Genomic DNA, 288,358 nt, shown 5'->3' with positions numbered 1-288,358 from the left:
GGAGCCTTTAGGGACTGTGCAGCTGGGACCTCTAGTCTATACAAGAATTGGACAGGTGTAGTAGTTTTAAGTTAAACCTTATTGTATGCTATTTTACATGTGTACATGTTAGCGTGCATTACACTAAAGAGCTATTTCGATGTCCTTGCTTTTTGCGGGCAGTGTGACTGCAAAAAAACCAGACGTCCATTTTTTCATCCCAATCACAAATCAAAAATACGAGTTTATGGCTGTGTTCCAATCACAATCACCAGATTGGCTCCATCCATGTGTTGTCCGGTTTTAACATTGTAATGGTTACTTACAGCAAAGATGGGCTGCAGTGTGTTCATCGCCCAGGCCAAAAACTAATACTCTACCAGGATACAGCTAAACCCCCACTAGGTGGAGGCATCACAGGTGCAGGAGGAGCAAATTACACACACACCTCCATGGAATGGAGGGGGCGACTGCTGGATGATAAACCTGCACACTGATGGCTTGATAGAGCACTGTTCACACATGCAGATACAGTCACAAGCCCGCAGACTAAGTAATACTTAATTTTTGGAGGATATTTATTCCTCTTTTTGTTGCTATTTTTATATATATAGTGTAGGGACCTACAAGCATGAGGTTCCTGTGACGAGGGTTGTAGGCTTCCGTTTTATGGCCATAAATACAAACTAAAACCTCATATTTGTTTGTACAGGATACAGCCAGGCCCCTTTCTGTTAGGCCTTGCATATTAGAGTTTCTGTCCCTGCATGATACACAGGTGGGGTACGACTTGGCAGCCCACCTGATCTAACAGTATTGGCGTCACTTAATAAGCTGCAGGCTTGTGACTGTGTTAAGCTGCGTTCACACATCAGTTTTTGGCTATCAGGCGCAATCCGGCAAAAACATGAAAAAACGGATCCGGCGTCTGTTGCCGCCAGATCCGTTTTTTCTCCCATAGACTTTCATTAGCGCCGGATTGTGCCGGATGGCCTTGTGTTTCATCCGGTTTTTGCCAAATCTGGCAAAATTTGCTTGTCCGGCGGCCGGACAAAACGCTGAAGTGAACCTTTTTTGATGTCCGGCAAAAAAAACCGGATCGCGCCAGATCCGGCGCCGTACGGCGTGTTTTATAATGGAAGCTTATGGACGCCGGATCCGTCGCCATCCGTTATATGCCGGAATCCGGCGCTGGTTTCCGTTTTTTTGAACTGAGCAAGCTCAGTATCAGAACGGCTCCATCAAAAAACTGAAGGAACTGATGGAAAAAACTGATGCAACTGATCCGTTTTTTCGACAGATCCGTTGCATTAGTTTTTTCACCAGATTGTGCCTGATGGCAAAAAAACTGATGTGTGAACTTAGCCTTATCTGCATGTGTGAACAGCGCTCTATGCAAGCCATCAGTGTGCAGTTTTATCATCTAGCAATCGCCCCCTCCATTGTTTGGAAGTGTGAGTGTGATTTGCTCCTCCTGCACCTGTGATGCCTCAACTTAGTGGGGGCTTAGCTGTATCCTGGGAGAGTATTCGTTTTTGGCCTGGGCGATGCACACACTGCAGCCCATCTTTGCTGTAAGGCTAGGTTCACACTTCCGTTGTTTTGCTTCTGTCAGGTCCGTTGTTGTGATACAACGACGGATCTGTTGTTTTTGAGATGTCAACTAACGCAACAGATGTGTTTTTCACAGGATTCCAATCACAGGAATCCTGTGAAAAAACGGATCCGTCGCGTCCGTTACATCTGCTGTGCGTCCGTTCTTTCACGGATCCTTCGTGATCCGTTTGTGTTTGGGACAGCCCAATGGGTGTGCCAAACATGCTGGGCATGCTCAGTAGAGCACGATGGAATCCAGCACCATAGACATTCATTATAGCTTGTGACGGATTGTGACGGAATCCTGCGGAGTCCGTTTTTTTTGGCGCTCCAAAAAACGTTACATTCAGCGTTGCTCCCGCCTGATGGTCAGTCACTAAACGACTGACCCGTTCGCAGCGGATGCCACGCTGGGCCATCAGTCACAATCCGTTGCTAATAGCATTTTGCAGGATACCGTAATTCCTCAAGGTGACTGATTGTGACTGATGCAAAACAACAGAAGTGTGAACCTAGCCTTAGTAATTCTTAATTTTTGGAGGATATTTATTCCTCTGTTGTTGCTATTTTTAACATTGTAATGTGCAGAAGCTTTGCCCAAAAAAAATTTCTCATACGATAAATCACTGATGGTGAAAATGGTCCCTCGGATCAAACAAAGAACCATCGGTAACTCAATTGTTCTGTGGATATAGAATATCATTGTTCTGGGCAGCACATATCTTGTCTATAAAAGACGATGTGCTGATGAGAGTGATTATTTTTAGACACGCTTAAAAATAATTTAATCTAATTAATGAACCTTTTGCCGGTTCATCAGGAGATTGGACGCCTGTTTACACCTCGATTATCAGGAAATGAGCGTTTCTAGCAATGTTAGTTCACGATAATCATCCAGTGTAAAACTATGTCGAATGTGCCTTCTCAATGTATTCCCACTGCAGATAGGGAATGAATCCATAAACCCCAAAAGACCTGACAAATAGTAAAATTACCCCCTTTTATTTTTAATTTAAACCAATACCTCATTTCAAAAAGTAGGATGATTTGAATATTTATATGTACTTTTCTTTTCTTAAACCTTTATACAAGACATTGTTATAGCTTCTTTATAAGCGCACAAGGATGGTATACAATGGGGCCTTCTTTATGAGCCCGTCTACCATGGCAAACTATCAGCATTTTCGTGATCGTGTGTTCAGCCTCTGAGTAACCGCTTAGATGCAGCAGTTTCTAATGACTGTGGCATCTAAACAGGTTAAACTAATCTGTGACTATTGAATTTATAGGTGAGGTTTTTTTTTTTGTATGATATTGCTGATACTCAACTATAATTACTTGTATGGAGCAGCCTCATCTCCATCCACAGAGACTGATGTCAAGCACATAACCCTCATGTTGAGAAGGGGTTAAACATGATGGCCTAGAAATGTAAACCAGATCTACCCGAATTTGGTTCCAATGAAAGCAATAACACAATCGGGGCGGTACATGACTACCTGTGTGTATATACAACAATTAAACCAACAGAGATACTCCTGTTGTTGTCACGGGGTAAATGGAGACAGGACAGGGGCCCCCAGGCTGGCCCTAAGACTGTGACCCTGTGCTGTCCCTTATCCAGAAGGCAGGTTTGATGGTAACCAGGTTCGAGTCCCCAGTATGACCCTAAGTCCTGTCCGAACCCTGATCTTACTCCCTCTCCGAACCACCCTCGGGGTGGGCCGGAAAACTCAAAAACAAAACCCCTAGAAAACAACATGGATAAGGAAGAACAAAAACTCATACACACCGCACTCAAAACACACAGGAGATACATTATGTATACTGGGGAGTAATGAAAAAGGGGAGGAAGTAACGCACAGCAGGGGAATTCTCACACCACTCAGAAGTGCAGCACAGAACATTATATACAGGAAACGCACCAAGACCGGGATCGTTGGAGTAAAAACTGAAGCTATCATCGGCATCTCTTGAAAGTAGGTAGTGCCTTAAATAGGGAAGCAGCAGCTGCACTTAGGTTCTACTCAGCAGTCTACAGGAATTAACTCCTAAAGGGCTGAAGACCAGTGAACCTGACCAGGCGACACCCGGCTCTAGCTGAACAATCCAGAAGCCTCAGGTTGCCTGTCAGACTTTGCAATGTGAACTGAGCCTGACGCCATGGTGTGTGCAGAGCTGAACATAACATGACAGTTGTCCCAATGTATGTTGTCTGTAGTGGTAAATAAGTGTCCTCAATATTATCAGTCTAGCCTTGAAATCTCAATGGCACACATAGCCCAGCCGGTGGCATTCTACTTGGAGAATCTCAGGTTGAAATAACGACTCTTTAAGTGTGCAGTCACCCACTATTAGCTAAAAACCTCCCTACAACGCGTTTCTAAGAGAAAGAGGATGTAATGTCTAGGGATGATGGAATATCACAAATATTCGGCAATATTCGGCTTCGCGAATGACCGCCGAATAGGTCGCCGCTATGTGAATATTCGATGCGCAATGTAAGTCTATGAGAAGCCCGAATAGTTGCTATAGTCGAATAGTGGCGACCTATTCGGCAAATATGGGCGTTGCCGAAAATTTGAGGTATTCGATCATCCCTAGTAATGTCCAAAACGCGTTGGTTAACAGAAAATTAAACCATGTACGGACAACAGGGTCCAAGAAGAAGCATCTGCTTGGCGCAAAACGGCTGTTGTCCGTACATAGCAGGATGCCATTCGCTACCACGCTGCTATTTTTAATTACTTTGAAATAAAGTCTACTGAATTTTATTTTTTATTATTTTATTTCTAATAATAAATATTTATAAAGCGCCAATTTATTCTGCGTCACTTTTACATTCGGAGCATACATTGAATGTAGCCCCAAGACGTGATGTTCACACAGACATTTCCATACATTAGGATGGGTGTGGACATTGCATTCCTATCGCTATCTGTACCTGCGAGCCACACAAGTCATAACAGGCGCTGCCAGTAATCTATTATGTAAGGTGTCCGGATTCAGGCTGACTGAGAAGAATGTGATCCGGTTCCAACTTTGGGAGCGCGCGCGGAGGACGTGTCCCTCCAAGCATTGACATGACCTCAAGTTCTTCATGTACCATTTGTCTGCATAGGAGAAGACTCCGGTGTCTTCTTACAAAGCAAATGCTCACTGTCTGCCTGTAAATAGGAGTACAATCCTTTTACCAGCAGCCTTTATTCTACGGATTACAAGAGGACAGTATTATAGCAAAGAGTAAAGTGTAACTTTTATTGACTGAGATAAATGTCGACCTTGGTAACACAAGTGTGTAATAGGCTGATATAGTCTCCAGAGAGCGGTATTATATGTCATAGATCGTGGTATTCTGTAATAAAGGGACACAAGCTGCGGCTTATCATCTGCGGTGGAGCTGATCGTACCAGGGTGCCATGCCAAGGACATCGACAGGGCGCCAGACTCAGTTTTAGGGTGTTTCCTACCACTATAATAACGTGTTTTTCCAAAAATAAGACCGGGTCTCATTATTTTCATTTAACAAAAAAGAGCTAGGGTTTATTTTTGGGGGAGGGATTATTTTTTTCCCATGAACAATAATCACACATTTATTCTTAAATTTACCTTGAAGGTCCAGCTTCAGTTTGAAAGTGTATAGCCAGCTTCAGCTTGAAATTGTATGGCCAGCTTCAGTTTGAAATTGTATGGCCAGCTTCAGCTTGAAAGAGTATGGCCAGCTTCAGCTTGAAAGAGTATGGCCAGCTTCAGCTTGAAGGTGTGTGTTCAGCTCAGCTTCAGCTTGAAATTGTACGGCCAGCTTCAGCTTGATGTTGTACGGCCAGCTTCAGCTTGAGGGTGTACAGCCAGCTTCAGCTTGATGTTGTACGGCCAGCTTCAGCTTGAAAGTGTACAGCCAGCTTCAGCTTGAAGGTGTACGGCCAACTTGAGCTTGAAGGTGTACGGCCAACTTCAGCTTGAAGGTGTACGGCCAACTTGAGCTTGAAGGTGTACGGCCAACTTGAGCTTGAAGGTGTACGGCCAGCTATAGCTTGAAGGTGTACGGCCAGCTTCAGCTTTAAGGTGTACGGCCAGCTTCAGCTTGATGTTGTATGGCCAGCTTCAGCTTGAAGGTGTACAGCGAGCTTCAGCTTGATGTTGTACGGCCAGCTTCAGCTTGAAGGTGAACGGCCAGCTTCAGCTTGAAGGTGTACGGCCAGCTTCAGCTTGCAGGTGTACGGCCAACTTGAGCTTGAAGGTGTACGGCCAACTTGAGCTTGAAGGTGTACGGCCAGCTATAGCTTGAAGGTGTACGGCCAGCTTCAGCTTGAAGGTGTACGGCCAGCTTCAGCTTGAAGGTGTACGGCCAATTTGAGCTTTAAGGTGTACGGTCAACTTGAGCTTGAAGGTGTACGGCCAGCTATAGCTTGAAGGTGTACGGCCAACTTCAGCTTGAAGGTGTACGGCCAGCTTCAGCTTGAAGGTGTATGGCCAACTTGAGCTTGAAGGTGTACGGCCAACTTGAGCTTGAAGGTGTATGGCCAACTTGAGCTTGAAGGTGTACGGCCAGCTATAGCTTGAAGGTGTACGGCCAGCTTCAGCTTTAAGGTGTACGGCCAGCTTCAGCTTGATGTTGTATGGCCAGCTTCAGCTTGAAGGTGTACAGCGAGCTTCAGCTTGATGTTGTACGGCCAGCTTCAGCTTGAAGGTGTACGGCTAGCTTCAGCTTGAAGGTGTACGGCCAGCTTCAGCTTGCAGGTGTACGGCCAACTTGAGCTTGAAGGTGTACGGCCAACTTGAGCTTGAAGGTGTACGGCCAGCTATAGCTTGAAGGTGTACGGCCAGCTTCAGCTTGAAGGTGTACGGCCAGCTTCAGCTTGAAGGTGTACGGCCAATTTGAGCTTTAAGGTGTACGGTCAACTTGAGCTTGAAGGTGTACGGCCAGCTATAGCTTGAAGGTGTACGGCCAACTTCAGCTTGAAGGTGTACGGCCAGCTTCAGCTTGAAGGTGTATGGCCAACTTGAGCTTGAAGGTGTACGGCCAACTTGAGCTTGAAGGTGTATGGCCAACTTCAGATTGAAGGTGTACGGCCAGCTATAGCTTGAAGGTGTACGGCCAGCTTCAGCTTGAAGGTGTACGGCCAGCTTCAGCTTGATGTTGTATGGCCAGCTTCAACTTGAAGGTGTACGGCCAGCTTCAGCTTGATGTTGTACGGCCAGCTTCAGCTTGAAGGTGTACGGCCAACTTCAGCTTGAAGGTGTACGGCCAGCTTCAGCTTGAAGGTGTACGGCCAGCTTCAGCTTGAAGGTGTACGGCCAACTTGAGCTTGAAGGTGTACGGCCAACTTCAGCTTGAAGGTGTACGGCCAACTTGAGCTTGAAGGTGTACGGCCAACTTGAGCTTGAAGGTGTACGGCCAGCTATAGCTTGAAGGTGTACGGCCAGCTATAGCTTGAAGGTGTACAGCCAGCTTCAGCTTGAAGGTGTACGGCCAGCTTCAGCTTGAAGGTGTACGGCCAATTTGAGCTTTAAGGTGTACAGTCAACTTGAGCTTGAAGGTGTACGGCCAGCTATAGCTTGAAGGTGTACGGCCAACTTCAGCTTGAAGGTGTACGTGCCAGCTTCAGCTTGAAGGTGTATGGCCAACTTGAGCTTGAAGGTGTACGGCCAACTTGAGCTTGAAGGTGTATGGCCAACTTCAGATTGAAGGTGTACGGCCAGCTTCAGCTTGATGTTGTACGGCCAGCTTCAACTTGAAGGTGTACGGCCAGCTTCAACTTGAAGGTGTACGGCCAGCTTCAGCTTGATGTACGGCCAGCTTCAGCTTGAAGGTGTACGGCCAACTTGAGCTTGAAGGTGTACGGCCAACTTGAGCTTGAAGGTGTACGGCCAACTTGAGCTTGAAGGTGTACGGCCAACTTGAGCTTGAAGGTGTACGGCCAACTTGAGCTTGAAAATGTACGGCCAGCTATAGCTTGAAGGTGTACGGCCAGCTTCAGCTTGAAGGTGTACGGCCAGCTTCAGCTTGATGTTGTATGGCCAGCTATAGCTTGAAGGTGTACGGCCAACTTCAGCTTGAAGGTGTACGGCCAGCTTCAGCTTGAAGGTGTACAGCTAACTCGAGCTTGAAGGTGTACGGCCAACTTGAGCTTGAAGGTGTACAGCCAACTTCAGCTTGAACGTGTACGGCCAGCTATAGCTTGAAGGTGTACGGCCAGCTTCAGCTTGAAGGTGTATGGCCAACTTCAGCTTGAAGGTGTACGGCAGGCTTCAGCTTGAAGGTGTACGGCCAGCTTCAGCTTGAAGGTGTACGGCCAGCTTCAGCTTGAAGGTGTACAGCCACACAGTGGCCAAAGATAGACATGGTTAGGTTCAAAATCTGTTTGCCTACACTATGCTGCTTTCAGATGAAGTAGCAAAAACCTGGTGACATATACTCTTTAAAGCACCACTCCAGCAGTAAAATAAGAAAATGCTGGAATGGTGCTTTAAGCCAATTGTGAGGGAAAACAACCTCAGGAGGCAGTGGCTTGATTAATGCTCTGCCAAACCTAGAGCTCTTGTACTGCCCCGCGCTTGGCTGTAGCCAAGCCGCTCGGATCCGCGCTCGTGTGTCGGTGGCTCGAGCGTCTCCGGACCGGGGGTCACGTCGCTCTAAAAGGGCATTGAGAGGGGTTTTTGGATTAGATTAGAGTTCGTGACGCCACCCACGGGTTGTTGTGAATGTAGGCACCACCGCTGCCGGTTACTGGGCACCCCGGGGGAGATGTTGGGGGGCAGCTGGTGATGTTAACCCCTCCGTGGGCAGGGGGTGGTGCCCCCGGGACCCGGTTTATGGGGTGCAGTGTTGGTGCGTGGCCCGCGAGCCCAGTAGTATTCACTCTGACAAACACACAGGAGTCTCTGGTAAACCAAACGGAGGATGGTCGGTGCCCGCAGCCGGTTGCTTCGGTCCCCAAAACGGTTGTTGGTGTCCGTCTTCTCCTGCACCTGTTTTGTAGAATTGGACAACCGCGCTTCAGCGACGGGAGTCCCGCTCCCCGGCATGTACGTCGGGAGAGCCCGTTGCCCACAGGCGCTGGCCCGTTGGATCTCTTGGCCCTTTGCGGTGGCTTATTATCTGGAATCGGTGGGCTGTTGCCTTCTTTCGGGACTTTGGGTGGGAAAGGACCTAGAGTCCAGACCTCAATCAGTTAATTAACGGGGCCTGGTAGATTCTGGACCGCGTTTCAGGGTTTGAGTACCCCCACTTGTGCTCCGGTTTCCAGCTGGTTCCCCAGTTCGGTACCGGCGGGCCACTACCCTGTCCTGGCTACCTACGGTTCCACCGGGTTGTCTTCCCGGCTCCTGCAGACGTCCACCACTGTCTGCCTCCTAGCCAAGGTGCCCGGGCGGCTACCCAGGACACAGACAGGTTTTACTCTTCGTAACTCTTCTCCGAAAACTTATCTCAACGTGTTTTCCTGCCTGTGGGCATGTGAACTCCTGGGGGGGTGGCCAACCGCCTGGCTCCGCTCCCATGGTGTGGACATGAAACCCAGAGGGCGGTGACCAGGGTTTAATAGGTTGGCTGCTGTCACCTTATTTGGGGATGGGTGTAGTGCAAGGGTCTAACTGTGACTACCTGGCTAGTCCAGGGCGTCACACTCTTAATGCCAATTACTCAAGAATTCAGCAACAGATAAAAAATATAGATCTGAAGGTGTCATTCAATTTTAGATTTCAAAGACCTTTATGTCCATCCATGTATGCAGTTTGGAGGAGTTGACCTTACTGAGATATCCCTTTAACTCCGCTTTTCAACTCTGACATTAAATCTGGAGGTAACCTGGATGAGAATTGTTCTGCGGAATGTGCCTGTTATTCTATAGAATTCTCTGATCTGTCATTAATTTTTGCAAAAATGTTGTTTTTCTTTTTGTCTTTTGTCCTTAGACAACCCTGCTATAATATACTAAATAAAATTATAAATGCAACACCTCTGCAATAATCATGCTCCATTCAGCATCTTGGTATGCTGCACCTGTGAGGTGGATGGATCACCTCTGCAGAGAAGTGATCACTAAGGCCTCCTTCACACATCTGTGTGAAAAAAGCATGTTTTGCACCATCTGTGTGGGTTATCCATCTTCCTTCCGTATGTTCATGTGACATTCGTGTGACAGGTACTGGAAACAAACGCACTATACTGAAATTAATGGATAGCGTTTCATTTCATTCAAATGTGGATGCATATTTTGCACTGACTGATGCCCCCTGAGCCTGGAGGACAGCTTAATTTCTTTGAAAACTGACTGGGGCGGCTTATCCACCATCTGGACTATCCTATGTTATAATCTTTCATCAATTTTCTCTGACATCCAGAGAGATGAGCTACAATGCCATCGGTTGGAAACTTCAAGATTATGTTGCACACTGTGGACAAAGGAACATCAAGATCTGTGGAGATGGACTTGGAACCTTGAGATTGCTGATATTTTTCAACAATTTAGGTTCTCAAGTCCTCAGACCATTCTCTTCTCCTCTTTCTGTTCTCCATGCTTAGTGTGGCACACACAGATGCACAATGCAAAGATTGAGACAACTTCTCCCCTTTTTATCTGGTTTCAGGTGTGGTTTCCATATTGCCCACACCTGTTACTTGCCATAGGTGAGTTTTAATGAGCATCACATGCTTGAAACAAAGTTGTTTACCCACAATTTTTGAAAGGTGCCAACAATTTTGTCTTGTCCATTATTGCGATTTTGCATAAAATTATATCTAATTTGCTTTTTTTTGTGTGTGTTATTCCAATACACACAATGGAAATAAACATGTGTATAACAAAACACGTGTAATTGCAATAATTTTCTGGGAGAAATACTTTATTTTCTAGAGCAGTTTCAAGGGTGCCAACACCTTCAGCATTGACTGTTTGGTGTGGAACTACTGTTTATGTGCACGGCAAGGCTTGGAAGGGAAGGACCATTTGATTTTTCTGAGTATCAAATGTTTTCCACAAAAATGTTGTTTTAGCCTTAGGTTTGTCATTTTCAGAAGGGACAAATTGTTGTGAAATGTACACCGATACCCAATATGTGGTTGGAAACTACAGTTTGAGGTCCAAAAGGAAGTAGTGCTGTTTTGGAAGTTTTGCTACCATGGTTTTTAGGCCCCGTGTTGAATATTCCTTGCTCTTTGGATGCAAAAAGAACAGAAATCCCCCACAAATAACTCTACTTTAGAAATTTTAGCCCTCAAGGAATTAATTTAGAGGTGTATTGAGAATTTTTAACCCGGAGGTACTTCGCAGAATTGTAAAACATTGGGCTACGGAAATGAAACATTACACCTTTTTCCCACAAAAATGTAGTTTTAACCGCAAGTTTTCGGTAACTATTTGTTACGTCACCACTGGAGTCCGCTGCAGCGACTTCTACTCCGATCGCCAGGCGACGCCGTGTTCCTGCTGTGGATGGTGCTGGTGATGGGAGAGGAGTCGATGCCAGCGGCACCGGTGGGCGCAGGCTCCGATCATCCACTGGGCTGGGTTATCTTGGGATCTGCAGTACCACTGGCTCACTATAGGAGGCGTGTGTCTTCCAGCGGAAGTTGCCAGCGTTCAGCTACAGCCAATGGGAAGACACCACACCCTTCTTAATTCCCCTCCTGTCTGCTGACCACTGCCAGAGATAGTTCTGATTTCCTGGCTCCTGGTCCGCCTTATTCTTTTTAGTGATTCCTGTGTGCTGACTTCGGCGTGTTTTCTGACTACCCTCCTGCCTACTGTTTTTTTACCTCTCTGCCCGATCCGGATTTGACCTCTGCTCCGTTTTTTGAGTACGTCCTTGCCTGACGATTCTCTTCCTGTTCTGCTATTCCTGGTTTGACCCTGCCTGGCGATTACTCTTATCGGACTGCAGCCTTCCACAGGTAGTGATCTCCAGGGCCCTGTGTAATTCCAAATCCCTGTATAGGGGTTAAAGGGTTTCATGGGTTCTGGGGGTCCTGTTTGGTGAGTGGCTTCCCTCTAGCCTGTCCATTACATCCCATCTGAGTCTGTGGATCCAGGCAGGCGTTACACTATTTTTCAGAGTGCAAAGCTCAGAAGGGAAGGAGCACCATATCATAGTGCAGATATCTCTGTTATGGTTTGAGGGTACAATGTCACATTACCAGGTGCCAGAACAACAGAACCCCCCCAAGTGACCCCACTTTGCAAATTAATTTATATAGGGAGGCAGGATACATATTAACCCTCCAAGTGTTCCACAGAATTTTAAACCATTGGGCAATGAAGAAAAACAATTACATTTTATCACTAAAATGTTGTTTTAGTCTCAGATTTTACATTTTCACAAGAGGAAATAGGTAAATATGGCCCCATAGTTTGTTACGCAATGTCTCCTGAACATGTGACTGTTTAACACAGCTCAGGGGGAAGAATTGACATTTGATTTTTTGAGTGCAGATTTTTCTAAAATAGTTTGCAGACTCCATTTATAGACCCCCCAAGTGCAAGAACAGCAGAATCCCACCACAAGTAACCCCTTTTTGGTAATTTAACCCCTCTGGGAATTCATAATATAGGTGTCATGAAGATTTTTCTTCATTGATGTCTTCCACAAATATGCACACATTGGGTTTGCAGCATGAAATTGCAAAATTTGCATTGTACATTGTAGTGCCCAGTACATTGAGCCCAACTCGTGCTTCTGGAGACATGTATCCTGTATATTAAGTGGACTCTCGCCTCAATAGTAATGCCAAACATGTGGATGCTAACTGCAGTTTAGGCACAGTGTGGGGCTAAAAAGAAGGGGAAGAAGAAGGGGTAATTGGATTTGGAAGTTGATGCTTCAATAGATTTCTTTTGGGGAGCCATGACACTTTTCTAGAGACTTATTACTACCAGTAATGTGGAAACTCCTTATATTTCTGTTAACTGATGCCGGATCTGAGTGGAGCTTGTTTTTTTGTGGGTTGTATTGATGCTTTTATTGGTGGCATTTCAGGGAACATAACATTTTGGATTACGTTTAAGGTTTGGTTCATATTTATCCTATGCTTTATAGTGAGAACTTCCATAGATGTTTCTATCAATATCCAAAATATCGTGATTCAGATTAAGCCCCTGATCATACACTATATTCAGGCAGCAGAATTACTCTGGATTCTGGCCTCTGTTCAGCGATGTCCATCTTTTCAGTTGTGGCCAACCATTCATTTGTGCATGTGTTACGGGGTATGTACCAAAGGAACAGGGGCTCCTAGGATGACCCTAAGACTGGGGATTTTGCGCTGTCCCTTATCTCGAAGGTAGGCCCAATGGTAGCCAGGTTCGAGCCCCCAGCATGACCCTGTCTCCTGTCTGAGCCCTGATACTACATCTCCCACCCAGGGAGCAGGCCGGAAACCCAGAAATGAAAACCCCACAAATAAGCACAGATAAGGGTAAATGAAAACTTGTGCATACAGCACACAAACACAAAGGAGACACAGTATGTGAAAAGGGGAGTAACGCAAAAGGGGTAGGAAATAAACACACAATGGGAGAACTCACACACTACACATAACCGCAACTTATAGGTCACTAAAGGACTGGATAATCACAAGAACCGAGATAGCAGAAGCTATATCCGGCACTCAGCCTCAGAGACAAAGGTTGCTGAGGATGGTAATCAGCATCCCGAGCTCCCAGCAGATGATCCCAAACCAGCAGGAATTAACTCCTGTAGTACTAGAGAACAGTGAAGCCAGACCCAGCCGATGCCCATGACAGGCTGTGCAACTAAGGGAATCCATGCTGTTTGTTGGACTCTGCAGAGTGACTAGAGTCCGACGCCGTCATGACACCTAGCGAGTGCAACGCCGAACACCGCACGACAGCAAGAATAAAAAGTCAGGCACCACCAGATCATAGTCTAGGAGGTTCTGTCTGAATCAGGTATTTTGGAGATTTCCACATAAAACCCCATATAGCGCTCAGCATAGAGCGCAGGATAAATGTAAGCAAAGCCTTACTGCGATCTTTGGAAGGCAGAATGAGTAAATCAATAAAATTTCACAAATTGATTTTATATATTTTTTACACTATTCACCGTCCGGTATAGGTGATTAGGCGGCTTAATTCTTTGGGTCTGTAAGACTACACAGATTTTTATTATTGTTTTTTTTTGGTTTCGCTATTATCACACACTAAAAAACTCATTTTTCCCAAAAACGTTTTTGTATCACCCTACTTTGATAAATATACATTTTCTACCAACATGTCATGTGAGGGATTGTTTTTTTTGCTAGATGAGTTTTTTTAGTACCATTTACAGGTACATACCATATTTTTCATCACTTTTTTTGTAATTAAAAACAGCAATTTAGGAAATGTTTTCTTTTTTTTATGCCCATAGTCTGAGAGCTCTAGCTTTTTTATTTTTCTGCTGATGAGGGTGAATAGGGGGCTTGTTTTTTGCGGGACAAGGTAATGTTTTGAGAAATACCATGAAACAACATAGTTTTTTCTATATTTTTTATGTTGTTCACTGTAGTGGTTAAATAGTATACCACATAGGTGTTTTTTTTGTTTATTTTTACATAAATATGTGCATTTATTTGCATAATATTTTTTACAATTTTTTCGCTTTTATTTTGTGGATTTTTTTATATTTTTTTATAAATATTTCTCCAAAAAACATGAACTTTTATTTATGTGGTTGCTCAAGGGGACTTAATTTTTTATTTGTCTCTCATCTTGTTTAATTCATTGCAATACACACGTAATGCAATGCATTAAGAGATGTCAGTGTGCCTTTTAGACATGGTTTCTAGCATAGTCTAACAGGCCACTGTAACTGGCAGAGCCAGACGTCATTCTTCTGACTTACGGCCACCATGATGACCATCACTACTCCACAATCATGTTGCAGGGTTGCCAATGGGGTAAGAGATGGAGATCCCTCCTTCTCACAAGTTTTTAAATGCCACAATCATGGCATCTGGAGGCACAGGAGCTTGGCTATCACTAATCAGGTGACCTATGGATGGTCTCTGTGCCGTCCATTTTTTTTTGTTTTTATTTATAGCACCCATTTACTTGAATTGGCGAGTCTTGGCTGATATGCGTGGCCGAGGAAAAACTTGCAGATGAACACCACCTCACTGAATAACACTGGTGCGAGTGCAATGTGACTTTTTTCTTTTTCACATTGCACTAGTCCGTTTTATTACGTTAAACAAAAAAAAAAGGGTTTTTTTTTGTTTTTTTAGTCATTATTTTTCCTAAAAAAAAATGTACTAAAAGTGCTCAAAATCGTCAAATTTGTATCAATATGACATAACATAATTAACATATTTTCCAAATTGTAAAACGTACTTTTTCCCCCAAAACTGGGGGTAAAATGGGGGTGCGTCTTACAAAATGGATATGGCTTACCGGGGTGGCAGTGGTGGAGCGGCTCATAGGAGGCAGGGTCACAGTAAGGGCTTGGGGGTGTCGCAGAGGGCGCCATTGATCTGGGGTTGGGCTGTGGGGTGTCACTGCAGTGTAGCGCCTCAGAAGGGTCATAGGACGGGGTGTCTCGGCGGCGGGTGTATTGAATCCATTAATTCGCCCGCGGTTGACGTGATGGACTTCAAGAAAATGGCCGCAGAGGTGGCATGTGCGCAGATTAACGTGATATACTTCAAGAAAATGGCTGTGGAGTCCTATCTGCGCATGCGCCGCCTCTACAGTCATTTTCTTGAAGTCCATCGCGTCAACTGCAGGTGAGTCAAAGGAGCCTGCAGTCAGATCATTGGCACCCAGTCCTGTGACCCTCCACCCTGTGACCCTCCATCCTGTGACCCTCCATCCTGTGACCCTCCATCCTGTGACCCTCCATCCTGTGACCCTCCTGAGTTGCTCCACTGCAGTGACACCCCCGCAGCCTGGTCGCAGATCAATGGCGCCCGCCACCGCTAGACCCCCGAGCCCACAGTATCGCTGACCCTCCTGAACCACAACACCCCCCCTCCTCTGAGCCCGCAGCATCGCTGACCCTGCCTTCTTTGACCTTCCTGAGCTGCTCCACCACCGCCGCTCCCCCTGGGGAGATATTATAAGATGCACTAGGATTATAACACAGACCCTAATTTTAACATTAAAAATTAATATTTTCCATTGACCTCCTCTAAATTTGGGATGTGTCTTATGATCCGATGCGTCTTATAAAACAAAAAATATGGTAAGTTATTTCTCTTGGAAAAAACATAAGTGCAAAAACAAAAAAAAAAGAGAGAAATCAATGGGTGCTGCTGGGTTAATAAAGATTTATATGATTGAAGTAGAATTTGGACGGCGGCCATGATGGGAATAGAACAATGTAAGTGATTGTAGATTGGCTGGCTCCTGCTTCACTGCACTTCCCTGAACGGCCGCATTGTCACCAGCCCTGATGTCTCAGAGCCCCGGCGGTGACTGCATCCTACATCCGGGACACCTGACCATCAGTATCGGGGACAGTGCACACCTCACGTGTTAGTCACAGCCTCTCAGATCCTCCTCACCTTCCTGACACTCCTTCACCACAGACCAGAGAAATGAAGAATCATGCTGATTTCATCCCTGTGTCATTAACCTCTTCGTTTCTCCAAGGACAGAGCGACATAATTGTCTGTTATCAGCTTCGATGTATACACATATTGGTATCAGCTGCTTCTCATCCGCCAGCTGCTGCCATGTCTGAGTGTTTAGATATGTCCATATAGAAGAGATAACCGGTACAAAGCAGTGACTATAGACATTAGCAAATAGCTATAAAGCCCTACCCATTAGAGGGATCTACGGACCGTATAAATTAACCCCTATGTACTTGATCATTGTGAGTTTGGTTTGGGTTTTACAGCTCCGACACCTGCCAACTGCCAGAGCCAAGGTCTTTTGTCCCATCCTCGTCTGGCAGAAAGACCCTTCACTCATTTCCTCCTGGTCAGAAGGAATTGAATGGATCAGCAATGTGATCTTATTTCTTATCATTCCATTCAAAGTCTATGCCACTGAATACATATGCCCTGATGAAGTGCGATAGCGAAACCCACATAGTACTGGGGTGAGGGGGCAGGTTTCCTGGTATCTATACAACTTGGTCACTATTGGTTCAACCCTGCGATTGGTATTTATTAGTGATGAGCGAGCACTACCATGCTCAGATGCCCGGTACTCATAATACTCCTGTACCGAGTATAATTTAAGTCAATGGGGAGCTCAAGCATTTTTCCAGATATCTTCGTGAAAAATACTCTAGTTTCATCATTGACTTACATTATACTCGGTAGACAAGTTGAGTCCATCGGAGCATCCGACCTGCTTGTTACAAGTACCGAGCATCCAAGCATGGTAGTGCTCGCTCATCACTAGTTACGAGTACCAAGCACCCGAGCATGGTAGTGCTCGCTCAACACTAGTTACGAGTACTGAGCACCCAAGCATGGTAGTGTGACGCGCCTGGACTATCAGGTCGTCACAGGGTACTGCACAAGCTGCCCTTCCGTGCGGTATTCCACCTCCCTCTTGGTTCTGGGTCCCTAACTAAATGGTGCTGCCTCCAGCAGCAAATCAAATCCTAGATACACCCTGCACCACACCCACCAGTTACATCAGTGGACGGCTTGAGTGGAATAGAGTCGCCCACCTAGGGGGGTCAGGAAGGGGAGGTCAGGAGTGTAGTCAGTAATCAATGAGAAAGTTACTCTCGAGCTGTGAGGAGCTTAGAGGAGGTCGGGAGCGGTGGCTCCAGAAAGGAAGCTGTCTAGGTTGCAGACGGTGGTCTGGGCCTACAGGAGTCGGCCCCCGTTCGCAGGGGATCGTGGCAAGGTGCTCAGACCTGTCGAGGAGGACAGCCGGCAGCCTTGCACCATCACCGGTCCAGGACCGAAGGCACGACGGGGTACATGGACCCGAGGTTGGGGAGTAGCTTCAGGCAACCTGACAACTTACCTGAGGAGAACCGAGTCTTCACGATCTGTTCCCACCCGCTCCAGAATCGGGGTGTGATGCCCTGACAAAATCAGGGTGTCACAGATGACCGCACCCCTCTTCCAGGTGCAGGGTTCCCTCCTCCTTGACTCTCCATCACAACCCCATATCTAGGTACACAACATCAGCCAGCAAAGCCTAGTCACCCCCCATGACAAATAGGAACACACCAGTGGGTGGGGCCAAGTGAATGGTGATGCCCATCTAGGGGTTCTGAGGTGTAATGGGAGGGAACAAGATACTTCAGTGAGAGACAGAGAAGTGAGAGGAGTGTGAAGTGATAGGGTAGTCAGGGGTTGGAGCTCCTGGACTACCGGACTACTGACAAACTGACTAGGTGGCAGTCGGCAGACAGGGCAACAGGCGATGGAGATCCGGTCGCGGGAGACCTTAAGTGGACCGGGGCAGGGTTGTAGCCTGCCGGTATTGACAGCGGGAATCCGGTCCGGAGGCCGTGCACGACAAGGTACCTGGACCCTAGAGCAAGGACAGCTTCACGCACCTTACTAATTGACCAGCCGGGGACAAGATTTCAGGTCTTGTCCCACAGGAGGCCCAGATAGAGTGAGACGGAAGCCCAACGAGGGGCATAGGGCTCCGCAATTGCCTGCTAAGATCCCACGGGTCACTTCTCGCGGGCCACAGCTCCCAACACATAGTATCACCGGGAGTGGACTTCCCCGTTTCATGCGGAGTAGTCACCAACAAGAACACAAACACTAAGTGCAAGAGGAAGGGACCCCTGTTTGCTGTACCAGGGTGTGGGATCCGAACACACCCGCCGGAGGTCACCGGTCACTGGCAATTTGGTTTACCATCTGGACTCTTTGTGAAGTTATTCTATTCGGGAACTGGAGTACACCAATACCACCCGGTCTAACCCTGCAGATTGCACTCCGCAGCACCATCCCACCTGTACTCGGGCCCCGGGACAATACATCCCCTACCCGTGGAGGGGATAACATCTAGCTGCCCCACTCCATCGGTCCCGGGCATCACCTCCAGCGGCAGTGGCGGTGTCACCAACAATCACCGCACACCACGGGTGGCGTCACTGACAAAACCTCCCCTATATAATAGTCCCCTTTTTCACTTGCGGGCAACGGACGGGTGTTCAGGCCTGGGTCCGGCTTCCCCCCCCAGCCACCGCCACAAACCCGGTTTCGAGTGTCTCAAGCAGCCGCCTGCTGTGGTCTGTCCCCGGCCCGCAACAGGGGCATTAGCAACGAGGGGGATAGGACTTTCCAATCCAAAACGGTCCAGAAAATCCCAAGCGTGAGCCCTGAGAGCAAGCTCCCATACTTAGCCATAGTAGGGAGCGGGGCCTGGCTATTTCCATGCTACCGGGCCATCAAGTTGAAGTAAAACTAAGTGCCAGGAGGCAGGTCACGTTTAACCAGGCAGCACCATTGGGGACGGGACCCAGACGAGCTCCCCTCAGCGGCAGCGGTACCCAGAGACTTGGTTTACCCGGTTGGCAGCGTCTGCTTCCGAACTGAGTGAGTACGAGAGTGACCCCTACATCCCACGGCATTCCCCTCACTGAGTTCCGGGGCATCCCCCCTACGCGTGGAGGGCTACAACACCTGGCTGCGCCACTCCATCACCCCGGGTACTCCCAACGGCAGCGGCGGTATTTCCCAAGTTACTATATCAACTCCCCTGTAAATATTCCCCTCTTCATTTGAGGTGCCGCATGACCCTGGGTCCGGAGACCCTCGAGCCACAGTGATCCTGGATCCGAGCAGCTCAGCTGCTTCCACGGGGGCAGCACAGTAGTGCTTACTCATCACTAGTTTCGAGTACTGAGATCCCGAGTACGGTAGTGCCCGCTCATCACTAGTTACAAGTACAGAGGACCTGAGCATGGTAGTGCCCGCTCATCACTAGTTACAAGTACAGAGGACCTGAGCATGGTAGTGCCCGCTCATCACTAGTTACAAGTACTGAGCACCTGAGCATGGTAGTGCTCGCTCATCACTAGTTACGAGTACAGAGCACATGAGCATGGTAGTGCTCGCATAGCGCCCCTGAATACGTCATGGTGATACAGGAAACTGCATCCTGTACCCCAGGGTGCAGGGCCTACCCCCCATGGTTCCAGGTTCCCATCAACAGTGTCACTGACATCCGCACTACAAATCCCAACCACACCTCACACCAAGGCTGGACAGACACACCAGTGGGTTGGTCAACTTGGAGCTTGGCCGCCCACCTAGGGGTCAGGCAGACTGGTGGGAGGGAGGAAGTGAGTTCAGTGTTAGCCCTCAGAGAGTGAGAAGTAGGGGAGTTGGAGCTCCCAAGGAGGTGACAGTTTGGGTCGCAGACGGTGGTTTGGGACCACAGGAGTCGGGGACCGGTATTAGGAACACTGAACAGGAGTGTAACAGATGCAGTCTAAGAGAACTGTTGGCGCCAGAAAGCCCAGCCACCTTACCAATACCGAGCACGGTGGGGTACAGGACCCTAGATTGGGGAGTAGCTTCAAGTAACCTGATAATTAACATGTGGAGGATAGTCTCTTTATGAACTTTCCCCAAGAGCTCAGAGATTGGAGGCATCAGCACAACACGGGGGATAGGGTTCTCCAAAAATGCACAACCCACTGATATCCCTAGTGCCAGCCACCAAGAGCACAGCTGCCAGCGGGGCCCCGAAAGCTTCAAGCCAAGGGGCCACAACTGTCAAACAATTTGTGCATGGAAGCAGGGCTCCGGACTTACCAAGTGACACTGGTGGAAGCGGGACCTGGACGGGCTCTCCCCGTAGAGACTGCGGTGCCTAGAGACTTTAGTTTACCATCTGTGTGAGTGTCTGCTAAATCTTTTTCTAAATCTTCTGTGTCATTATTATGTTGTCCTAAGGAAGGGGGTAGAGACCCCTGAAACGCGTAGACTTGTTCATGCTTCCTTAATAAAGGACTTGGAAAATTATCCTTTGGATTGAATGGTGATAAGCGCGGCGATGATCCCCGATTTTACTTTAGACGTTTCTAAGCACCTGAGCATGGTAGTGCTCGCTCCTCACTAGTTACGAGTATGGAACACCCGAACATGGAAGTGCCTATATATAATTAGTTACGAGTACCGATCACCCGAGCATGGTAATGACAGGCCCACAACGGACCGTGGGGTGACTAGTTTCCAGGCGGCGGTTCTGGCTCTGGGGCGCCACGGTGGCACGACCCGGTTCTGTGACCCCGGCGGTGTCAATTAAAAGGGGGACGGAGAATTGATGGATGCAGGGGATGGTAGTTCATGACGCCACCTGTGGTATGTGGCAAGTTTGGTGCTGCCACTGCCGGATAGGGACCTCTGGGGCAGATGGTGACGCAGCTGGGATGGTATAGCTCTCCACAGGTATAGCTGGGCCCCAGAGCGGATGGGGGTGGTAATAGTAGTCTATACTGGTGGGCGCAGGAAAATAACGGAGCGACACAGGGGGTGCAATCTCAAGGTGCTTACTCACTGTAGCCGGTTAAACACATGTCACGGACCACCTTTGGAATGCCGGGATTCACTATGATAGGCTCCAGCCGATCCCGGGTAGTTCGGAGGTCAAGTCCAGTGCACCTTTTCAAAGTATACCCTTTACTGGCCGACTGCTGCGATTGCTTCTACCACCTGTGTACCGCCCTGAGAGGGGCCCGGCCGCTTCTTCCGCATGCTCGGGCCGAGCCGCTCGAGGTCTGGGCTCGGGTTGTCGGTGGCACGAGCGCCTCCGGACCGGGGGCCACGTCGCTCTGTTAAGGGGAGAGGCAGTGGGGTGGTGGTGGTGGTGGTGGGACGAGGCGCGCAGCCGGGGAGGGCCGCGCTGTCGTCCTACGGGTCGTGATGCCACCCACGGGTCGTGGTGACGGGATGCACCACCGCTGCGGCTGGATCGAAGGCGGGCTCATCCGGGATCGGTGTTGCGGCCGCAGCCTAGATGTTAGTGTCGCGGGCGGAGGAGGGGACGCTGCGCTCTCCCACTGCTCGGGTCCGGCTGCCGCTGTTGCTGCGGCTGCTGCTGCTCGGTGGTGGCTCGAGCGGTGGGCCGGATCCCGGGGACTCGAGCGGCGTTCCTCGCCCGTGAGTGAAAAGGGGGATTTTTGATTGTGGGGGTTTTTGATTATTGTCCGTGACGCCACCCACGGTTGTGGTGAATTTTGTGACACCACCGCTGCTCTGGACGGGGATCCTGGGAGCGGTGACAGGGAGCAGCTTTGTTGTTATTTCTCCCCTCCGTGGGTAGGGGGTTGGTTGTCCCGGGGCCCGGTGATGGGGGTAGGGATGGATGGCAGGCAGGTTACGGGGCCTGGCGAGGTGCAGGGTCGCAGGGGCAGCGCTGTGCCGCACAGCACGGTGGTACTCACTCAGCCAATGATGAGGACACAGTTCTCGGTAAAACACACGGCTGGATGGACGGGTCCCACAGGCGGCTGCGGTAGTTTTTCCACTGACCCCAGGTTGGTAATGTAAGTCCTTTCCTGCACCTTCTGTACGCTCCTCCTGCGCTCCGGGTTCCAGCCGGCTCCCCGGTTCAGTACCGGTGGGCCACCGCCCAGCCCCGGCTACCTCCGGTTCCACCAGACTGTCTTCCCAGCTCACACAGACGGCCACTACCGTCTGCCTCTCTGCTGCACGAGGGCCCTAGGCTCCAACCTAGGCCCCAGTCTGCGTCTGCCTCTCTGCAGACCTTCTCTCTCTTCCTCTCCTAGACTTGTCTGGACCTGCTTCCAGCCTCAGGCCAGCTAGACTCTTCGGTGGGCGTGCCTATCTGCTTGACTCCGCCCACCTAGTGTGTCTGTCTGAACCCGAGGGAAGGAATCAGGTTTCACTGGGGATGTCTGCTGAGGGTGGGTGTGTGTGTGTGTGTGTGTTGTTACCTATGGCCACTGGCTTGTCCAGGGCGCCACATTCCCCCTTGGTAAAATGCAGACCGTCCGCGGGCTGCACGTCCATCACCGGTTTTATTTTTCTCTTTTAACTGTAAAAGATTAAAACATTAAACACAAGCATTACTTTGCAAACTTCCCACAACGGGAGGCATATCAAACATTAAAACACTTTTAATAATAACAATGGAACATGTCTTTCAGTCACCCACCCAAACAAACCTAGCCTTGGTGCTGCCCCTAAGAAACGGGCAGCACCCCTTGACCCCAGTCCAGGAACAGGCCCAGATTGGTTAACGGGACCGGTACTTCGCTGCCGTTGCGGCCGGTCGGACTGCCGGAGCCGTCGTCATCTCCGTTGCGGCCGGATGGACTGCCGGGGCCGGTGGCAGGGCGGTGACAAAGGTGAGGCCTGGGGACCCCAGGTCTGGGTCCTCCCCCACAGATGCTGCGGGCTCCGCTACCAGTAACAGGGGTAACGGGTCGGTGCATCGCTGCGGCGGCCTCTTCCAGGAACCACAAGCTGGCCGCAGGGTCCTGGCGTCCGTGCCTTTATAGCCGCGGTCTACATCAGACAGACCTTCACCCGCCCCCCTTGGTTCTTTCTACCACTTCCGTTCGTTGGGGGCGGGGCTTCACTTCGCGCCTTCCCTGCTCGGGGAAGATGCTCGAGCGGGAACTTTTCGCGCCCAAGATGGCGGCTTTTCAAATTTTCCGGCCGGACACCTCCGGCGGTAACAAGTCGCACCTCTGCCAGACGGCAGAGCGGTAGGATCCTATTCGTGACGCCAAGTTGTCGCGGGCGGAGGAGGGGACGCTGCGCTCTCCCACTGCTCGGGTCCGGCTGCCGCTGCTGCTGCGGCTGCTGCTGCTCGGTGGTGGCTCGAGCGGTGGGCCGGATCCCGGGGACTCGAGCGGCGTTCCTCGCCCGTGAGTGAAAAGGGGGATTTTTGATTGTGGGGGTTTTTGATTATTGTCCGTGACGCCACCCACGGTTGTGGTGATTTTGGTGACACCACCGCTGCTCTGGACGGGGATCCCGGAAGCGGTGACAGGGAGCAGCTTTGTTGTTATTTCTCCCCTCCGTCGGTAGAGGGTTGGTTGTCCCGGGGCCCGGTGATGGGGGTAGGGATGGATGGCAGGCAGGTTACGGGGCCTGGCGAGGTGCAGGGTCGCAGGGGCAGCGCTGTGCCGCACGGCACGGTGGTACTCACTCAGCCAATGATGAGGACACAGTTCTCGGTAAAACACACGGCTGGATGGACGGGTCCCACAGGCGGCTGCGGTAGTTTTTCCCCTGACCCCAGGTTGGTAATGTAAGTCCTTTCCTGCACCTTCCGTACGCTCCTCCTGCGCTCCAGGTTCCAGCCGGCTCCCCGGTTCAGTACCAGTGGGCCACCGCCCAGCCCCGGCTACCTCTGGTTCCACCAGACTGTCTTCCCGGCTCACACAGACGGCCACTACCGTCTGCCTCTCTGCTGCACCAGGGCCCTAGGCTCCAACCTAGGCCCCAGTCTGCGTCTGCCTCTCTGCAGACCTCCTCTCTCTTCCTCTCCTAGACTTGTCTGGACCTGCTTCCTGCCTCAGGCCAGCTAGACTCTTTGGTGGGCGTGCCTATCTGCTTGACTCCGCCCACCTAGTGTGCCTGTCTGAACCCGAGGGAAGGAATCAGGTTTCACTGGGGATGTCTGCTGAGGGTGGGTGTGTGTGTGTGTTGTTACCTGTGGCCCCTGGCTTGTCCAGGGCGCCACATTAGCCCCTCCGTGGGTAGGGGAGGTGTGTCCCGGAGCCCGGTGGGAGAGGGGGCGCTGGAGATACTGAAGCGCTGGTGTTGTTGTCGGGGTGCAGGGTGCCGTGCTGCGGTGCAGTGTCGTGCCCGGATGGCACTGGTGTACTCACGATTAATTCACACTCAGAGTCACTGGTAAACCAAAGTTCGGGTATTGTCGGGTCCCGCAGCCGGCTGCTCGTGTCCTCTGTGAGGTTGATGGTACTCCTGCAGGCGGCCACCACCGTCTGCCTGCCTGACGTTTTCCAAGGGGCCCAGGCTCCAACCCGGGTCCCTGACAGTTTCTCTCCTTCTCGCCTCCTGTCACTGTCACACTCTAAACTCAACTAAACTGTTCTGTTTGTGTTTCCTGCCTCAGGCCAGTAGTCTCCTCGGTGGGCGTGCCTTTCCGCCTGACTCCGCCCACCTGGTGTGCCCTACTGGCCCTGAGGGAGGCATCAGGTCTCCCTTTTGGGTGACTGGTGTGTGTCCTCACAGGGGGTGGGGGTGTGTGTGTAAGTGGTAGGTGTTATTACCTGTGACCCCTGGGGTCCAGGGCATCACATTGCCCCTTGGTTTAATGCAGACTGCGGGCTGCCCGACCAACTCCGGTTTATTTTTATTTTTCAACTGTAAAAACGGGAAAACGGGAGAACACTTACAATTATAATAACATTTGTACAAACTATGGTTACTGAAGGTCTTCCCATAACGGGAGGCATTTTGCTTTAACGTTGCATAACTTTATTAAACGGAACGGGTTCATGTCCTTCCGCCTTTCCCACCCAAACAACCTAGCCTTGATGCTGCCCCTAAGAAATGGACAGCACCCCTTTTCCCCAGTCCGGAAACAGGAACATGACCAGATCACCCAGGCGGGAACGGGTACGGTGCGGCGCACCTGGCAGTTGTCAAAGGGCTCCCCGGAGGCTGGTCACCGGTCCCGGTGGTGACCGGACCCCAGCCTGCTCTGCTGCGGGTCCTACCTCCAATCTGCCTCTCTGGAGGCTAACGGAACGGGAAGGTATGTTAAATGGGGCAGGTTGGGGCAATATTTACAAGCCCAAAAGTTTTTGGGTGGCCGGCAAGTCCACGGCCTTGTCCATGAGCAGTCACTCACGCAACAGTGGGGAAAACGGGGGTTTCAAACAAGTCCCAACGGGGACGGGTCCTTTTTGTAACATAATCTTCTTACTCCAGTTCTTCCTCCGATGCGAATTCAACCTCCGCCTCAAACATTTCCAGCACGCAACAGGCCTGGTGGGAAAGGGCCATCCGGTATCCATTTCCCCCGCATAGCGGGATGTACGTGGCCGTCGGAGCACTGCCATCAAAGAGACTTTCGTCGGCCTCCTCTGACCCTGAGACCGGCTCTGTATCAGGACCGGAGTCGCTGCTATCAGTCCCCGTTCGGCTAGGCCTCACCTCCCTCTGGGCCGGGTGGGCTGCCGGGGGCATCTCTTTCCCTGCGTCCAGCGGGTTGACGTCAGCTGCTGTAACCTCCAGGCCGGCTGCTCCTTCAGCCACCCCGACCATCGGGCCTTCCGGAGCTGGTGCTTCGGGCCCCGCCGCCATGGCCGGGGGCAGCGGGCCAGGCAGATCAGCAGTGGCGGTTCCCACGGGTGACGGCGGAGACCGTATAAGGGCCATGGGTAAACCGGGTCTCCCAGCCGCAGCGGCCGGTCTCTGCGGGACATGGAGGCGTGGGTCACTCACCAGCTCCTCCAACTCGGCCTCCATCTCGTGCACCCGGGCGATCGCAGCCAGCGCCTCCACCTCTGCGGTCCAGTGCTCCATCAAAAGGTGTATCTGACTCCGGTGGTGCTGACAAATCTCCGCCGTCCTGGCTCTCAGCCATGCCACGGTTCCGGGTGCGGGGTCTGGATCCTCGGGCTGCTCAGATGGGGCGGACATGCTGCTTCTGCACCGACGGGGTCCAGGAACAGAACGGATGCAGGGTCCTGGAGTCCCTGCCTTTTTATGCCTTTTTATCTTCTCGGTTACATCAGGCAGCCTTCTCCCCCGCCTCCCCTTGGTTTTCTCTTTACACTCCTCCTTTGGGGGCGGGGCTTCACTTTCGCGCCTTCACTGCTCGGGGAAGACGACTCGAGTGGGAAACTTTCGCGCCAAGATGGCGGGGGCCACGTCGCTCTGTTAAGGGGAGAGGCAGTGGGGTGGTGGTGGTGGTGGTGGAACGAGGCGCGCAGCCGGGGAGGACCGCGCTGTCGTCCTACAGGTCGTGACGCCACCCATGGGTCGTGGTGATGGGATGCACCACCGCTGCGGCTGGAGTGAAGGCGGGCTCGTCCGGGATCGGTGTGGCGGCCGCAGCCCAGATGTTAGCCCCTCTGTGGGTAGGGGCGGTGTGTCCCAGGGCCCGGTGGGAGAGGGGGCGCTGGAGAAACTGAAGCGCTGGTGTTGTTGTCGGGGTGCAGGGTGCCGTGCTGCGGTGCAGTGTCGTGCCCGGATGGCACTGGTGTACTCACAATTAATTCACACTCAGAGTCACTGGTAAACTAAAAGTTGGGGTATTGTCGGGTCCTGCAGCCGGCTGCTCGTGTCCCCTGTGAGGTTGATGGTGGCCCCTTTCCCGTGCACCTCTGGTTGTATTTTGTTGGGCTCCCCTGCCTGAGCAGTGTTAGCCCAGTCCCCGGCGTGGAGCTGCCGGAGGAGCCCTAAGTTGCCCGTAGGCGCTGGCCCGTCGGATGTTTGGCCCTTGGCGGTGGCGCTCACCCAGTCTCGGTGGGCTTTTGCTTTCTTTCGGGACTTCGGGTGTGGATGAACCCGTGAGGTCCAGCCAGCAATCAGTCAATTTGCCTAAACTCAGTGGCTTCTAAGCTAGGACGGGGTCTGAGTACCCGGTTTGTGGTGCTCCGGCACACGGTTGACTCCCCGGTTCAGAGCCGGCGGGCTCCAACCCTGGCCCGGTCCCTACGGTTCCGCCGGTTACTGTACCAGTACTCCTGCAGGCGGCCACCAACGTCTGCCTGCCTGACGTTTTCCAAGGGGCCCAGGCTCCAACCCGGGTCCCTGACAGTTTCTCTCCTTCTCGCCTCCTGTCACCATCACACTCTAAACTCAACTAAACTGTTCTGTTTGTGTTTCCTGCCTCAGGACAATAGTCTCCTTGGTGGGCGTGCCTTTCCGCCTGACTCCGCCCACCTGGTGTGCCCTACTGGCCCTGAGGGAGGCATCAGGTCTCCCTTTCGGGTGACTTGTGTGTGTCCTCACAGGGGGTGGGGGTGTGTGTGTAAGTGGTAGGTGTTATTACCGGTGACCCTGGGGTCCAGGGCGTCAACACACCTTTGCTCACTGAACCCTGTATCAGTGCCTGTGAACCCTATGGGGTGGCATGAAGCTCTATCCCGTTGGTCCTTGAGGGTCACCTTCCAGTGAATTCGTGTGCGGTGGTAGCTTCGGTGCGTACAGCCACTTCAGCCGCTGGGTTTGCTAGTTGAGCCTGTAGGTTATACTCTCCTAACCTAGGGACCAGTCCCCGTGTTGCAGCCAAGTCCTTCCACATGAAGATTATATGTGGAACAAGGCCACGGAGGTTTAGCTCCCGCGGTCTCTAGGACCTCTTCAGTTGGGGTCCGGGCCAAGCGGTACCTGCTCCAAGCTGTGGGTCTTAGCTCCTCCACTGCTCCTCTCACTGAACTCTACACTTCACATTGTTTTCCCACTTTGTACTGTTGTGTTCCCACTTCTAAGACTCCACACCCCCAGCCTGGCTTCGGGTATAATAATGCCCTTCGCCATGTCTGATGAGGTGTTTGTGAGCCAGGGTGTCGTGCTTCTGTGTGAACCGGTGTTGACCTTCTCCTTACCCAGGATGGAATACCACACCTCTGGCTGAGGTGCAGTACCTCTGTGGTGACTGAAGCCTCAGGGGTGCAATAGTAGTGCTCGCACATCATAAGTTATGAGCACCCGAGCATGGTAGTGCTCACTCATCACTAGTTACAAGTACTGAGCACCCGAGCATGGTAGTGCTCGCTCATCACTAGTTACAAGTACTGAGCACCCAAGCATGGTAGTGCTCACTCATCACTAGTTATGAGTACTGAGCACCTGAGCATGGTAGTGCCCGCTCATCACTAGTTATGAGTACAGAGCACCCGAGCATGGTAGTGCCCACTCATCACTAGTTATGAGTACTGAGCACCTGAGCATGGTAGTGCCCGCTCATCACTAGTTATGAGTACCAAGTGTCGCGGGCAGAGGGGCCGTGCTCGCTACGCTCGGGTCCGGGGCTGCTGCTGCTCGGTGGCTCGAGCGGTGGGCCGGACCCGGGGACTCGAGCAGCGCTCCTTGCCCACGAGTGAAAAGGGGGTGGTTTGTTTTGGGAGATAGTTTGTGACGCCACCCACGGGTTGTGGTGATAAAGGGCACCACCGCTGCTGATGACGGGGATCCTGGGAACAATGCCGGGGAGCAGCTAGGATGTTGGTTCCCCCTCCGTGGGTAGGGGTTGGTGATCCTGGGGCCCGGATGGTGATACGGGGAGGCAAGAAGGCCAGGGTGCAGGGTTGCAGGGGCAGCGCGGCGCGGTGCCGGATTGCACTGTTGTACTCACTCAGGCACAGATTCACAGAGTCTCTGTTAAACCAAACGACTGGATAGACGGGTCCCGCAGCCGGCTGCAGTGTCTTTGCTCTCCCCGGACAGGTTGATGGTGGCTGTCTTTCCCTGCACCGTTGCGTATGTATTGGCTCTGATGGTTTCCCAACGGTAGTCCGCTCCCCGGCGTGTATGTACCGAAGGAGCCCGTTTTGCCCGCAGGCGCTGTCCCTTGGATCTCTAGCCTATGGCGGTGGCTTTTTATCCTCACTGTGTGGACTGTTGCCTTCTGTCGAGTCTTGGGTGTTAGGAAACCCCTGGGGTTCCGGTCACTATCGGATTTGACCGTTGTCGGCAGCTCCTAGCCTAGTTGGGGTCCGATGACCCTGCCTTTGTGCTTGGTACAAATATGCTCCCCGGCTCGGTACCAGCGGGCCACCGCCCGTCCCCGGTCCTACGGTTCCGCTGACTTGCACCAAGTCCTGCAGACTGCCACCACCGTCTGCCGACCTTGCTGACAGTGCCTGGGCTCCTACCCAGACACTGAAGGGGGCTTTACACGGTAGCGATATCGCTAGCAATTTCTAGCGATAGCGACCGTGTAAGTACCCGCCCCCGTTCCGCATGCGATTGTTTATGATCGCTGCCGTAGCGAACATTATCGCTACGCAGCGTCACATATACTTACTTGGTCGGCGGCGTCGCTGTGACTGCCGAACAATCCCTCCTTCAAGGGGGAGGGACGTTCGGCATCACAGCGACGTCACCGCAACGTCACTAAGCGGCCGGCCAATCAAAGCGGAGGGGCGGAGATGAGCAGGACGTAACATCCCGCCCACCTCCTTCCTTCCTCATTGTGGCAGGTAAGGAGACGTTCCTCGCTCATGCGGTGTCACACATAGCGATGTGTGCTGCCGCATGAGCGATGAACCACAACGCTAAACAACCCTTACCGATTTTTGACTTTAGGACGACCTCTCCATGGTGAACGATTTTCACCATTTTTGAGGTCGCCTAAGGTCGCTGGTCAGTGTCACACGCTGCGATATCGTTAATGACGCCGCATGTGCGTCACTAACAACTTGACCCCGGTGACCAAACATTAACGATATCGTAGCGTGTAAAGCCCCCTTTACAGTTTCTCCACTCCCAACTCAACTCCTCACTCCACTTCCACTGAACTCCAAAACTGCACTGACTGCTTTTTCCCGCCTCCAGGCGTGTGAACTCCACGGTGGGTGGGGCCAACCGCCTGGCTCCGCCCCACCTGGTGTGGACATCAGACCCTGGAGGGAGGCAACAAGGATTTTGTTTGACTGATGTAGACTATCCAGGGGAGGGGGTGTGTGTGATGTTATGTCTGTGACTACCTGGCTAGTCCAGGGCGTCACACAAGCACCCGAGCATGTTAGTGCTCGCTCATCACTAATTACAAGTACAGAGCACCCGAGCATGGCAGTGCCCGCTCATCACTAATTACAAGTACAGAGCACCCGAGCATGGTAGTGCCCTCTCATCACTAATTACAAGTACTGAGCACCCGAGCATGGCAGTGCCCGCTCATCACTAATTACAAGTACAGAGCACCCGAGCATGGTAGTGCCCGCTCATCACTAGTTACGAGTACTGAGCACCCGAGCATGGTAGTGCCCGCTCATCACTAGTTACGAGTACCGAGCACCTGAGCATGGTAGTGTTCGCTCATCACTAGTTACGAGTACCGAGCACCCGAGCATGGTAGTGTCATCTCATCACTAGTTACGAGTACTGAGCACCCGAGCATGGTAGTGCCCGCTCATCACTAGTTACGAGTACCAAGCACCCCAGCATGGTAGTGCCCGCTCATCACTAGACAAGTACTGAGCACCCGAGCATGGTAGTGCCCGCTCATCACTAGTTACAAGTACTGAGCACCCGAGCATGGTAGTGCCCGCTCATCACTAGTTACAAGTACTGAGCACCCGAGCATAGTAGTGCCCGCTCATCACTAGTTACGAGTACCGAGCACCTGAGCATGGTAGTGCCCGCTCATCACTAGTTACGAGTACTGAACACCCGAGCATGGTAGTGCCCGCTCATCACTAGTTACTAGTACTGAGCACCCGAGCATGGTAGTGCTCGCTCATCACTAATTACAAGTACCGAGCACCCGAGCATGGCAGTGCCCGCTCATCACTAATTACAAGTACCGAGCACCCGAGCATGGCAGTGCCCGCTCATCACTAGTTACAAGTACTGAGCACCTGAGCATGGTAGTGCCCGCTCATCACTAGTTACAAGTACTGAGCACCTGAGCATGGTAGTGCCCGCTCATCACTAGTTACGAGTACCGAGCACCCGAGCATGGTAGTGCTCACTCATCACTAGTTACGAGTACCGAGCACCTGAGCATGGTAGTGCCCGCTCATCACTAATTACAAGTACCGAGCACCCGAGCATGGCAGTGCCCGCTCATCACTAGTTACGAGTACCGAGCACCCGAGCATGGTAGTGCTCACTCATCACTAGTTACGAGTACCAAGCACCCCAGCATGGTAGTGCCCGCTCATCACTAGTTACGAGTACCAAGCACCCCAGCATGGTAGTGCCCGCTCATCACTAGACAAGTACTGAGCACCTGAGCATGTGGGATATTCAGAAGGAGTATCTTTTTTTTTATCTTAATTTACATATTTCTATATCCCGGCTGTGATTACATTCACTGATTATAGATTTTCCAACTTCTTCTACTGACAGTTTGTGTCTCCTAATATTTTCTGGCAAAGCTTGTAATCTTCCCTCAGCTAATTTAACCCTGCGCCCCCTTGAACTTCTTATTAAAGACACTTGCCTTTTAAAGTTTAGTTAACGTGTAACTGTCGTTTAATTTCTGCTTAATAAATCAATAGTGCACATGAAAATAAGCAACTTGTCAATGATCTTATCGGAGAAATGTGCGTCTTTCTCTTCCTGGATTTTGCTCTTTAACTCTTGATTGAGGGTTAAAGTTTGTATTCAGTGAAAACAGATGAACTAGGAGATGACGGTTGGTGCTTTTAAAATTCAATGGAGGACACAGAAGCTGAAGGCCTACATAGACATTCTGCTTTTGGTGCATATACCATTCTAACATGTCGAGGAACTCCCAATTATCTTACTCTGGCCCAGTTCCGATGCATCTTCTCTTTTTGAGTGATGATTCCTCTTCATCGGAATTCTGCCAGCACTATAGGTGCTGTAACTTCCATTCCCTTCAACTTTCTGCCAGCACTATAGGTATTGTAACTTCCACTCCCTTCCCTTCAGCATTCTGCCAGCACTATAGGTGTTGTAGCTTCCACTCCATTCCCTTCAGCTTTCTGCCAGCACTATAGGTGTTGGAAATTCCACTCCCTACCCTTCAGCATTCTGCCAGCACTATAGGTGTTGGAACTTCCATTCCCTCACTTCCAAGCATGCATTGTAACAACAAGTTCCCAATAATGTACCTGTCCTTAACTGAAAGCCTTCTCGAATGTAATGTCTGAATGAATTTTGACATAGACCTGTCAACTGAACTATGCAGAGGTTACGTCCAGTTTCCATAATTTCTCTTTGTGCAACTGTGAGACTTTCCTGAGACCCCAATAGCGATAGGCACCACGTTCGCCAACGTTTGTATGACATAATCAAGGGGATCAGTGGGATTAGTTTGACTTGATCTGATCTCATACACAATGGAGCTCAAACTGCAAACAGTTTTTTTACCTCAATCTTTTTTAAGACACTCATGAAAATTGAGAAAACAGTAGAGAAGTAATAAAAAGTTATAATACAATATATTTATTTACATCTCAATAATATAAAAAAAACTAGAAAGTGTTATTAAAATTGCAGTGATTCTCCGCCATCTGTAATACTCGTCACGTTATACAGAGACCTACTTTCTGCACTGAAATGTTGATATGGCTGCACTGATAGATAAGATGCCTGCGGTACCTTTTCACCATCTGTTAAATATGGCTGAGACTTCCACATTTCATTAAAATTTCAAACATTCTGCTCTCTCCCTCTATGTTTCGCATCTCAAGGTGTCTTCAGGGGTTTATAGAGAAGTGGTGTTTGTATAAACTGCATCTGCCACTTTTAAGGGCTTGAATTTGATGTAATAGTGACTTGACTGACAATACTTTGTTATGGTAAAAGGATAGAGCGTTCATTATATATTCCTACTTAATTGCCATCATCCTAGATTAACTGATTTGAGTAACCTTGGTACATGCACAAAAGAAATGTCACGGGTGTGTCACGCTTAACAGACATTCCTGAGGTGTCCGACTGTAAGGCTATGTGCACACGCTGCGTTTTTTTGACGCTGCGTTTTTGTGCGTTTTTGGCCGCTAAAAACGCACAAAAACGCACCTGCGTCGAAAAAACGCGGCAAAAACGCACGCGTTTTGCCGCGATTTGGTGCGTTTTTTTGCTGCGTTTTGCTGCGTTTTTGCTCACTGCGTCCTTATGCGTTTTTTATCAGTGAACAAAAAAAAAAGGTCTGATTTCCTTCAATGTGTTCTTCATTCTCCACTAGTGTATGCAGAAGAGCAGACAGCTGCAGAACTACAAGGCTCAGCATCCTCGATCCAATAGTGTATGCAGGAGAGCAGACAGCAGCTGTCGAACTACAAGGCTCAGCATCCTCCATCCAATAGTGTATGCAGGAGAGCAGATAGCAGCTGTCGAACTACAAGGCTCAGCATCCTCCTTCCAGGACTGTATGCAGGATTTCTTTGCCCCCCCCAAAAAAAAAAATGACGTGGGCTTCGCCATATTTTTGTATGCTAGCCGGGTACAGCAGGCAGGTACGGGCTGCCCCCAACCCCCAGCTGCCTATTTGTACCCGGCTGGGAACCAAAAATATAGGGAAGCCCTTTTTTTTTAAATTATTTCATGAATTTCATGAAATAATTTTAAAAAAAAAATGACGTGAGCTTCGCCCCATTTTTGAGTCCAGCCGGGTACAACTAGGCAGCTGGGGATTGTAATCCACAGTGCAGGGTGCCCATGCTTTCTGGGCACCCCCGCTGTGAATTGCAGTCCCGCAGCCACCCCAGAAAATGGCGCTTTCATAGAAGCGCCATCTTCTGGCGCTGTATCCAACTCTTCCGGCTGCCCTGATGCCGGGTGGCTAGCCAGGTAATAATGGAGTTAGGGCTAGCTGTATATTATCAGCTGGCCCTAAGCCCGAAATTCATGGTGTCACGCCAATATTAGACATGGCCACCATGAATTTCTAGTAAAGATAAAAAAAAAACACAACACAGAAAAATATTTTTATTAGAAATAAAACACAACACAATTAGTGACTCCATCTTTATTGAAATAAACCCCCCTCCGCAGTAATCCTGGGTCAGGGTCCCGCAACGTCCAATCCGGATCCAATATCATCTGATCGGTTTGCTGGAAGGCAGAGCGATCAGATGATGTGTCAGGTTAAAGGATGTGAATCCCATCACACATCAGCTGATTGTATAAAAGCCGATTATACAATCAGCAGATGCATCAGTAGAAAAAAAAAAAAATAATACTCACTTATGTGCTGATTACCGGCAGCTCCCGGAGCGATGGGGCGGGAGTCTGATCCTGTCCGATCGCTGCAGCAGCTGCCGGTGATCAGGGATGAAGTCTCCTGACGCATCCGCTGATACCGGCCGGGCGCCCGCGTCAGCCCGAGACTCGATCAGCTGATGCGTCAGGTGACTGCATCAGGTGATCCATCGCCAGGTCCTGCAAGCAAGGTCCTGCCCCGGGGAGACTGCACACAGCCGGAGCGGGGGTGGCGATACCGTGAGAGGAGCTGGGAGCGGGCATGGCACCGGGAGGCTGCAGACAGGTGAGTATAACTTTTTTTTTTTTTATTCTACTGTTAACTTTTGTTTTCGCAGCCGCTTCCACCTCCTGCCTGTACATGGCGCCGCACGGCAGCATACATGCACAGGACGGGAGGTGGAAGTGGCGGTGACGGTACCGGGAGGATTCATGCTTCTGTATATACTGACAGAAGGAATCCTCTTCCTGTACACGTCACTTTACTACCCACCTCCTGCGCTTATAGCTGCGTTTTTGGTCTTAGAAACGCACCAAAACGCAGCTATTTGCGTTTCTCATTGCGTCTTTCAACATCCCATTGAACTCAATGGATGAAAAGCGCAGTGAAAAACGCGGGAATAATTGACATGCTGCGTTTTTGTGGTCACCACAAAAACGCAGCTGAAAAAAAAACGCTGTGTGGGGACAGCAAAAATGAAAACTCATAGACTTTGCTGGGGAAGCAAAGTCATGCAGTTTTGAGGCCAAAAACGCACCCGAAAAACGTGCAAAAACGCCGAGAAAAACGCACCGTGTGCACATAGCCTAAAAGGTTGCAGCGTTTGGCTACACAAATTGCTCCCTGACATTCAATTAGGAACCAAAATTATTTATATTTGCCAAATGCTGAATAATGAGAAAGAGAAAAAATGTTTTCAGGCATTTTTTATTACTTTTTGCAATGTCAAAAAAGTTTACATACAGTAAGAGCACTATGCCTTTAAACAATATGGGACAGCCCATATGATGATGTCATGTCTTTGTAGGCTTCTGATAGGTTTATTGGCAACATCTGAGTTAATTAGAGACGCACCTGTGGATGTATTTTAATGCACGCCTTAAACACACTGCTTCTTTGTGTAGAATCAGAGGAAAGTAAAAAGAAATCAGCCAAGATCTCAGGAAGAGAATTGTGGACTTGCAGAAGTCTGGTTCATCCTTGGGTGCAATTTCCAGATACCTGAAGGTGCCTCATTCATCTGTACAAACAATTATATGCAAGTACAAACAAGAGGGGAATGTCCAACAATCATACTGCTCAGGAAGGAGACGAGTTCTGTGTACAAGAGATGATCATGCTTTGGTCAGACATGTGTATATCGACCCAAGAACAAAAGCAAAAGACGTTGTGAAGATGCTGGCGGAAGCTGGTAAGATTGTGTCATTATCCAAAGTGAAATGAGTACTGTATTAACATAGGCTGAAAGGCTACTCTGCCAGGAAGAAGCCATTACTTCAATAAAAACATAAAAAAGCCAGATTAATGTTTGCAAATGCACACAGGAACACAGGCCTTAATTTTTGGAGACATGTCCTGTGGTCTGACGAAACTAAAATTGAACTGTTTGGCCATAATGACCATCGTTACGTTTGGAGGAAAAGAGGAGAAGCATTGAAGCCTAAGAACACCATCCCAATTGTGAAAAATGGGGATGACAGCATTAGATTATGGGCTTGTTTTGCTGCAGGAGGGACTGGTGCACTTCACAAAATAGATGGCATCATGAGGAAAAAAGATTATGTGGCAATACTGAAGAAACATCTCAAGATATTAGCCAGGAACTTGCTCAGTGAGTCAGGAAGACTGCAGCCGGCCGCAGGGATGTGACGTGTGCGGAACTTGATGTGACGTCACCGGAGCGGGCAACAGCGGTCTGCAATAGCGCCTCTCACAGGCACTATTGCCAACATAAGGTATTTCAGAGAAACATTGTTTGTCAATATAATATCGAATTAGACAATAAAAAAATATGGGTGAACCACCCCTTTAAAGCTTGGGCGGAAATAGGTCTTCCCTGATGGACAATGACCCGAAGCATACTGCCAAACTGGTTACAAAGTGGCTTAAGGATAACAAAGTCAATGTTTTGGAGTGGCCATCACAAACCCTGATCTCAATCCTATGGGCAAAGCTGAAAAGGCCGGTGTGAGCAAGGCGACCTACAAACATGGCTCAGTTACACCAGTTCTGTCAGGAGGAATGGGCCCAAATTCCTACCAACTATTGTGAGTAGCTTGTGGAAGGAGATCCAAAACTTTTCACCTAATTCATACAGTGTATGGGCAATGCCACCAAATACTAATGACATGAAGGGAAAGTTTTGACTTTGCAGAAAGTAAAAAAAATACCTTAAAACATTCTCTCATTATTCTGGCATTTGGCCAATATAAATAATTTTGGTTCCTAATTCACCTAAAACAGGAAAAGTTTATTCTGATTTCATGTTAGATAGTGAGAAAACCCTGCAGATGTGTCTGTATAGATAGAGGAGGGAAAAACCTGCAGATGTGTCTGTATAGAGAGCGGAGGGAAAAACCTGCAGATGTGTCTTTATAGAGAGCGGAGGGGAAAACCTGCAGATGTGTCTGTATAGAGAGCGGAGGAGAAAATCTGAAGATGCGTCTTTATAGAGAGTGGAGGGAAACTTCTGGTTTCAACCAGGGCTGTGGAGTCGGAGTGGGTATAAAATGGACCGACTCCGACTCCTAAATACATAATAAATTGAGGACAGTAGTGCAATGCAGAATGTGCTGAATATTTTTTCATAGGATATTGTGAAACTTATGAAATGTCCTATAATTGGCTGTTCTATTCCTGATCTAAGGCTACATTCACACACAGCGTTTTTGCGGCATTTTTTCAGGATACGTTTTTCAGCTGCAAAAGTAGATCAGCTTTTTAAAAAACCGCATCACCTGAAAGGTTCTGAGCTCATAGATAATGTTTTCAATAGCAAAAGCAGATTAAAAAAACGCCACAAGCTGACTGCTCATTCTTTGTGAGGATCCATTTTTGAGCTTATTATTGCTACCAGAACCCCTAAAATTGATTCCATCTTGAAGAGACGTGCTGGGAAAGGGGCAATTGTCGATCAAGCCACTCTGTGAGGCAGCACTTATTTAATGACTGAGCGATTGCTTGAACTAAAACCATTTCTTATAGATATGGCGAACCCTCAGGTAACCCTAAATGAAGGTCAATGGACACAGGTGGCTGAATTGAAGGAATTGCTTAATCACCCATTTACCGTGACTAAAAAATTACCAGCTGAGAATTTAACTCCTGGCATTTTCATAAGGGAGTGGAAGAACTTGCTATTTTGCCTGTCCCAAAGAGGAGGTTTATTCACAGATGGCATTTCTGCTTCAATGAAACGGAGAGAGACACAGCTATTGAAAAATAAAATTCTTCTGGCAGCTGTTTATGTGGACCCAAGTCATCATATACTGCTTGATGATCAACAGCTTACTAAAGGAAAAGAAGCTCTGACTGAGGTAGCAGTTAGGATGAGCGGCTACAGGACTGCCAGGCGCAAGAGGACTTGGGCCCCGACAGTGCTACTGCTGCCATATCTTCAGCCTCATCAGATGAGGAGTTTAACTTTGACAAGTATTTGGATGACATGGAGCAGGCAAAGCGTTGCCGCAAGGAAAAAGATTTCACTCCGTCTCCTATAGCAGCAGATTGACCAGATTTCAGCAAAATTTTTCTCTTGCTCTCAAAGAAATAGAAAACTTCAACCGTTCATCAAAACTGACTGTGCATGAGGCAATTCCTTTATACCCGGAAATTGTTAGAGATGTTGCCCATGTGGTTACGGCTTTGCCTCCAACCCAAGTTAGTGTAGAGTGGTTGTTCTCCAGCCTTATATATATTTATATGTAATCCATATTACATAGTGTATTACATAATTACAATTTATTACAGTTTTTTGTGTTCTAAAGTTGTATTCCAATACAGTGGAACCTTGGATTACGAGCATAATCCAAGTGTGCTCTTAAGGCCGCTTTACACACAATGATATCGCTAGCAATCTCGTTAGTGTATATACAGTTAGGTCCAGAAATATTTGGACAGTGACACAAGTTTTGTTATTATTATTGTTATTATAGCTGTTTACAAAAACATGTTCAGAAATACAATTATATATATAATATGGGCTGAAAGTGCACACTCCCAGCTGCAATATGAGAGTTTTCACATCCAAATTGGAAAAAGGGTTTAGGAATCATAGCTCTGTAATGCATAGCCTCCTCTTTTTCAAGGGACCAAAAGTAATTGGACAAGGGACTCTAAGGGCTGCAATTAACTCTGAAGGCGTCTCCCTCGTTAACCTGTAATCAATGAAGTAGTTAAAAGGTCTGGGGTTGATTACAGGTGTGTGGTTTTGCATTTGGAAGCTGTTGATGTGACCAGACAACATGCGGTCTAAGGAACTCTCAATTGAGGTGAAGCAGAACATCCTGAGGCTGAAAAAAAGAAAAATCCATCAGAGAGATAGCAGACATGCTTGGAGTAGCAAAATCAACAGTCGGGTACATTCTGAGAAAAAAGGAATTGACTGGTGAGCTTGGAAACTCAAAAAGGCCTGGGCGTCCACGGATGACAACAGTGGTGGATGATCGCCGCATACTTTCTTTGGTGAAGAAGAACCCGTTCACAACATCAACTGAAGTCCAGAACACTCTCAGTGAAGTAGGTGTATCTGTCTCTAAGTCAACAGTAAAGAGAAGACTCCATGAAAGTAAATACAAAGGGTTCACATCTAGATGCAAACCATTCATCAATTCCAAAAATAGACAGGCCAGAGTTAAATTTGCTGAAAAACACCTCATGAAGCCAGCTCAGTTCTGGAAAAGTATTCTATGGACAGATGAGACAAAGATCAACCTGTACCAGAATGATGGGAAGAAAAAAGTTTGGAGAAGAAAGGGAACGGCACATGATCCAAGGCACACCACATCCTCTGTAAAACATGGTGGAGGCAACGTGATGGCATGGGCATGCATGGCTTTCAATGGCACTGGGTCACTTGTGTTTATTGATGACATAACAGCAGACAAGAGTAGCCGGATGAATTCTGAAGTGTACCGGGATATACTTTCAGCCCAGATTCAGCCAAATGCCGCAAAGTTGATCGGACGGCGCTTCATAGTACAGATGGACAATGACCCCAAGCATACAGCCAAAGCTACCCAGGAGATCATGAGTGCTAAAAAGTGGAACATTCTGCAATGGCCAAGTCAATCACCAGATCTTAACCCAATTGAGCATGCATTTCACTTGCTCAAATCCAGACTTAAGACGGAAAGACCCACAAACAAGCAAGACCTGAAGCCTGCGGCTGTAAAGGCCTGGCAAAGCATTAAGAAGGAGGAAACCCAGCGTTTGGTGATGTCCATGGGTTCCAGACTTAAGGCAGTGATTGCCTCCAAAGGATTCGCAACAAAATATTGAAACTTAAAAATATTTTGTTTGGGTTTGGTTTATTTGTCCAATTACTTTTGACCTCCTAAAATGTGGAGTGTTTGTAAAGAAATGTGTACAATTCCTACAATTTCTATCAGATATTTTTGTTCAAACCTTCAAATTAAACGTTACAATCTGCACTTGAATTCTGTTGTAGAGGTTTCATTTCAAATCCAATGTGGTGGCATGCAGAGCCCAACTCGCGAAAATTGTGTCACTGTCCAAATATTTCTGGACCTAAATGTATATAAAAAAAACAACAAACAAAAGCGGAATAAAACTCCTTGCATACTATACTCACTGTCCCTGCATGGAGCACATATTTAGTACTGGCGCAGCCCGCTTGCATCTACTGTGATGAGGCGTAACTAATAGGCTGCATATTGGATACTGTGTGCCTGTGTGTGTGAACAGTGACCTATGCAAGCCACAAGTGTGCAATTTTACCATCTTCCTTTGCAACTGTGATGTCTCCATTTAATGGAGGTCTTGCTGCATCCTGGCAGTGCATTAGTCTTTTTGGCCTGGGCAATTTCCACCTTCTGCCTTTAGTCTGTGAGTTTTTACCGATCTCGTTAGTGATGTGACACGCCCAGATCGTTGTTACGATTTGCCGAGATCGCTCATAGGTCGTTTTGTAGCGGTCACACGTACAAATCTCACAAACAACGCTACATCGTTCAGCGATATATTGTTTGACCAAGGCGGTCGTGTGGATGTTGTTCGTCATGGCAGGGTGTCAAACGTAGCAATATGTCTGCTGCGTTCCAAACGACGAATAATATTTCAAAACTGAACGACGTGTCAACGATCAACAATTTTCACCCCATTTGATCGTTCGGAGTCGCACATAGGTGGCACACGTAACACCGTCGCTAGCGATGACAGAAGTGCGTCACGAAAACTGTGACCCCAACGACATATCGTCAGATAAATCGTAGCGTGTAAAGCGGCCTTTAAACCAAGTTACTCTTATATCAAAGTGAATTTCCCATAGGAAATAATTGAAACGCAGACAATTCGTAGCACAACTCAAAAATATTGTATGTATACAAACTTATTACAGTAATACAAAATAATGTCCTGTATTCATATAAAATCATTACAGTCACTAATACAAAATACTGTGCAGTAAAAACATGTAAAACAAATTAAACTGCACGTTAGCTTACAATAGAATTGTTGGTGTGCGAGAGGTATAGTACAAGTACAGTAGAACCTCGCTTAACGATTAACCCACTTAACGAGAATTTCGCTTAACAAGCAAAGCTTTCTGTAAATTTGTAACTCGATTTACGAGAAAGCTTTGCTGTACGAACAAAATCCTCACCGCACACACTTCCGGTTCCGTCCATCCACCGCGCTCTAACACGCACTTGTAGTCCACACAAACACTCACATGTACGCACAAACACACACGCACACGCACGCACATACAGTAATAGGCTCACCTTACCTTCCGTTCCACCGCAGGTCTCATGGTTCTTGTAGTTCCCGGGTACATCGCGACGTCCTCGCGGTGAACTACATGACCCAGGAGGCCTGCGATGGAACGGAAGGTAAGGTGAGCATATAATATAATATAGTAGTTTCATGGGTCCTGTAGTTTGCCGCTCCGCTCCAGTCCAGGCTGTGCATCGGCATCCATAGCGACGAAGCAGGAACTTCCTGTCAGACGCTACTCAAAGACAGCGCGCTGGCCAATCAGAGGCAAGCGGCTCTGCCTTTGACATCAGCGCTTTGGCCGCAGAAGTTCCTCCCTCGTCGTTATGGTAACCCGATACACAGCCCGGCCCCGTACCAGAGAACAACAAATCCCAGGAGACCGGCGATGCAACGGAAGGTAAGGTGAGCATATAATATGTGCGTGTGTGTGCATTTGCGTGTGTTTGTGTGAGTTTGTGCATGTGTGGAATGATAGAATAGGGGACCAGGATAGGACATTTAACACGTTCTGGAACGAATTGTCTGCATTGCAATGGTTTCCTATGGGAAATCTTGCTTTGCTGAACGAGTAACTTGGTTAACAAGCACAGTCCCAGAACGGATTGTTCTCGTTGGGCAAGGTTCCACTGTAATATAGGGCATGTCAGTGTTTTACTGAATGCACCCTGACTGCTGTGCCCTGGTGGTAAGGGGTTAAGTTCCCTCTCATGTCCGATTCTCCCTCCTCCCCCTTCCAGGGGTGTTATCCAATGGGAATGTTCCCATGATCCCACTCTTTCCCCTATAAATATTCCCCCTCTTCCTGGTTCCGGTCTCTCCTCACCTTGTGAGATCCGGACGCTGCTGTCGTTCCCGGTGAGAGATGGCTGACATGCTGGACAAGGCTGTCAGGGACAGGATCAGGAAGGAGGGTGACGCGTGGCTTGCTGCTATTATAGGTGAGCAGCGTTCCCCTCCTCCTGAGGCTCAGACGCAAAATCCGGCCGGCAGGCGGCCTGCTTGTTTAAGCCGCCCGCCGGAGCGTCTGAGTCACACACTGCGCACGCGCGCTGGGCGGACGCGCGCCCCACGTGCCCGCGAATCACGTGCGCACCGTGCACGTTCGCACGCTCAGTAACGCCCACACGCCCGACCACAGTAACACGCGCGGCGGCCGCAAGCCTCTCCTGTCCTACAGGCAAAGCGGCGCCGCTGTAATTAATAAATCAAATCACTGCGCTCTGGAGGCAAGGCTTAACCCCATCCTTGCTGCTTCAGCCCAACACTCCACCTGTAATAGCGCCCCCACACATGGCCATGGGAGGAAATAATAGCTGCAGATCCTCCTCAGCAGAAGAGTTTGCTAGTAGGATGTAATTATCTACTCTTACCTCCCCTGCCACAATGCACTAATGGAGAAGCAGGCAGGGTGGGGGCGGCTGCTCCCTCAACTACAATGTTATCTCCCCAGTTGTTTCTTCAACACATAGACATGAGTGGGGGAATGACTTTGCCCCCTGCGGTGGCAACAGTGATGGCTATGGCTCCTGCAACAGCTGCGGTGATGGCTTTGCCGCTTGCTGCTCCTGCAGCTACTGTTGGGATGGCTTTGCATCCTGTTGCTCCGCAGGTGCTGGCATTGCCCCCAGCGGCACCAGAGGGGATAGCCTTGCCTCACGCATCACATACAGTGTCGGCCTTGCCCCCGGAGCTGCAGAACCTACCCCGGGTCCTCCCTGTCCACGATGCAGCGGGTGCTGGAAGCACGGCCCATGGTAGGTGACGCCTGGGCGCGGACACCGCTCCGCTGCCTCCGACTCCTCTGACTCCTCACATTCCCGTAGCCTATATAGACGCAGGCGATCCAGTAGGGATCGCGATCGCCGCTCTGCCTATTCTGAGCGACGGTCCACATCCTCTCGCAGAAGCCGTCGGTCTCGGTCATCAGGATGGCGTTCGCCATCAACCACGGCTGATTCATCCGACGACTCCAGGACATCCAGCAGGCACTCTCGTCGCAGATCGTGCCGCCAGAGAGATGCCGAACCCTATGTGGTTCAACCACATGCCGCCGGATCGGTAGCGGCTCAACATATATCGGTGAATCCCACGGACGCTCCAGCGGTCGGTGAGTATACTTATTCTGGGGCTTGGGGAGGTGCCGATACTACAGCTATGTCATTAAAAGCTCTGTTAGCCCATTTAAATACCCCGAGTGAAAAGAAAAAAAAAAAAAAAATTCTGGTTAACCCTTTATTACTCTGAAATCAACCTGAAAAGAGATACGAGCCCCCTCCTAGGGCTGATATACATAAGGATACATTCTTTTGCGGTATCCCCCCCCTTAGACTCTCACCTTGACCCAGAGACTGTAAAAAATAAAAGAAAAAAAAAATATTTTGGGCAAATGATTATATAGACATTTGGTTGCTTGTTTCCACTGATCAATTTACTGTAGACAAGGAGAGGGTTCTGCTGAACGGCCTTTTAAAAAAAACCAAAAAACCCCAGGGTTGCAAAAACTATTAATAATTGGCTGCAAGCCTTTTCGTATTAGGGTGTGCATGGGTCAGAAACATCCTGACCGTTGTCCTGAGCTTTTTATATATGTTGACTTGTTAAAGCTACGGACTCCTGGTTGCGCTTCATGACGACTCCTAAAGTCCCCTTTCATGTCGCGGCCCCTGGCAGCTCGGCCGGATCCAGTTCAGTGGCCGTGCGTAGACCCAGCGGCACTGCCGATTCTTTGGTCTCTGCAGATATAAGCTTGAATGCTCTACCTGCGGAGGCCCCCATGCAGCAGAAAAATGCTCCCGCCCTTCGGCAAAATTGCCAACAAAGTCGTCAAATTCACCTGAAAATCGAGACACCAGTGAGCGTATCAGAGACGGGGCTGTGGCTCGATCGGTACCTCAATAAAGAGGCGGCAGCTCAGCTGCACTTCGGCTTCACTTTTGGATTCTTTACCCCTTTTTAACCTTAACAGACAACCCGTTTTTGTCCGGAATCTAAAGTCGGCGACGGAACTCCATGAGGTTTTGCTTGATAAACTAAACAGCGAGTTAGATAAAGGCAGGTTTAAGGGACCCTTTAAGGTGATACCTTTTTACAACTTTCGGGTGTCTCCGTTTGGGGTCATTCCTAAGAAGGAAACAGGAAAATTCCGTCTAATTCATCACCTGTCTCACCCGAGAGGTTCATCCGTCAACGATGGTATACTTGAATTGGACACGTCAGTCACGTAGGTTTCTTTTGACAAAGCTATGGGTTTAGTTCAGCAAGCGGGGGGGAGCTGATGGCCAAGTCAGATATTGTGTCGGCTTTTCGCCTCTTCCCAGTCCACCCTGATTGCTACCAGTTGTTGGGATGTTTTGCAGACGGTTGTTATGACTACGATACGTGCCTTCCTATGGGATGCTCAATCTCTTGTTCCTATTTTGCGCTATTTAGTTCTTTTTTGGAATGGGTTGTACAAGTTGAATCCGGTTCTCAATCCGTTACTCATTATCTTGATGACTTCTTTTTGTAGGCCCCCAAGATTCCACTCACTTCCACTTTCTATTACATACGTTTTGCAGCTTGATGTCAAGATTCGGTGTCCCGTTGCAAAGGGGAAAAATCCTTTGCCGGTCCTTTCTTTTCTTGGTATTGAGATAGATTCAAATGCGATGGTTTTTTCGTCTCCCAGATGACAAGGTATTGAAGCTGCGCTCACTGATCATGGGGTTTTTGTTCGGTCCGTAGAGTGACCTTCCATCAGATGCAATCTTTCTTGGCCCTTCTAGTATTGCCTGTCTCGTCATGCCAATGGGTCGAGTTTTTCCCGGAGGTTATCACTGGTTACAAAAGGCGTTTGGCTTCCCCATCTCCGTACCAGGATTACATCCCGCCTATGGGCTGATTTGTTCATTTGGAACGATTTTGTATCCAGGTACAATAGGCAAACTTGTTTCTAGGATAACTTTGCCCCCAATGAAGAGCTATCACTCTTTTCCGACACATCTGGATCGTTGGGTTTTGGTGTTATTTCGGTGTTCAATGGTGTGCTGAGCATTGGCCCCAATCTTGGCACGCCAATGGTCTCGTGTCCAATCTAACTCTCCTCGATTTATTCCCCATTGTGACAGCGGTCGCCATCTCGTGCCTGCCCTTCAGAAATAAACGGATTTGATTCTGGACTGACAACATGAGGGTGGTGTACGTGATAAATCACCTGACTTCATCCTCTTTGCCAGTTACAAAATTACTTAAATTTTTGTGCTTCAAGTTTTGAGCTCAATATTTGGTCTCGGGCTCGCCATGTGCCTGGCAGGTGCAACACTATCGCCGACTCACTTTCCCGTTTTCAATTTCAGAAGTTCCGACACCTCTGTCCTTGCGCTCAAACAGAGGGAATATCGTGCCCACACAGCATATGGGATCTGTTGGAATGCAGCTGATGCCGTTGGTGACGTCTTCAGGGGCCCCGGCTGGCTTACGGTAAGGCATGGGCGGAATGGTTAGTTTTTTCGCAGCAAATTACACGGTTTCTACATTTGATTCTGCCAGATTGGATGTTACCTGCCAGTACCTGTATCACCTGAACTATCTGCCGGGGCTTGCTTTCCATTTCAAACTACGAGGTTGGTTGGACATTACTAAATTTTTTATAGTCCAACAAGCAGTTAAGGCGTGGGGCAGGGGGCAGCCTAGAAGGGAGCGCAGAAGGCCGGTTTCTTTTAGCCTTCTTCCTACTATCATCGGCCTCCTTTCGAGTCTGCTCTTTTCTCTGCTTCTTTTGCTATAGCCTTTTTGGCGCATTGCGCATTGGTGAGTTGCTTTCTCCTGCCGGAGGCACCCACGGGAGCCTTCGGCACGACGGCATCACATCGGGTAATGGGGGTTTAAGGATAAGAATTCGGCAATCTAAGACTGATCAAACCGGGAATGGCTGCTGGTTATTTTTGTTTCTATTCCTGGTCCAGTGTGCCCTGTTAGACTGATCCGTAACTACATCACTTTGCGCCATGGTAACTCTTCATTCTAGTCCATGAAGACAGTTCCCCTCTGACGAGATTCCAATTCTTAGCGGTTTTTCGTAAATGTTTGACGTTTCTGGGTCTGCCTGCCAGCGAGTTTGGTACTCACTCCTTTGGATAGGGGCGGCGACTGAGGCCGCTTGGGCGGGATTGCCCAATGCATAGGCCGGTGGTTTTCTGCATGTTTTGCGAAATGTATTAGTCCGGTATTATTGCTTCTTTAATCAATTACTTAAACAGGTTTGCCTTATTGTATACTTGTCACTAACAGTTTTTTTCCTTTTAGGCGCGGCTAAGTCTGTAATTTGGTTACTGGGCCACTCCTATATTTGGCTTTCGTGGCTTCGAGGTGAATTGGAGAGGCATCAGGGGTCTCATATGGGCTCAAGTTATACCTGAAGTTGTGGAGATTGCCAGGTCTGCCTTAACTCCAGTGGTCCTCGTCATTCATGCCGGGTGAAATGACCTCGGTTCCCGCCGCAAGATGGTATTGAGCAGGCTTTGTTCTTTATGGGTGGGGGTCGGAGCACAGTCTAGGGCCTCTGCTCCTCCGTGGCGGTTTTGAGCCAAACAGTTGTTCGGTTACGAAAGCTAAAGTGCGCCGGAAGTCCGGCCTGGCACAAAGTTTCGTTTGAAAGTATTGATTAATAATGGTTAATTGTGCTGTGACCGACCTCCATCCACAATAAAAGATGAGAGTTGTTTAATTTTGATAAAGCTCTCCTAATAAAGTTTGTATTTTGGTTAATTTGGTCTCGGAGTGGTTAATCGGACATGGGAGGGTCTTGTTTGCGGGGTGTGGGTCTCAGCAGTCTGGTTAGCAGAGAGTACAATACTGTATCCACAAATGCAAATTGATAGAAATGCTATATAGTATATACTGTACTGTACAATGGTATACTGTATACAGTAAACAGTACATATAGACAGAGAGTTATCTCCAGAGCGGGACAGAACGTGGTGAAAGGACAGAACCAGAAGTGTGCACGGTGGGAATTTGCTCTTATTGCAAAGCATTGCTCTTAAACCAAGTTACACATTTTAAAAAAGTTTTGCTTGTCTTGAAAAACGCTCTCAAACCAAGTTAATCTTAATCCAAGGTTCCACTGTAAATATATTTTATGTTCTATCTAAATATCTTAATTATTGTATCATAAAAATGATTAAGGGGTACTTTGCACGTTGCGACATCGCTACTGCGATATCGTCGGCGTCAAATCTAAAGTGATGCGCATCCGGCGCCGGTAACGACGTCGCAACGTGTAAAGCCTAGATACGCCGATAAACGATCGCAAAAGCGTCGTAAATCGGTGATCTGTGTAGCGTCGGTCATTTTCATAATGTCGCACCTATAGGAGATACGATGTTGTTCCTCGTTCCTGCGGCAGCACACATCGCTGTGTATGAAGCCGCAGGAGCGAGGAACTTCTCCTTACCTGCCTCCACCGGCTATGCGGAAGGAAGGAGGTGGGCGGGATGTTTACGTGCCGCTCATCTCCGCCCCTCCGCTTCTATTGGCCGCCTGCCGTGTGACGTCGCTGCAACGCCCTTAGGAAGGAGGTGGGTCACCGGCCAGAGCGACGTCGCAGGGCAGGTAAGTGTGTGTGAAGCTGCCGTAGCGATAATGTTCGCTACGGCAGCTATCACAAGATATCGCATGTGCGACGGGGGACTATCGCGCTCGGCATCGCTAGCATCGGCTAGCGATGTCGCAAAGTGCAAAGTACCCCATACTCCAAGGTTCCACTGTAAATATATTTTATGCTCTATCTAAATATCTGGTTTATTGTATCATAAAAATGATTAAATGTCTGATGTTCCCATTGCACTACAATAAATTTTTCACTTAAATATAAGCAATATATGTGGGAGTCGGAGTCGGTGCAAGAGAAATTGAGGAGTGGGAGTCGGAGTCGCAGGTTTGGCTTACCGACTCCACAGCCCTGGTTTCAACTGTGTGTTTCTGAATATAGACTCCACAAATAGGCTTGCAATCACCATGGTAAAGTTAACATGGATGTCCTGGAGCCTGGTGATGGTGCGATAAGTGTCTTTAAGGTCACAAAGGGAACCAATAGTTTATTGACATATCCACTTGTGTCTTGTGTCCGGCTGTCATCACTACACTATGGGGTAAGCAGAGACGTTGTATATTAATTGCATGAGTGTAATGTTGACATTTATATCATTTAAGGTGATGTTCATCACAGGGCAACACGGCCATTGTTTTGATGACAACATGATACTGAATAATGATGTTGGCACTGTGATATTGTTGCCAGCTTGATTGATAAATCTGCATTATAGATTATATTTTAAATCCTAACAATTTAATTTAGTGATAATTAGGGATGATTGAATACTTTGATTATTCGGCTTCGCGAATATTTTCCGAATACCTCGCCGCTATTCGACTATTCGCGAATATTCGATGCGCAATGTAAAGGCCACTTTACACGCTGCGATATCGGTATTGATATCGCTAGCGAGCGTACCCGCCCCCGCCGGTTGTGCGTCACGGGCAAATTGCTGCCCGTGGGGCACAACATTGCTTACACCCATCACACAGACTTACTTTCCCTGCAACGTCGCTGTGGCCGGCGAACCGCCTCCTTTCTAAGGGGGCGGTTCGTGCGGCGTCACAGTGACGTCACCCGGCAGCCATCCAATAGAAGCGGAGGGGCGGAGATGAGCGGGCGGAATATCCCGCCCACCTTCTTCCTTCCTCATTGCAGGCAGCCACAGGTACGATATGGTTCCTCGTTCCTGTGGTGTCACACATAGCGATGTGTGCTGCCGCAGGAACGATGAACAACTTACGTCCTGTAACAGCGATATTCGGGAAAGGAACGACGCGTCAACGATCAACGATAAGGTGAGTAATTTTGATCATTAACGGTCGTTCCTGCGTTTCACACGCAACAACATCGCTAATGATGCCGGATGTGCGTCACAAATTCCGTGACCCCAACGACATCTCGTTAGCGATGTTGTTGCGTGTAAAGCCCGCTTTACACGCTGCAATGTATCTTACAATGTGTCGGCAGGGTCACGTCGTAAGTGACGCACATCCGGCATCGTAAGGTACATTGCAGCTTGTAACAGCTACGTGCGAATGACACGCACGTCATTCATTCCTCATGAATTGAACATCAGGTTGTTCAACGTACCCGGGGTAGCACACATCGCAGTGTGTGACACCCCGGGAACGATGAACAGATCTTACCTGCGTCCTGCGGCTCTCGGCCGGTAATGCGGAAGGAAGGAGGTGGGCGGGATGTTTTCGTCCCTCTCAGCTCCACCCCTCCGCTTCTATTGGCCGGCTGCCGTGTAACGTCGATGTGACGCCGAACGTCCCTCCCACTCCAGGAAGTGGATGTTCGCCGCCCACAGCGAGGTCGTATGGACGGGTAAGTACGTGTGACGGGGGTTAATCGTTTGTGTGGCACGTTCAACAAATTGAACATGCCACACATATGATGGGGGCGGTTACGATCGCACCGATATCGTATGCTGGATCGTAAGGTGTAAATCAGGCTTAAAGCGGCTTTAAGTCTATGGGAAACCCGAACAGCAACTATTCGGGCTTCCCATTGACTTGACTTACATTGCGCATCGAATAGTCGAATAGCGGCGAGGTATTCGGAAAATATTCGCAAAGCCGAATAATTGAAGTATTCGATCATCCCTAATGATAATAACTCAAAAATATAAAAGGAACAATGATATAAACTCATAAAAGGAAAAAAAACAAAAACCTGAAAACTAGGTTTAATATAAAATATTTTTTTATTAAAAATACGCAAATGTTATCACACAATTCTTGTACAGTCATTTAGGATTAGAATCTTTTTTCCTGTGGCAGAGAAGAATTAATAAAAAAATAATAAGCAAAAGAATTTTAATTGTTATAACATACCTATATTACAGGATCATGAAAATAACATTAAATGTTATGGTCATATACTTTTTTTGCCTTCACGTCTTGGAATTAAGAGCTAACAGAATCTGTGTAATATCCATAAATATCATTGTGTATCTCTGATTCTAAAAAATAAATGAATTGATATGCTGTAAGATATAGGTGTACACTCCAGATGCTGGTACACCTTAGCTATCGTTCACAGCCACCATGGTAGTAGATGAGGCTCCGCTAGAGCATCTACCCTGTTTCCCTGAAAATAATACCTACCCCGAATATAAGCCCCAGTAGAATTTTTTGGGCTTTTTTGAGTATGCTTAAAGGTAACCTGTCACTTAAAGGGAACCTGTCACCAGATTTGGGGCCTATAAGCTGTGGCCGCCACTAGTGGGCTCTTATATACAGCATTCTAACATACTCTATATAAGAGCCCAGGCCGCTATGAGAACATAAAAATCACTTTATAATACTCACCTAACGGGCGGTGCGGTGCAGACTGGTCGGATGGGTGTCTCCGTTCTCCGGGTGCGGCGCCTCCTCTTTCGACCATCTTTGCTTTCCTTCTTCCGAAGCCTGGATGCATAACGTGTCCTACGTCATCCACACTAGCTGGTATTGAAGTCCTGCGCAGGCGCACTACAATACTTTGATCTGCCCTGCTCAGGGCAGATCAAAGTGCACTTGTGCAGGATCTCAATGCCGGTTTGTGTGGATGACGTAGGACGAGTCATGCACCAAGGCTTCAGAAGAAGGAGGACAACGATGGCCGAAAGAGGAGGCACCGGTACCAGAGAACGGGGACACCCATCCGACCAATCAGCACCGCACCGCCCTTTAGGTGAGTATTATAAAGTGATTTTTATGTTCTACACAGCGGCCTGGACTCTTATATACAGCAAGTTAGAATGCTGTATATAAGAGCCCACTGGTGGTGGCACAAGCTTATAGTCGCCAAATCTGGTGACAGGTTCCCTTTAAGTGACAGGTACCCTTTACACATACTCAAAAAAGGCCACAAATTTCTCCCTGGGCTTATATTCGGGGTAGGTATTATTTTCAGGGAAACAGGGGAGATGCTCTAGCGGAGCCTCATCTACTATAATGGTGGCTGTGAACGATAACTAAGTTGTTCCAGCAAGTAATTTTTATGTTCTACACAGCGGCCTGGGCTCTTATATACAGCACGTTAGAATGCTGTATATAAGAGCCCACTGGTGGTTCCTGCACCTTATAGTCGCCAAATCTGGTGACAGGTTTCCCTTAAATTATAAGCCCTGCTCCAAAAATAAGCCCTAGGTTTGATTCCATAAGAAAGTGTCCAAGCAGCTAAAAATAGTTAAAGAACAGACAGAACTCTTCATTAAAGAAAGTAGACCCCCCCCCAAAAAAAAAAAATCGCACTGACAAGACCTCCAAACAATTAGTTGGCAAGTGCAATAGTGGATGGGCTCTCACATAGAGATCTGTGTCACTGTCAGGTTCCTGCCCATTTCAGGCTGCATTGCACTGCAGCTCACAAAAACAGATTGAGAACCAGTATCACTCCGCATGAGTGATACTGCTTCCAGTCACCAGGGGGAGCCAACCGCTGTAGAATGGGGCACATTACAGCAACCCAGATTTGTATGTGAGAGCCAATTTACTTGCCAACTCTAATTGTTTGGGGTCTGGTAAATGCAATTCTTTTAGGAGGTGTCTGCTTTCTTTTGGGGATAGACTTACGTTGTTGCGTGTAACGGGGCCTTATCTAACGATATATCGCCGGGGTCACGGATTCCGTGACGCACATCCGGCATCGTTAGCGACGTCGTTGCGTGTGACACCAACGAACAGCCGTTAACGATCAAAACTACTCACCAAATCGTCCATCGTTGACACGTCATTCATTTTCAAAAAATCGTTGATTGTTGCACGACGGAGGTTGTTCGTCGTTCCCGAGACAGCACACATCGCTACGTGTGACACCTCAGGAACGACGAGCTACAGTTTACCTGCATCCACCGGCAATGAGAAAGGAAGGAGGTGGGCGGGATGTTCCAGCCGCTCATCTCCACCCCTCCGCTTTTATTGCGCGGCCACTTAGTGACACCGCACGAACCGCCCCCTTAGAAAGGAGGCAACAGCGACGTCGCTAGGCAGGTAAGTACGTGTGACGGCTCCTAACGATTTTGTGTGCCATGGGCATCGATTTGCCCGTGACGCACAAACGACGGGGGGCGGGTACTTTCGCCAGCGACATCGCTAGCGATATCGCTGCGTGTAACACCCCCTTTAGCAGTGCATAGAGACTAATAAATGTAAGCAGATAATTTAAACCTTTGTAACTATGGTCTGTACCCACTACTATAGGACAGGTTCTGCACCATAAGATCAGATGAGATAAGAAAATGTCCATCTGAACCAGTAATTGGATTAACACAAAATGTTGATGTTCCAGAATGTGAGGACATGTTATATTTGAATAAATTTGTTGGGTTGTTTTTTTTTGTGCAAAAATAAATGTGGATTGTTGTTCATGGGAAAATATAAGACATCCCCTGAATATAAGCCCTAGGGCATCTTTCGGAGCAAGAAATATTATAAGATCCCCCTGCCTTGTTTTGGGGGAAACAGAATATATTATAGCCTTGGGTATCAGAGCGATTGCATGGACTTTCCCAGTGAGTAGAGACGCTGTTCCTTTACCTCTATGCATGCAGCTCTTTCGGGTAATCTAAGCTTGAAATAACACGATTAGATAAGATGGAATAACACGGGCTTTGTTCCGCCACCGCGGCTCAGTAGCTAAGTGCACAAACGGGGACAGATATACTGGAGATTGTGACACTTTGTAACAGGTTTGTTATTGTGATTAGTCCAAGCTCTATCTAAACTGATTCTGGAAAGTTTACGACAAGTTCACAGCTGAAAATAAGTTTAATCGCTGATCTTCCCCAAGTCATAAGGGTTTGGTTGACGCCATTTGTAAATTCACTGTACAAGAAAAAGGGACCACCCACAGCTCGTCAGAGGCGGTCCGTATACAGGGGGATTCACTCTCTACTCGTACGTTATCCGAAAAATTGCTTCTAAAGAAATGACCTGTTGTACTGAAATCTGGACTGTATGTACTTTGGTTCATGAGAAACTGATGTTTTAAAGCAGGTGTTGAGAATGTCCACCGTTTGCACCCAGGCACGCCTGACCTAGGGCTCTGTACCCCGTCGGTACTATGATTTCGGGAGTACTCCACCCTACTCCACCGGCAACCACACGCCTGGGCCCTCACGTCACCGTCACACATTCCTGTCAGTGCGGTCACGTCCGTCTCTCTCACTTCCACTTACTCACTCTACTCTAAGGGGTACTTTGCACACTACGACATCGCAAGCTGATGCTTGCGATGCCGAGTGCGATAGCACCCGCCCCTGTCACAGTAGCGATATCTTGTTATTATCATTATCGCTACGGCAGCTTCACACGCACTTACCTGCCCTGCGACGTCGCTCTGGCCGGCGACCCGCCTCCTTTCCAAGGGGGCCGGTCGTGTGGCGTCACAGCAACGTCACACGGCAGGCGGCCAATAGAAGCGGAGGGGCGGAGATGAGTGGGACGTAAACATCCCGCCCACCTCTGTCCTTCCGCATAGCCGGCGTGAGCCGCGGTGACGCAGGTAAGGAGATGTTCCTCGCTCCTGTGGCTTCTCACACAGCGATGTGTGCTGCCGCAGGAACGAGGAACAACATTGCACCGTCGCTGCAGCGAAATTATGAAAATGTCGGACACTACACCGATGATACGATTACGACGCTTTTGCGCTCGTTAATCGTATCAAAAACGCTTTACACACTACGATATCGACAGCGATGCTGGATGTGCGTCACTTTCGATTTGACCCCACCGACATCCCAGCTGTGATGTCGTAGTGTGCAAAGTACCCCTAACTCTCTGTCTGACTGTCTGCCCCCTCCCACCTGGTTGTCATCTAGTGAACTGGATTGGCTCCACACCTGGGTGGCCATCCATTGGGTCCAAGTCTAGTCCGTCACCAGTCTTGGGGATTGGGAAAAACTGGGATTATAGTATGTTTTGCTGTTACCGGCACTGGTCTTCCAGGTTCCTGGGGGTAGGCCCTGCATCTTTGATCCACAAGGTCCCCCTTGATCCTCCGGGACGTCCGATCGTGTCCGGCAATGATGGTTTATGTGAACCCATATGTAGATTCATAGACTTTTATCTGAAACCATTAGTGGAGACATTACTATCATTTGTCCATGACACGACGGATGTCCTGAATAGGGTTGACGGGGTCCTTGTGGATGAGGACATGATCATTGTCACAGCCGATGTGGAGTCCCTCTACACCTGCATCAGTCATGATGCAGGTCTGGAGGCGGTTCGTTTTTACCTAAGGAGCAGCAACCGGGATGGGGATCTATGTGAATTGATCTTGGAGCTCCTCCACTATGTCCTGACACATAATTTTTTTACTTTTAAAGATTTTTTCTATCTTCAGAGGCGGGGCACAGCCATGGGCGCAGCCTGTGCGCCTTCATACGCAAATCTCTTCCTGTGGTATTGGGAGAGGGAGGTATTTGCGTGTGGGGGCGCTGAGGCCGCGCACCATGTGCATATGTGGCTCCGCTACATCGATGATTTACTTTTTTTCTGGCAGGGCACAGTGGAGGAGCTCAGATCGTTCATGGATTCTCTTAATAACAATACGAGGAATATCAAATTGTCATATAAAACCAGTACACAGAAGATCGACTTTTTGGACATCAGTCTGGAGGTGGATTCTTCGCGCCGCCTCCAGACTGATGTGTATAGAAAGGAGACGGCAGTGAATTCCTTACTGTATGCCTCCTCTGCTCACAATATTTCCACAATCCAAGCCAGCCCGGTTGGCCAATTCCTTAGAATAAAACGGATCTGCTCCACAGAGGAAACATTTGAGGGACAGGCCGGTGATCTACGTGATAGGTTTTTCCAGAGAGGTTACAGCCATCGCTCAATTAAGAAAGGCTACAACAGAGCCAAGGCAACTCCTCGTGGCCAATTGTTACAAAAATCCAATGATAGAATAGCTAATGCGAGATTCGAACCAGTTCGCTTTATTTCTACTTTTAACTCCGAATGGGATACTATGCGCAAAATAATGACTAAGCATTGGTCTATCCTTAAGTCCGAAATAGGGCTATCCTCTTGCCTCTCTGAACGACCATTGATGACCCCTAGACGATCAAAGAACCTCAGAGATCTGCTTGTCCAGAGTCATTATGCCCCCAGGATTGGAGGCTTATTGGGACACAGTCGTCCTATCAAGGGGTCATACCCATGTGGCCACTGTCTTGCGTGCGCAAATGTGTCTCGGTGCTCCATATTTAAATCCAGCGAAGGGACCCGGACTTTTCACATCAATCAATATATTTCATGTGGCAGTTCTTATGTTATTTATTACGCTACATGCGGGTGCTCAAAAATCTACATTGGCCTCACCTCAAGAGAGCTTCGAGTGAGGATCCGGGAGCACGTGAGAGACATTTGCTCAGCGAAGACGGTGGTGGATGTGGCCTCCTTAAAAACTTTGCCTCGACATTTCCGGCAATTTCATGACAGTGACGCTCGATCTCTGAGGGTTCTTGGGATCGACCTTATACATGGGGGTATCAGAAGAGGTAACATGAAAAAAACATTAGCCCAGAGGGAGTCAAAATGGATTGTGACGCTTGACACTTTGAGTCCTAGGGGACTCAATGAAAACTTGAGTTTTTCCTCTTTTCTATAAACTGTTGCACCATCACCATTAATTCTGGGTGCTCTGTTGTGTTTTTATCTTTTTAATCTCTGTTTTTATTACATGTTGTTTATTATATATTGTGTTTATTTGTGTCCTGCAGTATCTAATCTACCCGTCTGTAAACATCTATAAAATTATCTGGGAGTATTTATCTTACAACTATTTATGGACCGTTTGTGAATATCCATCAAATTATTTGACAGCATCCATCCTATAACCATATAAGGACCGTCTATGAATACCTATAAAATTGTATTTTGGACTCTAACAACATGATTTCGGCCTTCATAGGAATTTATATATGTGATTCCAAGTGTAAAATTATGACTCACTGTTATGTTCTATGTATGGCATCTGTGATCTTTCAGGTTGTGCTTCCATATGTGGTTTATATGTGTGTTTGGATGTGCGCGTGCCCAGCCGCGTCGCCCCCTCTTGCCCCCCTGCGGCGTCTGTATGATTCCCTTGTGCTTTGCAGTCCCCATGGTTACCTGTGGGTTCCGGAAGCGCACGTGGTCTCTGACGCCGTTCGGGGTGTATAGGATGTGGTGACATGCTCGCGCATGCGCCGCTCCAGTCCATTCCTATTGGATATAGTGACGATCATGTGATCGTCACTATGGATACAAGAAGGTCCTGCGGACACACGTAAACTCACGTACCCATGAATAAGTGACCATAATCCTTTGCGAAACGTACGTCGTGTCCTCCACGCGGAGCTCCTCTTCCACCGACGGGCTGTGTGTACCGGCGCCCAGGTATATCCCATTGCCTCTAAACCTTTCTCTGATGGTGGTTATTTACCCGGTGATTGCTCATAGGTTACTAAGGGATAGGGTGTACATATGGCCACCACCACTTGCCTACCCACCGTACTACCTCATCTATATAATTAACTTCTTATTTATACATGTATTTATTGTTGTGTCTTGTGGAAATGTAAAATTGTATTTATCTTTTAATATTTGTCCCAATAAAATTACCTTTTAAACTTTTCACCACAAAACTCCATTGTTCTCTCATGTTTCTATGATTTCTGGAGTGGTATGGGTTCAACACCCTTTATTACATTGTGGTTGACCCTGTATTATTGTGAAAAATTGTGCCGCAGGTTTCTTTGCTTAGCATCTTTGACAGGATGTAGTACCTTGTAGCTCCTCATGGGTTCAGGGGCGCTACATTACTGTACACCCAACCTTTCAGAAGTGTTACATTAGGCGATCATGGAGGCCACAGTCCCTTGGAGAGTACTCTGTCTTTCAATCTCTGTCATGTCGATGACCGACGTGTGCCACGTTGCACCATCCAGTTTGAAGTAGCCCATTCTAAGGTCTTCCAAACTTCTATCAAAACTCAATTTGGCAACTCTTTAAGGACTCAATTTTTTCAATAATTTTTCACGATGGAAATATGCTGTCACGGTCATCTCCCTACTGTTTTGAGACTAGTGATAGCCTTAGGTCTTGGGCCTTTCATCTCCATCTTGACTCCTCATTTAAATGGTTTCCTATCCTTTGGCGTCTAATGAGTTAATTTCATGTTTTGTGGCCAGCAGCTCTGAGCAGGGCAGGTCAGTTGTAGCTGCTTTGGGCCCACACCCATTTAGGATAAATACTGGAGCTTTTCCAGCAGTCCTTGCTGCTGTTAGAATTATTTCTACTTTTGGCCAACCTAGTGGAAGGTACTGCTGAGGTTTTGTCATGTGCCCATCCACCTGCTACTTTAGAGTCCGCCTTCTACGGTGATGTTTGGTGTTTTGTATCCTTCTCTTTATTCCCCCATCTGTCTTTCCTTTCCCTCTATTTCTATTAGTGTAGTGGCAAGTCTAGAGTACTCGTCGGCCTACTCACTAGACAGGGTGAGTTTAGGGCCAGCTGAGGGACCCAGGTATCCTGCTCACTGACAGGTTGAAAGAACCTGTATAGGTATGCTAGGGAGCTCAGGAGTCAGTTTTAGGTGAGTTCAGGAGGTGCTCCCTTACCCCACTCCCTAGTGGCAGGGACCTCCGTTGTATCGTGACCCTGTTTTTTCCCCCCTTTTGTGGTGCTTTTTGTAGTGTGTCAGACGCCAGTTGGCGTGATCACGTGTGTCAAGCGTTACATATGGAAATCTCCTACTCTGTGGGTGACACACGCTCCTCCAAACTGTATCTATTCATTGTAAACAAATGAAGAAGGAATTTGGTAGGAGTGAAATACAAGGACCACACTTAATTTTTTTATGAGCAGAAAGGCGTCAACCAAGTTTAAGTTGTAGTGGAAAGAACTGGCGGGACGACAGGTCGGTGAGACCGCTTGGCGTGAGGGTGTTTCTCGTTGATGTCGCTGAGGTTCACTGCACTCTCACTTCTCATTGACCAAAGTATGTACAGTCCAAATTTCAGTAAAATCGACCGACTTTTAGAAGTTACAGCAATTTTTCAAGATAAAGTAGCGAGTGAATCACTCTGTACATAAAGCTAATCAATATAAATGCCAGCTAAACCACTGACAACTGGCGCCTAGAACCAGATGAACTCTATTGCTTTATTACACAGACCTAAATTCCAGCTGCACCACTAACCACCAACAACTGAATTTTGGCTACTGCAATGGCCACAGAGAAATGAATTAGACAAGAACTAAAGTGATGAACTTTCTGCAGTCATCAGTACTCGAAGGACGACAGACCTCAAGGATTTTGTTATCGAATCTAGTGCAAATAGCCATAAATGTTGGACAAGAACTGTACCACAAGGGGTAATATTTTGAATGGGTAACTACATGTTTAAATAATTTTTGACACTATAGCCTGTCATGATCACAGCCAGAGGGACACACAGAAATCCCTCCGCTACCACCAATATGTCATGGACAGCCCAGGAGTTCACACCGATATCCCTTCACTGCCACCAATTTGTCAACACCAGCACTCCACTGCCTCCAATTATTACGACAATATGCAGTGGACTGGCATCTGATGGACAAGACGACAGCTGCATTCGCTACTAGGCTGAGTATTGGAGAGCTCAGAGTGAGAGTGTAGTATATATACAACTGATTCCAATGCATGAAATATATATACCTTGATATGGTTGCTGCCAAGCTCCACAATAACCCAAGAAAAACTACTTGCTTGCACAAGCAATCACTTATGCAGGCTGATTGGACACCCATTACAGATAGTGTATGGCTTTGAGGATGCGAATTATAGAGCAAGAGGAACAGCTATTAAATTTTATATATCTAATCCAAAAAGTAGGCAGTGTTTGTAAAAATATACAAAAGATACTACAATATAATATATACAATGACGTAAAATAAAAGGGCTAAAAGAAAATTACTAAAACTGGGTCATGGAAATGTCTCAGATCTATGGAACACAAAACTCCAATGAAACGTGGAACAATCCTACATAGAAGTGTATCTTCCTGGCACTGAACATATCCTAATTTAACATTTGCGTTTATTAACACTCAAGATAGAACGTCATACCTCCCCTCTAATGACTCATAACAGGGCTGGTCATAGGATGTGGCTTCAGTCTCTGAAAATTATGAGATCTCCAACTTTCAGGATATCTTTGAATTCACTTTTTCTTATACCCATTGTATGTTATCTGGTTTGAAAGTAAGGGTTCCAATTACGGTAAATGAGGATACAAGACCCGTTAAATATCAGAATAGTGCTGCCCATGACCCCGGTTCATGCAACTTCCCTGCCCTCTTTCTGATCACAAGACCCCTGAGACAGTTTGTTTGTAGAGGTTGGGACCTAGAAACTAAAAAATCCAGTCTGTGCCCACTGATATGCCCGTTGTGCTCTCTGTTGATAAGGTGCCAGGAGCATCTGAAGTGCCAGGTTCTACATTTTGTCGCGAACACATAAAATGTCATGGTCTTTCTCTTGGCAGTCAGTAGCACCGGTGGCACAATCTTAAGGAAATGTGATGCTTATCTATTCATCCACATTGTTGTATCTGGATGAAGTTCTGACAGTGTTTATCTTTCTGATTGCTAACGGAGCCATCAGACCTAGAAAGAATCCGGGGAGATATTATTTCTGCTCATTGGCAATTTCAAGCCTGAAATTTTCCCACTGCCAACTTCATGGAGACACAAATATTAACATTACATAAGGCTCACCTAATATGTACTGCTGGTCCCTGGGGTCCCTCACCACCCTAGATAGGTTCCTCACCTATGCGCCGAGCCGGCTACCTGAATAGGGAACAGATGGGATGAGCACTTCGTCAACCCCACTAAACACTATAGACAACACAAGGGGGAGACACAGGGGGAAAAGCATGAACTACTTATCTACAAATCACACAGGTAGAAGTTCAGCAGAGCTTTCAGCAACAAACAACAGAGGAGTACAAGGAACTGAAAAATATCACCAGCACCAGTCCAAGAAAGGAAGAGGTATTTAAGCACCAAGATAATGCTGATGATCAGTAGCTGGGTGGAAGGCGAAACCTGCTGGGTCCAAAAGGAAGAGAGATGAATCCAGCTGGAAACCTACCTATACCACTGAATAATGAAAACAGGAACAATGGAAAGTCAGGGAGCATTCTACGCAGCCAAACGCTGTGACCTTCTATGGCAGACCTGGGCAAGGGGCGGCCCGCGGGCCAAATCCGGCCCGCCTACTGTCTGTGACCGGCCCGCCCATTAGATCAGAGTTGAAGACGTGGTGCTGCTTTTCCTGCCGGCAGGAACTTTTCAAATGACACACGCACGCCGTACTGATGACATCAGTGTGCGTGTGTGTCACAGAGAAAGCTGCCGGGCAGGGAACAGAGGACAGATTCCTGCGTTCTGCTGCTACACTGTGCAGAACTTCAGGATCAGTCCTCTGTTCCCTGCCCGGCAGCTTTCTCTGTGACACACGCGTGCCCTGATGTCGGCAGTACAGCGCTTGTGTGTCATTTGAAAAATTCCCGCCCGGCAGGAGAAGCGGCACCAGCCGGTGCCTGGACAGAGAGACGCAACGGCGGGAGCCCGTACAAGAACAACAGCGTCGCAGCCATGGCCCATACCAGGGAAGAAGCAGCTCAGCGGGGGACCCGTACGGAGGTGCCTGAGGAGGGAGAGGTGAGTGGTCACTAATAACCTGAGGGGGGGGGGCAATTGCAGGGGTAACTGGTGTAATATTTGGGTGTAGTAATGTAGTATATGGGAATGTAATGATGTATTTTTACAGGTGCAGTGTATAGTGATGTAATGTATTACAGGTGCAGTATATACTGATGTAATGTATTACAGGTGCAGTGTATAGTGATGTAGTGTATATGTGTATATATATATATATATATATTATATATATATATATATATATATATATATATATATAATATATATATATATATATATATATACACAGTACTAGGGGTAGAATTCAGTTAATTATATTAGTCCGGCCCTCTAAAAGGATCCCAAGTTCTCATGCGGCCCCATGAGAAATGTAATTGCCCACCCCTGTTCTATGGCCATGGCCAGAAGCCACCTTACTGTCTGTCACCCGTGACACACCTGTGACAGGTGGCATCTAAGCTATTAAGCAGCCGAGATCAGTATTATCTCAGCCATAGCTGCCAACAAGCCATCTTCACAAGGAGGCAATGGTTTACAAATTCATAGCTAAAGAATATTCTTCATCTAGGTTTTTGCATTTATTAAGGAACTAAAATTGGAACAGCAACAACCAGTTGTCAATTAATTCATACCTTTCCAGGAAGATTTACAGGGGAATGTCACATGGGGAATCCAAATTTTTATGAAAAACTGCGATGTCATCATGCAGCGTAAAGGAGAGGAAGTAGCGACAGGCAGGCCAATCAGAAGAGGAGTCGGGGATATTGGTGGTGAGACGCGGTTAGATGGGTTCCCGCATAGCAATCATATAATACTGATTGTCCAGCAGACCAGGGTCCTGTAAATTGATTTTCCATCTCTAGTTGTAAAATAATAATAATAATAATAATAATAAAATGTAAAAAGTGCAACATTTTTAATTAGTCCAAGAATAGGAACAGACAGGTGCGGTACCGCACCACCGTGTTACCTGGTCCAAAGCTGCAGGAGGTCGGAGGATTCAGGACAATCCACCAAGGCTTTGTGTAGTGGTGCTCACTTAAAAAGGAACCAGTCCAGTAGAAACCCACAATGAAGAAGGTGAAGACGTGGCACATAGTGTCACATAAAAGTCCTTACTTTATAGTAGGTGCATAAAAGATGAGTGGGTCCGGAACCAGAGGAAAGCAGGAGGACGACGGCTGTTTTGTGAAGTCGCGCTTCTACTGGTCCTTACTGTGAGGACCCGTAGAAGCGCGACTGCACGAAACGGCCGTCGTCCTCCTGAGTGCCAACATCTGGTACCGGACCCACTCATCTTTTATGCACCTACAATAAAGTAAGGACTTCTATGTGACAGTGTGTGCCACGTCTTCACTTTCTTCGTTGTGCATGTGCAAAAATAGTTTTTAGCCACAAATACATTTATATAATATAAAAAATGTACCTAAGGTAAAGGTGGACAACTCCTTTAAAGAGCTCACGTGGAACGCCATGGGCATTGCTTTTATGTAAGCTCTGGCTTTGCACCTGCAGGCACTTCTGTATACAGAGTTGAGTGGGAGGGAGCTGACGTGTGAAATTGAGCATTAAGCTCAAATCTTCAAGAACAATTGAGTTTGTGTCTGGGATTGGATGGAGTCCAGAAAGCAACTGAGGAAGAAGTAAGATGTAAGAAGACAGAGCAAAATATCAAGCACTGCGGCAATGTCAAACACTTATCACACCATTTCTGGTCAGAGATGATCAGCTCAGATAATAGGGATGTTGTTGGGATTATCGATGACCATTGCCCTCCTCTTCTCTAAATCCGTAGCAACTAATCAGCCACTAGTCTTCATTGTCCAACAGAGAACGCACCTGTAACCTCTCAGTTCCTTACACCAGTCGCCTGTGACCCAGCGAACCCTGAAAATGAGGAGGCACCAAAAAACACGTGGATTCCCTGCCCAGCTTGTTTTTTTTTACCTCGGAGCTTAACCTAATGTGACTTTTTACCCTGTCACCCTAAAATGTAGACACGTGGACAATGTATAACCTGGATGTAGACCACAGTATTCTGTTGCCTAAATGAGCAGAATCACCATATAAAAAAACTCCAATGCTATAAATTGTAAGTTGTATGGAAGTTCAAACACAGTCTGTTACCCCCTTGATAATAAAGTCGACTGCTGCCATGTTGAACCCCCTGGTTGCAGTGCACATCAATGTGATTTCATGTTACGTGTGTGATTTGTGAAAAGTCACGCATATGTGAACGGTCTCTTGCACTATTATAGGTACAAGTGAAAAACACATATAGAACTCATACGAGAAAAGGTGACACATTGTCATGTCCGGAGGACCATGCGAGAGGCAAGTGGGTCAACTGGTCTAATATACCATTCACTGACTCAGAGGAGCGGACCCAAGCGGCTACCGAGACTTCACCACAACCACAGGAAGAGGCAGTACTATCTGTGCCTACATCATTTACAGCAAGAGGCAGTACTATCTGTGCCTACATCATTTACAGGGAGAGGCAGTACTATCTGCGCCTACATCATTTACAGGGAGAGGCAGTACTATCTGCGCCTACATCATTTAAATTTACAGGGAGAGGCAGTACTATCTGTGCCTACATCATTTGCTGGTAGAGGCAGTACTATTTCTGCCTACATCATTTACAGGGAGAGGCAGTACTATCTGTGCCTCCATCATTTACAAGGAGAGGCAGTACTATCTGTGCCTATATCATCTATAGGGATTGGCAGTACTATCTTTGCCTACATCATTTACAAGGAGAGGCAGTATTATCTGTACCTACATAATTTACAAGGAGAGGCAGTACTACCTTTGCCTACATCTTTTACAGTTAAAGGCAGTACTATCTGTTCCTAAATAATTTACAAGGAGAGGCAGTACTATCTTTGCCTACATCATTTACAGGGAGAGGCAGTACTATCTGTGCCTACACTATTACGGGGAGAGGAAGTACTATCTGTGCCTCTATCATTTACAGGGAAAGGCAGTACTATCTGTGCCTACATCATTTACAGGGAGAGGCAGCACTATCTGTCCCTACATCATTTACAGGGAGAGGCAGTACTTTCTTCAAAAGTTGGGAGGTATGGATTTACAGCAAGAGGCAGTGCTATCTTTGCCTCTATAATTTACAGGGAAAGGCAGTACTATCTGTGCCTACATCATTTAGAGGAAGAGGCAGTACTATCTGTGCCTCCATCATTTACAGGAAGAGGCAGTACTATCTGCACCTACGTAATTTACAAGGAGAGACAGTACTATCTGTGCCTACATTGGTTATAGGGAGAGGCAATACTATGTCTACATCTGTTACAGGAAGAAACAGTACTATCACTATCTGTTCCTACATAATTTACAAGGAGAGGCAGTACTATTTTGCCTACATCATTTACAGGGAAAGGCAGTACTATCTGTTCCTACATAATTTACAAGGAGAGGCAGTACTATCTTTGCCTACATCATTTACAGGGAGTGGCAGTACTATCTGTGCCTACACTATTACGGGGAGAGGAAGTACTATCTGTGCCTCTATCATTTACAGGGAAAGGCAGTTCTATCTGTGCCTACATCATTTACAGGGAGAGGCAGCACTATCTGTGCCTACATCATTTACAGGGAGAGGCAGTACTTTCTTCAAAAGTTGGGAGGTATGGATTTACAGCAAGAGGCAGTGCTATCTTTGCCTCTATAATTTACAGGGAAAGGCAGTACTATCTGTGCCTACATCATTTAGAGGAAGAGGCAGTACTATCTGTGCCTCCATCATTTACAGGAAGAGGCAGTACTATCTGCACCTACGTAATTTACAAGGAGAGACAGTACTATCTGTGCCTACATTGGTTATAGGGAGAGGCAATACTATGTCTACATCTGTTACAGGAAGAAACAGTACTATCACTATCTGTGCCTACATCATTTACAAGGAGAAAGAGTATTATCTCTGGCTCCATCATTTACAAGGAAAGGCAGTACTATCTGAGCCTACATCAGTTACAGCAGTTACAGGGAGAGGCAGTACTATGTGGGGGATATCATTTCCAATGAGAGGCAGTACTGCCTGCACCTACATAATTTACAGGGAAAGTCAGTACTATCTGTGAGTTTATAATTTTCTGGGATAAGAAGCAAAATAGGTGTCTGTATCATTTATAGAATAAGGCAGAACTATGTGTATCTACATCTTTTGCAGGGTGCGGCAGGGCTATCTGTGTATATAATTTTTAGGGAGTATTAGTATTGTCTGTAACTACACCATTTACAGTAAAAGACAGTACTATCTGTGTCTACATTATCTACAGGGAGAGACCAGGAGGAAGTACTATCAGTAGCTGAATCACTTACTGTTTCTACAAAATATTTCAATATCTATGACTTTGTGTCTGCAGCTGCTATTTGGAACGGTGTGTTTAGATTAAATACCAAATTGTCACTCAATGCTCGAGACCGCCCACTGGACTCCTCAAATCAGAATAAGCAAAATACGAGTGCCGTATGTTTCACTGCCTCTAGGGTTTCGTCAGGAGGTCTGCACAGTTGTCACTGTCACGTGTATAATGACAGGCTCAGCATCAGTGTTCTCTATTACCATCTGAGACCATGCACATTTAAACCTTGTTTTTTTTTCTATTGGGCATTTTAGGGTTAATCCCTTCCCTGGTGCAGCAGCAGACTTGCTCAGCTGTCTTCAGTTGAGCACTTTCAGGCTGTATTTAATCCCTCTGCTTCCTGGAGACGTTGCTGGTTATTCAACTCAGTTTGGAGCTAGCCCAGGAGCAGAGAGGATGTGCTTGTTGCTGTCTGCTGTGGTTTGTCAATTGTTGTTTGTTTTTGTTGTTACCTTCATTTCCTTGTTACCCCTGCAATTATACCTTTGGTTTCTCCCTGGTGAAGGTTTTAGGTGTGAATGAGGTTTTATTTTACCCCTGTCTGTTTTTCATATTTGATGGGATTTCCATCCTGGTTGGTCACTTTGGGTGGTGTGGGTGGACAGGAGGAAAGGCCACATCAGGGGCCCAGACCTCCCTACTTTTAAGCCTACCTCCAGGTGTGAAGGTGAGCTCAGCAACCCCAGGCTTAGGGTCTGCATAGGGTTTCCTGTGTCCACTGGCCATCCTTTACACATCCATCCCTGACAACAGTGTGCACACTGTAAGGGGTGGTAAAGGATTAATAAAACAGGGCTGCTTTCTTCCAGTCCCAGAACTATCTACTGGTTATGACTTCCTGTTCAGTTGAAGTAAAGTCAAAGCATATGAGCTGCAATGTAACACAATGTGCGAACCAGAACGGCACGATTTTCCAAAGTAGCCATGTTTTTTTCCTAAAAATCCCTTTACTTATAAAATCTGTTATATGGCCTTACATTAAGCAACAGAAAATGTAGTTTGCAGTGAATATGACTTTACGACACAAATGTTCCAGTCTGACATTGGCGGCTTCCCAAACCTAGAAGGTGGCATCCTACAGGCTGAAGGAGAAGATCCCGGAAGTGTGGAGGACGGAGTGCATGAGTCAACCCCCGAAACCTGAGCACAAGAAGAAAAACAGCATTGTGTTTTCTGTGCCACTGAGCTGTGACAACGGGAACGGCATCACTTTCGAGAAGTCATTAATACTGACACAATATTAAGGATGGCGAAGCCATAACCACAAATGGGTTCTTTCCAAAACACCTGACACATGGAGCACCTGTCCTTGTTTGACACAGTCTTTAAGTAGACGCTCATTGTGTTACTAAATTAGTCATCACTAAAACAATACCCTTGACATTAAATCAATCTTCTTCATGATGTCACGCATTTTTTATTACAAAGGTCTACTAGGTAGGTCCTTTCATCAAGTATCATCAACCCACAATGTCTGTCCCCTTGTACAGTTCTTTATTCCTTCAACCACATCTTCAGAATTTCTGACAGTCGTCCTAGGTAGTGACCTCACAAATATACACTATCTGACCAAGAGTACGTGGACATCTGACTTTTCTCCAACTGCAACGTCTTGGAATCTCATTCCAAAATCATGGACATTATTATGGATACAGGTGATCAAAGCAGCCTACACTCTACTGGGAAGGCTTTCTAGAAAATGTTGGAGCATGTTTTTGGGGTGGATATTAAGCAAATTCAGCCAAAGGAACATTGGAGAGTTTAGACACTGATGTTGGACAAGGTCTTTCTCGTAATTGGTATTCTAATTCACCCCAAAGGTGTTTCATGCAGTTGAAATCACTTGAGTTCCTCCACACAAAATTCATCACGGTAGGTCTTGATGGAAGTCGCTCACTGCATTATTTAATTAGTCATCACTAAAACAACACTCTTGACATTAAATCAATCTTCTTCAAGATGTCATACATTATTTTAGAACAAAGATCTACTAGGTAGGTCCTTTCATCAAGTATAATCAGCTCACAATGGTTGTCCCCTTGTAGAGTTCTTTATTCCCTCAACCACATCTTTAGAATTTATGACATAGGCGTCCTAGGTAGTGACCTCACAAATATACACTACTTGATCAAGTGTACGTGGACATCTGATTTTCCTCCAACAGCAACTTCTTGGACTCCCATTCCAAGATCATGGACATTATTATGGATAAAGGTCCTCAGAGTGGCCTACACTCTCCTGGGAAGGCTTTCTCCAAAATGTTGGAGTGTGTTTTGGGAATATTGTGCAAATTCAGCCAAAGGAACATTGAGAGCTTAGACTCTGATGTTGGATGAGAAGGTCTAGCTCGTAATTGGTGTTTGAATTCATATCAAAGGTGTTTCATGCAATTGAGATCATTCGAGTACCTCCACACAAAATTTATCACAGTAGGTCTTGATGAATCTCGCTTTGGGCAAAGTTGGACAGTCACAAACTGATTTGTGGCAACGATGGCGTCCTATGTCAGCGCCATGTCACCGGGTCATTCAGTACAACTACTTCCACTGATCTTTGTTTATGGAGATCACATTGCTGTGTGCTTGAAGTTATGCTCCATTTATGGACATTAATATGGATACAGGTCCTCAAAACAGCCTGCACTCTTCTGGGAAGGCTTTCTTCAAAACCTTGAAGCGTGTTTTTGGGATATGGAGCAAATTCAGCCAAAGGAACATTTGAGAGTTTAGACATCGATGTTAGACGAGAAGTTGTAGCTCGTAATTGGTGTTTTGGTGTTCAAACTCATCCCAAAGATGTTTCATGCAGTTGAGATCACTCGAGTTCCTCCACACAAAATTCATCACAGTAGGTCTCAATGAATCTCGCTTAGGGCAGAGTTGGACAGTCACAAACTGACTTGTGGCAACAATGGTGTCTTATGTCAGCGCCACGTCACCGGGTCAATCAGTACAACTTTTACTGCCACTGATCTTTGTTTATGGAAATCGAATTGCTGTCTACTTGAATCTATGCTCCAGTCTGAAAAAAGTGTGTCTGAACTCAATAACAAGCCGGGATGTCCATGATTTGTGACCATAGACTATACCATAAATCAACTTTCACACCAATGGTTCACATTTTACATCTCAACAATTCTGATTTTTGAGTAGGGCTTGGAGCCCCACGCAAAAAATGCTTGTTTCTTGACTTTTGAGTTGTGGGGCTTAAATGCTCCATTTTGAGGAACTTAAATGTTGGTAAGTATGAAATTGATGAGGTTTTGAGCCATAACATGGTGGCCTCCTGGTGATAAGTCTGCTTTATGGATACACATTCAAATTTATTTATATTAAAAATAACTTTATATGTTTAGGTGATTCTAGTAAATACCTTAGGTTTCAGTCAGAGGGGCGGAGCTTTTTCAGGGTTCAGTCACAGTTACTCAAGTTCAGGCATGATTCTTTCTTTAACTTAGTCATGCCCCCAGCATTGTAATTGATTATACCTAACGTCCTTCAACATCACTCCTTTGCTGAGCTCTGCCATTACGGTCACATGATCATGACATCAGCACAGGTCCTGCACAACTACTTCTCTTCTGCTGAGATCCAGAGCTCAACATTAGAGAAGTCATGGTGAAGGACCTGTGCTGATGTCACAATCATGTGACTGCAATGGGTGGAGCTCAGCAAAGAAATGATACTGAAGGACCTGTGGTAATCCGAAGAAGAGAAGTAGTTGTGCAGGACCTATGCTGATGTCATGATCATGTGACAGTAATAGGCAAATCTCAGCAAAGGAGTGATGTTGAAGGACGTGAGGTGTAATCAATTACAATGCTGGGGGCATGACTAAGTTAAAGAAAGAATCATGCCTGAACTTGAGTGACTGTGACTGAACCCTGGGATAGCTCCACCCCTATGACTGAAACCTAAGGTTTTTACTAGAATCACCTAAACATATAAAGTATTTTTTAATATAAATAAATACATTTTTTTATTTAAAACCATGAAAGTGATGTACATTGTGTGGCGCCCTGGACAAGCCAGGTAGTCACAGGTACTGCAACAACACACCCCACACCCCGGCTAGGCACACCTAGGTCAAACACAAATCCTTGTTGCCTTCCTCCAGGGGCTGATGTCCACACCAGTGGGTGGGCCAGGCGGTTGGCCCCACCCACCGAGGAGTTCACAATCCTGGAGGCGGGAAAAGTAGGGCAGATGAGTTCAGATCAGTTAGGGAGTTGGAGAAGTGAAGTGGTAGAGGAGCAGCCTGACTGTGTCCGGGTGCATGGCCCGGGCACATACAGCAAGGTTGGCAGACGGTGGTGACCGTCTGCAGGAGAGGCTGATTGAAGTGAACCGTAAGGACCGGGGACGGGTGGTGGCCCGCCGGTACCGGATCGGGGAGCGAAGAGAAGCCAGCACCATTCAGCAGGGCCTACGGACCCCGACCAGGCTAGGAGTCGCCGAAAAACTGGTCAAATCCGTTAGCGAAGGGAACCTCCGGGGTTTCCCAGCAGTCAAAACCCGATTGAAGGCAACAGCTCAAACCGTGAAGGGAAACACAGTCACCGCCAAGGCTACAGTTCCCAGGGCCAGAGCCTGCGGGCAAAAGGGACTCCCTCAGCATCTATCCAAGCTGGGGAGCGGGTTAGCGGTGGGAAGCCACCGGAACCGAGAACACAACACAGGTGCAGGGAAAGGCAATCACCACCAACCTACCGGGAGAAGAACAACCGCAGCCGTCTGTGGGACCCGTCCATCCAGCCGTTTGTTTTACCGGAGACTTTGTGTTCATCATTGGCTGAGTGAGTACCACCATGCCGTGCGGCACCGCGCTGCCCCTGCGACCCTGCACCTCACCAGGATCCGTAACCCGCCTGCCATCCCTCCCCTCACCGGGCCCTGGGACAACCAACCCCCCTACCTACAGAGGGGAAAAACAACATCCAGGCTGCTCCCTGTCATCGCTCCCGGGATCCCCGTCCAGAGCAGCGGTGGTGTCACAACCTCACCACAACCGTGGGTGGCGTCACGGACAATATCCCTAAACCAAACCATCCCCCTTTCACTCACGGGCGAGGAACACCACTCGATTCCCCGGGATCCGGCCCACCGCTCGAGCCACCACCGAGCAGCAGCAGCCGGACCTGAGCAGTGGGTAAGCGCAGCGTCCCCTCCCTGCCCGCGACAACTTGGCGTCACGAACAGGATCTTACCGCTCTGCCGTCTGGTAGAGGTGCGCCTTGTGACCGCCGGAGGTGTGCGGCCGAAAAATTTGAGAAGCCGCCATTTTGGGCGTGAAAAGTTCCCGCTCGAGCGTCTTCCCGAGTAGTGGAGGCGCAAAAACCGAAACCCCGCCCCTGTAGGAGCTGGAAAAAGACTAAGTGGCACGGAAACAAGATGTCTGCGCCCGACAGAGCCGCTGGAGGAGCGGCGGTCGCAGCCGCAGTGGCACCCGCGGATGGGAATGGGCCCGCCCCGGTCCCGGCCGCACTGGCGGGAGGTGCCGTGGCCCCAGCTCTCGCTCAGGTGATGCCGTTCTCCTTGCCCTACGTGCCCGGAGCTACCTGGTTGCCGCAGTACGATGGGAAACCTGATGAGTTGCAGGTCTTCCGAAAGAAGCTTAGCCCGCTACTAGAACTGTACCCAATAACTGATAAGCAACGTGCAGCGCTAGTGCTGGGGCAGCTAACCGGCACAGCTGAGCAGGAAGCGGAGACCTGGGCCGAGGGGGACCAGTCCTCTGTGGCCACCATTTTTGAGAAGCTACAGACTGCCTTTGAGACCCGTACCGGAGCCGAGCTGCGGATGCAGTTTTATCAATGCCGGCAACGGCCTGCGGATAGCATTCGGGACTACGCCTTACGTCTGCAAACCGCCCTCCGCACACTGAAGCGGGTAGACACCATCAACGATGCGGACAGCAACAAAATGATAGTGGAGCAGTTTGTACAGGGGATGAGGTCCTCGGAGGACCGCAAACAACTCCGGCTGTGGGCCCTAGAACACCCTGATGTGGGCTTTTGCCGTGTTAAAGGAAAGGGCTATTAAAGCTCTGCAGCCTCCAGCTTCGGAAGTCCCTGAGGCAGCCCCATGGCCAGCTGAGACGGCTCCCGACGTGGTAGCCCCTGCCCTCCCAACACCTCCGGTACCTGCAGCCCCAAGCGGAATGATGGAGGAACTGGCTGCCCAAGTCCGCCGCATGGATGGGGACCTCGCCAAGATCCTCACCGCACTCCAGCCTTCGGCTAGGTCCCAACCCCCGGGAAAGATGCAGCTCGTCGACAGCCCCGAGGACGTCCCCTGGATGAGGCGGAGAAGGGCCAACGACTCACAGTATGGACCTCCGATTTGTTACAGGGGCAGCAAGCCCGGCCACTATTCCCGACGGTGTCCGTTAAACGAGCAACCCCTGGGGCCACGGGCCAATCCTCAGGAGTCGAACCCAGTGGCCCACCCGACTGGCGGGACCGGTACATCGGAGCCCGGCCCATCATCCCCCTGGCAGTGGACGGCATCCCGCTGATGGCTCTCCTGGACACTGGATCGCAGGTAACCACGATACCATACACACTGTATCAGGGCAGTATTGGGGCAAAGACGAACTAGCCCCCCCAGATGGCAGTATGACACTGATTGCCGCTGATGGACTCCCATTGACCCAAGTGGGGTACAAACAAGTGGCCATGACCGTGGGACGAGCTGAACTGCAACACCAGGGTTTGATTGTGATAATGAATGAACCCAGTGATCATAACCCGAAGGTAGTGTTAGGGACTAATGTGATGGAGCACTGTATGAGTGGCGTGTTGACCCTACTGCAGCAGCTGGCCGCCACAGCGGCGGGGAGCCGACAGAGAGCTCTGCAGCGTGAGATCCGGGCCCTGATGTATCGCCAGCATGTGAACTCGACAGAAGGAGAGATTGGAGGAGTGAAAGTGATGGATGCGGCCCCTTTGATTGTGCCTCCCAGGAGTGAGATGATGATTTGGTGTAGGGCAGCGGTAGGGCCCCAAGGGCGATTCTACCCCACCATGATAGAGCCCATGTCCTCCGAACACTGACCCACAGTAGTGGCGGCCCGAGGGCTGGTAGACGTCAAGAAGGGGAGAGTGCCCGTACGAGTGCTGAACTGTGGGGAGGAAGAGGTTAGGCTTCCCCGGTACGCTACCCTTGCCAAATTGCTCACTCTAGATCCCCACACCATCCATGAAGCCGTTCCCCCGATCGCACCGCCTACTGCCGGTTCCCACTCATCCCTGGGGGAGTTAGACGAGGGCTGTCGAGAGCTACACGTCGGCACTGATGATACCCCCATACACCACAAGGAAGGGGTATACCAGGTGGTACAGGAGTATGAGCGAGTTTTCAGCAAGCACCCTCTAGATTTTGGGCAGATTAAAGGTGTCCAACACCACATCCCTATCGGTACACACCCCCCTATTAAAGAGAGATACAGGCCTATTCCCCCCACACACTACCAATGCGCCAAAGACATGTTGAGGAACATGAAGGAGGCAGGGGTTATTAGGGACAGCTGTAGTCCCTGGGCCGCCCCGTTGGTACTGGTTAAGAAGAAGGACGGCACCATGCGGATGTGTGTGGGTTACCGGAAGATTAACCAGATAACGCATAAGGATGCTTACCCTCTGCCCCGCATTAGAGAGTCCCTGGCCGCGCTGAGAACCGCTAACTACTTCTCCACCCTTGACCTCACCAGCGGGTACTGGCAGGTGGTCGTGGCACCAGAAGACCGAGAGAAGACTGCCTTCGCCACTCCTATGGGACTCTGCGAGTTCAACAGCATGCCGTTCGGGCTGTGCAATGCCCCCGGAACCTTCCAACGGCTGATGGAATGCTGTCTGGGACACCTAAACTTCGAGACCGTCTTGCTGTACTTGGATGATGTGATTGTGCACTCACAGACGTATGAAGCCCACCTGGAGCACCTAGCCAAGGTGTTTGCGTCCCTTTCCAAGTATGGGATGAAGTTGAAGCCCTCAAAGTGTCATCTGCTGAAGCCCAGGGTGCAGTACCTAGGACATGTGGTTGGTGCGGAAGGTGTCGCTCCCGACCCTGAGAAGATCACCGCCATCCAAGACTGGCCGAGACCGACCACGGTGAGGGAAGTGAGGCAGTTTCTGGGCCTGGTGGGATATTACCGTCGCTTCATTAAGGGGTACACGAAGATAGCTGCCCCCATGCAAGACCTCCTCGTGGGACAGACCAGGGTGGTAGACCCCTAGGAGCCCCATTGGTGTGGGAAGCAAAGGATGAGGAATCCTTCCGCCAGCTGAGAGTGGCCCTGACCGGAGAGGAAATCCTAGCGTACCCTCACTACAGCCGCCCATTCATCCTCTACACCGATGCCAGCAATGTGGGCTTGGGGGCTGTTCTATCCCAGGTCCAAGACGGAAGGGAGAAGGTGATTGCTTATGCTAGCCGAAAACTCCGACCGACCGAGAGAAACCCTGAGAACTACAGCTCTTTCAAGCTTGAGCTCTTGGCACTGGTGTGGGCTATCACCGAGCGGTTCCGCCATTACCTGGCAGCACCCAAGTTCACCGATTACACGGACAATAACCCGCTGACCCATCTAGATACGGCCAAGCTGGGCGCGTTGGAGCAGCGGTGGGTGGCCAGGTTAGCCAACTACGATTTCACCATCAAGTACCGGGCCGGCCGTACCAATGTTAATGCTGATGCACTCTCCCGGATGCCCCACCTGTCGGAAGAGGGGCCAGAGGATGACGACCTCGAAGAGATCGAGTTGCCTGCATTTCACCGGCCGCTAACTGAGAAGGTGCATGTCCATCAACAACGGATGAACCTGGACAGGCTGCCTAGTCAGGAGTGGCAGGAAGCTCAGGACCAGGCACCTGCTGTCCGCCTGGTCAAGACCCTGGTGGAACAGGGTTCTGCTGGGATAGACCCTGCCGCCCCTGCCGAAGCCCAACGTCTGTAGCGAGAACGGACCCGGCTGTACCTACACCAGGGGAAGTTGTATCGTGAGCTGATTAATCCGAAGACTCACAAGAAGATCCGCCAGCTGGTGATTCCCCAGGCTAACGTGCCCATCGTCCTGCAAGCATACCATGATGGTGCTGGGCACTTCGGGTGGAAGAAGCTGGAGATGTTGTTGAGAGAGCGGTTCTATTGGAGCGGAATGCGGGAATCTGTGGAGGCCTGGTGCCGAGAATGTGGCCCCTGCTCATTGAGAAGGAAGGGCGAGGCCAGCCAGAAGGCACCCCTACACCCGATCATTACGCATCAACCGCTGGAGCTGGTTGCCCTTGACCATGTAAAGCTCACCCCCAGCCGAAGTGGGTACATCTACGCTCTGACCATTGTAGACCACTATTCAAGGTTCATGGTGGTGTACCAGTTAAGGACTTAACCGGCCGTACCGCCGCTAAGGCGTTCTAGGCTTATTTCTGTCGACCGCATGGGTACCCCGAGAAGGTGCTTACCGACCAGGGTCCGGCCTTTGAAGCAGAGGTATTCCAGGAATTCTGCCAGTTGTACGGCTGCAAGAAAATCCGGACCACGCCTTACCATGCCCAAACCAATGGCATGTGTGAAAAGATGAACCACTTGGTTATGGGCCTCCTCAAGACGTTACCGCTGGAAGAGCGGAACCTGTGGCCGGAGAAGTTACCTGATCTGGTCGATATGTATAACAACATCCCTTCCAGCTCTACGAAATGCACTCCAGCATACCTGATGAGGGCTCGTCCCGGCCGGCTACCAGTGGATTTGGAAATGGGCTTGGAGGCTCCAGAAGCACTCCCTTCGACAGCTGAATGGGACACTCGGCGGAGAGCACAGTACCGACAGGTCCAGGAATATGTTGAAAAGAACTTGTGCCGGAGTCGGGGACAACAGGAGCAGTGTTTCAACAAGAAGGCGCCCGCCGGTCCCTTCCAGCCTGGAGATGTAGTGCTGAAGCGGAAAAGAAGGAACCACAAGCTGGATGATCAATGGGAAAAAGCCCCGTATGTAGTACAGCCCACAGGATGGGAGAATGGGAAGGCCTATCAGATCAGCCGTGACCAGGGGGGAACTTTGGCCACGGTTTCCCGGGACCATCTGAAGCGGTGCCCACCAGCCTTGAGGGTAGCGGATGAAGCTCCAGTTCCCAGACTGGCGGAGAGAGAAAAAGAGGTAATCCATACCCTGATGGGTGATTTTCCAGCAGACTGGCCTACGCAGAACGGTGCGGTGATTCTTCCAGTGATACTGTTCCCACAACCCATGGATGAAGAAATGATGGAAGTGGTTAACCACGAGCCAGTGCCCAGGGATGTACCTGTACCCAGCTCCCCTCCGCCTCCGCCTGCCCCACACGATAGCAGGGAGGAGGAATTGATTGTTCCCTCTGCCCCACTGCCTGTCCCCACTGACACCGGACCCCGAAGGTCCACTCATCCCAACCTAGGTAGACCCCCACTTAGGTATAGGGAAACTACTCTTTAAAGGGGGGCTTTATGTGTTGAGTGCATCAGTTTAAAAGTTGTGAATGATAAGATGAATCAACAGAAGATGTAACCTGATTAGCACTTTGATTAAACCGGCCGTTGCCGGCAACCAGTCCCCGTAGGGACTTCCTGCAACCGTTGCGTAAGGGACTTCTTACGGACAAGCCCGAGAACTGTCAGGGCAACCACAAACTTAGTGGGATGTGAATAAAAATGTTTTGGCTTGAAACCGTTACCGCCTCCGGAGAGGCTGATTTGGGAGGATGGGCCTGGAGGAAAGGGATGGCCCAGGCCCGCCACTACCGTAACCGGTGGCGATCCTCCGGGGGGGTTCAGGGGTCCCCATGGACGCGGGTCCCCTGAAAGAGACCGTACCCGCTCGGGCAACTTGGTTCTGGACTGGGGCAAGGGGTGCTGCCCACTTCTTAGGGGCAGCATCAGGGCCAGGTTGTTTGGGTGAGAAAAGAGCGGAAGCCGTTACCGTTTGCAACGTTTAAGAACTGTACCTCCCGTTAAGGGAAGCTTTATACAAAAGAATGCTTGTTTTACTGTTTTATATGTTTTACCCCTTTTTCACAGTTAAACAAAAATAAAACCGGTGATGGACGGGCAGCCCGCGGACGGTCTGCATTTTACCAAGGGGGAATGTGGCACCCTGGACAATCCGGGTCGTCACAGGTACTGCAACAACACACCCCACACCCCGGCTAGGCACACCTAGGTCAAACTTAAATTCTTGTTGCCTTCCTCCAGGGGCTGATGTCCACATCAGGGGGTGGGCCAGGCGGTTGGCCCCGCCCACCGAGGAGTTCACAATCCTGAAGGCGGGAAAAGTAGGGCAGATGAGTTCAGATCAGTTAGGGAGTTGGAGAAGTGAAGTGGTAGAGGAGCAGCCTGACTGTGTGGCCCGGGCACATACAGCAAGGGTGGCAGACGGTGGTGACCGTCTGCAGGAGAGGCTGATTGAACTGAACCGTAAGGACCGGGGAAGGGCGGTGGCCCGCCGGTACCGGATCGGGGAGCGAAGAGAAGCCAGCACCATTCGGCAGGGCTAGGAGTCGCCGAAAAACTGGTCAAATCCATTAGCGAAGGGAACCTCCGGGGTTTCCCAGCAGTCAAGACCCGATTGAAGGCAACAGCTCAAACCGTGAAGGGAAACACAGTCACCGCCAAGGCTACAGTTCCCAGGGCCAGAGCCTGCGGGCAAAAAGGGGCGCCCTCAGCATCCATCCAAGCTGAGGAGCGGGTTAGCGGTGGGAAGCCACCGGAACCGAGAACACAACACAGGTGCAGGGAAAGGCAGTCACCACCAACCTACCGGGAGAAGAACAACCGCAGCCGTCTGTGGGACCCGTCCATCCAGCCGTTTGTTTTACCAGAGACTTTGTGTTCATCATTGGCTGAGTGAGTACCACCGTGCCGTGCGGCACCGCGCTGCCCCTGCGACCCTGCACCTCACCAGGCCCCGTAACCCGCCTGCCATCCCTCCCCTCACCGGGCCCCGGGACAACCAACCCCCCCTACCCACGGAGGGGAAAAACAACATCCAGGCTGCTCCCTGTCATCGCTCCCGGGATCCCTGTCCAGAGCAGCGGTGGTGTCACAACCTCACCACAACCGTGGGTGGCGTCACGGACAATATCCCTAAACCAAACCACCCCCCTTTCACTCACGGGCGAGGAACGCCGCTCGAGTCCCCGGGATCCGGCCCACCGCTCGAGCCACTACCGAGCAGCAGCAGCCGGACCCGAGCAGTGGGTGAGCGCAGCGTCCCCTCCCCGCCCGCGACACATTGCATCATTTAAAGGGAACTTGTCAGCAGATTTGGGGCCTATAAGCTGCGGCCACCACCAGTGGGTTCTTATATACAGAAATCTAACATGCTGTATATAAAAGCCCAGGCCGCTGTGTAGAATGTAAAAATCACTTTATAACGCTTACCAAAAACGGTCACTGCTGTGGAGTTGGGTCATATGGGTGTCTCTGTTCTCTGGTGCCTGTGTCTCCTCTTTTGGCCATCTTTGTTGTCCTTCTTCTGAAGCCAGTGTACATGACGCGTCCTACGTCATACACGCTCGCCGGTCCCGCACAGGCACACTACAATACTTTAATCTGCCCTGCTTAGGGTAGATCAATGTGCGCCTGCTCAGGATCTCAATGCCGGCGAGTGTGGATGACGTACGATGCGTCATGGACCCAGGCTTCAGAAGAAGGATGACAAAGATGGCCGAAAGAGGAGGCACTGATACCGGAGAACGGAGACGCCCATATCGCCCAACTCCACCGCAGTGACCATTTAGGTAAGTATTATAAAGTGATTTTTACGTTCTACACAACGGCCTGGGCTCTTGCATGTTAGAATTATGTATATAAGAGCCCGGTGGTGGTGGCCGCAGCTTATAGGCCCCAAATCTGGTGACAGGTTCCCTTTAAAACACATTGGGGGCAGTTTAATATATAAAAAGAAAACGACATGACAGGTTCCCTTTAAAGACTTAAGGCAGACAGTGGGGCTGGGGAATCACAGAAAGGGAGGAGAAGAGCGAGTGTACAGTCAGGCCCCTTGCACCTAAATTTCAACTGGTGATTAAAGAAGAACCACAAAGCTTTAATGCTTTTATTTTAAAAAATGTCAACTATGTACCCAATGTTTTTTGCATATGTTACTATTTATTTACTTACCACAGTAGTTCTTTGCATTGTATTTATTCTAGGTTATATATTTCTGGCAAAAGCTACAGCATATACAGTTAGGTCCAGAAATATTTGGACAGTGACACAATTTTGGCGAGTTGGGCTCTGGATGCCACCACATTGGATTTGAAATGAAACCTCTACAACATAATTCAAGTGCAGATTGTAACGTTTAATTTGAAGGTTTGAACAAAAATATCTGATAGAAATTGTAGGAATTGTACACATTTCTTTACAAACACTCCACATTTTAGGAGGTCAAAAGTAATTGGACAAATAAACCAAACCCAAACAAAATATTTTTATTTTCAATATTTTGTTGCGAATCCTTTGGAGGCAATCACTGCCTTAAGTCTGGAACCCATGGACATCACCAAACGCTAGGTTTCCTCCTTCTTAATGCTTTGCCAGGCCTTTACAGCCGCAGCCTTCAGGTCTTGCTTGTTTGTGGGTCTTTCCGTCTTAAGTCTGGATTTGAGCAAGTGAAATGCATGCTCAATTGGGTTAAGATCTGGTGATTGACTTGGCCATTGCAGAATGTTCCACTTTTTTGCATTCATGAACTCCTGGGTAGCTTTGGCTGTATGCTTGGGGTCATTGTCCATCTGTACTATGAAGCGCCGTCCGATCAACTTTGCGGCATTTGGCTGAATCTGAGCTGAAAGTATATCCCGGTACACTTCAGAATTCATCCGGCTACTCTTGTCTGCTGTTATGTCATCAATAAACACAAGTGACCCAGTGCCATTGAAAGCCATGCATGCCCATGCCATCACGTTGCCTCCACCATGTTTTACAGAGGATGTGGTGTGCCTTGGATCATGTGCCGTTCCCTTTCTTCTCCAAACTTTTTTCTTCCCATCATTCTGGTACAGGTTGATCTTGGTCTCATCTGTCCATAGAATACTTTTCCAGAACTGAGCTGGCTTCATGAGGTGTTTTTCAGCAAATTTAACTCTGGCCTGTCTATTTTTGGAATTGATGAATGGTTTTCATCTAGATGTGAACCCTTTGTATTTACTTTCTTGGAGTCTTCTCTTTACTGTTGACTTACAGACAGAGACACCTACTTCACTGAGAGTGTTCTGGACTTCAGTTGATGTTGTGAACGGGTTCTTCTTCACCAAAGAAAGTATGCGGCGATCATCCACCACTGTTGTCATCCGTGGACGCCCAGGCCTTTTTGAGTTCCCAAGCTCACCAGTCAATTCCTTTTTTCTCAGAATGTACCCGACTGTTGATTTTGCTACTCCAAGCATGTCTGCTATCTCTCTGATGGATTTTTTCTTTTTTTTCAGCCTCAGGATGTTCTGCTTCACCTCAATTGAGAGTTCCTTAGACCGCATGTTGTCTGGTCACAGCAACAACTTCCAAATGCAAAACCACACACCTGTAATCAACCCCAGACCTTTTAACTACTTCATTGATTACAGGTTAACGAGGGAGACGCCTTCATTGCAGCCCTTAGAGTCCCTTGTCCAATTACTTTTGGTCCCTTGAAAAAGAGGAGGCTATGCATTACAGAGCTATGATTCCTAAACCCTTTCTCCTATTTGGATGTGAAAACTCTCATATTGCAGCTGGGAGTGTGCACTTTCAGCCCATATCTATATATATAATTGCCTTATTCTGTCTGTCTGTCTGTCTGTCTGTCTATCTGTCTGTCTGTCATGCTCCGAAATTGTGTCCTTACGGTGACACAAAGCTGATTGGCCGCTGGGCTCGCCATGGCCCCGCCCCCCCACACGGATTGGCCTCTCGCCCCGGCTCTCTGCAGGCCCCGCCCCCCTCACGCAATGCACGCTCGCTCTGGCCCAACTGACACGGAGCCCCGATTCCCAGGTGAGTACACACACACACATCAGATCACACTCACTCTCACACTCACTCTCACACACACCTCACACATCACAACATGCTGGGATATCTCTTGCTTCTACACCGGCTCCGTCAGGATCCCGGCAGCGCCACACATAACCTTGCGATGCTGGGATCTTCACGGAGGCCGTGAAAGCTGGTAACCATTATACACATCGGGTAACTAAGGTCCCTTAGTTACCCGATGTGTATCATAGTTACCAGTGTACACCGGCTCACACTCACTCTCACACACACCTCACACACACATCACATCGCATCCACACATCAAGGTCCTGCAGCGGCGGAAAATACAGACACATAACAGCACACACATAACAGCACACACATAACAGCACACACATAACAGCACACACATACACACACACAAATCAGATCACACTCACTCACACACATCACATCGCATCCACATACTCACAACATCCTGGGATATCGCTTGCTTCTCGGCGGCGATACTGTGCTGTTGTGATCTTCCAGGACCTGCCGGAGGATCACATGGCCAGAAGCATGTGATATCCCCGGATGTTGTGAGTATAAGCGCGTATGTGCGATATCGTCAGTGTCTGTGTGTGTGAGTGTATGCGATCGGGTGTGTGTGAGTGTATGCGATCGGGTGTGTGTGAGTGGATGCGATCGGGTGTGTGTGAGTGGATGCGATCGGGTGTGTGTGAGTGGATGCGATCGGGTGTGTGTGAGTGGATGCGATCGGGTGTGTGTGAGTGGATGCGATCGGGTGTGTGAGTGTCGGCAGAGGAGCACGGCGTGCTGGAGGAGGCTGGGAGCAGAGAGGCTGATCATGGGGAAGGCTGGGAGGAGAGAGGCTGATGCTGGGGGAGGCTGGGAGGGGGAGGCTGGGACGAGGGAGGCTGATGCTGGTGGAGGCTGATGCTTGGGGAGGCTGATGCTGGGGGAGGCTGGAAGGAGAGAGGCTAATGCTGGTGGAGGCTGATGCTTGGGGAGGCTGATGCTGGGGGAGACTGGGAGGGGAAGGCTGATGCTGAGGGAGGCTGGGAGGAAGGAGGCTGGGAGGAGAGAGGCTGATCCTGGGGAAGGCTGGGAACGGGAGGCTGATGCTGAGGGAGGCTGGAAGGAGAGAGGCTGATGCTGGGGGAGGCTGGAAGGAGAGAGGCTGATGCTGGTGGAGGCTGATGCTTGGGGAGGCTGATGCTGGGGGAGACTGGGAGCGGAAGGCTGATGCTGAGGGAGGCTGGGAGAGGGAGGCTGGGAGGAAGGAGGCTGGGAGGAGAGAGGCTGATCCTGGGGAAGGCTGGGAAGGGGAGGCTGATGCTGGGGGAGGCTGGAAGGAGAGAGGCTGGAAGGAGAGAGGCTGATGCTGGTGGAGGCTGATGCATGGGGAGGCTGATGCTGGGGGAGACTGGGAGCAGAAGGCTGATGCTGAGGGAGGCTGGGAGGAAGGAGGCTGGGAGGAAGGAGGCTGGGAGGAGAGAGGCTGATCCTGGGGAAGGCTGGGAAGGGGAGGCTGATGCTGAGGGAAGCTGGAAGGAGAGAGGCTGATGCTGGGGGAGGCTGGAAGGAGAGAGGCTGAGGCTGGGAGGAGAGAGGCTGATGCTGGGGAAGGCTGATGCTGAGGGAGGCTGGGAGGGGAAAGCTGATGCTGGGGAAGGCTGGGAGGACGGAGGCTGGGAGGAGAGAGGCTGATCCTGGGGAAGGCTGGGAGAGGGAGGCTGATGCTGGAGGAGGCTGGAAGGAGAGAGGCTGATGCTGGCGGAGGCTGATGCTGGGGAGGCTGGGAGAGGGAGGCTGATGCTGAGGGAGGCTGGGAGGAGGGAGGCTGGGAGAGGTAGGCTGAGAGAAGAGAGGCTGATGCACACACACACACACACACACACACACACGCGCGCACTGCACAACACACCACACACACACACACACTGGGAACCACAAACAACTGCCCTACACAGACACCCACACACACAGACAACGCTGCACACACACAACACCCAACACACAAACACCGCGGCACACACAAATATACGCACATACCGCACAACACACACATTGCACAAAACATACCTCCCCCCAAAACACACCACACACACACAAACCGCGCAACACACACACAACGCTACAGACACACAGCGCTCCACAAACAACGCAACACACGCAACACACATACAACACCGCTCTCACCCCCCGTCACACCCAGACAACACCCAGAACATGTACAGCCCCTACACAAACACTTGGTAACTACAGACAACAACATCTCTCTCTCTATATATATATATATATATATATATATATATATATATATATATATATAACAAAAATCATACATGAACTACACAATACGTAAATTCTAGAATACCCGATGCGTAGAATCGGGCCACCTTCTAGTTATATATATAATTGTATTTCTGAACATGTTTTTGTAAACAGCTAAAATAACAAAACTTGTGTCACTGTCCAAATATTTCTGGCCCTGACTGTATATGGTTCACACAAAGGAAAAAAAAACATTTGGGGGGCCGCATTCTTGGCAGCAAAAAGTGACATTTTTAGTAATACCATATAATTTTTTCTATACACCATAGGATGTCCCCATCCTGTAGTATGTCCCCATTCTTGTCCCCATCCTGGAGTAATGTGCCACATCCTGGTCCCTATCCTGTAGTAATGTTCCCCATCCTTGTCACCATCCTGTAGTAATTTGCCCATTATGGTCCCCTTCTTGTAGAAATGTACCCTATTCTGGTCCCCTTCTTGTAATAATGTCCCATCCTGGTCCCCATCCTGTAGTAATGCGTCCATTCTGGTCCCCTTGTAGTAATTCCCCATCCTGTAGTAATGTGTCCATCCTTGTCCCCTGTAAGAATGTTCCCATCCCTACCCCATCCTGTAGTAATGTGTCCTATCCTTGTATCCATCCTGTAGTAAGGTGCCCCATCCTGCTCCCCTTGAAGTAATGTGCTCCATCCTGTAGCAATATGCCCATCCTTGTCCCCTTGTAGTAATATGCCTATCCTTGTCCCTTTGTAGTAATGTGCCCATGCTTGTCCCCTTCTAGTAAGGTGCCCATATTTGTCACCTGCCCATCCTGTAGCAATGTGTCCATCCTTGTCCCGTTATAGTAATGTGCCCATCCTTGTCCCCTTTTAGTAATGTTCCAATCCTGTAGTATTGTGCCCATCCTGGACTCCTTGTAGTAATGTGCCCATCCCGGTCCTCTTGTAGTAATGTGCCCATCTTGGTCTCCTTGTAGTAATGTGCCCATTGTGTAGTAATGTGCCCATCATGGTCTCCTTGTAGTAATGTCCCCATCTTGTTGTATTGTGCCCCATCCTGGTCTCCTTGTAGTAATGCCCCCATTCTGTAGTATTGTGCCCATCCTGGACTCCTTGTAGTAATGTGCCCATCCCGGTCCTCTTGTAGTAATGTGCCCATCTTGGTCTCCTTGTAGTAATGTGCCCATTGTGCAGTAATGTGCCCATCATGGTCTCCTTGTAGTAATGTCCCCATCTTGTTGTATTGTGCCCCAACCTGGTCTCCTTGTAGTAATGCCCCCATTCTGTAGTATTGTGCCCATCCTGGACTCCTTGTAGTAATGTGCCCATCCCGGTCCTCTTGTAGCAATGTGCCCATCTTGGTCTCCTTGTAGTAATGTGCCCATTGTGCAGTAATGTGCCCATCATGGTCTCCTTGTAGTAATGTCCCCATCTTGCAATATTGTGCCCCATCCTGGTCTCCTTATAGTAATGCCTCCATTCTGTAGTATTGTGCCCATCCTGGTCTCCTTGTAGTAATTTCCCCATCATGTAGTATTATGCCCATCCTGGTCTCCTTGTAGTAATGTCCCCATCATGGTCTCCTTGTAGTAATGTCCTCATCCTGTAGTAATGTGCCCATCCTGGTCTCCTTGTACTAATGTCCCCATTCTGTAATATTGTGCCTATCCTGGTCTCCTTGTAGTAATGTCTGATCCTGTAGTATTATGCCCATCCTGGTCTCCTTGTAGTAATGTCCCCATCCTGTGGTATTGTGCCCATCCTGTAGTATTGTGCCCATCCTGATCCCCTTGTAGTAATGCGTCCATCCTGTAGTATTGTGCCCATCCTGGTCCCCTGTAGTAATGTGCCCATTATGGTCTCCTTGTAGTAATGTTTACATCTTGTAGTAATGTGCCCATTCTGGCCTCTTTGTAGTAATGTTCACATCCTGTAGTAATGTGCCCTTCCTGGCCCCTTTGTAGTAATGTACCCATTATGGTCTCCTTGTACTAATGTCCCCATCCTGTAGTATTGTGCCCATTCTGGTCTCCTTGTAGTAATGTCTTATCCGTTCCTGTAGTATTATGCCCATCCTGGTCTCCTTGTAGTAATGTCCCCATCCTGTGATATTGTGCCCATCCTGTAGTATTGTGCCCATCCTTATCCCCTTGTAGTAATGCGTTCATCTTGTAGTATTGTGCCCATCCTGGTCCCCTTGTAGTAATGTGCCCATTATGGTCTCCTTGTAGTAATGTTTACATCCTGTAGTAATGTGCCCATTCTGGCCTCTTTGTAGTAATGTTCACATCCTGTAGTAGTGTGCCCTTCCTGGCCCCCTTGTAGTAATGTGCCCATCCTGGTCTCCTTGTAGTAATGACCACATCCTATAGTAATCTGCAATCCTGTAGTAATTTCCTCTTATATGCCGTTCTTCAAATACACATTAAAAAAAAAAAATCTTCCCACCTGTCTTCCATTCCCTCAATGTCCTCTTTTCTGTTTGTTGTGGCCTGCAGCCCGTGGACCCAGTTATGATCATGGCAAGCGCCGATGCCCACTTTATTTCATTTGAATGAACTGCTGGTACCTTGCAGAGTCCAGCGCTTGACGTCAGATATCTACGTCAGCTGCTGGCCTGTGATTGGCAGCTGCCTTAGGTACAGCTGGAGAGAGCTTCTCTGTGCAGAGCCAGCATTTCATTCAAATGAAATATAGCGCTCACTACTGCGGGCACCGGCCACGATCACCACAGGGTCCACGGACCTGCGAGCTGCAAGAAAAAACCTAAGGGGCCACATGCACGGGCCGCGTGTTTGAGACCTTTGCTGTACCAGGAAGGGTCATATCACATTTATTATTCAAAAATATTAAATGGAATCTATCAGCAGGTTTTTGCTACCTCATCTGAGAGCAGCATGATTTAGGGAAAGATATCCTGAATTTAACAATATATTACTTAGATTACTGGCTGCAGCCATTCTGACACAATCAGAATTTTTAGATTTAGCCATGTAGCAGAGCTGAGAGAGTGTATCCACCCACACCAGGCTCTCAATAGAGATTGTACAAGTTTTCACAACAATGACTCTCAAACGCTAATCAGTGGTTGAGCCTAGGAGTCCAGTGGGCGGTCCTAATCATTTATTGAGCCTAGGAGTCCAGTGGGCGGTCCTAATCAGTGATTGAGTCTAGGAGTCCAGTGACGGTCCTAATCAGTGATTGAACCTAGGAGTCCAGTGGGCGGTCCTAATCAGTGATTGAACCTAGGAGTCCAGTGGGCGGTCCTAATCAGTGATTGAACCTAGGAGTCCAGTGGGCGGTCCTAATCAGTGATTGAGCCTAGGAGTGCAGTGTGCTGTCCTAATCAGTGATTGAGTCTAGGAGTCCAGTGGCTGTCCTAATCAGTGATTGAGTCTAGGAGTCCAGTGGCGGTCCTAATCAGTGATTGAGTCTAGGAGTCCAGTGGCGGTCCTAATCAGTGATTGAACCTGGGAGTCTAGTGGGCGGTCCTAATCAGTGATTGAACCTGGGAGTCTAGTGGGCGGTCCTAATCAGTGATTGAGTTTAGGAGTCCAGTGGCGGTCCTAATCAGTGATTGAGTTTAGGAGTCCAGTGGCGGCCCTAATCAGTGATTGAGTCTAGGAGTCCAGTGGGCGGTCCTAATCAGTGATTGAGCCTAGGAGTCCAGTGGGCGATCCTAATCAGTGATTGAGTCTAGGAGTCCAGTGGCGGTCCTAATCAGTGATTGAACCTAGGAGTCCAGTGGGCGGTCCTAATCAGTGATTGAACCTAGGAGTCCAGTGGGTGGTCCTAATCAGTGATTGAGCCTAGGAGTGCAGTGGGCTGTCCTAATCAGTGATTGAGTCTAGGAGTCCAGTGGCGGTCCTAATCAGTGATTGAGTCTAGGAGTCCAGTGGCGGTCCTAATCAGTGATTGAACCTGGGAGTCTAGTGGGCGGTCCTAATCAGTGATTGAACCTGGGAGTCCAGTGGGCGGTCCTAATCAGTGATTGAGTTTAGGAGTCCAGTGGCAGTCCTAATCAGTGATTAAGTCTAGGAGTCCAGTGGCGGTCCTAATCAGTGATTGAGTCTAGGAGTCCAGTGGGCGGTCCTAATCAGTGATTGAGCCTAGGAGTCCAGTGGGCGATCCTAATCAGTGATTGAGTCTAGGAGTCCAGTGGCGGTCCTAATCAGTGATTGAGTCTGGGAGTCCAGTGGGCGGTCCTAATCAGTGATTGACAGCTTTTGCTGTATAAGTCTGCATATAGAAATATTGTCAGTCACTAAGCAGGACCAGTCACAGAACTGAAAAGCCCAGAATGATCAGGGATCTGACACATGGTATAGTCTCTCCCTTCTGGACAACTGCTGCTTCCCTTATCTGTCAGTCCAGACCCCATATGTGGGGTCCCAGCAGGAAATCGGAAAAAAACAATAAATAAACAATGTTGCATCCCTCCCACCAACAAAAGAAATATAAAAATCAATCATAAACGAACACCTCCCATACCGGTGTCATAATAGACAACCCCTTTTTGGCTCTTAAAATGCAACAGTGAAGAAAAAATGAAAACAATTGCTTAATCAAAAACAAAAAAAATAGCTAAAAAAATCTTTGCATGTTGCAATTCTGCCCTCTGGTGGTGAGTCAGTAGATGGCGTCTCCACTCAGGCTGTATAGCGCTGAAGTCTTGTTTTTCCATACTGCAGGTTTATAATAATAATAATCATTCAATACTGTGTGTATACATCACTTTTAGTGATGAGCGAGCATGCTTGTCACTACTCGGTACTCGCACGAGTATCACTGTACTCGGGCTGCTCGGCGGGGACCGAGTAATCTCGCGATACTCGTGCTTTACTCGTGGTCTTCATTTCTGCATGTTGGCGCTCTTTTGAGAGCCAGCCCTCATGCAGGGATTGGCTGGCAGACCACTGCAATGCCACAGCCCTGTTAGTTGTGGAATTGCAGTGATTGGCCGGCCTGCACAGCGTCACCGAGCCTTTATATCGGCCGGCGCGCTGTGCTCTGCTCACAGCTATTCTGACAGTGAGTGTAGGGAGAGTGTCGCTGATTCAGGGAAAGCTTTGCGGCCCTTTATAGCTTTTTCAGTTGCAGGGCTGCAAACAGTGTGACCAAAAGTCCTTCTCAGGACTATTCTAGTTGTATACAGGCAGGCAGGGTATAGCCAGGTCGGAGTACAGTAGCAGAGTCCTTCTCAGGACTATTGTTGCTATATACAGGCAGGGTATAGCCAGGTCTGAATACAGGCTAGTGACCAAAAGAGTCCTTGTCAGGACTATTGTAGCAGTATACAGGCAGGCAGGCAGGCAGGGTAGTGGTGACCGTATACCAGCCTTCATATCTGGGGCTGGTGTACACAGTGTAAAACAGTCCAGATAGTGTCTGACTTGTCTGTACTGTAATTGTCGCTCCCCAAAAAAACCTGTTAGTAGGTTATTATTGCGTCCGTGCTTGGTTTTTAAAACCGCACGTGTGTGCCTGTTGGTGGCAGCGTACAGGTGCACTGGTGTGCGTTTACCAAACTATTATATAACGCACAAGTGTAGTGTATAATACACGTCAGTCAGCAGTGGCTGATAGTGTCAGAGTTCTTAATTTTTGCTCCTAAAACCTGTGTTAGGTTATTATTGCGTCCGTGCTTGGTTTTTAAAACCGCACGTGTGTGCCTGTTGGTGGCAGCGTACAGGTGCACTGGTGTGCGTTTACCAAACTATTATATAACGCACAAGTGTAGTGTATAATACACGTCAGTCAGCAGTGGCTGATAGTGTCAGAGTTCTTAATTTTTGCTCCTAAAACCTGTGTTAGGTTATTATTGCGTCCGTGCTTGGTTTTTAAAACCGCACGTGTGTGCCTGTTGGTGGCAGCGTACAGGTGCACTGGTGTGCGTTTACCAAACTATTATATAACGCACAAGTGTAGTGTATAATACACGTCAGTCAGCAGTGGCTGATAGTGTCAGAGTTCTTAATTTTTGCTCCTAAAACCTGTGTTAGGTTATTATTGCGTCCGTGCTTGGTTTTTAAAACCGCACGTGTGTGCCTGTTGGTGGCAGCGTACAGGTGCACTGGTGTGCGTTTACCAAACTATTATATAACGCACAAGTGTAGTGTATAATACACGTCAGTCAGCAGTGGCTGATAGTGTCAGAGTTCTTAATTTTTGCTCCTAAAACCTGTGTTAGGTTATTATTGCGTCCGTGCTTGGTTTTTAAAACCGCACGTGTGTGCCTGTTGGTGGCAGCGTACAGGTGCACTGGTGTGCGTTTACCAAACTATTATATAACGCACAAGTGTAGTGTATAATACACGTCAGTCAGCAGTGGCTGATAGTGTCAGAGTTCTTAATTTTTGCTCCTAAAACCTGTGTTAGGTTATTATTGCGTCCGTGCTTGGTTTTTAAAACCGCACGTGTGTGCCTGTTGGTGGCAGCGTACAGGTGCACTGGTGTGCAATTTCCAGAAACTTTGATATAACGCACAAGTAGTGAATATACACGTCAGCAGTGCACAGCATTGCAAAATGCGCAAGGGCATTGGCAAGGAACAAGGAAGTGGACGTGATGGTGGTGCAGGCAGAGGCCGAGGTCGTGGGCAAGCTCTAATTTCGCCACAACAAAGGGCCACATCTAGTCGCTCGCACGTCCTGTCCCAAATTCTTGGGGACCGCAGCAGTACACCGCTCTTGAACCAAGACCAGTGTCAACAGGTTGTTAGTTGGATAGCGGATAATGCTTCCAGTCAGATTGGCACCACCACAAACACTCTGTCTTCCACACGGTCAAGTGTCAGTAGCCGTGATACTGCACCGCACATTTCTGAACCTGATCCTCCTTCCTACCACCAGGCTGAGTACACGTCCTCCTCGGACATTAATGATCCCACACTTGGACACTCGGAAGAGCTGTTCACGTTTCCATTCACACATTCTGGCCTCTCGCCAGCTCATATTGAAGTGGGTCATGAGGAGATCGTCTGTACAGATAGCCAAATATTTGAGCAGCCACGTTCTCACGAAGTTGGCAACGTGTCTCAACAAGTGGTGGACGATGATGAGACACAATTGTCAGCAAGTCAGGAGGAGGAGCAGGGTGCGGAAGAGGAAGACGACGTGGTGGATGATCCAGTAACTGACCCAACCTGGCAGGAGGATATGCAGAGCGAGGACAGCAGTGCACAGGGGGAGGGAGGCGTAGCATCACAACAGGCAGTAAGAAGCAGGGTGGTGGTCCCAGGCAGAAGTCAGGCAACCGTTCCCCGTAACAACACGACGACACAAGGTGCCTGTACAAATGTTAGGTCTTCACGAGTCTGGCAGTTTTTTAAGTTGGATCCAGATGATTCAAAAAAGGCCATTTGCAACACCTGCCGTGCCAGCATCAGCAGGGGTACCAAAACTAGCAGCCTGACCACCACCAGCATGATCAGGCACATGTCAGCCAAGCACCCGACTTTGTGGGAAGTACAACAGAGTCGAGGAGCAGTGCTTGCTGATGTCACTGCTACGTCTTCGCTGGTTGTGCATGCGAGCCAATCCTCTGTCCATGCTGCCTGCGAACAAGCCTCCTCCACTCCTGCACCTGCAGTTGCCTACGCAGAAAGAACACCATCATCAAGCACGTCCTTGTCCCAGCGCAGCGTTCAGTTATCCATTCAGCAAACCTTTGAACGCAGGCGCAAATACACTGCCAACACCCCACATGCCACAGTTCTAAATGCTAACATTTCGCGACTGCTTGCGCTGGAAATGTTGCCTTTTAGGCTGGTGGAGACAGAAGCATTCCGTGACCTGATGGCGGCAGCTGTCCCACGTTACTCGGTCCCCAGCCGCCACTATTTCTCCCGGTGTGCCGTCCCCGCGTTGCATAACCACGTGTCACAAAACATCACACGTGCCCTGAACAACGCTGTTTCACCCAAAGTCCACCTAACCACAGACACGTGGACAAGTGCTTGTGGGCAAGGCCGCTACATCTCGTTGACGGCACACTGGGTTAATATTGTGGAAGCTGGGACCCAGTCTGAGCGAGGGACGGAACACGTCCTTCCCACACCAAGGTTTGCAGGCCCTACCTCAGTCAGTGTTTCACCCACACTCTACAGCTCCGGAATGTCATGCTCTTCAGCCTCCTCCTCCTCCTGCGCATCCTCATCCACTGTGCCCTCCACACCAGTCACAAGCTGGAAGCACTGCAGCACTGCCTCGGCGAAGCGGCAACAGGCTGTGCTGAAGCTAATCTGCATAGGTGACAAACCCCACAATGCAGAAGAGCTGTGGACAGCTCTGAAACAGCAGGCAGATCACTGGCTCACACCTCTGAACCTAAAGCCAGGAAAGGTCGTTTGTGACAATGGCCGGAACCTGGTGGCGGCTTTGAGGCGAGGCCAGCTGACACATGTTCCATGCGTGGCCCATGTGCTCAACCTCGTGGTTCAGCGGTTTATAAAGTCATACCCAGAGCTGTCTGATCTGCTGGTAAAAGTTCGCCGCCTGTCTGCACATTTTCGAAAGTCACCTACTGCTTCAGCCGGCCTTGCCGGCTTTCAGCGCCGTTTGCATCTTCCGGCTCACAGACTGGTGTGTGATGTCCCCACGCGTTGGAATTCAACTCTGCACATGTTGGTCAGGATATGTGAGCAGAAGAGGGCAGTTGTTGAGTACCTGCATCACCTAAGCCGTCGGGAAATGGGTCAAACTCCACACATAACACCTGAGGAGTGGAGATGGATGTCAGACCTATGTACCATCCTCCAAAACTTTGAGGACTCCACCAAGATGGTGAGTGGTGATGACGCCATTATTAGCGTCACCATACCGCTACTCTGCCTTCTAAAACGGTCCCTTTTGAAAAACAAACATGATGCATTGCAGGCGGAGCGCGATGAGTTGCAGCAAGAAACAGTAGTGGGTGTGGGTGATAACACACAGCCCAGCCTCGTCTCATCACAACGTGCAGTGGAGGACTATGACGAGGAGGAGGATGAAGACATGGAGCAACTCTCCGGCCAAATTGAGGATATGACATGCACACCAGTCATATCCTCGATTCAGCGTGGCTGGCCAGAGGACAGGGTAGATGAGGAGGAGGAGGAGGAGGAGGAGGAGGAGGACAGCATGTTCAGTCATCTTGTTGGTCAGGCTACTGAAGTCCTGGCTGTTAAGAGTCTGGCGCACATGGCTGACTTTATGGTAAGCTGCCTGTCTCGTGACCCTCGCGTTAAGAACATCTTGGCCGACAATCATTACTGGTTGGTAACACTGTTAGACCCACGCTACAAGGAGAACTTTTTGTCTCTTATTCCCGTGGATGAGAGGTCAACCAAAATGCAGCAGTTTCGGAAGGCCATACTCACGGAAGTAGGCAAAGCATTCCCCTCACAAAACGCTAGCGGCATAGGTCAGGAATCAGTGGACAACCGAGGCGTACAGCCGAGAGAGGCACAAGTCCAATCCGCCAGAGGTAGGGGAACAGTCTTTAAGATGTGGGACAGTTTTCTCAGCCCCTCACGTACCACAGCCCCTGAGGTGCGGGGTAGTGCCACAAGAAATCCTAAGTTTGCCCAGATGCTGAAGGAGTACCTTGCAGATCGAACAACTGTACTCCGACATTCCTCTGTGCCTTACAATTATTGGGTATCCAAGCTGGACACGTGGCATGAATTGGCTCTCTACGCCTTGGAAGTCCTGGCCTGCCCTGCTGCTAGCGTTTTGTCAGAGCGTGTTTTTAGTGCCGCAGGTGGAATCATTACAGATAAACGCACCCGCCTGTCAACTGAAAATGCTGACAGGCTGACTCTGATAAAGATGAACAAGGGTTGGATTGGGCCAGACTTCACCACACCACCAGCAAATGAGAGCGGAATTTAAAGTTTGCCATGTACCTCCACTCACCCATGGGTACACTTCTCGACTTTGGATAATCGCTGGACTGCTCCTCCTTCTCCTCATGCGCCATCATGATGACCGTTACAATAGTTAGGTCTTTGTTTCAGGTATACCCCCAGTGGTAAATTTTTTCGCCCATTCTTTGCAGAATGGACATTACAACGACAGGAGACCCGCTCCTTTGCAATGGGAACAATGTTTTGAGGCCCTCATGCACGTCTCTACCCAGGGACAACGTGGAGCCTCCCAATTTTTGGCTGCCCTGCCTAAGGGCTATACTGAAATACACCCACTTCCTTAAAATGGACACTTAATGTTTTGAGGCCCTCATGCACGTCTCTACCCAGGGACAATGTGGAGCCTCCCAATTTTTGGCTGCCCTGGCAAAGGGCTATACTGAAATAGACCCACTTCCTTACAATGGGCACTTCAGGTTTAAAGGCCATCATGCACGTCTCTACCCAGGGACAATGTGGAGCCTCCCAATTTTTGGCTGCCCTGCCTAAGGGCTATACTATAATACACCCACTTCCTGACAATGGACACTTAATGTTTTGAGGCCCTCATGCACGTCTCTACCCAGGGACAATGTGGAGCCTCCCAATTTTTGGCTGCCCTGGCAAAGGGCTATACTGAAATAGACCCACTTCCTTACAATGGGCACTTCAGGTTTAAAGGCCATCATGCACGTCTCTACCCAGGGACAATGTGGAGCCTCCCAATTTTTGGCTGCCCTGCCTAAGGGCTATACTATAATACACCCACTTCCTGACAATGGACACTTAATGTTTTGAGGCCCTCATGCACGTCTCTACCCAGGGACAATGTGGAGCCTCCCAATTTTTGGCTGCCCTGGCAAAGGGCTATACTGAAATAGACCCACTTCCTTACAATGGGCACTTCAGGTTTAAAGGCCATCATGCACGTCTCTACCCAGGGACAATGTGGAGCCTCCCAATTTTTGGCTGCCCTGCCTAAGGGCTATACTATAATACACCCACTTCCTGACAATGGACACTTAATGTTTTGAGGCCCTCATGCACGTCTCTACCCAGGGACAATGTGGAGCCTCCCAATTTTTGGCTGCCCTGGCAAAGGGCTATACTGAAATAGACCCACTTCCTTACAATGGGCACTTCAGGTTTAAAGGCCATCATGCACGTCTCTACCCAGGGACAATGTGGAGCCTCCCAATTTTTGGCTGCCCTGCCTAAGGGCTATACTATAATACACCCACTTCCTGACAATGGACACTTAATGTTTTGAGGCCCTCATGCACGTCTCTACCCAGGGACAATGTGGAGCCTCCCAATTTTTGGCTGCCCTGGCAAAGGGCTATACTGAAATAGACCCACTTCCTTACAATGGGCACTTCAGGTTTAAAGGCCATCATGCACGTCTCTACCCAGGGACAATGTGGAGCCTCCCAATTTTTGGCTGCCCTGCCTAAGGGCTATACTATAATACACCCACTTCCTGACAATGGACACTTAATGTTTTGAGGCCCTCATGCACGTCTCTACCCAGGGACAATGTGGAGCCTCCCAATTTTTGGCTGCCCTGGCAAAGGGCTATACTGAAATAGACCCACTTCCTTACAATGGGCACTTCAGGTTTAAAGGCCATCATGCACGTCTCTACCCAGGGACAATGTGGAGCCTCCCAATTTTTGGCTGCCCTGCCTAAGGGCTATACTATAATACACCCACTTCCTGACAATGGACACTTAATGTTTTGAGGCCCTCATGCACGTCTGTATGCAGGGGCATTGGTGAACCTCACAATTTAGGACTGCCCTGGCAAAGGAAAATACTACAAAGACTCACTTCCTCAAAATGGGCACATTAGACTCAAGAGGCCTTCATGTACGTCTCTTCTCAGGGACATCGGAGTGCCACACAATGTTTTCACGTAAAATCTTTCATGTATTGATCTCAAAAAGTAACATACACCAGATCTATCTCACTATTGGGTATGTGCCCTTAACATTTCCGCCATGAAAAATCATTTTGGGGTCATTTTGGAAGGTTTTCTGGTGAGTCCGTAAAAATGGCGTAAAACGCGGACAAAATTGTTCACAGCTGTGACTTTTGAGTGATAAATGCTTCAAGGGGTCTTCCCCATGCTGTTGCCATGTCATTTGAGCACTCTTCTGAGACTTTTGTGACATTTTTAGGGTTTCTCCATGCTGCCGGGAGGTCATTTCACAAAAATACTCGGGTCTCCCATAGGATAACATTGGGCTCGTTGCTCGGGCCGAGTACACGAGTATCTTGGGAGGCTCGGCCCGAGCTTCGAGCACCCGAGCTTTTTAGTACTCGCTCATCACTAATCACTTTATGGTCAATATATAAAACCTATTACAGAGACAGCTCAGAATGAACATTGGGAAATAGGATTTGTTTGTCACTGGTTGGCAGAACTTTAGTTATACACTTCCATCAGCAAGAAGGAGGCGTCAACTGCTGCGAATAAGATGGATCGGCCGTCACTTCCAGCAACTTCAGCACTGCAGTTTCTTAATACTTTAAATTGGCTGTCCCATCCTATACACAGAGGGGAAAATAAGTATTTGATACTCTGCCGATTTTGTACATTTTCCCACCTACAAAGAGTGAGGAGGTCTGTAATTTTTATTGTAGGTAACTTCAACTGTGACAGAAAGAATAAAAAAAATTCAGAAAATCACATTGTATGATTTTTAAATAACTTGCATGAAATAAGTATTTGATCCCTGACCATCCAGCAAGAATTCTGTCTCTCACAGACCTGTTATTTTTTTCTCCTACCCTGCACTCATTACCTGTATTAATTGCACCTGTTTGACCTCGTTACCTGTATAAAAGATACCTGTCCACACAATCAGTGACACTCCAACCTCTCCACCATGGCCAAGACCAAAAAGCTGTGTAAGGACACCAGTGACAATATTGTAGACCTGCAGAAAGCTGGGAAGGACTACAGAACAATAGGCAAGCAGCTTGGTGAGAAGGCAACAACTGTTGGTGCAATTAATAGAAAATGGAAGAAACACAAGATGACTGTCAATCTTAGGGGCACTTTGCACACTGCGACATCGCAGGCCGATGCTGCGATGCCGAGTGCGATAGTGCCCGCCCCCGTCGCAGCAGCGATATGTGGTGATAGCTGGCGTAGCGAAAGTTATCGCTACGCCAGCTTCACACACACACTCACCTGCCGTGCGACGTCCCTGTGGCCGGCGACCCGCCTCCTTGTTAAGGGGGCGGGTCGTGCGGCGTCACTGCGACGTCACACGGCAGGCGGCCAATCAGAGCGGAGGGGCGGAGATGAGCAGGATGTCAACATCCTGCCCACCTCCTTCCTTCCGCATATCCTACGGAAGCCGCAGTGAGGCCGGTAGGAGACGTTCCTCGCTCCTGCGACTTCACACACAGCGATGTGTGCTGCCGCAGGAGCGAGGAACAACATCGGACCGTCGCGTCAGCGTAATCATGGATTACGCCGACGCTGCACCGATGATACGATTACGACGCTTTTGCGCTCGTTAATCGTATCATCCAGCCTTTACACACTGCGATGTCGCATGCGATGCCGAAAGTGCGTCATTTTCAATTTGACCCCACCGACATCGCACCTGCGATGTCACAGTGTGCAAAGTGCCCCTTACTCCGTCTCGGGCTCCACGCAAGATCTCGCCTAGTGAGGTAAGGGTAATTCTGAGGAAGGTCAGCAATTAGCTTAGAGATACATGGGAGGACCTGCTCAATGACTTCAAGAGGGCTGGGACCACAGTCTCGAAGATTACAGTTAGTAACACACTACGCAATCATGGATTAAAATCCTGCAGACAATATGGATTCTTTAACAAGCCTTATCATATAACTTAGGATAAATGCCAAACCAGAATCTCAACCTGCAGACACATGTTTTGGGGTAGTGCCCCTCATCAGTGCAAGGTATGAGATCTGATTTGGCTATATGAGAGGCTTATGACTGGGATCTAAGAGGTAACATTTCTCCTTGTGAAGAGTGACATGTCTAGGCATTTGCATATTTAATTTCCCAGAGGAGCATCCAATGATTCTTAACCTTCCCCACCCAGGAATGCTAAACATATCACTTCCCACAAGGAGAAACGCTACCCCTTAGATCCCAATCATATACCTTTTATATAGCCAAGTCACATTTCATACTTTGTACTGATGAGGGACAACACCCTGAAACATCATGTCTGCAAATTGAGATTTTGGCTTTTTCCGTAAGTCATATAGCAGGGCTTGATAAAGGGTTGATACTGACTTTTAGTACTGCTTCTTCCAATAGGGGGTGCTAGAGTTCTCTTCCTCTCTGAAGGTAGCTATTTGCATATTTAATTTCCTAGAGGAGCAGTACATGGCTTACTAGCCTCCTCACCCAGCCATGCTAAAAACATGTCACTCTCCCCAAGGAGAAACATTACCCCTTAGATCTTCCCAACTTAGCAATATATGAAAGAGGGACAGATACATGCCTCATCTGCTGCAGCAATTCATATTTAATGCTAAGGCAGTATCCTGACCTTGTCCTGTCCTTTTTATATGCCCACACAGTATAGTATCCTTTTCATGGTCCCCACACTACCCCCAAACACAGTATGATGTTTCCACAATACATTCCCCCACACATACTATGATGCCCCCCACAATAGATTCCTCGACACACAATGATTCCCCCAGTGTCTCCCACACAGTGCATTCCTCAGCAGTCCCTTCTTAAAGTATGATGCCCCAACACACAATATGATGCCACCAGTGTCCCACACACAGTAAGAAGGCCTCACAACACATTACCTAAACTCTGAATGGTGCCCCCAGTTTACACCCACATGTAGTATGATGTCCTTACATGCCTTAACACAGTATGATTCCCTCATTGCTGCCCACAGAAATGATGTCACCATTGTCACACAAACACAGGCCACCTACAAATAGTATGATACTTCCATACCCATCCACACACAGTATGATGCCCCCCATAACCCCACACACAGTATGATGCCTCCTGTACAACTCACATAGTATGATGCCTCCCATAGTACATTCTCCCACAGTCCCGCCTTAAAGTATAATGTCCCTGCAGTGCCCCCACCCATAATACAAAACAACTAGTGCCCCCCACATACAGTATTATACCTCTACATCCATCCACACACAATATGAAGACCCCACCTTATCCTCACAGTATGATGTCCCTGCAGTCCTCCCACAGATATGATGCTGCCAGTGTCCCCCATATACAGTATGATACCTCTACAGCCATCCACACAGAGTATGATGACCTGAAATAATACCCCATACACAATATGAAGCCCCCCACAACCCTACACACAGTATGATGCCCCCAGTACCTCTCACACAGTATAAAGCCTCCCATTTTACATTCTCCCACAGTCCCACCTTAAAGTATGATGTCCCTACAATACCCCCACACAATATGATGCTACCAGTGTCTCTCACATACAGTATGATACCTCTACAGCCATCTACACACAGTATGATTATACCACATTACCCCCATATACAATATGATGCCCCCACAACACCCAACACAGTATGATGTCCCCCATGGTCCCACACACAGTATGATGACCCCACATTTCCCCCTCATACACAATATGATGCCCTCGTAGCACCCAACACAATATGATGACCCAAAATAACCCCCCATACACAATATTATGCCCCCATAACCCTGCACACAGTATGATGCCCCCAGTACTTCTCACACAGTATGATGCCTGCCATGTTACATTCTCCCACCGTCCCACCTTAAAGTATGATGTCCCTACAATACAATATGATGCTACCAGTGTCCCCCACAAATAGTACATACCTCCACATACAGTATGATGGCTCCACATTACCCCCCATACACAATATGATCCCCCCACAACACCCAACACAGTATGATGCCCCTCATAGTTCCACACACAGTATGGTGAGCCCACATTTCCCTCTCATGTACAAAATGATGCCCCCATAGCACCCAACACAGTATGATGCCCCCACAATTCTTCACTCGGTATGATGCCCCCACAATTCTTCACTCAGTATGATGCCCCCACAGCTCTTGATATACATAATGCCCCCAGTGTCACATGATTTGAAGGTCTTTGCAGCTCCTTCGGTCCTTGCCAAGACTGAATGGTGGCGTAGGTATCTGATGACTTCAGCATTAGATTTAGGTTTTATCAGTGACATGAGGAGGACACAGCTAGAGTTGAAGTTGGTTCATACCTCCAGCCTCCTGGGATATTGGGACCGATTCCCAAATTTGTGGATTCTACCACTTTGTTTAGTTTTTAATTATATTATATTGTTATCTGGAAACCATCGGGGAGGAGGGCGGCAGCTGCTGATGGATCTTTGTTTTGACTTTAATCTGAACGTGGTCATCTTTATAAACCCCTTGAGATCAGCTTATCATATAGTATCCGTGTGGTGACTCTGAGCCAGTGAAATGCTGCGAGGGATTAACGTGGTGGCCATTAAGACATTTTGCAGGAGAAATAGTCCTAGTGTCACGCTAGGTACAGGGAAGTACCAAGCGCATGGTGAAAGGGAAGGGGAACCCGTGTCTAGGGAAAGGGGGAGATGGTGACCCCTGAACAAGCCTACCACTAGGCCCTGGCTTCCCTCAGCACCCTAGATACAGTGCCTACAAGTAGTATTCAACCCCCTGCAGATTTAGCAGGTTTGATAAGATGCAAATAAGTTAGAGCCTGCAAACTTCAAACAAGAGCAGGATTTATTAACAGATGCATAAATCTTACAAACCAACAAGTTATGTTGCTCAGTTAAATTTTAATAAATTTTCAACATAAAAGTGTGGGTCAATTTTTATTCAACCCCTAGGTTTAATATTTTGTGGAATAACCCTTGTTTGCAATTACAGCTAATAATCGTCTTTTATAAGACCTGATCAGGCCGGCACAGGTCTCTGGAGTTATCTTGGCCCACTCCTCCATGCAGATCTTCTCCAAGTTATCTAGCTTCTTTGGGTGTCTCATGTGGACTTTAATCTTGAGCTCCTTCCACAAGTTTTAAATTGGGTTAAGGTCAGGAGACTGACTAGGCCACTGCAACACCTTGATTTTTTCCCTCTTGAACCAGGCCTTGGTTTTCTTGGCTGTGTGCTTTGGGTCGTTGTCTTGTTGGAAGATGAAATGACGACCCATCTTAAGATCCTTGATGGAGGCGCGGAGGTTCTTGGCCAAAATCTCCAGGTAGGCCGTGCTATCCATCTGCCCATGGATGCGGACCAGATGGCCAGGCCCCTTGGCTGAGAAACAGCCCCACAGCATGATGCTGCCACCACCATGCTTGACTGTAGGGATGGTATTCTTGGGGTCATATGCAGTGCCATCCAGTCTCCAAACGTCACGTGTGTGGTTGGCACCAAAGATCTCGATCTTGGTCTCATCAGACCAGAGAACCTTGAACCAGTCTGTCTCAGAGTCCTCCAAGTGATCATGAGCAAACTGTAGACGAGCCTTGACATGACGCTTTGAAAGTAAAGGTACCTTACGGGCTCGTCTGGAACGGAGACCTTTGCGGTGGAGTACGTTACTTATGGTATTGACTGAAACCAATGTCCCCACTGCCATGAGATCTTCCCGGACCTCCTTCCTTGTTGTCCTTGGGTTAGCCTTGACTCTTCGGACAAGCCTGGCCTCGGCACGGGTGGAAACTTTCAAAGGCTGTCCAGGCCGTGGAAGGCTAACAGTAGTTCCATAAGCCTTCCACTTCCGGATGATGCTCCCAACAGTGGAGACAAGTAGGCCCAACTCCTTGGAAAGGGTTTTGTACCCCTTGCCAGCCTTGTGACCCTCCACGATCTTGTCTCTGATGGCCTTGGAATGCTCCTTTGTCTTTCCCATGTTGACCAAGTATGAGTGCTGTTCACAAGTTTGGGGAGGGTCTTAATTAGTCAGAAAAGGCTGGAAAAAGAGATAATTAATCCAAACATGTGAAGCTCATTGTTCTTTGTGCCTGAAGTACTTCTTAATACTTTAGGGGAACCAAACAGAATTCTGGTAGTTTGAGGGGTTGAATAATAAATGACCCTCTGAATAAACTTTTCACAATTTTAAAAAAAAAAAAGAAATAACATTCTTTTTTGCTGCAGTGCATTTCACACTTCCAGGCTGATCTACAGTCCAAATGTCACAATGCCAAGTTAATTCCGAATGTGTAAACCTGCTAAATCTGCAGGGGGTTGAATACTACTTGTAGGCACTGTAGGTTCCACACCTATGCGCCGAGCAGGATACCTGACCCTAGTTGACCCCGAAATAGGCCCTAGGTAATTAACGGATGGGATGAGCGCTTAGTCCACCCCACTAAGCTCTAAAGACACTGGGAAAACACAGGGGACAGTAAACAAATAACATCTCCAGATGACTCAGGGAGAGGAACTGCAACAACATTTCTCCAGATGAAGCCAAGCTGACTTCTTGCAATGAAGATTTGTTAAGGGTAATAGATCTATCACCAGCACAGAGTAAGGGGTAATAAAGGAAAGTGATGAAGATTAACAGCTGAAATGGTGAGGAACTCCACAGGGTCCTAAAGAGAAAGGGATAAACCCCAAGCAGGGAAAAAGGAAAAGTCAGAGAGCAGCTTGTGTAGCTAAATACTGCAACCTTCTACAGCCAGAAACTATATGACTGTGTCAAGTGTGACACACCCGTGACACCTGGTCTGGCATGCCACGATAGTGGCACAACTGAGTAACAGGAATAATATCTGACGTAATGAATGTGCTTCCCAGTTGAGGGAACTATTTGGAGCTCGAGTGGAGTATATGAGACCCTCCTTCCTGTACTTCAGTCATCGCAGGAAGGAAGAGATAAGCCCTCCTGCATGAGAGAGCCATCATAATAGAGAGAGGGACAGCATTACTGCATCAGAGTCAGAGACATGCATGAGCCTGAGTGTGAGGAACTGTGATGCGGCAACTCAGCAAGTAAGTCGCAATTGTGCAAATTAGAGCGCTGTCAAGAGAGGGGACTGAGAGAAAGAGGCCGTGACCAGCACTGTGGATGATGCACTGTGAAAGGAGACTAATGGGCACATCTGTTACCAGGTGTGCATCACCTTCAGAAATGTAATGGAACTGGAGTACATTTTAGGAGATGGTGTATTTTTGTGAAGTCACTTAATGTATCATGAACTTAGCCACACCCTGTCCTGCCCATATCCCACCCATCCAACGCACATTGCCAAATACAGCAATATTTTTGTTCAACTTCTGAGTTGCACAAAAATATTGCAACTTATTAATTAATTGTCCTCAATGAGATTGTATCTGTGTGAAGGAAGTGCTGCTGAAGTGTTTGCCAGCACTTACAAGTACAAAGTGTTGGCAGTTCCAAGCAAAAAAAAAAACTATAAGTGGCCTAATATAAATAAGACTAACATATGAGAATCAAAAATACCTATAAAACAGGAAGAATAATGAGCCAAAATAAATGTAATTCAATTTTATTGAAACAGAAATATAAAACATATTCCAAAAGTGGAAAAAAAACACTATGAAATTAACCCCTCAACAGAAAAATTGCCCAGATATAAAAAAAAAACACTGAGACACAAATAAAATCATGCTTTAACAAGTGTAAAGCCCCCACGCAAAAATCAAAGAGCGTATATATATATATATATATATATATATACATATATATATATATATATATATATATATATATATATATATATATATATAGGGTGGTCCAAAAGTAGGTGGACAGTATGTGTGATAGGGTTATCAAACATGGTGTAAAGTGAAACTGACTCAGTTGCCCTTAGCAACCAATCAGATTCCACTTTTCATTCTTCACAGACTCTTTGGAAAATGAAAGGTGGAATCTGATTGGTTGCTAAGGGCAACTGAGTCAGTTTCACTTTACACCATGTTTGATAACCCTATTACACATACTGTCCACCTACTTTTATATATATATATATATATATATATCCCTCTGAGTCTTCTCTGCAAATGCAGTATAGTAAGTGACCACTAGAGGGCCACAAAAGAAAACATAATAATAGAAAAAGCCGTACGCTACATGATTGTCAAAAACTAATGTATGGAAACAATTGCACGCCACCCATAAGCCAAAAAGTGAATATATTAGGGTGAAAAGAAGAATAGTGTTTACTCCCCCTTTTTTTTATATATACACTTTCTACTTCTGTTTCAGTAAAGATTGAATTATTTTTATTTTGGCTGAATTCTCGCACTGCTTCATATTTTTCCTGTTTCCGCTTTGTCGCCTCTCACAGGAAGCGAGTCATGGTAGCGTCAGGGGTTATCAGCTCACACCGCACTAATATGGCGCCCCAATGGCGTTGGGGAATGGTACAATCCCTGCTGCGGCCATTTAAATTGCACTGTCAGGTCTTGAAAGCGTGATCTACGCAGTTAGCAGGCACGAGTGACTCTCTGATCCACCTGCGCCTGTTAACCGCACATGTCTGGTGATCGGATCAGCAGACATGTGCGGAGATTATCACGGGCTAGCCGCCAGGGCCCGTGGTAACTACGGGGAGGCGACCTTGGACGTATATACTGTATACATCCAAGGTTGTTAGGCGGTTAATAGTATTTTTAGGGGCATACATAGAAATTATGGGGCTCCAGGGCAAAGGTCCTAATTGCCCCCCCACCAAAAAATAATATTCCTCGGGTTCACAAAAAAAGCATATCTCACCATGTTGCAGCCCTTAAAAAGTAATTTTCCTTCTATTGAACCTCAATAGTGTTCCCATGCATTAAGATACCCTTTCTATTGCCCTTATAAAGTAGTATAGCCCTCCAAACAAATAATGGCCTTCACATAGCTCTGCAAGCTGTATAATTGCCGCCATACAGTCCTCCATACACAATAACGGATCCGACATAGCCCTGCATACAGAATAATGGACCCCATATAGTCCTTCATACACAATATTGCGCCCCACATAGCCCTCCATACAGAATAATGGGTCCCACATAGCCCTTCTTACAGTATAATGAGCCCCACATAGCCCTCCATACAGAATAATGGACCCCACATAGCCCTCCATACAGAATAATGTGCCCGACATAGCACCCCATATGGAATAATGGGCACCACATAGCCCTCCATACAGAATAATGGACCCCACATAGCCCTCCATACAGAATAATGGACCCCACATAGTCCTCCATACAGTATAATGGACCCCACATAGCCCTCCATACAGAATAATGTGCCCGACATAGTCCTCCATACAGAATAATGGGCACCACATAGCCCTCCATACAGAATAATGGGCCCCACATAGTCCTCCATACAGTATAATGGACCCCACATAGCCCTCCATACAGAATAATGTGCCCGACATAGTCCTCTATACAGAATAATGGGCACCACATAGCCCTCCATACAGAATAATGGGCCCCACATAGTCCTCCATACAGAATAATGGACCCCACATAGCCCTCCATACAGAATAATGTGCCCGACATAGTACTCCATACAGAATAATGGACCCCACATAGCCCTCCATACAGAATAATGGGCCCACAGAGCTCTCCATACAGTATAATGGCCCCACATAGCCCTCCATATAGTATAATGACCCTCATTAATATGAATGAATACTCATCTTTTTCCCCCCTGATCCAGTCTCCGCGGCTCGTTATAGCGAGTGTGATGTAGTGACGTCATTGCGACACCTGCACTGGGACGCCAGAGCTCAGACACACAAGGAGGATGATGGAGGAAAGAGTGGACGGCTCCCAATGCCATCATTGCTTTCAACTGTATTGGCATCCATGATACTGATATAGTTGAAAGTGTGGTGCTGGGTGGGGTGGGCTGGCTCTCGCACTGGCACCAGTTTTTTCTTCATCCGAGAAAAGCTGATGAAACTCTGATGACTCTCGACCCGTGTGAGCGAGTCCTTATCCAAGCCATGTGAAGTAACTAATGGAGCAAGTCTGTAAATGGTTCTGATTAATAATAGACTACCGTTTTGTGTATACAGCACTTACGCAGACTTATACAACCCCTGGCAAAAATTATGGAATCACTCAATTCTGAGGAAAAAATGATGGAATCATGAAAAACTCTTCAGGCAGTCATCTGTTTATTGTTTAAATTTTCTATATGTAAATCCCATTTCCTTTAGGCGGTTTCTTACAGTTCGGTCACAGACATTGACTCCAGTTTCCTCCCATTCGTTCCTCATTTGTTTTGCTGTACATTTCTTGTTTTGGAGACATATTGCTTTAAGTTTCCTGTCTTGACGCTTTGATGTCTTCCTTGGTTTTCCAGTATGTTTTCCTTTAACAGCCTTCCCATGTTGTTTGTATTTGGTCCAGATTTTAGACACAGCTGACTGTGAACAACCAACATCTTTTGCAACATTCCGTAATGATTTACCCTCTTTTAAGAGTTTGATAATCCTCTCCTTTGTTTCAATTGACATCTCTCGTGTTGGAGCCATGATTAATGTCAGTCCACTTGGTACAACAGCTCTCCAAGGTGTGATCACTCCTTTTTAGATACAGACAACGAGCAGATCTTATTTAATGCAGGTGTTAGTTGTGGGAATGAAAATTTACAGGGTGATTCCATAATTTTTCCTCTGTTTGGTCTTGAAAAGTAACCGTTACTGGCTGCACATTATGTTTTCATGATTTTTTAGTGTTTCTTAAAGCCAGAAAGTTGCCATTTGAAATGACTTTACTTTTTGTGCCATGTCTAGGATCTGCTTTTTTTAAACAAAGGTAAACAACTGAATGAACATCCTCAGAGCCAGGTGAGTCCATCATTTTTGCCAGGGGTTGTAGTACGGTAGTAACAAGACTGACTCGACCACTCACATTACCACTGCCCCTATAGGGTAAGAGAATTCATTTTTAGTGCATATTTCTGGACACACATTGGTCTGCATAGGAGCTGTGTACACAAAACGGCAGGATCATTTAATGCCTTGGAAACCCAAGTGTCATGTATTCATCTTTTATTTATTTCCGTGTTTGCCTTTTTGGTTAATTCCTGCAGGTAGAAGGTTTCTGCTGACGTCTGCGCTTTCTGACCTTCACGTCTTCCCACTCGCTCGGATCTTCTGCCTATTATTTCGCGCACTGCTGTGTACGTGCCACGACCTCCTAATACGCACTCGTCTCTATATCCCAGAGATCATATTCCTGCCTGCTGATTCCAGGGAGCCGGGAGTTAAATCCAGGGCGTTCCCACCGTGCTGCAGGACTGCAATGCAGAAGAAGGGGCGACTCGCACCACCCTGCACTGTCCTGACATCATGTACCAGCCGAGCAGGGGCACGCGTCACCGGGATTCAATACCAGGGTGTAGACACTGCACAGCGGGGACTTTTCGGATAGTAAACGACCCCATAGTAACTGCTGCCCACAGAATACAGCCATTACACATCTGTCCTGTAATTTGGTGCCAACATAGCAGCTGTTTTATGCCCGTATTCACACTGGCACAATTTACAATGCTGGAAATCTGCATTTTTCCAAAGGGTGTGATCTGAGAAACCATCAGCATTAAAAGGGATTGTGTACTTTTGTGGAACTTTTTTTATTTATACTTGAATGCATGAATTTGGGGCTAAATTTATTATTTTTTTTAGTTGGGTAAATAAATATTATTATTATTATTATTATTATTATTATTATTATTATTATTATTATTATTATTAATATTAATATTATTATTAATATTATAATAATTAATATGGTTATTATTATTATTATTATTAATGTTATTATTATAATTATTATTATTATCATTATTATTATTATTAATGTTATTATTAATGGTATAATATTAATTATAATTACTATAATAATAACAACATTAATAATAACATTAATAATAATTATTATTATTGTTATTATTATTATTATTATTATTATTAAAACTTTTACTGGCTTTTTGTCTCCATGCGTATTCCACTATGATATGGTCAAGGTTCATAAATCAGCTAAGAGGCACCCGAAAAAAACAAAAAAACAGATAAAAGATGCCCAAGCTCTCTACAAGAACACCAGATCGAGCTCACTGATGGATTCTCTGTTAACTCATTCTACAGCCAGCAATAGACACAACAACACAGAGGTTATAGGAGCGAAAAAGTAAAAAATTATTAATTAAATCCAATTAGAAGAATGATGTTTAGCCCCAAATATATGTATGTATATATATATATATATATATATATATATAGATAGATAGATAGATAGATAGATAGATAGATAAATATTTCTACAACAGTGGACAATCCCCTTTAAAGGCGACGTATAGGATGCTTAAAGGGGATGTCCTATTTATGACGCTGGTGCCATATTGCCAGGCTATGCCAACCATATCTGGCAGAGATCTAACTTCTGTGACTACCCTCCCCCCTTTAGAAGTAAGAAAACTGTTTTGCTTTGTTGTCCATTGACCATAAAATCCATCCATGCGACCCCTCAGAGCTGTCAGGTGACAGGGCTAGGGCGCTCCGGAGAAGGGTTAATCGAGAAGTGGGTTCAAAGTGAGAGGACGTGGTATCAGTGCTAGGGCCACTCAGGGAACCCCAAGGTAACCTCTGGAGGTCCGGAGCCTACAGCTCACCCCGGCGGGCTTAGAGAGGGCTTTTTTTACATACATTAAACATTAATAACATGTTTATTATTTGTAGTTTTCTTTAAGAGCATTTGAGGTCCACTTTCCTAAAAGTAGAAAACCCCTTTAAAAATTTGGATTACAAATCATAAACACAGAAGGGCAAGAACATGTAGTATCAGGATCAAAGAGGCGATCCTATAAAGGGTAAACCTTATCAGATGCATAAGGGGTTATCTTATCATTTTAGGAAAAAGGAATCTGTCAGCAGATTTTTGCTATGTAATCTGAGAGCAGCATAATATAGAGAAAGAGACCCTGATTCCAGTGATGTGTCACTTAGTTTGCTGAGTGCAGAAGTTGTGATGCAATCGGAGATTTTCCATGTAGCTCAAAAAGCTAATCCCACCCACACCACAGCTTTCTATGTACATTGTATATTGACAGTGAGCTGCTAATCAGAGGAATGGGCCTGGTAGTGTGGGGGTGAGGCCTGGGCTGTAGGCTGTTTTTCCAGATATAATAAGATAATCTGTGTGTGTGTATATAATTAAAGCATAGATGTCGTTGCATAATTATCTGTATCTTTACTCCTTGTTCCTGTCTCAAGGTCAAATGTTGAATTGTATAACTGTGATTGTTTTACAATATACGGGTTAGAAGAGCACTGAGCTTCTCCCGGATAGAGACACGTCTCTGTGTGGTCATTTTTCCTCATACATACATCTGCGCAGATTTGATTTGGAATCCTTCTCTGTGACCCTGAAGACCCCTTAGCGGTCTCCCCCAACAGTAGGACCAGGAGGCATGCAGGCACCAGTCCAGATAGTGATAATGTCCTGCTAATAAAACACTCATTGTATTGAAACAACAGCACGCAGACTAATAAGTGGCACATCCATTAAATCAGTGTATCAGCCCCTACATTACTTTCTTATCTATGTGACAACTACATGGCAAAAATCTACTGACAGATTACCATTGACCTTTAATAAATAGAGGTCACCCTATTCAGGTTCCTCATTTAGGCAGAGGAGAAAGTAGCTACAATGAGTATGTCCCGTACCGGAAGGACGACCTGACCTGTCTCTCCATGACTATGACAGGACATTCATTGTAATGAAATCCTTGCAGTTCTCCATTTCCCCTGTGATGGCGCTGTTGGACAGTTGAACAGTTGACAAATTTTCCCCCAGATTACCATTGATCACCACGGGATCCAAGCATCTGATGATCAATGACATCTTTATTAGAAAAGGGATTGCACAAAGTGGATTTTCTGTTTATGACTGGTGCAAATCAATCAGCTGAGATGCCTCGTGTCTACCTCCCTCTGCTGAGATGTATGTTCCCTGGGCAAGCCTAAAACGGAGAATATTATTCATGCCCCTCCATAAAAGATGGCAGCATGTGCATGTCTCAGAGACTTGACAAAGGTTCAAGAGTCTGGAGGTCTAAAAAAAAATTAAACAGAAAAATATACCATATATACTGTGTGTATAAATATATATATATATATATATATATATATATATATATATATATATATATATATATATTATAATTGTATATATATATATAATCATATAAACTATATATATATATATATATATATGTACACACACACTGTTTATATATATATATATATAGTTTATATGATTGATATATATATATATATATATATATATATATATATATGTATGTATATATATCGTATAGATTATATATATATATATATATATTTTATATCATTTATTTTTATATTTTATTTTGGGGGTTTTTTTTGTTTTTTTTTTTAAATCTGAGCCCTTTCCCCCAATTAAAAATAGGTCTAATAAAAAAAAAAACTTTATGCGGTTTTGCTGCATTTGTAAAATTCGTCCTATAAAAACATATAATTTATCAAACTGATCGATAAACGCTGTAAAGAAAAGAAACAAACTTGGAATTGCAGGGAATTTTTGGTCACCACACCTTACAAAAAAAAAAAAATAGAATTTTTTATTTTTTTTTACAAATTTATGATTTTTTTTTTATCCCTTAAAAAAAACCACCAAGAAACCCCCCCCACTATACAACTTTGTAATTTTGTTGATCTGAAGAATTATATTGCCAGGATGTTTTTACCATACAAAGATCAAAAAATCACAGTGTTATTGCATTTTTTTTTTAGCATTTTATCCCTCAATTCTCAGTTTATTATATGGTAAATTGGCCGGGGTAAAAAAAAAAATAAGGTCTCGTATCAATTTGCCGAAAGAAAAATAAAAGTTAATTCTGTTGGGGGAGAAGGTGGGAAGATGCAAAGGTTAAGCTCAAAATTTGCTGTAGAGGCAGGGGGTTAGGCGGGCTTTGCACACTACGACATCGCACGTGCGATATCGGTGGGGTCAAATCGAAAGTGACGCACATCCGGCGTCGCTGTCGATATCATAGTGTGTAAATTCTTTTTGATACGATTAACGAGCGCAAAAGCGTCCAAATTATATCATCGGTGTAGTGTCATTTCCATAATTTCGGAAGGACCGATGTTACGATGTTGTTCCTTGTTCCTGCGGCAGCACACATCGCTGTGTATGAAGCCGCAGGAACGAGGAACATCTCCTTACCTGCGTCCTGCGGCTCACGCCGGCTATGCGGAAGGAAGGAGGTGGGCGGGATGTTTACGTCCCGCTCATCTCCGCCCCTCCGCTTCTATTGGCCGCCTGCCGTGTGACGTCGCTATGACGCCGCACGACCCGCCCCCTTAATGAGGAGGCGGGTCGCCGGCCAGAGCGACGTCGCAGGGCAGGTAAGTGCGTGTGAAGCTGCCATAGCGATAATGTTCGCTACGCCAGCTATCACAGGATATCGCAGCTGCGACGGGGGCGGGGACTATCGCGCTCGGCATCGCAGAATCGGCTTGCAATGTCGTAGTGTGCAAAGTGCCCCTTAGGGTTAGCGCTGGGCAGACTCAAACATAACCGGGACTGGTGGACCTAATCGGATTAAAAAAAAAAATTCTGTTTTCGGCCCAGAATGGATATCTGGTGGAACGCCAGTCCCATAAAAGTCTAGGGGGACCAAAATCCGGCGCTTAAAAATGGTGGTAGAAGGGATAGGGGAATTGGAGCAATTTGCAGTCACAGGTGGAGGGCTGTGTCAACCTCCAGATACTGCAGCCCAGCTCCTATTTATGTATATGGGAGCTGAGCCTCACTACTAGAGCACGGACCCCCCTCTTCACGATCAACACATAACCCTTCTAAACAACGTGCGGTTCTTGTATTGCTGGTCTCTACAGTTTTCTTCCTTCCCAGGAATCTTAATCAGCAGGAAACCGTTATGTAATGAGCTGATTCCTCTGAACATAATGCCCGGAGGAAAGAAGAGACAAAATCTTTGGAAGATCTCAAGATACCAGATAATGCAACATCATGGCCTGCAGTAGAGAAATCAACAACAATATAGTCCTTACTAATCCTGTTGTTTATCTCTAGACAAGTAGCGCCAGAAAAGTCTGGTAGCCACTTCAGCCTACCCCAAAACCAGAATTCCTATATCTAAGGCTGTGTCCTCACTTGGCAGCGTCGGTGCATTATTGTGGGCTACAAAAGCGGTAAAAATTCAATGTATTTGACAGTGACCACTTAAATGATTCATCTCTAGCATCTGGGTATTAATTTATTAGAAATCCAGTCTTGTCTTGTGGCAACAGGATATCACGAGACGTATCAATGCATCTTTATTTTCCATTAGGCTCCATAGATCCGTGCCTACAGTGCAGCATGATACCAGGAGTATCGAGCATTGTACATAATTTGATTCACAAGGATCCAAATTTTTCGGGATTCAGTTTACACAATTTTTTTGTTATTCTGCAAGAGGCTAAAAAAATGAAAGCTGATACTCAACTGTCCTCATCTGTCCTGCCACAACAGCTCTCCGCCCAGTCCTGCCTTCGTTTCTGATCGGTCTTCTCACCTTCAATCCTCTCTTCTTCCATTTTCTCTTCTGTCTTCTGTGGCGCCCCAGGGCCTGGTCGCCACAACAGCATTGCCCTCCCAAAGGGTTAATGCTGAGCCTGGAGGTAATTGGGAGGTCCATTGGCCAGCAAGTTTAACATCCAACGCAGTTCTCCCTCCGGCCAGCAGGGGGAGCTCTGAACCTGGGATTCCAGGGAGCATCCCTTAAGTCTGATCTGAGGGAGGAAGTAGTGTTCAGTCTGTAGAGAGCAGTAGAAGTGAACAGACGCAGAGTGAGCTGTCCTGTGGATCTGGGGCCTAGAGCTAGAGCAGCTTGGCCCAGGGAAGCAGGAGTAGCTGAGAGGCAGCGGAGAGACTCGGACATCGGAGTCTGTGGCCACCAGGGCTTAAACATATTCCCTGGTAGCCGAATCCGAAGGGCAGGAGAACTGCAAGCACCTGGCCCAAAAACATCCCAAAGGTACAGCTGCATCATCAAGGCCCGGTGTGGACTCCAGCAGAGAAGCACCAGAGAGAGGGTCTGCGCAGCCTGCTACAGAGGGGAAGGGACGTACCATCAGTCCCAGCAGCAAAGAGGGCCATTGCTGGATTCAGAGAAGCAGGGTCCTATCATAACAAAGAAAAGTACAGGAGTAGGCCTCATACTCAGCTGGCCAGAAAGATCACCCCAAGTACTTCCAGGCCGACCGGATCCTCATCACCACCTGTAACGGTTTCCCAGGACTGGACTGTTTTCAAAGTAAAAGAGGAAAAGGTAAAGAGACTGTTGTTTGTGCCTGGTTCTTTCATTGCCTGTCGGCCCTGCACCGTGTTAGCCACACAACCCCATAGACTTTCACGAGCACTAACAGTGTCCCCGGGGCTCCGCTCCACCTGTGGGGAGCAGTACCACCATTGCTGCTATAACATCACCCCGGAGGCCTCACACAGCAGCGGCGGCTTAATAGCCGCAGACCACAGGTGGCGTCACGAACACAAACCTTATTCATCAAGCCACATATTCTACTGACACCCACCAGGGCCACGGAGCTGGGCCCAGCAACCACTGACTACCACCGGACTAGTCCGGCCCGGCACCGGGTGTCCCATAGCCCTGGGGTGGGCGAGTCAATCTTGGCGTCACGAACAGGATTTCGTGCCCGGTCCCACCGGGTACTGTGCGCCTGCAGAAACTGTGCTTAAAAGACTGTGTTACTGTTTGCAAACTGCCACCGCCATTAGCCCCGCTGAGCGCAGGAAGAAGGGGGGCGTGCCTGACAAAGAGCGCGAAGGGAGCGCGCCATCAGAGCAGAGCGCTGTTAACCCCGCGCGACCCAGAAGGGAATTTGAAAAGTGAACGGAGCCTGGTAAGGTTCACTAAGGGGGAGGAAGATGTCCGACTCAGAGGGAGAGCAGGTGGCTGCCATAGCCCGAGGCGCCGCAGCACCGGCCGAAGCAATCCCAGTCGCCGTCGCCCCAGCCCCCGCTGTAGCGCCGGTAATGCCGATCACAATGCCGTACATCCCGGGAGCGGAGTGGCTGCCGCAGTACTCCGGGGAGTCCCATACCTTGAGCGACTTCAGAGAAAGTCTGCACAGCTTGTTCCGGGTGTATCCTCTGACTGAGAGCCAGAAGGTGGGCATACTAATGGGGCAGCTAGCCGGCGCGGCCCAGCGTGAAGTGAAGTCCTGGCCTGATACAGATAAAGGGACAGCAACCCAGATACTGGCCAAGCTAAAGAGTACTTTTGACACCCGCACCGCAGCAGAAATAAAGATGAGATTCTTTGGGTGCAAACAACGGGCCACAGACAGCATAAGGGACTATGCCTTAAACTTGCAGGAGGCCCTGAAAGCAGTTAAACAGGTGGACCCAGACAGTGTACGTGAAGAACACAAACTCCTAACTGAGCAGTTCATAGAGGGGCTCCTGTCAGATGCCCACAGGACCCAGCTGCGTATCATGGTCCTGCAGAACCCTGCTTTGGACTTTGCAAAGTTTAAGGACCAGGCCAACCGGGTACTGAGAGAATCTACACCGAATGACCCAGTATCCCTCCGGCCTCTTGCTATCACGTACCCCGGGGTGGTGCCTGCAACACAAGCTGCTGCAGGGGCCGAGGCGCAGTCCCTGGAAAAGGATCCCACTGCACAGCTCAGACAGCAGGTCCGGGAGCTGACCAAGACTGTAGCTGCCCTTGCCAAGACGGTGCAGTCTCTACAAGTGACCCCATCACCTGCAAGAATCGAGTTGGCCTCCAGCCCAGATGACGTCCCATGGATGCGACAGAGGAGGATTCCGCCGACCCGAGGCAGAGACACAGACCGGTATGATTCAACGGGACAACCGATCTGCCGCCGCTGCAGCCAGGCGGGCCACATTGCACGACACTGTCCTTTAAATAGGCCGAGCCTGGGGCCAGGAGCCGACCCCCAGGTGTAAGGAAGCCCGGCTCAACCCCCAGCCGCAGCAAGTATGTGGGAGGACAACCGGTCCTTCCTATTGTGCTGGATGGGATCCCTTTGAATGCCCTCCTGGATACGGGGTCCCAGGTAACCACCATCCCCTATAAACTGTACAAAACATATTGGGCTGATTCAGACATTGACCATGGCCCAGATGATGATTTAACAATTGTGGCCAGTAATGGTCAGCCCTTACCTCAAATTGGGTACAAAGAAGTAACCATTAAAGTGGGGTCATCAATGCTCTGACGCACGCCCAGACCCTACGTTGGGGGTTTGATCGCGGCGGGTCCCCCATGGAGCAGTGTAATGGACACCCGGCAGGGAGCCACACTGGACTCTTATAGTAGTGTTTAAGTTTGTAACGTTTAAGTAATGCGCCTCCCATAATGGGATGAAATGTTGTAACATGTTATGTTTGTTTCCACAGTCCGGGAGTACTGAATTTAACTAAGGGGGAGTGTGGCGCCCCAGGGCCTGGTCGCCACAACAGCATTGCCCTCCCAAAGGGTTAATGCTGAGCCTGGAAGTAATTGGGAGGTCCATTGGCAAGCAAGTTTAACATCCAACGCAGTTCTCCCTCCGGCCAGCAGGGGGAGCTCTGAACCTGGGATTCCAGGGAGGATCCCTTAAGTCTGATCTGAGGGAGGAAGTAGTGTTCAGTCTGTAGAGAGCAGTAGAAGTGAACAGACGCAGAGTGAGCTGTCCTGTGGATCTGGGGCCTAGAGCTAGAGCAGCTTGGCCCAGGGAAGCAGGAGTAGCTGAGAGGCAGCGGAGAGACTCGGACATCGGAGTCTGTGGCCACCAGGGCTTAAACATATTCCCTGGTAGCCGAATCCGAAGGGCAGGAGAGCTGCAAGCACCTGGCCCAAAAACATCCCAAAGGTACAGCTGCATCATCAAGGCCCGGTGTGGACTCCAGCAGAGAAGCACCAGAGAGAGGGTCTGCGCAGCCTGCTACAGAGGGGAAGGGACGTACCATCAGTCCCAGCAGCAAAGAGGGCCATTGCTGGATTCAGAGAAGCAGGGTCCTATCATAACAAAGAAAAGTACAGGAGTAGGCCTCATACTCAGCTGGCCAGAAAGATCACCCCAAGTACTTCCAGGCCGACCGGATCCTCATCACCACCTGTAACGGTCTCCCAGGACTGGACTGTTTTCAAAGTAAAAGAGGAAAAGGTAAAGAGACTGTTGTTTGTGCCTGGTTCTTTCATTGCCTGTCGGCCCTGCACCGTGTTAGCCACACAACCCCATAGACTTCCACGAGCACTAACAGTGTCCCCGGGGCTCCGCTCCACCTGTGGGGAGCAGTACCACCATTGCTGCTATAACATCACCCCGGAGGCCTCACACAGCAGCGGCGGCTTAATAGCCGCAGACCACAGGTGGCGTCACGAACACAAACTTTATTCATCAAGCCACATATTCTACTGACACCCACCAGGGCCACGGAGCTGGGCCCAGCCACCACTGACTACCACCGGACTAGTCCGGCCCGGCACCGGGTGTCCCATAGCCCTGGGGTGGGCGAGTCACTTCACCTCTCCAGTCTTCTCTTCTATCTTCTTCCCCTTTTCAGTCTTCATTTCTCCGGTCTTTTCAGACACTATCCTGACAATTTCAGGACATTCTAGGCCAAAATGTAATGTGTTTTATGTAATCCTTGTGCAAAATGGGCAATTTTGGGTGATCTGAGGTCATTACAGGGGGGGTCAGGGGCATTCCTTGTCAAAAATTAAGTGGCTTGACCCCCCCCCCCCAATAGAATTGTTAGGTATGTGTTAAGTATGTGTAGCGCTGACGTCTTTGTAGAAACGCTGACTTACGGTACTCACCACCCTGGCTGGGTTGCATCCTCTCCCGCACTCCCTCGGCCTTCCACGTGTTTTGCCTCCTTCACCTCACGGACCCTGTACAATGCCTCGCAGGATTCCCGGGAGTGCACCTAAGATGCGCCGCGCGCCCTCCTCTTAAAGGGCTATTCCAGGAAATGCCTTTCAGACTAGGTGTGAGAAGTTGAAAAAGAAGAACAAAACCAAAAAATAGAGGGTGAAATGTTAAACATTTTATTAATTTATTAGATGTAAATAGTAACAAACAATTGGATGCTAAAACCAGATATAAGGACAATGGGAGCAAAAAATTGCAGAATAGACTGCACAAAGAGAGGGCTAGAGGGTAAGGGCACCCCTCCCAGAACAGCACGACCTCCTATAGATATAAATGGTAGAAAAAAGGGGGGGAAGCTGGTACAGGTGTTCCTGGCTAACTATATAAGCAATTCAATATAGTGTAAGGTCAAATGGCATCTTTTAGGTTAATATGAGACACCATATATAAAACATGACAATAAGAGGGGAACCTGGTGGATTGAGGTTAAGAGTATATAGCTGGGGGTAGACATACACAAAGATGAGTGTATATCTGTAATATAATTAAATATCCAATTCCCATGAAAAAATATACCAGCCAGGTCAAAAAGCCACTAAAGATTAATCATGTGGTGAAAGTATAAAGCCAGGAGAATAAAGAAAGGTCTTAGGGATGGTACATTATAAACCAGCAGACGTTCCAATAGTTACCTATGATGGTGTATGGTCGCAGTGAGTGGGAGGAGGGTCCCCCAACGATCGTTTCGCAAAAAGGCGCTTTTTCCAGGGGCAGTCTGCTACAATCATACAGGGAAATTTGAGACCCTAGTTCTTGTGATTGGTGGGAGTCTTAAGGTGGCGTTACACGGTACGATATATCGTGCGATATGTCGTCGGGGTCATGGAATTCGTGACGCACATCCAGCATCGTTAGAGATGTCGTACGGTGTGACACCTCCGAACGACTGTTGACGAGCAAAAATACTCACCTTATCGTTGCTCGTTGACATGTCGTTCATTTCTATAATGCCGTTCCTCCTTCTGTGCGCAGGTTGTTCGTCGTTCCCGTGGCAGCACACATCGCTCCGTGTGACACCCCGGGAACGACGAACAACAACTTACCTGCGTCCCGCCGGCAATGAGGAAGGAAGGAGGTGGGCGGGATGTTACGTCATCTCCGCCCCTCCGCTTCTATTGAGCGGCCGCTGTGTGACGTCGCTGTGACGCCGAACGTCCCTCCCCTTGAGGAAGAGGATGTTCGCCGCCCACAGCGACGTCGTTAGGGAGGTAAGTACATGTGACGGGGGTTTAACGACTTTGTGCGACACGGGCACGGGGGCGGGTGCGATCGCTCATGCGATCGTACGATAAATCGTTGCGTGTAATGCCGCCCTTAGCTTTCAGAATCCCAGTGGTCATATATTGTGGATAAGTGAAAGACGGTATGGGGACAACCCCTCTAAATCCTAACTACTGATCGAAACTGATAAATTCAACTCTGCTACTTCTGTTCCTTACCTATAACAATAGAATATTAATCGTTTATGCACGGGGCGCTCGGTGCTCGTGTGACATAGTTTGACATTCACAACAACCTCAGCTTCAAGGAACCCAGTGAAATTTTGCTTTGGTTCCAGAAGCTTTGGGCAATGGTCCTATACAATCCTAGCAGTAGCAGCGCCCACAGCTTTATAATATACGTGTCCTCAAAATGGAGTTTTTAAAATAACATTGAAAAGTACTAAAGTATTGCCGAGAATACCCCGTACTCCCTGCCAAGTTATTAAAACAGTAATTTATTGTAATGTTCAGTCTGAGGACACAGCAAAGCGTTCTGTACCAGGAGAGTGGGCAGAAAGGATTATTCTCCTCAATGTCCTCCATAGCGTACAACCAGTTATCTGTAAGGAGACCTTCGTCCATTAGGCGAGGAGCATTCTGTGCTGACCGATCAATCTCACCGGGGCAGATACTTTACAATTGAAATATATTTATTCTTTACAAAGATACCTGATGATACGAGACACAACTTATGATGAGAGAGGCAACTTTTCAAGGAAAAAAATAAAACACTAGAAAAAAGTAAATAAAATTGATAAACCCCAGAATTAAAGGTCATTATCTTCTAAAATACAGCTGTCACGCCCGGGCGAGTGAACACTCAGCGTAACACAAATGGGAGCAACAGGGAAGATGATGGAAGGCCCTGGCATTGGGGTCACCTCCTAACACTCACCTGCAGCTGAGCCCTGCGCTCCCCTAACGTTCCTATACGTGTCCTTTCCCCTGTCGCTGTCACGTGCCTTGGCCCTCACTAGCCCTAGACACACCCTGACTAGTGTGCGGGCCAGAGAGACACTAGTCTCGCTACTACAATAAGAACAACACGATGTAGATAAGTGTTCAATTTTCAGATGAGAACACTGTGGAAGATGATAATGGAAGGCCTGGGTGTTAGGGAGAGGGGAGCGTTGTCACCTCCTAACACTTATGACTGGCTGAACCCTGCACTTCAATAATATCTCTATACAGGTCTTTTCCCCTGTCACCGTCAATGTGCCTAGGCCCTCGCTAGCCCTAGACTCACCCTGACTAGTGTGCAGGACAGAGAGACACTAGTCTCCCACCATCGCATCCCAGATTTCTCCCCCATACTTTAGAATGCTCTGCCACATCATATCTGACTCTCGCCCTCATTGACAAGCTTCAAAAGAAACCTGAATACCCACCTCTTCCGAAAAGCCTACAACCTGCAGTAACCCTCAGTCTGAAATAGCGCCGCACGACCATCTTTACCCTCACCTACTGTATCCTGACCCATCCCTTTTAGACTGTGAGCCATCGCGGGCAGGGTCCTCTTCCCTCCTGTACCAGTCTGTGTTTTGTGTTGTTTATGATTATTGAACTAGTCCTTATTATGTATACCCTGTTCACATGTAAAGCGCCATGGAATAAATGGCGCTATAATAATAAATAATAATAATGATAATATTCTCACTACTACAATAAGACAACATGATGTAGCTAAGACTATACACAACAAACAACAATCCTCATATGGGAACACCGGGGAAGATGATAATGGAAGGCTCTGGTGTTAGGGAGAGGGGAGCGTTGTCACTTCCTAACACTCACGTGCACCTGAGCCCTGTGCTCCCCTAATATTTCTATACAGGTCCTTTCCCCTGTCGCCGTCATGTGCCTAGGCCCTCACTAGCCCTGGACTCACCATGACTAGTGTGCAGGCCAGCGAGACACTGGTCTAGCTACTACAATAAGATAACATGAAGTAGGTAAGACAGACAGACACAACAAACAACAATCTTCAGATGCTCCAGTAGGAACTTCACTGTAGCAACAGCAACAAACTACTAAGCTTCTCCAGCCACAGGTTCCTTCAAAGTGGTCAGTATAAAGAAAACTGGCACTGGAAGGCAGCCAGGAGTGCGAATATATAGCAGAAGGGTGTGGCCCAAAAGTGCTGCAGCTGAGATAAAGGCTACAAGTTTTCAGCCGGAAGGGAAAGAGTCCTTCACCCTTTCAGCACTAAAGGAAAATAAAACCGCTCCAATACATAAAATTAGTCAAGCAGGCAGCATCGAGGATCTGCAATCAATTATGAGTTGTGACGTTTTGATTTCAGATCTCCCAGAGGTCACATCAGGCTGTGACACCCGTGACGCTAAGGCACACGCATACAGGTCAGCTTTCTATTACATGCTTATCTCCCCCCGATCCCGATGCTGGATTCACAGCAAGACCACTCAGTAGTACTCTATAATGCCCTCTATGATGCTGCTACATATATAGAGCCAAGGGAGCAGGAATCCCTCATGTCTTGGTCAAGATGTTATTAACTAGTTTCCATCCACTAGCTCAGAGACAACTGAAAATCAGAGACTCGGCATGAAGAGGGGGAAAAATGCAAGATGCAAGTCATGAACAGACAAATGACAGTTTATTCTGAAATGACAGGTCCTCTTTCACTATAAAATCTCTTTGTGAACAATTAAAAAAAGAGCTTTTGTAGAAGTTGGGGAGCAGGATGAAAAATTTTACCTCCTGGTTCTGTATCTGTGTAAGGGTGATGGCAGGAGCTGACAGTGTTCTTTGGGGATTCCAGGAGCTTTTCTTCATGGTATCAGCTCTTCCTACAAATCAGAGAGAATAGACAGTCAGTTTATACTACGGGATTAAGAGCATCATTACTTATCTAATCATAATTAATCAGTCTGTACCTACTATAATTAATGAGACCAGAGATTTACAGGATAAGACAGTCTATATAATTAACATGGAGTGACAAGAAGGCAGGACTGTATGATTGCCAAGCAATAATGTAATAGGAGCACAGATCTGATGCTTGTCTTACAAACTGGACCAATACATTAAAATGACCATTAGGCACCCAAGCAGAGATTAGGGGTCAATGCTTAAAAACACATAAAAACCTATGTGCAGACACCTGGACCCGGATCTCTGCATTACCGGCGGCGCACGCCCGTCCGCTTCATGTGATACCACTGCAGAGATTTTCCATTCGGCATTCTATGGCCGTAGATACAGTCTGCTATTTCAAATGAATAGACTCATGTATTTTTAATTATTGGTGGAGACTAAAGTGCCAAGAAATCATTTATGTAAAGAAGATATTAATAAAGCCTTTACGTTGTGTTATACGAGAACTCATAAGCTCTGAAATTCCAATGCACTGACAGCAAGCAGAGATCCTGAAAATGGCTCGGAATTAAAACAAAAAGGGGGAGAATTACCGTGCGTTTTTCTTATCACTCTTCTTAGAAAAAATCTGCAAAAAGTGCTGTGAAAACACTTGAAAAAAACTCCATGCTCGCTAAGCATAAATGTGTTTCACTTGGCAATTTGTACACTCCAACACTGTCAGGATTGATAAGACAATGTCAGACATGCTCCACTGACGAGAGGAACGGTAACAACAAGTAGTGATGGGTGGACCCGAAAAAAAAAAAAAGGAGCGCTATATGTACCGAGTCTCCAATGGGGCTGTAACTGCTTCAGTGACGCCCTGGCACACCAGGTAGTTACACAGTTTAGTCCCCCGCACAACACGTTCCCACAAAGGGTTACATCAGCCGACCTGAAATCCTAGCCACCCTCCTTAGGGTAGGACCGACACACCAGTGGGCCGGACCAGGCGGATGAGAAACGCCTACCTAGGGGTCTAGAAAACCCGGGGAGGGAGAAATAAAGCGAGTCAAGTAGAGTTAAGTGCAGTTCAGCTTTGAGTGCAGTCTGAAGTTCAAGTGGAAGCTCAAGTTCAGAGAGCAAAGTCATCGATTGGAGCCCCGGCATGCTGGCTAGGTGGCAGATGGTGGTCCATGTCTGCAGGAGATGGGAAGACGGCTGCCGGAGATCCGAGGTGGACCGGGACAGGGTGGGAGCCCGCCGGTACCGACACCGGAGAACCGAGCCAGAAACCGTGCACAAAGGGGGTACTTGGACCCTGAAGCCAGGACCGGAACCAACGGCCAAGCTAATTAACCAATTGAGGGCAGGATTATAGGTCCTGTCCCAACCAAAGTCCCAAAAGCAGACAACAGCTCACCGTGGGGGATAGGGCATCCGCCAGAGCCTGGTAGATCCCAAGAGCCAGCGTCAGCGGGCACGGCTCCCATCAGTAGTTCTGGGAGCAGACTTCTGTGTTCCATACCGGAGAGCATAAGGAGAACTTATAAAAGTGCAGAGGGAAGTGATACAGACCACCAAACCGGGCAGGGGACCCGAATACGTCCGGCTGCGGTGGCTGGCCACCATCACCTTGGTTTACCAGTGAACTTGTCTGAATTCTTTAAGTGTGAGTAAACTAATAACCCCCGGTCTAACCGGGTGCGCCGGCCCCTGCACTCATCACCCCCAGCACACAGACACTGGGCCCCAGGGAATCCATCCCTACCCACGTAGGGGTTAACATTAAGCTGCCATCCCATCGCCCCTGGGGTACCCCACAACAGCAGTGGTGGTGCTACACTTCACCATACACCGTGGGTGGCGTCACAGACAGTATACGGCAAATTCCGCACAAATACGTCCCCTTTTATTTGAGTGTACGCGCGGCCCCCGGGTCCGGAGGATCTCTCAAACCACTGCGGGTCTGGATCCGAGCAGCCCGACTGCTAACGTGGGGGCGGCACACCTCGAGGTCCTCTCATTCTACTTCCAGGGCCACGCATTATCCTTCATACATATTCACTGCTTCCCCCGCCCACCGGCGTCTGTGATTGGTTGCAGTCAGACAGCACCCCACGCTGTGTGACAGCGTGTCTGATGCTTTCATCACAGACCTGGTCTAAAAATAAATAATTTTAAAAATTAGCATAGGGTCCCCCCATATTATAAAACCAGCACAGATAAAGCCATGGCTACAGGCTGGAGCCCCCAGCCCTGCGCTTATCTTGGCTGTGTATCAAAATAAGAGGAACTGCATGCGGCTTTTTTTAAAAAAAATATTTACATAAATAATTTTAAAAAATGTTATGCGGTCCCCCCCTTAATTTTGGGGTGAAGTCACTGAGTTTAATGAAGTCACCTGAGGTCAGGGTACCTGCGGTCACAGGTGGAGGACCGTGGGAACCTCCAGCTGTGGCCGCAACTAACCTGAATGACGTTACCGTTCATCGCTGCTCAGTCTCTGCCTGAAGCTCACAGCGGGCGGTTATGTTCTATGGCGCACTGTGACTTCAAATGTATCAGAGCTAAAACACGGTGGGACCTTGTGTGGATTACGTCAAACCTGCATGGGTGTTTTTGGGGTTAATATAGTAGAGAAAGAGGGGTTTTTTTGTATTTTATTTTAAATATAGGGGGTTTTTGGTGTTTGTGTTTATTTCTTTTCACTTACAGATTAGTAATGGGGGTCTCATAGATGCCTCTCATTAATAATCTAGGACTTAGTGGCAGCTGTGGACTGTCATTAACCCCTTATTACCCTGATTGCCAACAGATTGGAGAAGACACTTTTATTTTCCCCATAACTGTGTCCGGTGCACAAAATCCATTAAGATGTGGTTGGGGGAGTTTGGTGAAGAACATGAGTGGCCGCACAGAGCCCAAACCTCAGCCCCATCTAACACCGATAATGGAGATTGTGAGTCCGGCCTCTCCCCAACACCAGGATTTTACCTCATAAATGCTCTTCTGAATGAAGGAGCAAAAATTCCCAAGAAAACCCTCAAAATTTTCTAGAAAACCTTCCAAGAAAAGTGGAAACTGGTATAGCTAAAACGGGACCAACTCCATATTAATGTGTATGGATGTAAATTGGGAGGTGAGAAAAACTCCTCTAGATGAAATGTGGCGGGGGCACATAGTTTTCTCCACATAGCGTATATAGTGTAACATCGAGCCGATCTGTCATTTCAATTACAGCAAAATCTGTGTATTATGTGTAGATTTTTGCGCCACCTTACAACATATGAGTGTAGCCTATAGAGTTAGCCTCCCGTCAGTAGGCCCAGGCGCGTATATCACATGTTCACCGCTGGCAGCCGCTGAGTGATTCTCTTGTATGGTGGGAGGTCCAGCTGAGAAGACTGCGGGAAGCAACCTACCTCTCACTTCTGAAACTGGTTTTCTCTGCAGTGATATAAGATACGAAGGTGCTACTAGCACTATTAACCTGCGGAAGGATTTCATTATCCCTCGTACACATGTTATACCACACCGAAGACTCTTCTCAATTTTCATCAAGCCTGGCCATACTCCAATTCCATATTTACGTCATCTATCTAAAGTGCTGGTAAGATGTATCCAGGCTACTGATTGTCCACGTCTCCAGCATGGCATGAGGCACAGATCAATGAGATAACACAATGGACTGAGGAGAAACCTGAAGCTCCTGAGCTCAAATGCAAAATGTGTAATAGGATCTTCCCTAACACTGGTTATATATAACATTAAAAAAGTGAAAAATTAATCTGGTGACAAAAGCCTTCTGACAAGAATGCGATATTGTCGCGGGCGGAGGAGGGGACGCCGCGCTCTCCCACTGCTCGGGTCCGGCTGCCGCGGCTGCTGCGGCCTGCTGCTGCTCGGTGGCTCGAGCGATGGGCCGGATCCCGGGGACTCTAGCGGCGCTCCTCGCCCGTGAGTGAAAGGGGGTTTGGGTGTGGGGATTGTTTATTGTCCGTGACGCCACCCACGGTTGTGGTGATTGAGTGTACACCACCGCTGCTCTGGCTGGGGATCCCGGGAGTGATGGTATGGAGCAGCCAGTTGTTGTGTTGCTGTCGCGGGCGGGGAGGAGGGTGTCAGCACACTACGCTCACCCCTTCTGCTCGGGTCCGGCGGCTGCTGCTCAGTGGTGGCTCGAGCTGTGGGCCGGATCCCGGGGGTCTCTCGAGCGGCACTCCTCGCCCGTGAGTGAAAGGGGGTTGTTGGGTGTGGGGATTGTTTATTGTCCGTGACGCCACCCACGGTTGTGGTGATTTCACCACCGCTGCTCGATATGGGGATCCCGGGGATGGTGATGCGGAGCAGCCAGGTGTTGTGTTGCCCCTCCGTGGGTAGGGGTTGGTGATCCCGGGGCCCGGTGATGAGATGTGAGATGCAGGGCCTGGTGGGCGCAGGGACGCGGGGGCAGCGCTGTGCCTTGCGGCACTGTGGTACTCACTCAGCCTGAGACACTGACACAGTTCTTAGTAAAACACTCGGCTGGATGGACGGGTACCCTCAGGCGGCTGCGGTTGTTGTTTCTCCCCTGACCCAGTTTGGTGGTGTAAGTCCTTTCTTCTACTTCTGTGCACCCTTCTCCTGCACTCCGGCTTCCAGCTGGCTCCCCGACTCTGTACCGGGGGGCCACTGCCCAGCCCCGGCTACCTGCGGTTCCACCAGCTGTCTCCCCGGCTCCCTGCAGACGGCACCTAGCGTCTGCCGGACTCTCTCTACGAGGCCCTAGGCTCCAACCTAGGCCCCTGGCTCTGTCTGCCTCTCTGCAGACCTTCACTCTTCCTCTCCTAGGACTAGACTAGGCTTGTTTCCTGCCTCAAGCCAGCTCACTCCAGGGTGGGCGTCTCCATCTCCTGACTCCGCCCACCTGGTGTGTCAGTCTGAGCCCGAGGCAGAAAGCAGGTCACTTTGGGGATGTCTGCTGTGAACTGCTGGGGGTGGGGGTGTGTGTGTGTTGTTACCTGTGTCCCCTGGCTTGTCCAGGGCGACACATTGCCCCTCCGTGGGTAGGGGTTGGTGATCCCGGGGCCCAGTGATGGAGTTGGGATGGTGGACAGGCGGGCTAGGGGCCTGTGGAGGTGCAGGGGCGCAGGGGCAGCGCTGTGCCGCACGGCACGGAGGTACTCACTCAGCCAGTAAACACGACACAGTTCTCGGTAAACAAACGGCTGGTTGGACGGGTCCCTCAGACGGTTACGTTGCCGATGTCCCCTGCAGTTGACGGTGACGGTCTCTTCCCTGCACCTATGTGTTGTTGTTTGGTAGCGATGGGTTCCCACCGGTAACCCACTTCCCAGCTTGGATATGAACCGGAGGAGCTCCACTCTTGCCCGCAGGCGCTGGCCCTGGGAAACTGGTGCCTTGGCGGTGGCGATGTCTCCCCTTAACGGTTGGACTGTTGCCTTCAAACGGGACTTGGTTGTTGGGAGACAGTCGTCCCCTTCACTGACGGATTTGGCAAATTATGGCGACTCCTAGCCTTGCCGGGATCCAAAAGGCCCCTGCCCTGGTACTGACTAATCTTCGTATACCGCTCCGGTACCGCCGGGTCACCACCTGTCCACGATCCTTTCGGCAACCTCCAATCAGTCTCGCCTGCAGACGGTCACCGCCATCTGCCAACCTTGCTGTCACAGTCCGGGGCACACACCCGGACCAACTTCAGGCTTCTTGCTGTCACTACTCCTACTTTCCTCCTTTACCACTTCACCAGCTTCACTTCACTTCCTTTCACTTTCAACTCTCAACTCTATCTCATCTTCACTCCTCACTCTAGCTCTTCCCTGAGCTAACTGCCTGGTTTTCCCGCCTCCAGAGCTGTGAACTCCTCGGTGGGTGGAGCCAACCGCCTGGCCCACCCCCTGGTGTGGACACCAGCTCCTGGAGGAAGGCAATAAGGATTTTAGTTTTGACTTAGTGTGTACCTGCAGGGAATGTGGGGTGCATGTTGTGTTGTGACCTGTGACCCCTGGCTTGCCCAGGGTGTCACAATATATTCAGAGCAAGTGAATAGTCTTGAGGATGGTGATAGAAGCAGGAATAATGAGCAAGCATCAGGATGTGAGCAACTTTAATAAGGGCCAAATTGTAATGACTAGACCACTCGGTGAGAACATATCCAAACAGCAGTTCTGGGAGACTGTTCACGGTTTACGGAAGATTTTGTGGGATGTTCCCAGTATACGACAGGTCTTGTGGGGTGTTCTTAGTAGGTGGCAGGTCTTTTGGGGTGTTCCTAGTAGGTGGCAGGTCTTGTGGGATGTTCCCAGTATACGGCAGGTCTTGTGGGGTCTTTCTAGTATGTGGCAGGTCTTGTAGGGTGTTCCCGGTATATGGCAGGTCATGTAGGGTGTTACTGGTATACGTCAGGTTTTGTAGGGTGTTCCCGCTATACGGCAGGTCTTGTAGGATGTTTCTGGTATATGGCAGGTCTTGTGGAGGGTTCCTGGTACATGGAGGGTCTTGTAGGGAGTTTCCGGCATGTGGCAGGTCTTGTGGGGGTGGTCACGTCATATGGCAGGCCTTGTGAGGTGTTCCTAGTATGCGGCAAGTCTTGTGAGGTGTTCATGGTATACATCCAGTCTACTGGGGTATTCCCGGTATACAGCAGGTCTTGTAGGGTGTTCCTGATATACGTCAGGTCTTATAGGGTGTTCCTGGAATACGGCAGATATTGTGAAAGGTTCCTTGTACCTGGAGGGTCTTGTGGGGTGTTACCGGTATACAGCAATTGTTGTAGGGTGTTCCCGCTATATGGAAGATCTTGTGAGGTGCTCCAGGTATACGCTAGGTCTTGTGGGAAGTTCCTAGTATACGGAAGGTCTTATGGGGTGTTCCTGGAATATGGCAGGTAATGTGGAAAGTTCATGTTACCCAGAAGGTCTTGTGGGGTGTTACCGGTATACAGCAATTCTTGTAGGGTGTTCCCGCTATACGGCAGGTCTTGTGGGGAGTTCCAGGTATATGATAGGTCTTGTGCGGAGTTCCTGGTATACAAAAGGTCTTATAGGGAGTTCCTGGCAAACAGCAAGTCATGTGAGGTGTTCCCGGTATACAGCAGCTCTTGTTCCGTATTCCCAGTATACAGCAGATCTTGTGGAGCATTTCCTGGAATATGGCTGGTCTTGTAGACTGTTCTCGGTATGCACCAAAACTTATGGGGTATTACTGATATATGGCACAATTTCAGAGGATTTTCTGGTATACGGCAGAATTTGTGGGGTGCTCCTGGTATACGGCAAGTCTTGCAGGGTGTTCCCGGTTTGCATCAGAATTGAAGTTGTGCTCCTTGTACTATACAGAATTTGAGGGATTTTCCAGGAAAACGGTAGATGTTGCGGGGTGTTCTCAGTATTCGGCAAATCTTGTAGAGGGTTGCCAGTATGGTTAGTTGGGCGCCCAAGGTTGACAGATGTTTGTGGGGATCGAAGAATCGTCTGTCTGGTCTAATTGTAGTAATAATGACTGAGCTACTGTTGTCTGAAAGGTGTTGGGACACGCAGGGCATCATAGCTTGTTGTGTACAGACTATGTAGCCACAGACCGGTCAGAGAGCCATGACGACCATTGGCCACTGCCAAAAATCTCTTCAATGGGCAGAAGAGCATCAGAACTGGACCAAGGAGCAACAGAAGAAGGTGGTTGGTGTGTCTGATTATGTGTTTTTCATCATGTGGTCGTCTGGGTGTGTGCGTCACTTACCTGGGGAAGAGATGGAACCAGATTGTTATATGGGAAGTGGAAGCAGTGTGATGGGGCAATGTTCGGAGAACCTTAAATCCTGGTACCATGTGGATGTGACATCTACCTCCTACCTAACACTGTACAGAATCAGTACCCCTTCATGGCAGTGCCCTCTACCACACTGCAGACATTGTCAGGAATGGTGTGAAGAACATGATCAAGGTGATGACTTTTGTCCTCTTTTCCCAAATCTCAGTCCAAACGATTGTTTGTGGGATGTACTGGAAAAACAAGTCTGATCTATGGAGGCCATACCAATCAATGTACATGATTTATAGGATCTCCTACTAACGTCTAGTGCCATGAACCAAGAGATCGAGGTGATGTCTGATCTCCTCTGTCCCCAAATCTTAGTTCAAACGATCGTCTGTGGGATATGGTGGAAAAACAAGCCCGATCCATCGAGGCCTCACCGATCAATGTACAGGATTTATAGAATTTGCTACTAAAGTCTTGTCCCAGGAACCAAGAGATCGAGGTGCTAACTGATCTTCTCCTTCCCCAAATATCAGTCCAAACAATCTTCTGTGGGATATGGTGGAAAAACAAGCCGCATCCATGGAGGCCTCACCAATCAATGCAGAGGATTTATAGGATCTGCCGCTAACGTTTTGTACTTGGAACAAAGAGCTCGAGTAATCTCCTCCTTCCCCAAATCTCAGTCCAAACGATCGTCTGTGGGATATGGTGGAAAAACAAGCCCAATCCATAGAGGCCTCACCAATCAATGTACAGGACTTATAGAATCTGCTGCTAACGTCTTGTGCCGGGAACCACAGGACACTGCTGGAGTCCATGACCCAATAGGATTAACAATATAAGGTGACAGGTTTTAATGTCAGACTGGTGTAGGATACCGATGGCTTGTTATGTGGCACAAAACCCATCAGGCATCAGGTCCAGTTGTAATTGATACCTTCACACCCCCCCCCCCCGTCCCCCCATAGCTATGGGCATAGTATTGGGGCACATTTACTAACGGAATGCGGTGTTATGAAATGTTATTGATCTCCGTGATTGTTTCCAATTACATTGGTATAATTTTATTCACCATTAAGCCCCAATGTGTATAGCAGACCTGGAAAATTAGTTTTGAATTTGTCTCTGCTACATCTTTATATCTTTTTATATCGATTCATCGCATGCTGCAGACTCTCATCCTCCTCGTTTTATATACAGTACAGAGATCCAGAAGTCATACACCACCGGGTCCTGCTGTGTATTACACTCATCCGGGCCAGCAGCAGCTGGTACAAGTCAGATTTATGTCATCTGCAGAGAATAGACAAAAATAGCTCGGCACCACACCCTGCACAAGAGCTCTGTGTATAGTATACTGTCCCAGGACTGCAGGACTCCGCACCGGAGGAGGCTCTGCAATACTGCGCTGCATGCTGAGGTTACCGTATGCTGATGCTCTGCAGATTGGACAATAGCCGAGGTGAGATGTCCTGATTTAAAGGGGAGTCCTATATAGTCAGCCTCTGTCCTTATGCATTATTGATCAGTCGGGAAAAAGACTCAGAACATCTGTGCTGTAAAAATATGAATACTGTCTCTTTAAGAAAAGTCATTATCAATGGTGATCGTTTTAGTTTACTGCACCCAACTAAAAAATGGATTAGAATATTGATGCATTGGGATAATTTTCCAATTTTTCATCCACTGAGTACAATAAGGATTAGATACTGTAAGCTGTATTTTAAGCATAGTGCAAAAAAAAAAATCTGATCCTTTCCACTTCCAATAGTTATGAAAAATTATTTTAAACAAGGCCTTAAAGGGGTAGTACACTGACTTCTTTCTTCTATAAACAACACCACACATTTCCATAGGGGTCAAGGGTGTGTCACGTGTGACAGACAAATAAGGGTAGAACCTGGCTCAATGTGGTGCTCTGAAGTGACAGTCATGTGGATTCTGGCCATAGAAGGTCACAGCGTTTGGCTGTGCAGAATACTCCCTGACTTTCCATTGTTCCTGCTGTCATTATTCATTGGTATAGGTAGCTTTCCTGCTGGATTCATCTCTCTCTCTTTTGGACCCAGCAGGAGCTCGCCTTCCACCCAGCTGCTGATCATCAGTATTCTCTTGGTGCTTATACACCCCTTCTTTCCTTTGTACTGTGCTGGTGATATTTTCAGTTCCTTCAATCCAAGGATGCAAGCAGGTGGCTTGTACTCCTCTGTGATATCGTTGCTGAAAGCTTTGCTGAGCTTCTACCTCAGTCATCTGTGGATACGTAGTTCATGCTTTTCTCCCTGTGTGTCCTCCTTGTGTCTACTGTTTAGTGGAGTTGACGAAGAGCTCATCCCATCTGTTCCCTATTTAGGGTCCATCACTATGGATGCCTAGAGTCAGGTATCCGGCTTGGTGCATAGGTGTGGAACCTATCTAGGGTGGTGAAGGACCCCAGGGACCAGCAGTAGGTTCGGTCAAGGGTCACCATCTTCCCTTTCCTTAGACACAGGGTTTCCCTTCCCTTTCGTCGTGCGCTTGGTACTTCCCCATACCTAGCGTGACACTAACAATTGGTTCTCTTTGGTATTGCAGCTTGGCTCCATGAGTTGTAATACAAGAGAGAACCCATAAAAAGATGTAACACTGTCTGCAGTGTCTCCACCTGGCTATAGGGCGGCATGACCAGACTCGCCTGGAATTTATATCCAGTGTGTCCAGCAGAGTTTTGCTTTCCAGGCTCATCCCCTGCTGCTGTGACGCCCTGAACTAGCCAGGGGGTCACAGACCCAGCGAGCCCGGATCCAAGCGGCTCGGCAGCAGCGGCCGAGCCCCCAGGGCGGTACACTGCCTAGAGGCGCTACATTAGTCTGCTGCTACCTCCAATCTTGGCCTGATCTTAGATCTTGGTCAGCTCACCTCTTGTGCTCCGTCTGCTAGTATCTCAGTTTTGTCTGTCCTCATATTGACCCGGCTAATGTATCCGTATATCCTGACCTCTCCTCTCCTAAACTTGGCTACATCTACAGAACCTATGCTGTCTGCTCTTGGCTTAATTTGTGCTTTTTTTCCTATGTCTTTCTGTACCTCGCACCCATGTCTCTGACCCTCCGGTCAACTGCTGCAGTCCCAGGGACTGTCCTGGATTGGAACCTGGTGACTACTGGCAACCAAGACTATCCTTACCATCAGAAGCTCTAGTGAACACCCATTAGTCACTTAGTCACGTGCCTCCAGGGTAAGCCTGGCCCGTGATACACTTGGTTCACATGTGCCGCCCCTGCAGTGGCCTAACCGCTTGTGTCGCGGGCGGGGAGGAGGATGGCAACGCTGCGCTCACCCACTGCTCGGGTCCGGCTACTGCTGCTGCTGCTGCTCGGTGGTGGCTCGAGCGGTGGGCCGGATCCCGGGGACTCGAGCGGCGCTCCTCGCCCGTGAGTGAAAAGGGGGGTTGATTGGTTGTGGGGTTTTGATTATGGATATTGTCCGTGACGCCACCCACGGTTGTGGTGATTTTGGTGACACCACCGCTGCTCTGGACGGGGATCCCGGTAGCGGTGACAGGGAGCAGCTTTGTTGTTATTCCTCCCCTCCGTGGGTAGGGGGTTGGTTGTCCCGGGGCCCGGTGATGGGGTAGGGATGGATGGCAGCTGGGTTACGGGGCCTGGAGAGGTGCAGGGTCGTGGGGGCAGCGCTGTGCCGCCCGGCACGGTGGTACTCACTCAGTCCAATGATGAAGACACAGTTCTCGGTAAAACACACGGCTGCAATGGATGGGTCCCACAGACGGCTGCGGTGTTGTTGCTCCCGGCAGGTTGGTGGCAACTGCCTTTCCCTGCACCTACGATGTTTGTACGGTTCCAATGGGTTCCCACCGGTAACCCGCTCCCTGGCTTGGATATGGGCCGGAGGAGCCCCTTTTTGCCCGCAGGCGCTGGCCCTGAGAAACGGTTGCCTTGGCGGTGGCGGTGTCTCCCTCTGTTGGTTGGACTGTTGCCTTCTGTCGGGACTTGACTGTTTGGAAACCCAGGAGGTCCCCTTCACTAACGGATTCGGCAAATTCACGGCGACTCCTAGCCTTGCTGGGGTCCGAAAAGCCCCTGCCAGATGGTCCTGGCTTCTCTTTGTGTACCGGTCCGGTACCGTCCACGGTCCTTACGGTAGACTCCAATCAGCCACTCCTGCAGACGGTCACCACCGTCTGCCAACCTTGCTGGTCTGTCCGGGCCACACACCCGGACCAACTTCAGTCTGCTCACTTGCCACTCTACCTCCTTTCACTTTCACTCCTCAACTCTATCTGACTGATTTCCCTCCTCCAGGACTGTGAACTCCTCGGTGGGCGGAGACCAACCGCCTGGCTCCACCCCCTGGTGTGGACATCAGCCCCTGGAGGAAGGCAACAAGGGTTTTGTGTTCTGGCTTTGGTGTGCCTGCTGGGAGTGTGGAGTGTGTGGGTGTTGTGCTCTGTGGCCCCTGGCTTGTCCAGGGCGCCACATTCCCCCTTTAGTTAAATGTAGACCGTCTGCGGGCTGCCCGTCCATCACCGGTTTTATTTTCACCAACTGAAAAATATAAAAAACGGTAACAGACATACAATTATAATAACATCTTCCCACATCGGGAGGTACTCTTACTTAAACGTTACTAACAGTTGCAAACGGTTACGGCTTCCACTCTCTCCCACCCAAGCAACCTGGCCCTGATGCTGCCCCTAAGCAAACAGGCAGCACCCCTTGACCCCAGTCCTGCACAAGTTGCCCGAGCGGGTTCTGTCCTTTTCAGGGGACCCACGTCCATGGGGAACCCCTGAAACCCCCAGAGGAGTGCCACCGGTTCTGGTGGTGGCTGGGCCCCAGCCTACTCCACTGCGGGCCCTTCCTCCAATATGCCTCTCCGGAGGCGGTAATGGTGGAAGCCATAACAAACATTTTTATTTACATGCCACTAGTTTGTGGTTGTCCTGCAAGTTCTCGGGCCTGTTCATAAGTAGTTTCTTATGTAAAGTGGTGAAGGGGGTCCCAAAAGGGACCAGCTGCCTGCTACGACCGGTTCCAAATCACAGTTGACAATCAGGTAACTTTCTTCTATTTCATTCACTTATCATTTTCAAACTTTAAAACACACACATATAATCTCTCCCCTTTAAAGAGTAGTTTCCCTGTACCTAAGTGGGGGTCTACCTAGGTTGGGACGAGTGGACCTCCGGGTCCAGTGTCAGTAGGGATAGGCAGTGGGACAGAGGGAACAATCAGTTCCTCTCCCCTGCTATCGTGTGGGGCAGGCGGAGGCATAGGGGAGTTGGGCACAGGTTCATCCCTGGGCACTGGCACTGGCTCACGGTTGATCGCCTCCATCACTTCTTCATCCACGGGTTGTGGGAACAGTATTACTGGAAGAATCACCGCGCCGTTCTGTGTAGGCCAGTCCGCTGGGAAGTCACCCATCACTGTGTGGATTACCTCTTTTGCCTTCTCCGCTGGTGGAGGAACCGGAACTTCAGCCGCTGCTCTCAATGCTGGTGGGCACTTCTTTAGATGGTCCCGGGAAACCGTGGCCAAGGTGCCCCCTTGGTCATGACTGATCTGGTAGGCCTTCCCATCTTCCCAGCCTGTGGGCTGTATCACATATGGAGTTTGTTCCCATTGATCATCCAGCTTGTGGGTCCTTCTCTTCCGCTTCAGCACTACATCTCCAGGCTGGAATGGGCCAGCAGACGCCTTCTGGTTGAAGCGCTGCTCCTGTTGTTCCCGACTCCGACTCAAGTTCTTCTCAACATATTCTGGGATCTGTCGGTATTGCGCCCTCCGCCGAGTTTCCCATCCAGCTATCGAAGGGAGTGCTTCTGGGGCTTCCAATCCCATATCTAGATCCACCGGTAGCCGGTCGGGGCGAGCCCTCATCAGGTATGCTGGGGTGCATTTCGTTGAGCTGGAAGGGATATTGTTGTACATATCGACCAAGTCAGGCAGCCTCTCCGGCCACAGGTTCTGCTCTTCTAGCGGTAACGTTTTGAGGAGGCCCAGGACCAGGTGGCTCATCTTTTCACACATGCCGTTGGTTTGGGCATGGTAAGGCGTGGTCCGGATCTTCTTGCAGCCATACAACTGACAAAACTCATAGAACACCTCCGCCTCAAAGGCCGGGCCTTGGTCGGTAAGCACCTTCTCAGGGTATCCATGTGGTCGGCAGAAATAAGCCTGGAACGCTCTAGCGGCGGTGCGGCCAGTTAGGTCTTTGACAGGGACAACCACCATGAACCTTGAATAGTGGTCTACCATGGATAGAGCGTAGGTGTACGCACTTCGGCTGGGGGTGAGCTTTACATGGTCCAGGGCGACCAGCTCCAGCGGTTGATGTGTAACGATCGGGTGTAGGGGTGCCTTCTGGCTGGCCTCGTTCTTCCTTCTCAGCGTGCAAGGGCCACACTCTTGGCACCAGGCCTCTACAGATTCCCGCATTCCACTCCAATAGAACCGCTCTCTCAACAGCATCTCCAGTTTCTTCCATCCAAAGTGCCCAGCACCATCATGGTACCCTTGTAGAATGGTGGGTACGTTAGCTTGGGGAATCACCAACTGGCGGATTTTCTCATGAGTCTTCGGGTTGATCAGATCACGGTACAACTTTCCCTGGTGTAGGTATAGCCGGGTACGTTCTCGCCACAGGCATTGGGCTTCAGCCGGGGCGGCAGGGTCTATCCCAACAGCGCCTTGCTCCACCAAGATCTTGACTAGGCGGACAGCGGGCGCCAGGTCTTGAGCTTCCTGCCACTCCTGACTGGGCAGCGGGTCCAGGTTCACTCGTTGTTGGGAGACATGCACCTTCCCAGTTGGCAGCTGGTGAAATGCAGGCAACTCGATCTCTTCGAGGTCGTCATCCTCGCACCCTTCTTCCGACAGGTGGGGCATCCGAGAGAGTGCATCAGCATTAACGTTGGCATGACCGTCCCTGTATTTGATGGGGAAATCATAGTTGGCTAGCCTTGCCACCCATCGCTGTTCCAACGCGCCCAGCTTGGCCGTGTCCAGGTGGGTCAGCGGATTGTTATCCGTGAAAGCGTTGAATTTTGCTGCTGCCAGGTAATGGCGGAACCGCTCGGTGATAGCCCACACCAGCGCCAGGAGCTCGAGCTTGAAAGAGCTGTAGTTCTCAGGGTTCCTTTCAGTCGGCCGGAGCTTTCGGCTAGCATAAGCAATCACTTTTTCCTTCCCATCTTGGACCTGGGATAGGACTGCCCCCAAGCCCAAATTGCTGGCATCGGTGTAGAGGATGAATGGGTGGTTGTAATCAGGGTATGCTAGGATCTCCTCTCCGGTCAAGGCCGCTTTCAGCTGGCGGAAGGATTCCTCATGCCTCTCTTCCCACACCAGTGGGGCTCCGAGGGGTCTACCACCTTTGGTCTGTCCCACGAGGAGGTCTTGCATGGGGGCAGCCATCTTCGTGTACCCCTTGATGAAGCGACGGTAGTACCCCACCAGACCCAGAAACTGCCTTACTTCCCTCACTGTGGTCGGTCTCGGCCAGTGTTGGATGGCAGTGATCTTCTCGGGGTCGGGGGCGACACCTTCTGCACCCACCACATGCCCTAGGTACTGCACTTTGGGTTTCAGCAGATGACACTTGGAGGGCTTCAACTTCATCCCGTATTTGGCAAGGGACGCGAACACCTCGGCTAGGTGCTCCAAGTGGGCTTCATATGTCTGTGAGTACACAATCACATCATCCAGGTACAATAGGACGGTCTCGAAATTCAAATGCCCCAGACAGCATTCCATCAGCCGTTGGAAGGTTCCAGGGGCGTTGCACAGCCCAAACGGCATACTGTTGAATTCACAGAGCCCCATTGGGTTGGTGAAGGCAGTTTTCTCCCGGTCTTCGGGTGCCACGGCCACTTGCCAGTACCCGCTGGTGAGGTTAAGGGTAGAGAAGTAGTTTGCGGTTCTCAGTGCGGCCAAGGACTCTTCAATATGGGGCAGTGGGTAAGCATCTTTATGCGTGATCTGGTTAATCTTCTGGTAATCCACACACATCCGCATAGTGCCATCCTTCTTCTTAACCAGTACCAGCGGGGCGGCCCAGGGACTACAGCTGTCCCTGATAACCCCTGCCTCCCTCATGTTCCTCAACATGTCCTTGGCACATTGGTAGTGTGCAGGGGGAATAGGCCTGTACCTCTCTTTGATAGGGGGGTGTTCACCGGTGGGGATATGGTGTTGGACCCCTTTAATCTGCCCAAAGTCTAGGGGATGTTTGGTAAAAACTCGCTCATACTCCCGTACCACCCAGTAGACCCCTTCTTTATGATGTGCAGGGGTATCGTCAGTGCCTACGTGTAACTGTCGGTGCCACTTATCTAACTCCCCTTGGGGCGGGTGAGTGCTGGCAGTAGGTGGTGAGATTGGGGGAACTGCCTCGCGGATGGTGTGGGGATCCAGAGTGAGCAACTTGGCAAGTGTAGCATACCGGGGAAGCCTGACTTCTTCCTCCCCACAGTTCAGCACCCTCACCGGCACTCTCCCCTTCTTTACATCCACCACCCCCCGGGCGGCCATTACTGTGGGCCAGTGTTCGGAGGGCGTGGGTTCTATCATGGCAGGGTAGTCATGCCCCTGGGGCCCTACTGCTGCCCTACACCAAATCATCATCTCGCTCCTGGGAGGCACAATCAAGGGGGCAACATCCATCACTCTCACCCCACCAATCTCTCCTCCTGTCGAGTTCACATGCTGACGGTACATCAAGGCTCGGATCTCACGCTGAACAGCTCTCTGTCGGCTCCCCGCCGCCGTGGCGGCCAGCTGCTGCAGTAGGGTCAGCACATCACTCATACAGTGCTCCATCACATTGGTTCCTAGCACTATCTTTGGGTTATGATCACTGGGTTCATTCATTATCACAATCATACCCTGGTGTTGCAGTTCAGCTCGCCCCATGGTCATGGCCACTTGTTTGTATCCCACTTGGGTCAATGGGAGTCCATCAGCAGCAATCAGTGTTATACTGGCATCCGGGGGAGCCAGCTCGTCCGTCCCCCAATACCGTTGATACAATGTGTATGGTATGGTGGTTACCTGTGATCCAGTGTCCAGGAGAGCCATCACCGGTATGCCGTCCACAGCCACGGGGATGATGGGTCGGGCCCCGATGTATCGGTCCCGCCAGTCTGGGGGGCCATGGGGTTCTACTCCTGAGGATTGGCCCGTGGCCCCAGGGGTTGCTCGTTTAACGGACACCGTCGGGAGTAGTGGCCGGGTTTGCTGCACCTGTAACAAATCGGGGGTCCATACCGTGAGTCATTGGTTCTTCTCCGCTGCATCCAGGGGACGTCCTCAGGACGGTCGGCGAGCTGTATCTTTGCTGGAGGCTGGGATCTGGTCGGAGGCTGGAGCGCGGCAAGGATCTTGGCGAGGTCTCCATCCATGCGGCGGACCTGGGCAGCCAGTTCTTCCATCGTGCTGCTTGGAGCTGTAGGTACTGGAGATGCTGGTAGGGCAGGGGCCACCACGACGGGGGCCGTCTCAACTGGCCATGGGGCTGGTTCCAAGACTTCCGAAGCTGGGGGTTGCAGAGCTTTAATGGCCCGTTCCTTTAACACAGCAAAGTCCACATCAGGGTGTTCTAGGGCCCACAGCCGGAGTTGTTTGCGATCCTCGGAGGACCTCATCCCCTGCACAAATTGCTCTACTAACATTTTGTTGCTGTCCGCCTCATTGATGGTGTCTACCCGCTTCAGTGTGCGGAGGGCGGTTTGCAGACATAAAGCATAGTCCCGAATACTGTCCACAGGCCGTTGCCGACATTGGTAAAACTGCATCCTCAGCTCGGCTTCGGGTCTCAAAGGCAGTCTGTAGTTTCTCAAAGATGGTGGCTACAGAAGACCGGTCCCCCTCGGCCCAGGTCTCCGCCTCCTGCTCAGCCGCGCCGGTTAGCTGCCCCAGCACTACCGCTGCACGTTGCTTATCAGTCAGGGGGTACAATTCTAGGAGCGGGCTAAGCTTCTTCCGGAAGACCTGTAACGCATCAGGTTTCCCGTCGTACTGCGGCAGCCAGATAGCTCCAGGCACATAGGGCAAGGAGAACGGCATCACCTGAGTGAGAGCTGGGACCGCGGCACCCCCCGCCAGCGCGGCCGGGACCTGGGCAGGCCCATCCCCATCCACGGGTGCCACTGCGGCTGCGACCGCCGCTCCTCCAGCAGCTCCGTCGGGCGCAGACATCTTGTTTCCGTCCCCCTTAGCCTCTTTCCGGCTCCTCCTCTATCGGGGCGGGGTTTAGGCCTTCGCGCCTTCACTACTCGAGGAGACGCTTGAGCGGGAACTCTTCGCGCCCAAGATGGGGGCTTTTCAAATTTTCCGGGCGGACACCTCCGGCGGTCACACAAGGCGCACTTCCACCAATCGGTACAACGGTAGGATCCTGTTTGTGACGCCAAGTTGTCGCGGGCGGGGAGGAGGATGGTAACGCTGCGCTCACCCACTGCTCGGGTCCGGCTACTGCTGCTGCTGCTGCTCGGTGGTGGCTCGAGCGGTGGGCCGGATCCCGAGGACTCGAGCGGCGCTCCTCGCCCGTGAGTTAAAAGGGGGGTTGATTGGTTGTGGGGGTTTTGATTATGGATATTGTCCGTGACGCCACCCACGGTTGTGGTGATTTTAGTGACACCACCGCTGCTCTGGACGGGGATCCCGGGAGCGGTGACAGTGAGCAGCTTTGTTGTTATTCCTCCCCTTCGTGGGTAGGGGGTTGGTTGTCCCGGGGCCCGGTGATGGGGTAGGGATTCATGGCAGGCGGGTTACGGGGCCTGGAGAGGTGCAGGGTCGCGGGGGCAGCGCTGTGCCGCCCAATGATGAAAACACAGTTCTCGGTAAAAAACATGGCTAGATGGACGGGTCCCACAGACGGCTGCGGTGTTGTTGCTCCCGGCAAGTTGGTGGCAACTGCCTTTCCCTGCACCTACGATGTTTGTACGGTTCCAATGGGTCCCCACCGGTAACCCGCTCCCCGGCTTGGATATGGGCCAGAGGAACCCCTTTTTGCCCGCAGGCGCTGGCCCTGAGAAACGGTTGCCTTGGCGGTGGCGGTGTCTCCCTCTGTTGGTTGGACTGTTGCCTTCTGTCGGGACTTGACTGTTTGGAAACCCAGGAGGTCCCCCTTCACTAACGGATTTGGCAAATTCACGGCGACTCCTAGCCTTGCCGGGGTCCGAAAAGCCCCTGCCAGATGGTGCTGGCTTCTCTTTGTGTACCGGTCCGGTACCGCCGGGCCACCGCCCGTCCACGGTCCTTACGGTAGACTCCAATCAGCCACTCCTGCAGACGGTCACAACCGTCTGCCAACCTTGCTGATCTGTCCGGGCCACACACCCGGACCAACTTCAGTCTGCTCACTTGCCACTCTACCTCCTTTCACTTTCACTCCTCAACTCTATCTGACTGTTTTCCCTCCTCCAGGACTGTGAACTCCTCGGTGGGCGGAGACCAACCGCCTGGCTCCACCCCCTGGTGTGGACATCAGCCCCTGGAGGAAGGCAACAAGGGTTTTGTGTTCTGGCTTTGGTGTGCCTGCTGGGAGTGTGGGGTGTGTGGGTGTTGTGCTCTGTGGCCCCTGGCTTGTCCAGGGCGCCACACTTGGATCCGGGGGTGGTTACTCGTGGGTCGAGGGTCTACGGACCCAGGGGCCAGGAGCCACTCTAAATAGTAAAAGGGGAACTATTTACAGGGGAGATAGATATAGTTTGTGACGCCTGCAGTAACGGGGACTACCATCGCTGCCAATGGGAATGCCCGGGGGGAGATGGAAGGGAGGCAGCCAGATGATGTTTCCCTCCACGGGTAGGGAAGGCCCCGGGACTCTGAATGGTGGTGTGCAGGGGAGTGCAGGCTTGCTGGAAGCAGGGGATGACCAAGTACTCACTCAGACAGGGTCGGTGATGAAAGCAGACTCTGACAACAAGGTAAACCAAGTATCTGTGTGTCACTGGTCTCTTAGGGGAGCCCGTCCGGGTATCTGTCCCCTACAGTACTGCCTGATGGTCCGGATCCTGCCTCCGTGCACAATTTTAGAAGTGTTCAAGTGGCCCGTTGGCATAAAGCTGTCCGGGCCCCACTCCCTCCCTTTGGGTATAGGAGCTGTGCTCTCAAGAGCTCATGCTTGGGATCTCTGTGGGCTGCTTGAATTGGAAAGCTCTATCCCCCTCGTTGCGCTAGTGCCCCTGATCTCTGAGCTTCGTGGGGACAGCCCATAACGTCACTATCCTCCTCAGGTTAATTGCCGAGTTGCTTGAAGCTTCTCCCTGACCTAGGGTCCAGTACCCCGCTGTGCTTTCGGTTCCGGACCGGCTATTGTACTCAAGCTGTTGAACGTCCTACAAGACTAAATCCAGGCACCCAGTCCCAACATCCCGCGACTGGGTTTCCGACTCCTCTGGGCCTAGACCACCGTCTGCAACCCAATCTTCAACTCCTGGGAGCCACACGCTCCCCTCGCTCCTCACTGCTCGAGGGCTACTTCTGCTCTCTTTGCTCCCCTGGAGCCAACTACTCTCTGTCACCTCCCACCAGTCTGCCTGACCCCTAGGTGGGCGGCCCTATTCCAGCTCAGTAGCCCACTGGTGTGTCTGACAGGGTGTGGGGTGAGGTGTGATTGGGATTTTTGGATGCTGATGGAGGCAGTGCTATAGGTTGAGAACCCAGAACCAAGAGGGGTTGAGTCCTGCACTAAGGATAAAGAGCGTGCAGTACCCTATGACGACCTGACTAGTCTAGGGTCATCACACACCCATCAGCGCTACAGGAGCACAGCAGAGGGACACAGACAGATCATGCTGCAGCTTTCTAGTAAGTGTTTTTTCTCACCACAGAGCTGGATTCACAGATACACTAATCAATATGGCACTTGCTACAAAGAGATAGGACAGCAGGAATCCCCATACGCCTGTGTGTGCTGTGTATTGGAGATATCTTGCAGCAAGTCTCCTTCCACTAGCTCAGAGACAACCGAAAATTGGTGATACAGGATACAAGTCAAATAATGGCCAGAAATAGTGTTACAGGACAGGTGATAAGAGTGGATTACAGAATGGTTTACTGAGAGCGGCTCAGCTTTTATTGATGCACAGTTTGCAATACATATGGGAAAGTGTCTGATTCTGTAACTCCCATAGGTGGATGTTCAAGAGGTAGAACCCCCACAAGTGACCCCACTGAGTAGAAGCATCTCCATAGTGAGGATACACAAAGGAGATGGCTTTGTCATTCAGGGACAGAACAGTCTGATGGTGGCTTCCCCCTCTATTGTTGGTTAATTGTTCCTCTAGACTAAAAAGTCCTCCATACTTGGACTTCCCTTCACTGAGGGGTCAGGACAAAGATTCACTTTATGGCTCGAGTCTTAGCCACAGTGGCTTGTTGGTACATCTCTGGGCAACATGATACCGAAAGGGATATAACTAACGAGGTATTGGCCATTTATCTCCAGGGGCCACAGAGGACCTGTCCCTGCAGTAATTACATATTTTACTCCCCCATCAGTCATACATGATATATCTCCAAGACATCAGTACCCCTGGAATACCCCTTTAAGTGATGTCACTGAACCTGTCACTGTGATGTCATCATTACACAATTCTGTATGACAGTCACTTATCACTAGAAATTGTCAGCCATATTCTGATTTAAAGGGGCCATCTCCAAGATCCTGTCCCAAAATGTAGTAGGTGTAATAATAATAATATTAGCAAATACCTCCAATTAGAAATGTAGTGTAGTTCTCCTGATATAGCCATGTCTCTTACCTCATGTGCAGGGCATTGCAGCTTAGGTATCCATGGTTACGTCCATTCATATAGAGAAAGTTGATTAGTTAGTTGCTGTGGTCGTAACTATAGCTAACTAAGCTGCAATGCCTTGCACATGAGGTAAGTGACATGGCTATATCAGGAGAACTATACTACATTTCTAATAAGAAATATTTGATAATATTATTATCATTATACCTACTCCAATACCTTTTTTTATATTTTAAGGATTTTTGTTAGTTGCTGTCTTTGTAACCATGGATACCTAAGCTGCAATGCCCTGCACATGAGGTAAGTGACATGGCAATATCAGGAGAACTATGCTACATTTCAAGTCAGAAGTATGTGCTAATATTATTATTACACCTACTCCACTACCTCTTCACATTTTAAGGATTTTAGTTAGTTGCTGTGGTCAAAACCTAAGGTTCTGCAATGCCCTGCAAATGAGACATGAGGTAAGAGACATGGCTATATCAGGAGAACTGTACTACATTTCCAATTGGAGGTATTTATTATTATTATTATTTAGTTAGTTGCTGTGGTCGTAACCATGGATACCTAAGCTGCAATGCCCTGCACATGAGGTAAGTGACATGGCTATATCAGGAGAACTATACTACATTTCTAATAAGAAGTATTTGCTAATATGATTATTACACCTACTCCAATACTTCTTCATATTTTAAGGATTTTAGTTAGTTGCTGTGGTCGTAACCTAAGGTGCTGCAATGCCTTGCACATGAGGTAAGAGGCATGGCTATATCAGGAGAACTATACTACATTTCTAATAAGAAATATTTTCTACTATTATTATTATTATTATTATTCCTACTCCAATACCGCTTCATACTTTAAGGATTTTAGCTAGTTGTTGTGGTCGTAACCTAAGGTCCTGCAATGCCCTGCACATGAGGTAATAGACATGGCTATATCAGGAGAACGATACTACATTTCTAATTATTATCACACCTACTCGATATTGGGATAAGATCTTGGAGATGGGAATACCCCTTTAAATTTTAAGGATTTTTTTTATTCTCGTCATCCCTTAAAAGTGACCCCTTTCAGCACTTTAACGAGCCATGAAATATCGGCTGTAGAATCCATGTTTTATTAATGCAGAACAAATTGGAGCTTTGTCCTCGCAGCAGAAACGGCTTCTCCTAGAAATGATGAAACGCTGCAAATCACACATCTATCCCTGCATCCATTTTAATCAGGAGAATGCAGGAAGTTTTAGTCTTGTGTTTGCTCGGTGGCAGCCGGTCACCGTGATGCCATTACTCCGCCTTTGCAGCATGATATAAATTGCCTCTAGAGATCCGATTTCTTCTTTTTTTTTGGCTCCATTTAATCAAACCCATTTATGTCTCGGAGAACCACACGCCAAGAATATCAATATGATTATAGTGAACGCTCCTGTAACCTTGAGAGCAAGGAGAGTCTTCACGGCCCATACAAGTTCTCTTGCCTATTAAGTATTTTTCAATTTTTTTGTATTTTTTTTTCAAATTTTTAAGTCCTCACCATAAACCCGCACCCGTCAGGCTTTCTTGTGACTTCTCAGGCTCTGACACCCTCAGTAGCAGACTTTGCACCTCCCAAATAATACACAAAACCCAGTCCCACTACCACCATAGCCATCATTCCTTCTTGACCTCCTATGATTGGCAATCTTTGTCCACTTTTCCTTGCAGTAGCTCCAAATCTGTCAGGATGTGAGGGCATTTCCTGTGTACAACGCCTTCTTCAGGTCAGATTTTCAATTTTCATTCAGGTCTGAGCTCTGGCTCGGCCATTCCGAAACTGCGTTCTTCATCAGGCCATTTTTTTGTTGATTGGGAGGTCGTTTAGTGTCAATTTTGTGCTGAAAGGTGAAATTGAAGGTTTTGTTGCAAATATAACTGATGTTTTGAACTGTTCATAACGTCTTCCACTTTTCCAGAAGCTAAAAAAAAGCCATAAAGAAAAATGATGCCTCCACCATGCTTTACTGTGGGTATGGTTTTCTTTTGGTGATGCACAGTGTTGAGATTGTGCCAAACATACTTTTTAGAATTATGGCCAAAAAGTTAAACCTTGGTCTCATCAGACCATAACTCGTTTTCCCACATGCTTTTCACAGACTTGATGTACATTTTAGCAAAATATAGTAGGGTTGATTTTTTCTTTGTATGAAAAGGCTCATATCTATATTTGATGTAGGTTTTGACAAAATATAGCCAGGCTTTTGTTTGTATGACAAGGCTTATATCTTACCACCCTAGCCCACAAGAAAGACTTGTGAAAAATATGGGAGATTGTTGTCACGTGTAGTACACAACCAGTACTTGCCAGAAATTCCTGCAGCTCCTTTAATGTTGCTGTAGGGGTCTTGGCCGCTTCCTTTCTTCTAGTCTTTTCATCAATTTTTGAAGCACATCCACTTCTAGGTAATATCATCACAGTTGTGGCAAATTTAAGCCACTTCAAAATGACCATTATCACAGTGGCCCATAGAAGTTTTTTGTACCCTTTTCCTTACTGATATTCTTCAATTATGAGATCCCTTTGTTGTGTTGTCAGCTGTTTACGGACGTAGGCATCACCTGTAAAATGCAACTAAGAAAATGTCTGGAAAATCCTACTGAAACAGCAAAACGTTATGTAATGGTCGTGGCTATTGTAGGGGCAGCGAGTGGGATTAGTGGACCCACTGGATCACAGGGGGGACACGGGCTTACCCTTTAGTGGCAGGGTTTTAAATAAGTGGTCATCACGAGGAGGACGCCAGGTACCACTCCCATGGTATTGACCGGGACTGTGGCAGTTGACCCCCAATATAGGAGACTGACTTGGGTACGGACACAGGTACAGGTGAGATAACCAGGGCAGACAGATAGGCGGGTACGGACAGATATGTTGGGCAGGGCAGGGACAGATAGGTATGGTAAGGCAGACTCAGGTACAGGAGACAGACACAGGGATATCGGGACCTGACAACTAGCTAGACAGACAGGACACTAACTAAATAAAGGTGTTGCGCAGGCACCTCCCTTAATGGGGGGGTGCCTTATATACAATGGATTTGTACAGATTATGGATGACATTGAAGGCAGAAACATTCATTCTTATTGGTATGACTTTTTTTACATGACAAAGGCGTGTCATTTTAATAGGGGTGTGTAGAATTTATGTATCCACCGTATATAAATATATGATATGATTCTACTATTATCGGGAATATGTGGATGGCTATATGGGACAGTTACGGTAAATTCACAACTGTCCTTACTTCACTCTTGTCCTAGACTTCACTGACCTACATAAATTTGCCGTGACGAAAGGGAAAACTGCAGCAGCTGTGATGAGGATCCAGGAGGGAATTTGTTGGCTGTGACTACGCTCTGCTGAAGTCTTTTGAGGAGTTCAAAAATGAGTTTTTCAAGGGAATGCCGCTCTAGGAACTGCTCATTTTTTTTGGAGGAGTTTTTCTTTTCATGATATTGTTTTTGACAAATTTTGGAAAAGGTTTTTTCCTGAAATGTTATTTGCAGCCTTTTGATTTGACGGATTTCATCAGGATCCTCTTCAAAGAAGTGACTTGTACATTTTTTTCTTCACCAAGCAATTATTTTCAAAGCCTTTTTAGGAAAAAAGAAAGTTCAAAAACGCTTTATATAATATAATATATAATATATATAATATAATATATATTATATATAGATAATATATTATATAATATATAATTATATATAATATATATATAAAATTATATATTTAATTATATATAATATACATAATATATAATATAATATAATAATATAATATAATTTATATTCTCTGTAAGGGTAAGTGTTCAAGCCGAGTTTTCCCAGGACAAGATGCTTCAAGAGAACGCTGGCGGTCGTATTGTTGAGGTGACTTTACCGGCTGAACCTTGCTGTGTAATATCTTCATTTATGGGGCCCTTATGAGGTTTTTTGCATATTTCAGGCATAATTTGCCTGAAAAAGACGCCCTAAAAATGAAAAAGAAAAGTTTTCTAGGTGTTTTTTGAGGATAAATTTTGTAGCAATTTCAAAACTCTGTGTGTGGACATAACCTTAACCTATTAGTGCAAATGAGGTATACATCCGCACTAGGGTCTTCGAGTGTGGAATTGGCTCCAGGGGCTGAGCTTTCTCCACATGCGATAGATGCCGGCTGTGTTATATCAAAGCGGAACTGCTTTCACTGCTGTTAACCATTTAGATGCTGTTATCAATTTCTGGCATTTATTTAAATGGAACAAAGCACACAGCTTCCATCATTCCCCTACAACAAGATCTCAAAATTCCAAATGATTTTTTTTTCCCCCCTGTGTTTCAGCCGATAATATGGTAAAATGAATGGTGTCATTTAAAACTCCAACTCGATTGGCAAGAACAAGACCTTATACTGCGATGTAGATCAGTCAGCAGTGTGATGTTGTTTTTGGATGTTTCTCCTCTTTTACAGCCCGTTCTCTCTCTGCAATCACTGCTGTTTACCATTTAGATGCTGCTATCAAATTCTGGTATGTAAATTGAACACAGCACACAGCGTCCAACATTCACTTGCGATGATAAATCCCAAAATTCCAAATGATTTTTTCCCCCTGTGTTCCAGTCAATAATATGGTAAAATGAATAGTGTCATTTAAGACTCCAACTCGTTCGGCAAAAACAAGACCTTTTACTGCGATGTAGCTCAGTCAGCAGTGTGATGATATTTTTGGGTGTCTCCCCATTTTTACATCCCTTTCCCTCTGTGAAATCACTGCTGTTAACCATTTAGATGCTGCTATTAATTTCTGCCATTTAAATGGAACACAGCACACAGCTTCCATCATTGCCCTACAACAAGATCCCAAAATTCAAAATGATTTTTTTTCTCCGTGTTTCAGTCGATAATGTGATAAAATGAATGTTGTCATTAAAAACTACAACTCGTCCGGCAAAAATAAGACCTCATACGGCGATGTAGATCAGTCAACAGTGTGATGATATTTTTGGATGTTTCCCATCTTCTACATCCCCTCCCTCTGCAATCACTGCTGTTAACCATTTAGATGCTGCTATTAATTTCTGGCATTTTAATGAAACACAACACACAGCTTCCATCATTCGCTTGCGATGATAAATACAAGACCTCATACAGTGATGTAAATCAGTCAGCAGTGTGATGCTGTTTTTGGATGTCTCCCCTCTTCTACATCCCCTTCCCTCTCTTCAATCACTTCTGTTAGCCATTTAGATGCTGCTATCAATTTATGGCATTTAAATGGAACACAGCACATCAGCATACATCATTCGCTTGCGAGGATAAATTCTAAATGACTTGTTCCCTGTGTTTCAGTCGATAATATGGTAAAATTAATGGTGTCATTTAAACTACAATTCATTTGGCAAACTAAAGACCTCATACGTCGATGTAGATCAGTCAACAGTGTGAGGTTGTTTTTGGATGTCTCCCCTCTTCCACATCCCTTTCCCTCTCTGCAATCAATACTGTTAACCGTTTAGATGCTGCAATCAATTTATGGCATTTAAATGGAGCAAAGCACACAGCTTCCATCATTGCCCTGTGACGAGATCTCAAAATTCCAAATGAAATCCTCCCTGTAGTTGCATCTCCCTCCTCCCTGGTTACTGTAGACAGATTTTCTCACTAACTGAAGTTTCTAATTAACTTCAGGTAAGCAGGACTGTCGACAACTGGGAACAGGGAAGTTGCTTATTTTTGCTGATAAGTTTATTAAATAGCTATATGCATCCATCTTTGCTTCTGATTTATGCAAGTAATTATAGGTATCATGGCGAGCTCCCGAATCTGCTAGAAGTTATTTTATTCTGGAATATCCAGACTGTTTGTTTAGCTTTCGCCATAAAATCAGCTTCCGACTGCCCATAAAAACTGCATGTAAGAGATGAAACTAATGGCACAGTTCTCAGGGGGAAACTGGTTCTTCATATTGAGACCTGGACTTACAGGCAATGATTTCTGGAAAATTTTACGTAAATTTTCTTTCCTCCAGAAGCCACTTATCTATAGCTACTCTGTATGTTAGCGTCCAACTATTAAAGGATAATTCCCAAAATATGAAGTTATATTTTATACATAGAATAGTATAACCTATTGATCCTTGGGTGCCGAAACCCGGGAGTCTGGAATGGAGCAGAGATTTTGCATGAAACATTCACTGTCTATGTGACTGCCAGAAATTACATTGTGCTTAGCTTTCTCCATCAGTTTTTGGGGTTTTTTTGGGAGGGGGAACATTTAACTAATCATAACTGACCATAGTGAATGGTAGACTTATCCAAAGTGTCTAATTCTTACGTATTGCAAAGGTAGACATGACAGTCTTAAAATGCATCAGATTTATCACGGTGGTTCATGTTGTTTGATAAATCGGGCTAATCTTTAGATTATCCTAAATTTATACCCGGTATTGGTTGGTTTGCTTTGTGGCATATCTTGTCTGAGATTAGACTGTAGCAGAAATTTGCTCCACGATTTTACCACGTTTTGGTGTACTATGTGTGCAATAGACCCCACACTATTTTGGAAAGCCATGCCGCATCTTAGCGGTGAAGGCATAGAAAGTTTTTGAAGCTTAAAGTTGCGCTATCTTTTTCAATATGTTTTAAAATGTCAAATAAAAATGTGAAAGATTTTCTACTCCACTAGGGAACTGGAGAAGAATTGCGTATCCGAGTGTGTCACGGCCTGATGTGATCTCGGGAGGATCTGGAATCAGAAAGTCACAGCATATAGCTGATTGCAGATTCTCTTTAGTGCCCACTCGTCATTTATCCTGAGTTGGGGCATATTTAATTCCACCTGGTGCTGAAGGGGTTAAGGTTCATTTCTATGCTACTGCAATCTAACAGGGAGTTGTAATCTCAGCTGCAGCTACTTCCTTCTATAAGTATCCATTCTTCACGTCTCCCTATGCTGGCTATAGCTCATACCTATGCTGTCCACTTTGAAGGAGCCAGTCTCTGGAGAAGCTGAGGTGTTGCTTCTGTTGCAGCTGAAAAGTTCCTTCTGTAGAAGCAGTGAAGTGTTATCTGTTGTGTCTTTCCCCACTTGTTTGTCCTTTCCATGTGTTGTCTAATTGTAGTGGTGACTAGCGTCTTGCAAGCTTTCATAAGTTCAGGCCCAGCTAGGGCCTAGGCACATGATGGCACACAGTGGGAAAGACCCATCTAGGGATGTTAGGGAGGGCAGGCATGAGTCTCAGGTGCGTGTTAGGAGGGGACCCATCTTTCCTCTCCCTAGCAGCAGGGCTTTCCATTGAATTGTTTCCCTGGTTTTCCCAATGTGTTGCATCGCTCGCCGGGAGTCCCCTTGCTCCTTTCGTGACATTGTGAAAGTTCACGGCCACAAAGAAGACTCTGAAGAAACATATGGTTGGTCTACAAAGCAGAGATTTCCCATAATACGCTCTCGAAGAAACAAATGTGAATATCTCTGCTTTGGAGTGAGGCAGCACAAAACGAAAAAAAGGGCAAAATCAGGGCAACTCAGGGATTTTTTAAAACAAGTGAAAGGTTCTCTTTAAAAAGGCATTCCAAGCTAATCAAAATAAAATATATCCACTAGATAAGTGAAAACTGTAATATCAGCACATGTATCACCAGATTTGGGTGCTTATATTATAGTCTTATCCGTAGTTCTCGTTTGGCTAAAAGACTGTGGTATGGAGAAGTTGAATAAAATGTCAGGTTGCCATTGCGCCCTGCAGCATGGTGCAAAGTCTATAGCACTGCAGGTAGAAAGCAGTGCTGCAATCAGCTACTTCTTCAGTGATATAGACTAGATTGGAAGTGTCAGGTTGCCATTGCGTCCTGCAGCATGGTCCAAAGTCTATAAAGCTGCAGGTGTAAAGTGGTGCTGCGCTTAGCACTCTTCTTCAGTGATCTAGACTAGAAATATCAGGTTGCCATTGTGCCCTCCAGCATGCTCCAAAGTCTATAGCACTGCAGGTATAAAGCTGTGCTGTGCTCAGCTATGTTCTTCAGTGTTATAGACTAGATTGGAGGTGTCAGGTTGCCATTGCGTCCTGCAGCATGCTCCAAAGTCTATAGCGCTGCAGGTATGAAGTGGTTCTGCTCTCAGCTATGTTCTTCAGTGCTATAGACTAGATTGGAGGTGTCAGGTTGCCATTGCGCCCTGCAGCATGGTACAAAATCTATAGCGCTACAGGTGTAAAGCTGTGCTGCGCTCCGCTATGTTTTTTGGTGACATAAACTTGATAGGAAGTGGTCAAGGAGGAATCAAGGTATATTGGGGACATAAAGTGTTTAGCGGGACCCAATCTAGCAGTGGCTATGCGCTAATTTGCTTAGATCAGAATCGCCTTTATATAAGGGGTTATGCCCAATGGACTCTACAGGTAAGAGCGACTTGTGTTTTATTGTCGAACCAGTCTTTTATCACATCCCAGTGTATTCTTTGAGCAGAAGTGGAATGGAGAGCTCTGCTTTACTCTTGCGGTGGACGGGTTAAGTAAATCGACTTTATACGTTGACAGCGCTATTTATTTCTGTATAAAGATACAGGGTCTCCCACGCTAACTGACAAGGGCCTGCACCTCAGCTACTGATGCATTGCAGATACAATGCAGATAAGGCTGCAGTCTGGCGGAGGTCCAGCTCACGCCCTGTGCTATATACCCATGTATATACCACCCAGCCCCCCCCACCCCCCATGACATCTTCTTATCTCCTGGCAGTAAAGGACAGAGCTGTCCGCCATTGGCTCCGCACTCGCAGTTATGTGATCGGTGCATTAGCCAGGAGGTAGAAAGAAAAGAGTTAATTCAGCAGCGCAGGTTCTGCTCAGGAGTCAGTGTGCACTGCAGCCTGATCACAGGCACTGCCAGGGACGGCCAGAAGATGGCGACATTGGGCCAAAGAGCTGGCACTCCGCCGCCAGTGGCGCTAATTTGCAGGTTGTTCTTCGCAGCAATATCAGGGCCAGGTTTAGAAATGACTGAGAGAAGCGGCATTTCCCTGCGGTAATTAGATCGCCGGTAATTGATTCATTCGCTGTTAACTAGAAAGACGCGCTGCTCGCCCGCGGCACCAAGGACTGGATTTAGGGAAGGAAAGGAGCCGGGGTGGGGGGATTATATCCGAAAAATAAAGAAACCGCAAAAAGTGAGGGGTAAATAATCAGATTAGTATATGCAATAAAAATGTAAGGGGATAGGAGGAAACAGCCCAACCGACCGTAAAACCTCCTCCAGAGGACGCGGGCGAAACGTACAACCTGTGGGGCCAATCAGAAAAATAAAAAATCCACAGATCCGCGGCCTAAAAAAACACAATAACCACAGACTCCAAGAGCGTCCGACTGCTAGTATCATGTAATAATGGGTGCCACAGTGTGTGCCCGGAAAATCAGTCCTGGCCCCATACTTACATCTTCAACTGTCATCCATAAGAGGATGAGCAGTCCCAAGCCCCACAACAGTGTCAGAGGCAGTGCCCCCATAACAGTGTCAGACGTAGTGCCCCCATAACAGTGTCAGAGGCAGTGCCCCCATAACAGTGTCAGAGGCAGTGCCTCCCCATAACAGTGTCAGTCATACTACCCCATCACAATGTCAGAGCAGTGCCCCCATAACAGTGTCAGACGTAGTGCCCCCATAACAGTGTCAGAGGCAGTGCCCCATAACAGTGTCAGACGTAGTGCCCCCATAACAGTGTCAGAGGCAGTGCCCCCATAACAGTGTCAGAGGAAGTTCCCCCATAACAGTGTCAGACGCAGTGCCCCATAACAGTGTAAGATGCAGTGCCCCCATAATAGTATCAGCCACAATACACCATAACAATGTCAGACGCAGTGCCTCATAACAGTGTCAGTCATACTACCCCATCACAGTGTCAGACAGTGCCCATAACAGTGTCAGTCACAGTGCCCATAACAGTGTCCGAGGCAGTGCCCCATAACAGTGTCAGAGGCAGTGCCCCACAATAGTGTCAGAGGCAGTGCCCCCATAACAGTGTCAGGGCAGTGCCCCACAATAGTGTCAGAGGCAGTGCCCCCATAACAGTGTCAGGGCAGTGCCCCACAATAGTGTCAGAGGCAGTGCCCCCATAACAGTGTCAGAGGCAGAGCCCCATACCAGTGTCAGACTCAGTGCCCCCATAACAGTGTCAGGGCAGTGCCCCCATAATAGTATCAGCCACAATACACCATAACAATGTCAGACGCAGTGCCTCATAACAGTGTCAGTCATACTACCCCATCACAGTGTCAGACACAGTGCCGATAACAGTGTCAGAGGCAGTGCCCCATAACAGTGTCAGTCACAGTGCCCATAACAGTGTCCGAGGCAGTGCCCCATAACAGTGTCAGAAACAGTGCCCATAACAGTGTCAGAGGCAGTGCCCCATAACAGTGTCAGTCACAGTGCCCATAACAGTGTCCGAGGCAGTGCCCCATAACAGTGTCAGACTCAGTGCCCCCATAACAGTGTCAGGGCAGTGCCCCACAACAGTGTCAGAGGCAGTGCCCCCATAACAGTGTCAGAGGCAGTGCCCCATAACAGTGTCAGACTCAGTGCCCCCATAACAGTGTCAGGGCAGTGCCCCACAACAGTGTCAGAGGCAGTGCCCCATAACAGTGTCAGAGGCAGTGCCCCCATAACAGTGTCAGAGGCAGTGCCCCATAACAGTGTCAGATACAGTGCCTCCATAACAGTGTCAGGAGCAGTGTCCCATAACAGGGTCAAACATAGTGCCCCATAACAGTGTCAATAACAGTGATCCTTAACAGTGTTAGATGCTGTGCCTCAAAACAGTGGCAGACGCAGTGTCCCATAACAGTGTAAGATGCAGTGCCTCATAACAGTGTGATACACAGTGCCCCATAACAGTGGCAGCCGCAGTGCTCCATAACAGTATCACACGAAGTACCCCATAACAGTGTCAGGATCAGTGTCTCATAACAGTGTCAGATGCTGTGCTCTATAACCGTGTCAGACGCAGAGCCCCGTAACAGTTTTCACATGCAGTGCTCTATAAGAGTGTCAGTTACATTCCCCTATAACAGTGTCAGACAATTTCTTATAACAGTGTCAGTCAGAATCCCCCATACATCTCAGACACAGTGTCCCATAACAGTGCCAGCTCTAATACCCCCAAACACTGTCAGCCATTGTCTCATAACAGTGTCACTTACATTACCCTATATCAGTGTCAGGCAGAATATCCTGTAACAGTGTGAACCGCAATACCCCATAGCATTGTCATCCAGTGTCCCATAACAGTGTCAGTGACTGTGTTGAATGATAGTGTCGCGGACGGAGGAGGGGACGCTGCGCTCTCCCACTGCTCGGGTCCGGCTGCTGCTGCTGCTCGGTGGTGGCTTGAGTGGTGGGCCGGATCCCGGGGACTCGAGCGGCGTTCCTCGCCCGTGAGTGAAAAGGGGTTTTGAGTGTGGGGATTTGGTTATTGTCCGTGACACCACCCACGGTTGTGGTGATATTGGTGACACCACCGCTGCTCTGGACGGGGATCCCGGGAGCGGTGACAGAGAGCAGCTTTGATGTTAGTTCTCCCCTCCGTGGGTAGGGGGTTGGTTGTCCCGGGGCCCGGTGATGGGGTAGGGATGGATGGCAGGCAGGTTACAGGGCCTGGTGAGGTGCAGGGTCGCGGGGGCAGCGCTGTGCCGCACGGCACGGTGGTACTCACTCAGCCAATGATGAGGACACAGTTCTCGGTAAAACACACGGCTGGATGGACGGGTCCCACAGACTGCTGCGGTGTTGTTCCTCCCGGCAGGTTGATGGTGACTGCCTTTCCCTGCACCTATGTACTGTAAACGGTTCCAATGGGTTCCCACCGGTAACCCGCTCCCCAGCTTGGATATGGGCTGGAGGAGCCCCTTTTGCCCGCAGGCTCTGGCCCTGGGAACTTTAGCCTTGTCGGTGACTGTGTTTCCCTCTCTCGGTTGGACTGTTGCCTTCTGTCGGGACTTGGCTGCTGGGAAACCCAGGAGGTTCCCTTCGCTGACGGATTTGGCAAATTCACGGCGACTCCTAGCCTTGCCGGGGTCCGTAAGCCCCTGCCAGATGGTGCTGGCTTCTCTTTGTGTACTGGTCCGGTACCGCCAGGCCACCACCCGTCCACGGTCCTTACGGTAGCCTCCAATAGGCCACTCCTGCAGACGGTCACCACCGTCTGCCAACCTTGCTGATCCGTCCGGGCCACACACTCGGATCAACTTCAGGCTGCTTAACTGCTGCTTTACTCCTCTCTCAACTCTCCTCAAAACTGATCTGCCTGCTTTTCCCGCCTCCAGGACTGTAAACTCCTCGGTGGGTGGGGCCAACCGCCTGGCCCACCCCCTGGTGTGATCATCAGCCCCTGGAGGAAGGCAACAAGGGTTTTGTGTCTGACTTCGGTGTGCCTGACCGGGAGTGTGGGGTGTGTGGGTGTTGTTCTCTGTGGCCCCTGGCTTGTCCAGGGCGCCACAATAGTGTCAGACAATGACCCATAACAGTGTCAGTCCCAGTCCTCCATATCGGTGTCTCCATAGGGCCCACACCAGTGGGAGCCACAATATCATGTTATCCCTATGATGCTGTTAGCCCCAGTCATTGGCATCCTGTATTGTCAGGAGGGATAACAGAGGCGTCACAATGCAGTGTTCACAGGGAAGATACAGCAGAATTCTTATTTAATGGAGAATACAACTCTTTACTAAAATGTGGGGATGGGCAAGCACTAAAATGCTCGTTATATGAATCAGGCTGGTCTGACGTTTGGACGGGCTCGATTCAAGGACCAAGTATAATGGAAGTCAATGGGAAACGCAAGCATTTTTTCAGAAGACCCTCCCAGGAGGGCAGGGGGGCAGGAAAATTACTGAAATTGATGGAAACAGCGCTCAAATGGAATGGGAACAGAATGGGGAAGATGTTGGGATGCATCTCTGACTCTCAAGTCGTTGCTGGGAACAAAATAAATAAATTAATTAAAAAAAATGGAGGTACGAGGTTGTTTTTGATAACCAGCCAAAGTAATGCAGACAGCTAGGGGAGGTCCATAGTTATTTGTCCCTCCCCAGCCTAAAAATAGCAGCCTGCAGCCGCCCCAGAATTGGCGCATCCGGCTTCGCGCCAGCTCTTCCCAATTGCCCTGGTGCAATGACAATTGTGGTAATATTTTTTGGAGTTGATGTCAGCTGTGAATTGAATTGTCAGCTGTTATCAAGCCCAGGGATTAATGTTGAAGAGGGGTCTATTGGTATTGAACACCCCCAAAACATAAACCCATAAAGTGAAAAGAGAAAAAGACAGACGCCTCTCCATAACTAACCCCTGGGCTTGATGCCAGCTGACATTACACAGCTAGCATTAACCTAAAATATTTACCCGATTGCCACCGCACCAAGGCAAGTGTGAAGAGCAGGGGCAGAGCGCAACACTTCTGGGGAGGTTGCGGGCTGGTATTTTTAGGCTGAGAAGGGCCAAATAACCATGGGCCTTCCCAGCCTGATAATACCAGCCCTCAGCTGTCTGCTTTACCTAGACTGGATATCAAAAATAGGGGGGACCCCCATATAATTTTTTTTTAATTCTTTATTTTTTAAGTTAAGCAAAGCTAAAAAACTTTTTAGTGTCACATGAAAGGTGCAAGTGTACAAACCCTGCTCTAATCTCTCCTTCCTACATCAGCTCTCCCTGAACTGCTTCCACAGGACAGTGTGCAGAGCATCGTGCCCCTGGTTCTCATATAAGACCCGGTGACGCAATGCGGCCGGCAAATTACAGTAATACCAGTAGGTACGACATTATGGTTTAATGCAGGCAATCCCCACAAATTTATTGACTAACAGATGCAAATCATGTGGGGTGGGGACTCAAGTGTAGCAGCCCACGGGGCAGGTGTTTTGACCTACTCATTTCCGGGACGGGGGTGCAGATCCTCTGCATCGTCACAGGGTGGCCTGGCCCGGTTCCTTTGCCCTGAGGCGTACAGGAAGGAGGGTTGGAGGGTGGTAGGAAGGATGGAGGTAGCAGTTGGAGGTTAAGAAAGTCTATTGAGATTTTGATGCCACCTGTGGTACGCGGTCAGGGAAGGGGGCCGCCGCTGCAGAGTCTCTCGCCAGGGCAGATGTTGGGTGCAGCCGGGATGGTGTCGCTCCCCACAGGTGGAGCGGGATTACCCCGGGGAGGATGGTGGGGGTGGAGGTAGTCCCTGTTGGCGCCGTAGCACTGGCTGATGGCGCCGGATAAAGGAGAAGCAGAGACAGGGACTGCGGTTTCAGATTGTTTTACTCACAAGTCTTTCAAGCGCCGCCCGAGGTACCGTTCTCTGCCACGATGGGCTCCAGCCGATCCCAGATCCGTGAAAGGTCGAGTCCGATGTGTGTCAGCCTGTGAGCCTTTTCCTCCTTTGGTACGCTAAGTATCAGACCCTCATGACGTGAAGCATTTGAGGGTCCCGGTGTCAGTAAAGTGTCCCGTTCTGTATGCTGATATTGCTGTTTCGCTCTGGGGCCGGTCCTCAACCCCGGATCCTATATGCTATTTGCTGCAGACTCGTGGGACGGGTTCGGTGACTGTTCGTAGCCGTTCCCGCGACCCTTGCAGAGTTGGTAGACAACATGAAGTATGCCTGCCCTAGAATTCTGTATCCCGACAGCACCGGTCCTGTGGAAGTAACTGGCCTGCTTCTCCCCAGCAACCGTGTTGAACTCCTTGGCCCACAGAGCCACTCAAGGCACATCCGCTTGGCTCTGTGGCTGAAGCTGAACTCTTCGTTGTTGTGATGTTGTGTGTTATGAGCTGTTGCCCCCAGTCGCTGCCACCGGCTGGTTCACTACTCTCACTAGGTTAACCTGCTCTTCCCACTGTGCACCTGACTTCCCCTGGTGGTTGCTTCTCCCTGACCCTGAGTCCCCAGTCCAGTGGATCCAGGGAGCCTCTGGTGCGGTGGCGTCCTGTAAACCCACCACTGTAGTGACCCCCTACTGTATTTCGACCCTGGCCCGGTCCCCATTGGGGAGGGCAACCCAGTGTTACTGTATGTTTGTATAGCTGGAAACCGGTACCGAACTTCCCTGGACCCAGAATAAGTACTACACCCAAATGAGGGTGCAGTACCCTGTGGCGCCTGAAGCCTCAGGGGTGCCACACAAGCATAGCACTCAAGCACCTTTGATACTCTGCTGATCCATAGTGGAAGATCGTAACACTCAAAGTTCTGGTAAATAAGCCCCCAATAAAAGTATTATGCACTTAAATCATAGTAAGAAGGCAATAGCAAAAAAACCAAACAAAAGTTGTTATAGCAGCACAAAGTACAAAGTCAATAGAACCAATGGAATAGACAACAATACAGACTAAAAGTCGAGAAGGTATGGGGGCATGTGCAGGAGCAGCTAGATAGACATATAAAACATTAAATGCTACTCTAGACAATCTGCACAGAATATGACCTGATTAGTATGGTGTAGATCAGTGGGAAAGATAAAGCATCCGATAAAGTCAGAAAAAAAATATAAAAAGTTGCACCAAAGCAAAATAGTATAAAGTGCAGGGTGACCAGGACAGGGTGTCACCTCTTCCGCTCTTGATAAAGCCAATTTAGTTGGCGATACGTGTGGGGCTACACTCTGTCCTGGTTACCCTGCACTTTATACTATTTTGCTTTGGTGCAACTTTTGATATATTTTTTTTTTTCTGGCTTTATAGGATGCTTTATCTTTCCGTCTGATCTACACCATATTAATCAGGTAATATTCTGTGCAGATTGTCTAGAGTAGCATTTATTGTTTTATATGTCTATCTAGCTGCTCCTGCACATGCCCCCATACCTTCTGGAGTGTAAGGCTATGTCCGCACTTTGAGTCGTCCTACTTGCAGTTCAAAACGCACCCTCTGGTAGTAATTAATTTTGCCAAAGTTGCTTTTGACCACAAAATAGCGCTAAAAACGCATGCGTATTTGTAATGTCCTGGTGGTGGATTCACTAGACCGTGCACCGGACTCCCCCAGTGAGGCAACCCGGAGCTAACCCCTATACAGGGACTGTCCGATCACCCCACCAGAGGGCCTAGATGCACGGTAGCCGGAACACTAGGGGTACGAGTCCTTCAGGGATTTGCAGGGAATGTCTCTGAGTCCAAAGGCACCGTGGGCAGGATGGATGGCGGGAACCGGGTTCAGGTGCCGGGTAGGAACAGCAGACGGGGTCCGGGTCCAGTGAGCAGTGCAGGCATATGTACCAGGTGGAGCCGGGGATCGGTGATGGGAATAGGCTGACGGAAGATGGCGGGATCCTCAGCAGACGGTCACCGGGACACTTCCTGGAGAACCGGTAGTCAGGACCAGCGGATGGAGTCTGTGGACGAGACAGTGTTAATGGAGAGACAAAGCACAAGGGGACCTGAGCACCTAGCTTAGGGAACACGTTGATCAGGCACCACCCACCAGAAAAGGGAAGTCTTATATACCCTGTACATGTATCTTGTCATATCCTGTTCCCGGGATGCTGGCCCTTTAAGACAAGGTGAGTGAGTACGCGTGCGCCCTAATGCGCATGCGCAAGGCTCGGGTGCCGGAGGCCAGTACAGGACACTGTGAAGGAGATGCAGGGGAGCCAGACAGCGTGTCCTGAATCACAGGAGGACGCCGGAGCCGGCGGGCGGGAGGCATGGAGGACGCAGAGGAGGGTGAGTGAGAGGAGCAGCCGCGGGCAGTGGGACTGAGGGCCGGAGCGGTGAGTGGCAGGCGGCGCCGGGGACCGGGAAGCGTGACAGTATTTATGGCGTTTTTGCTGCGTTTTTAGCGCTTTTTGCATGCTTTTCCATTGCGTTTTGACAGATGCGTTTTGAACATAAAGACACTACTAAATAAAGTTAGAACAGTCAAACACAATGAAAAAAGGGAAAAAAAGGACCTCATATATAATTATTGAAATAATAAAGAAAATAGTTATATTTCATATAATTATAGCGGTTTTATACTGCACCCGTTTAAAAAACTTATTAACACTTTAGGTGCATAACAGGTATTAAAGAAATGTGGAACAAAAAATATGAACATTTTACTTTTTCTGATGAAAATGTAGCTTTAGCTCCCAATTTTGCATTTTCACAAGGATAATAGGAGAAAATGCACCATATAATTTGTTGTGTAATTTCCCCTGAGTACACAGATACCCCATTTGTGGTGGAAATCTACTGTTTGGGCGCATGGCAGGGCTTAGAAGGGAAGGAGCACCATTTGACTTTGGAAGGCAAAACTGTCTGGAATAGATAGCGGACACCATGTTGTGTTTGCAGAGCCCCAGATGTGCCTAAACAAAAGAAACCCACTACATTTTGGAAATTACACCCCTCATGGAGTTTATCTAGAGGTGTGATGAGGACTTTGAACCCACAGGTGCTTCACAGAATTTTGTAACGTTGAGTCATGAAAATGAAAAAATAAATTTGTCCCACAAAAATGTTGTTTTAGCCCCCAATTTTTCATTCTTACAAGGGTAACAAAAAAAGTGTACAATACGTTTTGTTGTGCAATTTTTCCTGAATACACAGATACACCATATGTGTTGGAACACTACTGTTTGGGCGCACGGCAGGGCTTGGAAGGGATGGAGTGCCGTTTGTCTTTTGAAGCGCAAAATTGGCTGCAATAGATAGCAAACGCCTTGCGAGGACCTAAACATTGCAAACCACCCACAAGTGACCCCATTTTGGAAACCTAAGGAATTTATCTAGATGTTTGGTGAGCACTTTGAATCCACAGGTGCTTCACAAAATTTTATAATGTTGAGTCATGAAAATGGAGAAATATATTTTTTGTACAAAAATGTTGTTTAGCCCCAAATGTTGCATTTTTACAAAGTTAACAAGAGAAAATGGACCATACAATTTGTTGTGCATTTTCTCCTGAGAACAGGGATACACAATATATGATGGAAAAGTATTGTTTGGGCACACAATAGGGCTCAGAAGGGAAAGATCAACATTTGACTTTTAGAGAGCAAACTTGTGTGGAATAGATAGTGGCCGCAAGGCCGCATTTGCAGATCTCTCAGGTGCCTAAACAGTGGAAACCCCCACAAGTGACCCAGTCTTTGGAAACTAGACCCCTTGAAGAATTTATCTACATGTGTGGTGAGAATCTTGAACCGACAGGTGCTTCACATACTTTTAAAACATTGGACAGTGAAAATTAAAAATTAAGTTTTTCCCCAAAAAAGTTGTTTTAGCCACAATTTTTTCATTTTCACAAGTGAAAATGGACCACATAATCATAATTGGTTGTACAGAGATACCCCATATGTGGTCAGAAACTTTTGTGTTGGCACACGAAGGAGTGCTGATTGATTTTTGGAGTGCAAAATTGTCTGGAATAGATAGCGGATGCCATGTCGCATTTGCAGAGCCGCCGAAATTCCAAAACAGCAGAAACCCCCCAGAATTGACAACATTTTGGAAAATACACCTCTAAAGGAGCTTATCTAGGGATGTGATCAGCATCTTCAACCCAATGAAGCTTCACAGAATTTTATAATATTGGGCCAAGAAAACGAAATATTACGGGGGTTTTTTCAGCAGAAAATGACCCTGAAAGCCCAAATCTTTAATTTGCACAAGGGTAACAGGAGGAAATGGACCATAAAATTTGTTACACAATTTCTCCTGAGTACAGCAGTACTTTATATCATCATATGTGGTCAGAAACTACTTTTCAGACACAGTGCAAAGCTGAGAAAAGAAGCAGCACCATATCGGAGTGCAGATTTTGTTGGAATAGTTTGCAGGTGCCATGTCACATTGGCAGAGCTCCTAAAGTGTCAGAACAGTAGAAACCGCCCCACAAGTGACCCCATTTTACAAACTGCACCCCTCAATTAATTCACCCAGTGGTGCAGTGGGAATATTGATACCAGAGATGTGTCACAAAATGTTATACCGTTGGGCAGTAAAGAAAAAAATAATTACATTTTTACCACAAAATGCTATCTTAGCCCCGAGTTTTACATTTTCACAACAGGAAATAGGTAAATATAACAGCAGAATTGTTGCACAATTTCTCTTAAATGTGGCCATACCCCACATGTGACTGTACAGTACAGTTTGGTCACACGGCAAGACACAAGAGGGAAGGAGTGCCATTTAACTTTTGGTGCATAGAGTTTCCTAGAATAGTCTGTGGAGTCCATATACAAAGCCTCTAAGAGCCACAAAAGCAGAAACCTCTGTTGAGTGATCACATTTTGGAACTGCTCCTCTCTGGGAATTTATCTACAGGTGTAGTGGCTATATTGACTCCATAGGTGTTTTCCAGAGAGAAGCAAAGTGAAAATGGAAATCTGGCATTGTAGTGCCCAGTACAGAAAAAGGATTTTTTTCCGTGTTTGTGTTTATTTACTTTCACTTACAGATTAGTAATGGGGGTGTGTGTATTATAGATGCCTCCCATTATTATTTTAGGGCTTAGTGGCAGCTGTGAGCCCCACTTAACCCCTTATTACCCTGATTGCCACTGCACCAGGGCAATCGTAATAGTAAAGTGCCTGAATTGTTACAGCTAAGGGATGCGACAATCCTGGGCAGCTGCAGGCTGCTATTTTTACGCTGGGAGGGCCCAATAGGCATGGGTCTCCCCAGATGGAAAATACCAGCCACCAGCTGTCGGGCTTTAGTAAGACTGGGCATCAAAATTGTGGGGAACCACATTTTTTTTAAATTATGTATTTAAATAATTTAAAAAAAAAAAAGCCGCATGCGGTTCCTCTTATTTTGATACACAGCCAGGATAAGTGCACGGCTGGGGGCTGCAGCCTATAGCCGTATGCTTTATCTGTGCTGGGTATCATAATATGGGGGGACCCTACGGCAATTTTATTTATTTATTTTTACTTCAATCTACAATCCACAGTGACCTGCAGACAGGGTCTGTGATTGGTTGCAGCTAGACACTCTGTTACACAGGCTGAGGGCGCGTCTGACTGCAACAGACATCAGGACTTCCAGTGAGCGGGGGAAGCATTGAATATGGATTAGTGATAATGAGCGCCCCCAGAGGTGGAATGAGTGGCCACGGGATCAGTTACAACCGCGTAGGAGATTCAGTTAGTATGAAGCACTTGCTGCAATCCCCCTATCCCTTCTACCACCATTTTTATGTGACGGATTCTGGTCACTAGGAGAAAACAAAAAAGCGCGTGACTCATTTTCTGACCTTTCTTCTCCTCCCGTCTATCATTGCTTCACTATTTCCTAATCTCATTACTTGATCAAAACCGAAAAAAGTGTTTGTGTAGAAAAAGCCGACAGACTGATGAACTTGTTCTCCGACAGGACGCCTGCTCAGTGTTTCCTGACCTTGACAAGGTCAATGCCGGAGACCATGCATGAGCTGCAAAAGATGGAAGATCAGAATAGACCAGAAAGTGATGGAGAGTCATCTCTGGGGACTACAGGGAAGAAAATCATCCTGAGAAGAAGATACGTGCAGCAGGTTCTAGGAATGCTTGTACAGTAACTTGATATGTACCCGAGTCATGTCATCCACTGATGGCTTTCTATAAAATTATTATTATGTCGGAATAGTAAAAGTTATATCTTCTAAAAACATACCTTCCAAATAGTCTGCTAACGAAATTACATAATACTCTACCCCCTGCTCTAAGTTGCCACACAACATTACCCTAGCCCACCAGGGCTGTAGCCATAAACCCCTTCAATGACCTAGATTACCATTAAAGATGTTTCCTATAACCCCTTTATTGCCATAATATATATATATATATATATATATATATATATATATATATATATATATATATATATATATATATATATTATAATATTGCAATATTTAAGTGGGGAGGTGTGTAGAAGGGGGGCTGCACCCCACCATGTACATGTACTATGTTGTATAGACTGTTGAATATTATAAGATATATATGTTTGTACCAACGGCTGCCATCCAGCAGTAAATAAATTTTACATTAGATGTTAGATCAGATAGGGTTAAGGTAGTGAAAAGGGGGAGTTACAGATGGTGGGAAAGAGCACAGGAGGGAAGACTCGAAAGCACACCAGTAGAGAATAGGGTTCAAGTGTGAGAAGACATGGTCTTGATGCTAGGGACAGTAAGGGAACCTTGATGTAATTTCTACAAGTTTGGAGCCTACAGCTCACCTCGACAGGCTTAGAGAGTTGTCCACCTACAGACCCAGAATCGAACATAGGTGAATGGAGTTAGGGGGAAGAAGACACAGACTCCAGAGCTTGAGGACGAGATCCAAGATAGTGAGGGAGAGCATTGGTCGAGGAGCAGTACCTCACACGGAGAGGAAGGAAGGAATGGAAGGCATATCTGTCTTCATGATGTAAAGAATAAAAGTGAATGATTCTGATTGGCTAAGCGAACTTTGGTGTCGCATGTGTTACTGACTGTCCACAATGGTGTCTGCCAGTGGGGTGATGTACACCAGCCTGAAAAAAACAGTAAGTGTCATGCACCCCTCCCGAAGTCACATCCGCACGCAGTCTCCTTGGCAAAGGAGTGCGACGCCTATGTGGCTTGGGGCTAGCACCTTCCTTCACGCATATGTAATACTTTGGACTGTTGATTACGTTGTTCTCCTGGAGATAAGCCGCCAGCCATTGTGTCGCAGGCGGAGGAGGGGACGCTGTGCTCACCCACTGCTCGGGTCCGGCTACTGCTGCTGCTGCTGCTCGGTGGTGGCTCGAGCGGTGGGCCGGATCCCGGGGCCTCGCCCATGAGTGAAAGGGGGTGGTTTGGGTTTAGGGATATTGTCCGTGACGCCACCCACGGTTGTGGTGAGGTTGTAACACCACCGCTGCTCTGGACGCGGATCCCGGGAGCGGTGACAGGGAGCAGCTTGGATGTTGGTTCTCCCCTCCGTGGGTAGGGGGGTTGGTTGTCCCGGGGCCCGGTGAGGGGTAGGGATGGATGGCAGGTGGGTTACGGGGCCTGGTGAGGTGCAGGGTCGCGGGGGCAGCGCTGTGCCGCACGGCACGGTGGTACTCACTCAGCCAGTAATTCACACAGAGTCTCTGGTCAAACAAACGGCTGGATGGACGGGTCCCACAGGCGGCTGCGGTTGTTCTCCTCCCGGTAGGTTGATGGTGACTGCCTTTCCCTGCACCTATGTTGTGTTTACGGTTCCAATGGGTTCCCACCGGTAACCCGCTCCCCAGCTTGGATGGGTGCTGAAGGAGCCCCTTTTGCCCGCAGGCTCTAGCCCTGGGAACTGTAGCCTTGGCGGTGACTGTGTTTCCCTTTACGGTGTGAGCTGTTGCCTTCAATCGGGTCTTGACTGCTGGGAAACCCCGGAGGTTCCCTTCGCTAACGGATTTGACCGGTTTTACGGTGACTCCAAGCCTGGTCGGGGTCCGGAAGCCCTGCCGGATGGTGCTGGCTTCTCTTTGTTCACCGGTCCGGTATCGCCGGGCCACTGCCCGTCCACGGTCCTTACGGTTCGCTCCAATCAGCCTCTCCTGCAGACGGTCACCACCATCTGCCAACCTTGCTGAACCGTCCGGGCCACACACCCGGACGCAGTAAGTCTCCTCTACTCCCACTTGTCTAAACTCCTAAACTCATCTCTAAACTGACTCCTTTTCCCGCCTCCAGGACTGTGAACTCCTTGGCGGGCGGGACCAACCGCCTGGCCCACCCCCTGGTGTGGACATCAGCCCCTGGAGGGAGGCAACAAAGATTTTTGTGTCTGACTTCAGTGTGCCTAACCGGGGTGTGGGGTGTGTTGGTGTAGTTCTGTGACGACCTGGCTTGTCCAGGGCGCCACAATTGTGTTAATTGGTGACTTTCTCATAAGGAATACAGGAGAAGCATCGTTCATCTGACAGCTTAATAATGTATATGGCCAACCAAGGGTAAGTGTAGAGGGGATGATAAGACGGGAGTATGCAGCGTGAAGTGGATAGTAGTAGTTTCCCACGTGAAGAAGAGTGCCCCATGGTGAGATTGGCTCGAGCTTGTGATGGCCGAGCATAATATGCATTGTATTAATATAAGCTCATCAGTATTTATGACACATCATTCCTGTTCCTGACTGGAGAAACAGTTTTTCCACCATCACAGTCACCGGATAATATTCTTTCTTCTTCATCCATTAGAGCTGACATTGTAGATGGTTGTACAGAAGTGATAAACTGAAGTCTGAAGTGTAAATCTAGTGTGACGCCCTGGACTAGCCAGGTAGTCACAGATAGACCCCCGCACAACACCTGTCCCCCAAAAAGGTGTCATCAGCCAACCATTAAAACCTAGTCACCTCCCTCAGTGCTTGATGAACACACCAGGGGGCGGAGCCAGGCGGTTGACCACACCCACCGAGGAGTTCAGAGGGCCTGAGGCAGGAAAAACAAACAGTCAGATCAGTTGAGTTATAGTCTTGAGTGTACCGCCCCGCAGGCTCGGCTGCGACCGCCGAGCCGCTCGGATCCGTGCTCGTACTGCGTGTGGTGGCTCGAGCCTCTCACAGACCCAGGGGTCACGTCGCTCTGCAAGGGAGTTGGCGCTACACGCGGGGACTTGGGTAAGGAGTTCCACGGCAGGGGCCGCGGTGGTTTGGTTTGGAATGTAAGTTCGTGACGCCACCCACGGGTTGTGGTGATTGTAGACACCACCGCTGCGGTGAAGGTATGGGGGCTCCCGGGAGCGGTGTAATGGCGCAGCTAGGTGTTGACCCCTCCGTGGGTAGGGGGTGTTGGTCCCGAGGCCCGGTTGGCAAGGGCCGGGGTGCAGGGTGAAGTGTTGCAGTGCGGTGAGGTGCCTGATGGCACTGTTGTACTCACTCTGACACAACACACTGAAGTCTCTGGTAAACCAAACGGAGTGATAAACAGGGCCCGCAGCCGGCTGCAGCTTCTCCCAGAATAGGTTGGTGGTTTCCGCCTTTCTCCTGCACCTCTGTGTGTAAATGTTTGACTCCTATGCCTAGACACCGGTTGTCTGCTCCCCGACTTGCATATGCCGTAGGAGCCCGTTTGCCCGCAGACGCTGGCCCTTTGGGTCTCTATGCCTTGGCGGTGGCTTTACCCTGTATGGTTGGGCTGTTGTCTTCTAACGGGGCTTGTGTGGGATAGGTCCTAAAGTCCAATCCGCAATCAGTTGATTTGACTCGGCCCTGTTGGTTCGGGCTTTGTACTGGGTCTGAGTACCCCTCCTGGTGCTCCGGTTTCCAATCGGCTCCCCGGTACCGGCGGGCCACCGCCCGACTCCGGTCCCTACGGTTCCACCGGCTGTAATCCCAGCTCCTGCAGGCGGCCACCACCGTCTGCCTCCTTGCCAATGGCGACTGGGCTCCGACCCAGCCACCTGGTAGTCTTTTGGCAGGCCTGGGCACAGGACTGCCCATGAACTTGACTGCTCTCTCCCTCCTCTAGACTACTCTCTTCCTCAACTTGAACCTGACTTCTCCTGTGTGTTTTCCCGCTTCCAGGCCTGTGAACTCCTCGGTGGGCGGCGCCAACCGCCCGACTCCGTCCCCCTGGTGTGGACATCAAACCTGGAGGGTAGTGACAAGGTTTTTAGTTTGACTGGTGTCACCTAATTGGGAGGGGGTGTGGTGTGTGACTACCTGGGATGACCTGACTAGTCCAGGGCGTCATATGAGCAGTGGAGGAGGTCAGGCCTGTAGGACAGGCCTGTGACACTCTGACAGGTGCCGGGGTTGGAGCCCGGGCACCTTTGGCTAGGAGGCAAACGGTGGCCTTAGCCTGCAGGAGCCGGGAAGATGGCTCGGTGGAACCGTAGTGGACTGGGACAGGGTAGTGGCCTGCCGGTACCGACTCGGGGAACCGACTGGAAACCGGAGCACACAGGGGGGTACTCAGATCCTGAAACAAGGTCCAGAATCCACTGGACTGAGTTAATTCACTGATTGCGGTCTGGACTATAGGTCCTTTCCCACCCAAGTCCCGACTGAAGACAACAGGTCTGCGGGCAAAAGGACTCTCCCGACATACACAATGCCGGGGAGTGGACTCCCGTCGCTGAAGCGCAGGCAGCCCAAATACAGAACACGGTGCAGGAAAAAGGCCAAGACCACCGAACCGGTTGTGGGACCAGACGCAGTCGGCTGCGGGCACCGACCACCATCAACTTTGTTTACCAGAGACTTGTGTGTGTCAATAACAGTGAGTACAACAGTGCCACCCGGCCGCGCACCGCCCACCTACTCCCAATGGGTCCCGGGGCCACCATCCCTGCCCACGGAGGGGTTAACATCTTTCTGCACTACCATCTCCCCCGGGTGCCCCGTAACCGCAGCGGTGGTGTCTACCTTCACCACATCCCGTGGGTGAACTCAAGCGCGGCTCCGGCCGTGCACCTACTTAACCCCCACCAAAAGCACCAGCATCCCCTTTCAGAGCGAAGTGACCCCGGGTCCGGAGGCGCTCGAGCCACCCACCAACGAGCCCGTATCCGAGCGGCTCGGCTAGAGCTGAGCGCGGGGCGGTACACTATAATATCTGGATGTACCAGGGATGGGGTTTCTATAACTTGTCGAGTTCACTAAATAGTGAGAATCAGAGTCCAGAAGAACTGGGAAGAATGAGCAGGAACATGAAGGGTCAAGTTGTCCAAGGTCAAAACCAGAGCGGGATGTGAAGGGCTGATCCAGAAGGGTACTGCTGTATAATCCTGCAAAATCCAAGTCAGAAGAGACAGAATTGTCCAGAACAGCAAAGCAGGTAGTATGGGGAATACATATTTGGTACGGGGCTGAGTACATTTATAAAGGCCGGTGCGTAGTTGTGAGATGTTGTGAGAATCTTACCTTCGTTTTTCCTATAGGTGAGGCAGACAGGACCAGAGCGCTCCAGAGTTAAACATGCACATGCTGAGATGAAACAATGGTGGTTTATTTTCTCCAAAGGTTAAGGACATGCAGAAGTACAGCGGTCCAAGTACTTGGCATTGTAGTTCTCCTGTGATGCTTGTCTCTGAAGCTACTATGGTCAGAAGACTTTGCTTCTAGCAGCTCCAATAAGGGATGTTGTTCTCACAAACTCTGGTTTGGAATGAACATACCAGGATGTGATGCAAGAGGGTCATCAGACACTCCCATGGGCTGGACAAGAGAAACAGAGGAGCCGAAAGGTCTGACCAGTAGATGGCAGCAGAGACAAGCATGAAAAACATTAAATAACAGTTTTAACTAAGACAAATAGAAACAGCACACCTGGACAGATGGTCCCAGCAGTGCGAGAGGACCTGGACATCATCACACTGCGCACAGAGTACAAGACACTACAGTAATACTGGCAGAACAAATCCAGCAGCCACAGTGCCTCCATAATAGTGTCAGCAACAGTGATCCACACAACAATGTCATGTACAACAGTGCCCAATAACAGGGTCCAGCACAAGGCCAGATGTTCAACCACGTTCACACATTGAGTATTTGGTGAGGTTTATTTACCTCAGTATTTGTAGCCAAAACCAGGAGTGAGTAGAAAATACACCAGTGGTGCCCATTTTTCTCTTATACTTTTCCTCTGATTGTTCCACTCCTGGTTTTTGGCTACAAAAACTGAGGTAAAATTACTGACCATATAGCCTGCATAAACACAGTGAGCCACAGAGCAACCCATAATAGTGAGCCACAGTGCGCCCATAATAGTGAGCCACAGGGCTTCTATAAAATTGAACCACAGGGCACCCATAATAGAGAGCCACAGGGGACTAATAAATGTGAGCCACAGGGCACCCATAATAATGAGCCACAGTGCGCCTATGATAGTGAGTTACAGGGTACCCATAATAGTGAGCCACAGTGCGCCCATAATAGTGAGCCACAGGGTACCCCATATTAGTGAACCACAGGGGCACCCATAACAGTGAGCCACAGGATACCCATAACAGTGAGCCACAAGGGAACCCATAACAGTGAGCCACAGGGCACCCATAACAGTGAGCCACAGGGCAACCCATAAACAGTGAGCCACAGGGCACCCATAATCACGAGCCACAGGGCACCCATAATAGTGATCCACAGGGCCACCCATAATAGTGAGCCACAGGGTACCCATAACAGTGAGCCACAAGGGCACCCATGATAGTGTCGCGGGCGGAGGAGGGGACGCTGCGCTCTCCCACTGCTCGGGTCTGGCTGCTGCTGCTCGGTGGTGGCTCGAGCGGTGGGCCGGATTCCCGGGGGACTCGAGCGGCGTTCCTCGCCCGTGGAGTGAAAAGAGGGTTTTGATTGTGGGGATTTGATATTGTCCGTGACGCCCACCCACGGTTGTGGTGAGGTTGTGACACCACCGCTGCTCTGGACGGGGATCCCGGGAGCGGTGACAGGGAGCAGCTTTGATGTTAGTTCTCCCCTCCGTAGGTAGGGGGTTGGGTTGTCCCGGGGGCCCGGTGATGGAGTAGAGATGGATGGCAGGCGGGTTACGAGGCCCTGGCGAGGTGCAGGGTCGCGGGGGCAGCGCTGTGCCGCACGGCACGGTGGTACTCATGTGGTGCCCCTGGACAAGCCAGGGGGCCACAGGTAATTACACCACCACACCCTACACCCAGGTTAGGCACATCTAAGCCAGACACAAAACCCTTGTTGCCTTCCTCCAGGGGGCTGATGTCCACACCAGGGGGCAGAGCCAGGCGGTTTGGTCTCCGCCCCACCGAGGAGTTCACAGTCCTGGAGGCGGGAAAAGAGCTCAGTTTAGTTTGGAGAGGAGTTGAGGAGTGGACAGAGAATTAGTTGTGAAGGAGAAAAAGTGGAAAAGGAGCAACTGACTGACAGCGTCCGGGGTGTGTGGCCCGGGCGAGACATCAAGGTTGGCAGACAGTGGTGACCGTCTGCAGGAGTGGCCTATCGGAGTTGCCATAAGGACCGTGGACGGGCGGTGGCCCGGCGGTACCGGACCGGTACACAAGGAGAAGCCAGCACCATTGGCAGGGGCTTTTCGGACCCCGGCAAGGCTAGGAGTCCCCGTGAATTTGCCGAATCCGTTAGTGAAGGGGACCTCCTGGGTTTCCAAACAGTCAAGTCCCGACAGAAGGCAACAGTCCAACCCAGTAAGAGAGACACCGCCACCGCCAAAGGCCACCGTTTCTCAGGGCCAGCGCCTGCGGGCAAAAAAAGGGGCTCCTCCGGCCCATATCCAAGCCGGGGAGCGGGTTACCGGTGGGAACCCATTGGAACCATCAGAAGTACATAGGTGCAGGGAAAGACAGTCACCGTCAACCTGCCGGGGAAAAGCAACAGCAGCCGTCCGTGGGACCCGTCTTTCTAGCCGTGTGTTTTACCGAGAACTGTGTCATCGTCTCAGGCTGAGTGAGTACCACCGTGCCGTGCGGCACAGCACTTTCCCTGCGACCCTGCACCTCGCCAGGCCCCGCAACCCGCCTGCCATCATCCATCCCTACCCCATCACCGGGCCCCGGGACAACCAACCCCCTACCCACGGAGGGGAGAACTAACAACTCAGCTGCTCCCTGTCACCGCTCCCGGGATCCCCGTCCAGAGCAGCGGTGGTGTCACCTAAATCACCACAACCGTGGGTGGCGTCACGGACAATAACAATCAACCCCCACCATCAAGCCCCTTTTCACTCACGGGCGAGGAGCGCCGCTCGAGTCCCCGGGATCCAGCCTACCACTCGAGCCACCACCGAGCAGCAGCAGCAGCGGCCGGACCCGAGCAGTGGGAGAGCGCAGCGTCCCCTCCTCCGCCCGCGACAACTTGGCGTCACGAACAGGATCCTACCGCTCTGCCGTTTGGTAGAGGTGCGCCTTGTTACCGCCGGAGGTGTCCGGTCGAAAAATTTCAGAAGCCGCCATCTTTGGCGCGGAAAGTTCCCGCTCGAGCGTCTCCTCGAGTAGTGGAGGCGCGAAGGCCAAGACCCCGCCCCGATAGAGGAGGAGCCGGAAAGAGGCTAAGGGGGGACAAAATGGCGGCGGGTCGCATGTGAGCGCGGCTATAAAAGCAGGGACGCCAGGACCCTGCGTCCATCTTGTTCCTGGAAGAGGCCACCAGCAAGATGTTCATGCCGTCCCGAAGCACCGTAGCTCCCGCGCCTGGAACAGCGGCGTGGGTGGAGATCCCGACCGCGCAGCTCTATCATAGGCTGCAGGTCAAGATGCAGCTCCTCTTGGAGGAGTGGGAGACCGACATGACGGAGGTCATAGCGACCGTGCGGAAACGCGAGGAGGACGTTGCGGAAGGGAGGGTGAGTGACCCACGCCCCGATGCCCCTAGTGGGTCGGTCATCGTGGCTGCGGGACCCGGTCTAAACCCTCTCACCCTGCTGCCGCCCTCGCCACCCGTTCCGGCTGCCGTGACCCCATCACTAGGCCCGCTACCACTTCAACCGGTAGCGATACCCCGCATGCCCGCCCAGGCAGGCCGACCGGTAGCCGGAGCCCGTAGCCGACCGGAGGTGCTCCCATGGAAAGCCCCGAAGCCTGAACCGGAGGCAACCCCCGAGAGATCCCCCAAGCCGGAGCCGATAGACCACTCCGTGAAGAAGGCCCAGCAGCGGAAAGCCCCTGTGCCCATCCCCCACGCCTCGGATGAGGTAGCGCCGGGTTGTCGCTGCAAGGCGGCGTCCAAGGCCACGTCACCGCGGGACCTTCTGCCCAGATCACCAGCAGTGGGCAGTCTCGCAGGGCCCGACCCGTGCACCGGAGCTCGCAGCAGCGCCGTACTGGGAGCCTGGAAATCGAGGAAAGGGAGAGGAAGAAGGTGGAGTTGGTGGCCCGTGCGATCCGGGAGAAAGAGAGTCTCCGCCAGGCAACCTTCCGCGTCCGGGGCCCGCTGTATGAGGGGCAGGTGAGGCGGTTTGATGTCCACCGGGGCTATGGATTCATTTATGAACCGGGCCTGGAGGCCGAAGTTTTTATAGCCCGGCGGGATGTTAATGCTCACCTGCCAGAAGAGCACCCAGGCCGCTACTTGATGCCAGGGGACCTTGTGCAATATACCCGGCACTGTGGGGAGAGGGGGTGGTTCGCGCTGGATGCGAAGTTGAGGGGCAGCCAGGAGGCCCGTGTGAGCGCCGCACCCCCTCCCTCAGGTGATGCCGAGGACTCCGTGTGATGGCAGCGGAGCACCGTTGTCACCGTCCCCGTTGGGACCACCAAAGTTTAAAAGTGTTGAAAGTTTTGCCAAGATAATAAATGAATGATAAGTAAATGAAACTGATGAAGTTACCTGATTGTCCACTGTGATTTGGAACCGGTCGTAGCCGGCAGCTGGTCCCCGTTGGGACCCCCTTCACCACTTTACATAGTAACTACTATGAACAGGCCCGAGAACTTGCAGGGCAACCACAAACTTAGTGGCATGTAAATAATGTTATGTTACAGCTTCCACCGTTGCCGCCTCCGGAAAGGCAGATTGGAGGAAGGGCCCGCAGTGGAGCAGGCTGGGGCCCAGCCACCACCGGAACCGGTGGCGATCCTCTGGGGGTTTCAGGGGTTCCCCATGGACATGGGTCCCCTAAAAAGGACAGAACCCGCTCGGGCAGCTTGTGCAGGACTGGGGTCAAGGGGTGCTGCCCATTTGCTTAGGGGCAGCATCAGGGCCAGGTTGCTTGGGTGGGAGAGAGCGGAAGCCGTAACCGTTGAAACCGTTTAAGTAAGAGTACCTCCCGATGTGGGAAGACGTTATTATAATTGTATGTGTGTTACCGTTGTTTTTCTTATATTTTTACAGTTAAAAAGAAAAATAAAACCGGTGATGGACGGGCAGCCCGCGGACGGTCTGCATTTTGCTAAGGGGGAATGTGGTGCCCTGGACAAGCCAGGGGCCACAGGTAATTACACCACCACACCCTACACCCCGGTTAGGCACATCTAAGCCAGACACAAAACCCTTGTTGCCTTCCTCCAGGGGCTGATGTCCACACCAGGGGGCGGAGCCAGGCGGTTGGTCTCCGCCCACCGAGGAGTTCACAGTCCTGGAGGCGGGAAAAGAGCTCAGTTTAGTTGGAGAGGAGTTGAGGAGTGGACAGAGATTAGTTGTGAAGGAGAAAAAGTGGAAAAGGAGCAACTGACTGACAGAGTCAGGGTGTGTGGCCCGGGCGAGACAGCAAGGTTAGCAGACGGTGGTGACCGTCTGCAGGAGTGGCCTATCGGAGTTGCCGTAAGGACCGTGGACGGGCGGTGGCCCGGCGGTACCGGACCGGTACACAAGGAGAAGCCAGCACCATTGGCAGGGACTTTTCGGACCCCGGCAAGGCTAGGAGTCCCCGTGAATTTGCCGAATCCGTTACTGAAGGGGACCTCCTGGGTTTCCAAACAGTCAAGTCCCGACAGAAGGCAACAGTCCAACCCAGTGAGAGAGACACCACCAAAGGCCACCGTTTCTCAGAGCCAGCGCCTGCGGGCAAAAAAGGGGCTCCTCCGGCCCATATCCAAGCTGGGGAGCGGGTTACCGGTGGGAACCCATTGGAACCGTCAGAAGTACATAGGTGCAGGGAAAGACAGTCACCGTCAACCTGCCGGGGAAAAGCAACAGCAGCCATCCGTGGGACCCGTCTTTCCAGCCGTGTGTTTTACCGAGAACTGTGTCATCGTCTCAGGCTGAGTGAGTACCACCGTGCCGTGCGGCACAGCGCTTTCCCTGCGACCCTGCACCTCGCCAGGCCCCGCAACCCGCCTGCCATCATCCATCCTTACCCCACCACCGGGCCCCGGGACAACCAACCCCCTACCCACGGAGGGCAGAACTAACAACTCAGCTGCTCCCTGTCACCGCTCCTGGGATCCCCGTCCAGAGCAGCTGTGGTGTCACCTAAATCACCACAACCGTGGGTGGCATCACGGACAATAACAATCAACCCCCACCATCAAGCCCCTTTTCACTCACGGGCGAGGAGCGCCGCTCGAGTCCCCGGGATCCGACCCACCGCTCGAGCCACCACCGAGCAGCAGCAGCAGCGGCCGGACCCGAGCAGTGGGAGAGCGCAGCGTCCCCTCCTCCGCCCGCGATACTCACTCAGCCAATGATGAGGACACAGTTGTCGGTAAAACACACGGCTGGATGGACGGGTCCCACAGACGGCTGCGGTGTTGTTTCTCCCGGCAGATTGATGGTGACTGCCTTTCCCTGCACCTGTGTAGTGTAACGGTTCCAATGGGTTCCCACCGGTAACCCGCTCCCCAGCTTAAGGGTTGCTGAAGGAGCCCCTTTTTCCCGCAGGCTCTGGCCCTGGGAACTTTAGCCTTGGCAGTGACTGAGTTTCTCTCTCTCGGTTGGACTGTTGCCTTCTGTCGGGACTTGGCTGCTGGGAAACCCAGGAGGTTCCCTTCGCTAACGGATTTGGCAAATTCACGGTGACTCCTAGCCTTGCCGAGGTCCGTAAGCCCCTGCCGGATGGTGCTGGCTTCCCTTTGCGTACCGGTCCGGTACCGCCGGGCCACCGCCCGTCCACGGTCCTTACGGCTAGCTCCGATTGGCCTCTCCTCACCGTCTGCCAACCTTGCTGGACGTGCCCGGGCTCCAACCCAGACACCTGCAGTAGTTCAGCACCCTTTTACTCTCTGCACTTAACTCTGCTCTGCACTCAAGCTCTGCCTGAGCTAAACTGACTGTTTTTCCCGCCTCCAGGACTGTGAACTCCTCGGTGGGCGGGACCAACCGCCTGGCCCACCCCTTGGTGTGATCATCAGCCCCTAGAGGAAGGCAACAAGGGTTTTGTCTGACTTAGGTGTGCCTGACCGGGAGTGTGGGGTGTGTTGGTGTTGTTCTCTGTGGCCCTTGGCTTGTCCAGGGCGCCACAATAGTGATCCACAGGGCACTCATAATAGTGAGCCACAGTGCACCTATAAGAGTGAGCCACAGGGGACCTATAATAGAGAGCCACAGGGAACCCATAACAGTGAGCCAAAGGGCACCCATAACAGTGAGCCAAAGGGCACCCATGACAGTGAGCCAAAGGGCACCCATACCAGCGCACAGAATAGTTAAAGTCACCATCACAGGACAGTAGATCAGAGTCACAGTGAGCAATGGTGTCAGCGCACTTCCCTAGGGCTGTTACCTTGTTCACTCGTATGGCACTGCTTCATGTTCCATTTAGCTCCTGGCAATATTCCTGACGAAGGGCTGAGTTATAGACCAAAACGTTACTGTTAATTTCTTGGATTGCAATTACCAGTAAATCATGTTATTTACTTTCATTGCTGTGGGAGTGCCAGATTTATTTTTTGTATGTACCATAAGGAGTGGTATCCTATCTGAGCATCTATTTTTCGGACATAGTGACGTTTATTTACCTTTTATCGGTGTCAACCACAATGCCCCCACTACAATCTCACCTACAGTTCCTCATAACCATGTCAGCCACAGAGCCTAACAGTGTCCAAAACAGGGCCCAATGGCATTGATTGCTGGCAGACCTTAGCTTGGGTGCCACATAACAGTACCAGCTAGAATGCCTGCATAATAGTGCAAGATACGGGCAACTTTACAACGTCTTGCATGGTTTGTCCTTACTTACTAAAGACCGGAATAAAGTCTGAAGCATCTCAGACTCAGGCACTTAACCATACCTGAAGTCAATTAGAGTAAAGCTTTTAGGACTCGCATCCACAGCTTTATGACCTTCAGGCGTCTGCTCATCAGATGTCACATTGGTGAACTTGACTCTCGTCACAGATGAAAAAAATTGGTACTGACCAAATCAATACAGTTGAAGGGGACAGATGGCTCCTTCCTTACCTTTGCTCTTAGTTCAATGTATCCTGAGATGAGGGGCACAATAATTCCAGCCTTAAAAAATCTAAAACCTGATTCCATGATACACTGCCAGGCGACGTCTATGCTATATGTGCCTTACTGTGATCACCCAGTAATTGTGGTGTGAACTGCAGCATGTCTAGAGTTGTATTATTATCATGAGATATTGTGTTGACTGTCACAATTCCTATGTGCAGAACATTCTGTATTGTTCTGCTATGCTCTTCTGCAGAGCCGGTATATGTTGCTTATAGTGCAGATCGTTTGGCAGGATGAATGCTCTACTGGTTTGTTTCACAGCACTGAATTCCATGTTGGTCCTGGGAAGTGCTCTTGCAGATGCTTCTCGTTCCCAGTGATTGCTCTGCTTCTTTAGGGAGCATGTTAGCTCAAGACACCGCCAGTCGTTCTTCCTGGTTTTCAGTTGTGCTGTTGACTCCCGTGTGCTCAGTGTTCACAGCTTGGCCTCTCGACTCCGGATTGTTGTTGACCCGTCTCTGCCTGTATCCCCGTTTCTGTTGTGACTTCCTGGCTTCTGACCTCGGACTTCCTCCTGACCACATCCCCGCCTGCTCCCTGTATTTTGTATGTACTCTCCTGGAACCCTGACCTTCAGCTTGTATTTTGACCTCATCTCTGTCTGCCCCTTGTGTACTGTCATGTCCTCCTAGTTTATGACCTCGGCCTGTCTAATTACCTCTCCATCTACCGCATACAAGTAGTGTCTAGCGCCACCTAGTGACAGCCATCATATTGACTTTGTCTAATTAGTAATTACAAATCCTTAAGAAAATGAAGGAAAGATAAGGAACCTCACCTCCATAGGTAAACTTGCTTGACTTGCAGGATCATTTTTTAATGTGGTTGCAATGTGGAGCATTTACTTTGCACAGTCAGTATTTGTAAAGTGTGCAAGGAAAGACTTTGCCTCCTCAAGATCAATAAGTCAATCACTTAATCAGCGTCTTCCTTACGACCTTCAATTCATATGAAATTCCCAAACCCAACAGTTTGTGTGATGAAGAACGGCGCCTCCATTAATTTAGGCAATAGCGAAGAGGTAAGCAGATCAAATGAAGACAGTAACATCTGCTGCAGGGAGCGTACGGCTGATAATTGTCACATCCAACATGGCAGTATTATAAATGGAGTGATATAGATAACGAGGACGACCGAAGGAGCACGTACCGGGCGGCAGGAGGAAAGCACAATTATTCTTAAGTGAAAATCTATTGGTGTTTTTTGGGCTCAATTGATAAATTCTTCGAGGTTTCTTGCCAGTTCCAGTGACTATTGATATTACTATCGGAAAACATTAAAGTGACGCTTCTGTAAAGCGGGTGGAACCCTGCAGGAAGGTTGCAGACACTTTTCCTGTAAGAAATGACTGTATTTTTCTACAGACACCAAGGTACAACATGCTTAGTGGTTATGTCGCGGGCGGAGGAGGGGACGCCGCGCTCTCCCACTGCTCGGGTCCGGCTGCCGCGGCTGCTGCGGCCTGCTGCTGCTCGGTGGCTCGAGCGATGAGCCGGATCCCGGGGACTCTAGCGGCGCTCCTCGCCCGTGAGTGAAAAGGGGGTTTGGGTGTGGGGATTGTTTATTGTCCGTGACGCCACCCACGGTTGTGGTGATTGAGTGTACACCACCGCTGCTCTGGCTGGGGATCCCGGGAGTGATGGTATGGAGCAGCCAGTTGTTGTGTTGCCCCTCCGTGGGTAGGGGTTGGTGATCCCGGGGCCCAGTGATGGAGTTGGGATGGCGGACAGGCGGGCTAGGGGCCTGTGGAGGTTAAGGGGCGCAGGGGCAGCGCTGGGCTGCACGGCACGGAGGTACTCACTCAGCCAGTAAACACGACACAGGTAAACAAACGGCTGGTTGGACGGGTCCCTCAGACGGTTACGTTGCCGATGTCCCCTGCAGTTGACGGTGACGGTCTCTTCCCTGCACCTATGTGTTGTTGTTTGGTAGCGATGGGTTCCCACCGGTAACCCGCTCCCCAGCTTGGATATGCGCCGGAGGAGCCCTTCTCTTGCCCGCAGGCGCTGGCCCTGGGAAACTGGTGCCGTGGCAGTGTCTACCCTTCACGGTTGGACTGTTGCCTTCAAACGGGACTTGGTTGTTGGGAGACAGTCGTCCCCTTCACTGACGGATTTGGCAAATTATGGCGACTCCTAGCCTTGCCGGGATCCGAAAGGCCCCTGCCCTGGTGCTGACTAATCTTCGTATACCGCTCCGATACCGCCGGGTCACCACCCGTCCACGGTCCTTTCGGCAACCTGTAATCAGTCTCGCCTGCAGACGGTCGCCGCCGTCTGCCAACCTTGCTGTCTCAGTCCGGGGCACACACCCGGACCAACTTCAGGCTTCTTGCTGTCACTTTCTCTTGCTCCTTTACCACTTCCTTCCACTTCACTGTTTACTCCTTCACCTCCCTAGCTTAACTGCCTGGTTTTCCCGCCTCCAGAGCTGTGAACGCCTCGGTGGGTGGAGCCAACCGCCTGGCCCACCGCCTGGTGTGGACACCAGCTCCTGGAGGAAGGCAACAAGGATTTCTGTTTTGACCTAGTGTGTACCTGCAGGGAATGTGGGGTGCGTGTGGTGTTGTGACCTGTGACCCCTGGCTTGCCCAGGGCGTCACAGTTACAGTTGCTTGACGTAGCACACAATGCTTGGTGATTACACGAAAATGTGATCGGAACGTGCATTGAAATAGATGACCAGTTGCAGAGCACCAACATGTACCAAAAAGGATCATGTTGCCCATGTTGGTCTCTGGAAGGCTACCCACTGCTATAGCATACCCAGCCTTGGCATTCGGTGCAGGATTACACTCATCTATGATTGCCCAAAGCCACTGTCAGATTGTTAGCACCCGTAGCCAAGGAGCGCCGATGCTCTTCCCTCCTCACCTCAAATATCCCTGCAACCTCCGTCCGTTCCCATGATCTCCAGGTCTTCTCTGTTCCTTCGTCAGCAGTTCCATTTGCCATGTGTCCAGGGCACCAATGTTCCTCCTGCTGAATGCCTCCTGGTCCGTCTCCTGGCTCCAAAGGCCCGTGCATGTGCAGTAGGGCTCTTGGGAACACTCTTAGAGCACATCCGTGCTGCTCTCCCTGTTCTTAAAAGGCCAGCATGACCTATCCTGCAAGTTCCTCCTTACCCCCGCTGTTTAGGCATAGTGTATATAAGGCATCCTTCCCCATTGGGAGGTGCCTATTCAACATTTCCCCATAGCTAGTCTGCCCGTGCTAGTTGTCAAGTCCCTGTGCTTGTGCATGCTCTTTGTACTGTCCCATAATCTTCTCTTTGTTCCTGCCTAATATTGTCCATGTACCCGCCTGTTTCTTCCAGACCCGGTCTACACCTTCCATCCTCCAGTGGCCTCCAGAGCCAGTCTGCACCGGCAACTTCTGCCTCATCCACTCTGGTTCCTGATTTCCGTCCTCAGCGCCAGCTGCCGAAGTATCAGGGACTCCCCGAGGCTGTCTGTACCGCCCCGCGGGCTCGGCTGCGACCGCCGAGCCGCTCGGATCCGTGCTTATACGGGGGTGGTGGCTCGAGCCTCTCACGGACCCGGGGGTCACGTCGCTCTGCAAGGGAGTTGGCGCTACACGCAGGGACTTGACGGGGAGTTCCACGGCCAGGGCCGCGGTGGTTTGGTTTGGGATGTAAGTTTGTGACGCCACCCACGGGTTGTGGTGAATAGATGGACACCACCACTGCCGTTAATTAGGCCTCCCGGGGATGGTGTTGCGCAGCTTGGTGTTGACCCCTCCGTGGGTAGGGGAGCGATGGTCCCGGGGGCCCGAGGGAGGTGCTGAGGCGTGGTAGCGGGTGCGTGCCGGGTGCTGATGCGGTGCACGGCCCGAAGACACTGGTGTACTCACTATGACACAATACACTGGAGTCTCTGGTAAACCAAACGGGGTGATGAACAGGGCCCGCAGCCGGCTGCAGCTTCTCCCAGAATAGGTTGGTGGTTTCCGCCTTTCTCCTGCACCTCTTTGTAAGAATGACTCTAAGCAACGGTAGTCCGCTCCTATGCCGTAGGAGCCAGTTTGCCCGCAGACGCTTGCCCTTTGGGTCTCTATGCATTGGCAGTGGCTTTACCCTGTATGGTTGGGCTGTTGTCTTCTAACAGGTCTTGTGTGGGATAGATCCTTAAGTCCAGTCCTCAATCAGTTGATTTGACTCGGCCCTGTCGGTTCAGGGCTTTGTACTGGGTCTGAGTACCCCTCCTGGTGCTCCGGTTTCCAATCGGTTCCCCGGTTCGGTACTGGCGGGCCACCGCCCGACCCCGGTCCCTACGGTTCCACCGGCTGTAATCCCAGCTCCTGCAGGCGGCCACCACCGTCTGCCTCCTTGCCAAAGGTGACTGGGCTCCAACCCAGCCACCGGAGTAGTCTGTTTGCAGGCCTGGTCACAGGTCTGCCCTTGAACTCGTCCTCCCTCCTTCACTGTCAAGGTTACTCCTCACACTCTGCTCTAGAACTTCTGTCTGCACTTGTGTCTTTCCCGTCTCCAGGCCTGTGAACTCCTCGGTGGGTGGAGCCTACCGCCTGGCTCCGCCCCCCCTGGTGTGGACATCAAACCTGGAGGGTGGTGACAAGGGTTTCTTGGTTGGCTGCTGTCACCTACTCGGGGAGGGGGGGTGGCGTGTGTGTGTGTGTGCGACTACCTGGGATGACCTGATTAGTCCAGGGCATCACATTCCCCTTTGGTTTAATGCAGACCGTCTGCGGGCTGCCCGTCCATCACCGGTTTATTTTGTTTCTGAAAGATAGAAAAACGGGAGCACAGTACAAGTATACTAACGGTTGTACAAACTTTCAAGAATTTTGAAACTTTTTGGATCTTCCCTTACGGGAGGCACATGCTTGAACGTTACGAACATAAAACATTTTTATTATTAAGGGAAACGGGTCCGGGTCCTTCAGTCACCCACCCAAACAACCTGTACCTTGATGCTGCCCCTAAGAAGTGGGCAGCACCCCTTTTCCCCAGTCCAGGAATGGGCCCAGGTGTTTTCGAATGGGACGGGTGCACATTTCACAATTGCCTGTCTTTTTAGAGGCCCCACGTCCAGGGGACCCCTGACTCGGAGGATGGCCACCGGTTGTCGAGGGTGGCGTGCCTCGGCCATCTACATACCTCCCAACCGTCCCGAATACAGCGGGACTGTACCGGATTTCAGCGAGTGTCCCGGTGTCACGATCGTGAGGCTTTTGTCCCGTGGCTCCGCCCACCCGCTCTCTTCCCGTCTGACTTTCTCCCCCTCCTAATGCACATGAGCAGAGCCGAGCGCTGCTTCACTGCTCTGGCTCTGTGCTGCCGCTGTTATGGGTGGGCGGCAGCAACACTTTCCTGGCTGCCGGCGCTTTAAATCGGCACCTGCAGCTCAGCGTGCACTGCTCTCAGCTGGGCTGCTTGTGTACGGAAGAAAGTGCATCTGTGGGCGGAGCTACCGAGCAACATGCTGAGCTCTGTCCACAGATGAACAGACTGGAGGAAGAGGAGCTGCAACACCAAGAAACGCTGTATGTGACCCCCCCCCACCTACCCAGAGCTGTATGCCCCAGCCCCCTCCTCACCAGAGCTATATGCCTCCAGTCACCCCCTCACCACATCTGTATAGCCCCCTCACCAAATTTGTATGCCCCCCAGCCCCCCCACCAGATCTATATGTCCCCCAGCACCCCCCAGCTCTATATGTCTCCAACCCCCTCCCACCAGATATGTATCCCCCAGCCCCCCCTCGCCAGATCTGTAAGCCCCAGCAGCCCTCTCCTCACCAGAGCTATATGCCTCCAGCCAGCCCCCCCTCACCAGATCTGTATGCCCCCCATCCACCACACCAGATTTGTATACCCCCCAGCCCCCACACCAGATTTGTATACCCCCCAGCCCCCACACCAGATTTGTATGCCCCTTAGCCCCCACACCAGATTTGTATGCCCACCAGATCTATATGCCCCCGCCCCCAGCTCTGTATGCCTCCAGCCCCCTTCTACCCGATATGTATCCCAGCCCCCCTCACCAGATCTGTATGCCCCAGCAGCCCTCTCCTCACCAGAGCTATATGCCTCCAGCCACCCCCCCCCCTCACCAGATCTGTGTGCCCCCCAGCCCCCACACCAGATTTGTATGCCCCCATCCCCCCATCGGAGCTGTATAAACCCCAACACCAGAGCTATATGCCCATTAGTAATATCTATGCTACCAGTAATTTGTATGCCCCACAGTAAAGTGTATTTCCCCCAGTAATGTGTGTACCCCTTAGTAACGTGTATGCCCCTCAGTGAAAAACACAGACGCTCTTCACTGATGTGTTAAACACGCATATGTCCCTTCATACTCCGTGATTCACGGAACACAGTGGTTGTCCATGTGCAATCCGTGATACGTGATCCGTACTCCGTGATTGCACATGGACATATACTCACCTGCCCCCGCTCCTGCTCTCCGTGGTGCTGAAGAGTCCAGCATCCAGCCACCGCTCTCTCACCTCTGCAGCTGCTTCCGGGTCGGCTCTGGCTGCATAAATGAATATGCATCCCATAATGTGCCAGTCAGGAAGAAGCAGAGAGCAGCTGCCGAACTCAGCATCGCTGGAGAAGGGGAGTTGAAAAAGCTTTTTTATTTTAAATGTCCGTGTTTTTCTGGTACGTGTTTCACGGATCACACCATAGTGTGGTCTGTGGGACATCAGTGATGCCAGAAAAAAACAGACATGTTTCTGTGCGGAGACACGGTCAGTGAAAAATCACTGATGTGTGTGCAGACCCATTGATTATGATGGGTCTGCATAGGTCAGTGATTCTGGTACGTATAAAAACTAGCACATACATACTAGAATCACTGACATCTGAAACAGGCCTAATATGTATGCCCCCTCAAGTACTGTCTATGCCCCAAGACCCTCCTGTGCTGTATATACTGTAGCCCCAGCCCCTCCTGTGCTGTATATACTGTAGCCCCCAGCCCCTCCTGTGATATATACTGTATATATACAGGGTATACACATTTTATATATATATATATATATATATATATATATATATATATATATATATATATATATATATATTATATAAACCCCCATCCTCCGTTGTGATACATACACAGCGGTGTCAGTGTGCGTGGCTAGGTCTGTTAAAGTGTTGCCAAGTTATCACATGCCGAGGAGCAGCTGGATAGAGACAAGCGGGGTAGGTGAGTGCGGCTGCTGCTTCCCCATATTATTACCTCCAATGTGTGTATATATATGATGTATATATCTATGTATGTCAGTGCAGATGACTGTGTATAGATTTGTCTGTTTATATGTATTTTAGGGAATTTGTCTTCAAATATGTACCGTATATGTGCGTATGTCTGTGCCCACGATCAGGACTCACTGTGCCCTGGAGGCAGCGGGTCCTGACCTGCGGGGCTGCACGTCTCCTCCGCAGGAGAACGCAGCTGCCTGTGCCCATGATCAGGACTCGCTGTGTCCTGGAGGCATCGGGTCCTGACCTGCGGGGCTGCACGTCTCCTCCGCAGGAGAACGCAGCTGCCTGTGCCCACGATCAGGACTCACTGTGTCCTGGAGGCATCGGGTCCTGACCTGCGGGGCTGCACGTCTCCTCCGCAGGAGAACGCAGCTGCCTGTGCCCACGATCAGGACTCACTGTGCCCTGGAGGCAGCGGGTCCTGACCTGCGGGGCTGCACGTCTCCTCCGCAGGAGAACGCAGCTGCCTGTGCCCATGATCAGGACTCGCTGTGTCCTGGAGGCATCGGGTCCTGACCTGCGGGGCTGCACGTCTCCTCCGCAGGAGAACGCAGCTGCCTGTGCCCACGATCAGGACTCACTGTGTCCTGGAGGCATCGGGTCCTGACCTGCGGGGCTGCACGTCTCCTCCGCAGCAGAACGCAGCTGCCTGTGCCCATGATCAGGACTCGCTGTGTCCTGGAGGCATCGGGTCCTGACCTGCGGAGCTGCACGTCTCCTCCGCAGGAGACCACAGCTGCCTGTGCGCACAATCAGGACTCGCTGTGTCCTGGAGGCATTGGGTCCTGACCTGCGGGGCTGCACGTCTCCTCCGCATGCGACCACAGCTGCCTGTGCCCACGATCAGGACTCACTGTGTCCTGGAGGCAGCAGGTCTTGACCTGCGGGGTTGCAAGTCTCCTCTGCAGGAGAAAGCAGCTGCCTGTGCCCACGATCAGGGTTCAGTGCGCTGTGGTCTCCTGCTGTGTTCTCCCTACGGAGGACGCATGCAACTGCAGCAAACAATTGACATGCTGCAGTCTGGAAAGACGCTCCGCAGGTCAGTGTTTGCTGCAGAAAAAACAAGCATAGTGGGCACGGGATTTCTAGAAATCCCTCCACTGTGCTTGTACTGTACAATGCAGCGTTTTATACACAGCAAAAACACTCTACATCCAAAATGCTGCAAATACTGATCGTGGGCACGCAGCCTTAAACAATGTGATCAGCAGTGCTGAAAAGGATTGGATGTGGGCGTGACAAATTGCAAAGTGGGTGTGGTTAGGGGCATGGCTTACGCGCGCCGCATACTTTGTCCCTCTTTCTCATCTTTAAATGTTGGGAGGTATGCATCTATTTCCCGCAGACCCATCCTCCAGTCTGCCTCTCCGGAGGCTGTGAAAGGCCAGTTACGGTGGGTGTTATTTACAAGCCCAAAAGTTTTTGGGTAGCCTGCTAGTTCTCAGCCATTTCTTTAAGGAAACGGGGGCAAAAACAAAGTCCCAACGGGCGGCGGGAAGTATGGTCCCAACGGGGACTGTTCACTTTGGCAGCCGGGATCCGCTGCCTTTACTCTTGGTCGTCATCCTCCCCGTACTCAGCCTCAATGGTCACTCCAAAGCTGTACGGTGGGGGGAGGGGACTGGGGCTGCTCCGGGGCACTGCAGCCCTCTCTCAGGCGGACATCCAGGGCAAACCAGCCCCTCTCCTCACAATGCCGGGTATACTGGACCAAGTCGCCGGGTAGCCGGTCACGATCCGGGTGGCCATAGGGTAGGTGCAGGTTCACATCTCTGCGGGAGAAGAAAACTTCGGCCTCCAGGCCGGGCTCATAGATGAACCCCCATCCGCGGTCACAGTCAAACCTCCGGACCTGGCCCTGGTACTTTTGGCCTCGTACCCGGTAGGTGGCACTCCGCAAATTGTCCTTTTCCCGGATTGTGCGGGCGAGGATCTCTGCTTTCCTCTTCTCTGGGCGTCGCCTTCACCAGGACTGGCGGGATCACGTCCAGGACAGGCACCTTCCAGGGCAACGGGGTTGGTGCGGGCCGGGTATACAGCCGTCCGCGAGCCACGTCTACAGGCGGGTCCTCATGGGCAGTTGGGACGGGTTCCACCGCCGGTGTCGGGGGCGGTGGACCGAGCGGGAGGGCAGCCGCAGCTAGAACGGGCTGTGGAGGAGGCGACAGGGGAAGCGGGGGAAAACCTGGTCCCTCAGCCGCAGCGACCGGTCCCTCCAGGACATAGGGGCCCGCCCCTCCAAATTCGTCTCCATCTCACGCGCTCGCGCAGCCGAAGCTATCTCCCCCATCTCGGTCGCCCACTGCTCCATTAAGTACCTCACCTGCACTTGTTGGCGGCAACACATGAGAGTCGTCCGGGATTCCACCCACGCCGCTGTTCCAGGCGCAGGTTCTGGGAATTCGGGCTTCTCAGACGGGGCGGACATGTTGCACTCTCGGGATCCAGGAACACAACGGGTAGCAGAGTCCTGGAGTCCCTGCCATTTATCTCCTCAGTCACATGAGACTGAATCTTCACCCGCCCCACCTTGGTCTTTTCCGAGCACTCTCCTTGCTCTCCGCACCGCTCTGCTCTCGGGGGGCGGGGTTTCACTTTCGCGCCTTTTCTGTTCAAGGAAGACGGCTCGGGCAGGAACGTTTCGTGCCAAAGATGGCGGATTCTGCAATTTTTCAGCGTGACGCCGCTAACAGCAGTTTCCAGGCGCACTTACACAGGTAAGTGGACGGTTTTATCCTGTTCGTGACGCCAGAAGAGTCGATGTGTACTGCCCCACGAGCTCGGCTGCGACCGCCGAGCCGCTCGGATTCGTGCTCTTACGGTGGGTGGTGGCTCGAGCCTCTCACGGATCCGGGGGTCACGTCGCTCTGCAAGGGAGTTGGCACTACACGCAGGGACTTGGCGGGGAGTTCCACGGCCGGGGCCGCGGTGGTTTGGTTTGGGATGTAAGTTCGTGATGCCACCCACAGGTGGTGGTGAATAGATGGACACCACCGCTGCGCTGCCATTAACTAAGCCTCCCGGGGATGGTGTTGCGCAGCTTTGGTGTTGACATCTCCGTGGGTAGGGGAGCGATGGTCCCGGGGGCCCGAGGGAGGTGCTGAGGCGTGGGAGCGGGTGCGTGCCGGGTGCTGATGCGGTGCGGTGCGCGGCCCGAAGGCACTGGTGTACTCACTATGACACAATACACTGGAGTCTCTGGTAAACCAAATGGGGTGATGAACAGGGCCCGCAGCCGGCTGCAGCTTCTCCCAGAATAGGTTGGTGGTTTCCGCCTTTCTCCTGCACCTACTTAATGTGAATGTTCTGGCATCTATGTCTAAGCAACGGTAGTCCACTCCCCAGCTTGCTGGGTGTCGGGAGAGCCCTGTTTGCCCACAGATGCTGGCCCTTTGGGTCTCTATGCCTTGGCGGTGGCTTTACCCTAAAAGGTTGGGCTGTTGTCTTCAGTCGGGTCTTGTGTGGGAAAGGTCCTAAAGTCCAGTCCTCAATCAGTTGATTCGACTTAGCCTAGTGGGTTCTGGGTTTCATACTGGGTCTGAGTACCCCTCCTGGTGCTCCGGTTTCCAATCGGTTCCCCGGTTCGGTACCGGCGGGCCACCGCCCGACCCTGGTCTCTACGGTTCCACCGGCTGTAATCCCAGCTCCTGCAGGCGGCCACCGCCTGGCTCCACCCCCCTGGTGTGGACATCAAACCTGGAGGGAGGTGACAAGGGTTTTGAAGTTTGGCTGCTGTCACCTTTTTAGGGAGGGGGTGTGTGTGCATGGGACTACCTGGGATGACCTGACTAGTCCAGGGCGTCACACTAGTTTTAGTTTAGAAGGCCAAACTCTTTGAAGGAATGTTTGACTCCTATGCCTAAGCAACGGTAGTCCGCTCCCCGACTGGTATATGCCGTAGGAGCCCGTTTGCCCGCAGACGCTGGCCCTTTGGGTCTCTATGCCTGGGCGTTGGCTTTACCCTGTATGGTTGGGCTGTTGTCTTTTAACAGGTCTTGTGTGGGATAGATCCTTAAGTCCAGTCATCAATCAGTTGATTTGACTCGGCCCTGTTGGTTCAGGGCTTTATACTGGGTCTGAGTACCCCTCCTGGTGCTCCGGTTTCCAATCGGTTCCCCGGTTTGGTACTGGCGGGCCATCGCCCGAACCCGGTCCCTACGGTTCCACCGGCTGTAATCCCAGCTCCTGCAGGCGGCCACCACCGTCTGCCTCCTTGCCAAAGGTGACTGGGCTCCAACCCAGCCACCGGAGTAGTCTGTTGGCAGGCCTGGTCACAGGTCTGCCCTTGAACTCGTCCTCCCTCCTTCACTGTAAGGTTACTCCTCACACTCTGCTCTAGAACGTCTGTCTGCACTTGTGTCTTTCCTGCCTCCAGGCCTGGCAACTCCTCGGTGGGCGGAGCCAACCGCCTGGCTCCGCCTACCCTGGTGTGGACATCAAACCTGGAGGGTGGTGACAAGGGTTTCTTGGTTGGTTGCTGTCACCTACTCGGGAAGGGGGGGGGGTGGCGTGTGTGTGTGACTACCTGGGACGACCTAATTAGTCCAGGGCGTCACATGCCTCCTGGCAGTTACTTACCAGAATTCTGTCTGCTTCTACCTCCTGTGGTTGTGGTGAAGTCTCAGTAGGCGCTGAGGTCCACTCCTCTGGGTCAGTAAATAGTATCTTGGATCAGTGAACCCACTTCCTCCTTGTCTGGTTACCCTTGCGTGACAGCCACTATGGGTTCTTGTGGCCACTTAGCCACTACTTTTTGGAAAATACCCTCCAGACAACCAACAGATGCCTTTGTATAAACTCATGTAGCGCCCCTGAGACTGGTTGCTACAGGGTATTGTATTTCATGTATTTTATAGTGTCCTTCCATCCTGGGCAGGAAGAGGTTAAAGTCTGGTAAGTTTAGTTTTTGCATCAAACAGCCTTGCAAACACAGACAACAAATGGCTCACACAGAAACAAAGGGAATTTCTGGTGACCATAATGGGCTGGAACATTCCTCAGGTGGTGTCATGTGCAGGAGTGAGTCACAGAAAAGACAGTTTAGTTTCACTTTACCTCAGAACTAGTGATGGGCAGTCCGGCTCTTTTTGGTGATCCGGTTCCCATGGCTCCGCTCACTAAAAAGAGTCGACTCATTCGGATCGTTCTCCGCTCCTTATTAAATAGGTGTTCACCCCAGGTGAACACATATTTAAGATTATAGTGACGCCGCTGAAACCACACCCACCCGCTGCTAAACCCCACCCACTTACAAGGGACCATTTAGATTGCGGAGTGGGTGAGGTTTAGACGTGGGCGGGGTTTCAGCGGTGAAAAGAGCCGTTCAGCAATTTTAGTGGCTCACTTTGGTGATCCGGCTCCTGTCAGTCACAGCAGGGAGCCAGATCTTTGTGTCTGATCGTTCACAACCGACACATCCCTACTCAGAATGGCTCCAGAGACCAGACAGAGTGGACGCGCAGTGAGGGAGCCTCTCAGGGAGGCAGAGGAGCAGAACAATCCAGACCAGTGTGTGCCGCCCCCGTGCCAGCAGCCGCCGCTGCTCGGATCCGGACCTTTAGGGGTGGTGGCTTGAGGGTCTCCGGACCTTGGGGTCTCGCGGACACGCCGAATAAATGGGGGGGGTCGTATATGCACGGACTGGGCCGTATTGAGTTTGTGACGCCACCCACGGTGTGTGGTGAGGTGGGCAACACCGCTGCTGTGATGGGGCACCCGGGGGAGATGTTGTGCAGCGAGTTGTTAACCCTTCCTTGGGCAGGGATGGTGGCCCCGGGACCCAGTTGATGCGTGCAAGGGATGGCGACCGCAGGTGGTGCACACACAAGTCTCTGGTAAACCAAGGTGGTGGTGGCCGGTGCCGCGGCTGGTTGAGTTCTGGTTCCCCACCCGGCTGGTGGTCTCTATCCTTTTCCTGCACTGTTTTAAGTAGAAATTACTTCCTAGTGTGAAACATAGGAGTCCGCTCCCAGCTGGATGTGGCCTAAGGAGCCGTGCCCGCAGACGCTGGCCCGTGGGATCTATGGGCCTTGGCGGTGACCTCTTATCCCTAATCGGTGGGCTGTTGTCTTCTATGAGGCACTTTGGGTGGGACAGAACCTCTAGTCCTGGCCTCAATCGGTTAATTAACCAGCTCCAGACGATTCTGGTTTCTGGCTTCAGGATCCGAGTACCCTCCTTTGTGCTATGGTTTCCGGGTCGGTTCCCCGTGTCGGTACCGGCGGGCTACAACCCTGTTCCGGTCCACCTCGGTTTCACCGAGCCGTCTTCCCGTCTCCTGCTGACGGAGACCACCGTCTGCCTCCTAGCCAGTGGCACCAGGGCTCCTACCCTGGTACCTGTCAGTTTAATTCAGGCCTGACACCCAAGCCTGACCTCCACCCTCACTGAACTCTAAACTGATCTGTCTACTTTCCCGCCCCCAGGCTGTCTAAACCCCTCGGTGGGCGTGCACCAACCGCCTGGCCACGCCCACTGGTGTGTCAAACTGTCCCTAAGGGGGATGACTAGGGTTTAATGGTTGGCTGTGTGTTTCCTAATGAGGGAACGGTGTTGTGCGGGGGTCTATTTGTGACTACCTGGTTTTGCCAGGGCGTCACAGGTGCATACACCCTTCCCTCACCCAGGACCGGGCTGGTGGATCGCTGAGGGCCCTAAGCTGAGAGAGCAGATCCAAGTGGGTACTGGATGCCACCAGTCAGGAGGTTCCCAGTCCATTAGCCGGCAGAGACCTGGAATGGGAGAGGACAGCCACACGAGAGCACAAAAGGAGGGAGCCCACAGACTGCCCTACCAGACTTTGACCTCTGCCCTGCCTGGGATCGATCGGAGCTCATTACAGTAAGGACCAGCATCCTGGGTGCGACACAAGGACCAGTGAGTAAAAGATCTGAAACCCGCAACTCAGTGACTCTGACTCTGTTTGTCATTGCCTTGCGCTCCGACGATTCCCAGTCTTCCCGTTTTCTCCCTCCTGGGTGCCGCTCCTTCTGTGAGGAGCAATATCATCCTGGCTGCACCCCAACATCTCCCTCGGCGAGGTACCCTGCAGTGGCAGACTTATCCTTGGCCACTCACCACAGGTGGCGTAGTAGACCTCATCCGTTCCACTCCTGGAGGAGGAAAGGTCGAAGGCAGGGTCTGCAGCAGAGGAGCCCGGGACCCCAGTCACCACCGTAACCGGTGACAGCTTCTCCAGGAACAATCCTTGCTTGCCACTTTTACTGTGCACCATGGGTCCATGGAACCGGGCCAGGCCACGACGTCTGCAAACCACTGGCCTGGCAACGGGTATACAAGATACGGACCGAAGCTCCTATCTTGGGCTCCATGGGGTGTCAAACTCGTATGTTGCCCAACATGAAGTGATACCAGAATATAGTCGCTGATCATAAAATGTAAGTATATGAGCAGCCCAATTCATTCAGACTGGCATTGTCCACGCCAGTCTTAATGAAGAAATGCCAAATTGATCAAGAAAAATGACGAAAGTGTCAAAATATTTGTGCAGTTTCACATTTTGGTAAAATTTTCCTACTTTTCAAAGTTGTTTTTTTTTTACACACAAACACTTTGATGAATTGGCCCATAAGAGCCTGTACACACAAGTGGGACATCAATACTTAATTTACTTTGCTTACCTCAAATTTGGCACACTCCTCACTTCTCTTCACAGCTCGTAGAGGTGATTCATCAAGACTGGCGATTTATACACTAGTAATGATCAAAAGTCTGCAGGAGTAGAATGTGCCAAATTCATTAGGAGACACTTAAAGGGGATGTCCACCTTTGGGAACAATTTTTGTTCCTTACCTAAATGCATGTATTTGAGGCTGAAAACATTTTTGCAATTGGTTTTCATTAAAAATATTGCATCGTCAGCGATTCAATCTCACCTGCGGAGGACAGGGTCAGGGGCATTGATATCGTCGTTCCCATTGATAGGCATACTGAAGTCACAGGGGCCCCGGGGTATGATTTCAGCTATCTATACACACCTGTTATCGGTTGGAGTGGAATCGGTGCCGTTGCCGGTACAGGATAAATGGAGGCTCCTAATTCCCTCTCTACAGGGAGAGGAGTGGGATGAGGTACTGGAGTCTCCAACTATGGTATCTCCGTCCATCAACAATTGATTGATACAATGCTATTTTATACATCAGGCATACTTAACTCCCACTCGCTTATTTACTATGGGCCAGCGCCGATCGTCGAAATGCCCACGATGCCATGGACCAGACGCAAACTTTCTGCACATGGTGTGGAATTGCCCGATCATATACACGTATTGGCAGGAAGTGACTTCCCAGTTGTCCTCAATGGTGTTGATGCCTGTTCCATGCAACCCTCTGTTGTGCCTATTTGGAGTAATGGAGGACGGGATGGGAGATCACTACTAGAGTTGAGCGCGGTTCTAGGTTCGAGGTTCTCCAGTTCGCGGCTCGAGTGATTTTGGGGCCTGTTCTAGATCGAACTAGAACTCGAGCTTTTTGCAAAAGCTCGATAGTTCTAGAAACGTTCGATAATGGTTCTAGCAGCAAAAAAACAGCTAATTCCTAGCTGGCTTTCCGCTGTAATAGTGTAAGTCACTCTGTGACTCACACTATTATGACATTTCAGTGTATAGTGTGCGGGAACAGCGCCTTCAGATCACTGCTGTTTGTATAATGGTGATCGCCATTTTTTTTTTTTTTTCCTTGTCTTCCTTCCCTAAGCGCGCGCGTGTAGTGGGGAGGGCCATTATGGCAGCCAATCCCAGACACACACACAGCTAAGTGGACTTTTAGCCAGAGAAGCAACGGCATGTGTGATAGGATGTCCATGTCACATGTCCCTGCATTATAAAACCGGATATTTTCCTCCAGCACGCCATTATCTGCCTTCTGCGTCCTTGGTGTCAGACATCACTGGCGCAGCTCCGTCCTTTGTCCTATCGCCGATACTGCTGTATGCGCTCCATACACAGCGCTGGACAGCTTAGGGAGAGCACTTTCTATAAGTCCTTTTAAGGGCTCGTACCGGCAGGGTCAGAGCCATAGGTGACAGGTCCTGAAAACAGAGACAGCGTCTGTGTAGCTAAGGTCAGGGATTTCCTCGCTGCATTTCCCCATTAGGAGGGATAGAAAGGCAGGCTTCCTTTCCTCTACCCAGAGCCCCACAATCCTGGCACTGTACCCTCCTGTCCTCTGCACGCTCCAACTCATTATAACTAAGCCATTATATTAGCAAACACTCAGTGTACCTAGTGGCATCCTAAACGTAGCTATTGGACTTTTGTCTAGTCCCACTAGTGCAAAGACATTTGCAGCACCTCTGCCTGCATTGCACACTCCAACTGATAGTTACTAAGCCATTATACTAGCAAACACTCAGTGTACCTAGTGGCATCCTAAACGTGGCTATTGGACTTTTGTCTAGTCCCACTAGTGCAAAGATATTTGCAGCACGTCTGCCTGCATTGCACACTCAAACTCATTGTTACTTACTAAGACATTATAATACCAAAAATTGAGTAAACTTAGTGGCATACAAGAACTGGCTGTTGTATTCCATTAGTGCCCCACTGGTGGCAAGCTATTTCTAGCACCTGTGCAGGACACCCTCCTGCTCTGTTTTTAATAAGCTATAATGATAGCAAAAAATACTGCCATTTAGTGGCATCATAGAACTGGCTGTTGGACTCCTTTATTGTGCCACTTGTGCCAAGCAATCTCAAGCACCTCTGCATTCTACCCTCATGCACATTTAGCTATGCTAATTTTATAGCAAACTCAGGGAATTCCTTGCTGCATTTGATCATTAGGAGGGATAGAAAGTGAGGCTTCTTTTACTGTCCTGGTACCCACAGAACATGGCCACTGTACCCATCTGTCCACTTTTGCCACGCTATTTAATTTGCCCAAAGAGCTGACTCTTTTTCTGCCATCCTAAAATTGTCTGGAATACTAAGTTAGTGTTCCTTTGCTGCCAAGCAAGGTACAACACATGTGCATTCTACACTCCTTTCCATTTCTGGAATGCAATTATTAACTGCAGGTAGTCCAGCCAATCTGTGACGAAGGTGCAGGCGTGGATATAATGTAGCCTGCATCCAATGATGGTTCTCTCGATGTCTGACAGCTCAACAATACCTTCTGTTTCCACTTCCAAAACAAGTGATGACCTGCCAATCACACTCCCTGTTGCGGGTAAAGGAGTGGAAGTTCAGTGTGAAAAACCATGTGTGACTGCTGTCCCCACAGTCACAGATGATGAAAAGCACGCAGATGCACTTGATGGGGCAGGCGGTGGTTGCACAGGCACGCTAGGCCGCATTGTAGCACAGTGAAATTCACATTGCGACTTATGCTTCATTTTAAGTCGTGTACAGGGTGGGCTCCCCAGTATGCAGCAAAACCAGGCAACAGGAAAAGGACTCTAGGCAGTTGGGTTGATAAATGATTGTTTAACTTTACCAAAACAAACAATAAGAACCATGCATACAATTTAAATAATTGAACAATCTATTCTGTTGCCTACTACCTGCTAATCCCTCTGTGTAGCAGTAATTGTGTGTTTGTGCGTGTGTGTGTGTGTGTGTGCGAACACGACTTACCAGTGGCGCATCACGAGAGCTTCCAAGTTACCTACCTAAACATAGACAAAACACATTACCCCCCCTGAATACCCTTGTTAGCTGAAGCCTCACAGATAATGCAGATGATAACAGTGTGAATGCAAACCACACAGCTCTGCAACACAGTCATGGAAATCTTGAAAAGCAACAGTCAATGCAAACATGTGTTGCTGTCCCTCTATGATTTAAACTGTATGTGACAATTTGACAGTGCAGAGGCAGCAAGTCTTATTGCCTATAAATAGTCGGCCTACCCAGAACAGATATGTGTTTTGCTAATAAAACAAAGTGTTGCATGCCCGCATTATTGTCTGGGCACAGCCTACCGTACCCGGGTACTGTGATGTCCAGTTGCCAGAAATACAGACTTTACGCTCCTCTCACGGTAAACAGTATAGACAGCACTGTAAGAATGTTGGTCTGTGGCACAAGATGCTGCTCACTGGCATTACGGGGCTCATCATCAAAGTACAACATGACTCCCCTCACAATTGAACGAAGTGTTTCCGCGGTGGCTCCTTGCTGTAACACACACCTTTAGCTTTTCCTTCTGTTCATAGACCGCATCTCCAAGTCCACACCCGAAGAGCAATTTGATATTGCTATAGTGACCAAACAAAGGCAGATCCAAAATAACAGCAGCCCCTTGTGTGTAGTCTGCAACAATGCATGCAATGGCAAATTAGCATGTTGCATTGACAGTGGCTAAAGCTGAGCAATACACCTTCACGCTATCAATTCATATCCATGTGACACTTCATGGAGGAACTACTCAAAGGTGTGAATTTTTGCCTTCTACTTACAGATTGTTGACAAATCTTACAGATTCCATGACTTGGGTGATCCTTTGCGATGTCCAAAAATTCACAGGCTAGGCAAGGCTTTCAGCCCATGCGACCTGCATAGCCAACACGACTTCTGCTCAGAGTCAAAGTTGTGGTCCAGGATTCAGTTGTTGACGTGCTTCCAGTACTTTGTCTCTGGCCAGGAAGACGCAACGTAACCTCGTCGTCAGTAGCATCCTCCTCCACCTCCTCTGCTGACCTCATCGACTGGCTGACTTTGGTTTGACAGTAAGTGTGGTCTCCAACCTCATCAATAACCCTGTGTGTTTTCATTCCCCTCGTCCTGAGTCCTCCGAGGAAACCTCTTCCTGCCCTGACCGAATAGTAAAATTGTCATTCCAATCAGGTATCTGTGCTCCTCATCATGTTCCCCATTGTCTCCACCAGGGGGATTTACTTTTTGGAAATGAGGGTGTAGATTAGGCTCAGCACCTTCTTCATCGGGGCCTGGATCCCACTCACAAAGCTTCTGGCCATCTGCGCAGATCATTTCCCCTGTCTCATGGAACTCGCTACCTCAACACGTCAGATTATCTGCTACACCCGCAAGCTTCAAACTGAATCTAAAAACTCATCTGTTCAGAAATGACTATAACCTTCAATGACACCACCACCATACGTACTTGACGCTCAACCTAAACCGCTCCTACTGTCTCCTCCCAAAAATCCTTTAGAATGTAATCCCGCAAGGGCAGGGCCCTCTTCCCTCTGTACCAGTCTGTCTATAGTTACTTGTATATGTATTCTGTATGTAACCCCCTTCTCATGTACAGCACCATGGAATCAATGGTGCTCTATAAATCAATAATAATAAAAATAATAATAATAACTTCCTTGTCTGTACTCATTGCAGCTTTGGAGCAGACCTCTGATTCCCAGGCTATAGTGCGACTGAACAGCTATGCAAACTCAACCATCTCTGTTACCCCATACTCAGCAGGGCTGGTGGAAACTTGAGAGCTGTTAGGAAGCAAGTGCGATTGGATTGACACCACAGAGGAATGGAGTATTTGGGATCTTGAAATTGGGGTGGAGGAGAGGCCACTTTATGGAGCACTTGAGATCCATTGAAGCAGCTGCTGTTTTGGCCTCATCTACATTTGTTAGCGATGGTTGTGTCAGTGAAAAAAAGGATCATATCAGATTATCCATGGGAAGAAGTACACCTGTTCTTTTGGATGGTATTTGTTGTTACAAAACCTGTAACCTGAAGCCTGCTGCGGTTTCATTTGCGCCCAGGTGTCAGCTGTCATTTAGGGCTGTGCCTTGGGTTGTCCAGCTGGCTACTTTCTCCTCCACGTCTAAGTGTGGAGAGGCAGCTAGTGCGCATGCGTGTGCCGATTTACCCCAGCCGCAGCCTAACTACAGTGTTTCGCCTAGTGAGTATGCTCTGCCTGACTGTGCCATTGCTAAGGCTAAGTCTTCATTTCGGGATACAGCGCATGCTCCCACACTTAGTGCGAAAAGCCTCTTTGCACAGGTACTTGCATTCCGTGCCGGGTCTAAGTCCTGTTTTGTGCCTAGACACCATGCTAAAGCTGATAGTCTTTTTTCAGAGACTGTATTTCATGCTACTGAGCATGCTCAGGCACTTACTGCATCAGAGACTAGGTCCGGTAATTAACTCTTTGGCCCTGCCCCTGATGTGGGGGTCCCATATAGACCACAGGGCATCAGGTGTCCTGACGATGTGGCCAGGCCACTCCCAAATGGCTTGCAGAGGCCCACCCCTATGACTTGTCACCGCATTATTGATGGTCAGACGATGACTGGTGAGGTGTTTGGGTCATGGCAGCCATGAGGTCATCATTGAAGTTGCGGTTCCAAATAGGACGCTAGTTATGCCACTCATGACATGTCACTCTGCTTTTGTCTCCAGGAGGTGCATTGTGGTTCACCCTGGTTTGGGGCGGACCCAGGTTATAAAAGGGGCTGGAGCCAACAAGGAGGTGCGCAGTCTTCTATTATGCTCCGAAAGAGCACACCTCCATGTGTTGAACCCATTGCGGCTTTAGGCCAGAGGTAGGCAGGGATAGGGCGTCGATGCAGGCCACCACCACAGTTGGTAACGCAGAACGGTTAAGACCAGCTCCTGTCCTACCAGTCCTGCTTGTGCAGCCCAGTGGCATTAACAGGCCTGCTGCTGCTGATGCACCTGCTGTCCACAGGTGTGGCCCCTACGCACACGGTCAGCGTACTCAATGGCCCCTGTGTTGTTAACAGGGAGTTCCTGGGCTGGGTGGGCATGTGGACCCTGTGACGCTAACAGGGCTCCCAGTCTCCAGATCCGAATGGCGTCTAACTCGGTTCAGGCTACTATTAGTTTTATAGCCACACAGCTCTGTATCCTCCACCAAACCTTCCAGTTGCCAACCTCTCCGTTTCCATCTGGGAGCACGGTGGACACTGACTGCTGATGGGGATATATACCTTTCTCTTTCTTTTCTTATTAATTTTCGTTATATAGCGGTAACATAGTATATACCACCTTATCCAAATCTGCCAGTCCCACTGTAACAGATGGTGTTTCTTCAGCAAATATTACTGTTGCTTAACCACCAAATCCACGGACCAAAACTTTTTTCCCCTTTCCAACACACCTGTTCCCCTTTCCACCAGCATCTGTCCTTTTTCAACTCATTTTGGTATATGACCAAAAGTGCAACTCTGCAGGGACACCGTACTCAACGCCATCTCAGCACAGCAGCCAGCCCTCGGTCCCTCCGATGTGGACAAGTAAAAGACCATTTCCTCCTATCCATGACAAAGCGTTGAGATTCACTCTGTGCAGCACTGGTGTTTAGTGGAAAAGCAGATCTAAGATTGCGTACCACCTTCCGCAGATACTCCTGTATACGTGCGTCCCTTTCTATGGCAGGAATTATTTTGCCAAATTTTGTCTTGTACCGGGGATCTAACAGTGTGGCAACCCAGTAGTCAGGAGGATTACTTCGAATTCGTACAATCCGAGGGTCATGTTGTAGGTAGTGCAGCAAGAAGGCGCTCATGTGTCTTGTGCATCCAGGAGGACCAAGTCCTTGGTGTGTTGGTGGCAGAGAGGTGAGAATCGTGCCTCCTTCCTCTGCCCTCTCCCCACAACCTCGCACAACCTCGCACAACCGAAATGTGAGCAAGCTCTCACTCATCTGCTGAGTCTTCCATGCCCATCGCCAGTTCGTCCTCCATTTCTTCATGGGCTCCTGCACCTTCCTCAACACTTTTTGCTGATACTATGCGCCCTTGTTAATCCCTCTCCCTCACCATGACTGCCGCATAGGTGCCGCTGACCATCTGGACCTCGTAGATCTTGTTATCCCTTCCGCATATGACTCCTCTTGTACTTCCTCCCCTTCCTCTTGTCCCAACACCTGACTCCGAATAATAATTACAGTGTGCTCCATCATGTAGATGACCAGAATTGTCACGCTGAGAATGGCATTGCCAGTGCTAAACATCTGCGTCGACATTTGTAAACTGTGTAGAAGGGTGCATAGGTCCTTGATCTGACACCACTCCAGCAGCGTGATCTGCACCACCTCTGGATCAAGTTATCCCAGGCTATATGTCATAACGTATTGCAGCAGGGTTCTGCGGTGCTGCCACACACGCTGCAACATGTGCAGATTCCAATTCCTGCGTGTCGTAACATCGCATTTCAGGCGTTTAACCACCAGACCTAAAGACTTCTGTAGCGACGAAAGTTGTTGAGCTGCTGTGTGCGCACGATGGAAGTGAGCACATAGCGAGCGTGCACGCTGCACAAGGCCATGTAGGCCGGGATGGTGTTTTAAAAATTGCTGGAGAATTAGGTTCAACACGTGAGCCATACAAGGCACGTGTGTCACATTGCCCTGACGATGGCCCGCAGCCAGGTTTGCATCATTGCCGCACACGGCTGTTAAGTCACCAACGGAGTCCGCTCCGTCAATTTGTACTCCGGTCGCCAGGTGACAACGTGTTCCTTTCATGCATAGTGCTGATGATGGGAGAGGAGTCGATGCCAGCGGCGCAGGTGGACGCAGGTTATGCTCACCCACTGGGTTGCGTTACCTTGACAGATGCAGAATCTCTGGCTGAATGTAGCTGGTGGGTATCTCACAGATGAAATACCATCATTCAGCTACAACCAATGGGAAGACACCACACCCTTTTTTATGCCCATCCTGTCTGCAGACCACTGCCAGACATAGCTATGACCTCTGGTTACTTTTACCCCCAGTTCAGTTTTATGATTTTGTGTGCTTGTTACCTGACTACTTTTCCTGCTTGCTGTTTATATACCTTGTTGGCCGATCCGCATTTCACCTCTGCTTGTTTTCTGATTAAGTCCTGGCCGTCCCATTCTGTTCCTGTTCCTGTTCCTCAATTAATGTTTTGACCCTGCCTGACTACTATTCTCTGGAACTGCAGCCTTCCACAGGTATTAATCACCTTGGGCCCTGTGTAATTCCTAATCCCTGTATAGGGGTTAAAGGGTTTCAGGGTTCTAGGGGTCCTGCTTGGTGAGTGGCTTCCCTCTAGCCTATCATTTACAGCCAGAGTGTGTGGATCAAGGAAGGCGTTACACCATGCTCTCTGCAGAAGGCCATGTGGGCCAGGATAGTGCTTTAAAAATTGCTGGACAACCAGGTTCAACACGTGAGCCACACAAGGCACGTGTGTCACATTATCACAGCGAAGGGCCGCACCCATGTTTGCATCATTGTCGCACCCGGCCTTCCCTGGCTGCTGGTTGAGTGGAGACAACCATTGATGAAACTCGGTCTCCAGAGCTAACCGTCCACAACTTCTCAGCGGTGTGACTCACATTTCCCATACATTTCAAAGTAAACCTTTGACCGCCTGATGGCATTGAGCTCTGCTGCCAGCATAGTAAGGAGGTGTGTGGTATTCCTTGTGCACAGTTACAAGGAAGGGTGGCCTGACCACACAGGGTTTGGGCCAAGGTGGAGGACCCACACGAGGTTGAAGAGGCAGAAGCAGTATATTAACCTCTACATACAGAAGAAGGATTGACACAACTCGTGGGGACGGCAAGACTTGTACAGCAGACCCTTCTCCATCTCTCCCCACAGTAACCCATTGCCCAGTCAGTGACATGTAACGCCCCTGTCCATGCTTACTGGGCCAATTATCTGTGGTGAAATGCACCCTGTCACACAGAGTTTCTCAAGGAATCAGTGATGTTTAGTGCGACATGCTGGTGTAGCGCGTGCACGCCTTTGTTGGAGAAGGAGTGGCGCCTGGGCATCGGCTCTTGGGGCACTGCGATGGGCATAAGGTCTCGAAAATCCTCGGTTAAAAAGGTTGGAAAGGCAGCATTTTGGTAGCCAACAGTTTGCAGATGCTGAAAGTTAACCTCCAAGCCATGTCATGCCCTTCTAAAAGCATATAAAACACAGCGAGGGGACTCCAACCACAGTCTCCCTCGTTGCCACTAATTGGGCCACACACACCCCACTTGACTGGCATCAGTTGACCCAATTTTCAAGATGAAAAAGATGCTTTGCATGAAGCACTCTCAAAAATACGCGTGCCTTTCCCGTCCCCTGGCTGACCCAGGGGAAGAAAAGTCCTCTGAGAGCCATGTCCACATTGTCAGTGGACAGACACGTGTGCTTATCTGCCAGCAGACCCCCAGCAGCACTGAAGACAGGTTCCGAGAGAACGCTGGCTGCAGGACACGACAAGATCCCCAAGGCGTACGTGTCGAGCTCAGGCAATTTATCCAGATTGGAAGCCTAAAATGAGCAGGGCTCAAGTTGCACAGTAATGGCATCGATGTTTCCTTGCATATACTCATATATCTGTGTCTCCTCCTCTTTTTCCTTGTCCAGCTGTTTTGTTTTCGCATGAGTATATGTCCTTGTCACTTTCCCATGTGTTTGTGTTGTGTTGTGAGTTGTTTATCACCTTTTGGACACCTTTGAGGGTGTTTTCTAGGTGTTTTTATGTGTTTGTGATTGCCTGCCATTGTTTCCTATGCGGTTCGAGTTCGGTTTGTCGAACGTTCGACGAACCGAACTCGAACGGGAGCTCCGTTCGGCGAACCGACCTCGAGCCGAACCGGGACCGGTTCGCTCATCTCTAATCACTACATAAGAATATTTCTTAGGCCCCTTTCACATGTCAGTGATTCTGGTACGTTTGTGCTTTTTTTTAAACGTACCAGAATCACTGACATACGCAGACCCATTATAATGAATGGGTCTGCTCACACGTCAGTGATTTTTCACTGCACGTGTCTCCGTGCGGCGTACCCGCGTGTGAAGAGTGCCGCGCGATCAGCTGAGGTGTCACTGAGGTTACCCGCTGTCAACACTGGATCCAGTGACAGCGGGTAACCTCAGTGACAGCTCAGCCGATCGCGCATCTCTCTTCATTAGCTGCGTGGAGCTGACAGGAGCGGCGGTGTATTCTGCAGCTCCTGTCACCTCCATGCAGCAGAGCTGGATGCGATGCTGGACCATCCTGGATTCCGCCGGACATGGAGGGCTTTTTCGGGCTGATTAAATTGGTGAACCAGGGTATATGTTTGTGTTTTTAATTCTAATAAAGGATTTTTTTCTGGTGTGTGTGTTTATTTACTGTAATTTACAGATTAATCATGAAAGGAATCTCGGGGAGACGCCTGACATGATTAATCTAGGATTTAGTGGCAGCTACGGGCTGCCATTAACTCCTTATTACCCCGATTTGCCAAAGCACCAGGGCAAATCGGGAAGAGCCGGGTACAGTCCCAGAACTGTCGCATCTAATGTATGCGGCAATTCTGGGCGGCTGCTGACTGATATTGTTAGGGTGGGGGGCTCCCCATAACGTGGAGCTCCCCATCCTGAGAATACCAGCCTTCAGCCGTATGGCTTTATCTGGCTGGCATTAAAATGGGGGGGGACCGCACGCCGTTTTTTTTAATTATTTATTTATTTATTTTACTGCACAGTATAGACACGCCCACCGGCTGCTGTGATTGGGTGCAGTGAGACACCTGTCACTCAGCGTGGGGGCGCGTCTCACTGCAACCAGTCATAGGCGCCGGTGGGCGGAGAAAGCAGGGAATACGAGATTGTTTAATGAGCGGCCGGCTTTTTCAAAATAGTAAAAGCCGCCGCAGCAGTGTGAATGCCGTGCCGGTGATCGGGGAACGGTAAGTATGAGAGAGGGGGGGGAAACTGACCGACAGACTGTGAGAGCGGGACAGACAGACAGAGAGACCGACAGAGAGACTGACCGACGGACTCAGGGAGATTGCCGACATACACAGAAATAGAAAGAATGGCCGACATCACTAGAAATAAAAACACCAAACGGACACGGACTATAGGTAGATGCATACGTGTTTACTAACGTGTGTGCACATACCCATAGACTTTCATTGTGTCCACGTGTGCGTGCTCCGTGCAGATAACTGACATGCATCCGTGCAAAACGCAAACACATACGGATCATGGACACGCACACACGGACATAATGAAATAACGCACGTGTGACCACAATCATAGATTAACATTGGTGCATGTTTGTCCGTGTCTCCGGTACATACGGAAACGGAACAAACACGCACGTGTTTCACGGACGTGTGAAGGGGGCCTTAGAGAGACATTGTTCCTGGCCAGGAAATTAATTGCCTTGAGGTGGATGGGGGGTTCAAATCCAACTGTGCGAGCCTGGATTAAACTGGTTAACTCGATAATTCCATATGAGCGGGTGGTATACTTTAATAGAGGACATCCGGAAAAATTCAGGAAAATTTGGGATATGTGGAACTCCTCCCCCGGCACACTCGAAGAAGCCTCAGGTTGATTACAGTTACAATAATAGATTGATACTCAGTATTGGATAATGAAGCGCATTCCAGTGGCATAGCTAGGCGGTATAGAACAGGAATAGTTATTGTTACTAATTTTCGTTTTCTTTAGGTTTAGAGACTACATATTACATTGATTAAAATTGACTACATGCTATATCTATATATATCAGTATGTACTGGCAGGATCAGTGTTGTAGCATGCAGTTGACAAGGTCGATAGAGGTGCAGATAGTGCTATGAAAATCTTATTACCTTATCCGTTAATGTTACTATTTGTTCATGCTATTGACAGATATTCCTGGAAAGTACTTGAGTAATGCTATGTGTGATTTATCCTGTACCACATGTTTTTGGAATTAATAACACGAAGTTAAAAAAAAAAAAATATTGCATCGTTTGTCTTCTACAGCCTCAGTGCTAGACTGTGTAATACTGGCAGCAGAATGGATTAAAGGGAACCTGTTACCAGAGTTTGGCCTTCTAAACTAAAACTAGTGTGACGCCCTGGACTAGTCAGGTCATCCCAGGTAGTCCCATGCACACACACCCCCTCCCTAAAAAGGTGACAGCAGCCAAACTTCAAAACCCTTGTCACCTCCCTCCAGGTTTGATGTCCACACCAGGGGGGTGGAGCCAGGCGGTGGCCGCCTGCAGGAGCTGGGATTACAGCCGGTGGAACCGTAGAAACCGGGGTCGGGCGGTGGCCCGCCGGTACCGAACCGGGGAACCGATTGGAAACCGGAGCACCAGGAGGGGTACTCAGACCCAGTATGAAACCCAGAACCCACTAGGCTAAGTCGAATCAACTGATTGAGGACTGGACTTTAGGACCTTTCCCACACAAGACCCGACTGAAGACAACAGCCCAACCTTTTAGGGTAAAGCCACCGCCAAGGCATAGAGACCCAAAGGGCCAGCATCTGTGGGCAAACAGGGCTCTCCCGACACCCAGCAAGCTGGGGAGCGGACTACCGTTGCTTAGACATAGATGTCAGAACATTCACATTAAGTAGGTGCAGGAGAAAGGCGGAAACCACCAACCTGTTCACGGAGAAGCTGCAGCCGGCTGCGGGCCCCGTTCATCATCCTGTTTGGTTTACCAGAGACTCCAGTGTGTTGTGTCATAGTGAGTACATCAGCGCCTTTGGGCCGCGCACCGCGCTGCACCACACCGACACCCCAGCACCCAGCACGTATCCAATCTCTCGCCTCAGCGCCTCCTTCGGGCCCCCGGGACTATCATTCCCCTACCCACGGAGGGGTCAACACCAAGCTGCGCAACACCGTCCCCGGGAGGCCTAGTCAACGGCAGCGGTGGTGTCCATCCATTCACCACAACCCGTGGGTGGCGTCACGAACTTAAAAATCCCTTAAACCACCGCGGCCCCGCCTGTGGAACTCTCCACCGAAGTCCCCGCGCGTAGCGCCAACCCCCCATTACAGAGCGACGTGACCCCCGGGTCCGTGAAGAGCTCGAGCCACCCACCGTACGAGCACGGATCCGAGCAGCTCGGCAGCTCGGCAGCTCGGCCGAGCCCGCGGGGCGGTACACTAGCACCTTAGGCAGCGCCTGTGCTGCATTCCATGAAGGTGCATGTGTGACGCCCTGGACTAACCAGGTCGTCCCAGGTAGTCCCACACACACGCCTTTCCCCCCCCCTTAGTAAGGTGACAGCAGCCAAACTACAAAACCTTTGTCACCTCCCTTTGATGTTCACACCAGGGGGTGGAGCCAGGCGTTTGTCTCCGCCCACCGAGGAGTTCACAGGCCCGGAGGCGGGAAAACAGTAGATTAGTCTTGACAGTGGAGTGAAGTGGAGTCAAGTTCAAGGGCAGACCTGTGCTCAGGCCTGCCAAAGTCTACACCAGGTGTCTGGGTTGGAGCCCAGTCACCTCTGGCAAGGTGGCAGACGGTGGTGGCCATCTGCAGGAGCTGGGCTTACAGCCGGTGGAACCGTAGGGACCGGGGACAGGTGGTGGCCCGCCGGTACCGAACCGGGGAACCGATTGGAAACCGGAGCACTAGGAGGGGTACTCAGACCCAGTACGAGGCCCAGAAACAACTGGGCTGAGTCCAATCAACTGATTGAGGACTAGACTTTAGGACCTTTCCCACATAAGACCCGACTGAAGACAACAGCCCAACCATAGAGGTAAATCATACTATGAAGAAAAAGACATGGATCGCACATCCCAAAAATACAATGATCTAAAGCCGCTAGGCAAAAAATTAAATAGAACATGAGGTTCTTTTGTTACCATTCTGATCAGATTGTATTAAGCCCACTGCCACGTCACGGCAAACCTCTTGAGTGGGTCCCTAACCTGACCTTTTTGTGCGGCACTGTGCACTGACCACCGCCGCAGCGACAAAGCGCTTGGATCTGCACTCTCCCCATTTGCCACAGGTGATTTTAATCAGCAGGAGACTGCAAGAGGGGTCAGCCTTCTTTTTGCTCCCAGTTCACATATGGGAGCCAGTGGGAGGTGAGTGCACAGCTCCTCTCACTGTGTGCTGGTGCTGTGTGGTGGCTGCTGTTGTGGTGGTGTGGTGTCGGTGGGGCGGCACGGCCTGGAGCCTTGGGGGCTTTGCCTTGCAGCATGGGTGCTGTGAGGCACCAGGTCGCCCGCCCTGCTGGCGCTTTGTCGCTGCGGCGGTGGTCAGTGCACAGTGCCGCACAAAAAGGTCAGGTTAGGGACCCACTCAAGAGGTTTGCCGTGACGTGGCAGTGGGCTTAATACAATCTGATCAGAATGGTAACAAAAGAACCTCATGTTCTATTTAATTTTTTGCCTAGCGGCTTTAGATCATTGTATTTTTGGGATGTGCGATCCATGTCTTTTTCTTCATAGTATGATACAACCATAGAGGTAAAGCCACTGCCCAGGCATAGAGACCCGAGGGGCCAGCGTCTGTGGGCAAACAGGGCTCTCCCGACACATATCAAGCCGGGGAGCGGACTACCGTTGCTCAGGCATAGGAGTCGTGATTTCTACACAAGGGAGGTGCAGGAGAAAGGCGGAAACCACCAACCTGTTAAGGGAAAAACTGCAGCCGGCTGCGGGCACCGTTCACCATCTTGTTTGGTTTACCAGAGACTCCAGCGTGTTTATCATAGTGAGTACACCAGTGCCTTCGGGCCGCGCACTGCGCTGCACTGCACCGACACCCCAGCACGCATCCATCCCCTCGCCTCAGCACCTCCCTCGGGCACCCGGGACCATCCTCCCCCTACCCACGGAGGGGGTTGACACCAAGCTGCGCAACACCGTCCCCGGGAGCCTAGTCAACGGCAGCGGTGGTGTCCATCCATTCACCACAACCCATGGGTGGCGTCACGAACTTAAATCCCCTGCAAACAACCGCGGCTCCGGCCGTGGACCTCCCCACCGAAGTCCCTACGTGTAGCGTGAAGAGCTCGAGCCACCCACCGACGAGCACGGATCCGAGCGGCTCGGCAGCCGGCCGAGCCCCGGGGTGGTACACATGCTATCCCCTGCCCCCCCCCCTGTAGACCCCAGAAATACCTTTATAAAATCTTACGCCATGTATGTAAATTGCCCAGTCCGGTCCGATGAGCGTCCTAATCTGCACCTCCTGTCCCTCCTTTCACCGTCCTCCTGTGTTGATTGACGTGTATGACACCTTGGGCACCATCCACATAGGCGGGCAAAATCTCGCGCCTGAGCAAACATATTCCTGGCTTCATAATACTGAGACCACAGATGTCCATGTGTTTGTGTGGCGCCCCTGACCTGGTCAGGCGCCACTGAGTACTGCACCCATACTGGGGCAGTACTTCCAGGTAATTCCAAAGGCCGGAAAGGGGTGTGTACGCACAGACACATAGCAACCAGGTCCCCAACACCATTAGATGGGACCCTTGGGTAGCCTCTGGAAGAGGCTATCTTTCAATTCTTAGCAAGGGGTGTAGTGGAGAGGCTGGAAGCTAAGTTGCAGAGGCTGTAAGGAAAGTAGGAGGAGAGAGCCAGTCTGGGGGTGGAGTGTGGCAGTTGCAGAGAGACGCAGACACACGGACACTCAAGTGAGACCCTGCACGTGTAGTAGCTGTTAGCGGGGGAGAACAGTTACGAGAGAGTCAGTCAGAAAGACACCTGAAGAGAGTCAGTCGAGTACGGAGACTGCTGGTGACTAGGCACGCACAGGGAACAGGTCCCTAGACCAGACGTCCATTTATTGAGCTGCTAAACCTGGCAGTGAGGGGAACCACAAGTCACACACCAACAAACTAGAGTCCGAGCCTCAGCAGCAACAGGGGGGCCCATAAGGAGACAGAGCCAGAAGCCATCTTACCTGGTCCACGCTGCCGGCAAACGTACCAAAAAGGGGAGAAAAGGCAGTAGCGACTTCCCTGGATAGACCCCACAGTACTTCAAGTCAGGGGTTATCCGAAACAAGAAGTGATAGGAAGGCGAGTTAATGGTTACCCTTAGATTGGCCTGAAGGAGTTTCTGGTTCCACCTGGTTTAATCTCAGCATCGCCCGGGTACCTCACAAAATATCTAACAGTGAGTAAAAACAAGTTGAAAGACTTTCCGGACTGAGACTGAGTTATTCTGGGACCTGTTGTTCTACACGCCCGAGCCCCTGGGGCCAGCCTCACTCACGGGAGGCCATATCACCAGACTGCAGACTCCATCAGCCCCAGACGCTCGTTAAACCTTCAGTGGCGTTTACCCATATCCCTGACCGCAAACCGTGAGTGGCGTCACAACTCCCATGTAAATAAACCTGACATACCTGTATCCAGATATACCTAAAGTGAAGACCCTGTGGCGTCCCCGAAGGTGGAGTGGTGTCCCTGGGGCGACTGCTGCAGGTGGGCGACACATTCACACTGTGTAACGAACGTTACACAAGTGTGGAGTGGTAGCCCGAAAAACAGGTGAAGAAGCTTCAACTTCAATGTCATCATAAATAGCGTCAGCTCGAGGATTGAAAAAAGTATGAAAAGTGAAAAGTAGAAGATTGGAAACGGGTGGTTTGGAGCCACGAGACAAAAGTCAGCTCCGATGGGGAAAAAGGGGCTAACTGATCATTTGAAGGAACTGTCAAGAACTGTCAAGTTAGGTGCATAAAGCCTGATGATATGGGGATGTTTCACAGCCAAAGGCGTTGGATACTTGACCAGTAGCGATGGTGGTCTCAATGCTGAGTATCCTACAAGACGAGTTACTTCGTACACTCGAGTACTATGGGCATGAAAAGGACTATAGTGTTCCAGCAGGACAACGACCCGAAGCATAGGGCGAGATTGGGGAAGAAATGGTTTAATGACAATGAAGTAGAGGTGCTGGATTGTCCCCACAGTTCCCAGACCTCAACCCAATCCAAACACTTTTGGCTAGAGTTGAAGAAAAATCTGTATACAAACCCAAATGAGCCAACCAGTATGCACCAATAGTGGGAACGTGTAGAAGAGACCTGGCATCAGATTTCGGTGGAGACATGCTTAAATCTGATGGAGAGCCCAGGAGGCTTGAGACAGTGGTGAAAGCCAAAGGTGGATTTCCAAAATAGTAACAAATTAATAACATTTAGATTTTTTTATTAGTAAAACAGTAACAATGCAGTGACATGACAGGAATCTGCATAACTAATCGTATGCTAAATAGTTGCAAGTCACATTTATGTATGAGATAGCCAAGATGATTGTCTATAAAATGAAGGTCATTTCACACTCAAAGCTGAGGATGGTGAGATATGGAGCCTGAAAGTCAAAAGTTCAAAACATTGTTATCCTTTTGCTTAACAGTGTACATCACATTGGATACACAAAGACTGCTATATATACATCACATAAATACACTGAGGCTGCTGTATTCATCACATAAACGTCTGCGTCTACTGTATATACAACACATGCATAAACTCAAACTGCTGTATATACATCACATGAATACACTGAGACTTCTGTATACAACACATAGCAGACACTAAAACTGCTATATATACATCACATGAATACATGGAGAGTGTTGTATTCAGCACACAGAAGTCAGTAAAACTACTGTATATACATTACATGAGTACACTCAAAGTGCTGTATATAAATCACATGAATACACGGAGACAGCTGTATATATTATATAGGAAACACTGAGACTGCTGTGTATATATCACATAGAAGACACTGAGACTCTGCGGTATGTATATATATATATATATATATATATATATCACATAGGGGACACTGAGACTGCTGTATATACATCAAATATGACACACTGAGACTGCTGCATATACATCACATAGGAGACACTGAGACTCTGCTGTATGTACATCAAACAAGATACATTGAGACTGCTGTATATATGTATATATAACTCTTCGGAGACACTGAGACTGCTGTATATATAACATAGAAGCCACTGAGACTGCTGTAAATATATCACATAGAAGACACTGAGACTCTGCTGTATGTACATCAAACAAGATACACTGAGACTGCTGTATATATATCACATAGGGGACACTGAGACAGCTGTATATACATCTAATATGATACACTGAGACTGCTGTATATACATCACATAGGAGACATTGAGACTGCTACATATACATCAAGCAAGATACATTGAGACTGCTGTAAATATATCACAAATGAGACACTGAGTCCCCGCTGTGTATATATATATAGCAAATAGGGTATACTGAGACCGGTGTTTATATGTCGCGTAGCATGTTCTGACTCTGGTCCACCAGCATTGTTGTGCCGCTGTGTAGCACAAGCACTGCAGCCCCCCCCCCCCCCCGGGAATATTCCCAAGGGTGGGAGAAACTACATCATCCCTATAGTAGAGAATCAATTGATATTCTTCTGTGCACAAAAAAATTGTGATATTAAGCGTTCCCTTTCTGAACCTTTATTTTCGAAAGTCGTCAGGGATCTGATCTTTTTTCACTGTTCTAGACATGACCCTAGAGTTCCCACGTTCTACATAAAATGTGTAGCATCTCCCTGCAGCTTATGGACTCTTGAATGTCTAATGCTTGGCACCATCAGCCTTGAGCAAAGAACAATTTGTGTTTCTTTTTCATCTGATCATATATCACGTCTTATCAGTCAGAATCTTCCCTGCGGGCATTCTCCGCTGATTCAGGGTTGTACACATAGGACTTATTGCTTTTCTTTTTATATAGATACAATTTTTGTTCAATTTACATCTGTTTCCCAGTAAAGGATAATCTAAGCATCTGATTGTAAAGGGAACACGTAACCTCCAGAAATGCAATTTACCTACAGATATGGGGGAAAACTGCAGGTAAATAATGTTTAAACCCTGTGGAGCCGGATAACTGGAGAAGCGGCTTCAGGGAGAAAATAGTGTTACAGGGAGAAAATGGAGTTATAGCTACCAGAAAAGACGTATGCTCAGTGTCACTTCTGGTGGAGAACTCCTGTAAAAACTGTGTGTGTGACTCCTAACTCCTCCTGGTGGCCGCACCTCCCCCTACCCAGGTCCTAAGCTAGTGGATTGGGGCCCCTGTTGTGAGACATCCTGTAAATGCCACACTGTTGGCAACCCCTCTTATACCCAACCCTAGCCCAGTCCCCAGTGGGGAAGGAGCAACCCATGTATGTACAGTTAGGTCCAGAAATATTTGGACAGTGACACAATTTTCGCGAGTTGGGCTCTGCATGCCACCACATTGGATTTGAAATGAAACCTCTACAACAGAATTCAAGTGCAGATTGTAACGTTTAATTTGAAGGTTTGAAGAAAAATATCTGATAGAAATTGTAGGAATTGTACACATTTCTTTACAAACACTCCACATTTTAGGAGGTCAAAAGTAATTGGACAAATAAACCAAACCCAAACAAAATATTTTTATTTTCAATATTTTGTTGCGAATCCTTTGGAGGCAATCACTGCCTTAAGTCTGGAACCCATGGACATCACCAAACGCTGGGTTTCCTCCTTCTTAATGCTTTGCCAGGCCTTTACAGCCGCAGCCTTCAGGTCTTGCTTGTTTGTGGGTCTTTCCGTCTTAAGTCTGGATTTGAGCAAGTGAAATGCATGCTCAATTGGGTTAAGATCTGGTGATTGACTTGGCCATTGCAGAATGTTCCACTTTTTTGCACTCATGAACTCCTGGGTAGCTTTGGCTGTATGCTTGGGGTCATTGTCCATCTGTACTATGAAGCGCCGTCCGATCAACTTTGCGGCATTTGGCTGAATCTGGGCTGAGATATATCCCGGTACACTTCAGAATTCATCCGGCTACTCTTGTCTGCTGTTATGTCATCAATAAACACAAGTGACCCAGTGCCATTGAAAGCCATGCATGCCCATGCCATCACGTTGCCTCCACCATGTTTTACAGAGGATGTGGTGTGCCTTGGATCATGTGCCGTTCCCTTTCTTCTCCAAACTTTTTTCTTCCCATCATTCTGGTACAGGTTGATCTTGGTCTCATCTGTCCATAGAATACTTTTCCAGAACTGAGCTGGCTTCATGAGGTGTTTTTCAGCAAATTTAACTCTGGCCTGTCTATTTTTGGAATTGATGAATGGTTTGCATCTAGATGTGAACCCTTTGTATTTACTTTCATGGAGTCTTCTCTTTACTGTTGACTTAGAGACAGATACACCTACTTCACTGAGAGTGTTCTGGACTTCAGTTGATGTTGTGAACGGGTTCTTCTTCACCAAAGAAAGTATGCGGCGATCATCCACCACTGTTGTCATCCGTGGACGCCCAGGCCTTTTTTGAGTTCCCAAGCTCACCAGTCAATTCCTTTTTTCTCAGAATGTACCCGACTGTTGATTTTGCTACTCCAAGCATGTCTGCTATCTCTCTGATGGATTTTTTCTTTTTTTTCAGCCTCAGGATGTTCTGCTTCACCTCAATTGAGAGTTCCTTAGACCGCATGTTGTCTGGTCACAGCAACAGCTTCCAAATGCAAAACCACACACCTGTAATCAACCCCAGACCTTTTAACTACTTCATTGATTACAGGTTAACGAGGGAGACGCCTTCAGAGTTAATTGCAGCCCTTAGAGTCCCTTGTCCAATTACTTTTGGTCCCTTGAAAAAGAGGAGGCTATGCATTACAGAGCTATGATTCCTAAACCCTTTCTCCGATTTGGATGTGAAAACTCTCATATTGCAGCTGGGAGTGTGCACTTTCAGCCCATATTATATATATAATTGTATTTCTGAACATGTTTTTGTAAACAGCTAAAATAACAAAACTTGTGTCACTGTCCAAATATTTCTGGACCTAACTGTATGTGGTTGTGGATGATGAAACCGGTACCGACCTCCTTTGGATCCATGATCCAAAGGTTCACCTTCCAGCAGGACAACGACTCTAAACATCCTGCCAGATCTACAATTAAGGGTTTAGATCAAAGCATATTCATTTGTGTTAATGGCACAGGCACAGTCCAGACCTAAATCCCATTGACAATCTCTGAGAAGACTTGAAAATTGCTGATCACAGATGTCTTCATCCAATCTCACTGAGCTAGAGCTTGTGTGCAAAGAAGAATGGGCAAACATTTCAGCCTTTAGATGTGAAAATCTGGTAGAGACATCCCCAAAAGACTCGCAGCAGTCACTGCAGCAAAAGGTGACCCTACAAAATATTAACTCAGGGGGGTGGAATACAAAGGCACATCACAATTTTCAGATTTATATTTTTAAAATATTTAGAAATCCATTTATCATTTTCTTTACACGTCAAAAACACTTTCTACTTAGTGCTGCTATATACATAAAGTCCTAATAAAATACATTTATGTTTGAGTGTAAAATGAAAAAAATGTGGAAAAGTTCATGCTGTATGAATACTTTTTCAAGGCACTGTATTGTGTGTATTGCACAGAATCACTTCTCCTGTCCTGCATAATGGGGAAATTCTCAGTATCTGTATTATTCTGTATATATACACTGCACAGTACCACTTCTCCTGTCCTATATACTAAGTGTGATCCTCAGTATCTGTATTATTCTGTATATATACACTGCACAGTACCACTTCTCCTGTCCTGTATACTGGGTGTAATCCTCAGTATCTGTATTATTCTGTATATATATACTGCACAGTACCACTTCTCCTGTCCTGTACACTGGGTGTAATTCTCAGGATCTGTGTTACTCTGTATATATACACTGCACAGTACCACTTCTCCTGTCCTGTATACTGGGTGTAATCCTCAGTATCTGTATTATTCTGTATATACACACTGCACAGTACCACTTCTCTTGTCCCGTATACTGGGTGTAATCCTCAGAATCTGTATTATTCTGTATACAGTCAGGGCCAGAAATATTTGGACAGTGACACAAGTTTTGTTATTTTAGCTGTTTACAAAAACATGTTCAGAAATACAATTATATATATCATATGGGCTGAAAGTGCACACTCCCAGCTGCAATATGAGAGTTTTCACATCCAAATCGGAGAAAGGGTTTAGGAATCATAGCTCTGTAATGCATAGCCTCCTCTTTTTAAGGGACCAAAAGTAATTGGACAAGGGACTCTAAGGGCTGCAATTAACTCTGAAGGCGTCTCCCTCGTTAACCTGTAATCAATGAAGTAGTTAAAAGGTCTGGGGTTGATTACAGGTGTGTGGTTTTGCATTTGGAAGCTGTTGCTGTGACCAGACAACATGCGGTCTAAGGAACTCTCAATTGAGGTGAAGCAGAACATCCTGAGGCTGAAAAAAAAGAAAAAATCCATCAGAGAGATAGCAGACATGCTTGGAGTAGCAAAATCAACAGTCAATACAAAGGATTCACATCTAGATGCAAACCATTCATCAATTCCAAAAATAGACAGGCCAGAGTTAAATTTGCTGAAAAACACCTCATGAAGCCAGCTCAGTTCTGGAAAAGTATTCTATGGACAGATGAGACAAAGATCAACCTGTACCAGAATGATGGGAAGAAAAAAGTTTGGAGAAGAAAGGGAACGGCACATGATCCAAGGCACACCACATCCTCTGTAAAACATGGTGGAGGCAACGTGATGGCATGGGCATGCATGGCTTTCAATGGCACTGGGTCACTTGTGTTTATTGATGACATAACAGCAGACAAGAGTAGCCGGATGAATTCTGAAGTGTACCGGGATATACTTTCAGCCCAGATTCAGCCAAATGCCGCAAAGTTGATCGGACGGCGCTTCATAGTACAGATGGACAATGACCCCAAGCATACAGCCAAAGCTACCCAAGAGTTCATGAGTGCAAAAAAGTGGAACATTCTGCAATGGCCAAGTCAATCACCAGATCTTAACCCAATTGAGCATGCATTTCACTTGCTCAAATCCAGACTTAAGACGGAAAGACCCACAAACAAGCAAGACCTGAAGGCTGCGGCTGTAAAGGCCTGGCAAAGCATTAAGAAGGAGGAAACCCAGCGTTTGGTGATGTCCATGGGTTCCAGACTTAAGGCAGTGATTGCCTCCAAAGGATTCGCGACAAAATATTGAAAATAAAAATATTTTGTTTGGGTTTGGTTTATTTGTCCAATTACTTTTGACCTCCTAAAATGTGGAGTGTTTGTAAAGAAATGTGTACAATTCCTACAATTTCTATCAGATATTTTTGTTCAAACGTTCAAATTAAACGTTACAATCTGCACTTGAATTCTGTTGTAGAGGTTTCATTTCAAATCCAATGTGGTGGCATGCAGAGCCCAACTCGCGAAAATTGTGTCACTGTCCAAATATTTCTGGACCTAACTGTATATACACTGCACAGTACCACTTCTCTTATCCTGTATACTGGGTGTAATCCTCAGAATCTGTATTATTCTGTATATATACACTGCACAGTACCACTTATCCTGTCCTGTATACTGGGTGTAATCCTCAGTATCTGTATTATTCTGTATATATACACTGCACAGTACCACTTCTCTTGTCCCGTATACTGGGTGTAATCCTCAGAATCTGTATTATTCTGTATATATACACTGCACAGTACACACAGAGACAAACACACACAGAGTCAGAGACAAACCTAGACACACAGAGACAGACACACAGAGACAAACACACACAGAGACACAGACACACAGAGATAGACAGACAGAGACAGAGAGACACAGAGACACAGATACACACACAGAGACACGCACACACACACACAGAAACAGACACAGAGACACACAAAGACAGAGAGACACAGACACATAGAGACAGAGACACACAGAGAGAGAGAGGCAGATAGAGACCGAGAGGGAGACAACCAGACAGAGAGGGAGACAACCAGACAGAGAGGGAGACAACCAGACAGAGAGGGAGACAACCAGACAGAGAGGGAGACAGACAGAGATGGAGAGTGAGAAAGTGGGAAAGCGGAAGAGACAGAGAGACAGTTACTATCCCGGGCAATGCCAGATATTACAGCTAGTAAAAAATATATTTAAAAAAAAAATAAATTGCGAAATTGCTTTTTTTTTGCAATTTCAACGCACTTGGAATTTTTTTTACCCATTTTCCTTTGCGTATCGTAATAAAATCAATGGTGTCATTCAAAAGTACAACCCGTAAAATTCAAGTCCCATACGGTTATGTGGACAGAAAAATAAAAATATGTTCTGGCTATTGGAATAAGGGCTGGAAAAAACGAATGTGAAAAAAAAAATAATGGAAAACATTTTGCACCGATGCACTGGACGAATTAGGGCAAAAAATACACACAAAAAAAACATTTTATTTTTTACATTATTTATTGTGAGTGGACAGTAACCATAAGTGACAATCCTGATGAGTCCGACCTTTACTTCTCCGCTGTCAGAGTTGCTTGGAAGAGGCTTTTAAGCTTATTATTAATGGTATGGTGTCACACTTGCCCTTTGAACTTTGCTGTCTCAGGGGTCTTAGTAAATAATACGGTCTACTCTGGGGAGAGGCAGCAGCAATGTGTTCTTGGCCTTGGAGGAACATACATTCCTGGAAATGAACTAATCCTTTGGAAAGATTTCTATATGTATTATATAGCTATCTCTTGACGTGTAGATTGCAACACAGGGAGTACGGTCCTCCGCTGAAGAAGCCATTGGTGAGGTTGGGGGTGGTCGGACCCCCAACTCATGGTTGAGGTATCACTCATTAATTTAATGTAAAGTGTGCTTAACGCACAGATGGGACCCATCCATGTTTATAAGATCGGCGCACTTATAAAATCAATGTCCAGCCAATTAGCTGTGCTCACCATAGACACGGTCCACCTGGTCTGTCAGTGTAATGTTATGTACTGAATGTCTTCTATTGTATGCATCCTCCTAATTGTCTATATACGGGTCTACATCCGGCCCTGTGGCCATATAGTATGCAATCTGCAGTCCCAGGGCAGGACATATGGACAAGCTTACAGGGCAATTCCATATTACATGTGTCGCGGGCGGCGGGGCGCTGCGTTCGCTAACGCTCGGGTCCGGCGCTGCTGCTGCTGCTCGGTGGCTCGAGCGGTGGGCCGAATCCGGGGACTCGAGTGGCGCTCCTTGCCCGTGAGTGAAAAGGGGGTGGTTTGTTTGGAGATTTAGTCCGTGACGCCACCCACGGGTTGTGGTGAAGATGGGCACCACCGCTGCTGGTGACGGGGATCCCGGGAGCGATGGTAGGGAGCAGCTGGGATGTTGTTTTCCCCCTCCGTGGGTAGGGGTTGGTGGTCCCGGGGCCCGGTGGTGTGACGGGAAGGCAGGGTCGGTGAGGTGCAGGGTTGCAGGGACAGCGCGGCGCGGTGCCGGATGGCACGGGTGTACTCACTCAGCAAAAGAGGCACAAAGTCTCCGGTAAACCAAACGGCTGGATGGACGGGTCCCGCAGCCGGCTGCAGTGTCTCTCCCCGGACAGGTGATGGTGGCTGTCTCTCCCTGCACCTTTGTGTACTGTGTTGACTCCAATGGCTTCCCAACGGTAGTCCGCTCCCCGGTGTATAGATACCGGAGGAGCCCGTTTTGCCCGAAGGCGCTGGCCTTTGGACTTCTAGCCGGTGGCTGTATGTCCTCACGGTGTGAGCGGTTGCCTTCAATCGGGACTTTGTTGTTAGGGAACCCCTGGGGTTCCTGTCACACTCGGATTTGACTGTTGACGGCGGCTCCAAGCCTAGTTGGGGTCCAATGGCCCTGCCTGTGCGTGCTAGCTTCACTTCGCTTCCCGGTCGGTACCGGCGGGCCACCACCCGGCCCCAGTCCTACGGTTCCGCATTGATCCACCACTCCTGCAAACGGCCACCACCGTCTGTCAACCTTGTTGTCAGTGCCTGGGCCACAAACCCAGATACTCTCCACTTCACTCCTCTCACTTCAACCTCCTGGACTTAACTGCTCCTTTTCCCGCCTCCAGGTGTGACGTCCTGGGCAAGCCAGGGGTCACAGGTCATAACACCACCACACCCTACACCCCAGTTAGGAACACCAAAGCTAACCAAAAATCCTTGTTGCCTTCCTCCAGGAGCTGGTGTCCACACCAGGGGGTGGGCCAGGCGGTTGGCTCCTCCCACCGAGGAGTTCACAGCTCTGGAGGCGGGAAAACCAGGCAGTCCAGCTAGGGACGGAGAGGAGTAAACAGTGAAGTGGAAGGAAGTGGTAAAGGAGAGAAGCTGAGGAAAGGGAAAGTGACAGTTTGTAAAGCCTGAAGTTGGTCCGGGTGTGTGCCCTGGACTGAGAGACAGCAAGGTCAGCAGACGGCGGTGACTGTCTGGAGGGGTGACTGCTTGGAAGTTGCTGGAAGGACCGCGGATGGGTGGTGGCCCGGCGGTACCGGAGCGGTATACAAAGAGCAGTCAGCACCAGGGCAGGGGCCTTTCGGATCCCGGCAAGGCTAGGAGTCGCCATAATTTGCCAAATCCGTCAGTGAAGGGGACGACTGTCTCCCAACAACCAAGTCCCGATTGAAGGCAACAGTCCAACCGTAACAGAGAGACACTGCCACCGCCAGGGCACCAGTTTCTCAGGGCCAGCGCCTGCGGGCAAAGTAGGGCTCCTTCGGCCCAGATTGAAGCCGAGGAGTGGGTAACCGGTGGGAACCCATCGCTACCAACACAGAAACATTAGGTGCAGGAAAAGTGACCGTCACCGTCAACTACTGGGGAAAGCAAGTGCAGCCGTCCGTGGGAACCGTCTTTCCAGCCGTGTGTTTTACTGAGAACTGTGTCATCGTCTCAGGCTGAGTGAGTACCACAGTGCCGCAAGGCACAGAGCTGCCCCCGCGTCCCTGCATCCCACCAAGCCCTGCATCACCCACCTCATCACTGGGCCCCGGGACCGCCAACCCCCCTACCCACGGAGGGGAGGATTAACATCCAACTGCCCCATACCATCACTCCCGGGATCCCCATACAGAGCAGCGGTGGTGTCTACAAATCACCACAACCGTGGGTGGCGTCACGGACAAAAAACAATCCCCACACCCAAACCCCCCTTTTCACTCACGGGCGAGGAGCGCCACCAGAGTCCCCGGGATCCGGCCCATCGCTCGAGCCACCGAGCAGCAGCAGGCCGCAGTAGCCGCGGCAGCCGGACCCGAGCAGTGGGGAGAGCGCGGCGTCCCCTCCTCCGCCCGCGACACAGGCCTGTGAACTCCTTGGTGGGTGGGGCCAACCGTCTGGCTCCGCCGCACCTGGTGTGGACATCAGACCCTGGAGGGAGGCAACAAGGGTTTTGTGTCGGGCTAATGTAACTGTCTGGGGGTGAGGGGTGTGTGTGTTACTTGTGACGAGCTGGCTAGTCCAGGGCACCACACATGGTCTGACCATTCACTACATTCAGGGTTTGGCTGAGGTTTAAGGGGCCCTTTGCACACTACGACATCGCAAGCCAATGCTTCGATGCCGAGCGTGATAGTCCCCGCCCCCGTCGCAGCTGCGATATCTTATGATAGCTGCCGTAGCGAACATTATCGCTACGGCAGCTTCACATGCACTCACCTGCCCTGCGACGTCGCTCTGGCCGGCAACCCGCCTCCTTCCTAAGGGGGCTGGTCGTGTGGCGTCACAGCGACATCACACAGTAGGCGGCCAATAGAAGCGGAGGATTTAAGCAAGCATTGTTGACCTTAGGGAGATCAACATATCCACTGCGGAGACACCATCACGTGTTTCTCAACGCAGTGATTCTAGACCAAAGCCCCCTGGGAAGTATGCAAATGAGAAAGCCGCGGAGACACCATCACATGTTTCTCAACGCTGGCAGGAAACTAGCCAGGTCTTTCACCGGGAAGGAACAACCACGGGAACGGCAGTCTCCAGTCAAGGAGACCACCTATACAAAACATGGTATCCATCCACAGACAGCCGTTTCAGGGTATTAGCCCCTCATCAGTGTGGAGTAGGAATCTGGCTAGTGGGGGCAATGCCTAGTAAAAGACTACTTAAGCAAGCATTGTTGACCTTAGGGAGATCAACATATCCACTGCTTGACTGGAGACTGCCCTTCCCGTGGTTGTTCCTTCCCGGTGAAAGACCTGGCCAGTTTCCTGCCAGCGTTGAGAAACATGTGATGGTGTCTCCGCGGCTTTCTCATTTGCATACTTCCCAGGGGGCTTTGCTCTAGAATCACTGCGTTGAGAAACACGTGATGGTGTCTCCGCAGTGGATATGTTGATCTCCCTAAGGTCAACAATGCTTGCTAAACATCCCGCCCACCTCCTTCCTTCCTCATTGCAGACGGGACGCAGGTAAGGAGATGTTCCTCGCTCCTGCGACTTCATACACAGCGATGTGTGCTGCTGCAGGAACGAGGAACAACATCGTACCGTCGCTGCAGCCAAAATAATGTAAATGACCGACGCTACACCAATCATACGATACCGACGCTTTTGCGCTCAGTAATTATAGTTAAAACGATTTACACACTACGATGTCGAGAGTGACGCCGGAAGTGTGTCACTTTCGATTTGACCCCACCGACATCACACCTGCGATATCGTAGTGTGCAAAGGGCCCCTAAGGTTCCCACTAATGGGACTAAGATAAAGACAATATGGTGAATCAAACAGGTGGGAATAAAGGCATAATCATACAATCACGGGTGTGTTACAGTTGACAGACAACCGTTTGGTATCCGGCTGCAGAAGGTCGCTGCGTTTCACTGCACAAATTGCTCCTTCATATTCCATTCGTTCTTCCTTGGTGTGAATGGAGTTCTATGTTTAGAGGTGTGGTGGTATATGGAGGATACATGGAAGACGCAGTGGTCAGGAATGTGACCATCATATTATATGAGAGGAAACAAAGCTTTGTGATAAGATGAAGATACATTTGGGTTAGTTTGGTCAGGAATATGAGGGTCAGACTAATGGTCAGTAGAAGGTCTTGTGGTGAGTGGAAGTTACATTTTTTGGTTGTTATGTTGGTATGGTTAAGGAGGAGAGCAGTATACATGTGGAGGTGATGAGTGGAAGTTATATTGGGGAAGTCTGATCAGGAATATGAAGAGCAGAAAAGCAGAGAGGAGAAAGAGCTAAGACTGTTCGTATTGCGTCTTACCCCCAACATCAGTAGCTCCATCAGGACTGACGTATAAATCCCTGTAAAACAAGATACGGGTGATTGTGCTGACGGGGCCATTGACTGTAATGATCCAATGTGTTGTGTCGAATATCATTTTCGGCCATATGTACGTTTTTGAGACAAGCACCAAAACTCAGTCAACCACTTAATGGAACCTGCTCTATAAAGCAAACAGGCCAATATGACCAAAAGTGATTTCCAACAGAGTACCCAGTGACTTTGCCAGCATCAATACAGTCAGACGTAAGCCCCAATGGAGCCACAGAAATGAGGATAAAACACAATATGAACATAGATTTAGAGAGGAGGTTACATTTGGGGTAGTTTGGTCAGGAAAGTCAGGAGTAAATTAGTGTAGATAAGAGGACTACTTTTGGTGGTATAATTAGGAATGTAAAGAGTAGCCAAACAGGGTGGCAAGGTTGGAAGTGTGAGCAGTAGAGTAACAGACAGTAGGAGGTCTTGTGATGATTTGAGGATACACTTTGAGCAATATGATTAGGAATTTGAGCAGCAAATTACTAGAAATGAGGGAAGAAGGTCTTGTGATGGGTGGGGGATATATTTTGGGTAAAAAGCAGACTAGAGACATTTCTTGGGCGATATGATCATGAATTTGAGGAGCAGAAGAGTAGAGAGTAGAAGGTCCGGTGATGAGTGGAGGCTGCGTTTAGGGTGGCATGGTTGGAATTGTAAGCAGCAGGATAGAGAACAGTAGGAGGTCTTGTGATGGATGGAGGATACACTTTGGGCAATCTGATTAGGAATTTGAGAAGCAAATTACTAGAAATCAGGGAAGAAGGTCTTGTGATGAGTGTAGTGTGGCGCCCCTGAGGCTCCAGTAGTCACAGAGTATTGCACTTAATTTAAGGTGCGATATTCGCCTTGGGTAAGGAAGGGGTTAATCAACAGTGTTCCACATTCACACTTTACATATAGCTTGGGAGCTTTCTCACAGGTGGGGTTGGCTCAGGGTGGGCAGGGGGGTGGGCATCACGAGGCATGGGACTTCCCTGGTCACTGAAGCCAGCCACCTGGGGGGCGGGTTCCACTTTCCACTTGGGGTAGAAGTAGGAGCACACTCACACAATCTTCATGCAGTCTACCCGGGACACCAGTTCTGGGACACTATCACCTCTTTCTTCTCTTCTATTCACGGGGTCTGGGGCTTGGAGCAGAGTGCTCGGCCCAGGTTCCCCACGGCTGGAAGGGCAACTCAAAGGGCTTTCTTTTTTCAAACACCGATGACTGCTTCTAACTTATCCGAGACCGACGGGGTACATCACAGCGAGTGACCAGTACTACCCGGGCAAGCAGCTCAAAGAGTGAGTAAAGACACCTGGAACTGCAGCATTTGACTCGGACTCTTATTACTGGCACCGCCGCCCCGCGTCTCAGCGCCAAAGGCCATCGCCATAACTACTCTCCTCATCATCCTCCCCGGGGGCCCTCTCTACCTGTGGGGAGCGATACTATCTCTGGCTGCTACCACCATCCGCCCAGAAGGACAGCGACAGCAGCAGCGGCTAATCCCTGGCCACATACCACAGGTGGCATCATGATGTGATGCCCTGGACCCCAGGGGTCACAGGTAATAACACCTACCACATACACACATGCCCCCCACCCCCTGTGAGGTCACACACACGTCACCCGAAAGGGAGACCTGATACCTCCCTCAGGGCCAGTAGGGCACACCAAGTGGGCGGAGTCAGGCGGAAAGACACGCCCACCGAGGAGACTACTGTCCTAAGGCAGGAAGTTCTAACAGAACAAGATTAGTTTGTACAGTGACAGTGAGTGGTAGTGGAGCAGCTGTCAGGGACCGGGTAGGAGCCTGGGGCCCTTGAACCGTCAGGCAGGCAGACGGTGGTGGCCGCCTGCAGGAGTACTGGTACAGCAACCGGTGGAACCGTACGGACCGGGCCTGGGTTGGAGCCCGCCTGTCCTGAACCGGGGAGTCAACCGTGTACCGGAGCACCAGAAACCAGGTACTCAGACCCCGTCCTAGCTTAGAAGCCACTGAGTATAGGCAATTGACTGATTGCTGGCTGGACCTCACGGGTTCATCCACACCCAAAGTCCCGGAAGAAGGCAAAAGCCGACCGAGACCGGGTGAGCGCCACTGCCAAGGGCCAAACACCCAACGGGCCAGCGCCTGCGGGCAACCGAGGGGTCCTCCGGCAGCTCAACGCCGGGGAGCGGGCTACCACTGCCCAGGCAGGGGAGCCTAAACACAACTACCAGAGGTGCACGGGAAAGGGGCCACCATCAACCCCACAGGGGACATCAGCAGCCGGCCGTGGGGACCAACCACATCCGAACTTTGGTTTACCAGTGACTCTGAGTGTGAATTAATCGTGAGTACACCAGTGCCATCCGGGCACGACACTACACCGCGGCACGGCACCCTGCACCCCGACAACAACATCAGCGCTTGCAGTCCCCCAAGCTGGGGCCCGGGACACACCGCCCCTACCCACGGAGGGGGCTACCATCTCAGCTGCGGCCGCAACACCGATCCCGGAAGAGCTCGCCATCGCCTCAGCCGCAGCGGTGGTGCATCCCGTCACCACGACCCGTGGGTGGCGTCACGACCCGTGAGACAACAGCGCGGCCCTCCCCGGCTGCGCGCCCCGTCCCACCACCACCACCCCACTACCTCTCCCCTCTAACAGAGCGACGTGGCCCCCAGGCCGGAGGCGCTCATGCCACCGACAACCCGAGCCCGGACCTCGAGCGGCTCGGCCCGAGCAAGCGGAAGAAGCGGCCGGGCCCCTCTCAGGGCGGTACAACAACATTTCTACTACTGCTACCCTCATCATCCCCCTCCTCCCTCCATCATTAGACCCGTTCCATGTATGCTCAACAGTCGTCCTCTCTTGACGACAGTAGATTGATGTGTTACATCGCCTCCCATCCTCCACACAGAAAGATCAGGGAACAACATGGTATCAGGTGGTGATGGGCTATTGTCCAAGACAAGAGCAGCTACAGAAGATTTCATCTAGCAAGTGTTTAACACAGAAAACACTGACCACTATAAAAACACAATGCAATCGTTATCAGGGACAGATCCTTCAAGGACAAATATCGGAGAACCAGGAGCATCTCTGGAAATGTTGCTCCCAGGGAAATCAATTCACTTGATGACAAATCACTTTTTCCAGAGATTGCACCATCAGCTGAAGTAGGGTCGATTCCTTCCTAATAATGAGGATAATGGATTTAGAGAACACACATGCTCATGTTTGTTGCTGGAAAAAATCCCTATGTGTAAATAGTTGGGACATTGATCAAATTTTACTTATTGGTAACTTAACTCTAGTGTGGTTTTAAAGATGAATTATCAGGTGGGCATAAGTCTCTACATCAGATACAGATCCCTTAATTAGCTTCACTATCAGTGTCGCGGGCGGGGAGGGAGCCGTCGCTGCTGCGCTCTCGCTGGCGCTCGGGTCCGGCGCTGCTGCAGCCTGCTGCTTGCTGCTTGGTGGCTCGAGTGGTGGGCCGGATCCAGAGACTCGAGCGGCGCTCCTCGCCCGTGAGTGAAAGGGGATAGTTTTTGGGGTTTGGGAAGTCGGTCCGTGACGCCACCCACGGTTTGTGATGAGGTTGGGACACCACCGCTGCTCTGGACGGGGATCCCGGGAGCGATGACAGGGAGCAGCCGAGATGTTTCTCTCCCCTCTGTGGGTAGGGGGTTTTGGGTGGTCCCGGGGCCCGGTGAGGTGACTGTAATGTGGACGGCAGGGTTTGGTGAGGTGCAGGGTCGCGGGGGCAGCGCGGTGCCAGACGCCACGGTGGTACTCACTCAGCCAATAACGTACACGGAGTCTCTGGTAAAACAAACGGCTGGATGGACGGGTCCCGCAGCCGGCTGCAGTGGTCACTCCCGGTAGGTTGGCGGTGACTGCCTTTCCCTGCACCTGTAGTGTGTTTTCGGCCCCGATGGCTTCCCACCGGTAACCAGCTCCCCAGCTTTGATAGGCGCCGAAGGAGCTCCTTTTGCCCGCAGGCTCTGAACCTGGGAATTGTAGCCTTGGCGGTGACTGTATTTCCCTTCACGGTTTGGACAGTTGCCTTCAATCGGGTCTTTGCTGCTGGGAAACCCCGGAGGTTCCCGTCGCTAACGGATTTGACCGGTTTAACGGTGACTCCAAGCCTGGTCGAGGTCCATAGGCCCTGCCGGATGGTGCTGGCTTCTCTTCGCTCCCTGGGTCGGTACCGGCGGGCCACCGCCCGACCCCGGTCCTACGGTTCCGCGTCGATCGGCCTCTCCTGCAGACAGCCACCACCGTCTGCCAACCTTGCTGTATGTGCCCGGGCCACGTACCCGGACACGGTCAGACTGCTCCTCACTTGCCACTTACTCCTTCACTCTCCCTAACTGCACTCCTTCCTTTTCCCGCCTCCAGGACTGTGAACTCCTCAGTGGGTGGGGCCAACCGCCTTGCTCCACCCCACCTGGTGTCGACATCAGCCCCTGGAGGGAGGCAACAAGGATTTATGTGTGACTGATGTGCCTAACCGGGGTGTGGGGTGTGTTGTTGCAGTACCTGTGACGACCTGGCTTGTCCAGGGCGCCACATGTACCATACGCAATTCTGGTGTCTACTGTTGTTGAAGGACCTCTGAAAACATCTCAAACAACAAAGGGGTCAAAACAAACAGTATAACCAAGCCTTGAGTGGTAACATGAAGTTCTTGGGCAGGCCTACTGCAGAAATTGAATAGGGGTCCATCTCCTACTAAGTGCCAATTACAATACAGGTGTCTCTTTATGTGGCAGATGGACCTCTGAGAACCCTCGGACATAGCTGTACCTAAAAGGAGTGAATAGGTATGAGTTACAACAACCCAGAGGTGTAACATGAAGCTCATGAACCCTACCGCAAAAAATGAATCAAGGTCTACCACCTATCATGTGCTGTTTGTAATACTGTGAATACTCAACGAAAACAACCACTCCTCAAAGCTTGGGATTACCTAAGAAGGCTAAATAGGAAGTAGTCCCAACCACCTGCTTGGTCCTAGTGCAAAATCTTTAGTCTACCAACTTCCATGTGCCATATACAACACGAGGAACTACTTAGGTGTCAGATGGATCTTTGGGAACTCTAGGGCACAAAGGCAGGGGTGTACATAAAGAGGTGAATAAATAGTAGTCCCATCCATGCCCAGAGGAATAGCCTGAAGCTCATTGCCTCTATTCAAAAAAGTGGATCAGAGTCCACTATTTTGCCATTTGTAATACTCGTGTCGTCTTTGAGGCTTTTGAAAACCCTTCAGACCCCATGTCTATGAATCACCTAAAAGAGGTCAATAGTACTTATAGCACCTAGTGGGGTCTTAGTGCAAAATCTGTAACATCTCTGTCACGATTGTCTATTGTACTTAAGAGGTTCGTGAAAACTCTGGGGCGGGAATGTCGCATTGCTCTGTGATTTTAAATGTGATTTGCATTCTGTTGGTGCAGCAAGGATTAATGACATTTTCCTTGCTAGTAGCTCCTGGTTAGTTCACCTCAGGTGCAGCCGGTTAGTGACCACTCCCATCTCCTTTAAATAGTCACACGATCCATCACCTGTTGTCAGTAATAGAATCTCATTCTGTTTCTGACCACTGTAGAGGGAGGAAGTTCTCTTGGAGCTGCTGGTGTTATGCTCTTGGAGCTTAGCTGTTGCAGTGCTATGTTTTGGAGCCTTGTTGGCTGCAGCCTTGGTGTCTGGCTACAGCACCAAGGTTTGTTTGTATATCCTTTTGTCTATGTTGCCCTGTTTGTTCTACTTTCCCTGTGTGTCATTATCGTAGGGGTAACATCTATCGTACTCACCGGCCTTGTCACTATCCAGAGTGAGTGGAGGAACAGTAAGGGACTAGGCATGTGACAGCGACGAGGGGAAGGACTCGTATAAGGACGTTATGGGAGCTCAGGATCCAGACACAGGTTAGCAGGTTAGTGTCAGGAGGTGGTCCATCTCCCGCTTCGTATTATCAGGGTCCTCCTCTCCTCTTCCATCACCGTTAGTGCTCATGTAGTTTTCAGTCGATGGTACATGCGCATATGTCACGCCGTGTATCGGACACTCGACAGTCTGAGCATGACAATCTGTCTCTGGTGTCTTCTTATGTGGTCTCTGGACCCTCTCAAGCACCAAGGTTCATGTGCAACTACCTGTGACCCTCTCATTAGTACGGCACTGCCTCAGTGCCAAATGGACCATGATAAGTATGGCTGTAATTGTAATTGGTGCAGGAGTTGAAATACCACCAGGGTCCTGGATCCTGGATTGTTGAAAAGGTCTCTTTGGCCCATATGAGAAGACCAGTACTACTATAGACCCATGATAGTTGGAGACCCTGTTGGTGATTCTGTGTTAGGGCTCAAAAGCTTAACTTATGCCACTAATAGTTGGCAAAGGGCCATATTACAGAGTTACATTGCAATCCAGAAGGTTCAAGTTACACCTCCTGAGAGGGCAGTGTGGTCTTCAGTGGCAGCAGTGAGCGGCCCATCAGTGGTCATTATAAAAGAAACAGTGGCGAGAATAGATTTTCCAGTGAGTATACACAGTATCAGAGTATCAGTGCATAGTATTGATGATACTGCAGATTTGGAACAGAATAGAGGACGGTGTCTACTTAGCTTCTTCTTCTTTAGGAGACCACAGGAATTTGGTGCATAATGATAGGTCAATATAAAGTAATGCCAACATCTGGGTGTGCTCCTGAACTAGTAGGGACTGAAATCATATATTACACATTTTTCACAAACACTTGGCTGATGACATAACATTATGGTACCCAACAGATCTGAGTGAAATGCAGACAGGGACAGCCATAGGGATGCAAACAGTGGCACATGCACCACACAGCCGCCCCGCGCAACTTTACCGGTATCCCCAGCATAAGGATATCATTGAACACAATGGTGGAACAGGGAACTGTTTATATTTTCCTTTTTTTATTTTATTTTTTCATTGTCAGTCAGTATTTGGGGGGAACTGTGGGGTCAGTCATACTGTTAGGGCCATCATAATGTGTGTGGGAGATTGTGGAGCATCTTAGTGTTTGTGTGGAGGGATTCTCGGGTTCAACATACAGTGTGAGTAGATGTGGTTCCATCATACTGTGTGGGGGGCTGTGGGGGTCATAAAACAGAGTGTGGGGCTATGGGGTCCAGCATACTTTTTAGGAGGGCTATTTTGTCATTGTACTTTGTAAGTGGAACTGAGCATAGCAGTGCCCGCTCATCACTAGTTACGAGTACAGAGCACCCGAGCATGGTAGTGCCCGCTTATCACTAGTTATGAATACCGAGCACCAGAGCATAGTAGTGCTCGCTCATCACTAGTTACTAGTACTGAGCACCTGAGCATGGTAGTGCCCGCTCATCACTAGTTACGAGTACCAAGCACCCGAGCATGGTAGTGCCCGCTCATCACTAGTTACAAGTACTGAGCACCTGAGCATGGTAGTGCCCGCTCATCACTAGTTACGAGTTCTGAGCACCCGAGCATGGTAGTGCCCGCTCATCACTAGTTACGAGTACTGAGCACCCGAGCATGATAGTGCCCGCTCATCACTAGTTACGAGTTCCGAGCACCTGAGCATGGTAGTGCCCGCTCATTACTAGTTACGAGTACTGAGCACCCGAGCATGGTAGTGCCCGCTCATCACTAGTTACGAGTTCCGAGCACCTGAGCATGGTAGTGCCCGCTCATTACTAGTTACGAGTACTGAGCACCTGAGCATGGTAGTGCCTGCTCATCACTAATTACAAGTACCGAGCACCCGAGCATGGTAGTGCCCGCTCATCACTAGTTACCAGTACTGAGCACCTGAGCATGGTAGTGCCCGCTCATTACTAGTTACGAGTACTGAGCACCTGAGCATGGTAGTGCCTGCTCATCACTAATTACAAGTACCGAGCACCCGAGCATTATAGTGCTCGCTCATCACTAGTTACCAGTACTGAGCACCTGAGCATGGTAGTGCCTGCTCATCACTAGTTACAAGTACTGAGCACCTGAGCATGGTAGTGCCCGCTCATCACTAGTTATGAGTACAGAGCACCTGAGCATGGTAGTGCCCACTTATCACTAGTTACGAGTACCGAGCACCTGAGCATGGTAGTGCTCACTCATCACTAGTTACGAGTAATGAGCACCCGAGCATGGTAGTGCACGCTCATCACTAGTTACGAGTACTGAGCACCCGAGCATGGTAGTGCCCGCTCATCACTAGTTACGAGTACCGAGCACCCGAGCATGGTAGTGCCCGCTCATCACTAGTTACGAGTACCAAGCACCCGAGCATGGTAGTGCCCGCTCATCACTAGTTACGAGTACCAAGCACCCGAGCATGGTAGTGCCCGCTCATCACTAGTTACAAGTACTGAGCACCCGAGCATGGTAGTGCCCGCTCATCACTAGTTACGAGTACCGAGCACCCGAGCATGGCAGTGCTCGCTCATCACTAGTTACGAGTACCGAGCACCCGAGCATGGTAGTGCCCGCTCATCACTAGTTACAAGGACAGAGCACCCGAGCATGGTAGTGCTCGCTCATCACTAGTTACGAGTACCAAGCACCCGAGCATGGTAGTGCCCGCTCATCACTAGTTACAAGTACTGAGCACCCGAGCATGGTAGTGCTCGCTCATCACTAGTTACGAGTACCAAGCACCCGAGCATGGTAGTGCCCGCTCATCACTAGTTACGAGTACTGAGCACCCGAGCATGGTAGTGCCCGCTCATCACTAGTTACGAGTACCGAGCACCCGAGCATGGTAGTGCCCGCTCATCACTAGTTACGAGTATTGAGCACCCGAGCATGGTAGTGCCCGCTCATCACTAGTTACGAGTACCGAGCACCCGAGCATGGTAGTGCCCGCTCATCACTAGTTACGAGTACCAAGCACCCGAGCATGGTAGTGCCCGCTCATCACTAGTTACAAGTACTGAGCACCCGAGCATGGTAGTGCTCGCTCATCACTAGTTACGAGTACCAAGCACCCGAGCATGGTAGTGCCCGCTCATCACTAGTTACGAGTATTGAGCACCCGAGCATGGTAGTGCCCGCTCATCACTAGTTACGAGTACCGAGCACCCGAGCATGGTAGTGCCCGCTCATCACTAGTTACGAGTACCAAGCACCCGAGCATGGTAGTGCCCGCTCATCACTAGTTACAAGTACTGAGCACCCGAGCATGGTAGTGCTCGCTCATCACTAGTTACGAGTACCAAGCACCCGAGCATGGTAGTGCCCGCTCATCACTAGTTACAAGTACTGAGCACCCGAGCATGGTAGTGCTCGCTCATCACTAGTTACGAGTACCAAGCACCCGAGCATGGTAGTGCCCGCTCATCACTAGTTACGAGTACTGAGCACCCGAGCATGGTAGTGCTCACTCATCACTAGTTACCAGTACTGAGCACCCGAGCATGGTAGTGCCCGCTCATCACTAGTTACAAGTACTGAGCACTCGAGCATGGTAGTGCTCACTCATCACTAGTTACAAGTACTGAGCACTCGAGCATGGTAGTGCTCACTCATCACTAGTTACCAGTACTGAGCACCCGAGCATGGTAGTGCCCGCTCATCACTAGTTACCAGTACTGAGCACCCGAGCATGGTAGTGCCCGCTCATCACTAGTTACAAGTACTGAGCACCCGAGCATGGTAGTGCTCACTCATCACTAGTTATCAGTACTGAGCACCCGAGCATGGTAGTGCTCACTCATCACTAGTTACCAGTACTGAGCACCCGAGCATGGTAGTGTCCGCTCATCACTACTAGAGACACTTATAAAGGGGGAAATAATTCTGAGACTGCAGTAGTCAGTAAAAATTGCATTTTGTGATGAATCTGGAGAAACCACTAGTTATATATGTTGCGTTGGGATATTTCCAATGTTCTTGTTTGAATAATTTATTTATTGCAGACGGCAAAAAGTCTATAAATTTTTACTAATAAACAAAATTTTCAATATGGGGGAGGGGGAGAATAATTGTGATTGCAACTATATATTAAATCAATCACCCTGTATTTGCATTTCTGCTCTGCGCTTTGTGTGATGGATGCCTGTAACAATGATTTGTGGATCGGAATTGGCACAGTACCTAAAGCCCTAATGAGTGGGGTTTCTGAATTAATAGACTTTGAGCACAGAGGGTTAAATATTGATTAACTTTCCCTTTTGTAAATTGATCCTGTTGAGCGACTACTCTGAGCTCAGCAATGTGAAGACGCCCCCTTCTCTGCGAACCATCATGCTATCCCCAGTGGTCCTCTTCACCCCCCCCCCCGCCATGTGGTCATCCTCTTAAGCATTTCTCCGCAATATTAAGGTAATGCCGAAGATTAAGGGTCCCGGTGTAAATGACTGATTAAATTACATGCTAGTGCCCTGACGATCTGTCACTGTCACAGCCCGGTGGCTGTACTGACCTCACCCCGTACCAGTCCTGGTCATCTCCTAACGCAGGGTGGGATCGGTGCCAGCCCCCAGCCCCGCAGAAGTCTCCTCGCTGCAGAAGTCTCCTCGCTGCAGAATTGGCGGCTGCTCGCAGTAAATGCAGTTATCCCCCCTGCAGTTTTTTTTACGATATCCTGAAATTGCTGCATTTGGCATCATGACGTATCGTAATGTAGCTCTCCTCTGCTGATGAGCCGTACCGGGGGAGAAGGGTGATCTGTACTTGTCAATTACCAATACTGTATCGGATAATGTCCCACTCTTGGATGATGAATATAGGTGGCAGATGGCATTAATGTACATTATATCTAATCTTATTCTTCCCAGAGGAGGATGATGCTCCACTTTGCATGGTTAGTACATATAGATGAAGGCTGAGGTGAAGGACTTGCCCTTCCCCACCCAGATGTATAACAAGATGGTGGGACGTGTCGGGGTACGGGCCAACAAGATACTATGCTTAGCCATGGTTACATCTCTCCTGTGGGTACAGAAAAGTCAACCGATGACGCCCTTGTTATACTAACCCTTATACGTGTGAAGTGACAAGTCTGGGAGGCCTCTGGCTGTGTAGTCGTGGCAGCACTGTATTCAAGGCACATCCCTGGCTTCATCACTTCTTTAATGTTGAGAGAGTGTATGTCGGTGTCTTCATCGGCCGATGCACAAAAAGGCTGCAGGCAAAAGTCCAGATGCAATAAAAACGACATTTATTCTCAAAGATAAAACACTCCGGGCAGCAGATTCCGGCAATATTAGTGGAGCTGGGGACACCCTGCCCGAACGCACCCTCTGGTGGGAATATGCCCAAAGTACTCCACTTCCTACGGGCTTCCACTCTTCAGCCAAGCATACACCGGACCCACACCGGCAGAATAGGCTTTGAGGTTGCGTTCACCTCCTTATCTCAGGTGTCCCTTGATGGTCCGCTCACACAATCACACTTGCCGCTGCAGATGTGCACTCTCCGCTGCCCCGGATCCTCTCTCCCTACACACATTCAGACCTTGCCTAGATATCCGGCCGACTCCTCCTCCCCGGTGGCAACAGCCGTCCCACCCGGCCACTAGGGGGGTGCCCTAACACATCATATACAATAATAAAAATCAACACTTTTAATAATCACAATGCCGGGTAACTATGCTAAACTAATAGGGGGTAGGCCCACCCACTACATGCCTCCCCTCTTAAAATCCGAGCCTCCCGGCAAGGCTCTAAAACTTTAAACATATTGACACATAAAAACCTTTTGGGTCAGTCCTCAACAGCGGCACCAGTTCAGCGGCACTCCCGGTCTTTAGGGGCGCTTAATAGCGCAGCAGCGCTCCCGGTCTCTGGATAGCGCCCGGAGGCTCATCAGCGCTCCCGGTCTTAGATGGGCGCCCGGAGGCTTCAATAGCGCTCCCGGTCTTTGCTGAAGGTGCCCGGAGGCTTCAAAAGCGCTCCCGGTCTTTGCTGGAGGGCAACGGGCCCGTAAAACTTTTCAACAACAATGGAACTTTCTGCCGGTCTGGAACAACACCGGTCTTTGAAGGTGCTGAAGTTAACAACTTACTCTGGGGGCCAGGCTCGCTTCCATTCTTCCGCTTGAGCCTGGATATAGGCCCCCAGAGATTGTCCCGGCTGGCAGCGGATTCGCCTGAAAGACACAGGGGCGAAAGGCGGCTCCGCCGGTGCAGCTGCTGCAGCTCCTCTTGGGGGTGATGGTGTCTCTGCCCGAGATGGCGGTGGTGCGTCCAGCATGATGACCGGCTTGTTTGTAACATTTTGCGTTACCGCTACCACGGTTGGAACCTTCTCCGGGTCAGGGGCCGATGCAGTCGCTGTTTCCGGGACAGCAGCCATGACACGCCGGGGTTGAGAGGGCGCGGGCGGGAGCGATCTGGCATGGCTCCGGCGCCGCTCTTGCTGCTCCTCCCACTCAATCTCCTCCTGCCACTGCTCCGCTTCCCGGGTGGTTGGCATGCGGGAGACACAAACAGCAAACAGGCCGCGGCTACCTGCGTCCGGCAGGAACTGGACTTTCTCGCCCGGCCACAAAGTATGGAGTCGCTTGGGCAGTCCTTCCACGTCGAGATGAACTCTATTATAAAAGTAATCATCCCCGGTCTCGACTTCTCGGATGAATCCATATCCGTCCTGCTGGTTGAACTTAACAACCACCCCGGTCACAAACTGCTGTGCCAGCTCCTCGCCACCAGAACCGGACAGCATTTCCCGGACGATGGTCTCGGCCAGGAGACGTTCCTGGACGGGGTCAGGCTTCGGGGTCGGGACACTGGGGCGCGGCTCCGCAGGCGGGGCGATGACTGGATCCCAGAAGAAGCCCAGGTGATCTTTCTCCAAGCGCTCAGCAAACTCCTCAGCCGGCTCCGGCACAAATGGGGAAGCGGCGGCGTTAAGCTGCGGGGTCTCCCATGGGAAGACTGCAACCCCCGGACGGTTTGGCATGGGTGGGGTGGCATAGGTCGCCTTCACCTCTGTGATGGTGCTCCCGGTTTGAGCATCCCATGAGGTCTTCCAGGAAACTTTGTCCGGCCTGGTGGAACCTCCCGGTCCAATGGGAAGGTCCGCCAACGCGGCCTCACTAGCAGGGGCGAACCGGGGTCGACCTCGACCGAGGCTGATTAGGGCCATAGTCGTTGCCAACTCCGCGGGTTGCCCAAAGGTCTCCATCTCGGTCTCCGACAGTATCGCTGGTAATGGCGGTGATGTCGACGCTGAGACTGGGGAAAGTGGAGGCGGGTCTTCGTTTCCCGCTCTTAAACGGACTCCACCCCCAGCCTCACGCATCATCCTGACTCCTCCGCTGAGGTACTTCTTTTTCTTTTTCTTCATCTTCAATGCCCTGGAGCTGGCGCCTCCCCTCTTTGGGCGGAGCACTCTGTCCTTTTTCTTCGGCGCCGGCCAGCCCCAGGCTCTTCTTTCGGCGCCAACTCCTCGCGCGCTCTCGTTATCTTCACAGACGACGGCCATCTTGCCGCCATCTTGTGCCCGGTCCAACGCCTTGGGCACTTCTTCCTCCCACCATGGGACTGGAAATCTGTTCTCATAGCCCGGAGACGGTGCACTCGGCACCACTTGGTCCCCGGCTTCTTGGGTTCCTGGCAGGGGAATCGGATCCTGCCGACTACGCCACTTGAAGTGACAAGTCTGGGAGGCCTCTGGCTGTGTAGTCGTGGCAGCACTGTATTCAAGGCACATCCCTGGCTTCATCACTTCTTTAATGTTGAGAGAGTGTATGTCGGTGTCTTCATCGGCCGATGCACAAAAAGGCTGCAGGCAAAAGTCCAGATGCAATAAAAACGACATTTATTCTCAAAGATAAAACACTCCGGGCAGCAGATTCCGGCAATATTAGTGGAGCTGGGGACACCCTGCCCGAACGCACCCTCTGGTGGGAATATGCCCAAAGTACTCCACTTCCTACGGGCTTCCACTCTTCAGCCAAGCATACACCGGACCCACACCGGCAGAATAGGCTTTGAGGTTGCGTTCACCTCCTTATCTCAGGTGTCCCTTGATGGTCCGCTCACACAATCACACTTGCCGCTGCAGATGTGCACTCTCCGCTGCCCCGGATCCTCTCTCCCTACACACATTCAGACCTTCCCTAGATATCCGGCCGACTCCTCCTCCCCGGTGGCAACAGCCGTCCCACCCGGCCACTAGGGGGGTGCCCTAACACATCATATACAATAATAAAAATCAACACTTTTAATAATCACAATGCCGGGTAACTATGCTAAACTAATAGGGGGTAGGCCCACCCACTACACGTGACTATCATGTTCTTCCGCCTGTGACAAACACTATTAGGATGCATGTCTATATCAATGAATTCAGGTTTATCCCATTATTACCGAGGTATAAAAGCTAACGCCTCGCCTCCCAGTATATACAGTAACATCCACCCCCTCACACCTCGGTGTATAACATCCGGCCCTTCGCCCCCCGGTGTATAACATCCAGCCCCTCGCCCCCAGGGTAGAACATTCTGAGCCCATTGCCCCCAGTGTATAATATCTGGCCTCTCGCCCCGGTGTATAATATCAGGTGTCGCGGGCGGAGGTGTTGGGAACGCCGCTCGCCTGGGAATCGCTGGCGCTCGGATCCGGTGCTTCTGCTCCTCGGTGGCTCGAGCACGGGGCCGGACCCGGGGACTCAAGCAGCGCCTCCTCGCCCACGAGTGAAAAGGGGAGGCTTGGTGGTGGGATGTCGGTTGTGACGCCACCCACGGGGTTGTGGTGATGGTGGGCACCACCGTGACGGGGAATCCCGGGAGCGATGGTGGAGAGCAGCTAAGGTGTTGACCCCTCCGTGGGTAGGGGCTGTTGGTCCCGGGGCCCGGTAGGAGGGAGCGTGCTGCAGGGCGCAGTGCTGCGGTGCGGTGCCTGATGGCACTGTTGTACTCACTCAGGCACAGATTCACAGAGTCTCTGGTAAACCAAACGGCTGGATGGACGGGTCCCGCAGCCGGCTGCAGTGTCTTTGCTCTCCCCGGACAGGTTGATGGCGGCTGTCTTTCCCTGCACCGTTGTGTATGTATTGACTCCGATGGTTTCCCACTGGTAGTCCGCTCCCCGGCGTTTATGTATCGATGGAGCCCGTTTTGCCCGCAGGCGCTGGCCTTTGGATCTCTAGCCTATGGCGGTGGCTTTTTATCCTCACTGTGTGGACTGTTGCCTTCTGTCGGGTCTTGGGTGTGAGGGAACTCCTGGGGTCCCGGTCACTATCGGATTTGACCGTTTTTGGCGGCTCCTAGCCTGGTCGGGGTCTGATGGCCCTGCCTTTTTGCTTGGTACAGGTCTGCTCCCCGGCTCGGTACCAGCGGGACACCGCCCGTCCCCGGTCCTACGGTTCTACTGACCTGCACCCACTCCTGCAGACGGCCACCACCATCTGCCGACCTTGCTGTACGTGCCTGGGCTCCTACCCAGACACCAACAGTTTCTCTCCTGTCACTTTCTACTCCAAACTCCAAACTGAACTAACTGCTTTTTCCCGCCTCCAGGGCTTTGAACTCCTCGGTGGGTGGGGCCAACCGCCTGGCTCCGCCCCACCTGGTGTGGACATCAAGCTTGGAGGACGGCAACAAGGATTTTGTTTGACTGTTGTTGACTATCCAGGGGAGGGAGTGTGTGAGATGTTATGTCTGTGACTACCTGGCTAGTCCAGGGCGTCACACAGGCACCTCACCCCCAGTGTAGAACATCTGACCCCACTGCCCCTAGTGTATAATATCTGGCCCCTCACCCCCAGTGTATAATATCCGGCCCCTCACCCCCACTGTATAGTTTCCGGCTCCTCACACTCCGATGTATAACATCCGGTCCCTCACCACCAGTGTATAATATTTTACTCCATTTCCCCCAGTGTATAATATCTGGCCCCTCATCCCCTGGTGTATAACGTCCAGCCCCTCGCCCCCAGTATATAATATCTGGCACCTCGCCCCCGATGTATAACAATTGACCCCACTGCCCCTAGTGTATAATATCAAGCCCCTCATCCCCTAGTGTATAACATCCCCCTGTGTTTAACATCCGGCTGTCACGATCTCACCGCCAACAGATCCAGGAAGGCGGCAAGTGTGCGAGAGAATAGGAGACCCACTGGACCACAGGGGGAACCCGGACTTACCCTTTAGCAGATGGAGGGGCTTGACTAAAGGGTGCTTTACACAAGACGACGGATCGTGCGATACATCGTCAAGGTCACGGTTTTCGTGATGCACATCCGGAATCATACACGACGTCATCTCGTGTGAAACCTCTGAGCGATGCAGTATCGCTCACAAATCGTGAGTCGTGTACTCGTCGCTTAGTTTCATAATATCGTTTATTTTTACTTGTGCCGGTTGTTCATCGTTCCCGTGGCAGCACACAACGCTCCGTGTGACACCACGGGAGCAATGAACTCTGCTTACCTGCGTCCCACGGCTCCCGCCGGCAATGCGGAAGGAAGGAGGTGGGCGGGATGTTTACATCTCGCTCATCTCCGCCCCTCCGCTTCTATTGGCCGGCGGCTGTGTGACGTCGCTGTGACGCCAAACGTCCCTCCCACTTCAGGAAGTGGACGTTCGTCGCCCACAGCAAGGTCGTCCAGAAGGTAAGTACGTGTGATGGGGGTTAAACGAGTTTGTGCGCCACGGGCAGTGATTTGCCCGTGACACAAAAACGACGGGGCGGTTACGATCGATTGTGAAATCGCACAATCGGTCATCCCATGTAAAGCACGCTTAAGTACCCACCGCAAGGCGGGACGCCAGGTGCCACTCCCAGAGCAAGAGACCGGGACTGTGGCAGCTGAGTGGGCCAGGGTGACAGCCGGACTGGGGAAGCAGAACACAGAGCAGGGACCTGAACAGGAACTGTGACACCCTGGACTACCAAGGGTGTCACAGGTAGACCCCCTGCACAAACACCAGCCCCTAATAAGGTGACAGCAGCCAACCTACAAACCCTAGTCAGCTCTCTCAGTGTTCAATGGTCACACCAGGGGGCGGAGCCAGGCGGTTGGCCACGCCCACCTAGGAGTCCAGGGAGCCTGAGACAGGAAACAGTCAGTTCAGTTCAGTACAGTGGAGTGGAGTTCAAGTTCAAGTGCAGCAGGCCTGAGGTGTCAGGTCTGCAGCGACAACACTGACCGGTGCCGGGGTCGTAGCCCTTGTACCGTGGCAAGGAGGCAGACAGTGGTTGCCGCCTGCAGGAGCCGGGAAGATGGCTGGTGGAACCGTAAGGGACCGGGACAGGGTAGTGGCCCGCCGGCACCGAACCGGGGAGCCAACTGGAAACCGGAGCACCAGGAGAGGTACTCAGACCCAGAACGAGGTCCAGAAGCCACTGGACCACGTCGAATTCACTGATTGAGGTCTGGACCTTAGGTCCTTTCCCGTCCCAAGTCCCGAAAGACGGCAACAGCCCACCAAGGGGGATAGAAAGCCACCGCCCAGGCAGAGAGATCCCATGGGCCAGCGCCTGTGGGCAAACGGGTTCCCCGACACACATCAAGCCGGGGAGTGCACTACCATTGCTGAAGCATAGGCAGTCAAGTTCTACCACAGAGGTGCAGGAGAAAGGCGGGAACCACCAACCTGTGAAAGGGGCAAAGCGCAGCCGGCTGCGGGCACCGACCACCATCCTTTTTGGTTTACCAGAGACTCCGGTGTATCTGTCATAGTGAGTACAACAGTGCCCTCGGGCCACGCACCGCACCACACCATCTTGCTCGCACCTCACAACCACCGGGCCCCGGGACCATCACCCCCTGCCCACGGAGGGGTCAACACCAGGCTGCATAACATCGTCCCCGGGAGCCTAGTTAACGGCAGCGGTGGTGTCCACATTCACCACAACCCGTGGGTGGCATCATGAACTTACATCCCTAAACGCCACGGCCTCGGCCGTGAACCGTCCCCACCGAAATCCCTACACGTAGCACCAACCCCCCTTCAGAGCGACGTGACCCCCGGGTCCGGGAGGAGCTCGAGCAACCCACCGACGAGCATGGATCCGAGCGGCTCGGCAGCCGGCCGAGCCCTGGGGCGGTACAGAACGAGCAAGGTAAGAACCAGCAGACATCAGGCACAAGACACCAGGAGTAGCAGAAGTGATCAACACCGGACATCGGGTAAGGATCCAGACATCAAGCAGAGGTCATCAGACACCGGAAATCAGGGACAGCAAGCACGGACCGCAACAGGGCAGTGCAAGCACGGGCGTGGACCACAGCAAAGTAATGTCGGCACAGCAGGTACATCCAGACTTCAGGTTATATAAGGGTACTTTCACACTTGCGTTATTTTCCTTCCGTTACAATCCGCCCTTTTGGAAAACAGCGGAATCCGTTAACGGATTCCGCTGTTTCCCATAGACTTGTATGGGTGACGGATTGTACCAAAAGGACCTGCGTTGATTACGCTGGGCGACGCTCCGTTGCTTCCGCCCAGCGGGAGGAACGCAGCATGTAACGTTGTTTTGAGCAGCGGAATCCTCTGGATTCCACTGCGCATGCTCTTTTTTCTTTTTTTAAATCAAACTTTATTTTGGCTCGCGGTGGCCGAACGTTCAGCTGAGCGCCCGGCCATCGGCAAGCCCGGCCGCCGGCAAGTCACAGCGCTCAGCTGATCACCCGGCGGCCGGCTACTGGGAGCGATCAGCTTATCGTTAACAATAGTCTGCCGCTGGTAAAACTGTAAAAAAAAAAAAAAAAAATCAAAACGAATTGCGTTGTTTTGCAGCATCTGTTGCGCCACTATATGCAACACATCCGTTGCATCCGTTACACAACGCAATGCAACGGATACCATTCAACGCAAGTGTGAAACTAGCCTAAAACACGAGTTTATTCACAGGACACTGAAGGACTTTAGATACATCACATGGCAGGATATCAGGGTACATCACACGGCAGGATATCAGGGTACATCACACGGCAGGATATCAGGGTACATCACACGGCAGGATATCAGGGTACATCACACGGCAGAATATCAGGGTACATCACACGGCAGGAACACAAATACAGGACACAGGACCAGGCTGGAGTCCAGGGGGAATGCCAGTAACCAGATATGCCGGTCCCTGAATATGCAGCTACCTGAGCATGCTGGGTCAATGGGTAACCTGACTGCAAACAGGATACCAGCTTCAGACAGGTGACCGGACTCAGGAACAGAAGACCCCAGCCTTTCAGGAATACAGGACACAGGACCAGGCTGGAGTCCAGGGGGATTGCCGGCATACCGGACTCAGCACCAGAAGACACCAGCCCTTCAGGAAACACATCTCAAGAAAGTAGAAGCATACAAAAATAACACAAACAATTTGACACGAAATGCTCTGCCCCTCCTGTCAAGGGGGGGCATTAAATAGCTGGTGCCTCCCAGCAATAGGCTGGGGACACCTTAGCAAGGTGCACACATCTCCCTATAAAAAGATGAGGAAGTGTGCACGTGCAGCCCCTAGGCTGAAGAGCAGGAAACCCCACACAAGTGCAGAGCGGCGGCATAGAAGAGGGAAGCAGGTACACTGCACAAGGTACAGAGGGACACTGGCCTCATTGCCCCCAGTGTATAAAATGTATAAATCCAGCCCCATTGCCCCTCGGCATTCTCTATATTTTTCAGTCCCTTGCCCCCTTAGTATAACATCCAGCTCCTCACCATGGCATCTGTTTTTACTAACATGTGCTAGAATGGCCGATGGAGTTCACCGATACCTGGTGGTACTGTAATAGGGGCCACCGGGGTAATACGTCCGTTCCTGACATTTCTATCTCCTAAATCTTCCCCATCACCTGTGAGTGATATTAGTGAGAAGTGGAAAGAAGCGCAGCAACTGAGCCTCAAAGTAGAGACCCTGTAACGTAACAGAGTGGGGGGAATGGGAGCAAGTGCTGAGGAGCAGAGGGCAAAAATGTCCCCTGCTCTGCTGACCCCAGAACTGCAGAGTCCAGACCTCTGGTGACATCAGCACAAACACTGCCCCCGCCGGGAGCTTCATAGCCAAGCAGCAGCAGCCGCACATCACCAAGCACATTGCTGAGCCTTACATCACCAAGCACAATGCCGAGCCGTACATCACCAAGTGCAATGCCGAGCCGTACATCACCAAGTGCAATGCTGAGCCGTACATCACCAAGCACAATGCCGAGCCGTACATCACCAAGCGCAATGCTGAGCCGTACATCACCAAGCACATTGCTGAGCCTTACATCACCAAGCACAATGCCGAGCCGTACATCACCAAGTGCAATGCTGAGCCGTACATCACCAAGCACAATGCCGAGCCGTACATCACCAAGCGCAATGCTGAGCCGTACATCACCAAGCGCAATGCTGAGCCGTACATCACCAAGCACAATGCTGAGCCGTACATCACCAAGCACAATGCCGAGCCGTACATCACCAAGCACAATGCAGAGCCGTGCATCTCCAAGCACAATGCCGAGCCGTACATCACCAAGCACAATGCCGAGCCGTACATCACCAAGCACAATGCCGAGCTGTACATCACCAAGCACAATGCCGAGCCGTACATCTCCAAGCACAATGCCGAGCCGTACATCTCCAAGCACAATGCCGAGCCGTACATCACTAAGCACAATGCCGAGCCGTACATCACCAAGCACAATGCCGAGCCGTACATCTCCAAGCACAATGCTGAGCCGTACATCACTAAGCACAATGCCGAGCCGTACATCACCAAGCACAATGCCGAGCCGTACATCACTAAGCACAATGCCGAGCCGTACATCACCAAGCACAATGCCGAGCCGTACATCACCAAGCACAATGCCGAGCCGTACATCACTAAGCACAATGCCGAGCCGTACATCACCAAGCACAATGCCGAGCCGTACATCACCAAGCACAATGCCGAGCCGTACATCACCAAGCACAATGCCGAGCCGTACATCACCAAGCACAATGCCGAGCCGTACATCACTAAGCACAATGCCGAGCCGTACATCACCAAGCACAATGCCGAGCCATACATCACCAAGCACAATGCAGAGCCATACATCATCAAGCATAATGCCGAGCCGCACATCACCAAGCACAATGCAGAGCGTCAGATGGAGTTGTGTACTTTTCGTAACACCCAATTGTCCATTTATTCATTAATTATTAAGAGAAATAACAGAGGGATGGCCCAAAGCAGCAAATATAAGAAAAGATGACCCAGAACTGGTATTTCTTGGGGAATTAATATATTTACTAATACAGATTTATTAGGAGAGAAGGTGTTTAAGGAATGGTGGCAAAGCAGTGATTTTCCCCTCCCCTGAGGAGTTCCTAGTGAGACTCCTTCATGCTCTGGGTTTCCCCCCTATTCTTTATACTCCTATAATCTCAGGGGTCTCAGCTCCCCCTGACTATGTATTTAGATCTGATTTTGTCCTAATTAGATTATTTGTAAGCTCACTCCACTAGTCAGTATTTACTTCGCAGACACAATCCAGGAACCCCTATAGCAATGGTCAGACCCCTGTATTTGGATGATCAATACAGATGGCTGATGGGTGGCTATTCTTTTCTTCCCACTGGTCAGTGTCTACTTGGCAGACACAACCCAATGGCTCCTAAAGCAAAGATCATACCCCTAAAAATGGATAATAAAAATAGGTGGCTGATGGTATTAATACATTATGGTCTAATTTTATTCTTCCCAGAGGTGGCTGATACTCGGTACTGCATGGCTAGTATACGCATATAGATGTAGGTTGAATGACTTGTCCATCCACATTGCAGTGGGGGCACACATACACTTTGGACACTACCCTGGCATGGTATTTTTAATTAAAGTTCCATATTCTAACACAACTTCCTGATTAGGGATGAGTGGACCCAAACTGCAAAGTTCAGGGTCTGTACCGAACACTGTGGGTCCGGGACTGGTACCCAAACACGGACTTTAAAAAAAAAGTCTGATTTTGAGTTCTGGTGCTGTTCATTTGTTGAAACGCTGCAGGACAGCCGATCAACAAGCTTTATGCATAGGGAAGATCATTGTACGCTGCTGTAAAGAATGCCCTCATCTGTTTGCTTTACCTTGGCTGGTTATCAAAAATAAAGGGGATCCCGTGCTGGTTTTTAATTATTGAAATAAATTATAAAAAAACGGCATGTGGTCCCTCCTCTTTTTGATAACTAGCCAAGGTAAAGCAGACAACTTGGGGCTGGTGTTATCAGGCAGGGAAGGCCTATGGTGATTGGGCCCTTCCCAGCCTAAAAATAGCAGCCCACAGCCAGCCCCGAAGTGGTGCATCACATTAGATGCGCCTATTTGTTCCTGCTCCACGGCTCTTCCCGATTAACCTGGGGCGGTCGCAATGGTTCTGCTAAGGGCCAAATAACCATGGGCCTTTCTAGCTCATAAAATCAGCCCCCAACTGCCTGCTTTACCTGTGCTCATTATGAAACATAGATGGGAGCCATGCAATTTTTTTGTATTTATTCTATATCCACATTTATTTGAAGGTCAATTCTCCTACTATTGCCCCCATTTTGCTTCCCTTTGCAACCACCTAGCCCTTAATTCAACCATTTTACAGAACCAGAGTTCAGGTCTCTTTTGACTTATATGGACTTTGGGGCCCGAGATCAAGTTTGGGTCAGATCCAGGTCCCGAACTGAACTTTTAACTAAAGTCCAGCCAAACTCAGCGACTCAACAGGTCTACTCATCCCTATTCCTAACTAGTCTCCCTGGATACCCTTACTAATTTAAACCATGATGCTTTTTTGCCTATCACCTCTGAATCAGCTCCTGGACTCAGTTTCCCCTGATTATGTACGTGTTTGGATCTGATTTTGTCCTAATGTATGTTATCCCTCAGTTCCCTCTACCAGTCAGTAGCTACTTTGCAGACACAACCCAAGGACCCCTGCGGCGAAGGCCAGACCCCTATCTAGGAGATAAAGCCTTCTTCCACCCTGGAGATTAAAAGTAAGTAAATATTTGTCCAGTTTGGCACCCCACCTGGTGCCCTTCATTTGCCTCCCATGATGGCGTTACCTACATTTGGAGAGGGTTTTTTTAACCACTTTTTACATATTAATGAAACAAATTTCTCGTTAGACTTTGACACCCATTATATTTTGTCACAGGGATGTACAGATGGAACAGGGGCTCCTAGTCTGACCCTAAGGGGTACTTTGCCCGCTGCGACATTGCTAGCCGATGAAAGCGATGCTGAACGCGATAGTACCCGCCCCCATCGCACATGCGATATCTTGTGATAGCTGCCGTAGCAAACATTATCGCTACGGCAGCTTCACACGTACTTACCTGGTTGGTGACGTCACCGCAACACACTAATCGGCCGGCCAATAGAAGCGGAGGGGCGGAGATGAGCGGGATGTAAACATCCCGCCCACCTCCTTCCTTCCGCATTGCCGGTGGACGGCGGGCGCAGGTAAGGAGATGTTTGTCGCTCCTGTGGCTTCACACACAGCGATGTGTGGAGCTGCAGGAGCGACAAACAACATCGTACCTGCGGACGCACTGACATTATGAAAATGACAGACGTGACACAGACCACCGATTTTTGACTGTTTCACGCTCGTTCATCTTCTCTCCTAGGCTTTACACGTTGCGACGTCGTTACCAGCGCCGGATGTACGTCACTTTCGATTTGACCCCGACAATATCGCAGTAGCGATGTCGCAACGTGCAAAGTACCCCTAAGACTGGGGCCCATGCGCTGTCACTTATCTCGAAGGTAGACTTGATGGTAGCCAGGTTTGAGCCTCCATTGTGGCCCTGTCTCCTGTCCAAGCCCTGATACTACTTCCCCCCACCCAAGGAACAGGCTGGAAACCCAGTAACGAAAACCTCCACAAATAGGCACAGACAAGGGTAAATGAAAACTCGTGCACACTGCACACAAAGAAGGGATAATATGTGCACTGGGGAGTAACACAAAAGGGGTAGGAAATAACTACAGAACTGGAGGACTCACACACCACGCAGAACCGCAACTTCTAGATCACAATAGAACTGGAAAACCACAGGAACTGAGGTAGCAGAAGCTATATCTGGCACTCAGCCCCAGAATCTAGAACCTTAAAAAGGTAGAGGCAGCTGGTGAATCAGCAGCCTGAGCTCCCAGTAGATAATCACAAGCCAGCAGGGATTAACTCCTGCTGTACTGGAGAGTAGTGAAGCCAGACCAAGCTGACACCCATGACAGACTGTGCAACTAAGGGATCTCAGGATGTTTGTCGGACTCTTCAGTGTGAACAGAGTCCGACACCGCCGTGACACCCAGCGAGTGCAACGCTGAACACCGCACGATATATTTATCAAATGATTCCTAATTTCACAGAATAACTGAGTCTATTAATTCACAGCCGCCATAATACACATTGATGTCATCGGTATAACCTGTCAGTGCTTTAAGTTGTCCCATCGTCCATATTGTGCACCCTTTGTATAATTGTGTAGATCCAATTTTGTATATCCCTAGAAAGGTATAAATTATAACCGGACCTGGGAAACGCAATAAACATAAACGCCCTCCTAAGAATAGTCTTGTTGCGGTGGTGAAGTGCTGAGCGTCCCGTATTCGGCTGCTCCGTCATTCTGCTGAGTATAAACCTTTAGGTCTAATTAAAGATTAAAATACATAAAGGAAGGAAAAAGTCATTTTTTTGCAATGGTCGTATTACGGGAAGTCAGCAGAGCCACCCGTATCTTCTTTTTCATCTTCTCGGTGACTCCTTTCAACCTTTCCAGGACATTGTTCTCGAGTGCCCGGTCAGTGCTGCCCGCAGCAGATGTCTGTGTTGCCAACAGGACTGCAGTAGAGTCAGACGCGGCTGCAGTAACAGTGTCTGCAATGGAGTCAGGGCTTGGCACAGCAACTATCATCCGAGATGGATATTTTTGGCATTGGAACCTTGATTTTTTTTTTTTTTTATCATTGCCATTAGTTTATGTCATAATAAAATGTATTTGCAGATGTAGTCAATTATCAGTTTAATTGTAGGTGACGGCGGGTCAAAGTGCCAGTGCCAACTTATACTGGAAGTGAAGGTCAATGATGGACATCTTATGGCCTGTGCGCATTTATCCTGTAGTCCTTGCCTTTCTTTTACAATCCACTATAAGTAGGTTTATAGACACATGTCTCAAAAGAGATCATGAGACCACATAAGGTAAGGGGTTAAAAAAGTTAAATTGGTCATCCTCGACTTAAAAATTACCGTTCAGATTATAATTTAATTAGAAAGAACCTATTGTCATACCCAAGCTTTAGTCCCAAGTTAGACAGCTCCACTTTTGACCCTGGGAGGTGTGGGAGGGGCTAGTGTAAGGACAGAGGACAGTTTCTTGTCAGAATTTCAGAGCGGGCCCAGCGTTTGACAGAGATGTGTCGCCCAGGGAAGGGGGTACTCGGTCCCGGCCGGTAACAAGTGGGAATGTCACTCTGGTGGCCGTTGGCCGGTCCCGTGCTCTGGGACCCTTTTGTAAGGGAGGATATTTCCAGGGGTGAATAGATTTAATGTCATGTGACATCAGCGGCGGGTTGCGGTTAAGGATAGAGAACCGTCGCTGCTAAATGTGGCTACTCCCAGAGCTGGTGGTGATTGCAGCAATGGTGTTAGGTCCCCCGCAGGTAGGGCCATGCCTGGGAGATGATGAGGGATAATAATGGAGACCACATCAGGTTGTCTTTAACAGTCTCTACTCACTGTGGACCCAGGAGTTGCTGGTTTCAGGTCCCGTGGAGTATCAGTGCCAATGTAGTGACCCAGGTTGCTCTGTCCCCAGCACTCTCTGTTGATTGGGTTCCAATAGCGTGAAGCGTTTGGGACCTGACTGTCCCTTTTGGGGTACAGTCTCCTTCTCCGTACGGCGAGCAGTGCGGACCCTGTGAGGAGGTAAGTGTCCGAACCCTGATCCTAGTTTACTGCTGATGACCCCAGATTATTTGGTTTGGTGAAGTCCGTGAAGGTGTTCTCACTGAGCAGGTATTTATCAAGACGTGTAGAATTGGCGCCTGATATAGGGACCTGTGCCCCGTGCATGCTCCGGTCCCAGCGGTATCTCCGGTACCCGACCTGGCGACCTCTCTCCTGTGCCCCCAGGTCACCGCTGCACGGACCCAGCTCAAGCACGTCTACATACCTTGCTGTGTGCCACACTCCCTCGACTCTCTACTGACTGCTGACACCTCCCACTAGGCTGGCTAATCCCAGGGACTCGTTCCTTTCCATGGCGACCATCCCCTTACATGGTTAACCCTCTATGCCCAGTGTGGAGTGGAGAACTAGGATTTTGGTTGTGCTTTGGTGGTATCGGCACTGTTACTCCAGGTCCCAGGGAGTAGGTCCTGTGTAGTGCCCTGAGTGGCTCTGGGGCGGTACCGAGACAGACCTAAGGTCTTCTTAGTTGACCAGGCCGCATGACGTGGGAGTCCCTAGATAGAGAGAGAGAGCTGAGACAGAGATAGCAAGATCCAGAGCAAGAGAAAATGGAGAGTTAGGGTTAACCGAAAGACTAAGTGGCTGACTGATCACCCAATAACCAAGCCAGACCCCTTGTTTTTACTAGCCAAAACAAAGACAAATAAGGGGGCTGGCTTACCCTCTATATTATTCTTTCAGCCTGCCACTCTCATGTAAGGAGATGAACATAGTGTCACATTCCCCCCCCTTGAAGACACCAATGTGATTAAGATGTTAAGGTGCATTGTGTATTATGTTGTGCGTTATTGTGTAATGTGAATCATGTTGTGATGCATCGTAATGTGGTACAGTGTACTGAGAAGAAGCGGTGTTCTGCCCAGCAACAGGCAGTGAGTGGGGTAGGAAAGAGTTAATTTTTGGGATTAGCCCAGAGTAGGAGGGGCTAATGCAGGGACAGAGGACAGTTACCTTAGGAATGTTCAAATAGGGCCAAGCATTGCAGTGAAAGAGACCTAAGGTCTGAATAGTCTGCACAGCCGCATGACGTGGGTGACCCAACAGCGAGGGGAGACTGAAGCAGAGGGTTGTGAGATTCTGAGGAACAAGTTACAGAGAGTGAGAGTGAGTTACAGGGTGATCTATCTGAGTCGGGTCAAAGAACTGATTGGATGACAAAGTAACCGAGTGAGCAGGTCCTTATACAGGACGGAGAAGACCATGAAACACAGTGAGTGCCCCAGGCGGGAGTTCTCAAAGCGTCCAAGAGCTTGAAGCTAGGTTCGGCCATATTGGCAATATCCCTTTATGATGGCGAATACGTGGAACCACGGGAGGAAAATATGACTGTATACTTATATAAGTGCCCAGGCCGCTGTGTAGAACGTAACAAACCTCTTATATAATACTCATCGGCAGGACGGTCTCGGTCTGGTGCCTCCTATTTACCGCCCATAGCCGTCCTCCTTCCCAGCTCCATGTGGATGATGGGTCCTACATCATCAACACAGTGTCCTCCATTGCGCTTCTGCACAAGCTGCCCTCAGGGCATATAAAAGTATTGTAGTGCACATGCGCAAGCGGTCTTTAACCTTTCCTCGCACCTGCGCAATACAGTACTTTGATCTGCCCTCAGCAGGGCCACCGAAAACTGCATGTGCAGGAGCGCAATGGAGACCTCTGTGTTGATCACGTAAGACGCAGAAGGAGGACAGTGATGGAAGGCAGAGAGGAGACGGCAGACCGAGAAGAGTGACGCCCATTGGATCGGATCGCCCCGCAGGTGAGTATAATAAAAGATTTTTTTACGTTATATAGCGCCGCCTGGGCTCTTATATACAATATTCTAGAATGTAGTATATAAGAACCTACTGGTGATGGCCGCAGTTTATAGGGAACACATCTGGTGACAGGTTCCCTTTAAGTGCAGCTTCATAAAAATGCTTTTTGAGCATTTAGCCTTATATCACTTGTCTATACTTCCTTAATATTGCTTAACACTATATTATATATTCAAGTAATAGTCTTTACCTGCACATTCTGGTGGAAAGTGTATTTGTGACGCCCTGGACTAGCCAGGTAGTCACAGTTAGGCCCTTGCACAACACCCATTCCTAAATAAGGTGACATCAGCCAACCTACTAAACCCTAGTCAAACGTCTGAGTGCTTGAAGCTAGGCTAGGCCACATTAGCAATATCCCTTTAAGAGAGCGAAGACGCGGAATCGCGGAAGAAAAATATGACTTTCAATGACTGTACTGTGGCTGGATTGTGGTGGAAAAGATGAGACTAGTGGACATTGGAGCAGGTGAAGCGGAGGAAGTGAAGTGTGTTAATGAAACATTCGAGAAGATGTGCCCACTACACAATTGTTACCAAAATCCTGTTGAGTAAAATCATGTTTTTAAAAAAAACTTGTGGTCTCTCTCATTGATCTGGTCGTGGCCAGCCAAGCCATCGGAATCATGTGGCCTGCAAAGATGTACCACCTCCTTAGTGAAAGCCCACACACCCAACCAGGAGCCTCTATTTCATGTAGCGTACCTGTGTGCAGAAGACGTAGACCTCTGCCCCACACCACACTACACTTGTGGTAGGTGGACTGAGTCATGATAGATATTAGTAGAAGCCTAAAATATGGTAATTGGAGCTCTTAGGGTATTAGTATAGAAATGGAGAAACCATTCCACCTCCAATCGGGAAATTCACCATCAATGCAACATCCGAAGAGGAATGCAATGGTGTATTTCATAGGAACGTATAAAAGCCTCATAGGATACGATGAGTGTCATTTTATGGGTGGGTATCACAGAGAAAATATACCTGTCAGGGGGCTCCTAAATGTTAAGACCAGATGATGGGTGGTAAAATGTCAAGGTGACCATACAAGTCAGACTAAGTTTGGCTGAATTCGAAGATTTTGACAGGACAAGCAGAATATTGTATCATCGATATGCGGCTGACAGTTCCCCTGGACAGTTGTGCCGAGTGCAGAGATCAGTGGGATAATATATATATATATATATATATATATATATATATATATATATATATATATATATATATATATATATATTCTTGTACACTGTAAATTCAAAGGAAGAAAACTCCATTAGATAATGTAAATATTGGTCATCGTCTAATGAAGGAGCTACAAGTTAAACATTTGAAGTCGACAGGGAAAATTCTAATTAGGAACTTGATAGACAGTGACAACACAGAAAGATGTGCCCGCATTTACCAAGGTAATTACACACAGTTGTCTTATTCACAATTTCTTACTGCGATGGGGTATTTTTCAAGGCATACGTCCTATAGTTCCAGACCATGTAGATGTTTTGGGGCCCTTGAAAAGAGAGCCCCAACCATATCCCATTCCTTATGTTTCTTGATGGTAAGTATTGTGCTGGACTACACTACCATCTACAAAGGAACAGCATTGTTAGCAAGAAAGGAAATAGCGCCAAGGGTCATTGAAAGGGAAAGCAGCAATAGAGGACTCGTGTGAACGCATTCATTGACCACCCCCATCTTACTTCCTATGAACACGAGACACACAACTGCTAGTATCGTCTACCTTCTTCTGTCTGTTATGGTCAACATTCTTCTTTCTAATATGGTCCACCTTCCGTTGTCTGGTATGGCCCACCTTCTTCTGTCTGATATGGCCCACCTTCTTTTGTCTGGTATGGTGTACTTTTTCTGTCTGGTATGGTCTACCTTCTTCTGTCTGATATGGTCTACCTTCTTCTGTCTGTATGGTCTACCTTTTCTGTCTAGTATGGTCTACATACCTTCTTCTGTCTGATATGGTCTATCTTCTTCTGTCTGTTACAGTCTACTTTCTTCTGTCTGGTATGGTCACCTTTTTTGTCTGGTATGGTCACCTTTTTTGTCTGGTATGGTCACCTTTTTTGTCTGGTATGGTCACGTTCTTCTGTCTGGTATGGTCACGTTCTTCTGTATGGTATGATCTACCTTTTCTGTCTGGTATGGTCTACGTTCTTCTGTCTGATCTGGTCTTCCATCATCTGTCTGGTATAGTCTACTTTCTTCTATCTGGTATGGCCCACCTTCTTCTGTCTGGTATGGTCTACCTTTTCTGTCTGTATGGTCTACGTTCTTCTGTCTGATATGGTCTTCCATCATCTGTCTGGTATAGTCTACTTTCTTCTGTCTGGTATGGCCAACCTTCTTCTGTCTGGTACAGTCCACCTTCTGTCGGGTATGGTCCACCTTCTTCTGGCTGGTATCGTTCGCCTTCTTCTATCTGGTATTGCCCACCTTCTTCAGTCTGGTATGGTCCCCGTTTTTCTGTCTGGTATAGTCCACATTTTTCTGTCTGGTATGGGTTACCTTTTCCTGTCTAGTATGGTCTACCTTATCTGTCTGGTATGGTCTATCTTTTATGTCTAGTATGGTCCATTGTCTTCTGTCTGGTATGGTATACCTTTTCTGCCTGGTATGGTCCACCTTCTTCTGAACAGCCGGGGTAAACAATGAGAACTTTCACAGTTGTACACCCAACATCATACACATTTGGGCTTTTTAGGAAATATTTTAGTAAACTGGACATCCCCTTTAGGATAAGTGATTATTGCATTTCATCATTTTACTACTGACGGTAAGATGCCATAAAAAGAGGTGAGTCACACAACAAGTCATCTACGTAGGGCTTTGGTGTCACAAGTGATTTATTTTTCCCTACATTATTTCCTTCTGCTGTTACTTTACATAAAATTCCAATCCAGAAGCTTTTTAGCAGAGCTCATCGTGATGCCTCCTGTATATTCATGGACCGCAGAATAAATCCTACACCAGACCTCAGCCATAGAGGTATGAAGGTAAGGAACCGATGCGTAATCTCAGGGAGACTGTCGTCTAGAAAGCTTTTTTAATCAGCCGCTCGAGAGATGAGAGATAGAATTAGAGTCAAGGCAAATAATGGGTTAATGATTATTCTAAAATTCACAGTGCCATGATTTTGCGCTAATAGCAGAAGATGGAGGTTGGTCATTAGATTGTGAGTCTTCACTCCTAGATGTGGATCATATATGATGTATATCGAAACGTATGTGATAAATGCCATGTATTAGATGCTCATTCTGGGCTTAGGAGTCCAGTGGGCGGTCCTGATCAGTGAGTGACAGTTATCTTTGTATACGGTTCTTATCATTCGCTGAGAAAGACCGCCCACTGGACTCCTAAGGGTTTCAATTTCTATAATACAAGTTAGGAAGGCAGCCGGCACTCTCGACATAGAGTATTTGTGCTCTAGGAAAGGACCAAGTCTTTGTTTGTAGAAAGAAGACTTCAGAACCTATAAGACAAAAAAGAAATCGAGCTGCTGCAATGTGAAAGTTTTATTCCAGACCGGTACCACCAGGCACCTGCACCTCCATCACCCATACCTTTTGGAAACATCAACACAGATATCCTTGAAAAAAACCTGGACGAGGTCGAAAAGTTGGTTTGTTTGGATTTTACTGGGGTGAAGATCTGGAATAAAACTTTCACATTGCAGCAGCTCGATTTCTTTTTTGTCGTATTGGTACTGAGGTCTTCTCTCCTAAAATACAAGTTATGCTGAATCTTTTCCTATAAACCTATATATCAATCTTCTCAGCTCCTCCTGCTCTATTATATGATGCCGACAGATTGCACAGCTTTTTTTCCCCTCTTTAAAGGGAATCTGTCAGCAGGTTTTTGCTATGTAATCTAAGATCAGCATGATGTAGGGGCAGAGATCCTGATTCCATTCTGGGGTGCTTTATGCTTTTTCCCCCATTTAAAGGGAATCTGTCAGCAGATATTTACTATGAAATCTGAGAGCAGCATGATGTAGGGGCAGAGACCCTGATTCCATTCTCGGCTGCTTGATGCTTTTTTGTCCCCTTTAAAAGGAATCTGTCAGCAGGTTTTTCCTATGAAATATGAGAGCAGCATATTGTAAGGACAGAGACCCTGATTCCATTCTGGGCTCCTTGATGCTTCCCCCCCCTTTAAAGGGAATCTGTTAGGTTTTTGCTATGTAATCTGAGAGCAGCGTGACGTAGGGACAGAGACCCTGATTCCATTTTGGGCTCCTTAATACATTTTTATAGAATCCCTGTTTCATCTGATGTAGATGTAGCAGAGTGAATACTTTTGGCCTGTGTATAACCTCGTTCACACCAGCTTCCTATGTACAATGTGAATGGTTAGCAAGCTGCTAATCAGTGATGGAGGCAGGGCTAAACATATTAGTCACTGCTGATCAGTGGTGGAGGCAGGGTTACACATATTAGTCTGACTTTACTGCACGAGAAATGTAGTCAGGCAGTGATAATCTCCTGTTAATAAAACGCTGATTGTATGCAAATTAGAGTACACAGCCTAATAAGTGAAACATCACTGGAATCAGGTTCTCTTGCTCTATATTGTGTTGCCCTCCGATTAAATGGCAAAAACCTGCTGACAGATTCCCTTTAAATTGATTTTTGTTAGACAGGACTCTTAAAAATAAGCAGATATGAGGTATCCTGTTAAGACAACAGTATTAAGCTATAATCTGTGATAAATCAGTGTTCATGTGCTCCACAGCGCCCCCACAGTACAAATGAAGCATTGCACCGTTGAGCTTGAAATCAATGGACAGGTCATGTAATGCATGAAAGTCCAACAGCCCCAGAGATGCCATCTGTGACCATTAGTCGTGATTAATCGATGAAGCCTCAGAACAGCAGACCTCTCTTTATTACCAAACTTTCAGGAAAGTGGACCCCAAACGCTCAATTCCACCTAAAATAACAGAGCGTGTATCCCCCCTACTCGGGGCCAACGCCATCTCCCACCCACTACTCAGGTCTTGATGTTTTGGCTTCGGCAATGACGTCACGTCAACAGTGCAAATCACCGCTGCAGCCAATCACTGAGTTCAACGAGGTAGACAGGATGAGCCGGTGAGCTCAGTGATTGGCTGCAGCGGTGACACATGCTTTTGATATATATTGTCACTGCTACAGTCAAAGCATCAAGGCCAGTGGTGGTACACCGGCGGAGCGTGACTACATGCTCTGGTTGGTATAGAGTGTTTGCGGTTGTTCACTTTTTTTTTTAAAGTGGAAAACCCCATTAAATCTAATTACATGGCACATGTAAAGCCTCTAATCGACGCTACACGTATAGCATAGACCCATAGCGCTAATGCAGTAGGAAGCAAGTCATGGTAATGGCTTGTAAAACAGCAGCTAAAATCAAACCCCCGTGTATATTGTCTCTGCAGACCCTCGGAGGTACGAGTTACGGTAGGTAAAGTAATGCGTCTCGGGGTGGACACATAAAGGCAAGTAACATACACTAAAGTGCTCGGGCAATGTAATGTTACATCACGCATCCTGACCAGAGAGGAGGTATTATGAGCTTCTCTTCAGTCACCAGATGCCAAGGACTATTCTGAGCAACGCTGTGTGTTCATCATCCAAACTGATTTTAGGTTGTATAAAAATATCGACGGAGGCAGATAATGTAAGGACATGGGGGGGTGTCATGACACTGGTGTACTGAGAGACTGCAAAATGGGTGGGGTGCAAAATGTGGGGGTGAGGGCAAGAGACAGCATGGCTACGTGACACTGGTGCAATGTATGAATTCACATGGGTGAGGGTAGAGAAGAACACATGGCTTCATAATACAGGTGTACTGCATGTCTGCAAAATGGGTGGGGTGTAGAAGAACACATGGCTTCATGACTCCTGTGGAAATGCACATGGGTGGGAGTGCAGAAGAACATATGGCTTCATGACACCAGTGTACTGGGTGACGCACATGGGTGAGGGTGTGAAAGAATACATTACTTCATGACACTGGTAAAATGGGTGACTGCATATGGGTGAGGGTGTGAAAACACATTACTTCATGACACTGTTACAATGGGTGACTGCATATGGGTGAGGGTGTGAAAGAACACATGACTTCATGACACTGGTAAAATGAGTGACTGCATATGGGTGAGGGTGTGAAAGAACACATTACTTCATGACACTGGTAAAATGAGTGACTGCATATGGGTGAGGGTGTGAAAGAACACGTTACTTCATGACACTGTTAAAATGGGTGACTGCATATGGGTGAGGGTGTGAAAGAACACGTTACTTCATGACACTGTTAAAATTGGTGACTGCATATGGGTGAGGGTGTGAAAGAACACGTTACTTCATGACACTGGTAAAATGAGTGACTGCATATGGGTGAGGGTGTGAAAGAACACATTACTTCATGACACTGCTAAAATGGGTGACTGCATATGGGTGAGGGTGTGGAAGAACACATTACTTCATGACACTGGTAAAATGAGTGACTGCATATGGGTGAGGGTGTGAAAGAAAACGTTACTTCATGACACTGTTAAAATGGGTGACTGCATATGGGTGAGGGTGTGAAAGAACACGTTACTTCATGACACTGGTAAAATGAGTGACTGCATATGGGTGAGGGTGTGACAGAACACATTACTTCATGACACTGCTAAAATGGGTGACTGCATATGGGTGAGGGTGTGAAAGAACACATTACTTCATGACACTGGTAAAATGAGTGACTGCATATAGGTGAGGGTGTGGAAGAACACATGACTTCTTGACACTGGTGAAATGGGTGATTGCATATGGGTAGGGGTGCGGATGCCCACATGGCTTTGTGATACCGGTGTACTGAATAAATGTACATAGGTGGAGGTGCAGAAGAATACACAGCTTTTCAACACCAGTATACTGGGTGAATGTGTTTAGGTGCAGAGGTATACATGGCTTCATGACGCCTGTACACTGGGTAACTTCACATGGGTTAGGGTGGGGAAAAACAAATGATTTCATTACAGTGGTGAAATAAGTGACTGCACATCAGGCTGGGTGCAGAAAAACATTGCTTGATCATCGATGTACTGGGCAACTGCATGAGGGTGGGGGTAGAGAAGAACTCATGACTTTATAACAATGTTGTACTAAGTGATTGCACATGGGTGGGGTGCAGAAGAACACATGGCTTCATTACATTGGTGCACTGAGTAAATGCACATGGGTGGAGGTTCAGAAGACCACATGGCTTGATGACATTGGTGCACTGAGTGAAAGCACATGGGTGCGGGTGTAGAAGACCATAAGGCTTCATGACATTGGTGCACTGAATGAATGTACATGGGTGGGGTGCAGAAGTACACATGGTTTCATGACATTGGTGCACTGAATAAATGTATATGGATGGGGATGCAGAAGACCACATGGCTTGATGACATTGGTGCATTGAGTGAATGCACATGGGTGGGGTGCAGAAGACCACATGGCTTTATGACTTTGGTGCACTGAGTGAATGCACATGGGTGGGGGTGCAGAAGACCACATGGCTTCATGACTTTGGTGCACTGAGTGAATGCACATGGGTGGGGGTGCAGAAGAACACATGGCTTTATGACATTGGTGCACTGAATAAATGCATATGGGCGGGGGTGCAGAAGACCACATGGCTTTGTGACACTGGTATAATGGATGTTTAACATGGATGGGTGTACAGAAAAACACATGGCTTCATGACATTGGTACATTGGGTGAACATGGTTTCATGACATTGGTGCATTGGGTGAATGCACATGGGTGGGGATGCAGAAGAACACATGGCTTTATGACATTGGTATACTGGATATCTTTACATGGGTGGGGGTGGAAAAGAACACATAGCTTCTTGACACTGATGTACTGGATGTTTTACATGGGTGGGAGTACAGAAAAACACATGGCTTCCTGACACCAATGTAATTGGTGACTACACAAGGGTGGGGGTATAGAGGAACACATGGCTTCATGACACTGGCATACTGGATATCATTATATGGGTGTGGGTACAGAAGAACACATGGCTTCATGACTGGTATACTGGATATCATTATATGGGTGTGGGTACAGAAGAACACATGGCTTCATGACACTGGCATACTGGATATCATTATATGGGTGTGGGTACAGAGGAACACATGGCTTCATGACTGGTATACTGGATATCATTATATGGGTGTGGGTACAGAGGAACACATGGCTTCATGACTGGTATACTGGATATCATTATATGGGTGTGGGTATAGAGGAACACATGGCTTCATGACACTGGCATACTGGATATCATTATATGGGTGTGGGTATAGAGGAACACATGGCTTCATGACTGGTATACTGGATATCATTATATGGGTGTGGGTACAGAGGAACACATGGCTTCATGACTGGTATACTGGATATCATTATATGGGTGTGGGTACAGAAGAACACATGGCTTCATGACTGGTATACTGGATATCATTATATGGGTGTGGGTACAGAGGAACACATGGCTTCATGACTGGCATACTGGATATCATTATATGGGTGTGGGTACAGAAGAACACATGGCTTCATGACTGGTATACTGGATATCATTATATGGGTGTGGGTACAGAGGAACACATGGCTTCATGACTGGTATACTGGATATCATTATATGGGTGTGGGTACAGAGGAACACATGGTTTCATGACACTGGCATACTGGATATCATTATATGGGTGTGGGTACAGAGGAACACATGGCTTCATGACTGGTATACTGGATATCATTATATGGGTGTGGGTACAGAGGAACACATGGCTTCATGACTGGCATACTGGATATCATTATATGGGTGTGGGTACAGAAGAACACATGGCTTCATGACTGGTATACTGGATATCATTATATGGGTGTGGGTACAGAGGAACACATGGCTTCATGACACTGGCATACTGGATATCATTATATGGGTGTGGGTACAGAGGAACACATGGCTTCATGACTGGCATACTGGATATCATTATATGGGTGTGGGTACAGAGGAACACATGGCTTCATGACACTGGCATACTGGATATCATTATATGGGTGTGGGTACAGAGGAACACATGGCTTCATGACACTGGCATACTGGATATCATTATATGGGTGTGGGTACAGAGGAACACATGGCTTCATGACACTGGTATACTGGATATCATTATATGGGTGTGGGTACAGAAGAACACATGGCTTCATGACACTGGCATACTGGATATCATTATATGGGTGTGGGTACAGAGGAACACATGGCTTCATGACACTGGCATACTGGATATCATTATATGGGTGTGGGTACAGAGGAACACATGGCTTCATGACTGGTATACTGGATGTCTTTATATGGGTGGGGGTAGAAAAGAACTCATGGCTTCTTGACACTGTTGTACTTGGTGGCTACACAAGGGTGGGGGTGCAGAAGAACACTGATTAGGACATATGTCCTCTCTGTCCAGGACCCCGACGCTTGTTTTCTGAATATCTGGGACCGTGCTGCAGCAGTCAATAGCTGCCATGTGTAACAGATTGTAGGAGCATCCCCGCAATGCACAGACAATGCAGTTTTTAGCAGCGCTGTCCGCGGTGCTGAACCGTCATTGACTATGACAAGGGCAGCATGCACACTGTCACATTCATTCTCAATCACACAATGCAGCACGGACAGACATGATTTGACAATTTACTTACAGACAAGGAAATATATGGAATATGCATCTACTTGTTAGCTAGCCAATATGCAATGTATGCATGAAAGTATGTGCCCTCAGAAGGTTCAGTGGCTTGGATGGTAGAAGGAGGTGGTCAACCCTATGAATGGTAATGCAAATCCTTAGGTTTCCTCTGCTGGAGAGAAGATTTCGTCCTCTGAGCACCTTCCAGAACAGTTCTCTGCTGCACACTGAAAGGGGGGAGGGGTAGGCAGCCCATTAAACCAAGGAAAGCTCGCCCCACGTGTAGGGCTAGAAGCACCACTCCCATCCCAAAGCAGATCAATCAGGGAGCAGAGAGCCGGTTCCTGCCGTGTTAGCTGATCTTCCCTGGATATATAAAGAGCGGGCGAGAGCAAATCCTGCGCTGTGAGCCACACACACACTAGAAAGTCTTCCAGCATGAGCTACTCTCTGGATACATTGGGTAGCCCCTCTTATAGGAGGATGGCGGAGATTAGGACCAGCTACACAAGGACAAGCAGTTCCCCATCCAGCGGTTTCAGGTCTCAAAGCTGGTCCAGAAGTACCCCTAGCACCATCTCCTCCTCCTATAAGAGAAGCAACCTGGCAGCGCCCAGAGGGTTCAGCTCCAGTGACAGTTTGGATCTTAGTCAGTCCTCCGGCTACAATGGAGACTTCAAGCAAGTACGATCAAGCGAAAAGGAGCAACTACAAGGACTCAACGATCGTTTTGCTGGTTACATCGAAAAAGTCCACTACCTGGAACAACAGAATAAGGAAATTGAAGCAGAAATTCAGGCCCTAAGGCAAAAGCAAAGTGGATACAGCCAGTTGGGTGAGATCTACGAACAAGAGCTGAGAGAGTTGAGGTCTAACTTGGAACATGTCAACCATGACAAGGCGCAGGTGCTTTTAGATTCTGAACACCTTGAGGAAGACCTCCAGAGGCTGAAAGACAGGTATGAAGAAGAGCTCAGGATTAGGGATGACACCGAGGCCACTATCAGGGCGATGAAGAAGGACATCGATGACACGTCCTTGATAAAGGTGGAATTGGATAAGAAGGTCCAGTCCCTGCAAGAAGAGATTGCCTTCCTCAAAAACAACCATGAAGAAGAAGTCGGTGAGCTGCTAGCCCAAATCCAGGCCTCCCATATCACAGTAGAGAGGAAGGACTTCCAGAAGACAGATTTGGCCTCTGCCTTAAGGGAAATCCGATCCCAACTAGAAGGTCACTCCAACAACAACATGGTCCAGACGGAGGAGGTCTTTAAAAATAGGTATGCCAAGCTAACAGAAGCTGCGGAACAGAACAAAGAACAGATCAGATCTGCCAAAGAGGAGCTAGCCGAATATAGAAGGCAACTACACAGCAAAACTGTAGAGCTGGAGTCGGTCAAAGGAACCAAAGAGTCACTGGAGAGACAGTTGAATGATATCGAGGAGAGACACAACAATGACTTGACCAGTTACCAGGTAAGTCAACATATTTACTAAAAAGTAAGGACTGGGGCTAGGGAAGGGAGCTGTCCATGGTGACCATGGAGTCATTGGTGCTCGGAAGAGTCAGAAGTGACCACATTGGTGGGTATTGGATGTCTATGTTGGTAGCACATGTTACTAAAGTTAGTTGACTCTGCCAACGCTCTGCACATACATGTCTCAAGTATATACACATCTGTTGTAACACTATCATTTCCACATAGCAAGGTAACGATGACTTACCTTCAGAGGTATGGATCCCTCAAGAGTCCTAGGTGGGATTTCCTATGGGTGTGACCAATGTGATGTGGATGACATAGGACTTGCAATGGGTTCTGCAGTCACACGTGTAGGGGGTGTGGTGCAGTTAGTGTGATTCCTTGTGGGGGGGGGGAGTGTGACGCAGTGTGGTTGTTCCTTATGGAGGGTGTGGTGCAATGACAATGCATGTCTGTAAGTATGGGGTGGGGGTGTGGAGCTGCACTGTGATATGTATCCCGGTGGGACAGAATAAATAAGTGCCCTGTTTAGATTTTGCTGCAGTGAGTTTGTGCAATTAGGCGTCTAATACAGGAGGTGTGGCTCCGTGTGTGGTGCAATATGACAGTGCCTGAGTATACAGCTGCTGCAATGGGACAGCAGCGTGAGATAGATGTCACTGTAGGTCGTATGACGAGATCAGTGCAAAAATAATCCACCGGTTTCTTCCTCCTGTAGGAAACCATCCAACAGCTGGACAATGAGCTGCGAGGAACTAAATGGGAGATGTCCCGTCACCTGCGAGAATACCAAGATCTTCTCAATGTCAAAATGGCTCTGGATATAGAAATTGCTGCATACAGGTACAAGGGCAGAGCCAGCAGAATATTAATAGCACTGCAGAGACTGCAGCCAGCAGCATGATGAGGAAACTTTCCCATCCAGGAGAGTGGGAGGGAAACTGGAAGCCATGATATCCAATCAGCCAGCGTGCCATAGGGATAAGGCAAGAAAGTCCGAAAGATGAGCCCGATAGAGCAGTATTATCATAGCATGCTATAGGGATAGTGCAAGAAAGTCCGAGATGAGCCCGATAGAGCAGTATTATCATAGCATGCTATAGGGATAGTGCAAGAAAGTCCGAGATGAGCCCGATAGAGCAGTATTATCATAGCATGCTATAGATAGTGCAAGAAAGTCCGAGATGAGCCCGATAGAGCAGTATTATCATAGCATGCTATAGGGATAGTGCAAGAAAGTCCGAGATGAGCCCGATAGAGCAGTATTATCATAGCATGCTATAGGGATAGTGCAAGAAAGTCCGAGATGAGCCCGATAGAGCAGTATAATCATAGCATTTTATAGGGATAAGGCAAGAAAGTCCGAGATGAGCCCGATCGAGCAGTACTATCATAGCATGCTATAGGGATAGTGCAAGAAAGTCCGAGATGAGCCCGATCGAGCAGTATTATCATAGCATGCTATAGGGATAGTGCAAGAAAGACCAAGATGAGCCCGATAGAGCAGTATTATCATAGCATGCTATAGGGATAGTGCAAGAAAGACCAAGATGAGCCCGATAGAGCAGTATTATCAAAGCATTATATTGATAGTGCAAGAAAGTCCAAAAGATGAGCCTGATAGAGCAGTATTATCACAGCATGCTATAGGGATAGTGCAAGAAAGACCGAAAAATGAGCCCTATAGAGCAGTATTATCATAGCATGCCATAGGGATAAGGCAAGAAAGACCAAGGTGAGCCCGATAGAGCAGTATAATCATAGCATGCTATAGGGATAAGGCAAGAAAGTCTGAAAGATGAGCCCGATAGAGCAGTATTATCATAGCATGCTATAGAGATAAGGCAAGAAAGTCCAAGATGAGCCCGATAGAGCAGTATTATCATAGCGTGCTATAGAGATAAGGCAAGAAAGTCCAAGATGAGCCCGATAGAGCAGTATTATCATAGCGTGCTATAGAGATAAGGCAAGAAAGTCCAAGATGAGCCCGATAGAGCAGTATTATCATAGCGTGCTATAGGGATAAGGTAAGAGAGTCCAAAAACTGGGCCTGATAGAGCAGTATTATAGCATGCTATAGGGATAATGTCATACTTTACACCCCTTATTAGTTGGCTTACATTGTACTACAACCCCTTAGGCCATACCACTTAGTCACAAAAAGTTGTAAAAAGTGTCTAAAACACAACATAAACATGGTGCAAACCATGAAAAACACTTTTTTGTACATATTATCTCTTGATAAATGTCCCCCAATGTGTTATTTTCTTCACTTTATATTCAGTTAATGACAAACTCAGCTCTGCTACATCTGTATGGTACATTTTTATTGGTTTAAGTGAAATAAATAGTAAGTATTGCAAGTCCATTGATCTCCTGGCAGATCTAGTTGTTAAAGGGAATCTGCCACCAGGTTAAAAGTGTCCAGTTTGGGCTCCTATTTTATTCCCATTGTTCCCCTGAGTTACCCACTTTTTGTTTTTTTACAATCAGTCATACCGTTCTAGAGATATGGGTTTTTTTAATTCAGTGCTAATTGTTGTGGTCTTTATAAGGTAGGTGTGGCTAATAATGCAGAGCAGCCTAAAGACACGCCCCCACACTGCTCTGAGCCACACCCTCTTAGTAAAGACTCTAAAAGTCAGCACCAAATATTGAGCTCCCATATTTCTGGAACCGTATGATGGATTTAAAAAAAAACAAAAACACAATACTCCACAGATCATTGAGAGTAAAATAAGGGCAAAAAATTGGCCGCTTTTGACCTGGTGACACATCCCCTTTAAGTAGTTGAATTTGTCTTTTTATAGAGCTCCTACGAGTGACCCATGATTGTAGTTATTTTATATCGAATCCTGTAATATTAAAGTAGTTTATTACTTTTTATACCCTTTTAGACACTTTTTTCTTTTCCTTTAAGTGGTAGTTTTAACAATTAATTTCTTTCCTCCATAGGAAACTCCTAGAGGGAGAAGAAACCCGCTTCTGCTCATTCTCCAGCCTCCCTTCAGGACCATCAGCTCCACACAGACAGGGACCCGTTACAGTAACCTCCAGAATACAGCAGACCCGAGCGGAGCCTCCCAGAGTCAAAGTGCAGCACAAGTTTGTGGAGGAGATCATTGAAGAAACCAAAGTGGAAGATGAAAGGTCAGATATGGAAGCAGCATTGGCTGCGATGGCAGAAGAGTTTGCATCAGGGCTTATGGAGGGAGATGAGGAACAGGCAGATGAAGGGGAGGAGGAAAAAGAAGGGGAGGAGGAGGAGGAGGAGGTAGAAGATGAGGTTGAAGAGGAGATTGTAGCCGCTGTAGAGTCTTCTGTGCAGGCAGCAGCTCCTGGAGAGGAGGAAGAGGAAGAGGGAGAGGAAAAGGAAGAAGGAGCAGAGGAAGAAGAAGAGGGAAAGGAGGATGAAGAAGCAGCAGAGGAGGAGGGAGAAAAGGGTGAGGAGGAGGAAGAGGAAGGAGAAAAGGCAGAAGAAGAGGTAGAAGAGGGGGAAAAAGAGGAAGGTGAAGAGGAAGGAGAGACAGTAGAAGAGGAGGCAGAACAGGAGGAAGAAGTGAAAGCAGAGGAAGGAGAAGAGGAAGGGGAAGCAGGAGAAGAAGAGGAGGGAAAGACAGAAGAAGAGGAAGGTGAGAAGGAAGAAGAAGATGAGGGAGAGAAAGAGGGAGAAGAGGAAGGAGAAAAAGAGGGAGAGGAGGGAGAAGAGGAAGGAGCAGAAGAAGCAGAAGCAGAGGTAGAAGGTGGAGAGGGAGAAGCAGAAGAAGAAGCTGGAAAGGAAGAAGGAGAAGAGGGGGAAACAGAGGAGGCAGAAGGTGAGCAGGAGGCAGAAGGTGAGCAGGAGGCAGAAGGAGCAGAAGAAGAGGCTACTGAGGAGACACAAGAGGAGGAAGAAGTAGTAGAGGAGCCTTTTGTGGAAACTAAGATTGAAAGGGTCAAAGCAGCAGTGCAGGAGGCAGAAGTAGAAGAAACAGAAAAGGAAACAGAGGAAGAGAAGGAGGGTGGTGATGAGGAAGAGAAGGGAGAGGAAGAAGAAGAGGAAAAGGCAGGAGATGAAGAAGAGGGAGCAGCAGATGAAAGTTCAGAGCAGGAGGAGAAAGCAGGAACAGATGAGGAGAAGGAAAAGGAAGAGGGAGAGGAAGTAGAGACCAAAGAAGAGGAAGAAACTGAGGAAGATAAAGCTGAGGACAAATCTGGAGAGGATAAAGAGGCTGATACAGAGGAGGAAAAGGCAGAGTCTCCCGAAGAAAGTGTAGAGGAGACCATACCTTCATCTAAGGCAGCTTCTGTAGGAACAGAGAAAGAGGAAGACAAAGAAGAAGAAGAAGAAGCAGAAGAAGAAAGCAGCCCCAGGGGTGACGGGAAGGAAGACACTGCAGTAAATGGAGACGTACAGGAAGAGAGTGAGGACAAAGGTGTAGTCACCAATGGTCTCGATGACAGCCCCTCAGAGGACAAAGACAGCACCAAGAGCCAGCAAACCGTTGTCATCACCAAAAAGATTGAGACCACAACCAGCGAAGGTGAAGACGGAACCAAATACATTACCAAGTCTGTGACAGTCACCCAGAAGGTGGAGGAACACGAAGAAACCGTCCAGGAGAAGTCTGTGTCCACGAAGAAGGTGGAAAAAGTCACTTCACATGCAGTTAAAGGAGTTGCCGAGAAAAAGTGAAGACATAGTCATAGGACTTCCAGCGAGCAGCAGGACTGAAAAGCCATAAGATAAACTGCATGTAAAGTGACAGCTTCTAATGGGCTTCTAGCAGAAGGGGTTCTCTCGTGGGGTGGGGGCTCCAGATACTGTATTATTACCTGTGCAATACTCGGGGCGGGGGGAATGCATGCAAGCTAGAAATGTGTCCCTCCCACACAACTTGGGGAATTCACAAAAAAAAAATAATACAATTTACTGCATGATTTGTCAAAGAAAGAACAGAGATGAGGGTTTCCTAAGTTGTGGTGGGTCCGGGTACAGATTCCAGAACCTTGACAGTCCTGAGACAAAAATATGCAAAAGAACCAACTGAGCCAAAAACATAAAAAAGAGGGAGGGAGGGGACCGTGAAACGGATGTTTTCTCGCCTTAATAAAAGAAACCTATAATTCTGTTTACCTCACTGGTGCAATTAATAGACTGCAGGTCATGAGAGAACCTGAAGGAGTTAACACAACTTGCTGTCAGTTTATGTCAAAGCAAAAACCTTGCTCAATAAAAGATCATATTGGAAATCTTTGTCGCGTGTCTCATTGAAATAACAAGAAAATTCTTGTCATCTAAAGGGGTTGTCCTCTTGGTCATTATTTTCACGGATGTGTTGGGGACATGATTTAGTGGCACTTGCTGATATATAAGTATTGCAGGTTTTCCCTTCTATACACATTAGGTAAGTCTTCATCACAAACTTCACAACTCTGCTGTTGAGAGGATGACAACTAAAGGAGGAGCATGTGACCAGACACACCCACCAGTCTCCTCCAATTGAAAATCACTGTATAGGAGAAAGATGTTTTTCAATTGGACGAGACTGGTGGGTGTGTCTGGTCACATGCTCCTCCATTAGTTGTCACTTACTTTCTAATATATATGTATAAGTTTTAAAGATTATTAGTGTTCCTCACTGACTTCACAACTCTCCTGTTCTTAAGATGACAACTAATGGAGGAACATGTGACCAGACACACCCACCAGTCTCGTCCAATTGAAATACACTGTACAGGAGACAGGAGAAAGATGTTTTTCAATTGGATGAGACTGGTGGGTGTGTCTGGTCATATGGTACTACATTAGTTGCCACTTACTACCATAATATATAAGTTTTAAAGATTATTAGCGTTCCTCGCTAACTTCACAACTCTCCTGTTCTTAGGATGACTACTAATGTAGTATCATGTGACCAGACGCACCCACCAGTCTCCTCCAATAGAAAAACATCTTTCTCCTGTCTCCTATACAGTGTTTTTCAATTGGAGAAGACTGGTGGGCGTGTCTGGTCACATGGTACTACATTAGTTGTCACTTACTAATATATAAGTTTTAAAGATTATGAACGTTCCTCTCTGACTTCACAACTCTCCTGTTCTTAAGATGACTACTAATGGAGGAGCATTTGATCAGACACACCCACCAGTCTCGTCCAATTGAAAAACACTGTACAGGAGACAGGAGAAAGATGGTTTTCAATTGGAGGAGACTGATGGGTGTGTCTGGTCACATGCTCCTCTATTTGTTGTCATCCTAAGAACAGGAGAGTTGTGAAGTCAGTGAGGAACGCTAATAGTAATCTTTAAAACTTATATATTAGTAAGTGGCAACTAATGTAGTACCATGTGACCAGACACACCCACCAGTCTCCTCCAATTGAAAAACATCTTTCTCCTGTCTCCTGTACACTGTTTTTCAATTGGATGAGACTGGTGGGTGTGTCTGGTCACATGGTACTACATTAGTTGCCACTTACTAATATATAAGTTTTAAAGATTATTAGCGTTCCTCATAGACTTCACAACTCTCCTGTTCTTAATATGACAACCAATGGAGGAGCATGTGACCAGACACACCCATCAGTCTTGTCCAATTGAAAAACATCTTTCTCTTGTCTCCTGTTCCCTGTTTTGCAATTGGAGGAGACTGGTGGGCGTGTCTGGTCACATGCTCCTCTATTTGTTGTCATCCTAAGAACAGGAGAGTTGTGAAGTCAGTGAGGAACAATAATAACTAGGGATGGTCGAATACTTTGATTATTTGGATTCGCGAATATTTTACGAATACCTCGCGGCTATGCGAATATTCGATGCGCAATGTAAGTCTATGGGAAGACCAAATAGTTCTGAATAGTTGTTATTCAGGTTTCCATAGACTTACATTGCGCAACGAATATTCGCGAATAGTCGAATAGCGGCGAGGTATTCGGAAAATATTCGTGAAGCCGGATAATTAAAGTATTCGATCATCCCTAATAATAATATTTAAAACTTATATATTAGTAAGTGATCAAAAAATTTCCAGAATAAATCATGTCCTCAATACCCCAATAGAGTGGACAACCCCTTTAAGTAAAACTGAGTTTTGTGGGCATCCACTTAAGACCCTATGACAGACTATGGATGCCCCTCTGTATACCTTTTAAATACATAGGGTAAGTTCATATGAGTTGAAAACAATCTGCGTGTGTGGATTTTGTGGCAGATTGTGTTGTGGCTTTAACACAGATTTCATCCAAAAGTTGTATTCTTACAATATAATTAGAATGTGACAATCCACGGCGCGCTCGTTCTCCACACTGATTGCTTTCCCATCTACATGTAGAGTATCATGATGACATTTTTGGCAGTTTCCATCATGCCCAAATAATATGGTTGGTTCAGTAGTATGCAAAGTTTTTGAGGGCATTTTAAGGGCTGACATGCAAAAATATGTTGCAGAAAATAATATAATAACTGACAGACAGCATGGATTCATGAAAGATAAGTCGTGTCTAACCAACCTGTTGGGGTTCTATGAGGGGGTAAGTGCAAACCTGGATACTGGTAATGCAGCTGATGTGATTTATTTGGACTTTGCAAAGGCATTTGATACTGTACCACATAATAGCCTTATACTAAAGCTCCAGAAGCAAGGACTATGGGAAACTATATGCAACTGGGTGAGGAATTGGCTAAAAGATAAGAAACAAAGAGTAGTCATAAATGGAACATTCTCTAAATGGGCTATAGTCAGCAGTGGGGTGCCGCAGGGATCTGTGCTGGGAGCAGTGGGTGCCGCAGGGATCTGTACTGGGAGCAGTGGGGGCCGCAGGGATCTGTGCTAGGACCGATTCTTTTTACTCTCTTTATTAATGACCTTGTGGATGGGATTGATAGTAAAGTGTCAGTCTTTGCTGATGACACCAAACTATGTAGGATATTAAAAACTGACCTTGATAGTATAATATTACAAAAAGATCTGGATAAGATGTCAGAATGGGCAGATACTTGGCAAATGAGATTTAATGTTGATAAATGTGAAGTAATGCACCTAGGACGGAGTAATCCTATAGCTGCGTATACATTAAATGGAAGTAAACTCGGGACTACAGAACAGGAGAAGGACTTGGGTATTCTCATTACAAATAAGCTGAGCAGCAGCACTCAATGTCAGGCAGCAGCTGCTAAAGCAAACAAGATTCTAGGGTGTATAAAAAGAGAGATTAGATCCCGTGATCCCAACGTATTGTTACCCCTCTATAAATCACTTGTAAGGCCACATCTGGAATACGGGATCCAGATTTGGGCTCCACATTTTAAAAAGGACATTCAGAAATTAGAGTCAGTTCAAAGGCGGCAACTAGATTACTACAAGGAATGGAGGCCGCCTGTATGATGAGTAATGGAGGCTGCCCGTATGATGAGTAATGGAGGCCGCCCGTATGATGAGTAATGGAGGCTGCCCGTATGATGAGTAATGGAGGCTGCCCGTATGATGAGTAATGGAGGCCGCCCGTATGATGAGTAATGGAGGCCGCAGGTATGATGAGTAATGGAGGCTGCCCGTATGATGAGTAATGGAGGCTGCCCGTATGATGAGTAATGGAGGCCGCCCATATGATGAGTAATGGAGGCCGCCCGTATGATGAGTAATGGAGGCCGCCCGTATGATGAGTAATGGAGGCTGCCCGTATGATGAGTAATGGAGGCCGCCCGTATGATGAGTAATGGAGGCCGCCCGTATGATGAGTAATGGAGGCTGCCCGTATGATGAGTAATGGAGGCTGCCCGTATGATGAGTAATGGAGGCTGCCCGTATGATGAGTAATGGAGGCTGCCCGTATGATGAGTAATGGAGGCCGCCCGTATGATGAGTAATGGAGGCCGCCCGTATGATGAGTAATGGAGGCTGCCCGTATGATGAGTAATGGAGCCTGCCCGTATGATGAGTAATGGAGGCTGCCCGTATGATGAGTAATGGAGGCTGCCCGTATGATGAGTAATGGAGGCCGCCCGTATGATGAGTAATGGAGCCTGCCCGTATGATGAGTAATGGAGGCTGCCCGTATGATGAGTAATGGAGGCTGCCCGTATGATGAGTAATGGAGGCCGCCCGTATGATGAGTAATGGAGGCCGCCCGTATGATGAGAGGTTGAAAAAGTTAGATATGTTTAGCTTAGAAAAAAGACGTCTCAGAGGAGATCTCATTTCTATGTATAAATACATGTGTGGTCAATATAAAGGACTGGCACATGACTTATTTCTTCCAAAGACAATACTAAGGACCAGGGGGCACTCACTGCGAGTGGAAGAAAAGCGATTCCGACACCTAAATAGGAAAGGGTTCTTTACAGTTAGAGCAGTCAGACTGTGGAATGCCGACCACAAGAGGTAGTAATGGCAGATACTATAACAGCTTTTAAAAAAGGGCTGGAGGATTTCCTCACTACACAACATTGTTGGTTATAAATGACTTAGTGACTAAATGTAGAACTGGTGGAGGAAGAGGGAACTAGATGGACCTAGGTCTTTTTTCAACCTTAGTAACTATGTAACTATGTAACTATGTTCTATGACTTACAGATAAAATATTAGCACCTTTAGGGTCCCCATAGCCCATCATTGCTCGCACATCTAGACAATTATGGCATATAAGGATATAAGGAATTGGATATATCATTAAAGGGGTTATTCCCATCTCCAAGATCCTATCTCAATATGTCAGTAGGTATAATAATAATATTAGCACATACCTCCAATTATAAATGTAGTGTAGTTTTCCTGATTAGCTAAGTTTGCCTCATGTGCAGGGCATTGCAGTAGCTTTTGTATCCATGGTTATGAGTCAGCCACTCATATAGTGACAGTGAGTTGTTACTTATATAGTGACAGTTAGTTACTTGCTAGTAGAAGTAAACATAGATACCTAAGCTGCTGCAATGCCCTGCACATGAGGTAATCAACTTAGCTAACTATACAACATTTCTAATTGGAGGAATTAGATAATATGATTATAATAATAATAATAATTTTATTCATTTATATAGCGCTATTAATTCCACAGCGCTTTACATACATTGGCAATACTGTCCCCATTGGGGCTCACAATCTAGAGTCCCTATCTGTATGTCTTTGGAGTTATTATTATTATTATTATTACACCTGCTAAATATTGGGATAGGATCATGGACATGGGAATATCCCCTTAATGATATATCCAGAGTGCCTCCATTATATTCCATAATATAATACAGTTCTAATGATTAGCTAAGTTGCTTACCTCATGTGCAGGGCATTGCAGCAGCTTATGTATCCATGGTTATGAGTCAGCCACTCATATAGTGAGTTAGTTGCTACTTAAATGGTGACAGTTAGTTGCTAGTAGTAGTAGTAAACATAGATACCTAAGCTGCTGCAATGCCCTGCACATGAGGTAATCAACTTGGCTAACTATACAACATTTCTAATTGAAGGTATTTGATAATAATATTATATTATTATTATTATTATTATTATTATTATTATTATTATTATTACAACCACTAGACACTGGAATAGGATCACAGAGATGGGACTAACCCCTTTAATGATATATCCAGAGTGCCTGCATTATATGCCATAATATAATATAGTTGTAATGATTAGCTAAGTTGCTTACCTCATGTGCAGGGCATTGCAGCAGCTTAGGTATCCATGGTTATGAGTCAGCAACTCATATAGTGACAATGAGTTGCTACTTATATAGTGACAGTTAGTTGCTGGTAGTAATAAACATAGATACCTAAGCTGCTGCAATGCCCTGCACATGAGGTAATGAACTTAGCTAACTATACAACATTTCTAATTGGAGGTATTTGATAATAATAATATTATTATTATTATTATTATTATTATTATTACACCGAGTACACACTGGGACAGGATCATGGAGATGGGAATAACCCCTTTAATGATATATCCAGAGTGCCTGCATTACATGCCATAATATAATATAGTTCTAATTACAAGCTAAGTTGCTTACCTCATGTGCAGGGCATTGCAGCAACATATGTATCCATGGTTATGAGTCAGCCACTCATATAGTGACAGTTAGTTGCTACTTATATAGTGACAGTTGGTTAGTTGCTAGTAGTAATAAACATAGATACCTAAGCTGTTGCAATGCCCTGCGCATGAGGTAATCAACTTAGCTAACTATACTACATTTCTAATTGAAGGTATTTGATATTATTATTATTATTATTATTATTATTATTATTATTACACCAACTACACACTGGGATAGGATCATGGAGATGGGAATAACCCCTTTAATGATATATTATCAGAGTAACTGCATTATATGCCATAATATAATAGAGTTCTAATGATTACCTAAATTGCTTACCTCATGTGCAGGGCATTGCTGCAGCTTAAGTATCTATGTTTACTACTACTAGCAACTAACTAACTGTAACTACATGAGTGGTCAACTCATAACCATGGATACCTAAGCTACTGCAATGCCCTGCACATGAGGTAAGGTAAATAGCTAATCAGGAGAACTATACTACATTTCTAATTAGAGGTATTTTTTATTATTATTATTATTATTATTATTATTATTATTATTACACCCACTACACACTGGGATAGGGTCATGGAGATGGGAATAACCCCTTTAATGATATATCCAGAGTGCCTGCATTATATGCCATAATATAATATAGTTCTAATGATTACCTAAATTGCTTACCCCATGTGCAGGGCATTGCTGCAGCTTATGTATCTATCTTTACTACTATGGTACTAGCAACTAACTAACTGTTACAACATGAGTGGTCAACTCATAACCATGGATACCTAAGCTACTGCAATGCCCTGCACATGAGGTAAGGTACATAACTAATCAGGAGAACTATACTATATTTCTAATTAGAGGTATTTTTGATCATTATTATTATTAGGACACCTACTACATATTGGGATAGGATCTTGCAGAAGGGAATACCCCCATTAAAGTCTAACAATGGAGAACCAACAGTGGGACAGCCATTGATCAAACTGGGCAAATTAGAGCCTTATATGTGGAGGTCGCTAAAGAGAATCTGTCACGTGCCTTAAACATACTGTACGTATATGTATTTTTTTTTTATCTGGCGTAAATGCTGCTGTTCTTCTGCATTTCTGGTTGTTTTTATTTTGTTCTTGCGCCTCTCCATTTCTGAGATATAGCCCTCTCTTTTATTTTTATATATATATATATATATATATATATATATATATATATATATATATATATATATATATATATATATATATATAAATCAAGTCTCTTTAGCCAAGTGGGTGTAATAATCAAGATGATGTCCATAGAAAAGAGTTGATAACCACACCCCTTTGGTAAAAGGACCGGATTTATATACATCGAAGGGAGGGAACAGAAAAACTACTGCAAATTCAGATTCAGGAGAAGAGCGCCATTTATACCAGGCAGGAAAAAATATAGGATTATGGCAAGTAGCTGGTCCTCTTTAAAGGGGTTTTCCCCATAGAAGTGATAAAGCTGGGATCCAGCATAAGCACAGCCCCTCTCTATTTAGAGGATTCTGGGACCCCCGTTCTCAATATCAGTGGGGCTCCCAGCAGTCGGACCCCCTGTGATCATCTTTCGGATTGGAAATAAAGGTGGTATATAGGGAAACTCCTTTAAGAGTAAATATTTCTACTTTAATGAAACAACCTGACACCTGTACATGGATATCGTTTTTTGGACCGCTCCCCTTGCCTCTGTTGTTGAATCCTAACCCATATGGGCGGAGGTTGTCACCCCTGGATTCACAAATTGTTTATATTGCTCGGATTTGGATTTATAAACTGAAATCTGCATAAAAAGATAAAAAAATGCAAAGAAGAAGCCGCATGTCTGCATGTGAAAGGGTCATTGTACGATTTTCAAAAATGCATCAAAAAGTGATAGCCCACACACAGAGAAGAAAAGAAAGAACACGGCATGTGGTGAGATTAAAGGGGCTGTGCAATGAAAACAAGATATCACCTATCCATAGGACAGATGATAAATGACTGATGGTTGGGGGTCCGATGCATTAGACCTGCACTGATCGGCAGAACGGGGTATGAAGAAACAGTGCATTTATTCAACCGCCGCTCCATTCATTCACTATGGGGCTGAAGGGCACTGCGCTCCGCTCTATACAGTAGCCCAGGGGTGGGCAATTCATTTTTTCTCTTGGGGTCACATGAGAGACCGTGACTGGAGTGGAGGACCAATCTAATAGACAGGAATTAATTCTGCTCAATAATAATATGAACATAATATAATTATTTGTATTATACCAATATAATTGTAGCACTTAAAAGGAATGTGTCAGTAGGTTTTTGCTATGTAATTTGGGACATCATACTGTATGGGTTGAAAAACACAAATCAACTATGCCTCTCTTATCAGGCTGTGTGCTGTTGTTTACTTAAGCCGAAGACTTTATCACCTAGTGATTATGTCGCGGGCGGAAGGGGGGGCTTCTGCTACTGCTCGGTGGCTCGAGCGGTGGGCCGGACCCGGGGACTCGAGCGGCGCTCCTCGTCCACGAGTGAAAAGGGGGTGGTTTGTTTAGGGAGATGGTTCGTGACTCCACCCACGTGTCGTGGTGATTATTAGCACCACCGCTGCTGGTGACGGGGTTCCCGGGAAGGATGGTAGGGAGCAGCTAGGATGTTGTCCCCTCCGTGGGTAGGGGTTGGTGATCCCGGGGCCCGGTGGTGATACGGGGAGGCTGGATGGCTGGGAGTGCAGGGTTGCAGGGGCAGTGCGGCGCGGTGCCGGATGGCACTGGTGTACTCACTCAGACAGTTAATGACAGAGTCTCTGGTAAACCAAACGGCCGGATGGACGGGTCCCGCAGCCGGCTGCAGTGTTGTGCTCTCCCCGGACGGCTGATGGTGGCTGTCTTTCCCTGCACCTGTTAGAATGTTCTGACTCCTGTGGTTGCCCACGGGTAGTCCGCTCCCCGGCGTATAGGTGTCGTAGGAGCCCGTTTTGTCCGCAGGCGCTGGCCCTTGGATCTCTAGCCTATGGCGGTGGCTGTATATCCTCTCGGTGTGGACTGTTGCCTTCTGTCGGGTCTTGGTTGTTGGGAAACCCCTGGGGCTCCTGTCACACTCGGATTTGACTATTGTCAAGCCTGGTCGGGGTCCGATGGCCCTGCCTGTGTGCTTAGCTTCACTCCGCTCCCCGGTTCGGTACCAGCGGGCCAACACCCGACCCTGGTCCTACGGCTCTGCAGAGATTCACTAACTCCTGCAGACGGGCACCACTGTCTGCCAACCTTGCTGTCAGTGCCTGGGCTCCGACCCAGACACTTGCAGTTTCTGACCTCTCACTTTCACCTCCTAACTGCTTTTCCCGCCTCCAGGCCTGTGAACTCCTCGGTGGGTGGGGCCAACCGCCTGGCTCCGCCCCACCTGGTGTGGACATCAGACCCTGGAGGGAGGCAACAAGGATTTTGTTTGGCTGGTGTGAACTATCCAGGGGAGGTGGGGTGTGTGCTGTTATGTCTGTGACTACCTGGCTAGTCCAGGGCGTCACAATTATCACTGCTGTCCAACACACCCTCTCCTCTGACTGACATCTCACTGTCAATGTACAGTCTCTATAGAGAGCCTGGTATGAGCGTAGGAAGCTTTCTTAGCTCTGCTGCATTGCTAAAACTAAAAATTCGGATTGTGTCAGAACGGCTTCACATAGTAACCTAAGTGATACATTGTTGGATTCAGGATCTCTTTTCCTATATCATGCTGCTCTCACATGAGGTAGCAAAAACCTGCTGACAGATTGCCTTTAAAGGGAATCTGTCACCAGGTTTTTTCTGCCCCATCTAAGAGCAGCATAATGTAGAGACAGAGACCTTGATAGCAGCGATGTGTCACTTACTGAGCTGTTTTTTGCTGTCATTTTGATAAAATCAATGTTTTCTCTGTTGCAAATCTCACGCTGGACTACCTGCAGCATGCCAAGTAGTCCTCTAATGATAATCTCCTGATGACTAAACTGTGATTTTATCAAAACTACACTAAGCAGCCCTGTAAGTGACACATCACTGGAATCAGGATCTCTACCCCTACATTATGCTGCTCTCAGATTAGGTTGCAAAAACCTGGAGACAGATTCCCTATAATATAGAGCAGAATTAAGTATGCTGACATCCCCCCTATATATAGTATGAGCCCACACATAGCTCCCTGCAAACAGAATGAGCCCTCATATAGCCCCTATATATAGTATGAGCGCCACATGTAGCCTCCTATATACAGGATGAGCAATAACATAACTCCCTACATATAGGATGAGCCCTCACATAACTCACTATATGCAGTATGATCCCCCCAAATAGCCTCCAATATACAGGATGGGCCCCCACATAGCCTCCTATATACAGGATGAGCCCCACATAGCCTCCAATATACAGGAGGAGCCCCCACATAGCCTCCTATATACAGGATGAGCCCCCACATAGCCTCCAATATACAGGAGGAGCCCCCACATAGCCTCCTATATACAGGATGAGCCCCCATATAGCCTCCTATATACAGGATGAGCCCCCATATAGCCTCCTATATACAGGATGAGCCCTCACATAGCCTCCTATATACAGGATGAGCCCCCACATAGCCTCCTATATACAGGATGAGACCCCACATAGCCTCCTATATACAGGATGAGCCCCCACATAGCCTCCTATATACAGGATGAGCCCCCACATAGCCTCCTATATACAGTATGAGCCCCACATAGCCTCCTATATACAGGATGAGCCCCCACATAGCCTCCTATATACAGGATGAGCCCTCACATAGCCTCCTATATACAGTATGAGCTTCCACATAGCTTCCTATATACAGTATGAGCCCCACATAGCCTCCTATATACAGGATGAGCCCCCACATAGCCTCCTATATACAGGATGAGCCCTCACATAGCTCCCTACATACAGAATGAAGCCTCACATAGCTCCCAATGACTCGCCTCAGGGTTATGGGGTACTCGGTTCTGGGCGGTGTACTGCTGGGATATGTCACTGAGTGGCCGTTGCCCTGTTCCGTGACCCTGGGGATCGCTTGAAGGGGGGTTATGTACAGGGGAATATTTATAAAGTTTGTATTGTGATGCCACTTGCGGGTTGCGGTTATGGTGATGGAACCGCCGCTGCACAGTTTCTCACCGCTGGGGCTGGTGTTGGTGGCAGCCTGGATGTTGGGCCCTCTACAAGTAGGGCTGGGGCCCCAGGGGGTAGGTGATGGAGTTATGCGTGGAAAGAAGGTAGGTCACCAGGGGATTGCAGTGTAACTTTGTTCTTTACTCACACCAGGTTGGTAACCGGTACCCGGAGGATGGCTGGTGTTCACCGCTGGTTCCCTTAGTTCCAGTGCCGAGTTGGTGACCTGGTTGCTTCTTTCCCCTGCACCCTTCTCAAGTTGGTGGGTCCCCGTGGCTTTGAGCGTCTGGCGGTCCCCTCCTGTTTGTCTCTCAGTCTTTAGTCCGTACGGCGGCAGTTTGAACCCTGTAGGGTCAGTGTTCTGTTCCGGTCCCTGGTACTTCCATCACTGATGGTGCCCCCGGACTTTACGGTCAGTGATGTCCTTGCTAGTCCCCTCACTGTGTAGCTTTTATCATGTCTGCCTGGAGCATTGGCCTCACCTAGGGCTCTGTACCCCGTTGGTGCAATGGTTCCGGGAGTACTTCACCGTACTCCACCGGCAACCACACGCCTGGGCCCTCAGGTCACCGTCACACACTCCCATCAGTGCGGTTACGTCTGTGTCGCCCAGAGTTATGGGGTACTCGGTCCCGGGCCGTATATTTATAGGGAATGCTGTGTTACGGGTGTTTGCTGGCCGTTGCCCGATTCCGTGACCCTGAGTGATTTTTAATGGGGAGTATTTACAGGGGAGATTAAAGTCATTGTTGTGATGCCACCTGCAGGTTGTGGTTAAGATGGTGGAACCGCCGCTGCTGGGTTGGTTATCTCTAGGGCTGGTGGTGATGGCAGCTATAGTGGTAGGCACTCTGCAGGTAGGGCTGAGCCCGGAAGATGTATGGTGGAGACTTTCGCCGAATAAGGGAGGCCACACCGCGGGTTGCAGTTAACAGTCTCTACTCACTCTTGGACCCTCGGACGGCTGGTTTAGGTCCCTGTATTTCCAGTGCCAGTTTGATGACTCGGTTGTTCTGTCCCCGTACTCTCAGTGTCATTGTGTCCCCGTAGCTTGAAGCAGGTTTGGGGATCCTGACTGTCTTTGGCAATCTCTTTGTCTGTACGGCGGGCAGTGTGGACCCTGTAGGGCTGGTCCATGGTCCCGAACCCTTATCCGTGCTTTACTGCTGATGCCCCTGGATTTGTGGGTCAGTGAGGTCCGTGAAGGTCCCCTCACTGTGCAGGTATTTGCCAGACCATATGAAACTGACGTCTGACCTAGTGCCCTGTGCCCCGTCTGTGCTCTGGTCCCAGCGGTACTCGGGTGTACCTGCCCTGGCGACCAGTCTCCTGTGCCCCCGGGTCACCATTACATGACCCAGCTCTAGGCACGTCTCTACTCTTCACTCTGTAGACTTGACTGCTCTTGGTCCCCCCTCCCACCAGGTTGTCTAGTCCCCTGGACTGGCCTCGCCCTTTAGATGGCCATGCCTTTGGGTGTCTAATTAGCCAATTACCCCTGGTGTGTAGTGGAAACTGGGAGTTTAGTGTGTGCTGATGTCAATGGCACTGGTGTTCCAGGTCCCTGGGGGTAGGCCCTGCATCCCGGTGAGGATGTGTGACGCCCTGGACTAGTCAGGTTGTCCCAGGTAGTCCCATGCACACACACCCCCTCCCTAAAAAGGTGACAGCAGCCAAACTACAAAACCCTTGTCACCTCCCTCCATGTTTAATGTCCACACCAGGGGGTGGAGCCAGGCAGTTGGCTCCACCCACCGAGGAGTTCACAGGCCTGGAGGCGGGAAAAACACAAGTTCTAGTGCAAAAAGTAGATTAGCTTTGACAGTGAAGGAGAGAGTTCGAGCTCAGGGGCAGACCTGTGATCAGGCCTGCCAATAGTCTACTCAGGTGTCTGGGTTGGAGCCCAGTCACCTCTGGCAAGGAGGCAGATGGTGGTGGCCGCCTGCAGGAGCTGGGATTACAGCCGGTGGAACCGTTGGGGACCGGGGTCGGGCGGTGGCCCGCTGGTACCGAACCGGGGAACCGAATGGAAACTGGAGCACCAGGAGGGGTACTCAGACCCAGCACGAAGCCCAGAACCAACAGGGCTGAGTCAAATCAACTGATTGAGGACTGGACTTTAGGACCTTTCCCACACAAGACCCGACTGAAGACAACAGCCCAACCATTAGGGTAAAGCCACCGCCAAGGCATAGAGACCCAAAGGGCCAGCGTCTGCGGGCAAACAGGGCTCTCCCGACATCCAGCAAGCCGGGGAGTGGACTACCGTTGCTTAGGCATAGGAGTCATAACATTCACATTAAGGAGGTGCAGGAGAAAGGCGGAAACCACCAACCTGTTAAGGGAGAAGCTGCAGACGGCTGCGGGCCCCGTTCATCACCCCGTTTGCTTTACCAGAGACTCCAGTGTGTTGTGTCATAGTGAGTACACCAGTGCCTTCGGGCCGCGCACCGCGCCACACCGCATCAGCACCCAGCACACACCCATCCCCTCAACACTTACCCACGGAGGGGGTCAACACAAAGCTGCGCAACACTGTCCCCGGGAGGCCTAGTCAACGGCAGTGGTGGTGTCCATCCATTCTCCACAACCCGTGGGTGGCGTCACAAACTTAAATCCCCTACAAACCACCGCGGCTCGACCGTGGAACTCCCCACCGAAGTCCCTACGTGTAGCGCCAACCCCTTTGAGGAGCGACGTGACCCCCGGGTCCGTGAGGAGCTCGAGCCACCCACCATACGAGCACGGATCCGAGCGGCTCGGCAGCCGGCCGAGCCCGCGGGGCGGTACAGATGCAATACCTAGTAGTGCCCTGGGTGGCTCAGGGGCGCTACACGTCCGTCTCCTCTCCCTTCCACTTACAGACTCTTCTCACTGTACTGACTGTACTGTTGTCTAGTGGACTGGATCAGCTCCACCCCGGGTGGCCATGCATTGGGTCCAGCTCTAGTCTATCACCAGTCCTTGGGGATGGGGAAAACTGGGATTATATTATGTTTTGGTGTTACCAACACTGGTCTTCCGGGTCCCTGGTGTAGGCCCTGCATCTTTGACAGGAGGCAGTACCTGGTAGCTCCTGATGGGTTCAGGGTCGCTACACCTACATACAAAATGACCACTCACATAGCTCCCTACATACAGGATGAGCCCTCACATAACCTCCTATATACAGGAAGATCCCTAATAGCTCTTCCTATATACACACTGTGTGACGCCCTGGGCAAGCCAGGGGTCACAGGTAATGACATCACCACACCCTACACCCCGGTTAGGTACACCTAAGCTAGACCAAAAATCCTTGTTGCCTTCCTCCAGGGGCTGATGTCCACACCAGGGGGTGGGCCAGGCGGTTGGCTCCGCCCACCGAGGAGTTCACAGTCCTGGAGGCGGGAAAACCAGGCAGATTAGGCTGGGAGTTTGAAGGAGTAGGAGGAAAAGTAGTAAAAGAGGAGCCTGAAGTTAGTCCGGGTGTGTGCCCCGGACTGAGACAGCAAGGTTAGCAGACGGCGGTGACCGTCTGCAGGAGTGGCCTATCGGAGGTGCCGTGAGGACCGTGGACGGGTGGTGGCCCGGCGGTACCGGACCGGTACACAAGGAGGAGCCAGCACCATTGGCAGGGGCCTTTCGGATCCCGGCAAGGCTTGGAGTCGCCGTGAATTTGCCAAATCCGTCAGTGAAGGGGACCTCCGGGTCTCCAAACAACTAAGTCCCGATTGAAGGCAACAGTCCAACCGTATGAGAGAGACACCGCCACCGCCAAGGCACCAGTTTCTCAGGGCCAGCGCCTGCGGGCAAAGAGGGGCTCCTCTGGCCCATATCCAAGTCGGGGAGCGGGTTACCGGTGGGAACCCATCGCAACCAACAGAAGTACTAGGTGCAGGGAAAGAGACAGTCACTGTTAACTACCGGGGAAAAGCAACAGCAGCCGTCCGTGGGAACCGTCTTTCCAGCCGTGTGTTTTACCGAGAACTGTGTCACCGTCTCAGGCTGAGTGAGTACCACCGTGCCGTACGGCACAGCGCTGCCCCCGCAACCCTGCACCTCACCAGGCCCCGCACCTGGCCTGCCATCCCTCATCCTCCACCCCATCACTGGGCCCCGGGACAAACAACCCCTACCCACGGAGGGGAGAACTAACAACTCTGCTGCTCCCTGTCACCGCTCCCGGATCCCCGTACAGAGCAGCGGTGGTGCCCACACAATCACCACAACCGTGGGTGGCGTCACGGACAATAAACAATCCCAAAAACCAATCCCCTTTTCCCTCACGGGCGAGGAGCGCCGCTCGAGTCCCCGGGATCCGGCCCATCGCTCGAGCCACCGGGCAGCAGAGGCCGCAGCGGCAGCCGGACCCGAGCAGTGGGAGAGCGCAGCGTCCCCTCCTCCGCCCGAGACAACTGTATGAGCCCTCACATAGTCCATTACATACAGGATGAGCCCTATAGCCTTCTAAAACCAGTGTGAGCCTTCACATAGCACCCTATATAGAGTATGAGCTCCAGACAGCCGTACTTTGCCCTGCCCTGCAGTAGCCCCATAGAGAAAAAAATAAAGCGGTGGTTGGTGGTCCTATCTGTCATGACATTTTGTAACGGGAATAAAAATTCACAGATGAAAATTCCCAGATATCCTGATTTGTGTGGGTCCCTCTGGTCGCTATGGGTCCCTGTGTTCAGTGTCGGTCCCTGCGGCCACTGTGGTTCTCTGGGGTCGGTGTGGTTCCCTGTGGTCGGTCTGGTTCCCTGTGGTCGGTGTGGGTCCCTGTGGTCAGTATCGGTCCCTGTGGTCGGTGTGGGTCCCTGTGGCCACTGTGGGTCCCTGTGGTCGGTGTGCGTCCCTGTGGCCACTGTGGGTCCCTGTGGTCGGTGTGGTTCCCTGTGGTCGGTCTGGTTCCCTGTGGTCGGTGTGGGTCCCTGTGGTCAGTATCGGTCCCTGTGGTCGGTGTGGGTCCCTGTGGCCATTGTGGGTCCCTGTGGCCACTGTGGTTCCCTGTGGTCGTTGTGGGTCCCTATGGTCAGTATCGGTCCCTGTGGTCGCTGTGGTTCCCTGCAATCAGTAAGATATCATCTGTCCTGTGGATAGGTGATGTTATTTTCACTGGACAGCCCCTTTTAGTTAAATATCATCCATTCTGCTGGTGCTGTAGGATCCTGCTGATTTTGGGTGTGGAAAATCTGCATCAAATACTCAATGTGTGTGCCAGGAAGTTAAATGCAGTCAATCATTCCCTGTTATCAGCCCTTTTAGAGAAGGTCATTGGAGGGATCATTAATAGGATTGTTGGCAGGAATAGTGAAAATTATATTATAAGCTGCTGTCTGTTAGTCTTTTGTTCAGGTTGCGTCTGGATTTGAGGAGACATATTATTTTCCGAAATTTCATCCACATACTTTGTGACTTTGTGTAACTCAGCAATATGTAGATTTAAAGGGATAGTCCCATCTCCGAGATCCTATCCCAATATGTATGAGTAATAATAATAATATTAGCAAATACCTTCAATTAGAAATGTAGTATAATTCTCCTGATTAGCTATGTCTCTTACCTCATGTGCAGGGCATTGCAGCTTAGGTATCTTTAGCACCCACGGGGCAAGGGGTTAACTGTTACTCATCGCCGGGCCTGGTGATGTCGGGTCTGAGGATGTCACGGGTGGCCTTCGGCCTCTTTTCACACATCCGTTTTTTTGCTATCAGGCACAATCCGGCGACTTGTGGACAAAAAGGATCCGGCGCCGAATCCATTTTTTCCTCTTAGACTTGTATTAGCGCCAGATTGTGCCATATGGCCTCGCGTTTCATCCGGCGTGCGGCCGCCGGAAGGAATGTGTGACAGTAGCCTTACCAGGCTTCGTGGCCCCGAGGTGTACAATAAAAGGGGATGCATGGGGAAGTTTGGGGAATGTCTTGTGACGCCACCTGCGGTATGCGGACAGGGAATAGCCGCGGCTGTGGTCACTGTCCTCTGGGGCGGATGGTGTCGCAGCTAGAATAGTTCAGCTTCCCGCAGGTGAAGCTAGGCCCCAGGGAGGATGATGGAAGTGGTAGTGGCCGTTGGCGCCGAAGCGTGGTGCGACGGCGCCGACAATGAAGGAGTGACACGGCAATTGTGGTTCCAGGTCTTTTACTCACAGTTCGTGGACTGCCCGGAGGCACCAGTCTCCGCTGAGATGGAATTCCAGCCGATCCTGGGTAAGTCAAAGGTCAGAACCGTTGCGGTAGTCTGTGGGCCCTTCCTCCTTGCGCTTCTTAGTGTGGATCCCCGTGACCTGAAATGCTTGGGGACCCCGGTGTAGTGTTAACGTTACTGTTCCGCATGCAGGTGCCGCGGGTCCGTGGTGGGACCCGACTTAGATCATGACTCCGGACCCTATGTAGCACTGTGCTCTGGGACCTGTGGTGGCCAGAGGGACATACAATCCCCCTGTCCTGCAGATTCTGGTGATCCAACGAGAAGTCTGTTCCATCCTAGGGCTCTGCACCCTGATAAGCACTGGTTCCAAGGGAGCAATGAAGCTTGTGTTTCTCCTTCGTCCCACAGGAGCTACCGGTCAGCCAGCTCCTCCACTGTTGTTTCCTATTCCTTCCAGTCTGCCCGGTCCTACCTATAGAAGCTCTTAAGCTATCTCTATAGCGACCATGTTCATCTGAGTCTCAGACTATTCTGATGTAAAAACTGTGTGCTCTCTCACTTCCCCTGTGCAGCCCTCACCTTCCTGATGACTCACTGGTGGCTGGGAAAAACCTGTTGTCATGGTAACCACCTTTAGCCCAGTTTCAGCAGGGAAGCACCTGGCTGTATGTGTGTTGTGTAAGTGAAAACCAGTGGTTAACCTCTTCCTTACACGAGATGAGCATTGCACCTTAAGTCAGGTGCAATACCCTGTGGCGACTGAGCCTCAGTGGCGCCACATATCCATGGTTACGACTATTGATATAGTGACAGTTAGTTGTGAATGGTTGGAACCATGGACGCCTAAGCTGCAATGCCCTGCACATGAGGTAAGAAACATAGCTATATCAGGAGAACTATGCTACATTTCTTATTAGAGACATTTGCTAACATTATTATTATTACACCTACTACATATTGGGATAGGGTCTTGGAGATGGGAATAACCCTTTTAGGATATTGGCAGATGTGGGTGGAGAGGCGGTAAGGCCTTAGAGGCCTATCATGGATTTATATTATCAACTGCCTTTGCTGCCCCTAGCAACCAATCAGAGCACAGCTTTTATTTCTTTAACTGCTTTGGAAAAATGAAACCTGATCTCCTATTGGTTGCCTTTGGAAACAACGTTTCTATAATCAAGGTTTTATCGAGAAGCTTCTCATTGAGCTCTCACTTCTACATAGGCTCATGTTTTTCACAAAGGCCTGAAAATCAGACTGCTTTTGTTTCCCATAGCAACCAATCAGAGTTTACATTTGTTTCAGTTGCAAAACCACATAGCGTTCATTCGCATGCGACAGCTCAGAAGAAAATGAAACCAAAGAGGTGATGTGTGGGTAAATCAGACGACCGCCGCATCATAAGTGCTTTGGACAACTCTGGAGCTACTTGTCTAACCCCTTCACCCCAGGGCGATTTTCTGTTTTTGTTTTTTGCTCCCCTTCTTCCGAGAGCCATAACTTTTTGGATTTTTCCGTCAATCTGGCCATATGAGGGCTTATTTTTTGCGGGACAAGTTGTACTTTTGAATAAAACCATGAGTTGTCCATATAGTTACTGGGAGATGGGGAAAACAATCCAAGTACGGTGAAATTGCAAAAAATGTGCATGTGCACAATTGTTTTGGGGGTATTTTATTCACCGTGTTCACTATATAGTAAAACTGATGTGTCATTATGATGCCTCAGGTCGGTATGAGTTTGTAGATACCAAACATATATACCTTTACTTTTATCTAAGGGGTTAAGAAAATTCAGAAATTTGTCCAAAAAAAAAATGGCGCTTTTGTCGCCATTTTCTGTGACCCGTAGTGGTCTCATTATTCGGCATCTAGTGCTCAGTGATGGTATAATTAAAAATGTCAGCTCAAGATGCAAAAAATAAGTATTTTTTACGTCTTGAGCTGACATTTTTAATTATACCACTTTTGGGTAGATGTGTTTTGATCGCCTCTTATTGCATGGGGCGACCAAAAAAACGTAATTCTGATTTTTTGATTTTTTGCTCGCTACGCCCTGTACCAATCAGATTAATTGATTTTATATTTTGATAGATCGGACATTTCTGAACAGAACCATACCAAATATGTGTATATTTTTTATTTTTTTAACTGTTTAATTTTCAATGGGGCGAACGGGGGTTGTTTTGAATTTTTATTTTTTTTTATTTTTTCATATTTTCAAAAAACTATTTTTTTACATTTTTTTTTATTTATTTTACTAGTCCTTCTAGGGGACTTTATGGATCAGCAGTCTGATAGCTTGTTCATTTCTGCTGATTAGAGCTGCACAGCTCCGATCACCTGAAATACAGCGTTCCTGTGAGTGCTACAAAAAATTAGCACTCACACAGCCAGAAAATGACAACAAAACCAATTATTTTTTACAAAGTTCCGAATTTTTTGAACCACTAAAATCTCAAAAAAATAAACCATAATCTGAAGAATCGTATTGATACCAAATGAAGAACAAGCATTTTTGTTTTAATTTTTCATCTAGCGTTTTTTCGTACATGACGGGAAAGTAAATGGTGTCATTTAAAAAACTACAACGAGCCGTCGTACGGACACGCCGAAGAAAAGGTGAAGATGTTATGGCTGTTGGAAGAAGAGGATGAAAAATCCAAAGAGTGAAAAGGTTAATAACACCCATAATTAGCATTCATGTCTGCGGAGCCGCGTCTGGTGATTTTGCACCTTCGACAATAAATATAAAAATAGTGACAAGTCTGAAATCCAAGATGAGAGCGCGGTGATATTATATGGCTAACGTCCCAGCGTCTGGATATTGGGAGAGGTGTGGTCCCTGCAGATCTGCCGTAATATAGCCAGAAATATTCTCAATGTCAGAGAGAGGAGGATGATCTCATCATCTCCAGAACAATGCAACCTCCGCTGGAATCTCACAAGCTGCAAACAATCCGGACTCATCAGATACGCACGGGCTCACTGTCCTGTAAGGTGTCAGGGAAAGACACACACAAAAAAAAAATATATACATATATATATATATATATATATATATATACACAGTATGTCTCAAAAGAGAGTACACCCCTCACATTTCATGGGACAACACTGAAGATCTGACCCTGTGATGCAATGTAAAGTAGTCAGTGTACAGCTTGTGTCCTCTAAATGACTCAACACACAGCCATTAATGTCTAAGCTGCGGTCAACAAACGTAAGGACACCCCATAAGGGAAAATGGACAAAATGTGCCCAATTAGCCATTTTCCCCTCCCCAGTGTCATGTGACTCATTAGTGTTACAAAGTCTCAGGTGTGAATGGGGAGCGGGTGTGTTACGTTTGGTGTTATCGCTCACACAATCTCTCATACTTGTCACTGGAAGTTCAACATGGCTCCTCGTGGCAAAGAATTCTCTGAGGATCTGAGAAAAAGAATTGTTGCTCTATATAAAGATGGACGAGGCTAGAAGAAGATTGCCAACACCCTGACATTGAGCTGCAGCACAGTGGCCAAGACCATACAGTGGTTTAACAAGACAGGATGCACTCAAAACAGGCCTCAACATGGTTGACCAAAGAAATTAAGGGCACATGCTCAGCATCATATCCAGAGGTTGTCTTTTCAGAACAGACGTATGAGTGCTGCCAGCATTGCTGCAGAGGTTACGGGGGGGGGGGGGGAATCTGCCTGTCAGTGCTCAGACCATACAACGCACTTTGCATCACTTTGGTCTGCATGGCTGTCTCCCCCGAAGGAAGCCACTTCTACAGATGATACACAAGAAAGCCCACAAACAGTTTGCTGAAGACAATCATACTTAGGACATGGATTACTGGAACCATGTACTGTGGGGTCTGATGATACTAAGATAAAACTTATTTGGTTTAGATTATGTTAAGCGTGTGGGGTGGCAACTAGGTGAGGAGTACAAAGACAAGTATGTCCTGCCTACAGTCAGGCATGGTAGTGGGAGTGTCATGGTTTGGGGCTTCATGAGTGCTGCCGGCTGTGGGGAGTTATAGTTCATTGAGGGACCATGAATGCCAACATGCGCGGTGACATAGTGAAGCAGAGCATCATCCGCTCCCTTCAGAAACTGGGCCACAGGGCAGTATTCCAACATGGTAATGACCCCAAACACAACTCCAAGACGACCCCTGCCTTGCTAAAGAAACTGAGGGTAAAGGTGCTGGACCGGCCAAGCGTATCCAGACCTAAACCCTATTGAGCATCTGTGGGGCCTCCTCAAATATAAGATGGAGAAGTGCAAGGTCTCTAACATCCACCAGCTCTGTAATGTCGTAATGGAATGGACAAGTTCTCAATATATTACAACATCGCTCTTTTTCCATTCTCCAAGAATGACCTCTTGATGCTGGATGAAGAGCGATGACAACATGTCTCTTCAGAATTCCCCGCTGGTGTTCTGTTGGGTTCAGAGCTGGAGATATTCGAACACTGCATCCCTTTCACCAAGGTCTTCGTAAATTCAACAGATGTGCTTTTTGGATCATTATCATGTTGAAAAAGTGCACATGTACCAAGGGCATGGAGTGATGGCAGCATTTTCTGTCACTATAGAGTAGGACATCTGTGAATTCATGATGTCATCAATGAAATGTAGCTTCCTGACACTCATCCAGCCCCACCATGTCTGACTGAAGGCACACAACTTTGCAACACCATACAGTTTTGAAACCATTAATTCTTGGTCTCATCACTAAAGTCCCATTAGTTTTCATATTTTTAAGCATGGGCCCTATCAAATTGAAGGTGGCTTTTTTGTGCATGGCTTATAGGAGGGGCTTCTTTAGTGGACAACACCCATAAATGCCATTCCTCTGCAGTACACCATATCGTGTCACGGGAAACACTCACCCCGGTTTGGCTTTCAAGTTCTTTCTACCACAGCAACCTTCCATGTTCAATCTCTTCAACCCTTTAGGTGTTAACTTCTCTACTAGATGGTTGCATCTTTATCACATTTTGTATCACTTTTGCTCCAGTATCCTGACTAATATGTAAAGATTTACTCATCTTCTTGTAGCCTTCACCTTTCTTGTGAAAAGAAAGTATTTTCTTTCTCAGGTCTTGTGGCATTTCTCTTCCATGTGGTGCTATTGCTGAAAGCATGAAATGTTACCACCTGTCTGCTGGATACTCGTGTAATGAATAATTAGACTTACCTGTGGTTTTATTCTTCTTAATATGAATTTTGTAGTCTAAATTTTAGCTTTGCTCCTAAGACTCTCATTATCACAACATGAACTTGGTAGAATTTAGTAGGGATGTGCAAAATTGGGGTGTGCAAAATAACAAATTTTGTTTGCAATCCATGGCCCACATTCATGGGAGTATTTCACGGTATAGTATCACATATAAAATGTTGATTCTGAAAGGAAACCAAAGGTTTTCTGAAAATTTTGTTGGGGCGTACTCATTTATGCTGAGCACTGTATATACAGTATGTGCATGTTACTTTATTTGGAATGTTTGGGCACCAATGCATAATCTGGTACCTCACTAGCCATGTAATATTGTAAATATTGGGAGCCTTTGTCCCCAAAAGGTTCCAGAGTCTAGATACTATATGTCACCCCAGATACAGGGAAGTACCAAATGAACGGTGACAAGCAAGGGAAGGGAAACCCTATGTTTAGCGTAGGGGAAGATAGTGACCCCTGACCAAACCTACCACTGGTCCTAGGGTCCGTCACCACCCTAGATAGAAACTTATTTGCCAAGCCGAATACCTAGCCCTAGGTATCCCTAGTGCTGGACCCTAAATAGGGAATGGATGGGATGAGCTCTTCTTCAACCCCACTAAACACTAGAGAAGACACAAGAAGGACACAAGGTGAAAATGCATGAACTACTTATCCACAGATGACTCAGGTAGGAGTTCAGCAAAGTTTCAGCAACAATACCACAGATGAGTACAAGCCACCTGCTTGCACCCAGAGCTTGTATGAACTGAATAATATCACCAGCACCAGTGCAGGAAAGATGGGATTATTTAAGCAGAAGGGCAATACTAATCAGCAGCTAAATGGAAGGAGAGGTACGCTGGGTCCTAAAGGGGAAGAGATGAAAACCCAGCAGAAAAGCTACCTATACCAATGAATACCGACAACAGTGACAATAGACAGTCAGGGAGCATTTTGCACAGCCAAACGCTGTGACCTTCTATTGCCAGAAAGCACATGACTGTCAGTCACCCGTGACACTACATCTGCCCCTCATAAAAGTATAACCCCCATTAAACATCCAACTATAGGAGACGTATGGAGCATTAAATGTGTTTATATAAAGGGGTAGCAGAGCCATATAAATATGCCATAAGGCTAACTGCTGTGATTAGCGCTCGCTCCAATTGAAGCAGGTTAACCCCTTATATGCCCCTGTCAATTGTGACAGCTGCATTTAAGCGGTTTTAAATGGGATGTCGATGGCGTTATGATGGCAGCCTTGCTTCTAAGAAGGACATGTTTGTACCCCTATGAAACCTAGTCAAAAGAAGAGTAGAAGCAGGAACAATGACCGTTTGAGAGAAGGGTGTACGACTCTATGGACTTGACCTAGCAATCACCAAAAATCAACAAATTTTGGGTATTGAGCACGCCACTATACCCCTGTATTAAACAGGAGTAATAAGAGGTTTAGTATTGACTGTTCTCTAGGCAAACCTTGTATAGAGAAGTAATATGTATGTCCACAAGTGTACTCAGCACTGCTACATCACTTACTGCAATAGGCACCGCTTCATTTAGTCTTATGTATATATTCGTTATACAAGTATTTATAGTGATGGAAAAGATTGTGAAGAATAGAAAATGTTTGCGCTCAGACTGTATTTGGAAGGAGAAGTAATAGATAATGTCACCCTGGGGACGTCTCGTCGGAGATTCGCTGAATGACATTGCAGCCGGTCAGTCTTAGCATTGCTCTGCGGAAAATAGCTGGTAATTGATAATGATAAGTCACATTCGGCGGCTGGAATACAATACTGGATCATCTCCATATATCTGTGAGTGCGCAGGGGGCGGGTATATCTTTACAGTAATGGATGCTTTATAGACAGCAATCATTTCAAGCACCTTAACTAATTTGGCCTCTATACACTGAAACAACTTCTCTAATGTGATAGATGATGCGATAAACAAGCTGTGCATACTTAATAGCTGAAAAATCACTCCAAAGTGGTGACCACTAGGTGTCTCCCTTCTAACCTGCGGTCCACTGCCTGTTGTCAAGTGTAATCCATCCATAGCAGCAGAGGCACCGAGACGGGCTAGTGGAGGTTTAGATGGACCTTCATTTCTCAATGGGAAGTGGACGAGGGTTTTTGTCTCTACAGGAACTGAGGGCGAGCGTTGGTCTTCCATCAGAAAGTAGGGATTGGGTCTTTGTTTCTCTTCTGGAAGTGGCTATGGTCTGTGTTTCTCTACAGGAAATGGGGAGACGTCTTTGTGTTTCCTCAGTAAGTGAAGGCACATCTGTAGCGCCCCTGAACCACTCAGGGCACTACAGGGAACTGCATCCTCTCGGTGATGCAGGACCTACCCCCCGGAACCTGGAACACCAGTGCCAGAAGCACCCACACACACTAAAACCCTAGTTACCACTCCACACCAGGGGGCACTGCCGGAGGGCCACCTAGAGGGCGGAGCCTGACCAGGAAACTAGACGGCCTGCTGGGAGGGGACTGCAGTCAGTCTACAGACAGCCTGAAGTAGAAAGTGAACTGTACAGACGTGCCTAGAGCTGGGTCATGTAACGGTGACCCGGGGGCACAGGAGAGTGGTCGCCTGGGCGGGTACACCCGAGTACCGCTGGGACCAGAGCACGCACCGGGCACAGGGCCCTAAGTCAGGCGACAGTTTCGGACAGCCTGGCAAATACCTGCACAGTGAGGGGACCTTCACGGATCTCACTGACCCACAAATCCAGGGGCATCAGCAGTAAAGCAAGGATCAGGGTTCGGACTCAGACCAGCCCTACAGGGTCCACAATGCCCGCCGTACGGAGAATGAGACTGTCACCACAAAGGGACAGTCGGGCCCCAAACACTGTACGTTACAGGGACCCAACCACACTGAGAGTGCCGGGGACAGAGC

General features: G+C 49.0%; 1 protein-coding gene and 1 long non-coding RNA gene across 2 annotated transcripts; one reads left to right on the top strand and one right to left on the bottom strand.

The window, feature by feature from the left end:
- Nucleotides 1-94,943: 94,943 nt before the first annotated feature.
- LOC142304257 (uncharacterized) lies at nt 94,944-258,785 on the bottom strand. Its single transcript, XR_012753079.1, has 4 exons — nt 258,165-258,785; nt 119,575-119,666; nt 115,480-115,646; nt 94,944-95,152 (listed from the first exon to the last, which is right to left on the bottom strand). It is a non-coding gene; the product is annotated as an uncharacterized LOC142304257 (long non-coding RNA).
- Nucleotides 256,830-263,152, top strand: NEFM (neurofilament medium chain). Its single transcript, XM_075346470.1, has 3 exons — nt 256,830-257,915; nt 258,639-258,763; nt 260,876-263,152. Exons 1-3 carry the CDS (start codon nt 256,878-256,880, stop codon nt 262,593-262,595), a joined length of 2,883 nt encoding a protein of 960 aa, XP_075202585.1. The 5' UTR covers nt 256,830-256,877; the 3' UTR covers nt 262,596-263,152.
- Nucleotides 263,153-288,358: the final 25,206 nt, after the last annotated feature.

This window comes from Anomaloglossus baeobatrachus, chromosome 4 (genome assembly GCF_048569485.1).
Source record: "Anomaloglossus baeobatrachus isolate aAnoBae1 chromosome 4, aAnoBae1.hap1, whole genome shotgun sequence".
NCBI classification, from domain to species: domain Eukaryota; kingdom Metazoa; phylum Chordata; class Amphibia; order Anura; family Aromobatidae; genus Anomaloglossus; species Anomaloglossus baeobatrachus.
The sequence above is the reverse complement of the archived record's forward strand: the minus strand, read 5'-3'. Positions and strand labels throughout refer to the sequence as shown.

Bases quoted from the DNA above. Each gene is read 5' to 3' on its own strand.
- NEFM (XM_075346470.1), top strand. From the start codon at position 256,878: ATGAGCTACTCTCTGGATACATTGGGTAGCCCCTCTTATAGGAGGATG. The intron at 257,916-258,638 runs GTAAGTCAACAT...TTCCTCCTGTAG, and splicing joins ATGACTTGACCAGTTACCAG to GAAACCATCCAACAGCTGGA. The intron at 258,764-260,875 runs GTACAAGGGCAG...TTTCCTCCATAG, and splicing joins ATAGAAATTGCTGCATACAG to GAAACTCCTAGAGGGAGAAG.